This window comes from Conger conger, chromosome 10, assembly GCF_963514075.1.
Source record: "Conger conger chromosome 10, fConCon1.1, whole genome shotgun sequence".
NCBI lineage: Eukaryota > Metazoa > Chordata > Actinopteri > Anguilliformes > Congridae > Conger > Conger conger.
The window spans coordinates 20,904,049-21,192,406 of NC_083769.1; the positions used below are offsets into that span (position 1 = coordinate 20,904,049).

The window sequence follows — 288,358 nt, forward strand, 5'->3', positions numbered from 1 at the left end:
GTGTAGGTGATGGTGTGGGTGAAGGTGTAGGTTAATGGAAAAGGCAGACCATCTAAGAATGTTGTGTTCAAGTAAGGGGCAGACAAAAAATAAGAATTATATTCTTCTTTCCAATCATGAAAAGCATTAATTTGACAGATGTGTTGTGGACTTGTGTGTTAACTTTATATTGTAATGTGCATTTTCATGAAAGGAACAAATAAAAATGAAATGAAATGAAATGAAATGTAACCTAATTTTGGAAGAGAAAGAGAGAGAGAGAGAGAGAAAGATTATATATATTATATTTATATGTATACTTCGGCAATCATTGCATTTGTATTTCATGCCTATAAAGGAATTTGAATTTGAAAGAGAGAGAGAAAGAGAACGATTTGGCAGATTAATTTAGCTAGCTATAATATAATGTGTTTAGTAAACTGAAATAATCTAAATAGTGGACAGCATATTGATTGGTCATTGTTGGCACTGTCCTGATTCAATGGGACATTTTGGTCACCCTACAGCAGAAGGGCAGTTCTGGAAGTACTTTGTATATGGGTGGCCATTCTGTTATGAGTTTGTAGTATTGCCTTTCTCCACCAGATGATGCTAATGCTACAGTGTTTACAATTCATGCCAAGTTTTCAGTCACGGAAGGCCATTCGCAACTGTAACCTAACACCACAAGCTTTGCTATATGTGTATTTTTAGATTTGACTACTAGATTTCCCCCCTAGTGTAAAACCTGTAATAAAAATCACACATGAATAGCAATGGTGTCTTGATGAGGCACTTGCCTGGCCTTCAGTTCAATGACCTGATGGGATCTACTTGTCCTATCCCCTCTGCCCCCATCTCAGGCACCTACTGCCTCGGTCTGATGCTAATGATAACAGCAGAGACGTACCGCCTCAACAAGTCACCCTTTCACAGCCATATAACAATGGTGTCTCTATGAGGCACCTGCCTGGCCACAGAAGGAGTGTTTGGAAGACTCAAAATGCCTCAAAGATTGTCTCAGGATCATTCAGTGAGTGTGAGCGTGATAGGGATAGGGGCTGTTTTAGAACGTGAGTTAGACCTTTGAACAACAGGCCAGAGAGAGAGAGAGAGAGAGAGAGAGAGAAAGAGAGAGAGAAGACTAACAGAAGCTAAAGAACACCTTGTTCTTCTTCCTCTTCCCCCTTCATCAGGGAACACCACAGAGCTGATGTTACTTGCTCAAGGCTCCTTCTTTGCTCGAGCATCATGTGCATGATCGCTTCTCTCCTGTTCCACCATGCACACACACAAAGCCGGGCGCAGGGAGGCAAAGATGACGAGTCAACGGCACTGGCTGAGAAAACAGTGCCTCGCCCTCTGGCACCTCTAGTGGCAGTGTGATGTTATTGCAAGCACTGCGCTCTCTTTCAGCCAGTCAGCTGGTGAGTGAGAGACACTGCTGTTGCTTGGGTGTACTTGCTCTGGAAATAGCCAAGATATCTTAAAGATAAAGAGTCCTCCCTGGGCTGAGAATCTCATCCTCAGCATGGCAGTGCTATCAGTCACCAGGAGGGAGAGAGGGCTATAGTTCACACTGTCGGTCATTTCAGAACAGCTGGAATGACCCTGACTGAATGAAGTGGCGACGGCTTGAACCAGAGTACATTACATTACATTGATGGTACTTGGCAGACGCCCTTATCCAGAGCAACGTTCAGTTGATTAGACTAAGCAGGAGACAATCCTACCCTGGAGCAATGCAGGGTTGAGGGCCTTGCTCAAGGGCCCAACGGCAGTGCGGATCTTATTGTGGCTCCACCGGAGATCGAACCACCGACCTTGCGTGTCCCAGTCCTTTACCTTAACCACTACGCTACAGCCCGAGCTGTCTTATTCCTTATTCTTTAAGGATTATTGTCAAGAGCAACAGTACCTTCAGTCAAATGTTATTGCAATTGTAGTGTGAATGTAGGAGATTAATGATAGTAACTAGTAATAATAAGTAATAAGTAATAAGTAATAAGTAATAAGTAATAATAATAATAATAATAATAATAATAATAGTAATAAAGGGTAGTAGTGGTCCCTCAGTTACACTAATGTATTCCTTGATGCCAGAAGTAATGAGGAAGGAGAAAGCTGTTGACTTAAATGAGAGGCTCAGCAAGACAGCCATGAATTTCACCTCAGCCTGGAAAGCTGTGCATCAGGTGCGATATCTCTGGGTGCGTAAAAGGACTTCAACACACAGCGGACCTTTTGTGAGGCTACTACAGCCCCCATACTGAGTCCATTCACCGTTAGAAAATACACCGCCAAAAAAAGAGAAGAGGGAGACAGAAAAGTGAGCCCTTGAAGAGAGAGGTGGGGACACAGGGCTTTGAGAACGGCCATCAGATAACGGGGAGGACAATGGCTCGGTTTTAAATGACCAGGAAGCGGCACGAGCGGGGGGCCTCTGGCCCTCTCCCCAGGGCCGGCCCGGCACTGACTGCACTCGGAGCAGCTCCAGGAAACGAGAGGAGAGCGGCCACCCAGGGGCAGCCCAACGCCCCCTTTGATCCCGGGCTGCGCGGAGAATGTGAGAGGGTGGAGGAGGGCAAAGGCAAGAAGGAGGAAAGAGGAGGTGTAGGAGGGGAGGGAGCGGACTGAGCGGATATGGAGGCGAGCGCCAAAGAATGTAAGAGAAAGGGAGGAAGAAGCGAAGGTGGAGAGAGGTGGAGACGGTGACAGGGTGGAGGAGATGGGGAGGTGGAGTTGGTGACAGGGTGGAGGAGATGGAGAGAGGTAGAGGTGGAGTTGGTGACAGGGTGAAGGAGATGGAGAGGTGGAGTTGGTGACAGGGTGGAGGAGATGGAGAGAGGTGGAGAGAGGTGGAGTTGATGACAGGGTGCAGGATACTTGTCATGAATATTCTGACTATAGCAGACTATAGAAATGATGGTGCTATGTTCCATACAATTTGAAATTTCATCAGCTTGTGAGCTCCAACAAAGACTTACAGCAGTAATGAATTTGAAACACAATTAATTAATGAAGTTTTTTATGTCCATTCGAGTGGCTGAAATTAATATATCCAGTTATTTATCTTTTTCTCCCTGCACTCTGGCAGAACTGGGAGGTTGCGGCAGAATATTATTTGTCTTACCACTTGCGCAAGGCTTGACCTCGTTTGACCTGTGAGTTCTCACCGTTTCTCTCCTCAGTGGTCGCCATGGATGCCCGGGCACCCGGTGTAGCGTTTCCACTCCTCACAGAGGAGGCCTTGCACAGAGGGCCAAAGGCGTGGCCTTTCACAGGTCCAATGTAACAGTCACAACCTCCTTACCCCAATCCACCCTCTCCCCAGCTCAGCTCTCAGCTGAATATAACAGGTGGTGAATTAGCCACCTGAAACTAAGCTTTTTCTTCCAGCACTGGGTTGGTAGGTATTCACTTGCTGGGTTAATTTGAGCTGAAATTTGCTTTTGCCAGGGATTTAAAACTCCAGGCCTGGAGTGTCTGCAGGTATATTTTGCTTCCTTTCGATCAACAGCCAATTAAGGCCAAGAGAACAAGGTGTGTGGATTATTTCAGGCAGGTAGATGGAAATTAGCTAGTAGGATAGTAGTTCATTTTGTGCATGGTCCCTGGCAAATAAACTATAAACTAAACAAAACAAAAAACTAAACTAAACTAAACTAAACTAATTTGGCCAATGAACATCTGTAATGAATCACTGATGCTGAAACATCCTGAAAGCTAGCAGACACTATGGCCCTCCGCATTCTCACCCCTGTGCCGTACGTGATCGTGGCAGTGATCATTACCGGCAGCAGTCAACACTTTGGGGTGAGTTCTACCCCCTCCAGTACTGTCAGAACCGCCCTGTTCTTCAGTAGTGGGGCTGTATTCCTCGTTGGGCGATAGCGGGCTTCCTCGCGCCGGGTCCGATCCGCGCCCCACCCTCGCTCTCAGCGGTCCCCCGCGTCGCGTGGGGGCCGGCCCGGCCTGTCTCCACTCCAGGTTTTATTTGTCTCTTCTCTTGATGGAAACCGTTCTGGACTGTGTTGAAAGTGGATTTATTGTCTCTCGGGAGGCAGAGGGGGCTGGGGACGGAGGGTGGGGCCGAGGGTTGGAGCCAGACAATGCAGCGTCGGCGTTTACAATGAGGTTCAAGGCTGTGTCACCACCGCGCGCTTCTCCAGCGAAAGGCCCGCACACAATGGAGCCGCACAGGTCAGGAAGCCGGCCATTAAACCCCCCCTCTCCTCTACCCCCCCCCCCCCTTCCTCCAATATGGACTCCCTGGCACTGCACCCGACATAATAAAAGTGCTTCCGTCTCTCCCCGCGTGGAACGACTCTTCCTAGCGCCACTCGCAAACAAATGAAAAAGGTGAGCGCAGAAACGGACCGAAGGCGGCAGAGCCCCGGGGGAGCCGCTGTTTATATGTGAAAAACCACATCAAACAATCAGTGTGAAAAACTGTGCTCCCCCTGTTTTAGACATGCATATCTCAAATCATTTATAGAGAAAATTGACATACAACTGGGCAAAAGTCTTAGGTGCCCGGGTTTATTTTTATATAAATTTGGTCTTACTTTTCTTTTCCATTTTCTGCATTACTGTGTCAGAATAAAATAATAAATTAAATTTGAGATTTCAGAACATTACATTTCCCAAAAGAATTTATGTTACAAAGAAATGTTTGTATTTTGTTAAGTAACATATTAATTAATAGACCACCAAAAAATATTGAGGCTGTCTGGGATTACCCGGACAGCTTGAAGCAAGTGAGACAGCAAAAGTCTCCAGAAGATCTGATTTTCTAATAGAACTCCAGGGCAATGTACCTAATTGAGAATTAAAATGTCGCTCTGGATAAGAGCGCCTGCCAAATGCCAATAATGAAATGTGAAGGACGGTCACAACAAATATTGATTTGATTTAGTTTTGAACTGTTCACTGATCTAATCAGAAACTGTTCATTTGATTATTTTTGAAAGCATCTTCACTTTAAGGATTGATACTAATACTTGTGTACTGTATATTGTACTGCATATAAACTAACTTGATCACCTCCAACCCTCTTAATATATTTTTTCTCTGGTCTCTGGACAGCACAGTCGAGCATGTTCATTTATATTGTGCACAGCATAGATTTGTATTGATGGTAAGTGCAAAAATACTACTTATGCATCATTTTTAATGAACTAATAAACATAGGTCTTTAATGAATCACTGTTTAATTATCACATAAACAATTTGTTTTTCCCTAACACTTCAACAGTTAATTAGCTAAAATCTCTTCTTACAGAAAGACATTGGTTATCACGCTCTGGCCATCGGCCGCTGTAGATTTACGGCCGTCTTGGGGTGACAGTGACATTGCCCCGCGAGCGAAGCGCAGTGCTGAAAACTATTAGCAGACTTGCACAAAGGGCGTGCTTTTAAACGGAGCTGCTATTTTTATCGTCGGCGCCGCATGTCGTCTGCCGGACGAACCTGCCGGCGCGCAGAACGGAGGAAGGAGAGGAGCGCGGACTGAGACCTTTTGTTCTCCCGAGAGTAGGCGACGATGATGAACGGTCAGCCGCTGGACCTTCGAGCTGCGCCCCGTAACCCCAGCAACCACATTCTGTTTAGACACAGCACACGTAACTGTATGGGAAATGTCGATGAAAGGTAACGGCTGGGTGATTTAATATATCAGGCGATTTAACCATGGCCTTTAGCCGTATGGTTGGTCATATGAACAATAAATGAATGCATTTACTTGTTTACTTTTATCAAACTGGGTTACCCTGTCACATCACTTGGCTGCAGAAGTAATCTTTTGCCAGCTTTTTACCATAACACCCTGTCAGCTTCTCTTGTCCAATGGTTCAAGCTAAGCAGTGCTGTGCTTGATTCACATTAGGATGGGAAAACTGACCTTGCTGTAATTGGTGTTTGTAAGCTGGTTTAAAACTAATACTTTGGTGTAGCCTGTAAAGTGGAGAGCTGAGGTGTGGACCCAATGCAGAGAATCAGACCAAGGCAGAGATGGGGTAACACAAATAAAACACTATGAACTAAGAAAACACAGGAACATATAAACTACTAAACTGTAATAGTAAGACACAAGACCTTGATACAACTCAGGACTGAGCACTGAACATAAATACACAAGAGACAAAAGGGTTAACCGAAATAACAAGACACAGGTGACAAGACGAATAGAATCATTAATACTAATAATCACGAGGCAAGGGAACACAGAATACAATAATTGTGCCGTCTGGTGGACAGTTCTGGAAGATTCTGGACAAACCGTGACAGGAACCCCCCCCCCCCTTCAGGAACGACACCAGGCATTATCCCCGGACACCAGGGACAATGTAGGTCCTGAACCAGGGAAGGGTCCAGGATGTCCAGGGCTGGGACCCAGGCGCGTTCCTCTGGGCCGTAACCCTTCCAGTTTACCAAGTACAGCAGAGTCCTGTGGACCCGGCGGAAGACCAGGAGCTTTCAGCCGTACCTCATTTACCATTTACCTGTCTTTTCCAGACCTGCGGGGAGCTTGGGCAGCTTGGGCGTCTCAGGCTTTGGAGAGATTGTGGGCCTCATCACAGGTCTCCTCTCCCACCTTTTGCTGGGAGCTCTGGACAACAAGCACAGAAGTGCCCTGGATCCCTGCAGTAGAGTCAGCAGTGTCCCCTTGTCTGCTGGTCATGCTCAGACTGGCACAGGCTCCTTGGTTGCGGTTGTCAGTGGGCTGCTTGGAGGTGCTCAGAGGATGGTATCAGCAGGACAGCTCTGTCCTCAGGAAGTGGCGCGTGGCATTCTTTTCGCCAAAGGCGGAATTCCTCCCCAATAGCAGTGTCTATGAGTGTCAGTCCACCCGAATAGCAGTGTCAATGAGTGCATCCAGATCTTCCGGTGCTTTCTGGGATGTCAGCCCGTCCTTCATGTCATCATCCAGACCGTTCGGAAAGGATGCAATGAGTGCCGCAGTTTTCCAGCTTGACTGGGCTGTGAGCGTGCAGAAAGTGATGGCATAATCCACTACACTTTGTACCCCCTGCCGGAGCCAAAGTAGGCTCGTCGATGCCTCTCTCCCACTGACTACTTGAGAGTGCTCAAAATCCTGGGAGCATTGCGTGAGAAAGCGCCAACATCCTCCCAGGTTCCCATCATGTTTCTGGGGCCAGCAGTCGGGCTCACATGGTAGTGGAGGGCTCAGGACCATGGAAAGTAGCACTGGTGCAGGGGCTGTTGGTGCAGCCAGTACCTGGATGGTCAGGGCCAGAGACTGCAGATTGTCCAGGATTTGTTTGAGGGCCTGCTCATGGCGACCAATCACAGTCCCTGGTTTTCCAGGGCCACCTACATGTGCTCCATCTCAGAAGGCTGGTCCTGTGCTGGGTCCATGTGATGGCTCAGTCCTGCAGTAACATAGAGAGCGGAGGTTTGGACCCAAGTGCAGAGAACCAGGCCATGGCAGATATAGGGTAGCAAAGAGATTGGGAACCAAACCAAAGCAGAGATGGGGTAGCAAAGAGATTGGTGCCAAACAAACACTAAGAAAACATTGCAACATATAGATTAATAAACTGCGATACTAAGACACATGACCTTGAGACAGCAGTCAAAAGAAACTCAAGACTGAACATGAAACAAGAGGGCGATATAAAGAAGAGACAAAAGGGGAAAAAAAGATACAGCTGAACAGAAGAACCAAACAGACAAGACACAATCATTGCGGCATCTGGTGGACAGTTCTGAAAGATCCTGGATATAGACATTGGGACACGGGCAACGTGAGGTGACTCAAACCGATGTGACAGTTGGCCTTGGTTGCTGCTAGTTCTTTGACGTTTTCTTGGTGTGTCCCAACCTTAACAGAACGAGTTTGGTTAGTCTGACAAACAAAATGTTTATTTTATTTGCTTGGTAGGACTCTTTCCCGAGTTAATTATACAGTTTATGTTTCACATCCAATGCAATTATACAGCTGCTAAGTGTTTTTACTGAAGCAATTTGGGTTATTTAACTCCTATGATACAATGGCAGTGCCCTTGTTCAGAGTATTATGTTGCAGTTTTTCTCAATTGTTCTCAACTGGTTATGTGGATGCAATTATCAAAACCTAATGCCTGTGTCAGTAAAGAAATGTTCAATTATAAGCACATTTTTGCTTGTTTTCTCTCAAATGAGCCTTTTTGCAAAAGAATAAATGCAATTCTTCTCATTAAGCACAATCTTCATAAATAAAATATTTTGTTTTCACATGGAAAGCACTGGCATTGAAAATTATAGACTTTATTCATCAATTAATCACATTCAGTGCACAGATGCAAGCACTGCTGGCCTACAGTAAATTATTAAATCAGTAAATCTGAGCTGTAGTACAGATAAAATAGCCACCCCATGGGTAAAATGGTACATTTCAGCAAGTATAATTATATAAACTTTACAGTATACTATAGTATAGGGCTGCCAGGGTTGCTTCAGCATATATTTTGTATATACTTTGCATATACATGGAAAAAGCAAGCTCATCAGACACTTTGTGAAGAGAATGAGATTTTATTAGAGACAATATGAGAAATACACCAGTCAATATATTGAGGACCAAGAGCATTTAATCCAAAGTGGATCATTTTGACATCAAACCCAAATTCCTTTGGTGCTATAGATTAGTAGGTACTTACAGTTTTCTAAAATTACTCACAAGCATTTTTTGATACTGAGTTTATTCTTTCAAAACTCTTCACACGATTAGCACGATTAGACCAAAATGTGAATGTTTCTTCCATTGCTTTGGAAATAAAACTGTCTATTTCTACAGCCCAATTAGCAAATTTGCATACTCTATTCCAAAACTGATCAATATATCAAAACATATAGGCTAAAATTATACGATATTTATTGCAATGCATTCAAAAACCAAAAAAAAGTTTTCATTATAGTTATATGAACAAAGTGCTGATTGAACTTGATGCAGATCGTGATTCTGATTGCGAATTGGTTATTGAATAGACCAATCATAGCTGATTCAGTTGGAGACCTGTCCTGGTGTTGAGGGAATTTCAATAAAAAATGTGTCTTTGGAATGATTTTGTTCAAGATGGAGCCATAAAGAAATCGAAAAGCGAGTCAAAGAGTAAGACAAACGGCTGGATGATGGAGGAGTACAAATTTAACACAGAGGATGGATGCCAGATGCCTGGATATACTCGCTGATCATTTCCTCGGATGGTTATTTCCCAGTGCATAGCAAAACAGGACATACAAATTATCTTCACAAGAACATGTGGCCAAATGAAGTTGACCAGGTGAAACCAGCATTACTGTGCCGGGCTTTTATTGACTTATTTTTACTGTAAGCTACATCAATTTTACTGTATTGCTGTATGCCAATAAAACCATTACGGCAGCAATTCTATGAATGAATAAAACAGCAATCTAAAGTGCTTTGGTGACTATTGCTGTATACAATATGCAGTATAAATAATGTTGAGTATTAATTATGGTTGCATTTTTCTTTCACTCTTGCCAAGCTGCTCTCAAAGGGAATGTCTTGCTTTGTACCAGATGTGAATTTTTCAGGATGTGGTAAATATATACTTTGTGTTAAGGCCTGATTACTGATTGAACAATTGGAGTAACTGCGGCAGTGGGGTAGAGTGTGCGAACAATGAATGGAACAATGAAGTTTGGCATTTGGAATGGTGTTTTCCATATGAATACAATAGTTTTCCTTCAAGAAGATTGTGCTTCATGAACAAAATTGTGTGACCTGTTATGGAAAAGGACAAAATGACACCTACATTTGTTTGAAAAAACTGAACTAGTGCTCATTGTTCTGAAGCAATTGACACTGAAGTTCGCACAAAATCTTTGTTGCTCGAGATCGTAGCACCAGCTCCAGTGCATAAACAAGCAAGAAAAACAAATTAATAATAATGATGGAATAACACAATAATGATTGTGTTATTCATTGGGAATGTGCAGGTGTTCACAATGAATGCTGACAAATCAGCCTATTATTATCAAAGAGGGAAGTAACTTGCACTCCCTTTGGAATGTTGGAGTCCAGTGTGTGTTCTGCTGGAATGCTTGGCCTTCACTGCTCGGCTGTTCTGATTTGAGACCCAATATAACAGCAGTGTTAAATATGCTGCCTTAGCACAACACCCCCTCACTCTCTCGTGCACAGACTCACATACATACACACACACACACACACACACACACACTCTCTCTCACACACACACACACACACACACACACACACTCTCACACACACACATACACACAAAGTCACACACATACACACACACACGCATACACACGCACACTCACACACATACACACTCTCACACACACACTCACACACATACACACACACATACACACTCCCACACACACACTCACACACACATACACACACTCAAACACACACACTAACACTCACACACATACACATACACACACACACACACTGACACTCACACTCACACACACTTACACACTAACACACACACATACACACACACACGCATACACACATACACACTCTCACACACACACACTCACACACATACACACACACTCTCACACACACATACACACACACTCACACTCACACTCACACACACACACTAACACTCACACACATACACATACACACACACACACTCACACTCACACACACACACACACACTCACACATACACACTCTCACACACACACACACACACACACACACACTCACACACACCTCCACTCACACACACACACTAACACTCACACACATACACATACACACACACACTCACACACACATGCACACTCACACACATACACACACGCACACACACACACACACTCACACTCACACACACCCCCACTCACACACACACACTAACACTCACACACATACACATACACACACTCACACTCACACACACACACGCACACACACACAGAGAAAAATGGGCAGAGCACCAGGACACGCGCAGGAGGTGGGAGACAGGGAGGAGAGCGTCGGGGTGGTGTCAGGAAGAGAACTTCTCTGATCCACCTCTGACCTTAATGACCTTCCCTCAATATGGAAAGAAAATCAGTGTATGTGTGTGCTTTTGTGTCTGTGCGTGCTCGTGTGTGTGTGTCTGTCTGCGTGTGTGTGTGTTAGTAGGGAGGAAGCCATATACTGTAGTGACTGTAAAAGAATGTCCTTACCACTGAGTGATGAAACGCTGACATTAAACGCAATTGCGCTTCTTGCTGCACAATGGTATTTCTGTAATTCATTCATTTCAGAGAACAGAAAACTTGATACCAAGAAGTGAGCCAGGCAATTTCATGATTAACATGAAACACATTTTCCCAAGACAATGGAAACAAACACAGAACACAGGATATTCAACCATATTACAGTTTTTTACAATCGTTTTCACACTTGTCTCAATACCATGTCCACTTTTTCAAAACACTTAACACATTCACCATATCATTAGACTATGTGAACTAAACTGTGGATATTTTTGCATTGCTTTGATACTAAAGGCATTCAATCACCACTTCTTCCAAAATTCATGAATACCTCTCTCAGTCATTGTTCACTACCAGCAAAAGTTTGTACAAATACAGCAAATTTTATTTAGACATTAGACATTTAGACATTAGACATTTAGATACTCTGTTCAAAACAGTTAACTTTCAGTTCAAAACCCAATAAAATTCTGATCATTGTGGAAGGAAATATGCTGCATTTTGGCAGATAAATGAAACTATATGCTTGACAGATCATTCTGATTTGAGCAGAAAGTTTATTCAGTTTATTCATTTTTTTTTGTTTGCAGCCTTGTTACCATCTATACATCATACTTGCATTGAAATGTGCATGTATATAGGGTAAATATAGATGTAGTTGTCACTGAAGAGATTTTTCCACTATTACTGCTGTTGAAACACCTGGCTGTCATTTCAGTGAACAACCTACCCAGGTGTTTGTTGTTTGTGCCCCGTTACCACATATACAAAAGGGGCCACCTTTGGATTGGCATTTGCATTCTTTAGCCTTGGTGGGGAAAATGGATGCAGCCAGAGGTAGAGGAAGAAGACGTCATGGAAGAGCAAGGACAGTTGTGTCTGATGAAATCAGAGCCACAGTCATTGATCATGTGGTAAATCATGGTCTGTCCCTGAGGGAAGCAGGTTGAGGGTTCAACCAAACTTGCCTAGATCCACAGTGGCTTCAATAGTGAGGATTTTCAGGCAAACCAACAGGTACTATACAGCATTCTGACTGAAGGAGTTCAATTGATGTGTATATTACAGCAGTACTGTGATTTGAGAAGTCTCCAGAAAAAGCAGATGTATCAGTGCACATTTGTCTTTGACTCACTACAGGACCCAGCGGTAACCTCACACAGTAACACAGGGGGAAGGGGAAGAATGTTTACGCCTCAACAGGAGGATACAATAGTTGGGATGGTCATTGTCAACAACAGCATCAGGCTAAGAGAAATACGCAACAACATAATCGCAGACAAGAACACATCAGATCAGGATGAAACAGTTGTACACTGTCCCCTTTGACAGGAACTCTGACGGTGTCAAGGAACTCAGGTACCAATATGAAGTTTGTAAAGGTTTAGGACCACCACCCACATGAACAGATGTCACTTCTAGATGCAATGGCTGCTGGGTGTATGGACATAACAGTGGAACACATCCAGGGCTGGATAAGGCACGCAAAAAGATGTTTTTCTTGGTGTATAGCAAGAGATAACATTCGGAGTGATGTTGATGAAAATCTATGGCCAAATGCAGAGGACAGGATGGATGGGCCAGGCCAACAGTAGACTTCTGATACTGATAGGCAGACAATATATGTGCAAATTACTGTATATAGTGAAAATATTGCTTTTTGGTATGTATTTGTTATTGATTGCAAAGTATTTTGAGTAATTGATTGTATTGTATTTTTCTTTTCTGAATTACAGTATATTGCACTGTGAGAACAAACGTCAAAATACTGTAAACCCTCTGAAGAATACTGTTGCTTTTGTGATTTGTTTCTTTATCATATATTGTTTTACACTACACAGTAAAAATTGTTATTCTGGGTTTCCAATATAGTAAAACATTCATTAATTTACAGTTTACTGTAAATTCACCACACTCAGTCATGACATCTATTGTGAGAGGCAAACCAACAGATTAAAAGTTTCTTTAGCTGCTTGGCTTGAAATATTTGTGGATGCAAAAATAGAGGAAAGGGAAACACATAATATATGTCTTTAGCAATGCTCCAAGTTGTTTGTGTTTTGTAGTTCATTGAACATTGAGTGACAAAGTAGTCTTATGGGAGAAAGCATATGCTATAGTTATGGCAGCATGAGTCACTTTTGGGTGAAATATTAAGTGTTTTGGTGGTTGAAGTGCATTTTGCACCAAAGGTTAACTGATGTGCTCAGGTGTGTGTTTCAAAAGCACACTGTGTGAAGAGTTTTGAAAAAGTTGACATGGTATTGAGACAAGTGTGAAAACGATTGTAAAAAACTGTAAAATCTCTTGGAAAATGAAACACTATGACATGCCAAAGCAACAGGATGGAGGCTCACATTGTCTCAAATGACAGTATAAAGTATAATACCTGAGCTGCCCTAGGTTGCCTGTTCTCTCCGCTCTGGTGGGGTGAGAGCATTGGGGGTACCAGAGAAAGTGAGAAGTAGGGCTATGTTGTACAGTATGGTTCTGTTCTGGCATGATGATAGTGTAGTGTGCGCCCTATGACGTTTCCCTAGTCTAGGTGAGGGACATCCCCAATAACAAGTAGCTGATGAGCTTGACTTTCCCATAAGGGGAAAAAATAGTATACCTGAGTATATTTACTATACAGGAATGGGGTGTTAAGCTCTGATCACTGATTGATCAATTTAGGCAAGTAATGTTTGTATCTGTGAGGACTGAGTGTTGGTGTTTGATGAAAGTCTGGAATTGCCAAGAATTAAGATTGTGCTTAATGAGAAGAATTGTCTTTAGTGTTTTGCACTAAAGTAATTTCAGAAAGTATTTTGAGTCAAAACAAGAATAATGCACTTATAGTCTTGCAGAAAGTGTTTATTATTGATATATAGGTTTTGATAATTAAGATTATACAGTGCATCCGGAAAGTATTCACAGCGCTTCACTTTTTCCACATTTTGTTATGCTACAACCTTATTCCAAAATTGATTAAATTCATTTTTTCCTCCAAATTCTACACACAATACCCCATAAGGACACCGTGAAAAAGTTTTTTTTTGAGATTTTTGCAAATTTATTAAAAATAAAAAACTAAGAAATCACATGTACATAAGTATTCACAGCCTTTGCCATGAAGCTCAAAATTGAGCTCAGGTGCATCCTGTTTCCACTGATCAACCTTGAGATGTTTCTACAGCTTAATTGGAGTCCACCTGTGGTAAATTCAGTTGATTGGACATGATTTGGAAAGGCACACACCTGTCTATATAAGGTCCCACAGTTGACAGTGCATGTCGGAGCACAAACCAAGCATGAAGTCAAAGAAATTGTCTGTAGACCTCCGAGACAGGATTGTCTCGAGGCACAAATCTGGGGAAGGGTACAGAAAAATTTCTGCTGCTTTGAAGGTCCCAATGAGCACAGTAGCCTCCATCATCTGTAAATGGAAGAAGTTCGGAACCACCAGGACTCTTCCTAGAGCTGGCCGCCCGTCTAATCTGAGCAATTGGGGGAGAAGGGCCTTAGTCAGGGAGGTGACCAAGACCCCGATGGTCACTCTGTCAGAGCTCCAGCGTTCCTCTGTGGAGAGAGGAGAACCTTCCAGAAGGACAACCATCTCTGCAGCAATCCACCAATCAGGCCTGTATGGTAGAGTGGCCAGACGGAAGCCACTCCTTAGTAAAAGGCACATGGCTGCCCGCCTGGAGTTCGCCAAAAGGCACCTGAAGGACTCTCAGACCATGAGAAACAAAATTCTCTGGTCTGATGAGACAAAGATTGAACTCTTTGGCGTGAATGCCAGGCGTCATGTTTGGAGGAAACCAGGCACCGCTCATCACCTGGCCAATACCATCCCTACAGTGAAGCATGGTGGTGGCAGCATCATGCTGTGGGGATGTTTTTCAGCGGCAGGAACTGGGAGACTAGTCAGGAATGAGGGAAAGATGAATGCAGCAATGTACAGAGACATCCTGGATGAAAACCTGCTCCAGAGCGCTTTTACTAAGGTTCATCTTTCAGCAGGACAACGACCCTAAGCACACAGCCAAGATATCAAAGGAGTGGATTCAGGACAACTCTGTGAATATCCTTGAGTGGCCCAGCCAGAGCCCAGCCTTGAATCCGATTGAACATCTCTGGAGAGATCTGAAAATGGCTGTGCACCGACGCTCCCCATCCAACCTGATGGAGCTTGAGAGGTGCTGCAAAGAGGAATGGGCGAAACTGCCCAAAGATAAGTGTGCCAAGCTTGTGGCATCATATTCAAAAAGACTTGAGGCTGTAATTGCTGCCAAAGGTGCATCAACAAAGTATTGAGCAAAGGCTGTGAATACTTATGTACATGTGATTTCTTAGTTTTTTATTTTTTATAAATTTGCAAAAACTTCTTTCATGTTGTCATTATGGGGTGTTGTGTGTATAAATTTGAGGAAAAAAATGAATTTATTACATTTTGGAATAAGGCTGTAACATAACAAAATGTGGGAAAAGTGAAGCGCTGTGAATACTTTCCGGATGCACTGTATAGGCAGTTTTTGTGTGTAAAACCAGAAAGACAAGTTGTTATGCCATTGGAAGTAATAAGGTACAGTATCTGCATATGTCTCTGCCAGAGCAGTTTAAACAACAACAAAGTTAAGTGGTTGCTCAAAGTGACAGTTAGATTGACTGGTCTCCTTAAAGAGTACAGCGCCAAGTATACGGCGAAGACAATGCACATATGGACTGGACTGCCTCAGAATTGGGTAGTCAGGGGTGACACAACAAAATTGGCTGTGATTGAAGAGGAAGGAGAGAAGTTTTAGGAGGTGGCAGAGGTGAGGAGCTGGTGCCAGGAGCAGAGACAGAGACGGGAGAAGGGGGGTGGGCGAGACAGCCAGTCAGCCAAACGAGGTCAGACCAAAACAACGTGCCACAGGGGGTCAGGACAGGCGTCTCATAAAGGAGACAGAAGACAATAGGAGGAACTGAAATACTTTCATAAAAAAATGACGACGACCCCTCCCAGACCAAGAAGAATGGAACGACCCAGAAGATAATGCCATCTCTTGACCAGGGTCAACAAATATATACCGAGCGTGGGGCACATTTTTTCTAACTAACGTCAGTTTAACAATCTCAGTTTGCTGACAGTTTAAAAACAGTTGGAGGGGAAAGGTTTTCCCCTGGTAACATTTTTTAACCCTTTTTTGTCTTGTACCTTAGTTTGTTTCAGCAAACATAATCTCTGTGTCACTTAAGTTACTCTGTTAACTTTGGTATTGCATTTCCTATAGCTGTTTGTTGGCACATTCACAAATTATTTCCAATTTTGGAGTTCACCTTTGATCAGGAGTGTCCAATCTTATTCTGAACTGGGTGGGTGCAGGTTTTGCTTTAGCCCACAAAGACACCTGATTCTGCTTACCAATCCTGGTCTTAAATCAAGACTATGGTAAACAATAATTAGTAAGATACATGATTCACCTAATGAAGTAATTAGTTGAATCAGGTATCTTGAGCTAGGCTAAGACAAAAACCTGCACCCATGTCAGCCCTTGTTGGACACCTCTGTCTTATACACTGGTCTGACACTGATGTCCTTTTGAAACATCAATATAGTTCAGCTGTCTTCATCACTGAAGCTCCTTCCAACTGTGTCCCAACAATCATCCATCTCTCAAAGTAACCAATGTATTGTCTTGTAGCAAAGGCTGGGATATTAACTGCTTAACCCCGTAAATCTAAGTCTTCAGGGTTTTTTTTTTGTATTCATTCTTTTTTTCACGGTGCAATTTTCAATCACTATGGTAACAAGATATATAATTTGAAAGTGTTGAAACTCATGGTTCTATTTGTATATATTAAGATTCCATTGCTTTAGCGAGAACATTTTTTTTATTTTGTAACAGGTGGGTGGCAAAACAAGGGTAGGGGGACCTCAGCCTCTGTATTTAGAAAATCCACACAATACAAAAAATGTAATTGTTCTTTGCATGGCAAGGGTCCAGCAGACTAGATACATAATAGTTTTTAATTCTAAAACTCAGAGAAACTTCAATAGAACATCCATTGTGTACTTATCTCATATCTTTGGAGGAATTATCACTGCACTTGTAAGTCGCTTTTGATTAAAAGCATCTGCCAAATGACTGAAATGTAAATGTAAAAAATGTTGTCCATTTCGCCATTGCATACTTCTACAAAAGTACTTGTACATATGAATGCTATTATCCACATTTTGTATAGGCTCTCTGGAACATGATGAGCCCATGTATGAGCTTCTCTGACCAGTATTGGTAATGCAGTTGCACAGAAAATGCATTACCTCCATCCATGTGTAAGAAAAAACAATATAACTGAAAAGCATTTTAGCTAATGACATTACATTTCCAACAGTGTATAGTTTATTAGGCTTGCATATACAAGATACAATTATTTCATCTGCAAAACCGTTGCATTTTCAATGTGCATGCTGCAACTGCTCGCAAGGTTGACGTTTTACAACCCAAAAAAATATGATGCCTTATTTTATGCCTTTCTTATGCCTGTATTTTGCGATCTAAATAGAAGACTTCCTCTGGAGGCCTTCCAAGGAATCTCTCATTTGAGTGAGAGTGAGTGAAGAAGACAAAGAAAACACCTTTGACTTCACAACCGAGGGCATTTCCAGTGACGCAACCCCAGTTTATATCGGTGCGCATCTGAATACATTCTGAAAATATTTTATTATTAGTCAGTATGCCTCTAAATAAGGAACCGGATTGCTTTTGAGTAATAAATAGCATGTGAAATTATGGAATGTGCTTGACTTGTTAATGTGGGTTGGGAAATTTACAAAAAACTTAAATCAATGGACCTCAATGAATATATTAGTACAAGATGTTATTATTGTTATTATTGTACTTATTTTGTATGATCTTATTGACCTGTTGCTGTCTGGGGAGAGTGCAAGGAGAGGGAGTTTGAGACAGAGAGGTAGGGGGAGAGTGACAGGTGGGGGGAAGTGCAAAAAAAATTTTTCTGGATAAAAAGTGTTGTATAATTTAGGATATGTGACCCGTAATATCATTTAGTTTCCATGTGTCCTTTTGGAGTCTCCAAAGGTCCTTTGGGAATACTGCCAAGACATAGCTTAGAAAAAACAACACAGAATGTGTGGTGATATTGTCATAAAATTTGAAATAAGATTTGTCCAGTGTTTGGCTGTGGCTTGATTCTGTTTCTAAGCGCACCAGCCACAGCCACAATAATCTATATCCACTCAAAAACAGAAAATATTTTCAGTGAGAAAAAACCTTCCACTTTCACTGTGTGTGAGCTTCTGTAACTTTGTTTTATTCATTCATTCATTCATTCATTATCCTAACCCGCTTATCCTGAGCAGGGTCACAGGGGGCTGGAGCCTATCCCAGCATACATTGGGCGAAAGGCAGGAATACACCCTGGACAGGTCACCAGTCCATCGCAGGGCACACACACCATTCACTCACACACTCATACCTATGGGCAATTTAGACTCTCCAATCAGCCTAACCTGCAAGTCTTTGGACTGTGGGAGGAAACTGGAGTACCCGGAGGAAACCCATGCAGACACGGGGATAACATACAAACTCCACACAGAGAGGCTACCCACTGCACCATCCACCTCTAACTTTGTTTTAGTAATATTTAAAGTAATTGTGTCAAAAAAAGAGGTTAACTAACTGAGGGGCCACTCCTTTGTGAAAGCACCTACTTTCAATGCTTTGCGTCTTTTATTTATCCAAGTGATTACTCATTTTTGGCCATGGCCTGCTGTACACGTCAACACAAACTTCACAAACACATTATTCAGAATATAACTGACTGCTTTTATTAATTTGTGAATTTGTTATTCAACATTTATATAATTACAATGGATATAGGTATCCTCTGTGTGACTTTTGAACAACAAGAATAGATTTCATAAAATTGTCAGCATTAAGTAGATACTTTTATCCAGTGACAAGGTTGCTTCAGCGTAAAATTTTGCACACGGGGCACAGATTGTATTTTGGCACATGGGACACAGATTGTATTTTTACAGATTATTTATACAGCTCATATTCTACTGAATGAATTCAGAGTATTTGCCCTGCTGAAGGGTATAATGGCAATGTCCCAGCTAGGAAGTAAACGACACATTTTGGCTCACAACCTAAGTTTCCTAGCCTACACAGTACTACAACACTAATATCAAAACATTGCTCCAAATACTTCCAAATAATTCCGAAATTCCAGCAGTGCATCACAGGTTCTGCCACATGTTTAACACAGTGACTTTTTCTTTTTGCAGGTGTGGTATCATTCTCAAGTGTCTCTGAAAAGCTAAATATAATGACCTATTAACCTATTGATGATGATGATGATGATACTACTACTACTACTAATATAATAATAATAATTGTTACGGGAGAAAATGATTAGAAAGTAGGGAAGAATAACACCGCAGTGTAAGTGAGGCAGTCCCTGGTGGAGCCCACCCTGGGGGGTAACTCTGGACATCCTCCCCCTGCCAGAGCATTTTTCCTGTCAGGCTGATTAATATCTTGTTTAAACAGTGGCCAGTCACACCATGCTGTCGCGGCGTTCATAAATTCTCTGGAGCTGATCAACACAATAGCCGCATTCCTAAAAAACAAAAAAACAGGCAACACTTCGTATCATGGCATCTACTGCGCTCTGCAGATAGGAACATTCTTTCCAAGAAGTGCCACATTTTATATGAAAGATGTGTCATCGTATCAGTCTGGAATGACGGATCAGGAATGCAGGTCCACTTCCTTGTTAAGTGGTCGCCACAAGCTATGTGCACTCTGGTTGTCCTAATAATAAACAATGGTAATGACATACCCCAGGGCATTTATTGTTTAAATTTCAATGTGGAGTAATTGAGGAATTTTAGCAAGATATTAAAAAACAAGCTCGCCATAAATGCTATATTTACCACCATTGTAGTATTATTGTGATTATTATACCCACACATTAAAATATAAAAACATGAATTAATAAAATAAACAAATATTATTGTTGAATATAAAAGTTTCAGTATTAGTTCCAACCATATGTATTTTTGATGAAATTATAAAGGAGGGTAATACAAATAGTACATTCAGAATAATTTGGATCAGCAGTGGTATGAAAATTCCAAATAAATTCATACTTATGATAGTAATTAAACATGGGACATACACATTACTGTATGTGGTAGTGCTGTCATATTTACCGACATATCTAGTTCTATGTTGTCTGTGATGGGGCTAAACTCAAATAGCTTTTGTGTGAGACTTATTTTTTGACAATAAGCTTCTTATGTAGTTGAATAAGGCCCTTATCAAATTATATTAGTATGAATAAAAAATGACTATTTTTCCAAGATGTCTAAGCCCAAAGGGCACGTTTTCATGAGAATGTCTCAAATGTTCTTGACTGGCCGGGTCAATCACTCATGCATAATAAAATTGAACATGTGCTTCACTGGCGGAAGACGAGGCTGAAGGTAAAATGGAACATTTACAAACAGGTACTGAAGATGGCTGCAGTACAGACATGGCAGAGCATCAGCAGAAAAAATATCATGACCCAGTATCAGGTCCGCTCTATGGGTTGCAGACTCATGATTTGCACCTAACTACTGACATTATTTCAGATTGTGTTAATTTGTCCAAATACTTTCGCTCGCCTAAAATGGCAGGACTATGCATATGCAGGGCTTTAATTCCTATAAGGATCACCCAATATGGATATAGATACCTAGAGTGGACAGTCTGCAGTTTAACCTCATTTTCATTGTTTTATTTCAATTCCAATGTGCTGGACTACAGAGCCAAAACAACAAAGATTATGTCACTGTGGCAATACTTTTGCATTTAACTGTATGTCAAACAAAAGCTCTATTCCATTGTTTTGTTCTCAATGCCTTGGCAGTAACAGCTTTTTCTGTGTTCCACTTTCAATGCCTAGATTGCTTTGAATCCTGTTGTATTTCCTCCTCATTTGGGGTTTAATTCCAGCATAAGGTGGACCCAAATGAACTTGTGTGGCATAGCATATGGTTTCTGGTGTTGCCAATGTGAATTTTACATCTAATCCTTCATTTTGTGCCCCTTCCTCTTCCTTTTCTTCTTCTTCTTCTTCTTCTTCTTCTTCTTCTTCTTCTTCTTCTTCTTCTTCTTCTTCTTCACCTTTTTATTCTTCATCTTCTTCTTTTCTCTTTTGCCTCCTCCTCCTATTGTGCCTGTGGCCAAGAGTTCCCATGACCCCAGCCGTACACAGTACTGAAGCGTACAATCACTTGTTCACACCCTACAGTCCACAAACACAGCATCATGGGAGAAACTAAGAGCTGAATCCCTGCTGCTCAGCTTGCGCTCATCTACTGAGGACTCCTGGTGAAAGTCAGCTAATGAAGAAGCCAAAGCTCAGGATTGAGCCCATAAGGGCCCAGTTTGCGTTCCTCACAGACACCTTTACTCGCTGAGCTGCCTGATAGTCAAATCCGCTGCTACACAATGACTATAACTACAACCATAACGATGTGAGCATCCACACTGCTGAACGATAACTTTGATTGGCTGTTGGTGTTTTATCATTCACGCAGCTGGAAAAAAAAGGCTCTGAAAGGGATCCCAACAATATTGTTTGTCACTGTCATCGTTGTTATAGTTGTGATGTGGACTTCGCCATTTAGTGACAGTGTTTGATGCCAGTATTTCGCCCGCTATATATAGGAAGTCGTAGAGAACTTTGAGTACATATTTATAGTTATGGTTATAGCTATCATTCTCTGTGTGGATGGGCCTTAAGGCAAGATATGGCAGCATCACACCCCACCCCCCCCTCCTCCAACCCACACAGAGGAGGCACCAGGGCGACCAGCCCCCAGCATGCAGCTGGGCCGTGGGTGGCGGACGTGGCCGCCCGCGCCTGCGTTCGTGTGGTCCTGCACGGAGCTCCGGCCCTTCGCCCCGGGAGTAGCGCGCTCAGGGCAAGCCGTTGGGCCCGAACCAAAACAAATCCCCCGTCTGCATTGTGTTATTCTCTCCGCACTGATTGAACCGCTTTAATAGATCCTTATCTGCGGCTCGCCTCATTCAATGGACTGAAACACAGGGAGGTTTCGAGGTAGTGGCTTTCCGCTGCCCTGCTCTGCCCGTGTGGCACGTTCCCTCTTCCTCCCTGTCCGAAACTCAACTGATTTAAGCCCATACCTTGGTTGACACAATCTGCAATTATGTGTTGTCTATGGCCACAGTCAGCACTGGCATGGTCCAGATTTTAACTGAGACTGTGGGGCTCATCCATGCACCACAGAATGATGCCTTAACTGAATGACTACAATGTAAGACAGATGCGCACCAAAAACAGCCCATGCAAGGTGCTAGGCCACAGGAACATATGACAGTTTTGAGGGCTTGATAAATGACATCATTATTTATTTCTGGAGCATTAAGTGAGTGTGCCAGTCTTTTCTTTTCCGACTTTTCCAGCCTTAAAATGAGCCACTCAGCGGCCCTAGAACTGTTTTTCAGCAACGAAAAGCAAACAGATACAGAGACTGAAGTGCATCTAGATTCTCTACATTGCTTAGGTATGGCTTTAAAACAAACTTCACCCACAACTGTAAAAAAAGGTATTTTTACTATCTACAGATAGTATTTAATCTGCCAATCATGTGGCAGCAACTAAATGCAAAAAAGCATGCAGATGTGGTTAAGAGGTTCAGTCAAAATGGGGAACAAAGTCTCAAGTCTGTATTGAATTGAAGGGCCTTAAATTTACCTTTCACTTTCCTGGAATAATCCATGGGGGTGCCGTCTTTTACTAAAATTAAATGATTATGGTCAATTTAGCACTATAGTGTGGAAAATTATACAAGTAGTAACCCTATGTTAATAGCCATTTCTTTACCAAGGGTATATAAAGCAAATGGAGTTCAATGCAAAACAATCACCAGCAGTTCTTTAGCACTACCAGGGTTAATGGGCATCTAAGATGACCATGTTGAAGTGGAGAATATAATAACTTTATTTTTCCCAGGGGGAATAACGTGAAGTAGCTAGAATACCGGAAATTCACACATTCCTTCAATTAATAGAACTACAGAAATTGCATTTAGAAACTGCTAACTTAAATGACTATTATTATAAATGACAAATTAAGAATTATATTAAGGAAATTCGAGTAAGACCTTCCCTAGTCTGCTCTTTTTCACCATTGCCCATTGTAAGTTACATATCGATGGATAAAGCTCACTTAAAGATCAGGAACACTTATTTTTGGCAACATCTGGCATACTGGCTGGAGCAGCAGATTCTGTAGGCCTACCATAGAGAGAATCCAGAAAGTGATTTGGCCAATCCATTCATAAAAACAGAGCTGTATAAACAGGTTGCAAAACTGAGTGGGCACATGCACACACACACACACACACACACAACTCGAGTCAAGTCCTGTAGCTTGATCAATGGAGCGCAGAAAACGTGTGCTCACATGTCACAAGGTCTGCTTTGAATTCAAATTTCCCCGTTCACTCTTACCATGCGATTTAAGACACACACTCAAAACACAAAGACCAGAAATCAATCCTCTTCGGAAATGGCCCCTCCTATAGTCGCTAATAGCCTATATATGGTTTGGAGTTTCACCTTCGCATGCAACAATAGTAGCTTCTTTCATCTCAGAGTGCACCGCACACAGATATGTACATTGTGCGCTTCCCCCCTCTGCAGCGCTACCCAGGAACGACCTTAAAAGAAAGATCTTTGAAGAATTAAGTTGTGGATGTATCCTGTGTGTGTATGCCGACCGGGGACCTTGGCTGGTCACTTTTTTGTTTCCCTCTTTCAGAAATAATAATAAGCCTTGAGCGGTAGGACCCAGAGGGCCACCAGCAATCATCGCTAAAGTTGGACAAGAACACCTCAAGGGGTCTCCGCCAGACGTGCACGTGAAAAGAAGTTCAGCTAAATAATAAAAAAGTTCAACTTTGAGCCATTTAATTGGCTCAGAACATTTCACAGGAAAATGCAACGGTGTTTGATGCCAGAATTTCGCCCGCTATATATAGGAAGTCGTAGGGAACTTTCTGCTTTTTTCAACTAAACCTTTCCTAGCAGTTTAGTTGACGAATTGCACTTTTTGACATATTCACCTGACAAGATGAGCGCTTCAGTTGCCGTGTACAGGAATATTTACACCGAGGATCGCTTCAAGCAGTCATACGGTACCGAGGACAAGGCTGGTGAGGGCGAGCGGCTCAGAGACAAGCTGGTCAAACGGTGCAGGTGTTCCCAGCCTGCATTCCTTCACCTGTTGAAAGAGCGAGTGCCCATTTTCAACTGGCTACCGAAGTACAGGTTTAAGAAATGGATATTAGGAGACATGGTAGCGGGTGTTACTGTCGGTATACTTCACATACCTCAAGGTGGGTCTACTTATTACCTATTGTATGCGCAAATGTATTATTATGTTTTAAAATAACAAGCCAATTTACGACATCGTATTTTGCTTTTTAAAGTACGTTTGGCAGAAACTTTGATAGGCTGATAATTTTGTGTGACGTTCAGTCAATACTATGAAATGAAATAATACATAATACATAATAATACATTCATACATTTACGATTTTAACCGAAAGATATTTAAGTTCGGACTTTAGACGTTCAATACTGTAGAAATGTTGTTTTGTTTAACTTTTGAGTAGTTATTGGGCCTTTCCTGTATTATAAGGTCTTGATGTCAGTTGTAATATCTAAAGTGGTTAAGTAGGCTATTTATAAGAATGGTAAAACACGTTTATACGGAAATGTAAATGTATCTATTTCATTATGTTATGTAGTGAATCTTCTTGATTAGCCTCATTAGAAGTCCAGTGGTTTATTTTATCCCACCTAAACATCCCGTTTGCAACCCCAAACAACCCATTAAAATAACAATTCAGATGTAATAAAACTAAAATTTAATTTCAATAATAAAATCATTAATAAACATATAAATGTTGTCATCGACAATCTGTGGGATAGCAAATGAACAACACTGAATCAAAGCTTGCTGTCCCCAAATCACTGTATCCTGTGATGTCGCCTTAATTGTTGCATTTTACCAGATCGACGGGTTGGGGGAAACTGACTGACAGTTGCCTGCTTTAAGCTTCTATACTGGACCTTTCAGCGTTTTGAGTGACACCTACTAGACTACAACCATGGCTGAATTCAGAATAGTTAGGGTTATAGTAGTTAATTCCCTCAAACACATTTATATTGTAGGCTTATATTATATTTCACTCAAGATTATATTGTCCATTCATACAGTTAATTCAAGATGTTCATTCAAGGAAAAACAGATCCTTTATTACACAGAATTTACCTCCCACTGACAAGCCTAGATTGGAGAAGATGATTGGAGATGAACAGGTAGCTAGGGATTGCCCGGTAGGCTAGGGTATGGCATGGCGATGGAGAGAGGCCATAAAGGTTGCATCTCACAGCTATCCCCTTGACCAAAACGAATTATAATGCAACAAGCGATAATGTCCCATTCTGCCCACCAGCGAATGATGGCCAAAGAAAAGGCAACATACATTTTCCTCTGGTGTTTTAACAAATAGGTTAGGCTATATAAATATTGGCCGAAGCATATTAAATGCAGCGGCCTGTAGCGTAGTGGTTAAGGTAAATGACTGGGACACCAAGTTCGGTGGTTCTAATCCCACACAGCCACACAGCCGTTGGGCCCTTGAGCAAGGCCCTTAACCCTGCATTGCTCCAGGGGAGGTCTCCTGCTTAGTCTAATCAACTGTACGTCGCTCTGGATAAGAGCGTCTGCCAAATGCCAATAATGTAATAATGTAAAAATGCACACACATGGCTTTAAAAGTGATTGTGCTATCAATAAGCAAGAGGTCCGCCTAATGCTAATGTTCTCTTTCCTGTTTTGAAGGATGTTGCTGGGCTGGAGTCTTCATGCTGGTTGACAGGAATGTGTTTGTCCTTTGGTCATGGTAGTTTCTTCTCTCTCTCCCCCTCTCTCTCTCTAACGCAGGGATGGCGTTTGCCCTGCTGACGTCAGTGGCTCCCATCTACGGCCTGTACACCTCCTTCTTCCCCGTGGTTCTCTACATGCTCTTTGGCACCGGTCGCCATGTCTCCACAGGTCGGGTGCTGCGCTGATCCTTTCTCTTTTCTCGCGCGCCGTGTGTGCCACTGCTCCCCACGGAGAGCAGCAGTACTCATTCAGCCAAACGATCAGCCAAACGATCAGACCACCATCTCACATGCACTAGGTCAGGGGTGGCCAACCCTGGTCCTGGAGAGCCGCAACGCGTGCTGGCTTTCGTTGTTACTCAGTTAATTGATCAGTTAAAGCAGTTGATTACACAGTTAACTCAGCTCACCTGGTTTTTGGGTCTGAATTGGCTGTTGATTTTAGGCTGAAAACTAAAGCCAGCACAGCTTGTGGCTCTCCAGGTCCAGGGTTTGGCCACCCCAGCAGTAGGTGGACTGTTTCTGTCCTGGTTGATGATGGATAAGACTGATGGATTAGATGGAGATGGAGCAAGCTTGTGCGCAACAGCTGCTTTGCAGTTTTACGCTTTGGGCTAGAACAAAGACATATGCTTATGTTCTAGCCCTATGTGTGTCTTCATGTGTGTGCCTGTGCTTATTTGTGTGTATGTATACACTCACTTTATTAGGTAGAGCTGTACACCAGCTTGCATTTAATCAGCCAATCATGAGACAGCAGCTAAATGCATAAAAGCATGCAGACATGGATTGTGCACTTCCCCCCTCAGCAGAAACTCATCTTAGAAACTGTAACAACAGTCTCCAGAGTTTGGAGAGTGCGAAAAACAAAAAACATCCAGTGACCGGTTCTGCGGGCAGAAACATGTTGTTAATGAGAGCGTCTCTGAACACACAACGTGTCAAACCTTTAAGTGGATAGGCTACAGCAGCAGAACACCTAATAAGTAAAAAATAAAAAAAAAGCAATAAATACCTAATAAAGTGCTCACTGAGTGTATGTGTGCTTATGTGTGTTTGTCTGTGTATGTGTGTGTTTGTGTGTGTGTATCTATGTGTGTTATGTGTATGTGTATTTGTGTGTGTATGTGTGTGTTATGTGTATGTGTATGTGTTTATGTATGCGTGTGTATGTTTGTGTGTGTATGTATGTGTGCTTATGTGTGTACTTATGAGTGTGTGTGTGTCTCAGGTACCTTTGCCGTGGTCAGTCTCATGACAGGCTCAGTGGTGGAGCAGCTGGTTCCGGTGGGGCTGAACTCCAGCAGTGCTGAGGCCGCAGAAGCGGAGGCTCAGAGGATCGGAGTGGCCTCGGCCGTGGCCTTCCTCTCAGGGATAATGATGGTACAGCAGCCCTGGGGACATCCTGACACACATACATAACACACAATAGTGGGCTCAGCCAAAAAATAAAAATAGGATCAGGAAGATGAGGATTATGATCATGTTCATATTCATGATGATCATCATGTTCTTATTGATGATGATGTGATGTTCTTATTGATGATGATGATGATGATGACAATCATGGTAATGATGGTGAAGATGATGATTATGATCATGTTCATATTGATGATGATGATCATGTTCTTATTGATGATGATGATGATGATGACAATCATGGTAATTATGGTGAGGATGATATAATGATCATGCTCATATTGATGATGACGATCATGTTCTTATTGATGATGATGATCATGTTCTTGTTGATGATGATGACAATCATGGTAATGATGGTGAAGATGATTATGATCATGTTCTTATTGATGATGATGATGATGATGTTGATGTTCTTGTTGATGATGATGCTGATGTTCTTACTGATGATGATGATGATGATGTCACTCACCCCCTGTCCCAGATCGGCATGTTTACGCTGCAGCTGGGGTTCCTGTCCACCTACCTGTCGGAGCCCATCGTCAAAGCCTTCACCAGCGCTGCCGCCTTCCACGTCACCGTGTCGCAGCTGCAGAGCATGCTGGGACTGCGGCTGCCTCGCTACACTGGCCCCTTCTCCCTCTTCAAGGTCAGCGCTGCGGCCATCAGAAACAAAACCGTGACACTTTACAGTAAGGTCACGTGACTTGGCGTGTCGTAACTAATGTATTTAACTAACTACTGAGTAGTTAATCTGTGCAGCTTTGTTTAAGTATTTGGAAGTCATTAATTAATGTTAACAACTACATTAGTTGATGTCAATTAATATTTGACATATAAATAGTTAATGTATTCGTCTAATGATTTACTAATTATGTTTCTATCCTATGATTTACTAATGTATACTTATTCCTGGAATTACTTACATACAGTTGCTGGTTATATAAATGCAGTTATACAAGTCATACAAATAAAATTTTTACTTCATGATTAATAAATGCCTTTCTACATCAATTAATTCATGTTAACAACTACATTAATTAATGGCAATTAGATTGTAGATTTAGTGTTGTAGATTTAATTTTAAATGGATTTTTGCCCATCAATCTACTCTCAATAACCCATTATGACAAAGTGAAAACATGTTTTTAACATCAAAAACTGAAATTTCTAATTTATGTAAGTATTCAGACCATTAAGTCAGTACTTTGTAGAAGCCCCGTAGGCAGCAATTACAGCTTTGAGTCTTCTTCTGGCCGTCTCTACAAGCTTTGCGCACCTGGATTTGGGCAGTTTATCCCATTCTTCCGGGCAGACCCTCTCAAGCTCTATCAGATTAGGTGGGAAGTGTCTGTATATTTCATTTCAGTATATTTGCAGTATATTCCATGTGGAGTTTCATATGATTGCTGTGTGAAACTATACTGGGTGCTCTCCCAGAAAAGGTAATAGACTAAGGGTTCGTAAGCAAGTATTATGAAATGGTTTTTGGAAGGAGCCTCTGGAGTTTTCAGAGAATGGCGCAAAAAACAAAAAACATCCAGCGAGCAGCAGCTCTGTGGGAAGAAACGTGTTGTTAATGAGAGAGTTCAGAGGAACAGGGCCAGACTGGTCAAAGCTGACTGGAAGGTGACAGTAATGCAAATCACCATGCATTACAACAGCGGTATGCAGAAGAGCATCTGTGAACACACAACGCATCAGAAGCAGCATAAGACTTAATAAGTCTATAAAAGAAGTCATATATAAATACCTAATTAAGTGCTCACTGTATGTATGTGTGTGTGTGTGTGTGTGTGTGTGTGTGTGTGTGTGTGTAAGCAGACCCTGGGCTCAGTTCTGGAGAATCTGCCCCACACAAACCTGGCTGAATTCCTGATCTCGCTCATCTGTCTGTCCATCCTGGTGCCAGTCAAAGAGGTCAACACACGCTTTCGCCAGCGCCTACGTACTCCCATTCCCGTGGAGATTCTCACTGTGAGTTCGGGAAAAAGCCAAACTGCCTTTCTCTGCTAAACGGTCAAAACTAAATGACTAAATTATTCAATGATGTGTATTTGCAGCACAGCTCTGTTGCAGTAAGACTGCTGTGCATAGTATAGTACCACAAGCATCAATCACTTTTTACCATTTCCTGTAACTATAGCTCAGTAACGATGACAATTCAACAAAGCGTGACACTTAAGATTGTACATTGTGTTATATTGAAGACGTTATATTGAAATGGACCAGCAGTATGTTTTGTGATGGTAGAGCCTACCAGCAGTAACCCTGCTGCACTATCCTCTCCTCCCCCCTGTAGGTCATCATCGCCACGGGCGTGGCCTATGGCTCGTCCCTGGACTCCAGATACGATGTTCAGATCGTGGGGCACATTCCAGCCGGGTAAACTTCCCACATCGTCAGTCACTGCAACCAGGCCCTTGGAAAAATTTTCCTTATCTTTGCCATTTTTAAAATGGGTATTACAAAATTTGCGGTTTGCAAATGTATCTTTTGTAGGTTTTTGTTTGAGCCAACAGAAAATGTGCTGTCACATGTGTTCATATGTAAATTTTAACCTGGAAAAACCAGGTTTTAATTTCTCTTCCACATGCCATTTTGTGTTTGTCTTTGTTTTAAAACAGTCTGGGTTGAAACAACATCAACACAAATGTACTGGAGTTGCACAATATGAAATTGTACTTTGCCTACAAACTGAAAAAAAAAATATTGCCATCCTGTTCTGGTGGCCAAAACAGCCGACTCAGAGAACAGATGTTTTCTGACCATGGGGTTTGCTGTTGTTGCATATGAAGCTTCCCTCGGCCCAGACTACCAGCCCTGCAGACTCTGCCTGAAGTGGCTGGGGACACAGTGGCCATCACCTTCGTGGGCTACGCCGTGTCCGTCTCTCTGGCCATGATTTACGCCGACAAGCACAGCTATTCCATACAGCCCAACCAGGTATGTCTACACCTGTAATGCCCAAAAGATCTGATATCACCCTACATCAAAAAGCCTATGCAGCAATGGAGTCTGTATACAGAAAGTAGGGCTTTTTTTCTTCTTGTTGAGTGCAGCAATGCAATTCATCCTTGAACATGTATTTTTAAAAAAGTGTATAAAAGCAACAGTTGGCTGATGGTTCATTGGTTCATTTTTGACTGGTAGATAATTCATTGGTTGATAGTTTATTGGTTTCTGGCTGATAGTTGATTGTTGATTGTTGATTGTTGCTGGTTGATGTTAAGCAGTAAATGGTTGGCATTTCTATAGCTTTATCCAAAGCGCTGTACAATTGATGCTTCTTGTTTACCCATTCATACACACACCCACACACCAACGGTGATTGGCTGCCATGCAAGGTACCAACCAGCTCGTCAGGAGCATTTAGGGGTCAGGTGTCTTGCTCAGGGACACTTCCCCCCCGGGATCGAACCTGCAAACCTCCGACTGCCAGGCGACTGCTCTTACCGCCTGACCCAATGTCACCCCTCATTATGATAGTTGATTGTTGATGGTTGAAAGTCGCCAATGTGTGTTGTGTGGTCCTATACTTGCGCAGGAGCTGCTGGCCCATGGGATTTCCAACACCGTGTCGTCCCTGTTCACCTGTTTCCCCAGCTCAGCCACCCTGGCCACTACCAACATCTTAGAGAGCGCGGGGGGGTTCACTCAGGTATCCGCCCCTCTCTGCCTTGGGTCTCCAGGCCAACATTCCATAATATGTTCTTTGGTTATTAAAGATTAATATTATTATTATATCTTTGGTCTAGGCCAGGGTTTCCAAACTTGTCACCTGTGGGAACCCCAGGGGTTCCTCAGTAGAATGGTAAACATGACCCCTTTGAAGAATATTTTTTTTATATTTCTTTACTGCATGTGCTTCATATTCCTCACATTAAGTTCATATAAGCCTCTGTATCTGAGGTGGGTTCGACACTGGTACTTGAGGTTTGGGAAGCCCTGGCTGTTCCTTTCTCCATTTTTTCCCCCCAGAGTTTCTTTACAAAATCTGACTGAACAAGGCTTAATTGAAGCAAGTGTCTGATTGGTGGTTTAGGTCTGTTTGTATGGGTGGAAGTTGTCAAGTGGAGTGGAAATTGTATTATCGGAGTGTTGGTTAGTGTTCTTGTGGCAGCAGGGAACAGACAGGTGATACTCCTCTCTGTTTGGACTCCAGCTCTCAGGCTTTTTCACCAGTCTGGTAGTTCTGGTCGTGCTCCTGCTGATTGGACCTCTTTTCCACTTCCTTCCCAAGGTGAGATAGCGTGTGCGCATAAGTATGCGTGCATGTATTTGTATATGTTTATATGTGTGTGCATACGTGTGTGTGAAGATTTGTGCATGTGTTTATGTGTGTAGGTGTGTACATGTGTGTATTTTGTTTATGTGTGTGTCTGTAAGTGTGTGTGTGTGTGTGTGAGTGTGTGTGTGCATGTGTTGAAATGTTATTTCACTGTATCCTTCCTGTCTCTCTGTAGGCAGTTCTGGCCTGTATAAATGTCACCAGTCTGAGGCAGATGTTCATGCAGTTCCAGGACCTGCCAGACCTGTGGAGGATCAGCAAGATGGACTTTGTTAGTGTTTCTCTTTCTCTATCCCCCTTTGTACCTCTGAGTGACCAAAAGTGGTGGCCCCATGGGTCTCCATGGTGACTTACTGTGGAAGAACACAGTGCATATCAGCTGCATGCATATCAGTCTATATCCAGTGGTGTACTATTTTTGTTTGAAACATTAGGGATTTTTCTAGTTGTAATAATGCATCTCCATTCCTTCGACATGTGTGCATTTGTAATTGTTATTATAATAATGAATGATTATTATTGTAATTATTATTATGAATGATTGTCTTATTGCATATATGTGCCTATGTTTGTTTGTATGCAGTTGGTGTGGCTGGTCACCTGGCTGTCTGTAGTTGTCCTGAATGTTGACCTGGGTCTGGCTATCGGTGTGGTCTTCTCCATGATGACAGTCATCTGTCGCACCCAGAGGTGTGTCTCACATCTCCTCTACCTGTCTCCTGTCTCACATCTCCTCTACATGTCTCCTGTCTCACATCTCCTCTACCTGTCTCACATCTCTACCTGTCTCTTGTCTCACATATCCTCCACCTGTCTCTTGTGTCACATCTCCTCTACCCGTCTCCTGCATCCCCCCCTCCCTCCTCCTGCATCCCCCCCTCCCTCTCTGATGCTCACGGCTGTTAATGCTTGTCCCTCAGGGCAGACTGCTCAGTGCTGGGGAGGGCATCCAACACCGAGATCTACAGACCTATTGAGCAGCACAGCAAGGTGAGGGGACTATACACACACACACACACGTAGACACACGCATGGACGCACGTACACACGGACACGCACAAACGCTAATATCCACTCTGTCGCTCTCTCTGCCCCACAGTGTTATGAGATCCCAGGTGTGAAGATCCTGACCTACAATGGGCCCATTTACTACGGAAACCGCAGCTTCTTCAGAGAGGCTGTGACTCGGCTGCTGGACCTCACCCCCGAGAGGATCCGCAGGTCAGAGAAAATACAGGAGAGGAGAGACAGGGAGGCCATCGCTACTGTGGTGAGAACACACACTCACATACACACACACCCACATACTGCACGCACACACTCACACACATACTACACATTCACACACACTCACATACTGCACACACACACACACTCACATACTGCACACACACACTCACATACTGTACACACACACACTCACATACTGTACATACACACACACACTGTACATACACACACACACATACTGTACATACACACACACACACACTGCACATACACAATCACACACACATACACACACACTCACATACTGCACACACACACACACACATACTGTACACACACACACACACTGCACATACACAATCACACACACACACACACACATACTGTACACACACACACACACACACACACACACACTGCACATACACAATCTCACACACACACAGTATATACACGCACAGGTATGCGTGCACACATACACAGAAATGTGAAAAACAATGCTTTTCTTTATGTAGGAAGCTGGAGTGGCCAACACATCATTTTCATCAGAAAATGAATTTATTAAATCAGGTGAGCTCTGAGTGAATGCTTTGAAAGGAATGATTGAGAGAGGGAGGGAGGGGGGTGATATAGATTGCAGGGACTGGAGTGACTGGAGTGTCTCTTTTCCCTGTATCATACAACATAGAGTCCGGTCCAGAAGTATTGGCACCATTGCTGTCCTCTTCTATAGTGTAATATGGGATTTTTGCTCATATTGGGGGGAGATAATTCCTCTAAATAGACCATTAGATCTTTAGAAGACCATTCAGTAGAGTTGTGAAGGGAGGATAGACAATTCATAGGATGCCAATAATTTTGACACCTATCTTTTTGGGAAAAAATCGGTAAAAACCTTTTCTCTGAGCAATAACATTAGGGACCATCAGTGAATTAAGGAAATGTCTAATCACCACAAAAAAATTGAAAATGTACACTTTGATCTTTCTGTACCCTGTTTTTCATCTTTGTCTCTTTTTTCCTTCTGTGCAGAAAGCAGCAGCAGTGATATCCAGGCAGTGCTAATCGATTGCAGCAGCGTGATTTTTGTGGATGTGGCCGGAGCCAGGTTATTTATTCAGGTGCACATGCACACACACACACACACAAACACACACACTCACACAAACACAAACACACACACACTCACACAAACACACACACACACACACACATTAGAAATGCTGAAAATGCTGTTGCACATAGATACACATGCACATACTCATACACACACACACACGCATGCACACACATACGCAGGTTCTGTATGTAAGGCTCCACCTTATGTCTGCCTTATGTTCACCTTTTAGGTGTGTACGGAGTGTCAGAAAGTAGGAGTTCAAATATACCTGTCAAACTGCAATGGTAAGTTTTCACACATACCATGATCAGGAATGGGGTGAATGCTTTACCTCCTCATAACCAATTACCTGTTTAGTCACTTTCTAACCATGACAGTCAAGAACATATATGTGACCTGCTCTATTGACCCTGAAACACATTTTTAGTTTTAGAAACTAATCAAATGAGTAGAATATAAGCTTTCTAATGACACCAAAGTTATGTCTCTACTTCAGATATCAAGTGAGTTGTGTGCTGTTGCATTTTGAGTGCTACCAAACCATGTTTTTGAAAATAAATAAATAAATAAATAAATAAAACACCTCAAAGTTTCATCGTGAGAGTTAAGTGAGGCAGGGAGACACCGGGCTAATGAAACTAAATGATAACTTGTCATCTTATGTATAAACCCTTTAAAAATATTTTTACTCTGAACATGTACACTTGACTTTACAGTTTTTTACAATCACTTCACAATCTCACAAGCTTGTGCACAATTTTCAAAACCTTAGACACAACACTCAAAATGGTAAGCACAGCCCGTTTGCCTGTTCAAAACATGCATTGTGCATTCATATCTTTGAAGAAATCTTGCAGTTCCAAACTCGGTGGTTCAAATTCCTAATTTTTCATTAAATACTAAAGGAACATTTGTTTAGATTTCCTACCAAAAATAAACCTATAGATGCACTGTTTAGTTGTTTTTACAGTACTTTACTATAGCATGAAAAAATACTTGATACTTGTTTCAATATGGTCTTTTTGTGGTTCTAAGTGGAAGAGAGTGGAATCATTGAAACTGTGGGTTTGTTTCATTTTTTTTTTTTTTACAGTTAACACAAGAGCACTGTATGCGGCTGAACTCAGGGTTTTTTACATAATAGTTCTATGATTGACACAAACAATTTTAGTGCTGCTGCTTTTCCTTTGAGACATGTTTGCAGTGATTTGGTTGTGTTGATCCATTTTGTGAATTAAATGAACTGACAAACCCCTGTGACAAAGGATGGTGATGCAATATTTCTTTCATAATAATGTGGTAAAATTGATCCTGTTCCAAAATAAATGGTGTGAATCGATTTATTTATCCTAAAACATTCATGATCTAAACATGTAATGTTGATACAAGTAATCTGTTTCCATAAAACAAGGTTCTGAAATTATGTCAAAGTTATTGTAAAAAAACTGTAAGACATACAGTTCATGAAATCAAAAACTAGCCTCCAAACAATGCACAACTCTGGTGTTACTTTCACTTTGACATCTTGCGTTTAAACACTTAAAAACTATATTTTTACTCTGAATTTGGCATTGTAAGCTAAGGAACATAAAGCAATGGTAGGCTGCTATTTTGAGATATGCAAAATGCCAGAGGTGGAATGTCCACCGGTCAGAAAGTAAAAGTCCTGCCATGTGTTTATTCCACCCATGAACTCAGTCAGCTGATCTGTCTAATTACTGTAGTTCCACCTCCCGACCAAACAATTCTGCAAATGAGCAAATCCAGGTGATTGGCACAAAATACTGGGGAGGACTTTTACTTTCTGAACCTGGATTCTCCATCTCTGGCAGACTGTGATCTTGATACCACAACTACGCACAGAAAGATGTTTTGTGACATCACTGCCACTGTTAAAAGAATATAAAATAATCAATGTTTTATATGCAGCGTATGTATTTTTGTGGATTTGAATGTAATAGACGTGTGTAACTGATGTATGTCCTCCACAGAGAGCGTGCTGAGGATTCTGACCTCCAGCGGTCTAATGGACCACATGAGCCCGCAGCACATCTTTGTCACTGTCCACGACGCCGTGGTTTACATTCAGCAGCAGAAGGTACCGGATCTTTCAACACGCCGCCATTATCTTTTCTACCTGTCTGAAGTTGAAGTTAAAGTTCCTTTAAAAGGAAAATGACGATGACTGGAATGCTATGCAAATGTTCATGCAGCAGAACCCTTCGAAATGTAAACTCACCGAGCACTTTATTAGGAAATATTTACTTTAATACACCTACTTATTCATGCGATTCAGCAATTGTGTGGCAACAGTGCAATGCAAACAATCATGTAGATACGGGTCAGGAGTTTCAGTTAATGTTCACATCAACCATCAGAATGGGGAAAAAATTTGATCTAAGTGACAGTGGAATGATTGTTGGTGGCAGACAGGGTGGTTTGAGTATCTCAGAAACTGCCGATCTCCTGGGATTTTCACACACACTATTCACTAGTTTGCAAAGAATGGAGAAAAAACCAAAAATAATCCAGTGAGCAGCAGTTCTGCAAACTGAAACGCCTTGTGAATGAGAGACGTCAGAGGAGAATGGTCAGACTGGTCAAAGCTGACAGGAAGGTGACAGTAACGCAAATAACCACACATTACAACAGTGGTATGCAGAAGAGCATCTCTGAACACACAACGCATCATAACATAAGTGGATAGGCTATAGCAGCAGAAGACTAAGTAATAAATACCTAATAAAGTGCTCAATGAGTATATATAGCATACATAAATAGAGTGCATACAGTGCAGTCCGTAACTATTTGGACAGTGGTACAATTTCTGTTCTTTTGGCTCTGTCCTCTAGGATTTGAAATTAAACAATGAATATGAGCTTAAAGTGCAGACTGCCACCTTTAATTTGAGGATATTGAGATCCATATCAGTGTAGGAATTACATCCCTTTTCATACATCGTTCCCCCATTTTTGAGAACCAAAAATAACTGGACAGTTGGCTTTTCAGCTGGTTCTGATTTGTCAGGTGTATTCAGTCGCTTCCTTAGTGCAGGTATAAGGTAGGCTTTCAATATTTAGTCTTGACTATAGGCTTCTGATTACCTTTGGAGTTTGTTGTTCATGTTTGTTAACATGAGGAGTTGTGCCAGTGAGAGTCTAGGAAGCCATTATGAGTCTGAGAAATAGGAAAAAATCCTCAAAGACACAGGCCGAACAATGGGTTTATCAAAATAATCTGTTTGGAACATCATTAAGATGAAAGAGAGCATTGTTCATTGTTTCATTTCAAATCCGATGTCCTAGAGGACAGAGCCAAAAGAACTGAAATTGCACCACTGTCCAAATACTTATGGATTTCACTATAAATAAAAACAATAATAATAAACATTTGATGGCTCATTTAGCCTCAGTGATATCAATGATGTGGCTGTGCAGGCCGAGGCTTGTGAACTTTAGCATGTGGTGGAAGTGGCTGCAGGCCTAGAATGGTTTACCCAGTCAAGACATTGCAGTTACTCAGAGGAAGAGGGCCGTGTGTGGGGAGTTGTGTGTGGTCAGAGGGGAAGAGGACCGTGTGTGGGGTTGTGTGTGGTCAGAGAGGAAGAGGGCCGTGTGTGGGGGAGGGGGTGTGCGGTCAGAGGGGAAGAGGACCGTGTGTGGGGTTGTGTGCGGTCAGAGAGGAAGAGGACTGTGTGTGGGGTTGTGTGCGGTCAGAGAGGAAGAGGACCGTGTGTGGGGTTGTGTGCGGTCAGAGAGGAAGAGGACCGTGTGTGGGGTTGTGTGCGGTCAGAGAGGAAGAGGACCATGTGTGGGGTTGTGTGCAGTCAGAGAGGAAGAGGGCCGTGTGGGGAGTTGTGAGTGGTCATGGGTTCTGTTTCTGTTCTGTTCAGGAGAAGCCCACAGAGAACACAAGCACAGTGTGGGTGTGAGGTGTGGACAGCAACCCCCAGGAGGGGGAGGCGCAGCCTGCAGGAGGAGGAGAGAGGAGGTGGTGTCCTAACAGTGACAGCGAGCTCTGCCTCGGCCTGTGTGCGTGTGTATGTGTGTGTGTGAGTGTGTGTGCGCGTGTGTATTTGTGTGTGCATGTGTGTGAGTGTGTGTGTGTGTGTGCGCGTGTGTATGTGTGTATGTGTGTGTTCATGTGTGTGTGTGTGTGTGTGTGTGTGCGTGTGTATGTGTGTGTGTGTGTATGTGCATGTGTGTGTGCATGTGTGTGGGTGAGTGCTCTGTTCATATCATCCTTGGTGCTCAGTGAGGTGGGCTCCAGTCTTGCATTTCCAGATTGGGAACGGTTGAAGTGTCCACTTCCACGAGACCAGTGAAGGACCAGAAGCGCCTCTTCATAACCACAAGAGCCAAACGCCATGCAGCCTGGGTCAATTTGTATTTGTTATTCCCGATCCATTACCCTATGCAGCCCATGCAGTGTGCCATTCACCTTTCTATAGAATCCCAGTAACATGAGTAAAATGAATGGGAATAGTGATGGCAGGGAGAAATTGTGAAAAATAGTAGCTTTAGCATACTTTATATATGTCAATTTTGTAAAATTATACTTAAAGTGTGCTGAAATGCAGCGTATAATGTTTTTCCGCATAATATTCTTTCACATGGGTGAGGTTCCATTGGTTTAGCATTGAGCTCCAGTTCATTGACTTGTTTTCTCTTCGTTTCAAATCAGTGAGTCACGGCTAGCGTTTGCAGCAGTCTGCTATTCTCCATTTAGGACTTGGAGACGTTGCACATGGACCAGGCCGTGTCCTGACTTCACCTTTATGAGAAAGTAATACACTGTTGAATATTGAGTGAAGTGCAGTGCCCTGCAAACGTATGGGAAGAAAAATGCTAAATGTTATTTTTACTATAGACTTTGGATGTAAAATTAAAAGTTAAAAGTATAGACAATCAGCTTTTATTTCATGGTATGTGCATGTGTTTACCGTTTTACAGAAACATATGTTTTTGTTTTGAGTCCCCATAAGTATATAGCTAAAAACAAATTTCACTGTACCATTCCCATACTTTTTGAGGGCACTGTACATATGGGATGGATTGTATTGTACTACATTTATTTAACATACAATTGTGTCATATACAGTGGCTTCAGATAGTATTCAGACACCTTCACTTTTTGCACACTTTATTGTGTTGTAGATTTAACTTTAAATGGATAAACTTGGCATTGTTGCCCATCAATCTACACTTAATAACCCATAATGGCAAAGGGAAAACATTATTACAACTTTATAAAAACTCTAAAACTGAAATATATCATTGAGTGTAGTTTTATTAGGGTTATTGAGTGTAGATTAATGGGCAAATTAATTAAATCTACAACACAATAAAGTGTGCAAAAAGTGAAGGAGTCTGAATACTTTCTGCAGTCACGGTATGTACTGTTTATTTGTATAAAAAAAAGTGCAATTTTACAATGTGTTCTTCAGAATTGAATACAATGACAGTACAAAGAAACGTTCATATTTTGTACATGCTTTGTGTTCTGTCATACATGCATTTTAAGTTTCTGTAGATTTTTATGCTATAAGTTCTGATATCTATTTCAAATAAGCATTCCTTTGATGTTGTAATTATTACATGTACGATGACATGCTGTGGAGTAGACTCTCCTAATGAGCATTTCTCTCTCTCACACTCACACACACGCTCTCATACACATGCATATACACACACACACACACACGCATACACTTCCTTCATCAAGTGCACAAATATAGACACGCACAAAATCTCCTAATAAGGCTGTATTTGTTTAGCACATCTGACCCTTGGGCCCCACACTTCCCTGCTGAAAAAAGCTAGGTTTTGAAACAGCTGGTAGCTGGTTGACAGCTTCATATTCAACATGGTTCTACCAGCTGAAGCTATGTTTTGAAACAACTGGTAGCTAGTATTTCAAGCTGGTCATAGCTGGATTTTACACCGATCCATCTAGGAGCGGGTTTTCATTGGCTGTGTCCTAACCATATCCACGGTGAGGTGAAAGGCCAAACGAACTACACGAGATCAGCGCTCCTTCCTCTTTAAATATGGCCCAGAGTGAATAGTTCCCTGTTATAGTGCTGCAGTGTAGTAGTGTGTGTAGAGTTGGTTATCTTAGCGCTTCTAAATTATTTTCTTTTGTTTCATTTTGATGTCTTTTTTACGTGGCTGGAAGAGTGGCACGCATTTTCCGTCTTTTAACTGACTTTAATCATGATGGGGGAAAGTATGATGATTTAAGAGTTTAAGATGACTTAAAATTGCACTGAACATTAGCAGCAAGGCTACTGTATATCGAGACTCTTGACTCGCACCGTATGCTGTCTGACTTTTTTTTTTATCATTTTGAAATAAAAATACCTTTTCAGTACCCTTGTGGTTGATAACCCCTTTAAAGTTGTCACCTTGTATGTTAATCTAATTGCGGTAATTGTTTAATTAAACAGATTAAATGTATACTACTTCTACCATCACGTTATTATCGGTTTCCCATTTTATAATTTAGCAAAGTACTTACAATTATCATCTCCGTCTTTCAGATGAGAAGTACATCGAGTGCGATTACTGGTCATTAGAGATCACGTGACACCTATAAGCAAGGTGTTAGGGATTGCCCAATACCCTGGCCAATCAGCCAATGGCGCTCTCAAACTATTCACCCAATCATCCACCAGTTTAACAGGCTTAAAATCCCTATCTCTCCACATCAGCTGTGCGTTGTGTTTCAAAATGGTTGCTGTGAATCACCCACCAATGCTGATATGAATTGTACAATTTGAGTTTAATATATAACATATATTATATATATTATATATATATTGTACATTTGTAAAATCTGAACGGGTGGGCTGAACAAGCTATCTATTTACATTACTGGGTGCAGAAACACCACCCCCTGCTGTTCATTTTGGGTATTTATTTTATCTTATTTAGCCAAACATTATATAACAGCTTTATTCCTTTATAACCTTGACTAGGTGAAACTAAGGCTAAGTTAAAAAAAACAAAACAAGGAAAAACATCAAATCACCGCAGAAATTCATTATTTGCCCTCTTTATGTTGTGTTTTTCAAGCACATATTTTATATTTCAAAGAAGTCTCTAGACAGTATGTCCTTGGAGCCTTTTCTCTTCCAGAGTTCTTCCTAATTGGCATGTAGGGCAGCTGTCTGTTTCAATTAAAAGTGTGGAACGCAAGACTGTGACACACAACCCCCTTCCCCCACAACTCTCACACACCTTATCATACCCAAACACATGCCATCCATCCCATAGCATCAACACAGACATGCTATGCACACACACACCCACACATACACCCATGCACACACACACCCACGCACATGCACACACACACCCATGCAAACCCACACAACCTCTCTCCCCCACAACTCTCACACCTTATCATACCCAAACACATGCCATCCATCCCATAGCATCAACACAGACATGCTGTGCACACACGCACAAGTGCACAAACAGAAAAAACACATACACCCACACAACCCCCTTCCCCCACAACTCTCACACACCTTATCATACCCAAACACATGCCATCCATCCCATAGCATCAATACAGACATGCTGTGCACACGCACGCACGCACACACACCCACACACACCCACGCACTCAGACACGCAGGTCAGCTGAAAAACATTTTAACTTACTTTTTATTTCTCCATTTTTAATCAAAGGCACTAGGCAAACACAACTCTCCAGGTAATACAGATGAATGTAAAATAATAAAAGTGATAAACCCGTGAATATCTGCTAAACCACTAAAGGATGTCAAAAAATGGGACTGAAAAATACACATATTTTTGTAAACATGAAAAAAATCATATTTTATATTAGTGCCTTATTATACTATAATATTATATTATAAGGCCATTATTATACCCTTCAAAGGTAATTTAACAATTGAATGCCCTGTTCTGCGCCTTGGTCATGTTTAATTGTTGACACAGTGATATTTAAAACAAATAAAAAGCCAAACATAACAAGCTCGGAGCTTTTTACCAGGGCAGTAAGTGTGCTCACATATTCTTTCCCCCTGTGGATATATGGCTTTCGAGAACATCTAGTTTATTTCACAACACATCACCTTCAACATTGAGTAATTCCAGCATATGCATGTACAAATCAAATCACCTGCCTTCGGGTATATACAAAGATCTCCATACTGGCAAAGCTTCCATAAATCCCAAATAAAATAACATAAAAAGTTTTATAGAAGTACAACAGTGAGCTGCAGTTTGACCAATGTGATAACCATTTGGGTGCTGCGGTCAATTCATGAACTGCATTGTGCAGAAGCTCACAGGGGTATAGATAAAGCAAGGATGGGCAACTCCAGTCCGGGAGGGCCGTGTGTATGCAGAATTTTGGTGCCACCAGTTACCCTGGCTCAATCAGCTAATTAGGCATATGCACCAATTAGGCAGATAAGGCCCTCGTTGCCCATCACTGAAATAACCAGTGCAGGATGTAGGCTTCTGGAGAATTGCACAATGCCTTAGATCTTGGGAGCCACAGTTATTCCCCTCCAACCACGGACTGATTTAGATCAGGGACACCATGGATAAATGTTAAGTAAGGATAGTACATTCTCAACATTATTCTTATTTTCTTAGGCTGCATTTACAATTCTACATTACAGACACCAAATCAGTCACATGCCAGTAAATGTAAGTTTAACACAACGTGCACACCTTGCACTGCATGGACTGTGCGATGGGAGTACAATCATAAAACCTGTTTTCTCAGTATGAGAAAATAAAACGTAAAAATACATATAAAGCTTTTTCAATTAACAAAACAAAACAATATAAATCACACACAGTCCATACATAGGTCCTCTATGGGCAGAATATTATGATCGTTGTGTATTCTATGGCTGCCATCTAGTGGCCAAAGCGCAAAATAGCACACAGTAAAATGTTCAGTGTTAGTAAACTCTTACAGAGCAGATAGGGCCCCTTTGGAATCAATTACTCTTTTAGAGTTTAATTAACACTGAACATTTTAGTGTGCGATAATTGAACCTTCCATTGGTTAGCAGTGCATAAGCTTGTATCTGCCAAACTCCACTGGAACTCCACTAACCCTCTGAGAAAAAAATCGGGTAACACTCCAAAAATTCTCAAATAAATATATGTGATACAGTACTGGCACTTGTTACAAAATATTGCACTTGATGATCAGTGCAATATTTTGTAACAAGTTTGGCTCAATATGTAATGAATGCAATATCGACATAAAAGAAAAAGAAAAATTTGCATTTGTGTTAAACAAGTGATACACCTTTCAAAATTTTACAATCAGCTTGAAAATCTATTTCTTAACCAGTATTCTTGTATATAAAATTCTAATATTCATAGCAACATTTTTTGCCTATTTATTTCATATTATTGGCTTGTATTCATTTGCCAGTACTGTATATGTAATATACGGTATGTGCACTCAGGAACTCATGATAAACTTAATTCACATCAAACAATAAAAAAAGATGTACATGAAACATACACCTCAATATACAAAACATATCCTGTAAAAATCTGATGGCAATTTTCCTTCCTGAGAGGTAAATAAATGACTGCAGTAAAATATAGTCTCAACAAATGTCCGTTTTTCTTCAGTATTCCTTTCCTGTCACTAGCAGCTATCATAGCAAAATGAACCTCGTTCAAAAATGTACATCTGGAACCCATAGTGGACCACGGTTATGCCTCTTGGTATGGGTCACGAAAGGTCTTTTGGTACAGTTAGCAGGCATTTAGCAGACGCTCTAATCCAGAGTCTTCAGTCTTAGCTTGAAAATGGTCAAAGACCGTTCCGACATCCACAGGACATTCCACCACCGGAAGCAGAACAGACAGCAGTCGTGATGGAGAAGTGCAGGTATATACAGTTCCATTTAGAGAGTGCATAACTGGTTAAAATGATCGCATGTTGGTACTACAAATGTAAGAATTCCTGGCATTTCCGGCACATGGTGTCTCCTTGGCAACTGGAAGGGGGAGGGGCAATGGGGACTCAGGGATTGGAGCTCATGCACTGGATGCCGTTTTTAAAGTATAAGAGACCATCCTTCAGGTGAATGGTGTCATAGGACATTGCCGGGTAGCGGAACTTGGAATAAGCCTTGCTGCTTTCTGATTGGCCCCAAGGGAGCTTGATCTTGGAGGCATGGCTGACAATGACATCATCACAGGAGGCAACATGAAGCAAGCCAAGCCCATCAATAAAAAACTCTGTGGGGGATTAATAATCTTGATTATTCAGGTCTTAAAGTGAATTTACAATTGATACATTGTACATGTGAACTGTTTGCCATTTTAGTACAACAAAAATGTAATGTGAAATAAAGGTGTGTGCACGCCCTGCTGTAAACTCCAGCTATGCCAGCTTGATCAGCTTGATAATTGAGCTGGACAAGTTGGTCATAAAGCTGGTCTAGCTGGGCTGATCAAACAGCATGGCCAAGCTGATCATAAAGTTGGTCAACCAGCTAGCACCGGTAGCTTGTCTGAGCTGGTAGCTGTTTCAAAACCTAGCTTGAGCTAGTCAAACCATGTCAATCTGTGTGCTGGTCTGAACTGGCCAAGCAGCTATTTCAAAACCTAGCTTGAGCTGGTCAAACCATGTCAATCTGTGTGCTGGTCTGAACTGGCCAAGCAGCTATTTCAAAACCTAGCTTGAGCTGGTCAAACCATGTCAATCTGTGTGCTGGTCTGAACTGGCCAAGCAGCTATTTCAAAGTCTAGTTTGAGGCATTATTTTCCAGCAGGGTGTGTGGGGAGGGAGATGGAGGTTCACTCTTACCCAGGTGGGCCGTGCGAGCCAGCAGCGGGTCGAAGCCGACCTGCCGGACCTTATCGGTTCGGGCCAGGAAGAAGTTGATGACGCCATCGCAGACCACGCAGTTGGGGAAGCCCTGGATGACGTGGTGGTAACCCCTCCGAATGTGGAGGCAGTCCCCCTCCGCGCCCCCTGACTCTCGCATGATGGTCTGCCGAAAGGTGGCGGTGTAACCCGTCACCTCCCGCACAGCCCCGCCCACCTGCGCTCGCACACACACACACACACACATACACACACATGTGTGCATGGACACAAACAAACGAGACAGACAAACACAGACAGAACACATACATGTATTTATACATGTGTTGGATTGGAAATTCTATTTCACAGATGTAAATAGTCTGGGTGTGAGGCATCATTGATTTATTTTCACTGTCACTTTTGGATGCATGGTGATTGCATAGATATTTGTACCCCACAGAGCAGTCACTATATTTGTAAAAGATGTTTCCACTTTCAGTGCTGAGCTTCCTGTCCTTGCTGGCCCCTCCCAAGATAAGACAACACTGCGACAAAAGCCTCTATCGAAAGTAACACTTGTTTTTCCTGCTGAGCTTGTTGCTGGCACATATGTTACCTAGCATGATTTCAAAACATCAATAACAGAGAATGCACTGCACTCATAACACCTTTAATCACATGATCCCGAGTGCTTTACTGTGATTCAACATTCAAGTGCAAGTGCGAGTGTGCGGATTATTTGCTCCAGGTGAGAACTGGGCAAAACAAGCCTTATAAGGTAGCTCCTTAGCACATAACCTCTGCATTAACGTCAGCACATGAGTGGGTTTGTCAAGCGAGCTGGTCTGTCGTGAGCCTTTGGCTGCGACACTACGGCTCCAGAACGTTCCGGCTCCAGACGCACCAGGTCCAGCGTGGTCCTCTCCAGAATGTCCACCAGCTTCTCCACCTTGGTGTTGGCCGTGAAGATGAAGTCGTCATCCACCCACAGCACGTACTTGGTGGTAACCTGGGAGACAGCCAGGTTCCGCCCCGCGAACCAACCCTGGAGGTGCACAGACGCAAAGCTCCAGCAAACAAAGCAGCAGCATGCAAATGAAGCGGGCGGGTATTCAAGCTGTGGCTGTTCAGGTTGAAACTGAAGAGATCAAAAAGCCTGCCCATTATCTGATGCAGACTACCCTATCTCTCCAGATCGCACTAAGGCTCCCATGACCCTCTTTACATATCCTTTCTTTCTTTTATTTCCTAGGATTTAATTCTGGAAAACATAGGTATATCTGTGTAAGGCAGGTCATCTGTCCCATTGTGCCTTATTCTTACAATACAAACCGTTGTGTAAGTTAATATTACTTACTGAATATAAATGGGCCTTCATGCCTTCTTGATTTTACCGCATTTTTGTATTTCTGAGAATTAAACTTGTTGTTTTCCACTGCTGTTTGTCACTGGATAAGAGTGTCTAACAAATTATCGTAATGAAGCACAATGTAATGTAAAATGGATGACATTTCACTCTCATCTCTCCTCGTAGCCACAATGGGAACGCTGTGAGAAAGCACACATCACGCTCGTTTTTATGAGTAGTGACTCCCACAGAGGAGCTCACCTTCCCAAAGGGCATGATGTAATGCTCGATGTAGGGGCCTTTCACAGGCTGGGGGAGCTCGCTGTCGTCTGCGATCACTATGGTGACGGTCGGGTAGTAGAGGCGTATGCTGTCAATCAAGTCCCGGAGCTTGTCATAGCGTATGAATGTCTTGGTTGCAAAAGTGACCAGGGCAGTGATGTTGTAGTCTAGAAGTAAGTAAGCAGGCAAAAAGTCATTTTGATATTGACATTTGTAGGGTGGCAGCTATCTGTTATACTATCTATTATAATGTATAATAATGGTTAAGGAACTGGCCTTGTAACCAAAAGTTTGTAGGCTCAATTCCTCACTTAACCTGAATGCCTTCAGTATATATCCAGCTGGATAAATGGATACTGCAGTATATAAACATGCAAAAGGTTCTGTAAGCTGTTCTGGATAAGTGTCTACTAAATGCCATTAATGTAATGTTGATGCTTTGTGCGGTATGTGGGAAAACAGGGCTGCTGCATGCACATACCTCCCTTGGGGCCTGTGTTATACAGTCTCGGGGAGACCCTGTGTCGGATCCTGATGATGAAGACGGACCGATGGCCACCTGAGCTGAACTGCACTGGAATAGTTAGCCACAGTGACACTTCTTAGCACATCGCCCCTCACAAAATCCCCCTCGCTGCTGACGATGTGATCCTTGCCCAGAAAATATTTACAATTTTTAAACTCATTTCCCTACATTTCTATGAATAAATATGACAATTATATATATATTTGGAAGAGAGCTTTGAGCACTACTGGCATTAGAATTCATACAATATGTGAGTCAATGCTATATTGAAGTAACAGGTCAGCAGAGATGTTTTGTTCCGTCCAGCGCACCTCTACTACGCTATAACAACCCAAAACACATTATACACATTAGCACTGTACATAAAATATATCCAGGTGTGAATAGCTATAATGGCAAATAATATATACTCACTTTATTAGGAACACCTACATATTAATGCGATTATCTGATCAGCCAATTGTGTGCCAGCAGTGCAATGCATACAATCATGCAGATAAGGTTCAGGAGCTTCAGTTAATGCTCACATGCTCAACCATCAGAAAAAAGTGAGCAGCACAAAATGTTCTTGTGTTATTCTTGTTTCATTCACGCAGTGGAAACAGGAAACCTAATCTGCAGAAAGAGCTTTTTTACTTTCACTTCCTGAAACTTCTTCATAACAGAAAATCCAGTACATCCAAAGCATTGTATTACTGAGACGGGGGGTTGGGGGCCTAACAAATAAATCTGTTGGCTGCATGTATACGTGACGAATGACCAGTCCCTTTATCGTTTCCCCCGCATTCAGATGGAAATATACAGGCCAACTGGCATTCATCCTCTCTACCACAATGTGGTTACAGCAAACAAAAAACAAAACAAAACAATCCCTTAGTCACACTGGAGCTGGACTGAGCCTACTGTATGTGGAAATTCCAGCGATACCTGCATTGCAGACACTGGTCTTTGCTCCAGTTTCACAGACATTGACTAAGTCTGGTCCAAGACTGAATCCAATTTTGAATGGAGATTCTCTACTTTTGAGAACAAAAACTCAATTTTGCCCAAGACTAAACTTAAACTAGGTCTTTATGTTGGTGTAGCCTCAGGCATTCTTACACCACCCTGGAAGATCACACCTGTTTTTCAGATTTGCGTGCATTTTTCCTTGCGCTACTCTGCAAAGCCTCTGTAACTGTTCTCTGTGAAAAGTGCCATACACATAACATTGATTTGACTTGTCCTGTGTCAGCTGAGCTGAGCTGGAACTGGGTGTCGGGCTGTGCCGACCGCATTGGGGGTAGGGGTGCCAGTGGGGTTCCGTCTCACCTGTGTCGGCCGTGTCGGGGTGGAACAGGGTGTTGGTGTAGGTGATGAACTGTAGCTGTCGGTTCAGGTTGGCCAGGAAACCGCTGGAGAGGGTCAGGTTCGAGCCCCCTTCACCTTCGACCTTGACCCCCTCCACTTTAGCCGCTACGTCGAATGTTCCCATTGCAGCAGTGAAGTTTACCTGTGGCAGAAACCGGGCTAAAAACTCACTCCCAAGATCCACAGTGGATCTACTGATGGAATTAGTTTCAATTTTTAAAACATTTTTTTCCTGCCTTTCCTTATAGGTACAATTGGTAATTTTGGAGAGGAATTATAGCAACAAATACACTGAAACCCCAACACTGGTTATCCCACCCCTTCTCTGTGAACACGCTGAAGTTAAAAGGCCAGTTAGAACCAATTTTCAACCAATGAGTTTGAGTTTAAGGAATATAAAAACAGGCAGAGGGTGAGTCAACATGTCAGTGAGCCTTTTTCAATGATAGGAAGGGATTTACTATAATGGTCTTGTAACAATGTTTTAGCACAAAAATCTTACCTTTTGTACCTTTAATTGTTGAATATTGTCATATTTTTATTTATTCTGTATTTCTAAACTCATTTTGTTTCTATTTCATGATCTACTTAGCATGTTATCTTTGTTATATAGCCTATTATCATATGCATTTTATTAATCTATTTTGGTTATCTTCTTATCTTTTATTTCATATACCTTCAGCGATCACTTTATTAGGCACACATTTCTAGTGTGGCTGACTTACCAAGTGCAGATCTCTTGGTGGCTCCTGAATCCCTAGTCCTAAACAAAAAACAGACATCAGACACCATGTTTCTGTATGAGCTGAGAAATCACATATGAAAACATACACACACACACACACACATATATATATATATATATATATATATATATATATATATACATGCACACACATACATGCACACACTGTCACATGCAAACTGCAAACACAAACCCAAACACATGCTCAAACACTCCATGCTCCACTCCATGCATTTGCTTTGGCTCCTCAGCACACATTTTCATAGGCTTTCTGTTAACAATCCATTTTACTTTATTTTAGCAATAGCATTTTATCAGGCAACCAAGGGAGATTCAAATAACAGTGTGCCTAAGTTTGCACAACGCATCCTATGTATAACAAAGGACAATGGACTTTAAGTTTTAATATAGTGTGTTAGAAACAGGATGAATCATGAAATAAATCAATAAAATTAAAAAGAACCAAGCATAATATTAAAATACTACTTCCCTTATTCTAACCAGATAATTGAGTTGTATTTTTAAGACATCTTCTGGGTTCTTCATAATGGCATTTTTGGATATTGAACAGTCCCATTAGCTGGGACTCTGGAAGCCTATTGTCCTTGCAACATATCATTTATTGTACATCAAATTTGCTTGATGTTACACGCCCATGGGATAAGGCCCGGCCACCAGATGCTCGCCAACGAGCTCCCCTCCCGGGTCTGGCTCCAGAAGGGGGCCCCGGTTTCCCTTTTCCGGGCGAGGTATCTTGATACTTGTGAGGCCGTGTCATGGAGTCTTTGAATCGCTCTTAGTCTGGCCCCTCCCCCAGGACCAATTTGCCTTGGGAGACCCTACTGGGGGCTAACGCTAGTGCCCCCGACAACATAGCTCCCAGGATCACCGGGACACACAAACCCCTCCACCATGTTAAGGTGGCGATTCCTTGGAGAGGCTACAAGAACCAGCAAAACTTTACTTCTCAGCATCCATTTCAGTTCAAAATCGCTTTTGTATTTACAGTTGTGCATCTTTGCTGAATGCACAACTATCTTTATTTTACTATTTTCACAGATTGGCGATTTTGTTTCTTTAGAAAGACCACTCCTACTGATCTGGGTAGACTAGCTCTGTGACCATTTGAGTGTGTGACTGTGGATTATTTGACTTTGTTGACTTGTGTATGACTGTATTTGTGTTCTCAATTTAAGATAATTTATAATTTTTATCCACTGTGTCCACTGTGGTTAGATCTAAAACTAGCCTGGAACCTCTCAAGTATACTGTTTTAATTAAAAGTTATCACTTTTTAAAAGTTATTACTTAAATATCTTGCACAAGAAGGGTGGTGGGTTTATTCAGTGACATAATTATTTGGAGCTCTCTATCAGTGACACGAGTGAAGCATTCCATTGTTGCAGGCCTGTGATAAGGCAGGTCATATCAGCACTTGTAACAATGCCAGCTTAAGCAATTTTCTTGTTTATAAAGGTTGAAAAAGTCCTCACACTTGGCAGCTGAAGCTAGGCTGAGTATATCAGATAATGGAGTTCCTGGCATTACCTTTCCGGTTACTAGGTAAAAGGAATTCTAATGAATAAATCATTAATCATAACATTAAACAGGACTGATCACAGCTCCCAGAGGAGTACAATTTTCAGTTTTTACCATATCAAAATGGCTGCTGCTGCTGCTGGTAATTTTAAATGTCCATCTTTGCACCTAGCCAGCAAGCAATGCCAAGCGGCATCAACTCAGCAAACCTGTGCTGCTGACATTTTTTTGGGTCTATGCTGCAACTTCAGTGCTATTCTACCATAGGATATGTTCTGTTCTGTGTTCAGTTTGGATTCAACTTGTTTGTCCCAGTCTCATGAGTGTTGCTGTGTTAGATTTACCCTGTATAATAAAAACCCCACATCCCTGACGCATAGAAAACACACTCAGTCACACACTTGACACGTGCTGTCACACACATGCACACAGTCACATACAGTATGCACCCACACCCATGAGGACATACAGAACACATGCATGCACATATGGCATCGAAGGCACGGTCATGCACACATTGACACAGCCAGGCACAATGCATAATCTGAACTTTCATTATTTGCTTTTGTTTTCTTATTTTGCTTGTGGTCCACTGTTTATTTTTAGGTTTTGGAACTGACCTGGGATCAGAATAGTTCCCAGGGGATTGACCTCCACTCCCTGGGTAGGGAACTGCAGGGGGCTATTGGCTTCAGCAACAATGAGGAGGTCAGCTGCATTCTGGGACCTGAAGCATTGGAGTTAGGTGTGTATAGGTGCCCATTCACTCAAAGCAACTATTGACAGACATTCATATTTTTTTAGTTCACCCTGTAGTCTGCAAGTTGATTTTGACAATTTGTGTGATCTGCCTGAAAGCTGACCTTAAAATAAAATAAAATAAAATAAAAAATACTCTTCCTGAAGTATTTAAAGGAAAAATGCAATATAAAATATCCTTAAGAGCGCTACATGAGATTTGTGTCAGACAGGAGAGCTCACCTCCTCTGGTAGCGTTGGTACTCCTGGGCCCTGTTGTCCTTCATGGTGCTACGTTCAGCAGCGGAGAAGGACGAGACGGTGTATTTGGCCCAAACGCTGGAGAACAGCAGCTTGATGAGTGGCACGTTGACTGGATTGGGTTCCGCCTGGCAGACGCAGCTGTTGCTGGCCACGCGGCTGGGATGGGCAGAGCCAAACAGAGTAATGCTTTATTGCCCCCCAGAACTGACACAAACACAGAGCACACACAGACAAAAAGGCAATGACACAGGATACACACAGACAAAAGCCAATTACGTAGAACAGACACAGACAAAAAGGCAATTACACAGAACAGACACAGACAAAAAGGCAATTACACAGAAGAGACACAGACAAAAAGGCAACTACACAGAACAGACACAGGCAACAGCCAATTACACACAACTGATGCAGACAACAGGCAAATTACATATAACTAGCACAGGAAACAGGCAAATTACACTGAAAAATTACCCACAGTTGCCTGTGAGTCTGTGGAACAATCTATTTTTCTAATCTATATATTTATTACATAATGAATATAATTGAGGTTCGGGTCCTGAGGTGCAAAGGAGCTTTTATGTCAAATAATTTGGGATTGTTAAAGCATTTTAAGCTTCATATACAGGTCATCAGTTGGCACAGCCTGGGCATTGTAATAAGATCAGAATTTGGTAGGAGTCTTTCTCTTGATTGGATAGCCTACCTGGTCACGCTCTCCTTGAGCTGGAAGGGGATGCTGTCATATTTCAGCCCCCAGTCTTGGAGCCTCTTCTTCAGCAGACCTTCCACTGCGCTCCCAGGACTGGGCCTAACATCCACGGTGGTGCGGCCCCAGGGCGTCCATGACACATAGAGGATGGACACTGAAATCACAGAGGCCACCACGGTCACCAGGACCAGCTTCCTCCGCAGGAAGCGCATCAGGAGGACGTTGGCACTCTGTGGCACAGGAAATAACGGAGATATTACCCCATAAACATTTATTATTGTGTTACGATAGTACCAGAATATCAAGGTGAAGTATTCTAATATTGTATACTAAAAAGAAGATGCTAATATACAGTATGTTGTTGTTGTTGTTGATATGAATTACTGATTAATTTATTTAATTACTCGTTAATGACAGCAAGAGCAGTATTGTTGAGTGGGCTCTGCATGTCACAGGGATTGCTCCCTTTCTAGTTAATCTAGTCAACTGCAAGCTGCTTTGGATAAAAGTGTCAGCTATATAATTGTAATGTATAGAGGCTGGTAACAATTCAAAATTATATATATTTGTTTTTTAAAAGAATAATCAGATAATATGCACACTCTGGGGGAATGACATGACAAGTTGCTTTTGCATGTTTCAAGAGTGAATTTTCCAACTTTAGACTACAAACCCTTAATGCCTGAAACACCACACAATATCACAAATAGCCTTCATTGCACACAAACATGGTCTGAACCAATCAGACATACACACTGAAACAATGTCAAAACCTCCCAGAATAGGAACTCCACCTTCATACTTGTGGCCCTGAGGATATGCACAGCCAGGTGCAGATCCAGCCTAACCAGAGAAACAAGCACAAATATGCTGAGGCCCAAGGCTCACTGGTTCAAAAGCACCAGCTTGTGCATAAAGTGAGTTACAGAGCAAGATAAGAGCAAGTCTTAAAGTAAGACTCTGAACCTATTTCAAGGGTGATATTCTTGTCGCATTCATGTTGTCCTGCTATTACATCCAGTACATAAAAATGAAACCCCCATCCACTGAAAGAGGACTTTCACTTCATGAAACATCATCTTCATTACTAAAATGAAATACGACTTGAAGTGACTTTCATAATGATTACGTTTCTTAGAGGCATGTTTGTGAAGAATTACTTCAGGGGGGCATGTTCTAACCAGCAGCAGGGATATGTGGGACAGCACCGGAAGCTCTTGCGTTGGAGAGGGCGGAATGTCAAGCATTGTTAAAAATAGTATGAGCACCTGGCTGTCGAGCTGCACGTTCACGCCTGTTTTCCGCTCTGGTGCCTCAGTGGTGGAATGACTTGCCTACCACTGTCAGGACAGCAGAATCCCTCCCCCTATTTCGACGCAGACTAAAAACACACCTTTTCAAACTGTACCTTAGTCCTCCTTAGATTTCCCCCGTCCCCCTTTCTGATATCCCTATCCCTCTTGTCTAACCCCCCCCCCCAAAAAAAATTGCACTTATGATGACTATATGTTTAGAACAACACTTCACGTGTATTTTACTAGCTATGGATGTGATGCTTTAACTTGTGGAAGAACCTATGCACTTGTAAGTCGCTTTGGATTAAAAGCATCTGCTAAATGATAAAACTATAAATGTAATGTAGTAGTTGGATACATTTGTAGTTAGATGCATTGTAACAAATGAAAAGACAGTATTTTCAAATGTAATGTGTGTATTTCATTTGAAATGCTAATACTTTGAAAGTTAAGTTGAGTCATTGTGAACAAGTGATTTGGTTCAATGATCATATGATTTTTGGTTTATGTATATTGTATCCAAGCAATTGAAAAAAGTGTTTAGAGTTTAGAAAAATTTTGATTATCCGTTTTGAGTTTTGTGTCTACAGTTCAGAAAAATTACCTCAAGTTTCTGAAATTAGTGTCAAAGTAATTGTAAAAAACTGTAAAATGCCCTTAATGGCCTAATCTACTCATTCTAACTGGAATACAGTACAGAAAGTAACTTGGTGAGGAGCTACAGTATAAAGTTGGCAGTCACATGGTCCCTATGCACTTTGATTTGAATTTTTGACCTTTTTTTATGTTTTATTTATGCTAGGGCAGGATAGGTTTATTACTAATGATTACTAATTACCTTGTTAAACTTGTCATCCATCGCACCTGTTTTTTCATTTCCTTGCTGCTCTCTAAACTAATTGTCTACACCTGTCTACACCCGCATTTATAGCCCAGTCGCACTACTGTTCTTCGCCAAATTGTCTGCCTCTTGTTTATCAACGCAACTCTTGAGCATTTACTATTATTGATTACACATTACGATCCAAACCTGTTTACCGACCACTGATTATTGATTTCTGTTTTGTTGACCATCGTTTGTTTTTTACCACGTCCTCGTCTACCGATTTTGTACCTTTGCCTCGCTGTTTGTTTTATGGTTTCGACTTCTGCTTCGCCTTCGACTACGACCCTGCCCGCCGTCCGCCTGTACTTCTGCCTCACTGACAGCTCTCCTGCTACCGGACCTCCCTGCACGCCTACCGACTACGAGTTTGCCTCTTCCCTCGGCACCGTGCTTTTTGTTTGTTTACTGTTTGTTTGGCTGGATCTTCGGGTATGGACTTTGTTTGTTTTGACCACTCTCCTGGGATTCGTCCCGAATAAAGCCCTGACGGGACTTTATCTACCCATTGTTTCTGAGTCGTGCATTTTGGGTCCAACCCCCACGCACCCGTCTCAATAACGAGGGGGAAACGAAAACGCGGACTGGATTCACAATGACACACATGTAATACAAATGGCTCCGGACTAGAGAGTAGACAATTGCAGAGAATCAGGAGATGCAGAGATAGAGAGAGACAGGTGCGAATACTTCGCTGAAACTAAGCAAGTAATCAGTGATAGAATAGGGAGGCGGAGTAACAGAACAGAATTGAAACTGGAGATGCGTTAGTAAGTTAAGTGATTTAAATTACAAATACCCAAAACTAGTGAATGTTAGTTTGTTAGTTTGACAAACATATTAGTGTGTTAGTATAATTAGTACTGTACAAATTCTATGTTAGTTGGGATTAGTATATTAGTGGTATGTACAAACATGAAATGGAGAGAAAGCAGGAAGTAAGGAATGTAAGATTGGAAGGAAGACTGACCCCCGGAACTACCGTAACCACCCGAATAGTGGGGCACACAGACAAGGGAGTGACTGGGATGGAAAACATTCAGACTCAGACATCACAGGGGAAGACGAGTGCGAATATAAGCAGAACACCAGACATGAATATGAAAAATAATAAATTACAAGAATAAATAATACTAAACAATGATACACAGAACATAGGAACATAACGGGTACTGTAAATCTTAAGTATGTAATTGTTGATAATTAAAATTATTTGTTATCACTGGGATGTAGATTTCTAGAGTTCCCTCCTGCCCTGAGCTTTTACACAAGAACAGTGTCCTATTCACAAGTTTTGGGGTTAATTCGAAACACTGACATTACATAACATAACACAAGATAAACGATGACTAGACTTTACTGGCCATGAGGAAAAAAAAATAAGACTTGTGCGCCTAAAGCATGTTTTAAAAAGCATTTTAAGAACCTGAAGAGGTCCCAGTACATTCTTGCCTAAAGGAACCTGCCAGACTTGGTACAGTGTGATGAAAAAAGAAAACTGGGTGGAGCTCTACTTACATCGAGCAGGACATTTTTTATTCCTAATACTGCCTGGTTTCCTGTCGACGTTATAAACACATGGACCATTTGTGCAATCTACGTTTATCAGAGGAAAACACAAACAAACAAGAACATATAAAGTCCACAGCCAATTAGGCCTTGTAAGAAAAGGCAGCTGAGAGGTACAAGCCGTGCGAAGAAATACGGATACCGAATTTAATAAATCGAAAGTCAGACCTATAAAATTGTCATTCGGTTCATAAAAATCCCTAAACTCTTAGAACATCTGCTTCGCTATTTTGTATGCTTACATGCAGAGCGTATAGCCAAACACGTAGCTTATATATTATAGACGTTTCTTATATTTAGAATATTTAAAAATATATATATAAGTAGGCTAATTATTGTGTGCAACACTGTAGCCTAGGGCGGTTAAAAGTATTCGTATAGTTAAACCAATTTTATGGTGTCAACTACTGTATACGTGATATCCTTGCCAAGTAATTAGGTCTACTTAAAATGATTTGCTCCGCTTCGTGTTGTTAGGCTAATACAAGTATCGGCAAGGTACACGGATATCATTGTCAGTGATGAAGCTTTTGATATTCGTGCTTCATTAGGCTTTAAAAAAAACACATTTTGAAAGCAGTAAAAAAAGTTCACGTCCCTCAGATTCTGATAAATTTTGAAAGCGCCTTGATAGCTTAATGAAGAAAGGATGGTGGTGGCGAGACTGTCAACTTGCAGCATTATTCAGTTTTCGATTATACATGTCGCATCGTATAAAACACAAGCAAACAATGTGAATATCACACGGTAATTAGGACCATAGGTGTATTTAAATGTCACAGTGCAGTTGCTTTTTTTAACAAACCATATGTAGGCTTACATTTAAAAAAATTACAAACACCGACTAGTGTTGAAATGTGATCAAAATGCTTTTATTTTAGAATAATGATGAAGCTGTATTGAGCTGTACAAGAGCTCTTTGTGTACAAGAGCACACGAAGTGTTTTAAAAGTCATGACATTAGTTCCAAAAATATTTCATTTAGTGAGTGCAGGCCAAGCAGTGTGCGTCTTCGCAGGGAAGTGTTTTAATTTGGTGATTGCAGCCCAGGCGGCCTAACTCATTGCAGAGATGAGGGGTTAAGACAGCTCAGCTTTCGTAGAGTGACAGAAAATGTCAATGTGATGTTTGTATGGCAAATGATTGATTAGCTATATTGTATATTACATTACATTACATTATTAGCATTAGGCAGACGCTCTTATCCAGAGCGACGCACAGTTAATTATACTAAGCAGGAGACAATCCTCCCCTGGAGCAATGCAGGGTTAAGGGCCTAGCTCAAGGGCCCAACGGCTGTGCGGATCTTACTGTGGCTACACCGGGATTAGAACCACCGACCTTGGCCTGCGTGTCCCAGTCATTTACCTTATCCACTACGCTACAGGCCGCCCTGACAGTGTGCGTGTATATAGGGTCTCTGGTCTCTTGAAGCTTCTTGCACGGACCACACAGATTCCCCAGATTAATCTGTTTTATTTTAAACTAAAGATTTATCTAGCTCTATATATTATCATCTACTTAAACTATCGTTTAACGTTAATTCCCGATGTAACCACAGTATTTAAAACATACTTCGGGTTTCTTGAACTAATTTAGCCTAATAATTTGGCTTGCTTTCTGTCGGAAATTTCACACTTACAACAAAAACTGATTTGTGTAATAGAGCTCAATCAACAAATATGAGCAGGAAAAATAACATATATAGCCTTGGAATGCCAATGTAGAAACAACAAAGGCGACAGCTATCGTTCGTTACTTTTTGTTCAAGGGCGCGGTAGCCATTTAGTTACCGTATTCTGTAATTTAGCATACACAATGTACATTAGATAATGTGTGATAGTGTCTAAGCCCGGACGTGAATGGCATTACAAATTATTTTGTATTTCACACTGTTTTTAAACTACCTCTTGGTTGGCTATAACCAGTGGTGCAGTTCCCACTAAAAAAGGAAAAAGTCTTACCTTGGCAGCAGCGCTCATTTACGTGAACACAAGATGATAGAACTCAGAAAGTGCTCTTCTTCTATTTGCGACCTCTGAAACGAAGTTCCTTTTATATCATTCGCGGCTGGCATTCAGATTAAACAATCCACTGTTCTAACTGATCACACATCGCGACTAATATGCTATTGTATACATTTGTAAACTGTAAAAAATATCCCATCAAATGCCCGCCTCTGCGTTTCGTCGAACTGGTCTGGTCGAATTTACCCTGCTGGTAAGACTTTCCCATGGCATCTAATACTAATACACTTGCGTGGTGTCTAAGCAAGACGTGTTCAGGCTATAGGAGTATTTACAGTTATTTATATATTAATAGTTAACACACGCGAACACCCACACATAATTATGACCATCATCAGCAACAAGAAATAATAATAATGTGAGCCATACAACGTCCGGCCTACATGTCCCAACTGAAAAGAAGTAGGCAACATGAATGTTTTTTACTGTCTTCCTATTTTGGGTAATACCGTAACACATGCTATAAGTGCCTACAATTTGTAGGCATACATTAGGCAATATATGCACCTTGTAAGAATGACATTCTTCACTTACACGCGTTTTGAACACTTGTTGCTATCAGTATGCATAATTATAATTGTAGCCTAAAAGAAAAGCAGCCGTTCTTGTGGCTGTGAAGAAGTAGCTACAGAAAAACGTTGTCACAAAGTTCCGTGTTTGCTGGGTATATGGGTTTATCGATTCATGAAGGTTTTTAACAAATAAATAAAGCTGGTTTTATTGTTTGCGCTAAACAGTTCACCCTGGACCACGACAGTCAAACCGGCCTTAGTGGAAGCGCTTCAAGCGGCCACATTTACAGTTCACACTGGAATTTAGTTTGTGCACGACGTGAACCCATGCGGCTACACATAAAGTCAGCGTTTGTATGCTAAGACTCAGTTTGTTCTTTGCTTGTCATCAGACATTTGTATATAAGATCCACATAAGGCTCAATAAGGCCCTTAACCCTGCATTGCTCCAGGGGAGGATTGTCTCCTGCTTAGTCTAATCAACTGTACGTCGCTCTGGATAAGAGCGTCTGCCAAATGCCAATAATGTAATATAAAAATAGATACATAGAGAGACGGGATGCATAGATTGCTGATATATAGCTAAATACTTAGGGCATGCAACAACAACATTACCAGCATTTTAAAGAAAAGTTGAAACTTAGAGCAGTTGAAGTTAGAGCAGCACTAGCTTCTGCAATATGTTCTATACACTTGAACAGATTTTCAGGGGGAATTTGAGGAAAGGATGGTCAAATGAGGATGCTTGATGTTGTGTAAAAAAGGATATCACTGGTACACAGTGATGTTCTTGATGAAGCTGCCTAGTTTAATCAGACAACTGACAATGTATTAAGCAATATGAGGTTTAATATAAATGCCATCTACAAACCCCCCTCATGGGGATCCTGAGACGCAGAGCCCACCGGTAGATGCTGGGCTGGTGGTGGAAGTGCAAAGACTTTGTGAAAGGCATGATTTTGGGAATAAGCAGGATAATTCAAGCAAATACAGTGATACATTTGGCAGCAGCAAGCCAAAACGAGCAATGGCAGCAGAGTGCAGGATGAGCCAGGCAGTGTAATGGCAGCAGAGTGCAGAATGAGCCAGGCAGTGTAATGGCAGCAGAGTGCAGAATGAGCCAGGCAGTGTAATGGCAGCAGTGTGCAGAATGAGCCAGGCAGTGTAATGGCAGCAGAGTACAGGATGAGCCAGGCAGTGTAATGGCAGCAGTGTGCAGAATGAGCCAGGCAGTGTAATGGCAGCAGAGTGCAGGATGAGCCAGGCAGTGTAATGGCAGCAGAGTGCAGAATGAGCCAGGCAGTGTAATGGCAGCAGAGTGCAAGATGAGCCAGGCAGTAGGGCAGCAAATGATTTCCAGAGCAGGGCAATTCGAGCAATGTAGGAACAGCACAGATAGCAGGCAGCAACAGTGTGGCGGAAGAGCAGCTGAACAAGCAGTGGTGTGGACAGGTAAGGTTGGTGATTTAAATAGCCCCTCCCATTAAGACATAAGCATCACTTGCGTGTTGTCTGCCTGAACTAACTCTGCAGCCTTCACATCATTAATACCCAACATTGATATTTGCTGTAAACTGATTTAGAGCTGCTTATCTGTTTTGATGTCCAATACAGAATCCAATTAGGTCGGCCTTGTTTTAAAGCGTTTAAAGCATTTTCAAAACTCTAAACACTTTTTTCAATTGCTTGGATACAATATACATAAACCAAAAATGATTTGATCACTGAACCAAATCACTTGTTCACAACTTTCAAAGTATTAGCATTTCAAAATGAAATACACACATTACATTTGAAAATACTGTCTTTTCATTCATTACAATGCATCTAACTACCAATGTATCCAACTACTCAAAATGATAAGTAACTGTAACATTACTCCTAAAGCATAGTTTTACGGAAACAGATTACTTGTTAAACCCTTGTTTGTAAGAAAAGAACATGAGCTATAGCGGAACAATTCCTCATTTGTTATCAAGGAACACCAAACAAGCTAGTTCTCTTTCAGCAAGTTTCAGACTAATATTAATTTTAACTAGTTTTACTGCATGTTCCCATGTAAGACAGCTGCAATGTCCTACATTACCTATTATTCTCTATCTATTATTTATATATACAGCAAAGCGTGCAGTTATTACGTTGTTATTTATTGAGTATAATAGTAGGCCTAGTTAGTAGTTGTGGTGTTGCTAGTACTTGGGTAAAACAATTCATAGATATGTTGTGCAATCTGTTTCAAAGTATCAATTCCCAAGTCTTGATAGTTGTTACTACTACTACTACTACTACTACTACTACTACTACTACTACTACTACTACTAATAATAATAATAATATATTCTGTCATTTTGTAAAAATTACCTTCAGGATCTGAAAGAGTTCAAAGGAAAACACAAATTGTGTTAAATAAATGAACAAGGTTGTTTGATCAAGCCAAATATTAAATCAGCACATTCTGGAGGAAGTGGTGGTGGTTGGGCTTGAGACAGGAAGAGACAAATAAAGGCAGCCATTTTAGATAAGGCTGGTGATGGCACTGTTCCAGCTTCAATTGTCAATGGATCAGGAAAAGGAAACCCCTCTTCCCCAGGGATTTATTTGTGCTTATTAGTTGCAGAAGAGTCATGAGGATCGTCCCTGTAGCACAAGGGCTCAGTGGAAATAATGGAGGGGAAATTGTGCAGCCTGTGGTTGAAGGTGTAGCCTAGCAACACTTAAAACCAGCTCACAAAGTCCCATTAGCCAGGCAGATTGAGAAACAATGCATAATACCTGACAGTGTCCTGCATGGATACTTCACTGTGGTCTACAAGCAGAAAAAGTGCCCTGGCATATTGCATTACATTAATAGCATTTGGCAGAGCAACATACAATAAAGTGGATAACCTTAACCAGGACTTAGTGCACTGAATGAACCAAGAGGGAAGTACAGTTCCAAGTGCTAAGAATGACCACAAAGATAAGAACTTGCAATAAAACCGTTTTAGCAAACACAATGCTAGTAATAATAAATTATTTCAAATTGATGCTCTATGTCAGTCGAGTCTCTTCAGCAATTATTTGTTGCAGTGTACACACAAACATGATGTGGTTTCCCCACAGGATTTCCATGTACCAGTGCCCTAGAATTTTGCAATGAACAGTGCAGTGCTCTTATATTTAAAGGCAGAAGTGTCTCTCCATTATAGAACGGTAAAAAAGGAGCAGGCTCGATTGCAGTGGGCATGTGTGAGATTGTTAATTGTCATTAATATTACATTATATCAATGGTTCTCAAACTCAATCCTGGGGGACTCCACTACACTGTATAGGAAACAATTATATAAGGAGAGGAACATTTTAACTGATCAAATTAAAGACAGGCTCCTAATAAGTGAATGTGTGGACACAACGCCAAAAAGCTATTTGGTAGAAAATGAATAGACCACAAAAATTAGTCATGCCCGCATTTTGGGTGTTTGGCAGACACTCTTATCCAGAACAACTGACAGAATGAAAACAAAGGGAATAAATCAGTGTTACAAGCAGCAGTAAGAGCTAGAGATGGCATGTGAATAGTCAGACTGTCAGGTTCTGTGTTTTCGGTGTCTGTCTTTGTCTAAGTCTTCAGCATTTTCATTTATTTTTACCGTTTGCGCACCTTAGTCAGTTCACTCATTAATTTCACATGTGTTTCACTTCCTGATTGTTTCCCCACACCTCATTGTCATTCCCTCTTGTTACCTGTGTATTTAAACCCCTCTGTTTGTAAAACCTGTTGCCAGATTGTCATGTGCGTTAGCCATACTTTCCAGCGTTTATTTCTGTCTGATCTCCCATGCGACCCATTTTGTTTTCGACTTCAGGTTTGTGGATTTCCCGTTTGTTCTGATTTGACCCGTAACTTTTGGACTCCCTTTGGATTTTGATTCTGTTTGGACTGCCTGTATGTTTTCGACCCTTCACCTGTGACCACAAACTTTCTTTGGATTACCTCTGTTTGCCCGGATACCTGACCATTGCCTGAACTTCTGATTATGAACTGTCTGATCTACATTATAAATTTACTGGTTCTTGACCCCTGCCTGTCAGTTCTTCTCCTAAGTTAATAAAGACTTTGACATTAACTTCTGTGGGTTCAGTGTTCTGATGCCTGACACAGACCACTGATGTGAAAGCATAGGATCACTATGACAACTACTTAAACATGTCAGGTGGAACACAGGAGGATTATACATACAATATACAAGGTGTATAACTTAGTAAAATAACCCATCCCAATGCAAGAAATATCAATCACAAACATTGTAACAACAATATAGAAGTTCAATCAATAGATGTGATAGAGTGATTTACATACAGAAAGTGCAAGCATGCTCTTCCACATACCACTGTTGTAATGTGTGGTTATTTGCGTTACTGTGACCTTGCTGTCAGCTTTGACCAGTCTGGCCCTTCTCCTCTGACGTCTCTCATTAGCAACGCGTTTCTTCCCTCAAAACGTCTGCTCACTGGATGTTTTTTGTTTTTCGGACCATCTGCAAACTCTGGAGATGGTTGTGCGTGAAAATCCCAGGAGATCAGCAGTTTCTGAGATACTCAAACCACCCTGTCTGGCACCAACAGTCATTCCACAGTCAAAGTCACATAGATCACATTTCTTCCCTATTCTGACATTTGGTCTGAAAAACAGCTGAACCTCTTGACAATGTCTGCATGCTTTTATGCATTTAGTAGCTACCATATGATTGGCTGATTGAATATAAATATAAATATATTTTATTTGCATTAAAAGCTGGTGTACAGGTCTGCCTAATAAAATGATCACTGAGTGTATAATAATAATAATAATAATAATAGTCATAATAATAATAGTAATAATAATAATAATAATTAATAATAATAATAATAATCATATATAGCACTCTTCATCCATACATCCCACGGCACGACCTGGAAATATAGCTTGGAAATAAATTCACGTGCCACGTGCCCAGCAGCTAAAAGCTCTCCCCCCAACTGTCTTTAATCGGCAGTGAGGAACTGCCAAACATTCACCAGGGAACATAAGGTTAAATATAATCCTGCAAATATAAAGGTCGAAGGTTATGAATGCTTTGCAGGGATTTAGCAACACTTGCAGTTATTTAAGGACAGGGGTGATATGCTCTGAGCAGCGTGTGTAAGTACTATGGCTGCTGCGTTCTGCACTAACTGAAGCTACTGTAACAACCTGGTTGGCCAGTAAAGAAAACATTACAGTAATCACGTCTTGACATTATGAAAGCATGAACCAATATTTCAGCATCTTCCTTAGACAAAATTGTTTTGCAATATTCTAACACAAGTGAAAGTTCTGGAATCACTCCCATGGGAGGGCTTGCCTCACCTGTGGCATGTTCCCATTAAATTGTTCTTAAGCTAAAGGGCTTTTGCATGTCGAGACAGATTCCTCCCCTCCTGTAAAAAGTCAGGAAATACACATTAGCACTTAGGAGTGTTGAGTCATCTTGAGACCACTACAGAGAGAGAGCAGGAAGAAGGTAGAGTAGCCATTGAGAATTTCTCATCTATGTAAGGACAGCAGAATCCCTCCCCCTATTTCGACGCAGACTCAAAACACACCTCTTCAAACTCTACCTTAGTCCCCCCTCCTGATTTACCCCACCCCCCCCTTCTGATACCCCTATCCCTGTCTAACCCCCCCCCCCCCCCCCAAAAAAAAAAAAAAAAAAAAAAACTGCACTTATGATGACGACTATATGTTTAGAACAGCAGTCCAGGTGTATTTTTCTAGTTCTGGATGTGATGCTTTGACTTGTGGTAGAACCTATGCACTTGTAAGTCGCTTTGGATTAAAAGCGTCTGCCAAATGACTAAAATGTAAAAATGTAAAATGTAAAGTGATTCAAGTGAAATACATCCCGGGCAGATACTCGACAGTTTCAGCTGAACACCATTTTAAAGGAACCACTTCTGCCGCTCTGGAAGGTTCATCCTTTTAAAGAGAGTCAATAAAACTTCATGGAGATGTCAAAATGTCAGTTGCCCTATTGTAAATGGTAAATGGCAGGCATTTATATAGCGCCTTTATCCAAAGCGCTGTACAATTGATGCTTCTCCATTCACCCATTCATACACACACTCACACACCGACAGCGATTGGCTGCCATGCAAGGCCCCGACCAGCTCGTCAGGAGCATTTGGGGGTTAGGTGTCTTGCTCAGGGACACTTCGACACAGCCCAGGCGGGGGATCGAACCGGCAACCCTCCTACTGCCAGACGACTGCTCTTACTGCCCAAGCCATGTCGCCCCCTATTGTATTAAATGCGTTGCGGTTCAGAGCTTTGAGTGCTCCAGTTGTCCTTTTTTCAAGTTTGATGTGGGTAGTGTTTCTCCTTTATGTATCTGAAACCCAATGTCTCCGTCTAGAAATTGTGAATTGTAACCAGGAATAACATCTTTCTAAGTTTGCTTACTGGAAAACTTTGCATCAGAGGAATATTAAAAGGTGCCAATATGCCACAAACAAATACTGCAGAAACATTTAAATTTTTATGCAAATCTGTTTTTCCTTCTATACATGGATGTAACCATGGTAAAGATAGTGGGTGGAAATTGTGAAAGATACAGTGGAGGAAGGTCATACAGAGGTTAACATGAACAGTTGAGGCATGATGTGTGGAGCAGTTTGTTGTGCGACCGGGTGGCTTGATCCCCTGCCATGGAACTCAATGCCCTGCAATATTTCTGCTAACCCACATCTGTCAAATTAATGGAGGGTGGGCTGTCCACCTTTCTTACCACTGGCCATTGCATCTGAATCTGTCACCACTTTCCCTGGGCTCTGGATTGTTAGTCTATCAGCAGTTGTAGATTTGTTGTCAAATTACTGCTTTAGTTAGACCAGGTGTGTTGCATTTTCTGTTATTAGTTAGCAAATCTTGAGTGTTTTTCACCAGCCGCCGGCAGTTTAGCTCGGTTCTGTTATTCGGATTAGGTGATCAGAATCAGTTAAGATACTTTGGACGCTGCAATTGTTAGGATAATTTTTAGATCGCTAGTTTGCATTAGTAATTAGCAGTTTATATAGGCGTGCTCAGAGCGACGCTCCCTCCCATTTTGGAATGGTATGGTGTGTCAGCTCTCTCCCCTTCAGGACGCGCTTCCAGCGACGTGGCCCTCCACGGCGACGGAACCCCACCAACCTCTGCTACCCCTCACTGACCCCCTGTGACAACTTCACAGTTGCAGGGGGGCTATGGAACTGCCAGTCTGCCACACGGAAGACTGACTTCATTACTGGTTATGCCTCCCTCCTGTCCCTACAGTTCCTTGCCCTCACCAAGACCTGGATTACACCAGAGAACACCGCCACCCCTGCTGCCCTCTCATCCTCCTTCTCCTTCTCACAAACTTTATATTGTCGGGTGTCTCGGTGGCGCAGCCTGTAGAGCACTGACCGCATGCTCAATGCGAGCCGCGATGTCGGCGGTTCGAATCCGACCGTCCGACATTTGTCGTATGTCTTCCCCTCTCTCTCGCTCCCATTCTTCCTATCTCTCTATACTATATACGGTCCAATAAAGCTGAAAAAGGCCTAAAAAATATCTTTAAAAAAAAACAACAACTTTATATTGTCGTTGTTTATCATCCTCCGGGTGCCCTGGGAAGTTTCCTTGATGAGCTTGACACTCTACTCAGCTCATTCCTTGAGGATGGCACCCCACTTATCCTCCTGGGAGAATTCAACATCCACCTGGAAGCCTCCCAGTCTGCTGCCTTCTTACCACTACTTCACTCCTTTGACCTCTCTCTGCAGCACTCTCCCCCAACTCACAAGGCTGGAAACCTTCTCGACCTAATCTTTCTGAGGAACTGCTCCTCTTCTAACCCCACTGTTACCCCTTTACACGAGTCCGATCACCACTTCATTTCCTTCTCCATCCCCCTAGCCCCTCTACCTCCCTCCCCTTCTCTCACCCCCACTGTTTCTGTCCGATGTAACCTCCGCTCTCCATCACCCTCCTCCCTTGCCCCCAGAGTCACCGCTTCCCTCCCTCCTCTTGAATCCTTCTCCAAACTACCCACTGATTCCACATCTTCCGTGCTGCTTTCCTCTCTCTCCTCAGCCCTTGTCTCTCTCTGTCCTCTTGTCTCCCGGCCTGCTCGATCCTCCCCTCCCAGCCCATGGGTTTCTGACCTTCTACGTTCCTCCAGGCCCAGCCTACGTGCAGCTGAGAGGAAGTGGAGGAAATCAAAAGACCCAATCGGACCTGTCTTCCTACCAGTCTCTCCTGGCGGAATTCTCCTCCGCTATCACCACTGCCAAAATAAATTACTTCCAAACAAAAATCCAGAACTCCACTTCTAACCCTCGTCAACTGTTCTCCATTTTCTCCTCTCTCCTCAGCACACCTCCCCCACCATCTCAGTCCTCGCCCACTGCTGATGACTTTGCGGTATTTTTTGACGAGAAGGTTGCAGATATCCGCAGCACCTTCGCGACCACCACCAATTCTATGCCTGCCTCCATTTCTGTGTCTGCCCCCTGTTTCTCCTCTTTCTGTCCCCTTACAGATGCTGATGTGTCTCACCTCCTGCTCTCCCACCGCCCTACTACTTGTGCCCTGGACCCCATCCCCTCAAACCTCTTTCAGGCAACCACGCCTGACATCCTCCCGTTTGTCACCTCCCTTGTTAACTCCTCTCTGTCCTCTGGCTGCTTTCCCTCATCATTCAAGAGGGCCTACATCACCCCGTTCCTAAAGAAACCCACTCTAGACCCCTCCTGCATTCAAAACTACCGTCCGGTATCTCCTTCCTTTTCTATCCAAATCCATTAAACGAGCTGCCTCCAACCAACTCTCTTCCTTCCTCTCTCAGAATAACCTCCTTAAATTTCAATTTTTGTAGTGGCTGTTTTGTGTTTTCTACTGTAGGAATACAAGGTGACAACTGACATGTAATTGTGGTTGCAATGCTACTATTATTGTTAGGATTGCGATGAGCCAGACCTGTCCGACACCTCCATTGGGATCTTGACAGTAATTCCTGAGGACGCTCCATCCTCTCCATCCTCTCCTGACTCGCTGCACCTAGAGGCTTCAGGTACTGCTATCATTTTGGAAGGAACACTGGTGCTGGATGACCTTGAAAATCTTCCAAATGCCATGTGCCTTCTCTTTGGGCTTATTTACGCCCTGAACTTGGAGTACCCTCAGCAACTGAGGAACACCTTTGACTTTATTCAAAGAGTGCTTCTCTCACTTGGACACAAATCCCTAAAACCAAAAATACAATCACTCAACAATCTTCTGTTGCAGTGAGTGGATGTCCTCATGATGCGACTGAGACGTGACATGTTGGGTCACACTGGGATCTTTACCCTGTTATGCATTTAAACAGTTGTTTTTGTTCCCTTTGGTGCTTTTATTTTGGAAGGAGCATCATTGCCCTTTGCGCTCAAAAAGACTAGTAATTGTTATGTTCAAAAGGAGATGAACACATGAACACGCAGGGCTCTATTTTCCCAATGTGCCCCTTTATGACTTTTCTCATTAAGTACAAAAGTCAACGCAAATATGACAAATAAATGCAACTTTGCACACGTATTATACAGAATAATATTTCAAGAATTTCTTGATGATTTTTGGAGAAATGTCAAGTAAATGTTTCTAAAAGTGTAAAATTTTAAGAAAAAAAAAAAGAATATTTCATGAAAAAAGTCATTTAAAAAACTTATAGTTACAAGATAAAGTTCATTATCTTAATGCGTACACTGTGGTCATAAACTATTTTTCTGGTTTGCATGCGTCTATTTTTACTGCAAATGCAAGTACTTGCGCTGTACAGCCCTGACACCTAGTTTTTTTGTTCTTCCTTTTTTCTCAGACTCTACACTGCAAAAACTCTAAATCTTACCAAGAATATTTGTCTTATTTCTAGTCAAAATGCCTCATTTATAGTCAAAACAAATTTGATTACACTTAAAATCAGACATCACCTAAAAAGTTACTTGTTTTTAGACAATCTTCACTTGTTTCAAGCTAATTTTCACTTGAAATAAGTAGAAAACCCCTCCGAGGAATCGCCACCTTAATGTGGTGGAGGGGTTTGTGTGTCCCGGTGATCCTGGGAGCTAGGTTGTCGGTAGGGTCTCCCAAGGCAAATTGGTCCCAGGGGAGGGGCCGGACTAAGAGCGATTCAAAGACTCCCATGATACGGCCACACAACGACCCAGTTACCTCGCCCGGAAAAGGGAAACCGGGGCCCCCTGCTGGAGCCAGACCCGGGAGGGGAGCTCGTCGGCGAGCGTCTGGTGGCCGGGCCTTATCCCATGGGGCCCGGCCGGGCACAGCCCGAACTGGTCACGTGGGGTTGCCGCCCTGTGGGCTCACCACCTGCAGGGGTCGGCATCGGAGTCGGGTGCTTTGTCCAACGGGCAGTAGGCAAAGGCGGGGATCCGGGCGTGCTGATCCTCGGCGTCGCAGACTGGTTCTGGGGACGTGGAACGTCACCTCTCTGGTGGGGAAGGAACCGGAGCTAGTGCGGGAGGCGGAGCGGTACCAACTAGATATAGTTGGGCTCACCTCCACGCACAGTACTGGTTCCCGGAACCAAACTCCCAGAGAGGGGCTGGACTCTGTTCTTTTCTGGAGTTGCTCAAGGTGAGAGGCGCCGGGTGGGTGTGGGGATACTCACAAGCCACCGGCTGAGCTCCACTGTGTTGGAGTTCCACCCGGGGAACGAGAGGGTCGCCTCTCTGCGACTACGTGTCACTGGGGGGAAGGCTCTGACTGTCATTTGTGCTTATGCACCAAATGGCAGTTCAGAGTATCCGGCCTTCTTGGAGTCACTGGGCGGCATCCTGGAAAGGGTGCCACCCGGAGACTCCATAGTTCTGCTGGGCGACTTCAACGCTCACGTGGGCAATGACGGAGAAACCTGGGGGTGATTGGGAGGAACGGCCTGCCTGATCTGAACCCAAGCAGTGTTTTGTTATTGGACTTCTGTGCTGGTCATGGATTGTCGATAACAAACACCATGTTCGAGCATAGGGTAGCTCATAAGTGTACTTGGTACCAGAGCACCTTAGGCCAAAGATCGATGATCGACTTTGTGGTCGTATCATCAGACCTGCGGCCGTATGTCTTGGACACTCGGGTGAAGAGAGGAGCAGAGCTGTCAACTGATCACCACCTGGTGGTGAGTTGGATCAAGTGGCCGGGGAGGCTGCCGGACAGACCCAGTAAACCAAAACGTGTAGTGAGGGTGAACTGGGAACGTCTGGCGGAGGCCCCTGTTCAACTCCCACCTCCGGAAGAACTTCTCACGCATCCCGGGGGAAGCTGGGGACATGGAGTCCGAGTGGGCCACGTTCAAAGCCTCCATTGCAGAGGCGGCAAGCAGGAGCTGTGGCCAGAAGGTCATCGGTGCCTGTCGGGGCGGCAACCCAAGAACCCGCTGGTGGACACCAGCGGTGAGGGAGGCCGTCAAGCTGAAGAAGGAGGCCTTTCGGGCATTGCTGGCCCGGGGCCCCCTGAAGCAGCAGACAGGTACCGGGTGGCCAGAAGGGCTGCGGCTTCGGCAGTCGCTGAAGCAAAAACCCGGGAATGGGAGGAGTTTGGGGAGGCTATGGAGAAGGACTTTCGGTTGGCCTCGAGGAAGTTCTGGCAAACCATCCGACGACTCAGAAAGGGAAAGCAGGTCTTGTCTCAGGCTGTTTTCAGCAGGGGAGGAGAACTGCTGACCCGGACTGGGGATATTGTCGGGCGGTGGAAAGAGCACTTCGAGGAGCTCCTGAACCCGAACAACACGTCCTCTGTGGAAGAGGCAGAGCCTGAAGACTCGGGGGAATCTGCACCTATATCCCTGGCGGAAGTTGCTGAGGTAGTCAAAAAGCTCCTCAGTGGCAAGTCGCCGGGTGTAGATGAGATTCGCCCTGAGATGCTGAAGGCTCTGGACATTGTTGGGCTGTCTTGGCTGACACGCCTCTTCAGTGTCACGTGGAGGTCGGGGAGAGTACCTGTAGAGTGGCAGACCGGGGTGGTGGTCCCCATTTTCAAGAAGGGGGACCGGAGGGTGTGCTCCAATTACCGGGGTATCACACTCCTCAGCCTCCCTGGGAAAGGTTACTCTAGGGTACTGGAAAGGAGGCTCCGACCGATGGTCGAACCTCGGATTCAGGAGGATCAATGTGGCTTCCGTCCTGGCCGTGGAACAGTGGACCAGCTCGTTACCTTGGCAGGGTTGCTGGCGGGGTCATGGGAGTTTGCCCATCCAGTCCACATGTGCTTTGTGGACTTGGAGAAGGCTTTCCCCCGGGGAACCCTGTGGGGTGTACTGCAGGAGTATGGGGTACCGGGGCCGTTGTTACGAGCCATCAGGTCCCTGTATAACCAAAGTGAGAGCTGTGTCCGCAATCTCGGCACAAAGTCAAGCACGTTTCCGGTGGGTGTTGGACTCCGCCAAGGTTGCCCCTTGTCACCGGTCCTGTTTGTGGTATTCATGGACAGGATCTCAAGGCGCAGCCGAGGTGAGGAGAGTGTCCGGTTTGGTGACCTCAGAATCGCATCTCTGCTTTTTGCGGATGATGTGGTTCTGCTGGCTTCATCGGACCGTGACCTTCAGCACGCACTGGAGCGGTTTGCAGTCGAGTGTGAAGCGGCCGGGATGAGAGTCAGCACCTCCAAGTCCGAGGCCATGGTTCTCTGCCGGAAAACGGTGGATTGCTCCCTCCGGGTTGGGAACGAGTCTTTGCCCCAAGTGAAGGAGTTCAAGTATCTCGGGGTCTTGTTCACGAGTGAGGGTAGAAGGGAGCGTGAGATCGACAGGCGGATCGGTGCAGCGTCAACAGTAATGCGGGCCGGAAATGAGCCGAAATGAGCTTCCTCCGAAGGGTGGCCGGGCTCAGCCTTAGAGATAGGGTGAGGAGCTCGGACATCCGGAGGGAGCTCGGAGTAGAGCCGCTGCTCCTTCGCGTCGAAAGGAGCCAATTGAGGTGGTTCGGGCATCTGATCAGGATGCCTCCCGGGCTCGTCCAACTGGGCGGAGACCCCGAGGGAGACCCAGAGCCCGCTGGAGAGATTATATATCTCTCCTGGCCAGGGAACGCCTCGGGATCCCCCAGGAGGAGCTAGAATGCGTTGCTGGGGAGAGGGACGCCTGGAATACCCGGCTTTGCCTACTGCCCCCGCGACCCGACTCCGGATAAGCGGGTGATGATGGATGGATGAATGGAATAAGTAGAAAAAATGTCAATGGAGTAAGTATCTTTTTTCTTATTACATTGGCAATTTTTTCTACTTATTTCAAGTGAAGATTTGCTTGGAACTAATGAAAATTGTCTAAAGATTAGTTACTTTTTAGGTGATGAGTCTTATTTTAAGTGTAATCAGATTTGTTTTGACTAGAAATTAGACATTGGCTAGAAATAAGACAAATATTCTTGGTAAGTGTTTGAGTTTTTGCAAGGTATCCAGTTATCTCTGATTTAATATCTTTTCAAAGTCAATCACTAGGGTGGTTTTAAACACATCCTCAGAAGGGTCTGAGCAGATTTTAGCTGTTGTCTCAAATGTCAGGAGTTGCATATTCAGCCTAAAGATTTTATTTTGAAGTCATGCAGGTGGAGTTGGGCCTGAACAGACCCATATCTGCTGTTAACTTAATTGATAAGACAAGTGGGTCCTTCAATTGACTGATTGTTTGTTGTTTACTTGTCTCAGAGAACAAATGAACCATTTTGGTGTTCATTTCAAATTGTTGTCTCTCTTTGTTTCAACAACTTAACACTTTTAGTAAAGCTTACTTGAATATTTTAAGACAATCGGTTTCCTAAGATTTTCCTAGTAATGTGAACACTTAGCCTTGTCAGGATAACTTTTTTTAATGACTACTGCTTACTGAGCATAACTCTGATCTGTAAGTTCATTTTATAGTCAACTTAATTAATGATTTTGATGACATGAGTTGTCTAAACACAGTTCTTTTAACTTAAAATTAATGATCTACTTTACTTGGAAATTTTGAGGCAATCGGTTTCCTAAGTTTTTTTAAGTAAAGTCAACAAATTACAATTTACAGTGTACTCCACTCAAGCAATGGTCCTGTCCCACCTGGACTATTGCAATTCTCTGCTGGCTGGCCTTCCAGCATCTGCCATCAGACCCCTACAACTCATTCATAATGCTGCAGCCCGTGGTGGAATGACCTCCCGGTGGATGTCAGAACAGCAGAGTCTCTGACCTCCTTCAAGCGCAGACTGAAGACCCATCTCTTCAGGCTACACCTTTCCCTCCCCAACTCACAATCACCGTGATTAGCCTTAGACCGTAATGGCACTTATGTATAGATATTGTACTTGTATAGGTATTGTTGTTTTTATTGGCTGTTGTATTGTTGTATTCTATCTGCCAACTGTGGTATGCTAGTTTGAAAGTTGATTGTACTCTTCAAGGGTTCTGAATTTCTGTATGTTTACACTAGGACTCGGAACTGTACTGTCCTCTCAGGTCCACTTTTGCACTTGTTCTTGTGTTTGATTTGCACTTTGTTGTACGTCGCTCTGGATAAGAGCGTCTGCTAAATGCCACGTAATGTAATGTAATGTAATGTAATGATTGTCATTGGAACTGAAGAGAACCTTGGCCTCCTGGCAGAACTGCCAAAGCCCTTGGACCAGACAAGTGTGTTGCAATGCCTATGTTCCATGCATTCACCGACTGTGACACTGTCATTCTTTAAGACCATAAGGAAAGTAACTTAATGGGTCTGATGGAAAGCTTGCCTTGAAATAACACTGTTTTTCTAATTCATGACCACTGAAGTGATATCAATAAAACATCTTCACACAGAAATCAGGAGAAAGTGAATGCCTGCCAATCTTTGTGTTGTGTTGTAGTCCTCTGCAACTGTACGAAAGCTAGTAATGTGTGTTATATTTGGTAATAAAATACTTTAGCATGTAATTGGCCTGTTTTTAACATAATATATTCCTCACATATTTTTGAGACTTCTACTGCTGTAGCCTATCCCCTTAGAGTCATGATGCGTTGTGTGTTATTTATTTACACTTCTGCATACCACTGTTGTAATGTGTGATTATTTGTGTTACTGTCACCTTCCTGTCAGCTTTGACCAGTCTGGCCTCTCTCAGAATTGCTGCTCACTGTATTTTTTAAATACAATTCTTTGCAAACTTTAGAGACTAGAGTGTGTGAAAATCCCAGGGGATCATTAGTTTCTCAGATACTCAAACCACCTTGTCTACCACCAACAATCATTCCACGGTCAAAGTCACTTGTGCCTCCAAATTAAAGGAGGAAGGAACAGGAGGAGTAAGGGGAAGAGGGGACACTGGTCCCCCATGAAGGATAATTGCCCATTTGTGTTCGCCACAAAATCCCGGAAGAGAAAGGAACTGGGATGTACAAATACAAATGGGGAATACTTCCGGAACAGTGGGAGGAACAGAAAATAATACGGATGAAAACTCTGATCGAATCAGAATATAAAGCCCAAAACAGCTATGAGAAAATAAAACGACCCTTAAAAAACAGGGCGACTACCCAACCAAAATAAGTGCTTAAGTTGAGCACTGAAATCCCCGGACCGGGGATAAAATAAAAGTACAACCTAGCAAAAGACAAGGCACAAAAATAAAACCTTGAGTCGCAGCTCAGGAGAAAAACGCAAACAAAAATACATTTACCGGGGACACCGTCCCTCTACCACAGGCTCACACGAGCCACGAAAAATAAAAGAGAACGAAAACAAAGAACCTATAGGAAGGCGCCAGCAGTGTACACACACTAGCAAACTGAGCACCTTCCTTACCTCTTTCTTTAACGAGTGTCAGAAACCCAAACCAGCACATTACCTGACTCAACAATCTTACAGCTTACCAGCTTTGCGCCAGAGCGAACAGTGGACACCAAAGTATTGATAGACTGTCAGCACTGCCCTTAAATACTCTCAGGAGGAACGCTTCCCTGGCACTAATGAGGGCCAGGTGAAAACAATGAGACCCTGCCCTCTGGTGGCTCCAATCGGTCACTACCTCCCACCATGACAGTAATACAGTAAAATGGATGTAGTTTACGGTGAAATAAACTCACAGGTACAGCAATGCTGGCTTCGGTCTGTCCGGTCCACTTCATTTGGCCACATTCTCATTGCTATACACTGGGGAAAGAACCTCTGTGCATGCCTGATATATCCCTGGCAATCATCAGCTGATATATCCAAACATCAAGCATCCATCCTGTTTGCCATTCAACATGAATACTCCACCCCCTCCAACATCCAGTGATTTGTCCTCTTCTTTCACCCACTTTGGTATTTCTTCCTGGATCCATCTTGAACAAAATCATTCATAAGATGAAATTGAAAGTCCGTCAGCACCAGGACAGGTCTCCAACTGAATCAGGTGTGAGTGTTCTACTCAATAACCATTTAAAAATTTCCAAACAATCTTTCTATAACTATTGTGAGAATTGTTGCCTATATGTTAGGTTTTAAAGTTGAATGTATCCATGTTGGCAGAACATACTCCACCTATGCCTATACAGCACCAAGTCTTTAGCACTTTCAATACTGAAGCTAGTTCTCTGAATCCATGGCACAAGAGTACCACCAGTACAACTAGAAATAAATACACTATTAATGCATACATTATAGGGCTCTAAACTCTGAAACTGTTTTATTCTGAAAAGCAACTAATCAAAAACATAATCCTAGACACAGGCAAACTGCTTAAAGGAAGTCTTCCATAATCGGAAAATGAAACAGAATACGGGTTTAGAAGAATGCTGTTGGTGCTTTTAGTCGATAGACTGGATGTAACCTACTCATTCGTTACAAATAACGTTCATGTCAACTACAAGTTTTGAACTGAGTTCAGAGTGAGATTTTGGCGGCAGCGGCGGGGGTGGGGGTTTGGTTGGCGTTGGGACGGGGGTCTGATCTGATAAATGATACATACATTCGTACAAATAAAAAATTTATTTAATTCAACATTTCTTAGTGCAGGTGTGTGTGTGTGTGAGAGAGATAATGGTTAGTGTAGTTTATTGTAGGTGTTGGTGGCAGGTTTTGGGGCCTTCAGCACAGGGGTTGGTGGCTCCCATTTGAAACACTGTGGTTCCAGACCAGCCATTTTAACTGTCATTATGGATGACAGAGTTCCGTCCAGTGCCAAGCTGTTTCTAGTTTTGGTCTTGTTTAATCCGACCATGGAGAAAACCCTGCATTCGAATGAGGGAGCACTAACACTAATGCAGCTATCTTAGAAAGCCTCCCAAACTGGCTCAACCGGTCACCTTTGAAAAAAGGAACCAAGGGCCTCTATTACTCAAATGCTTTGCTTTTATTATTTTAATTAATTATGTGTATGTCATGTGGTGCCAAATATTTCTTACCTTGCTCTTGGTTGAGGACATACTCCCCCAAAACTCCTCGACATTAAAGGTGGTGGGATCTTGTGGCATGTGAAAAGGAAAAAACCTGACGAGCCGCCGATTCTACATGTGTAATCGGCGCAAAAGCTACCGCCGACCACGTACGACGGCCGAAATCGCATGTGTGTCAGGGTCATAATAGCCAAGCAGACCAAACATAGCCTAGACTGTATTTTCATGATGACAATTGAAAATACAGTACAGCCAACAGTAGGTCTATATCCCGAGAATGACATACAATGAAAGTGTCACTCATCAGCCTAACACAGAGCGAGGTGAATGCATGCAAGCTCGTGCATGAGCTGTCAAGCAAAGCGGAGCTTTTATCTTAAGTTGGTAATGTCCTTCCTAGAAGTTGGTCTCAACTGCTTTGTGAATTACTTTTAAGAAAAAACTAAAAACTTTTAGTGCAATTTAGAAGTACTCTTAGTGGTAGCCTAAGAGAAAAGCTTTGTGAATAATGGGTCCTGAACTAAGACTAAAAAACAAGTGTCAGAATAGCTGCTGAAATTAGTAGGGATTCAACTGGCTAGCGAGGCTAGTTCACACACTCTGGTCAAACTGTTAGCTAACATTACTGATTACCAGCTGCCTGGACACAATATTCCCCAGCAACGGAAATCAAATGATCAGATGACTAACTGTACTCATAGGATATGGTCTTCTCCCACGTCGATCAGTCTGTAGCTACTTCGGCGAGATGTGAATCAATGTGACAGTTGTCCTCTCTTCTGTAGCTACTTCAGCAAGCGTCTGAATCAATGTGTTAATTGACGTCTTCTGTAGCTACTTCAGCGAGCGCGTGAATCAATGTGTCATTGTCGTCGTTGGAATCAGAATGTAACGTTGTTGTAGCGGGAATATCTCAATCTTACCCGGATACAGCAATGCTATTTTTTGATTGGCTGTTCGGTAGCTATATTCTTATTATTTGATTAGCTGGTGCGTGGCAGGCGCCTTCTGAACTCTACGGGGAACCCACTTGATTCCTACCTGTTCCACTGTTATAAAAAATAGCGGCGCAAATTGGTGGGCGTTATCCTGGTAATTTCTCTGCGTGAGAAATACAAGGTGTGGCGTGTGAACGGGTTGAAATGCGTGTGTCTCATGCCCAATGCGTGAGACTTGAGAGCTTTGCAACTATAAGACATGTCGTTTTAGCTAGCTAACAAACAGTGCCACTTGCTGGGTGAACAAGGTTTTGGATTATTGAATAATGAATACGGACAGCAGCTATAATATGTTATTTTAGGTTATAAAGCCTATTTGTACTTGGGAACAGCAACGTGGCAAAACCCAGAAGAGCCGTTTAATTTGAATTCCTGGACCGCCAATGAGAATGAAACAGGGTTTGGGTGTATAATAAAGTTAGGGAAAACGCTCGTCGCAAAACATTCTGGTTCGTATCGACCTTTCTATTGTGACCACGGTTGGTCAATAGATTTTACGGCCAATCTAGTATACTAGTTATCGAATAGTGAGCCATTTCGGACACAGACACCCTTTTAAGAGATATTACTTATTTATTCATTTTAATTGTGAATGAATGCTATTAAATAAATATGTTGATATGTACAGCCTCTGGAAACACAATGTCGCTGTATACGCTGCTTTGAGTGTATTTATTTAGGTTTAGACTACAAACCCTCAAATGCCCCAACAGGCTACTGACCATTGTAAAACCGACATTACATTACATTACGCTCTTATCCAGGGCGACGTACAACAAAGTCCAAATCAAACACAAGTATAAGTGCGAAGAGGACCTGAGAGGACAGTACAGTTCCGAGTCCTAGTGTAAACATACAGATAATCAGAACCCTTGAAGAGTACAATCAACTTCCAAACTAGCATACCACAGTTGGCAGCTAGAATCCCCTGAGTACAACAATACAACAGCCAATAAAAAACAACAATATCTATACAAGTAACAATATCTATACAATCCATACATAAGTGCCATTACAGTCTAAGGCTAATCATGGTGGCGAGTTAGGAAGGGAAAGGTGTAGCCTGAAGAGATGAGTCTTCAGTCTGCGCTTGAAGGAGGTCAGAGACTCTGCTGTTCTAACATCCACCGACCGGGAGGTTATTCCACCACCGTGGGACCAGGACAGACAGCAGTCGTGAGCGTGAAGTGCAGGTGTGGCGAGGGGGAGGCGCCAGACGGCACATAGTAGCAGAACGGAGGGGTCTTGTTGGTGTATAGGTCTTGATAAGGGATTAAATATATACAGGGGCTCATCCCTTAACTGCCTGGTATGCAAGCACCAAAGTTTTAAATTTGATGCGAGCCATAACAGGCAGCCAGTGGAGGTTGCTGAGCAGGGGGGTGACATGTGAATGTCTGGGAACATTGAATACCAGACGGGCTGCAGCATTCTGGATCAGTTGTAGGGGTCTGATGGCAGATGCTGGAAGGCCAGCCAGCAGAGAATTGCAATAGTCCAGACGGGACAGGACCATTGCTTGAACAAGGAGCTGAGTGGAGTAGGTGGTGAGAAAGGGTTGGATTCTCCGGATGTTGTACAGGAAGAACCTGCACGCTTGGGTCACCGTAGCGATATTCTCGGAGAAGGACAGCCTGTTGTCTATCACCACTCCAAGGTTTCTTGCACTAGGGGATGAAGTCACTGTGGTATCCCCTAGTGAGATGGAAAAATCAGAGAAGGGAGAGGTTAGAGCAGGGTTGGAGATTACCTCCGTCTTACCTGGGTTGAGCTTTAGATGGTGGTTGCCCATCCAGCTCTGGATCTCTCTCAGGCAGGCGGAGATACGGGTAGAGACCTGTGTGTCTGATGGGGGAAAGGAGAGAAAAAGTTGGGTGTCATCGGCATAACAATGATACAATGGGGGAAATAAGTAAACATTTTGTCCAGTAAATGTATTTCCAATGAGCCTATTCAAGTGAAATTTGCACCAGACTTTGGAATTAACTAAAAAAATCCAGACATAAAATCAAAACATTAAAGTCCATATGTAAATAAAGTTATGTGTAATAAAGTGGAATGAAACAGGAAAAAAGTATTGAACACACTAAGAAAAAGCAGTACACTACAGCAAGGAAAGGCAAGGAACCAGCTGAAAACCATAACTAATTAGGAGGCAACTCTACCTCCAATCTGTGCTAATTAATGTCAGCTGGGTTAAAATATATTGATGGGCTATAGGTGCTTCCCCATAAACATCTAATGATGGGTAAAAGTAAAGAGCTCTCTCAAGACCTTCCCAACCAGATTGTTGCAAAACATGGAAATGGAATTGGCTACAGACGTATTTCACAACTTCTGAATCTTCCAGTAAGTACCATTGGGGGCATTATCCATAAGTGGAAGCAACATCACTCCACCATCAACCGACCATGCACAGGAGCTCCTCGCAAGATTTCTGATCAGGAAGTCAGAAGGATACTTAGAAGAGTAGCCAAAGAGCCAAGGACCACTAGGAAAGAGCTCCAGAAAGACTTGGAGGCAGCAGGTACAACTGTGACAGAAAGGACAGTAGGCAATGCACTCCACTGCCATGGCCTCTGTGGAACTCAGCCCGCAAGACTCCACTACTGAAAAAAAGATATGTTCGTTTAAAGTTTGCCAAACAACATTTGGACAAGCCAGTGAACTACTGGGAGCATGTACTCTAGTCAGATGAGACCAAAATTGAACTTTTTGGCTGTCACACAACACACCATGTTTGGAGGATAAATGGCACTGCACATCACCCGAATAACACTATACCAACAGTGAAGTTTGGAGGTGGAAGTATCATGGTGTGGGGCTGTTTCTCTTCTCGTGGTACTGGCAGACTTCATATCATTGAAGGAACAATGAATGGAGCCATGTACAGAGAGATTATTGAGATGAACCTGCTGCCATCCACCAGGATGCTGAGGATGAGACGTGGGTGGACCTTCCAGCAGGACAACGATCCAAAGCATACAGCAAAGGAAACTCGCAATTGGTTTCAGAGAAAGAAAATCAACTTGTTGGAATGGACCAGTCAATCACCTGACTTAAACCCAATTGAACATTTGTGGAAGCATCTGAAGATCCAGATTCACAAGAGGGCCCCCCGCAATCTTAAAGATTTAAAGACAATCTGTGTAGAGGAATGGGCCAAAATCACACCTGAATACTGCGGGTGATTAGTTACTTCATACAGAAAGCGCCTTGAAGCTGTTATTACAGACAAAGGCTTCTCCATTAAGTATTGAATTAATTTCAGTTAGTGTGTTCAATACTTTTTTCCTATGTCATTCCACTTTGTTACATTTTTATTATTATTATTTAATGTTTAGATTTTTTGTCTGGATTTCTTGAGTTAATACCAAAGTCTGGTGCAAATTTCACTTGAATGGCCTCATTGGAAATACATTTACTGGACAAAATGTTGATGTGTTCAATACTTATTTCCCCCATTGTATGCGATGCCATGAGCAGAGATAACGGGGCCAAGGGATCTCGTGTAAATGAAAAGAGGAGGGGTCCGAGGACTGAGCCCTGGGGGAATCCTGTAACAAGGGGGCGAGGGGTTGACACTCTTCCAGCCAAGGACACCTGGGAGGACTGGCCAGAGAGATAAGATTTAATCCACTCTAAGGCTGTGCCACAGATCCCTGTAGATGCCAGGGAGGCTAAGAGGATGAAGTGGTTGACTGTGTCGAACGCCGCAGAGACGCAGAGACGTAAAGAAGGATCAGGACAGAGGAGCGAGAGGTTGCTCGTGCAGTCTCCGTCGAGTGGCTAGGTCTGAAGCCGGACATGTAGTCAGAAACTAAAAAGTGCTGGAGCCAAAAGTGAACTATTCCTTTAAGAACCCTATCTTTTCCCATCCGTATCATCATCCTGTGTACAGTTTACCAACGGAAACCACTCCAGAGACTTTCGCACAGAACTGTTCTGTGGATTTTCTACATGCCTTTCTACCATCGAGATTTCTTCATATCATAGAGCGTACTCAAGAACCAATCAAATCCGTCTGCGAAGAAGGTTAGAGGTTGATGTTGACATGCGTTAATGTTATGGATGCATGTGACCACGTTCAATCGCAAAGCAGTGGCCTTTATTTAACTAGCATGTGTCCAACTAATTTGATAACGTTGGTACCAGTTTAACGCAGCCATGTTTAACTAGTTACAATTGTCTTGACCTGTTGGTTATACGCCAGCGTTGTGTTTCGCTGGCTATGTTGCATACATAACTCAAAATAAATGCTAGCCGATTAGCAAACCTACGACAGACCTACCGCGCATTTAGATTACATAAAAACCACAGAAGGTACGTTCGGACCTGTTTGGACTGAATTTCTATACTCAATTAACTGAAATGGCTTTAGCGAGCTAACGTGGCTAACGTTACATTCGTTGAACGGAAATAAGCACAATTGTATAATTAGCTGCTGGAACCGACGCTAGCCCTAGAGCTCGCAAGCTCCGCCTGGAGAGGTATGTACCGTTAGCTATTGAATTACAAGTCTTTGTTTGAGTTCATATTAAGTTACAGTTTGTACGTATCTCGTCTAACTGATTCTGTGCTATCCACACAATTTTGTACAACGATGCTTTTCTAATGGTAGCTAGCTAACTATCATCATCGTATCATGAGTTTGAACTTTCAATAGCTAGCAAGAAGCAACCGTTAGCTGTGATGACGATAACGAAGGAAAAAGCTAGTTGGATATATCTTCTTTTATTTTTATTTTTTTTATTCCCTAGTCTAAATCCATCTATTACCAATTTGAAATGCCAGCTACCAGCTGTTTCAAAACATAGCTTGAGCTGGTCAAATCATCTTCAGTATGGAGCTGGTCTAACAGGTAGCTGGTCAACCAACTACCCGCTGTTTCAACACCTAGCTTGAGTTTTTTTTTTTTAATGTAGGCTTGAAATGCCTCTAACTTAACATTAGCTAGCTATTCGTGCAGTGAATTATAAGATGGCTTGGAAATTATAGCTAGCCTACAAGTAACGGCTAAATTAGGTGATAACAACAGATGTTATTAACTAACTTCCAGTTGTACGATAACGTTATGTCAACCTATTACTATTACTGGCAATGTAGTCTAGGATCCGTATTGTACGTGTTTGAAAGAGGTATAAAATAAACTTCAATCGAAATAAGACGAAATGCAGATTAATTTAACGTGTTCAAGGACGACTGTCAACTTCTAACATTACGGATCTTGGAACTTGGAACTGGCATGATTTCTAGGTAGCTAGTGTCAATAAAGCACGTTCTTTCGTATTTAAATCTCACTGTATTTCAATGTGTGTTCGATGAACCTGATGAACCTAACATGTTGGGTGATTTAGGGTTAATAACATATTGGTTGGATAAGGCGAATGCTTTTGATAGTTCAAATTAGATTTAGATTGCTCTAGTCAGTTTATGCTACCAGATCAGAGCCCTGTTTCACGAAGCAGGATGACGGAGTTAGCTGTGGATAACTGCACTGAATAAAACCCTCCAAAAAAGAGAGTTGTTCTGGGTAACATCTGTCATAACATGGTAAAAGTATGACAGTTTTATGTCATTTGACATCAGATTACATCATCTGTTATGCCATCTTTTGACAGCTGTTATGTCATGTGTTATGCTAGCCTTGTGCTGAGGGGTTCAAGTAAAGTGTTACCAAATCTCGTATGGAGGATGTGTTGGGACAGTCAGCAGTATGTTTAGTAGACTGTACAAATGAGGACACAGTCATATTACGAGGCTGTTAAGGCCACAGCCACACTCAACAGGACGGTCTGTAGTATAGTCGTTAAGGTAAATGACTGGGACAGGCAAGGTTGGTGGTTCGAATCCCAGTGTAGCCACAATAAGATCCGCACAGCTGTTGGGCCCTTGAGCAAGGCCCTTAACCCTGCAATCCTCCAGGGGAGGATTGTCTCCTGCTTAGTCTAATCAACTGTATGTCGCTCTGGATAAGATCGTCTGCCAAATGCCGATAATGTAATGTCAACAAACCCATGGAAATGCCTATATTACCTGAGGATTTTAAGTACACTACATTTACAGACAATTGCACGGACTGAACAACTTTCTCATTCAAGTATTCAATTTTTATACTCAATATAGATGCACACAAGCCGTTTCGGACACCGTGCCACATACCTTCGTCCAGTCTGTAATGTCTGAGTCAGATGCACAGTCTACAGGTAAACTGAAGTGTATGCTAAATCACCTTGCAGGTGACATTGCTTTTATGAGAGCAATGTTAATAATGAGAAAATCTGCTCTTTTATTTTGTGAATATGATCTCTTGCTGGAAGGGTTGGTTTGTTTGAACTGTCTGGCGTGGCAAGAGTTTTCAGAATTTTTGTAAGGAAAGCCATCTTTCACAAGAGGATATGGTCAGTGGCGGCTGGTATAAATGGGCTAACAGGGCTATTTTAGCTACAGGGATACCTTTGGTTTGAATGATGGGGCTGACTAGCTAATTGTGAGTGTAGCTAAGCATTTGCTTTTCTGTTTCCTAAGTTTGCTTTTTGGAGTGGACACGGCCTTACAGATTTGAAACATTTGGAGAAAATTTGGAAGCACAAATTGGAAACTCATATTTGAAATGGTGTTAGTCTGTCAATCCTGGGTAAAGGTAGAATAGCCTTTCAGCTTGGCGGAGGTAGATAATCATAACTCTGTACAGACATAATGAACTTGTAAAGAAAAACGCTCTCACTGTCCAGAATTGTGGAATTAATTAAATTTCATGCAGGACACAAATTTGCTCTGCATTGAGTGGGATGAAACTAGCTGTAATTCCAGACTATTTTAGCACGTCCCATTTCTGTGTGCCTATGTTCATCCTGCTGACGAAATATTTGAATGTGATGGACGTACCATTGCACAGATCCTACAGTGGAACATTTTACATTACATTTTAGTCATTTGGCAGATTTCCCTAGGTTTCCCTAGTATCCGCTCCCCTACACACTGGTAATTCTATGCCTGGAGGACTGAAAGCTAACCTTTGCTTGCTCCATGGAATTCTGACAAGTTGCCTTATGAAGTCAATGTTTGACTAATGCTCACAGACTCTGCTAACAGACCACTCTGCTGGCTACTTCTGCATGGGAACTGGTAAGCACACGTATATTATTTGTACGGTTGAATCACAAATGTGTTTCATTTCCTTCTGAAAAAGAAGTAATCTAAAATGGATTATGCTTATGAATTACATTCGTATACAAGAAAAATGTCATGGTTTGATTTAGGAGGATTTAGCGTGAATTTAACATGGCACTATTCAAACTGTAAATTGCTCTGATGTGGCTTGGGGCAGTAATGTGTTTGGCTGTGCATTAAGTATGTCTGTTGTGCTGTTTTGCGTAAATGGGGGGTGATTGCAGTTGTACTTACAATAGTATTCTACATCATGTGTGGATCACTAAACTGTTTTACAATGTTGACCATGCTAATGGAAAATGGATTACAGTTAAGCTACTGCTGTGAGACTTTATTCCTTTCAGGATTGTGGAATGTTCTAGCACTCCAGTTATTGTAGTCGTGGAGGTTGTGTATTTGTTGTTAGCACAGTGCATGTAACTCGGCCCTATGCGTTTGCATGCATAGCTGTCCCAGCGGTAGCTGCACTGCACTGCTGCAGCCAGATCTATCTGAACAGACAGCATGGGGGCACAATGTGAGGTTTCCTCTTTAATATGATGGCACGAATGACAAATTAAGCCTGTGCCAGTTTTGGTTTTGACATTTAGACCAGTGACAGTCCCTAAGAGGACTATGGTGTTTGCACAACCAACTTGTAAAACCCACACCCAGAACAGGACATCCCTGTCTGACTCAGCAAATTACACACCAGCATTAGCTTTATTCCGTGTTATTCATCCATCTGTTTCCTTCTTCATCTCAGAGTAAATACATCCACTGCTAACCCTTTTAAATTGTAGTGTTGTTAATCTCCCACTCCATGATTTGGGGCCAGTCCTATGTAATTTATGGACAGCAACTAGAGTAGCCGCTACCGCGCGCAAGCGACTGTCGATGTTGGCCAAAAGTAGGACTGTATGCGGGCACAGGATCAGGTGCAGAACGGGACAGGAGGCAAGGTTATGCTGAGCAGCATCTCCACCCCGCAAACTGTTTGGTTGTTTATGGTGAGGAGTAAGTGACTTGGCCGCGTGTTTCTCCCGCAGTCATGCTGTGAGGGTGCAGCACGTGGAGCTCCAGGCGACGCAGCGGAGCTGGAGATGAAGGCCCTGAGCTCCAGATGTGCCTTTTACCTGGGCTTCCTGGTGGGCACCTGCTCGCTCTACTTCTTCCTGCGGCAGGTGTGGTCCGAGAAGCGCTTCGCCCCGCCGCTCGACGTCGGCGCCACTACGGAAGAGGTCACCAGCGGCCAGAACTGGAAGGTGGACGGGCTGGCCCTCATCAACCTGAACCACCCCCACCAAACGGGTAAGCCAACAGGGTATGCTACTGGAGGGAGGCATGCAGCATGCACACGAGGCCGGATAGCCAAAGTCACAAAACTGTCTCAGTGTTTGCATGCTTGTTGAGGAATCCGTTTTTTAAATTTATTTATTATTTTTTATTTAATAGTTTTTCTTTATCATTCAGGTAAAGAAACAAAATACAAAATTACACACAAAATACAAATTGTTTTCCTGTTGTTTTTCCACACCTTCTCAAGGTGCTACCTGTTCATTAGAACTCTTGGGGCCTGCTGGACACACACACACACACACACACACACACATACACACACACAAGTTTCAACTATTGACCTGTACAAGTTCCAGTCTCTCCCTTTAAATTGCTAATTTGTTTATAATCAATACAATCTTTTAAACAATATGTGAATAGACTGCTGTATAAAAACATATATACTGTTTATAAAAGTATAAGGAGTAAAAGATGCACAAAAGAATAATCTTTTCAAATGGATATAAAAATGATCATTATAAAATATAGCATTTATTTCTTGGAGATTAAAGCTTTTTTTGCAACAGACAAAGTTTTTCTTTGCTCCAGCTCTAGTAGGCTGGACAATAAAATGTGTATAAGCACATTAATTATATATATTACCGCACAGTATAAAGTTCGGGAAAAACTTAATGACAAGGGATGATTTCATGAAAATGGCAACTCTAAACATCAATACCATGACATTCAGCAATGGGCTACTCACTGAATAACAGACATTGTCACTGTAGAACACTACCTGAGAAATATAAATGAGATTTCAGTTTTTCAGTTTTTAATAAATGTGCAAAAATCTCTAAACATATGTTCACTTTGTCATGGGTTATTCATTACAAAATGGTAATGTTATCTATTTAAAATGAATTACAACACAAAAAAGTGCAGAAAAAGTGAAGGGGTCTGAATACCTTCTGAAGCCACTGTATATACAATCATTTCTGTTTTTTAACAATGCTGGCCAATGTATTTACTGACAGACATTTATTGCCGGAAGTGCATTGTCAAACTGAAGAAAGTTAGTGTTACTGTATGTGGAAAAATCATGAGGTCTTTTTATTTTTATTTATTTTTTATTGGGATGGTATTGCATGGAGAGTGTTTCTGGAGTATGTGAGTGTATGTTGGTGAGGGTGGGGTTGGGGAGATTAGTCAACAGTCAAATTGAATGATTTCACGAGGTCTGATATTGCGGGGCTTTTTGGATGAATTTGAGGGTGGTTTTTCTAACGGCGAGTATTTGCACCCCCAGGTGAGTACAGTGGTCTGGCGGACGAGCTGTACCGTAAGGTTCGCATCCTGTGCTGGGTGATGACGGGCCCCGGGAACCTTCAGAAGAAGACGCGGCACGTGAAGGCCACCTGGAGCCGCCACTGCAACCTGGTGGTGTTCATGAGCTCGGTGGAGGACCGTGACTTCCCCACCGTGGGCCTGGGCACGGGCGAGGGCCGCGACCAGCTCTACTGGAAGACCATCCGCGCCTTCCACTACGTGCTGAAGAACCACGGCGACGAGGCCGACTGGTTCCTCAAGGCCGACGACGACACCTTCGTGGTCGTGGACAACCTGCGCTGGGTCCTGGCCAACCACACACCCGAGGAGCCGGTGTACTTCGGCAAGCGCTTCAAGCCCTACGTCAAGCAGGGCTACATGAGCGGCGGGGCGGGGTACGTGCTGAGCAAGGAGGCCCTCCGGAGGTTCGTGGAGGGCTTCCGCACCAAGGTCTGCACCCACACCACGCCCGTGGAGGACCTGGCTCTGGGCCAGTGCCTGGAGAAGATGGGCGTCCTGGCGGGCGACTCGAGGGACACGCTCCACCGCGAAACCTTCAATCCCTTCGTCCCCGAGCACCATCTCACCGGAAAGTTCTCCAAGAGCTTCTGGTACTGGAACTACTGCTACTACCCCATTGTGGAGGTGAGTGTTGGGGGGGGTTCAGGGGCAAGTGGACTGACCTTTGAGGAAGCTTATATGCAATATCAGCACTGGCAACAACAGGTCCTCTCAGATGGTTTGAATAGCTGATGACCGTTTCATTAGTAAATTGCTGCATTCTGAAAGTTGTTGCAATGTCCTGGTTTCCCCTCCTTTGGCACAGCAGCTTCTTATCAGATATCCAAAGCCTTGTTACTTGTTATCTTGATGTCTGTCTATCTATCTCTCTTTCTTTCTTTCTCTCTCTCTCTCTCTCTCTCTCTCTCTCTGTCTCTGACTCACACTCTCTCACACTCACTCACTCACTCACACACACTCTCTCTCTCTCTCTCCCTCTCTCTCCCTCTCTCTCCCTCTCTCTCCCTCTCTCTCTCTCTCTCTCTCTCTCTCTCTCTCTCTCTCTCTCTCCCTCTCCCTCTCCCTCTCCCTCTCTCTCTCTCTCTCTCTCTCTCTCAGGGTGCGCAGTGCTGCTCAGATCTGGCCATCTCCTTTCACTATGTGGACGCAGAGCTGATGTACGTACTGGAGTACTACACTTACCACCTGCGTGCGTACGGATACCGCTACCGCTACCTGCCCCCACTACCTGAGGGCATGGGCAAGACACCCGAGATCGAGAACAAGGGGCCGGGGGGTGTGAAAGAGGGAGCGAAGGCAGCGGCGGCCATCAAGGGCGAGGAGAAAAACAAGATGGAGGCGGCGCAGGAAGGCCAGGATAAGCAGGTGTCGGAAAAGGACTCTGCGCTCAACCGGACTGAAGCGTCACAGGAGAAACCCCAATAGCCTTTATCAAAGCGCGCGTGCATGCGTTTGTGCCCGTGTGCGTTTGTTTGTTTACTGTGTGTGTGAGAGAGAGCGAAAGGGAGAAATATGAATGCCCTATTCCACGTTATAGTCATATATTAAATCCAATGTAATTGTCTGCATGTGCACCAAAGTTATGTTAATGCTGTTTGAAAAAAGCAAGGAAAACGTATAGACTAGGAAATTCTTTCATTCCTGCTGCAACGCATTTCTCATAGCAACACCTGGCGAACACCAGCAAAAACGAAATCGAGTATGAAGCTCAAATTTTCAGGAATTTTGTAAATCATTATCTACCAACGCACAGAAAACAAAAAACTCCATGAGGTACTGTGGTGCAACCTCCTGGAATTGGCATGGAATGGCCCTTTTACCTTTAGCTCCTCTAGCAGAAACACCTGGAATTGCACCACACATTTGCGTTGCTTTTATAAAATTTGGACTGCACATTTTGCAACACAAAAACTCTCCTTGCGTTGCTCATTGCATATTTTTGTTGTATGGGTTATGTTACAGGCTTTAATGATGTGTTGAAATCAGTTATTAGAAAAATCAGGTTACTGCCAGTGGTCTGGAACTCTATGTAAGAAACCTAAACACGAATGCAGACACGGGACATACGCAAGGCCTTTGCTTACATACCATTTGTGTGTTTACCAGCTTCTCTTACAGCTGTCTGAGGCTATATACTGCCAGTCCACACGGTGGCCAGTTTTAGAGCTATCAGTTTTGCTAATTGATATGGAGTGGCCCTCTAGTGATAACAATATCTGTGCTATATTTACCCATTGGACTCCATTCATGTTTGACAGCAAAAAATATTTCTGCTTATATACTGATGTTCAATCTATGCTTCGTATTTTTTATTACTTTTAAAGTTAAAAAATATAGATGTTTTTATTTCCCAAAAAAGGCTCTGATGTAAAAGCTTTGCACTCTCATTTGGCAACTTATCCAAGCGTTTTTCATAGGTTCATCCCTCGAGGCACGTGATTACCCTGTGCTTTCGTCATTGTGCATGTTCTTAGGCATGTGACCAAGGACACAAATGAGTGTAAGCAGTGAGTGAAACTATTATTTCCTGGTGCCCTGCATGATGGAATCTGTCCCCATAGGTTTCTATTGGCATCACTGTCTGTATATGTGTGTGTCTATATATATATATATACACACACACACACACGCGCACACACACACACAGACTGATGTGATGCCAGTGTTGTATTTGATCATATGACCATTTTTCAAGACACATGACCGTTGAAATGCATTGTGATTCCCAGGCCTTTCTATGGGTTTCTATGGGTTCAATTCTCCTAGGGTTGAAGTGAGGCGCTTCTGCATTGGAGCAGAAATGATTACTTCTTAGTAGACTAGTTCTTAGTAGCTGTTGGTTGAACAGTTTTTACCTGGTATTTAGATTGAGCACCTTGAACAGAAACGAATGGAATTGCACCACACCTTCGCGTTGTGTTACAAAATTTGGGCTCAGATCTGGCATTATCATTTGTGTTCACATACTCATGTACGGACCAACAAGATTGTACGGTTATAGTGGTAGTCATTGTCTAGGGCACAACTGCCCAAAGAAGGCTGTGATTGTACAAAATGAGGCAGGAGTGGTGGGATCATGTATGCGGAATACTTTCCATGAACATGGTTGGCAAATTGTGCATTTGATTTCACCGGCATTTGATTTCACCGGCAACCTGTCACCATGGCCTTGTGGCTGGCCACTGGAGCTGGCTACAGAACGATCAAATTTTTTGGCGTGAAGCATCAGTTTTTAGTCCATGTAGATACATGATTTTTGAAAACAACCTGGGAAAGTGTGTCTAGTTGACAGCAGATGGGCTTTTCTCCGGTGAGCAAGGGGGTCTGATAGCCCCATCATCACCCTATGAGGACAACCCAAGTGGAAGAGTGGTTTTGTTAATCCGATTCAAATGCATCTTCTGTGCGTTTACACCTACTCCGTTTAACACGATCTCATCTGTTGTAGCCACAGATCCGATCACAGATTTTTATGTGGAGTAACTGGGGCCGTAGTGTTCGCTTATTACTGTGGAAAACTGTACTGTGTCGTTAGCCGACTGAAAATCAATTAATTTTATTTTTTTGCTGATGGGCACGTTTCTTTCCAGATTGTTTGTGTGTATGTATCAGTGTAAATTTCTAGTTTGCTTTTATTAAAAATGAAATTCGAAATGACTTTCCCTCCTCTGGCATTGTCAGTTTTGTTGTATTGATAAGTGTAATTCCATAAAGAACATATTAATATGTAACGGGTACTAGAAAAATGCAGCTATTATTAAATTTAAAATATTGAATGTACACACAGTATACTCACTTTATTAGGTAATTGCCTGCTCCTCTGCCTGCTTGCCTGGTCTATCACACCGCATGCATCCGTGGATCCATCCAGCCTTGTGGCAAGTGCCGGGTGGCAGCTGTGGTCTGGGGAATGCTTTCTTGGCACACATTAAGCAACAGTCCACCCTTTTTCCAGTTACTTTCTGCAGCATAATGATGTTACATCACAGAGGTGTCTCTTGCTGCTTCCATGAACATGATGGCGACTTCTGGGACTCAGATCTCAGTGTAATAGAGTATCTTTGTTTTGTGGTGGAAAGGAAGTTCTGCAATCTGAATGAGTGGCCAAAAGACCCGCAGAATCTGTATGACGCTATCGAGTCAGCATGGATCAAAATCCCTACCAATGTTTCCAGCACTTGGTTGATTCCATGCCATGAATAATTTGGGATATTCTGGAGGCAAATGGGAGTCCTACCTGGTACTAGATTGGTATAGTTCATCATCAACTGCCCTCGAGTTCACTGCCACCTTTATCTTTATCTTTATCTGACCATTTTACATAACATTACATCACCTGCATGGAGCATGATGCTGTGCTTTTCCTATATATATCTAATCAGAAATAATGAAAAAAACTTTTCATTATGCAGCTTTAAAGGTTCATGCACAGGAACATTTTTTATTGGAAAGTTGTAAACTGGCTACAAACTTTAACCCATTGTTTCCCCGGACCATATGTTGCTCCCCCACTGCATCCTGTAAGCAAATCCCTCCTTAAACTGTTGCATCATACCCACATCAGCATCTCATTGAATTGATTGCAGACATGTCCTCAAACAATACGTGGGGCAGTGTAGTAGAGGAATATGCAAATTCTCCCATTCCAGATAGCATTTCCTCTCGCATGTTTATGAAATGTTTGGCTTTTGTTTAGGATTTTACCTTGCCTATTCGGATAATGTATTTGTTTGTGGGATTCATTTTCTTACACTAACAACAAATCGACTCGAAAGATTGTTTTGGTTAATGACTGCGTCCTGCCTGAACATTTATGTAGGCATTTATGTTTTGGCCCAGGCTATTCCGGGTCCTGCAGGTATGTGCTCAGTCCTGCCACGTACTACACCACCTGATTTCACCAAGGACCTTACGTCCTGAACCAAGCAGGTAAAATAATGAGTGAAATCAGGTTGTGTGGTGCATGGTTGGATTAAATACCTGCAGACCCCCAGGACCTGGAGTCAAGTAGCCCTTATACAGGCAACCGTACTAAATCGGACAATGTTCTGAGCTAGCCATACGTTATCACTCCATCTTCCCTTCAGGGTGTTTTCTTATGGGGTGTTGAAAACATCTCAACATTGAAGTTGAAGGTGTCATTATTTTGACCATAGTCTAGTGCCGGGATACTCAATCTTTCCCAGAAGGGCTTTTGTTCAAAACAACCAGTTACACACCTGATCCTATTAATCAACCATTAGAGTCTTTAAGGACCTTGGTTCATAGAATAGGGTGTGTAACTGCTTGGTTGGAACAGAAGCCTGCAACCACACACAGGCCCTTTCTGGGAAAGATTGAGTGTCCCAGACCTACTGTATAGGATTTGACCAATAATTGATAACAATAGCAAAAATGTTCCATGGAATCCTGTAATTAATCCAGGTCAAAGTCACCAGCCACACTTCTACATATTCAATTTAGCTCCATTGTTATGTAAATAAGTCAAAATAAATTAAATAGCTTGTTTATTTACAAAAATGTATTGTTATTGAACATTTTTGAAGAAAAAGGTATTTGGATGGATATTACTGCAGATATCATCTTTGTGTTTTCAGATAAAATCTGTTACATACAAAAATATATACAGATCTCAGACACCTTTTGCTACCAGTCTGCAGTCGTGTAAACGAGCTTCTAGCAAATTCCGCATCGAGTTTTAGTCCTGCAGTCCTTCCTTCCTCCCTCCCCAAAAGAAGCTCTTCTTTTTCGCTGCACGTAATGACATCTGAAATCTGGAACCAAAAAAAGGAGCAAACTAGGCAGTGTGCCAAGACGTTTCCGATGAGAATCGTCCAGAGCTGTTGGGACCGGTCTACACACCGCGCCGAAACCTGCAACACAGAAATGAGTGTCAGTTAGACTTGCCTATGGAGTCAGCTGACACACGCAAAATACTTCCATGACCAAAGTATCCACCTAAAGAGAAGTATCCACCTTAATACATTATGAAATCGACGGAGGGCATTTGGATGGATGGACCAAAGCTCTTTCAATCCCTTTGAGGCCAATTGGCTTCTTGGACACTCAGTAATGTAGGTACAGTTGACAGCATTTTTCAAAATAATTAGACCAATTGGGTTTGGGTTTTCAAGCTCCATTTGCACATAATGTGAAATGATGACTTGTTAGGTAAGCTAAATGACTTGTCTGTTGCTAGCCCTGTGTACATTTGAACATTGTTCATGATGTAAGAAAGTGCAATCCATAGAACTCAGGTGAGACAAATAAGCTTTGTAATCGACTGCTTTAGTTGAACAACAAATTGCGTATAAATGAAGGCGGGTGAAAATCCAGTATACTCTGTGGTTCTCCAGCATTAGATGGGGTTCTTTTCTTTAAATACTCCACTCCAAGAATTCTCCTCCATATTTCCCTACTTCCCAATTTGGACCAATGACTACACTTGGCAGTAGCAGGGAAAGTCTGCTGATTTGCTCATAAACGTGAATGATGGACAATTAGGCAGCATCTCTGCCCCTGCTACAGGATTGCATCACTGTGGGCAGTCATTGTTCCTGTTTAATGTGGACTTCATCTCTGTCCAGTCTAAAGCCATGCAATGCATCTTATTTTTAAAAATAGTTTCTATTTTTTTCTTGAACAAGAATCGCAGGTCAAACTGCTGTTTCTATTTCCATTGACATAGAATACTTAGAATAATTGTTATAAGCAACTACCAATGTGTAATCATGGTGTGATGCATCCATTGTCTACAACTGATTATGGACAATTAAATATTTCCAAAAAGAACCTACAACACTAAAAGTGGTCTAAAGAAAGGCTTAAAAATTGGAAATGCTTTGGGATGTTATTTACAATATATTCTGTTATCAATTCTAAAATAATTACCTTGTAGGTAGATGCAACAAAAAAAAAGGAATATCATAGTTCTTCCTCAGAAAATGCTATGCCAGAATTCCAGATGGACCAGCTGGACAGTAGAAGACAAAACAAACAAGATTGTTTGGGATATCAAAAATAGTTTTTTTTTAATCTAAACTGGAATTAGGGACTATGGATTTGGGCCTGATTTGTAAAGGAATAATGGGATTGCGGCCTGGGATTTGGGACCGGGAATAATTGTTCCAAATGTGAAATCCATAGAGTGAGTCAGGGGTGAGTGTGAATGAGTGGATTTGCAGCTGGTCCCTGGTGTGCACTCGTTATTACTGGTTTTCATACCACCTCAGTTCTTAATTAGGCCTGCTTCAGCCGTTAAATTGAATTCTGATTTTTGGTTCTGTCACGTGCCGTCTGCCCCTTTGTGACGACAATGTGACAGGGCGGCCTGTAGCGTAGTGGTTAAGGCAGTGGTTCTTAACCTTATTGGAGGTACTGAACCCTGCAAGCTTCATCAGTGCATTCACCGAACCCTTCGTAATTGGAAAAATAAAATATGATTTCTTCAAAACATAGGTATATATTTTATTAGTGCACAATGGCTATACTGTGTGTGTCTTGACCCCTGCCGAACCCCTGAGACTGTCTCAACGAACCCAGGTTAAGAACCACTGGGTTAAGGTAAATGACTGGGACACGCAAGGTCGGTGGTTCTAATTGTGTAGCCACAATAAGATCCGCACAGCCGTTGGGCCCTTGAGCAAGGCCCTTAACCCTGCATTGCTCCAGGGGAGGATTGTCTCCTGCTTAGTCTAATCAACTGTACATCGCTCTGGATAAGAGCGTCTGCCAAATGCCAGTAATGTAATGTGTCATGTGGTTCATGTCACATATGGAAGAGTCTCAATTCCTTTCAATTCATTTCATTTTTGCTTAAAGTGATTGGTAACATAATTAATTCATATTCTAGTTAATGCTAATTGTCTGTCAATGGCCCGGAAAAAACAGCCCATGAAGTCAGGCAGCTGCAGATATAAAAAAAGTTGAACAAAACATTTTTTTATGTTATACAAATACCGCTTGACAGCACATTCCTCTAGAGAGTTGACCTTCTAGTAGCTTTCAAGCGAGATAATTGTCCAGTGAATAAGCTTGATAAAACCTGATCCACTGGAAGTGGCTGAAAGGATGAGCATTGTGTTAAAGTGCGTCTCCCAGGAGCTGAACGGTGAACTTTCCCTGTAACAGAGAGCCCAATGAGTGACTGGGGAGAAGGGATTTCTATAGTGGGTCTCCCACGAGTTTTGATATTCTCTTTCTTCAGGTTTTATTTAGTTGCTTTTCCCCAAGTTTGAAATGCTCAAATGTATTATTGGGTCTGTCTCAGACGAGCACATGCTCTCCTCCAATGCCAGTGCTGCTAGTCTTTGCTCCTTCTCACCCCAAAGTCCACCAGTCCACTTTAGAGGTGTGGACTCCATGTGCTTATTCAGCAGGCTGTCGATCCCACGATTGCGAGACGTTTGTTTATATTTACAATGTACAGAATCACATTTCTCAGTATTTTAACAGGTTCAGGGCCATATTTGGCCTGGCTTTATGACCGGGCGGTAATGCTGCTGCCTGCCACAGTGGGAGACTAAAGTTCAGCCCCAGGTCTGCCAGGTATGCTCCGAGCCCCAAAGCCACCAAAACGTAACGCTCACCTCAGCTTGCACTTGTTAAAGAAGAATCTGCCTGTCCGCCCTGGGCTCTCGCTCCTCCACGGCCGCACGCTCCCTGCGTGCAAACACACACACCCATCACCCCTTCATAGACTTTCTTAAATTAACACAGCGTAACTCCAGTTGACACCCAGAGCCTTGAGAAGCAGGTTAGGAGGGCCAGAATCATCTCTCGTCTCTGTTGTATTTGAGCTTGATTGCACAGTTTGATTAAGAGTCACTAAGAGTCTGAGCATGAACATCGACTCTGAATTGTGGAACATTCATGAGATCCAGTTTAGTCTTTTGTGTTCATTAGTTTATAATCTATTTATGTAGTTATGGGATTACGTAGTTATATCCAGTAGGGGATTGGAGACTACATCAAACAGAAACATCTCCGGTAGGCCATGTTGCCAAGCCTTGTTCTAGGGTAGGAGGTAGAAAGGATGGGAGAATATAGGAGCTGGTTACATCTGGTTAGTATACACAAGTGTGGTACTACCAGCCAGCTAAAGCATAGGGGGAAGGACCTCTGAAGTAAGCAGTTACTGTATGGGACCCAGGGATGGACCTGCCAAAATTGAATAAAAAAGCAATTGGCTGTTTTGTATGATTTAAATGTTACATGTAATGGGCAAGACACACAATAGTGTGACCAATGATGATGGCATTGGATAGGCTGGACCAATAGATGGAGGCCGCTGAGGTTCAAGATAATAAATTGTGGCTTTAGCCTCATTATCCCCAATCAGGCTTCCCGGAGTGGAATTGCCTTGCACACTTACCTGAGTCTGAACTCCTCCGACCCATCAGACCAACAAAGAAATCATGCATATCTCCTGCAGAAACAGAAGAGCCAGGTCTCTGAATCTCATACTGTACTCATCGTCAAACACAGATTCATCAATACTTGTTTTAGAACATTGCCTCACGGTGTTGCACTTTTGAAGACCACAAACATCCCTCCTACATCATAGTCATGTGACATCAAGTTTGGACACCTCAGGTAACAGCAAGCCCCACCATCCCCTCCCCCTTCCAAAAAAAACCTCAAACCTTCAGTCTGTCTGTTCTGCTTCTGTTCACTTAAAAATATGTTTTTAACACACACATTGAGGAGTGGCCAAACATTTGAAAACAACTATATGTAGGCATATATTACATAAACAGGCAACAAACAAATGCAAAACGTGCAGATGTTCCTCTTACTTTTCTGTGGAGGGGGTAAGTCATTTGAACCTGAAATAAGATAGTTCAGATAATTTAAGATAGACCATGAAAATGAATTAAAATGAATTAATTAAAAACTTTTACATTAAGAATATAAGCACGAGTTATTAATAACACCATTAATTTGAGATTTTGCAAACTTAAGGCTAATATTTAATATTTTCCAATTCTTTCCAATCTTTCCAGATCGCCTGGTTTAGCTGCTTGACCAGTTATGATATGGCCTCATAATGATCGGAATGAATGTTATGTAGTCTTGTTTCTGCTCATTCATCCAGATAATGTAAAGGATCCAACACATTTTTCGACACATCCCCAGTCACTTACCGGCGCTTCTCCTGCCCATAAGGCCCACGAAGCTGTCATAGTCTATACCGTTATATCTCTTCAGAATGCCACGCGGAAAGTTGGAAAAACCTGGCCTCTCCTGAAAGCGAAGGCAATGCAGTTAACGGTTTTATCCAACTCTGTTGTTTCCTTTCATATTGTAGATGACATCCACACCTGTCATTCGTTCAGTCCTATATGATATTTATGGATATTGCTTCATTATCAGTTACATTTGTTTGGATGTTTTAACATCAGTATCCGTTTTCCGTGTGCCACATGAAACGATCGTTTGATATTATATCTTATTAAAGCACGGTGTTTTCAGAAAATTATGCGCAAGAAATAAACAGGTAGCAGGTATGTGAAGGCGTAACTGCCGCTGGTGCGGAAGACGCTCATTGCCCACCTCCGACTCCAGCTTGTGCGGTTCCTGCTCCTCGCAGCTGGACTGGCATGATCGGATTGTCATCATAACGGCCAGAATCGCCAAAAGCAAGCCACTTCTCATCGTCTCCTTTTGTTTTCCAGAGTACACTGAGCGCAGGAAACCACAATTACAATTCCCAGTACCACTATCACAACTTCTGTATCTTCTAGGGTACACAGCTGGCTGAATTAATATAACTTGTGTGAATAAATAATGAGGCAGTTAAAAAGGTGGTAGCATGAAACTACATTCATTATTAACCAGAAACCAGAAGCAATTTCTCCCCTCAAAAACCACTCTTCGGTTTCAATCCTTCCTTTTTTGTCTTGTTCTGGTAGGCTACACTTATAATATTTTAATAGTTGGACACTTACTGAAGTAATTCAAGTTATAATGGAAATAAATATATGGTACCGTATTTATTTGTCCGCTATTATTTTGCTTTTTTCTCGTTTCTGTATAGCAGTTAAAAAAAAAAGAATGCGTAAAAGGGGCTTCCCAAATTACGCACTCAAGGGATCAATGGATCAGGTTTCAGAAGTCTAGACGTTGCATTCTCTGTTCAGATCGCATAAACAAAATTTTGACGGTGGCAAAGTAATATAAATAGCGTACTGATATTTGTCTTCAAGACAAATAACTCATGATACAAATGCCAAAGAAAAATACAAGCAAAGTATTATAGAAATAAAAAAATAAAATAAAAATATATTCCCCAGTTTAAACTTTGTGATTTTACATTACAATATTAGCAGGTTATTTATAGTTTGGCAAGACGCAAGTATGATATGGAGAAATGATGCACTGTTAGCTCGCCTTACTACAGTGAAAAAAAGTGTTCAGAAAGGGGTAGGCTATTTTGTTGCAGCCAACGGTTCTATACAGAGTAGAACCAGTTGTCCACGAGGAGAAGGTTCTTTCTAGTTCAAGTAATTCAAGTACGCTGTCATTCGAGTCAGTTTATATTACTGATGAACAGTTTACAAATTTTACAAATTCTGCTATTTTTAATTTGCATTTCAAATGAATCATCTCGCGCTACTAACCGTTAGATAGTGTAATGTCACTGCTTTCAGAAATGGGGAAGAAATGCGCCAAATGAATATATTATCTTATTAATTTCACAAATTAACAAAGCAAATATTGTTATGGTTCTGCAGAATACTGCATTTTAGCCTCAAAATCATGTGATTTACTAACATGTAACGGTACCTCCACAAATGGGTAATGTAGCTAACAAGCTAATGAAATGTTTTCTTGAAGCAGCCATCTAACATGGGCGCAGTTGTGACATCCACAGTATCCCTCAGTGACTGTGCTCAAGGGAATATGGCAAAATGTTTCCACGTCATTTGGTCTCGTATTACTCTTAACACCATTGTCCAATAAAACTTCTATTCTATGCATAATTGTATCAGAGTATTTAAAACTGCGCTGAAACCACCTTCTCAGGCGTCCTCATCATTTTATGCTGACCCCTACATCTAGTAGTATTTTAACTTGATGGCAATGTTGCATTCAAATGGTTTATCAACGACCATGTATTTGGGTCACTCGTTTTATATATCACTATATAGACTGGTGGATGTTGTTTATCTTCAGATCTTATGTGGTTCACACTGATGTTGTGTAATTGCCTCTTTAAACCAGGCTAATGGGTTCCTCTTCAGTTGCAGAATGTGTCCCCTGAAGCAATTGGACCAGGTTCACAAATGGACCCCACACTTAGTCCTGACCATAACGCAAGATAAACTCAGAGCTATAGGCTACTACCCTGGATAAAATAAAGTGCTCAATAAAGTGCTCAATTTCTGCATCTGATGATATCTTCTTTTTTCCCTGATGAATTAATAAAACGTGTTTAAAAGGTAAAAGCATGGACATTTGTGATCAAATTAGGTGCTAGAAGGTGTTACAGCCTGTTAACATGTTGAGGCGATTATAATGTACATATTTCTGCAAGGTTTAGAACATTAGCACTTTAAAATGTATGTGTTTATTTTTGCAGTTTTAAAAGAAACCCTATCATTCAGATCCTTCCAAAAAGGGTATTTTATAGAACTATATAAAGATTGTCCGACATAGTCCTAAAAATGGTTGAGCCATGATGACAAACCAAAGAATCGCTTGTAAAGAGTGTATATTGCAGTGTATATTACATACACGTGGCGGTATATACTTTATTCGTTAATATTTAAACGGTAAAATACATAAATAATATTAACAATATCACTCACCGACACACAATTAATACTCATGCTAGATAATAATAAAACTAAAAATTATTATTATTAATAATCATCATCATCATAATAATAAGTTTTACCTGTAGATTGTGTAGCTCGTATTGGTAGCAGTGACGGCTCAGCACCGGAGCGGATAATGCGCGCGCTTTGATGTGGAAGAGAATAGTTCAACTCTGCAGTCTTCGGGTATTCGACTACAGTGAGAGCTGCACTGCCATCCAATTGCTGAATTTTAAAGCCGAGTGTCTGCGTAAGTCCAATCAAACGCGTCAGTGTAGGTGTGGTTTCTGCTTTCTGGACACTTTGGGTCTCACGTGTCGCCGATGGGCGAGTCGTCGATCTGACATCAGTTGCATTCTGACTTGCGTACATGCCAGAGAAAAACAGGTGATATAGTGCACTGCACTCGTCCGAAGGGTTAATTTGACGGACTTTTAGACGATGGGTCCACATTTTCCTCTGAGCAGTCGATGTTTTACATCATCAAAGCCTCAGAGCCGCGATAAAGAGGCCATTGCTTCAACGGATACATCTGATTAACATGCTTGCATGCCTTTTACGTACGCTCATCACAGTAGACTATGTTGACTTCAACTCTTTTGCATTTAAGGTTTCCAAATTCCTTGCTATCAAGTGGGAAAGTTTTCATGATTCCTTCTCTGTAGTTCAGTGAACTACTGACAACAGTAGCTAGGTCAGGCCTACGATAATTTGGATGGATAAAGTACTTGTGTCGTTTTATCTGTTGATTTCATGTACTCATAGCCAGTTTGTGATTTAAGAGAATGATAGCAGATATATGTTTTTATGTTATTTATTTTATGTCTGTATCCAAGCTGTGTACATTACCGAGGGTAAATAGGAGGCCTAAATTAATAATCAGACTACTTTTATTGTTATTAGTATTAGTCGTTTTAGTAGTATATTTATTTATAATAATGCATAGTAATAATCTAGCCTACATCTCGAATCTGGGTGGAAATCATTTCCTTTTTGTTTTCTTCCTCTGTTGCCTAATTGGAACGTTCATTGAAGAAAGCATTGCTTCCAAGGAAGTAATTACAGATAGCCGCTGTGGCAGCTAGGAGGCATTTATCTCCTCCAGCCTCGTGCAGAGTTGATTAGCGGGGATGTCCATCATCACGTGCCAACAAAGGCGAGAGGGAGCAACTGTCCGCTTATATTCGTGCCGTGTGTATATATTCTGTTCGTACCATGTTGGATTCATCTGTGGGGATTCATGTTGCTCGTTCGCCTGTAATCTAAATAAGATTTCACCTTCTTGTTCTTTTTCTTTAATTATATTAATTTAATAAAATTTTATTGAATGAACTAATACTTAATTTGAACTAATACCGTTTTGGCTAGCTGTAGCCTACTGATGTGCGATACAATATGTTGAACCGTGCAGATTATGTTCAGGACTTTCTAGACGGTATATAACCGGTATTTTCTCTTCATCTTGGCGTTTTTAATTTGGCGACATCGAACAATGAGGGTTTTTTTTGCCTGAAACGACGTTCAAACGTGCAGTCTGGTGCATGGCGTACGTGCAACTAAATTTGTACTTTAGTTTGTTCAGAGACAAATGAAAAAAGTTACTGCATAGTTTTAGCAGGGATCATGCCACTTTTCATATTAGCAAATGAGAGAAATCGTGAAGAGATGCACAAGCGCACTGTGCACGCCGTAATAAAGGTCACGTGACATGTATTATTTTGTCAGGCGGAGCCGAAGGGATTCGATCTTTATGATTTACACGCATCTCTCTCCATTAAACCCATGGAGATGCAGCAAGACTTTATGTTCCTGCAACGCTGCCCATTGAAATTGCTTTTCTTACCCTTTAGTGGGTCTGACAGCCGTCGAAGTGGACCCACAGAATAAATATTGACCTTTCAGCAACAGAGGATATATTGAAGTTAGATTTTTCTGACGTTTGATAGCAAATGTACAGACCCTACCAAATATTTAATTTGAATACTAACTTGGAATAGAGGGCAAGTAGGTTGATGAAAACTCTTGACAACCAAAAGTTTCTATTTATTTAAGCCCTGAGATTAACACCATACTAGAAGATAAATCAGAACGGAGCAATGTAAAATATGCTGTTTCCATAATACAAGGATTGTGTTTGGCAACCTGTTGGATATCAAGTGTCCCAATTTGAGCTGTTGGAAATCCTTGGTGCTGAGGGTTGGACAGAGACATCTGACCAGCTGTTCTCTGCTGAAACAACAGATGACATGAAAGTACTCCATCCATCAGCTTTATAAACATATCGTATTGTCCAATTCAATGGACAGCACATCCAATAGCTGCAATTTTCCTGTTGAACTCAATGGAAAACATATTTAGGAGAAACAATTCTTGTATTATCTATTGCATAACTGACAGCAGCACAGTGGTTTGAGGCTCAATTTATACCTTGGACCCATGACGACTTAAAACCATTTAGCCAACACATGTGCTCCATACTATATCAGCATAATTTACAGCTGAATCTAGTCCCACCCCCCAATTCCCACAGAGATCCATTCAAATGCAAAGAATTGGAGTTAAAATGACAGGTGATTCTGGAACTGTACTTTGGAGGAAAGTCTCGATCTTCTCTACTACTTTTGATTCCTCTCGGCAGATAACTTTCCTAATGCGCTACGCATGATTTAATCTGTTAGGTTCAGTGCTTGAGGGCCTTTCTTACATGCTGGATATTTTGTCATACGTATACGTTTCTGAGCTGTGAGTACTAAAACATCCTGTATTTTGGTTTAGTCGCTGAAAAGTCATTTTGGGAAGGATCCTACATTCATTTAAAATGAGTAAAATACTCATTTTAAATACTTAGAATACTGCTTTCCAAAATGCAGCCACTAGGTTATGGGCTGACACCAACAATCTGCTAAGTACACCACACCTATCTTAAAATCATCCTTTGTACAAAGTCACTACATTTATGTGTAAGACCTTAAATGGAAGAGATCCTCAAGTAGTGTCAGTACCTTAAGTGTCAGTTAAATCCTTGCTCTAGGATGACGAGGGACTCCTGGTGGTAGCCTCATATTTCTATAGGTTACCTCAGAGGTGGGCAAAGAGGGCCGTATCCATTTCTGGCCTTAATTACATAATTAGCCTTTTATACCATCTGATATTTTAGCTACAGTACATTTCTTGATGAAGACAGCCAAAGACTGTCCCCTGTTTTACTGTGATCTAATCTTTGAGTGAACCAGTGTTGATGCATGCAGCCAATTAGTTCATTTAGCCAGGATAATTGGTGGAAACAAAAACCTGACCTAGCGGGACACTTGCTATCTTCTTTTGTTTGTGGGACTCTTCCACACAACATCAGAAATTCTGAAACAAGGCGCGTTTTAAAAACGAGTTGACATGATTTCTCTTTAATTTTCTAACTGGTTTTAACTATTCAGTGGTCTGTGACACATTGGAGTGCTATATACAAATAAAAAGGATTGACTGATTGATTGACAGCTGAGCAGCTCAGCTGGTGGGCCACATAGTGAAAATAAACAATTGATTGTCTGTATCCATTTCATAGGATGCAGCCATGATTACTGTATATTGCCACTGGCCTTTTCAAAACTGGTCTTGGGACGCAAACAAAATGAATAAACCACAAAGTCAACTGCAGAAACAGTCACTCAAAAGCTCATTTTAATAAAAGATCAGCAATCAGCAATCATTTGTGCAATTATTTCGATAATCACGAACAACTCAGAGTAAAGGTTATTAACACATTGCGTTACATGGATGCGCACAGCATTAATGTTTAAAAAGGGCAAAGATGTTAACTTTGAATTGATCTCTCCGCTGAGGGAATGATGAAGTAAAAGGGGTTTCCTCCCTCAGGACAGTCATGTGACCAAGGACAGATTGTGTAAAGCAACAACAAAGGGCACTCTGATGGTTTTGGTAGAGGGCATTTTACAAAAGGTTAACAAATGATTTCAATGATTTAATAATGAATCCACATCCACATTTGTCAGTGCCCGCCTCCTGTAGGTTTTCAGTGGTGGAGGGACATGAGCGGATGGGTGGGGTGGAGGATCTAACATCTAACAGGACCGGGGGCGGATGGGAAATTAATTGCATTTTTGCATCATTTATGACTGTTCTTTCCCGTAATCAAAGAGCCACATCCCCATAGACTGTCAGGCCTTTCCCCAGGGGTGATTCACATATTCTGTTTATTTGCAAAAGCCGATATAAGGATCACTTATATTTTAGAGTGGGTGAGAGAGAGAGAGAGAGAGAGAGAGTGTGTGTGTACGTGTGAGAGAAAGAAGAAGTGATGGTAACTTATCGATTGAGAAGAGTTCAGAAGAAGAGATGGTAGCTTATCAATTGAAAATAGTTCAGAAGAAGAGATGGTATCTTATCAATTGCGAATAGTTCAGAAGAAGAGATGGTAGCTTATCAATTGCGAATAGTTCAGAAGAAGAGATGGAAGCTTATCTATTGAGAATAGTTCAGAAGAAGGGATACTAACTTATCGATTGAGTTCAAAAGAAGAGAAAGGCCACGTTTCTGCGTCTGCCTGTGGTGACCAGACCGAGTGACAAGTGACTCATAACCCTGGTCCCAATTCACCTCCTAATCACTCCCCCTCTGTTTTGAGTTAAGCTTAATTATAAGTGTCACTGACACTGTAAGGGCAGAGTTGGCATGGAGACCTTGACGTTTGATGACGTCTAGTGCTGTGCAACGGTGTGGAAACACGGAAAAGTCTCTGAGCTAGGCATGGTGAGGCTGTGATGCCTTAGCCGTAGGGCCAAAGGATATTCAGTGCCAGATTGAGCCAAGCTGGCGGTATGTGAGAGCTAACTCCAGAAATGAGAGCGGGCTGACCCTGGGCCCAGGTGAGCCAAAGGGAAACATGAGTCTTAATCCTTTAAAATATTAAAGGATTTAGCTAAAATATTAAACATATCATTTTTATTATTAAAGTAAAGGTTGAGGGTTCCATTCCCAAGTGTGGAGGCACTGCTGTCATAGCTTTGAATGAGGCGCTTACGGACAAAATGCTTCATGAAGTATACAGCTTCAGTGTGAAAATTTCAACTGTATAAGTCATCTGCCATGCATATAAAGAATGCCGAAAGGAGCGGAATTGCCTTAAGTTCAATCCATCTTAAAGAGAGTGCTAATGTTCAGCTGTTCTGAGTTATTTCGTTTTTTTTTAGTTTTTTTGCCTGTAAGAATGAGGTGAGTCCACTATACCCTCTTACAAAAAATCATGCTGCGAAACTGACCCCATGGTATATAAATACCCTTGCATGAGAGTATACGCCATAGCAGACAAATGGTGCATTATCCGGCAAGACCTTTTGAATCATTTAGACTGAGCTGTATAAAATAAGTGTTGAAAGTGGATTCTATACAAATTAATTATCTGGAATTAATCTGTCCCCCTCTGTCGTACATGCTATCAGGATACCTCCTGTTCCTCTCAAAAATGGAGATTTCTTTTTAGGGCATGCTCCAGGAGTTAGGAACCAATTTACTGCAAGTCTGAAAATAGAGGCCCTGATTGCCCATTCCTCTCTAATTAACTTGTACACCTGTGGAGATGCTTATGAGGCAAACATGTAAAGGTTGTCAACAGAGTGAAACCTGTTCCTGGATTGAGGCTCCATTTCAGCTTTTAAGCATGATACCTTTCTGTAAATTTTAAAGCAAGATTGATTCTTATTTTTATTTTTATTGTTTATAAATGATAGAAAAGGAAAAGGGGCCTGTGCAAAACTTTGGGAACCCTTTTGGAATATTCTTTGTTACTTTTAAAAAGATTATTACGAAGGCCCAGACCCAGGTTATTTACTTGCTATGGCGACAATGAGTCAGATTAATATAATTCCAGGGCTGAACTTTTTATTCTGAAGTAACTCCATGACTTTTAACCATTCAGCTATCCAACTGCAGTGGCTGTTCTGTCTGGTGTTAACAACCATGGAACAGTTGTCCAAGGTCAGAATCAGAAGATGGTTCATTTCCACCAAGCAGGAGAAGGCTACAGAAAACTCTCTCAAAGTTTCAAACAGCCCATTTCCACTGTCAGAAACATTATTAAAAAATGGAAGATAAATTGAACAGTTGAAGTCAAGGCAAGGTGTGGAAGAAAATGTTCAGATAGAATGGCCCAAGACCTAGTGGGAAATGCTCAGAAGAACCCACTCCAAAAAAGAATAGCATGCAAAAGAAAACATTTTGCATGCTAAAGAAGCCTTTTGAAACAATGTGCTTTGGACTGACAAAACGAAAATTGAACTTTTTGGCCACCACCAAAGAAGGTATCTTGTGGAGGAAAAAAGGTGAAGCCTTTGTAGAGAAGAACACCTTGCCAGCTGTTAAATGTAGTTGGATTAATTATGCTTTGGGGTTATGTGGCAGCTGGGGGCACAGGAAAATTGTGCGAGTGGTAGGAAGAATGGATTCCACCAAATATTAAGACATGCTGGAGGCTAATGTTCAAAGGTAGTCCAGACAATGAAGTTGAAGAGAGGTTGGGTATTCCAGCAAGACAATGATCCCAAGCATACCTCAAAATCAACCATGAAGTACCTCCAGGAAAGATGGATGTAGGTTTTGGAATGGGCACCACAGTCCCCAGACTTGAATATTATTGAAAATCTTTGGAGAGATCTCAAACATACCTTACATGCAAGGAGACTAGAGGTGTTCTGCTAGGAAGAATTGGGGAAAATTCCAAAAGCGAGAATTGAAAGACTACTGGAAGCATTTGCAAGCTGTTATAGTTGCCAGAGGAGGAATTACAAAGTAACAAAACTGACAGGGCTCCCAAACATTTGTACAGGGCCTTTTTCTTTTTTCTTTTTTCTTTTGAAACTGTAGAAAATTTAAATAAAAAGTATCTTGCTTTAAAATATGAAGAAATGTGGCATGTTTAGAGGTCTTTTTGACCCGGGGTGCACAAATTATTGTATATGACTATACATGACCATAAGTCATTTAGGCATATTTAGCAGTGGGATATGAACGAACAACTGGGTGCATATGCTTTGCACACCAACAAGAGATGTCCTCGCAACTTCTTCCGCATGTGTAAATAGCACAGACTGCAAAAGCCACAAAGCCATTGAATGATGTGCAGAAATTCTCAAGAGTGTGATGCTTTAGACGCAAGAATAGCCCATACAATGTTGCTGCCATGCTGCCAGTCGAGCTGGGTCACAAATCCCTTCCCATCACCATGGTGAGATGTCATCCCATTGACACCAAGGGCCTCAGGCCCTTTCCATTGAAATGTTGCTGCCTGACCATCAAAATGCATTTATTTAGCAGCACCTCTTATGAACAGTGATTTTCAGAGCATACAAGAACATGCAGTATGTGCATTAGGTGAGAATAAGTCCATTCTCTGCAAAATAATACACTGAAAATTCTCCGGGGCACTCTGCCGATAGTTACAGTGGCAACTCTTATATAAGCCTGAACAAACGAACTGACCCCTTAAGTCAGTCAGAGTGTTTTTTTTGCATTCATAACTTTTTTCAGCCTGAAATTTTCAATCACTATGGTAACAGGATATACTGCTTGAAAGCATTTTAGTTAATGATAGTACGTTTCCAATGGTGTTAGGCTTGCATGAAACAACACAGCAATTTTCAGGAATACTGCAGGTGTTTTAATAAAAAAATGTAATTTTTAAATTTGCCGGATGCCTTCACCAAAAGCAAATGACAAAGGTATGTGCAAATAACTTGTAGGGAGTATTTAGATAGGACATTTGAGGGAGCTGCTATACAAGTGAATGAAAGCAGGGGGCAGCACACGGGCTGTCAGGTCAGCAATGCGTTGGGAGGAAACTGAGGGGGCCAGCCATGTACAAACCCGAGTCCCTCGTGTTGGGAAGCGGCATGTCAGAGATGTGCTAGACTGTAATAACTCGCCCCCACCCCCCAACCCCTCTGATGCCACCCGCTGCTTATCTGTCCCCCCTCCCCGTAGTGACACACGGACCCAAAAATAAAAGCAAATGAGAAATGCCTGGTTCATCCTCCTCACGGCACGACATCCAGGACCTGGCGCGTCACTGGCTCTCCCGTTCAAAAGTAATGCCTATTTATGTGCTGTCTTTGGCACGGAGGGGCGTGTGGTGGTCCTACCTCAGGCTCTTAGCAGCTAATGTGAGATTTATCACACTTTTTTTTTCTATTGATTTCATTTTGAATCTCGAACATGAACGGAAGGGAACTTTGAGGTGTCATTTTAATTGTGTCAAATGTGAATTAGGCAATTTGGGGTGTTTTGTGCACCCTCGCCTTCCATTTGCATTCAAATGCCTAAAACCTAACCCCCCCATCCCTGTAGCTCAGGGATTTTGGTTTACAGACACTTCTAGTATGGGACTTTTATATTGGCCTACTGCAAGGACACTAAGAAGTTTCGGCCCATCAGAGCCTTATTTTGTAACGGTTCTCTGTCCTTCCGGTAATATAGTCCTCTTATTGTTCGACACGCGCTTTGTGAGTAGAGTAAGCCAAGAGCAAGGGACCAGGCAAGACTGTTTTTGAGTCTAGTTTATGCAGGAGGTAACCTGCCTCGCTTCCTGCATAATTTTACAATAACACTCCACGGCCCTCCATCTCCCTGTACGCAAATGTTTGGGTTGACCCTCTGGTATTTTTTGCACTCCCTCTGGACTCCGACATCATTGCCAAATATTTAAAATTAGAGCTCAAGCATGTCCAAGAATATCACATCGCTCCGCAGTGAGCTATACCTTTGACACCACTGCAGAAATGAGTGGACTTGCTGGATGTCAGCATTCTACAAGACTCATAAAATCCATGATAAAGAATTCAGGAGACATTGCTGTGGAACAGTTAGCAGACTGGGCTTCTTATCAGAAGGTAAATTATGTCCTACATGTGGTACCAATAAGAGATTGTTTTGATATATAGCAACTTGCATGATGTCAAAGAGCTTCAAAGTCTTGGAGACAAATGTACCACAGCCACCACCAATGTGCAGACTCCCCCTGTGTAATGCAGGGCGGGACATGGACACAGTTTGGGATGCAGGGGCTTACATTTTTTTACTGAGTGACACGCCAATGCTGGTATAGGTGTAAAATAGAAGCAGGATGACTGAACTCACCACCTGGAATGTTTGCTCTCGCTGTGACTCAATAGTTGCTCTCTCATTGATAGTGAATGAGCTGAAACCATTTGGGGTATGACCCTTCTTCCATCCGTGACGGCACTTCATGCCTGATGCTCATTAAACTAACTGACTCAATAGGCAAAGGAAGAGCCCCTTTGTAGGTGATGCAAACCCATCACGCCTCAAGGGGGGACCTATTCCAAGTGTCCCAAACGGATCATGTGTCCTTTTGAACCTACTGTACACCTGCCTTCTGTCTCATCCCACACCCAAACTGGGACCCCGTAGTAGGTTGTGATTTGTGAGATATGCATGACTATGTAAAACATTCGTCTTCAAGTGCCATGTACTGTATGTGCGGGTTGTGCAGGCTGTGTGCTGGAGCTGGTCTGGTTGTGCATCTCCCTCAGTTACCCCCAGGATAGCCCTCTTCAGGGGATTGATCGGATTTGTCTTTGATCTGCATTACCCTGCAGGAAACTGGCCATCTGTTTTAGTCAGAATTGGGAAAGCCCTGATGCCCACCTCACCCACCCCTCCTGCCCCAAGTTTCAGCTCCAGAGCTGCCTGTTCTCCCATGGAGAGTGAAAGGCCATCTGGGGACTGCCGCAGCGTGCACCCAGAGCCACTGAGCGGGGTTTCCACTGAGCTTCTGCTTTTCGCACATCAAAGCTGTACGGAGAGATCTCCCCATCTCTGATAGTAACTACTGATAGATCTCCGTATCTCCTCCTATAATAACTACTGATAGATCTCCTTACCTCCTCCTATAATAACTACTGATAGATCTCCTCCTCTAGTAGCTACTTAGAGATCTCATCATCTCCTCCTATAATAATTACTGAGAGATTTCATAATCTCCTCTATAATTATACTGCGATCTCCTAACCTCTTCCTCTATAACTGTCCAGAGAGATCTCATTGCATTTAATTACATTTTAATACTTTAATGGCATTTGGCAGAGCAACGTACAGATAGACTAATCTCCTTATCATCTCCTCCTCAATGACTGAGATCTCCTCATCTGCTCTTCTGTAACTGAGATCTGTCTCCTCCATTTTTATAACAGTGCTGAAAGAAGGAAAGGAGGAAAGAAAGTGAAAGAAAAAGAATAGAATAGGGTGGGTTAGGATCTTTCTCTATTCTGATGTTATTCCTTCAGTTTGATAAGGCAGTCAGATAAAAACAGAGACCTTGTGTGTTGGCCTTAAGTTTTTTTTCCCACGAGAATGCAGAATTCCATGGGAGGAATCCCTGACTGCTTACACCATGGGAATGGTCTCAGCTTGCTTTTCTCCTTGATTTACAGGGGATGTCACAAAAGGCAGTAGGTTGTCCTATATCATGTGGGTATGATAGGTATGGTTTTAATGCACCTGTAAGAGTGAATTTTCAATGCACTCCAAGTTTTCACACATCAAAAGCCCTTTCTCCTGTACTATAACATGCTGGTCAGATGCATCATATATCTGCAATGAACAGTTACTTCCAAGCATTTTAATAGAATGAAGCTTTTTGTTTTTACTGCTCCATTGATCAGTACTAAGGACATTGTTGTTAGTGTTTGTCCACTTGATGCATTTACATTCTCATTTACTCATTTATCTCATGTATTGTGTGTGTGTGTGTGTGTGTGTGTGTGTGTGTGTGTGGCGTGTGTGCGTGTGTGTGTATGTGCGTGTGTGTGTGTGTGTGTGTGTGTGTGTGTGTGTGTGTGCAGTGAAGTACCAGCAGAGCTCTCGATGGAGACCAGAATATCTGAAGAGGGTTTTGTTCCATCTGGATGAGTGTTTGGGGTGAAATTGATTCAGAGCAAAGGGTATCATTTGTGCCTTGCAATTTCTCTACCTCATAGCATTCTACCTGCAATCCCATTTCCCTCCTTCAGCATTTGATGGACAATTTTTCTTTGTAAGAATATTTCTACAGTGTGCCTCTTTGGTCATAATTTGGATTTAAGTCAGAATCCACAGTGACACCAGGTTGGCTGGCTGAGGTCAGTTATATAAATATATATTCAGCATTATAGCCCCCCCTGTATTATATACAGATACTTTCAGCTATCTGGAGAAAGAGGAGAGACGGCAGACAGGAATGTTACTTAACATTTACATTACAATCCTTTAGCAGGCACTCCTATCCAGTTTTATATATGGTAGTCAGCACTCCTCTCAGGAATACAAAAACGCTGTATCACCGAGAAGGCAAAGAGAGGCAGAAGGAGGAAGTGTAATGTTAACCTAACAAATAACATTTTGTACTGTAACCAAAGGAAGTACCACCAGACAGATATCTTTACATAGCTATACCTCCAGGGTACAAGTACCCATTGTTCTATGAGAGCTTTAAGCTTATATGAGAATTGGATTTTATCCAATCTCGAGACTGAAAAAACGATCTACACAACGGCATCTTGATGGGCAATCAGGGCAAAGATTTTTTTAAGCGACATCGCAGTCCGTCAATCTTTCTTTGAGACAGCCTTAAAGCTTAAAGCTTGCTAATAACTCAACAATGGGCACCACAGTAACCCTGAGTTATATTTCTTCATTAGCTTCACTTTATGCTCATGCATCGTGATCCTGGCATCTTGCTTCCAATACAAGAGGCAGGTACTGCAGAGTGGGTCTCTCTTCATCCATTACATTATATTAATAATGGCATTTGGCAGATGCTCTTATCCAGAGCGACATACAACAAAGTGCAAAGTGCATACCCATAACCAGGGATAAGTGCGCTGAAAGACCCTAGAGGGAAGTACAATTTCAACTGCTACCTGTACAACAAAGATAAGGACTAGGCCCATTTTATCATTGTATTTTTTGTTTTTTGTTTTTTGTTTTTCAATAATAATTCCGCACTACGCAAATATGAATAAACAGCTTACCTAGCCAAACAAAACTAGCAAAGATATCATTCTAATGACACAAGACAACAGTTAAGGTTTACAGTGAGGTAGGGAGGGATGGGAGAGGTGCAGCTTGAAGAGGTGTGTCTTTAGTCTGTGCTCGAAGGTGGCAAGAGATTCTACTGTTCTGACCTCCACAGGGAGTTTGTTCCACCACCGTAGAGCCAGAACAGACAGTAGTTGTAAGGGGGAGGTGGAAGTGTGGAGAGGGGGAGGTGCAAGGCATCCTGTGGTGGCTGAACGAAGAGGTCTAGCAGGCGTGTAGGGTCTGATGAGGTAAGCTGGGGCTGACCCCTTAACTGCTTGGAAGGCTAGCACCAATGTTTTGAATTTTATGTGAGCCATTACAGGCAGCCAGTGGAGGGACATGAGAGTGTTTGGGAAGGTTGAAGATCAGCTGATGCATTCTGGATAAGTTGGAGGGGTCTGATGGCGGATGCTGGGAGGCCAGCCCAGAGAGAGTTGCAGTAGTCCAGGTGGGACAAAACCATCGCTTGGACCAGGAGCTGGGTCGAGTAGGGGGTGAGAAAGGGGCAGATTCTCTGGATGTTTTATTGGAGGAATCTGCATGACCGGGTCAACGCCGCAATGTTCTCGGAGAGGGACAGTCTGTTGTCCATCACCACGCCAAGGTTCCTTGCCCAGGGTGATGGCGTCAGTGAGGTATCCCCAAGGGAAATGGAGAGATCCAGTATGTCAGATGGTGGGAATGAGAAAAAGAGTTGGGTATCATCAGCGTAGCAGTGGTAGGATAGACCATGAGCAGGGATAACAGGACCAAGGGATCTAGTGTAAAGGGAGAAAAGAAGCAGGCCCAGGACTGAGCCCTGGGGAACTCCTGTGGCAAGGGGCTGAGGTGTCATCCAGTCGTTTAAACATTGCTATCGCTTTGGTCACCGCTGGAAAGAAGAAACCTATGAAAGAGACTGGGGGGTCTAGGAGACAGGAGTTGCTCAGTCATAATTGCCTGTGAGATGCTACACTCCAGCCCATAATCCGTCCTAAATCCTATGGTAACAGCTGGGTGAGGTATAGGATGGTGCCCGCATTCTTCCTCAGCTCTGCAGAAACATCATCTGCGCGGATGAAAGTAAGGGTTTTGATCATGTTTGTCTGTGTTATCGCTAGAATAGCAAGGTTGTTCATTGAGTCTGCGTCTTGGGAACCACAGATAAGGCAGCTGATATCTGCCCAGGCCTAATGGGAAGATTAGGCTTCCTTGCACTCCACTGGGGGCGAGGAGATGAGTAGCTAAGGGGTCCTTGAATTGCAGGACCCCTTCCGTCGGCAGCTTCTGTCGGCCTGACACCGCCATGAAACTTGAATAAGACACTACCTGGGCTTTCGTAGAGACTGGCTTGTCCCAGGAATGCTGTACGTAGGCATGTGCACAGGAGTCGGTTGCACACTGTGCTTCAATATGTCACGCCTGTACTCTAGACCCACCAGCTGGTTAACAAGGGCTGCAGGAGGAGAGCGCCAGGGGTGCTCTGCTCTGGTTGCTGCCGCTTTTCAAAGTCCTTCAACAGGGAGGGGTCGTGCTCTAAGTCACTCGCCAATGTTGGGATAGCGACAAAACTGGAAGGCTCCAAGTTGTCTTGTGGAAGGATCTCCGGGTCGCTAATGTAGAGCAGGAGGTCTTTAACGAGGGTTAGGAGTGCCTCTTCCAGATGTGCCGTGTCAGTCGAAACCCTGCCTCCATGAGGGTTCAGTCAGTCCTCCTGAGAGTGCATAGCAAAAGGCTCAGAGAAGTCAACCCAGCTGGCCTCTTCATGGTGCATGTGTAACAGGTGAAGAAATTGCCTGAGTCCGAGGTGGGATTTGAACCCCGGCCTCTCACTTGTCCAAATTATTTGTTGAACGAACGCATTACCAGTCAGCTAAAGACGAACTCGCCTCTAGCCAAGGGCAACAACGTTCTTTTTGAATTTGAGGGTTACGTCATCGGGGAGTGTTGTTGCGATAACCTGCTACCAGCCTTCGCTTTCACTGCACCATCCGTGCTTACTAGAAAACTAGCTGAGCTAACCATGCCACACATGCTCGGTGCTGTAACTCCAGCGCCTCAAGAGTAGAGCAGGCGGTGCTGGTCACCTTAGTTAAGACTGCGAGAGTGTGATTCTCGGCAAGATACATGGCACAAGCGTATCCTCCAAGGCTGCGTTGTATCCTTCGCACTGCTTCATGCCGAAAAAACATTGAAGTAATGGTAAATGGTTGGCATTTATATAGCGCCTTTATCCAAAGCACAGTACAATTGATGCTTCTCATTCACCCATTGATACACACACTCACACACTAACAGCAATTGGCTGCCATGCAGGGCACCAACCAGCTCGTCAGGAGCATTTGGGGGTTAGCTGTCTTGCTCAGGGACACTTCGACACAGCCCAGGCAGGGGCTCTTACAACTGCTCGTACTGCCTGAGCCATGTCACCCCACGACATGGCTCCAAATGTTATTTGTTAGGTTAATATTACACTTCCTCCTTCCGCCTCTCTTTGCCTTCTTGGTGATACAGCGTTTTTGTATTCCTGAGAGGAGCACTGACTACTATATGTAAGACTGGATAGGAGTGCCTGCTAAAGGATTGTAATGTAAATGTTAAGGGTGTCATGTTCTAGCTAGGGCCTTTGAGTCGGAGAAGAAGGCTCCTTCCTTGCAGTGGCACGTTTCTGTTCTCAGACAAAGAACTTACGCGTGGTAGAAACGGCAGTCTCCAGCTAGGTTGATAACCTTGCGCTGGAAATTCGAGAAGAAAGATTGATGGCTTGCGATGGCGCTAAAGCGCATTCCTGCCCTGATTGGCCATCAAGATAGCATTGTGTAGATAGTTTTTCAGTCTTAAGAAGAAATCCAATTCCCATATGAGCTTAAGGTGATGCTAATAAAGAAATAGAACTATGACATTATTCAAAAGGAAATCCAAAGAAAGACCGCAATAAAGAAATGATATCTAAAGGGGCTGAAATGTGAAGAGGCAGGCCTTCAGTCTGCAGTCTGTGTCAGAAGATGGGCTAGACCCATGTTTTAAATTTGATGCCAGCTGATATATTGTAAGTAGGTAGGCAGTGGAGGGAAATAAGAAGTGGAGTGATATGGCTGAGGCAATTGCAGATCCAAGTTGGGGATTAGGCTGAGCGTGCCAAGACCAGTGTATCTGGGTTGATGACCATACAGATTACATTTACATTTACATTTTAGTCATTTGGCAGACGCTTTTAATCCAAAGCGACTTACAAGTGCATAGGTTCTACCACAAGTCAAAGCATCACATCCAGAACTAGGAAAATACACCTGGACTGCTGTTCTAAACATATAGTCGTCATCATAAGTGCAATTTTTCTTTTTTTTTTTTTTTTTGGGGGGGGTTAGACAGGGATAGGGGTATCAGAAGGGGGGGGGGCGGGGTAAATCAGGAGGGAGGACTAAGGTAGAGTTTGAAGAGGTGTGTTTTGAGTCTGCGTCGAAATAGGGGGAGGGATTCCTGTGCCACCTCCTCTGCCAGAGGATCTGGGTGTGTGGGAATTGATATGAGGTATGAGGTAAATGAGTGAATGAATTAGCTGCTCTTTTGAAAGATAGCAGCATTAAGATGGAACACTGGAAACATGTCCAGTAGACCCTCTGACAGATTGCAAAACCGGTATAAACTAATTATTTCTGACCTCAATTTGGCCGCAAAACCGGTATAAAATAATTATTTATTGCCTCATTTTGCAGTGAAAAAAATACCTCAATGTGGAAATCTGTACTTTTGGTTTGTAATCCATAAAGGTTTGGCTCTGTAATCCATGTACTTCGCACCCTAAGTGAAAAAAATATATCTCTATGTGGGAATCCGCACTCTTAGATTTGTAATCCATATATACAGTTTTGTAATCTGAAGCCATGATGAGTTGCTGAAACCATTGTCCGTTGATGACTGAATGACGACCTTCCAAACACCTGTCCAAAAGATCAGGTATAAAAACTGTCATGTTGTAATTTCTACTCATTGAAACCAAAGTGTATAAATACCATTAAATAAAGGCTGAGAATGTGCACTTTGACCACATGTGAATTGTCTGATTACAAATCTAAAATTGTGGAGAACAGAGCCAAATCAATGGTCTTTGTCCATTATGGAGCTCAATGTACTAGTGCTCCTACAACTACTAGTATTTGTGGCACTGTAGTACTACTACTACAATAAATACTACTACTACTACTACTACTACTACTACTACTTTTACTAGTACATTAATAATAATAATAATAATAATGATAATAAATCTCAGTCATCTGATGATCTCAATGTGCTCTACAGTGATGTGGGACTGCCTCAGTTCAGCCACCACCAATGAATGCTCACCACACATAGTAAATATTACATGTGTGTGACTACAAGTGTGTATATGTGTATGTGTGAGTGTGTGTGAGTGTGCATGTGCCTATGCGTTTCAATAGATATTGATAAAGGCACAGCATTGCAGAGAGAAATTCAGCCACCTGTTGCGTGCTAGGTCTGCTTTACATACATGTGTTAACTCAGAGTTCAACTGTGAGGCCAATGTGCAGGAAATTACGTATCGATGCCCCTAATTGCTAATTCATTAATTGCTAGGAAATAAGAAATGTCTGGCTGAGCTGGTGAATCACCCACCAATTACTCTGTTTTTGCATAAGCCTTATGCCAGCTTAGAGCTTGGCTGTCACCAGATGAGTTGCCAGGCTTGATGTAGGCAGAACACAGGTAAGTGAGACTAGTGAAGTGCAGAAACACAGCCAAGTACCTGAAGTCAATGACAGTCAAGTAGGTAAGTAAAGTATTGTAAAGGGAAATACAATAAGTCAACGCATCAAGTTTGGGAGGTGCACAGAGGCAGGTAAAAGAGACTAGCAAGGTATAGCAGGGCAGGCAAATGAGACAAGGGAGCAAGAGCAAGTTAGAGAGTTGACACAAAGTGAGTGCGATGAAGCAGGTAAGGCAGATAATTGATGCTTAGAAAGTAAAGTAAGGCAGGTAGTGAGGTCAGAGAGGGAGGAAAAGCAAATATAGCAGGCAAGGAGGGTTGAGGCAGTTCAGGCTAATGGGTGAGGTGAAACACATAGGGTAGGTGAGAAAGCTGACATAGGAGGAGCCCTGGAGATGTGAGTGACAGCTGTCTATCATCGGCAACATGCCTCCTCCAGGTGTGTATGAGTCACCGAGGAGCCCTGCAGAGCCCTGCGGGGTCTGCGCCATCACACCTCTTACACTGTCACCTCTTCTGCCCCCAGTGTGCAAAATGACTGCACAGTACACTGGCAAACCCTATATTTAGTGTGTGTATATTTAGTGTGTGCATGTACCTATTCTCATTTGTATGTCTGTGTGTGAGACAAAGAGAGGGTGAGAGGTTTAATGCTGATGCGTCTTGACTTTATCTTCTCTCTGAGACACTTGGATCAATACAGAACATTAATTAAAACGCGAGCATGTTTCTGTTTTATCGGGTGTAGGAGGAAGTATTACTGTGCTCTGTACAAACACACACACACATGCCCATGTACACTCTCACACACACACACACACACACAAATACATACACATTGCTGTGTGTGTTGCAGCCAATGTCTGCTTTCAGTGTAGTCTTAATGTTTCTGGGGAACTAAATTCAAATGCTGTTGCCGTGGTAATCCACAGCACAGACAGTTAAGACCCCAGTGGGAGTGTTCTTCATAATTATTGGAATGTTTTTGGCAATAATTCATCTTAAGATGCTCTCAGTGCATTGTGTAAAGCATACCCTCCCTCCCCATCAAATTAAGAAGATACATTCCCTAAAATTGGATACACTGCAAAAACCAAAAACGAATCTCAAGTATTTTGGCCTTATAATCTTGTTTCTTTTACTTTTCTGCTAAGAAAGTCACAAATATTATCAATGAGGTTAGACAGTTTGACCCATTTCATGATTTGCCAATGTGGTAAGAAAATTCACCTGTCAAGCAAATAAATGAGATCTTAAATGTTAATAAATACTAAAAAGCATTTATGCAGTGTACTGTGATTATAAAACAGAGTACCATGAAAATGGAACCAAATACCACTCCCGCCAAAAACCCAAGACTGTCACTGTCCCCTATGGTGGAGATGGAGTAGAAGCTGTGATGTTCCTGAGTTTTGTCTGTTATTTGTGATTCTTGTAATTTATTATTTTTCATTATTCATATCTGGTTATCTGTTTGTTCATATATTCATATTTCATTGCACTCCTCTTCCCATATGATGTCCGTGTCTGAATGTTTTCTGAGCCTGAGTCACTCCCCTGTCTGTGTGCTTCACTATTCGGGTAGTTTCAGAAATCTCTGGTTAACCACGATTCCTTCTCAGTTTCGCTGTTCTTACTTCCTGCTTTCTCTCCATTTCATGTTGTAGATATAGTGCTAATATACTTATAACAACTAACAGATTTTGTACCGTACTAATTATATTAACACACTAATTGTATAACTAATTGACAGTCACTAGTATGATTAATTAGAATTTAACCACGTAAACTGACATACTAACGTTATCTCTAGTTTCGATACTGCTCTGTAACTCCACCTCTCTGTTCTATCACTAATTACTTGCTTAGATTCAGCGGAGTGTTCGCACCTGCTCTCCGCTATCACTACATTCCTTACTCTGTGCAATTGTCTACTCCCTAGTCCGGAGCCGTTTGTATTTCATGTGGGTCTGAGTGAATCCAGTCTGTGTTTTCGTTTCCCCTTGTTATTATATCACTACCCATTCATGTTTCTCACCTGTTATTTATCTGTTAAGCCCTCCTCACTCCCTTACCATGCCTAGTTTGTCTCATCCCTTCGTGTATTTAAACCCCGTTCTCAGTCATGTCACTTGTCAGGACATTGATAATTTTCCAGTGCCGATTCAGTGTAAGCCTGTTAAATTCAGATTGCTGAAGACACCCCTTTGCCTGTTTTTTCGAGTTTGCCCTTGCCCTTTGGATTTTTTTTTTTTTAAAGATATTTTTTAGGCCTTTTTCAGCTTTATTGGACAGTATAGTACAGAGAGACAGGAAGAATGGGAGCGAGAGAGAGGGGAAGAAAATTGTCGACGGTCGGATTCGAACCGCTGACGTCGCGGCTCGCAACAAGCACGCAGTCAGTGCTCTACAGGCTGCGCCACTGAGACACCCCTTGCCATTTGGATTTGTTTGCCCTTCTGATTTTTGATTCTGATTTACTTTCTGCTTTTGACAACTTTGTTTTTGCCTAGTGCTTCTGTAATTCAGCCTTCTGATTTTCTGGCTTTTTGACCCATGCTTGTTTTTATTACTTTTCTTTTGTATCTCGATCTGGTACTGTGTCTCTTTTGTATCTCGATCTGGTACTGTGTCTCGATCGCTTGGCTTTTTGAATATCCCCTGGTCTGCGTTTGGGTCTTCGGAACTGTATATAACAGAAGCTGCATCTTCCATTGGCTGCATGCTTGCCTATTAATGCACACCTGCGATTGCATGATCCAGCTATACACACACACCTGAGGCCAGGGGCGTCATGCAGCAATTTTTATCAGGGGGCACATATGAAAAAAACACGCCCCCCTCCTAATCATGGCCAATCTAAGTGTTATGGAAATAATAATTATTTTATTTTATTTTTTCAATCCTTAATTACTAACCATCTACAGTACTCACACATGGTGGATACTTATCATCCTAAATACTTTTATTTGTTACCTAAAAATTGTGCCCAACCAAACCCAGATTCCCTACATACCATTAACAAATTTATGAAAACAAGTACGGTTTAAGAATTTCCAGTGCCACCAAGTTCAGTTGAGACAGTTGGTGGGGTAGGTTGGGACAGGTTATCTTTGAAACTCTCATTCCTTACACGAACAGTTAGCCAGGACATTAAAATGCAGACTAACAAATGATGACTACCATCCCATCTCAACTGCTTTCATGAATTAATTTTATGAACTAAAAACTAACTAAAAAGAAAACTTGCTGGTTTACAAACTCATTTTCGTGCTAACTCATAATAACTGACACACTCTCTGACTTAATTTGAACACTGCATCGATGTTGATCAAAAAGTGAATCTACCTCAAATCATTTATTCTCAGTGTTACCAGTCGAGTTACAAATGAACTGTCAGTATATTTAAGCTAGATATGTGTTTGGGCTACTTACTACATTTGTAGTTTGGGGTTGAACTTTTCAATAAGGAAATCATAGGTTTGCAAGATCGCAGCCATGTTTTAGAGAACATAACTTGCCTGTGCTGCGATTGAAATTGAATTGTCCTATACAATTTCATTTTTAATGCAAAAAAGTATAAATAAATAAGTTTTGCTTGATGCTACTGCTCCTGCCCAGGTAGCAGCAGGAAGTAGGAAACACCTGTGTGTGGAACTGCTCCAAGACCGCCGTCTCTGTTTCATTTCTTCATGTATTTCTGTTGCGAACAAAGCTGAAGATAATACATTGACATAATGTGCCATCAGACACTCCCAGCCCCACAGAAAACCCTCCTAATGGACAATATTTCAGGGGAAATTGATGCCTAATGGAGATCGCTGTGGGTCAGGAAATGACCCAGTGTGAAACAGGAGTGAATGAAACATGTTGAATTATACACTGATTGGTTGCAAGAGCATGTCCATGGTTACCTGAGTGTGTGTATTCGTGTCACAGTGTTTATGTGTAAATTTTTTAATTTTTTATTATAGAATTTGTTTGCATGTTCTCCCCGTGTCTGCGTGGGTTTCCTCCGGGTACTCCGGTTTCCTCCCACAGTCCAAAGACATGCAGGTTAGGCTGATTGGAGAGTCTAAATTGCCCGTAGGTATGAGTGTGTGAGTGAATGGTGTGTGTGCCCTGCAATGGACTGATTACCTGTCCAGGGTGTATTCCTGCCTTTCACCCAATGTATGCTGGGATAGGCTCCAGCCCCCCTGCGACCCTGTTCAGGATAAGTGGGTTAGGATAATGAATGAATGAATGAATGATGAATATATAATTTGTTAGTTAGCTGATCCTTTTATCCAAAGCAACTTACAGTTGATTAGACTAACCAGGAGTTAAGGGCTTTGCTCAAGGGCCCAACAGCTGCGTAGTTCTTACTGTGGCGACACCGGGGCATGAACAACCAATAATTCCCGTTCCCAGTCATGTACTTTAGCCACTAGACTTACTAGGCTAATTTTATTACAGGACCACGGAAACACACAGCAGAGGCCGACATCACATCCTGCCAGTAACACCCGCTCCAGTAGGACTTGGGCTATGGAGAGCAAGGGCCTGTCTCCTGAACCCAGACTGAGTCCTTCTCGTCTTCAGCTACACGGGGGTAGATGGGCTTGGATTTCCCACAGACAGATGCAGAGTTAGCATCAAACAGCTGGAAGAGTCTGTTGAGCTTTCTGGCTGCGGGTTCAAAATCCCCAAGCCCTCTGGGTCAGAGTGAACGCAGGAGGATGCAAAACAAGAGTAATGACGGACTACAGGAGGGATATGAGAGGATGTTGTAATGGTTTGCCGGGAAAAGTATCACCATGGCAACATATTATTACTGGCGGGGGCCAGGGGTCAGGCACCTGCAGGTAATTGCGGAGTCAGGAGTCAGTCTCTTGCTTACTTATTGCTGTAAATATTATTGCTTTCTGTTCCCTTTTGACAACGGGCAGAGCGCCAGCCGAGGTCTATTAAACATAATTCACGTTACTCAATTTGTGGATCCATTACAGCTAAATACGGTGGATATTGCTTTGGAAGCCCTTTGATATAACAGCTAACGACGTGCAGTTGAGCGAATGAAATGCCCTCCTTTTTCACCTGAAAGGGACTGACACACAGGACTGACTGCCACTATACGTGTGAGAACATTCAGACTTAATACTCCCAAAAGTAGTGAGGAACTTACTGGTCTCCTGTTAGCATTAAAATAAAGTTTGTGTATGTGTGTGTGTATGTGTGTGTGTTTGTTTGTTTGTGTGTGTGTGTGTGTATGTGTTTGTGTGTGTTTGTGTGTGTGTGCGTTTGCGTGCGTGTGTGAGTGTGTGTGTGTGTGTGTGTGTGTGTGTGTGTAACAGGCTGTGTAAGAGGTGCCACCCTCTCTCTGTGACGCCAGTGTGGTGCTGTACTTTGCGGATGTGGACACATGGTCCAGATTAGACTCCCACACCCGTCAGTAAGATTGATGGGCCTCTCTTCCTGCTCCATCAGCTGCAGACAGCTGCCTCTTCCGCCAGCCCACATTTTTCAATCAAATTACTTTTCATAACTTTCAGTGTCTCTGTAAGCACAACAGCCTGATTACTGTCTCCTGCCTTCTCTTCCCAAGGCATCCAAAGCAATACACACACACATTATTTCATCATTCTTGTATACTCTATGTGAAAATGAAACATCCTTGAGAGTATATTTTGTCATTGTTCATTTTTCAGTTGTGAAATGGAGAATGGTTGAGTTGTGATTTGTATGCAAAAGGTTAGCCTTTGTAGACAGAGAATATTAATTTTCAATTGAGCAAAGAAGCAAGAAAGCGAGAGATAGAGTGTGTGAGAGAGAGCAAAAGAGGAGAGAGAGAGTGAGTGAGAGAGGGCAAAAGAGAGGAGGGGAGACAGAGTGAGAGAGCGCAAAAGAGAGGAGGGAGAGCTGGAGAAAGAGTGCGATACGGGAGAAGCTGTCATGATTCTAACCTTGCTGGCTGACAATATCGGCAAGTGTGTTTCTTGTGATGCTGCATTACTTAATTAAAAATGATGCCCTGTTTTTTTAATATCATCTAGCTGTCAAACGTCTAGCTACAATATAGCTCTCAGCTATACAGCCACCCCCCGCCCCAAATGGCCCCCTATTAAGCTGCTGAGAGCTTTTTATTAATAACATCAATAGAGCTTAACCCTGAAGACACTGCAGAAACTCCAAAGCCAAAGACATGACAAAAGACATCCTGTTTGTACATGCCCATGCCTTTTTGCATGGGTAGGTGTGTGTGGTGTGTGTTTGACTGTGGATTCATGCATGAATCTGTGCATATGTATGTGTGCTTGTGTGCAGGTGGGAGTGTGTTTACTGTATACAGTATATATGTTGCGAAAGGCCACCGGCTGCTTTAAAGCGCTCAAACACAACGTGACAATCACGATCTACAGATTTGATAACCGAGGCCTGACCAGACTCTGGTACTTTTTATCAAATGTCAGCACAGTCATTATAAGGAGAGGAACAATTATAGACCTTTATAAGATGAGGTGAACAGGGAAGCCATTGCTCCTTTCTGTGATCGCGTTTTCGCCTTGTTTGCTGTGAGCGGTTTTTGTAGCAGCCAATGTCTTGATTGATTAAGGTTGTTAAAAATATGGAGTTTTATGAAGTTGAAGTGATACTGTCTTCCTTCATTATTTCTCTCATGAGCACAATAAATGTTTGCGATTTTTATTTGATTTTCCACAAACAGTTCAGTTTCAGTGCCTGCATCGACACACTCTCAGTCGCTGCAGTTAATACCCCTCTATCACCTCTCAACCTGTAATTAAATCTATTAAAACATTACAGAAAAGGAATCATATATTATAGGGCCACCAGACTGCCTCTATCACATGACCTGCATAGATTTAAACTATTCAATCATATTTTAATCGTTATCCTGTAGGCACTTGAACAGCACAATCAAGTAATTGAACATTTTGGTGGCTAATTGTGACCTTTCGAAAAATTTGCTGAAAGGGGGAGTGTTTTGGATTAGGAAGGACAATTAGCACAGATGGAATGACAAATACACATGCTATTAAGAGCATGTCCGGGGAAATGACTGAAACAGCATCCCCTGCTACACAGCACACAGACCAATTCAATTGTTTTGCTTAACTGGCAATTTAACAAGAAATCACTCAAATAGTAGGACAATAGGTCAAAAGCTAAAAACATAGGCACATCAATTAAAGTCTGAGAGTTACACAGAGGGGGAATCATGCGTCAGTGGAAGAAATGGCAGCCTTGAGTGGTGTTAGATATGACACAGAGATGAAGATATTGTTGAGATAATGGCTAGCTCTCCTTAATCCCGGAAAATGGCAAACCTACAATAAAAACACTACATCGCACAAGTTAACAAGAGACCAGACCAATTGAGTCTAGATATCTAGACGTTCAGGTGAAAACCACTAATCTGGTGAAAAGCTGAGCTGAATTGGCGCTACATTCGTCTTATTTCAAGACATCTCCGTCCAGCCCTGTAGACGTCTAGATTCCTTTTTTTGCTCACTGGGAGCTGCCATTTCTAATGTAAAAATAAACCGCTATTGTCAATAATTCAGCATGGAACTGAGTCGAATATCAACTCAGTCACGACAAAACAAAACAAAAAAACACACACACAAAAAAAAAAGGAAAAAAAAGCAGTGGCCAGATGTTCGTTGGGTTCCAGTTAAAGGGACGGTATGGAGTGTATCAGCTGAAACTCGAAACACTCCCCCGATGCGCCCCAAGACAGCGGACGTACCGCAGGGCTCGCCCCTTGATTATAATCAGTGTAATGAATGTAATTACGGGTGTGTGACAATGTCTCCTCTCACACCCGTGTTAGATAACACCGCCGCTGTTCAGCGCGTGGTATAATTGCAGGAGTTGGTGAAGAGGGTGCCTCCAGCTGCTGGAACACGTGTGGCTCTCGGCCCTTTGACATGAAAGGCTTCAGACAGCTCTGCTTTCTGTCCAGGGAAAGGAAGGTAAGGAACCGACCCAGTGTTTAGCTGCAAATTTCATTTTTTGCATTTTTAGCTGATCGTTAGTTGTAACGATCCTGTATTTCAGACGAGTTACAAAAAAACAGATTAAAGCTGTGGTCTGCCAGCCATCTCTTTACAGAACAGTTTTTTTTTTTATATATCACCTGACATTATACACCTAATTTAATTTGTGTACCTGTCTTGCTAAAAGGCACATTCAGCTCATAGGCTTAATGGTGTTTGTGTGAAGATTGTATATCTTAAACGCTGCTGGTCAAACTCCAAGTATTGATTGGTTCTTTTGTTGTGCTTGGTCAGCTTATGCACACAGAGGGGTGTTTAAAACAAGATCCAAAGCAATGAAAACAAAGAAATTGACCCATAATCTCATTCAGACTGATTCACAGATCTCAGCCAGAAATTACCCATTTTATGATTGCAAAAAAATGGGCCATGATGAGCCCATTGACCCCGCTGGTGACTGATTTCAAATGCAGTTCTTCCAAAAACAAAATCCCCAAGTGTGTCTAGTCTGGGTATGACCACAGCAATGTTGCTGCAGTTGTAATTGTGGGTGGGGTTTGTTTTTGAAGGGTTGGGTTCATATGATCAGGGGTCGGCAACCCTGGTCCTGGAGAGCCGCAGGGTGTGCTGGCTTTCGTTGTTACTTGGCATTAATTGATCAATGAAAGCCGTTGATTACACAGTTAACTCACCTCACCTGGTTTCTTGGGTCTGAATCGGTTGCTTATTTCAAGGTGGAGACGAGAGCCAGCACACCCTGGTTGCCGACCCCTGGTGTAGGTGGAGTCTTGCACATAATTAATGCATGTGTGCAGCCTCTAGTATGTGGGCTTACTGTACATACGGAAGAAAGATAAGAGACAAGCAGTGAGTGAAGTTTGGGTAAAGTCCCCAAAATCTCTGTTTATATTTCTGCATCTATGATATGTTATAATGTTGGATAGCACAGCAAAAATATAAGCTTAATAGTGAGCACTGAGTAAACGGAAACGAACACTTCTGTCATCCTCCATTTTAGTTTGAAAGGATAAATGTGATATCCCGGTAACTGCACTCTGGTGGCACACACCTTAAACTGACCTGGGCTCAAATGCTTTTTGATTTGGATTCAAATAGTTTAGGAGCAGATGGACAATGTTTACACTTTTCTGATCATTTCAATCCACCGGCAAGCTTAGCCAAATGCAGAAAAGTATTTGAATCATGACAAATACTATTTGAACCAGGGTCTGGCCCTAAACTGAAATAATGTATGGGAAAACCCTGATCAATCAAAATCATTGGGGTATTCACCTGCTCACTCAGAGCTGGTTTAACTCATTACTCATGTTACCTATAAGAGATAAGTCAATCCTCAGTTCTCCCTGTTGTCTGAGCATTTTTACCTTAGGTAAGAGCACAGTGACTTGCATGAACAAGCACTCATACAAAACTGGCCATCAACACGAATACATGAACACGCATATACAGATGCACATACACATACGTAGAGGTAAGTGCAGTGGTACTGTCTTCACTTACAGGTGAGTGCAGTGACTCTGTGTTTACTTACAGGCGAGTGCAGTGTCACTGTGTTTACTTACAGGCGAGTGCAGTGACTCTATGTTTACTTACAGGCGATTGCAGTGGTACTTTGTTTACTTACAGGCCCTGCCATGGGGGCAGGGTATCCACGTGGCACGGGGCTCTGGTTTTTGTTTTGTTTTCTTTTGCACCATGTACGTTCTGGCTGGTTACAAACTCCAGGTTCTCCCTCTTCCCCCCCTCTCTGTGGGATTTTGGGGAGACAGGCAGTTCGGCAGCCGCTCTGCAAGTCGGATGTCTGCGTCTCTGTGCACCTCCTCCCCTCCCCCTTCCTCCAACACAGCTGAGGTGGTGGTGATTAATATTCATGGCTCTGTTGGTGGTGTTTGAGCTGCTGGCACTGCGAGAACCTTCATCCGAGCTCCTCACGCAGTCCTGCTGTTAGCCAGGGAACACAGCAGCACTAAAAGTAGATTTATGTACAGTAGTGGAAAGGAATTTCCTGTACCCTCCCGGTACCTGCTTTGACTGAACCTCGAACTACTTACATTTTACAGACCAGCTGCCAAAGCAAATTAAACGCACTGTCTAAAAGGCTGTTGGCCAAACAAAAAACAAAAACTTTACAGGCCTGACAAAATGATGCAGTGCCAAAAGGTAAAACAATAAAATAGAACAAACCAAGAAATAACTATTCTTAAGAGTAAAAAGGTGCATTCTCCTTTGATGGTAGAGTGGCTAGGAGGCTGTGGAGAGATTGTAATTCCAGGAGTGTGTGGTATTTTTTGCTGCGGGGTTATCAGGCATTGGTTGGAGGGTTCTCCTGAGACGCTCCAGCACTGTGACGCACTCCGCCAGCCCTCGCTGGAAGGGCCTCGGCCCATTCTCCACAAATTGACTTTCTAACGGTTCCATTCACACTGCGGCTGAAATTGCTGAGATTGCCGCAAGGGCCCTTCTCCCGGCAGTGCCACAGTTGGCCTGCAAAAGGGCTCGAAAGAAAAGGAAAAGATTCAAGATGTTTTCTTTTCGCCGACCTGCCACCCTTTCCGTTCAAAATAAGTTTCTAGAAGTGTAATCATAAGGTACATTTAATGCCCTCCAAAATTGTTCATGCACTTGATAAAAAAAAAAGTACCTAGCTGTGTTTTCATTATCAAAAAGCGGGAAATAATCCTACGTCAATAATGATAGAGAAAGAAAGAATCAACCAAAATAATGTTTTCTCAAATGGTACATTTATTTCCAATATAAATGTGTCGTAAATGTTCACGTCCCTTATTTCAGTTGAGATGAGCTCAATAAACTGCATGTTAATGCAGATTTCTTCGGCATTTTTTAATTTAAAATACTTATTAGGGCTGTAAATAATCATGTCATCTTTTTTTCAAACAAAATACTTTCTCTAAGCAACAGTATTGATGTAAAATAATATAACTTCCCAATTTTTTCAGCATATAAATGAGCTCATTACTGATATTGTTTATTTTATGGACCCCTCTTTGCTCATCTTTATCAAGAGTGTGAATAATTCAGGAGGGTACTGTATTTACATCACTCAGGAGAAATGAAACTCACAGCGGACAGAACTGACGTTGAAGCTGGAAAGAATGTTTATTTAGTTAAGTATCTTTGGGGGATACTTTCAACTTCATGCCATCCACCAGTTAATTGAACCACTGGTTACAAAATGTGTCTCATATAAATCTTCCATGCATCCTATAACTTTGGAGCAAGTTGCATAATTTTACATAACAAAATTTGCAATATGCACACCTATGGTGTCCCAGACGGAAAATAAATGATAACATGCTTTTCTGAAGTGAAAAACTGTTCTAATTTAAGAACAGGTATCTTTATTTTTAAAAAGCAAAATCACCATGTTATGCTGCTGAAGGACAGCAGATGTACCCATGTACACGGCTACCAGTCTTCTGGAAAGTTCCAGGACCTCAAACATGGGCTTGGCAGGGCAAACAATTTCACCTTCACCTCAAGCAACACTCGACAGTGTGTGGCATGGGTTCAGACCAGCTCCCAGCTCACCATGGTTTAGGTGGTTGACCAGTTCAGACCAGCTCCCAGCTTGACATGGTTTGACAAGATCAAGCTATGTTTTGAAACAGCTAGTAGCTGGTTGACCAGCTGCCAGCGCAGAAAAGCTATCAGCAATAGCTGATTGACCAGCTCATACCCAGCTAGAACAGCTTAAAATCCAGCTATGCCAGTTTGACCAGCTTGAATTGAGCTGGTCAAGCTGGCATAGCTGGATTTACAGCAGGGTACCACTCTAGTGACGGCTTTGTACATGTTTGCAGGGAACAAACTCTAGTGTGAGTGGTGGAAGGCCTTCATCAGTACCTGAACAGGTGGTGACATAATAATTTTACTCATAGTTTTGCTCCACTGCACCTCCCCACCAGTCAGCCATTTTGGCTCCATCTTCACCTATGGGCTCTCATGGTCACACAATATCATCTCAGTTGAGGGGCATACAAGAAACTGTACCCCATCTCACCCTGAACCTCTCATTCAGGGGGAGGGGGGTGCTTAAAAAAGTTGCGTCAAAGGTGCAGCTGTTTTCCTTAGATTTCATTCCTTTCTTCCCACTCAATCCTTTTATTAACGCAATACATCTACGGGCCCCGGACCCGTAAAGCGTGGTCCTCCGATGCACATAATCACAAAAGCAGGAGTGAAATACAGAGATGGCCGAACTGGGGCTGCAGATGGGCGAGTTCTTTCTCTCTCAGTTTTTGCCTTTTCGCTTTGCCTCGCCTCACTGTTTGGACTTGAGGCGGACGGTGTAATGGGCTGAACCAACTGGTGCCAATTGTTTCTGATGGGAGAATAGAGAAGAGAGCAAGACCAGACCTTAATGAACGCAGAGAGAGAGAGAGAGAGAGAGAGAGAGAGAGAGAGAGAGAGAGAGAATGCCCTTTCATTAATATGCTTTGAGAAGAATAGAGCAGAACATTATGTATAGTACATCATAATCAGTAAAGATTTCTCTGCAAGGAAAAGAAAAATACAATAAAATAGCATAATTGAGAGAGTGAGAATATATACTCTTTTAATATCATTCTCTTTCTCATTCTCTGTCAATTATGTACGATTATATAGTTATATAGTTTCTGATGGAAATGACTAAATTATTATTATAAAATAGACCATGTGATTGAGCAATGTTCACACACAGTCTCTTCAATGCCTTGGTCTAAAACCTTTATTTCCTATCTTTGAAATGAAATACAATAGATAAGTGGTTTGCAAAAGTTCCACTTCATGATAATACAAAGCCTATTGTTTTAAGAAGATGTTGCATGGTTGTTACATTGTGGGGCCTCTACATGGAGCCTGCTTAACTGGGGTTTTTCTTTTGTTCTTTTGCAATGCTGTATTCATTCAAGTATGGATATATCATTTTAAAAGTGATTCCTAGCCCCCGCCCCCCTCCCCTCTTTCTCTCATAATTACAATTCTGCTGAATTGTGTTGTGTTTGTTCAAGCTCAAATTGTCCCTATGCTTCAAAAAATAAAATAAAATAAAATTGAATTATGAACCTGTGTATGGAGAAGGAAGCAAACTGCTACTGTAATCTAGTGCAGAAAGACACAGCTGGAGCTGAAGGTCCTGACCTCTGGGGAGTGGAAAGCACTGGCCCTCCCCCACATTGTCACATTGTCCCTTTATTAAAACACCCACGGTCAGAAAATGGCCGCTGTTACGTATCTCTTACGAAACAGTTGTGGAGCTATTTTCTCCTTTTTTTTAAACTGCTCACCATAATTTGTCCCTCATTAAACAGCGACAGCAATGTGGCTGTTATGAAATGTAGACAAATGTCATTATGTATGTTTTATGAAAGGTTTACGGTAATGTTTTAAGTCCCAGCACTGCAGGAGGAAGCCAGGACTGCTTCAGCGGGCCAGCAGAGCTGCTCAGTAATGTTACTCAGTGGGTGAGTAAATAATTTTACTTCTTGTAGTTCCTCATGTGCGTCACTGAGAATGTGTGGTATTCTATTCCGTATTTAAAGTTTCGTTAACACTGTTATTTCTCTGACACAACACTTGTTAACATGGAGATCCTACTGAGAGGAGGAAATTACATTACATTACATTAATGGAATTTGGTGGACGCTCTTATCCAGAGTGACGTACAACAAAATGAAACACTGAATGTGAGCATTCATGAACACTTGCAGAAACTGCTCAGCACTGGTCGTCTTTGGATCAAAGCTATGGCACAGGGGGTACTGTATGCGTGAGGTCCATGCCAGCTCTTGAGGCAGTGCTGATGTGTCGCCCATGCCGAATGAGGTTTCGTCACTCCCTCATACGTTCTCTGTAGATTCATTGCTGTGATCTGACGGTTTCTCTCCCTCTGTATTCCTGTTACAGTCTTTGGTGAGGCCGTGAGAGACTGAAGGTTACAGAGCGCCCTCTAGTGTGCAGTCAAGTGAAGTCACAGCTTTTCACACTGCTAAAAACTGGTCAACCAATTCAAATATTTCACATTTCAGGATGTATGTTTGTCTCTCTAATATACAGTACATACAGTATATAAAATACATGTTCACAAATTCAACCACTTTCTACCTTAGCTCAGGAGGTAAGAGCAGTCGTCTGGCAGTCGGAGGGTTGCTGGTTCCATCCTGCCCGATCCTGCCCTAGACACCAAACCCCCAGTTGAGCTGGTTGGTGCCTTGCATGGCAGTCAATTGCTATTGCTGTGTGAGCGTGTGAGTGAGCGTGTGAGGGAGCGTGTGAGGGAGCGTTTGAGTGAGCGTTTGAGTGAGCGTGTGAGTGAGCGTGTGAGTGAGCGTGTGAGTGAGCGTTTGAGTGAGCGTTTGAGTGAGCGTGTGAGTGAGCGTGTGAGTGAGCGTGTGAGTGAGCGTTTGAGTGAGCGTGTGAGTGAGCGTGTGAGTGAGCGTGTGAGTGAGCGTTTGAGTGAGCGTGTGAGTGAGAGTGAGAGTGAGCGTGTGAGTGAGCGTTTGAGTGAGCGTTTGAGTGAGCGTGTGAGTGAGCGTGTGAGTGAGCATGTGAGGGAGTGTGAGCTTTTGAGTGAGCGTGTGAGTGAGCGTTTGAGTTGAGTGAGCGTGTGAGTGAGCGTGTGAGTGAGCGTGTGAGGGAGTGTGAGTGTTTCCCATCACTGCTTGACCACCCCTGTGTCCACCATAAGACAAGAGTAAAAGGTCAGACAGAAAAGGAATGAAAGCCGAGGTGTAAAGTAACCTGCAGTGGCAGTAACATCTGGTACTCTTACTGTCAATCTACACGGGGTGAAGAAGGCAGCCATTTCACTCAGCCACAGGCAGGGTCCACACAAGCCACACAAGCAGTGCTGAAATTAGTTCTACACAGAGCAGGAAAACATGACACAGCCTCCCCCAGAAACAGTTATCCAGTCATTCCATTTTAAAATTCTTTATTTTCCTTTTTTAAATCATCAAGAACAAAGCTCTAGAGGTTTCATATTCTTATAGACATTTACAGATTTGTTTTGTATTCATTTCCATTATGGTCTCAAGTTGCTCTTGATAACATTTTTAATATTTAAATTACATCTCTTTATTCTCTTTTTTTAAATTCATTTATGTATTTATTGGTTGATTTACTTATTGCAATAAACGGGAGTAGCCAGTAGGGGTAAAGTATTGCTACAGTTCAGCAAACGTATGTTACACTTTCTTTTTCCAAAATAAAAAAAAACAACATCAACAAAAATAAAAGACATTAATTGGCATGAGACTTTTGTTGCCAAAGCGCTTTCATCCCAAGAGCCGTGGGAGGAGAGGGCTGAAACCCTGACTGAGGTTCACACACAACTCAGGACTAATATCACACCCGTCCTGGAAATGTGTCTTTTTCATTTCTTGCATTGTATTTGTATTATTTCTATTCTTTTTTTAAAGAAATGTCGACTGCATTGGTATTACCTTTCCAATGGCTCTAACAAACAGCTACTTTTTAAATCATATTTACTGTGACGGAAAACAGTGTTAAAGGAACCGCATCTCTCGCTCTCTCTGTCTCTCAAGCATGGAGGGGAATAGGAAAATCAGATATATGGTGTTAAATGGTGTTTGTTTTTGGATGTCAGTACACACAACCTCACTAAACCTGGGCTCATTGTGGTTCTGCTACAGACCTGGGCCCATTGTGATTCTGCTACAGACCTGGGCCAGATAAAAGCCTTCAGGTTGCATTTGCTCACCACCACTAACATCACACCATCCAATAACTGACCATGGGTGGGGCTACGTGTTACGAGAGCTCTTGTTGCCTGTTGCGATCTACTGGTTGGTTAGAGCTCTTGTTGCCTGCAGCAATCTATTGGTTGTTTTTCCCTGGTTCCCCCTGACCCCCAAACCAACAAATCCTTCCAGTTTCCACCAGACTGCTGGAAAAACAGCTCAAGCTATGTTTTGAAGCTCAGACAAGCTACCAGCACGAGCTGGTTGACCAGCTCATACCCAGCTAGACCAGCTTATGACCAGCTCATACCCAGCTAGACCAGCTTATGTCCAGCTGTATTTTGGTCAAGCGAGCATAGATTCTACAGCAGTGTAGGCTACTGTCTAACACTGTCTAACCCAGAAGCATGTGATTGGCTGCCCCTGTGCAGGTATGCTGTTCAGATATGGGTTCCAATAGGCAGGGTCCCAGAAAGGGCGGAGTCTACAGTACTGTAAAGCCAGTATGTCTGAGAATAATATACCTTTTTAAAAATATATATGTATGTGTACATATACATACACGCACACACACAAGACTTTCCTGATCAAAACAGGGAAGAAAGGTACACCATCTGCATTCACTTCAATTGCCATAGAGTATGCCAGGTGAATCAAAACTGAACACCAGATACCATAACCTTTCTGCCCTTACTAATACAATGTTTTAGAATGATTTGTGTCAAACCTGAACAGAATATGATGTAGGCTTTACTTGACCACACACACTCCTCAGTTAATTTAATTCATATAACCCTGTACAACACATCTATAGTCAGACAATAACTCCATATATATATATAACGTATAGCTCAGCAAATATCCAAACAGACGTAAGACATTGTAGCACGATGCCTCTTGGTGGCACTGATGCAAGTAGACCCCGTAGAGCCAACCCTATCCCTCAAACAGGGCGCGTAACACAGGGCTCGTCACTCTGCTGGTACCTGCTTTCAGTCGTATCCGTTTGCCAGGGCCCATTTCTGACAGAAAATGTCCATCCCCCCAGACGCACACAGATACATCATTCTCGCCCTAGGAGAGCAGGCATTCCCCCAGCCTCTATGTTGTTAAAAAAGGCTATTTTTTTGTTGCTCGCCATTATGATTTTCACATCGCTAGTTGCTTATAACAATTATTCTAAGTGAATGGAAATAGAAACAGCAGGCTGACCTGTGATTCTTGTTCAAGAAAAAAATAGAAACTATTTTAAAAAATAAGATGCATTGCATGGCTTTAGACTGGACAGAGATGAAGTCCACATTAAACAGGAACAACGACTGCCCACAGTGATGCAATCCTGTAGCAGGGCAGAGATGCCGCCTAATTGTCCATCATTCATGTTTATGAGCAAATCAGCAGACTTTCCCTGCGTGTAGTGATTGGTTCAAATTGAGGCTTTGTGAACCCTCACAGTGGGTGGAGCTATCGTGTGCTGTCAATCACTCGTGTGAACCAATCAGATCTCTTTGCTCTTTTCCTTAATATGATAAACTTGGTGAGCCATCTGCCTGTTTAAGGGCCTGGTGAGGCCTCTCTCTCACAGTGTGGGCTTGTTTGGCAGAAGCGGTGTGGAAGGAGCCAGTGGTGTGAGCATTGCATAACCGCCTCACCTGCTGGCCAAGAGGAAGAGAAAAACTGGACTGTTGAGGTCGGGTGTGGTCGGCTGTGCTTCTGATCCCTGTTCCTGGACTGCATATATGAACACACAGAAATACGGCAAGCCAGTCTCTCCCTATGTCTGACCCACAGTGTGATTAACAGCACAGGCTAATCGCTAACCTTTGTCTGACACACAGTGTGATTAGCAGCACAGGCTAATCGCTAACCTTTGTCTGACACACAGTGTGATTAGCAGCACAGGCTAATTGGTAAACTGTGTCTGACCCACAGTGTGATTAACAGCACAGGCTAATCGCTAAACTGTGTCTGACCCACAGTGTGATTAACAGCACAGGCTAATCGCTAAACTGTGTCTGACACACAGTGTGATTAGTGTGATTAGCAGCACAGGCTAATTGCTAAACTGTGTCTGACCCACATTGTTATTAACAGCACAGGTTAATCTCTCCCTGTGTCTAACCAAAAGTGTGATTAGCAGCGCAGGCTAATTGCTAACCTGTGTCTGACCCACAGTGAGATTGACTGAGTGAAGGGGAAAATGAGACTCCCAGTACAGGGCAGTTAGATCCACTCTGGGTTTTTACCAGCATGGCTGTCTCACCAGGGCAGCAGTGTGAAAACTGCTCCTTTAATTAGACAGTTGTTTACCCTTTCACTCAGCTTTGGAAGGGCATATTTTCCCCTTCCATTATATTGCTGGCTTTGCTCACAGCACCCTCTATTGGTCATGGTACCACACTGAGGAGGAAACCGACCTATTTTCAGTCTTCCCTGGATATGTTTTTTTTCTCTACCAACATTTCTATCTCTGTCACGCTTCATTTATTGTAAATGAAAGTCACATGTGTGCCTCACATCAGAAAATATAACAGATGAATTGTTATCTCAGTCGGTGTCTTCTCTTTCAGGGACCTCCTTAATCCACAGTGTCTGTTTATCCTGCTCTCTTCTGCCCCCTGGTGGTGGGATGGGCACGAGTCCCTCGGGTTAAGGATCTAAACGCAGTCGCGCAGTCCTGTGGTTCCGCCTCCAGTCTCTAGTGCGTCCCATCACAATTATATTCAGAAAAAGGACTTATTGCTTGTCTATCTGACCCCAGAAACAGGAAGTTAATGTTTTTTTTTTATATTTAATACAGTGTTTTTGGAGGCCAAAGCTACACAGGGCACAAGTTTTTTACAGCAAAGATCACTTGAAGCGGCTACCCTACTGAAGTAACATTGTGTCTTAGTGTTGAAGTGCATAGGGGGGTGTGCAAAGACACTGAACCAGGACGAAGGAGAGCTCTGCTGCAGCCTGCAGTCTATGTGTGTGTGTGTCTGTCCATGTAGGTACAGCTGTGTTCATGCTATGGTGTGTGTGTTTGTGTGTGTGTGTGTCTGTCCATATAGGTACAGCTGTGTTCATGCTATGGTGTGTGTGTGTTTGTGTGGGTATGTGAGCATGCTGAAATATGTGTGTGTTTGTGGGTGTATGTCTGTATGTGTGTCTGTGTGCTTGTATGTGTGTGTGTGTGTGTGTGTGTGTGTGTGTTTGTGGGTTTATGTCTGTGTGTGTGTGTGTGTGTGTTTGTGGGTTTATGTCTGTATGTGTGCATGTGCTTGTGTGTGTGTGTGTGTTTTTGGGTGTGTATCTGTATGTGTGTGGGTGTTTGTGTGTGTGTTTGTGCGTGTTTGCTGATAGGTATGACTGTGGTTTGGAAATACAGGCTCCTGTAATGGTCTCACAGTGTAAGAGGGAACAGGGAGGAGGGGCAGTGGAGGTGTGGGAGGGGTCCGGCCAAACGGCTCCACCCCTTTCACCCAGCCGTTCTGAGGGGGGGGGGGGGAGGGAGGGAAACAGCGGTGCGCTCTCTTTCCTCAGACGTTCTCCCCCTCTTTCTCTTCCTCTCCAATTCAGCCGTTCATTACCTCTTTATAGTCGCTTTGTTTATAGATGACGTTCCAAATTCTTGGCGTCCATGTTGTCTTTCCCCTCATTTGTTTCTTGGCTGAAACTCTTCACAGTGTGCTTTTTGTAGGAGGAGCTCCTGATTGGCCGAAGCTGGGTGGCGGGAGGGGCGGGAAGGGAAGTGGGTGGTCGGTGGAGGGGTAGGGGTGGGCGGGGCGTGTCAGTACGGAGAGAAGAGGATTGGCCCGTGGGCGGTGCGGATGGGCCCCGGCGCTGGCCTCAGGAGGGCGTGGCTGAGGGGCGGACCCTGCAATAGGTGCGCGTGCGGGTGGGGGGCAGGGCCTGCCGCGCGTAGAGCCAGCGGGTTGGAGGAGGCGGCCGCCGCCATCGCCGCGGCGACAGCCAGGGGGCTGGGCAGGAGGCCGGCACCTAGAGCCTTGGAGATGTCCTTAGAGAAGGGAAGAGTGGACTGGGGGTCAAACAGAGTGCAGGGGACCAACGAGATGGAGAGGGGCATAGCCATGGAAAAAACAGAAAAATAAATGACATTACATTACAGCTGTTTGGCAGACGCTCTTATCCAGAGTGACGCACAACAAAGAAATGAAATAAAAGTCATTTTTACATAAATATAGTATATACAGGGTGCAGTCTGTAAGTATTTGGACAGTGACACAATTTATGTTGTTTTTACCATGTACTCCAGTACCTTGGATTTGAAATGAAATAATGATTATGGCATTAATGTGTAGACTGACAGCTTTGATTTGAGGGTATTTACATCCATATGGGGTGATTCCTGTAGGAATTACAGCACTTTTCATACATAGGGAAACCAAATTTCAGGGCACCATAACATTTGGGACAAATGGCTTCACAGGTGTTTGTGATTAGTCAGGTGTGTTCAATCTGCTTTCTGTATCTAGTCTTGATTCTAGGCTTGGCAGTGCCTTTGGGGTGTATGAAGAGTTTGTGCCAATGAAAGTCAAGGAAACAATTATGAGGCTCAGAAATAAATTAAACAATCGGAGCCATAGGCCAAACAATAAGCTAATCTACATTTTCTAATTGTATTGCCTGTATATCAAATTCAGATTCAATATCACCACTATAGACCCCTTTAAAGTTTGTAAACAACAATAAGAAAGATGTGTGGGCATTTTGGCAACAGTAAAATGTTGGAAAGCAAGCTGAGTGACTAAGCGAAGCTAAACTCAGCAAAACCAACAAAAATCTTCCAGTTCCCAACAGTATAACTGACTGGGCCATGGCCAGGTCATGTTTACTGGGCATGATGAGTGACTCATTGAGAAGGGATCATATCGTACTTCTTGGGCAGTCCTAAAATGATACAAACTGCTTAGCTAGCTCAGGGTTGATGCATCTAAAATACTCAATGTGAAATAAGTGTTATTTCAGCGTCAATGACAATCTGATATTGATTTTTTCAAGCTAGCTGCCGCATGACTGGTATAAACACTAATCAGCACTGCCAGATGGAAACTACAGCAGTATTGTACTCTCTGAGACCTTGCGATTCTCAGATTTGACCACAAACAGGCAGAGTTTGCGATTTGAAGCTGAAAGGGGGACAACGTAATGATTGGACCAAGGGGAATGACTGAGGACCATTTTGATAAGCTTAATTTGGCAATGCTGATTGGAGCTAGATAATGGGGCATCTAGATTTTAGAGAGACTTTTAGTCTAGCAACACCTCTGGTAGAGGATATCACAAAATGGGTCCCATTGTAGTGGCCAGATAGATAAATGTATTTGGTTGAAAAACCTAGAGTATACACATACATCTACACAGCCGTAAATGCAACAGACGGACATTTTCTGTTGAAAAAGATGTATGAATCGATTCCCTCCCTGTCCCAACGGTTTCCATAATAACAAAGCCGTACTTCTGTTGCCAAAGTGAGGGTGCATGTTTTTGATGAAATAGGCCGTGAAGGGGTCTATAGCGTTTGGCCCTCAGCTTTGACAGAAAGATAAGCCTGTCTGGGCTCGAGGTCAGTGGGGAGGGGGGTTCAGTACCGTTAGGTCCGGGGTCCTGTGCTTCTTGTGCCGGCTCAGCAGAGGGTTTGGCTTTCCTGCCACCCCGTCCCTGTGTCTCCGACTCGATATGTGCTGCAGACAGACAGACAGACAGACAAGCAGCCAGGCAGGCAGAGAGAAAGACAGACAGACAATGTTAGTAATAAAATCCAGATGCAGCAGGTCTCATGCTCAGATCTAGTATTAAAAAACTATTTAAAACATAGACTGTATACAAAATGTACCAAGGGACTGCTACGTCACCCACTGACTGTCCATAGAAGTATTAATGTAATGTCCTAATAACACAATAACTTAAAGAGGATCATAACAAGGGGAGATGGTAGATGATGAAAAAACAGTGAATTTGAAGAATTTGAAAACAGGTCTGAATGACCAATACTGGAGTAAACCACAGTGGTGCCAGTGAGCACCATGTCTTAACATCAAAAGGCCACAGTGGAGTCAGTGAGAACCATGTCTTAACATCAAAAGCTCCACAGTGGCAGTAGTGGGCACCATGTCTTAACATCAAAAGGCCACAGTGGCAGTAGGGAGCACCATGTCTTAACATCAAAAGCTCCACAGTGGCAGTAGTGGGCACCATGTCTTAACATCAAAAGGCCACAGTGGCAGTAGGGAGCACCATGTCTTAACATCAAAAGCTCCACAGTGGCAGTAGTGGGCACCATGTCTTAACATCAAAAGGCCACAGTGGCAGTAGGGAGCACCATGTCTTAACATCAAAAGGCCACAGTGGCAGTAGGGAGCACCATGTCTTAACATCAAAAGGCCACAGTGGCAGTAGTGAGCACCATGTCTTAACATCAAAAGGAACTAAGCCTGGGCTGTGTTCACTGGCATACTCCTCGTACTGTCAGGCTGATTATTATTGAAATGTAGTATGTGTAGTACACTGCAGTAAGTATGCGGTTTGGCCCACAGCCGCTGGGCCCTGCCCTTCACCTGTTTGAGCTGCAGCTCAGAGTTGACCCTCACGTTGCAGATCTCACAGTGGAAGGTGCGTTCCTGAGTGTTGGGGTCCCCTGAGGCCCCTCCTGGCTCCCCGCTCAGACTGGGGCCCAGGCGGGGGTATGCTTTAATGGGGCCTAGCCCACTGCGGGCCTCCAGAATCGTCTTGTGTTTGGTGCCTGGAGGAGAGGAGAGAGGGAAGGAGAGGGGTGGGATCACCAGAACATTAAACTAAGTTCAATTCGGTTTTTTAAATTCCAATCATTTAAATGATGTTCTTCCATCTATATGTGTGCCTTTAACCGCTTAGCAAGGTACAATAATATCCCACATAAGACGCAATAAGCAGTGCGTGCGCAGAATGATGTTTGCCGGCTGGCCAACTGATTCATTTAGCATCTTTCCCCGTGCAGCAGGCGCAGTGTGGACTGTTCACCACTAGAGGGACACAGTGACATGTCTTAAATCAGTCTTAAATCCATCTCGCCTTCTGAGCCGCCAAACGTAACGCGCTGCCAATGACTCACTGTCCTTGGGGTTTTCACAAAACTGAAAAGATATGGCTCCCCTCGTCCTCTTTCTCTCTAACAGTAGTATATTAAAGCCATTTTTAAGGGTTTTTAATAAATTAATGTATTCATTTTACAGCAACAGTTGAAATGTTCAGTAAAGTGTGCGTAATAAAGTCACGCTCTGAATTTAAGTATCTGATAATTAGCTGCAGTTGGTCCACACCTGCTGCCTTCTGTCTATAAATACACTGTTGATAATATTCAGTTTGGAGATAATTCATAGATGTCAGTTTCAGCGTCTGCTGTTTACAGGAGCCGACAAGTGGGGACTTAATTCCACAATCCTGAAACACGACAGAGCAAAATGCCAATGGTTCAAAGGACTGTTTAAATGACTTAATAGTGGCGTGGTGTCCAAAACAGACTGCTGCACATTAAGGCACATTAACATGTAGTTTTTACCCCTCTTTCTCCGCAATGTGGAATTATGGAATGTGCACCTGCCTACCGAGAGCACCGTGGCTTAATTTATTTTATTTATATAGCCAATTTTACAAAGAAATTGTTGCAATATGCTTCACGGGAAACCCTGGCCAAAACCCCAGAAGCACATGTCATCCTCCAATGCGCTTTTGGTGGTTGCATAGCACGAGGAAGAGAGATTAGTGGCGACCGGAGGAGAAACCCATCTCTGGGTGAATCCAGCTGGTAGCCGCAGGCTCGCATTCCCGCTAGATTAGAATGCGAGGAACTCCAACGTATCGACATCTACCGATAGCGGCAAAATGCGAACATACTGTATGACTCTCGGTTAGTTGGCTAGACATTTACATTACATTTTAGTCATTTAGCAGACGCTTTTAAGCTGCTTACAAGTGCACACGTTCCTCAACAAGGTGCGTTTTCTGCTTAATTTGCTTCGAAATATGGGGAGAGACATTTGGACGTAGCAAAGACAGGGATATAAACCTGCAACTTTCAGGCCCGTCGCACGAGGTTTGTCAACAGAGAACCGCCTCATGTCTTCAAAGGCTATTAAACACCATGTTTTTGATGGTGCTGCAAATAGCTTATTAGCGACATGCCATGACTCAGATGAACATAATGCGAGTGTTTACTTTGCAATCATTAAAACCAAAGGCCTCGCCAAATACCTACTTTGCAAGTGATTACATGTTATGCTTTTGGCTGAAAAATTCCAGTGTTTTCTCCACAAAATAGAAAAGAAAAAAAGAGCCAAAAGGCAGACCCGGTGCATTCCTCCTGCAGCGCAGCGCAGCGCGCCCGCTGTTTTGTTTTGGCAAAACCCATGGTGACGGGCGGGGCTTGGATTCCCAGAGGAGGTGGTGAGTGCCAGTCATGGAACTGGATTATGTGGAAGTGATTTAAAAAAGCGCACAGACACACAAAACAATCCAAATGTTTTTGGGTGGTTATTCTGCTGTTATTTTTGTTCTGTTTTTGTTCTCAATAAACAAAGCGTGACCTTGGGCTTTCCATCTGGATTGGGGTTAGCCTCTCAAGCCTGCATGTTCTAAACTCAGATAAAAGAAACGTTTTTTTTTAAATAAAAGAGAAAAGTTTAAAAGCACTGGGCAGGAGAGAGTGAGACCACCCCGTTACCTCAGAGGATAATACTGTGACTTCTCTATCGCATTTCTCTCTCTCTCTCTCCTTCTTTTCTAGTTGTCTTTCTCCCTCCTTCTTTAATCCTCGTCTCCCCTTCCCTTTCTATTTTTGTCTCTCTCTCTCTCTCTGTCTCTCTCTCTCTCTTCATCTGTCTCTCCCTCCGACACTTTAAATGTGGTTTAATTCAATTCTGTTCATTCCAAGATGTTTTACTGGCAAGATGTGTAAGTAGTACACATTGCCAAAGCACAAACAGTCATTAATAAGAATGTGCTCCCTCTCCCTCACGTCTGGTTTAACTCTACACATGCTTTTGATTTCTGGATCTTAGTTAATTCATATTTTTAATTCTTTTCCCCCTGCTTTTCCAGGAGAGGTGGGGTCCATGTGGGGGGGGGGGGGGGGGGGGATATTAATTGGTTCCATACGTCCAGAGTTTTCCCTGGCTTAGTCTGGTCAGCTGTCCACATGGCAAAGACTTCAGAACTGATGGTGGCAATCAAACGAGAAACCAACCTCACTGTCTGCGTGTCTGTCTGTGTGGCAGCGTTTGTGTATGTGGCAAACACAAGGTGTGTGCACATTAAGTGGTGTGTATGCGTGTGTATTTACATGTCGTACAGCATGTGGGTGCATGCATAAAGTTTATGCTCATGGGGTGTGTGTGTATGTGTGCATGTATGTGGCAGGCATGTGAGTGTGTTTGCTGTGGTTCGGAGATATGCGTGTTTGCGCTTTTGCCCAGAGCCCAGATCCCTCTGTAATCACAGTTATTTCTCCAGTATAGCCGCTCTAAACACACGTTCAGGCCAGACCTGCTGGAGTGGATTTTTGGAACACAGGGAATATCTTTAAACAGCGTTTACACTAAGCATGCCCTCGCTGCGTTAAGCCCAGTCAGCGTTAAGCCTGATTTATACTTCTTCACACAAAACTTTGCACAACACTTTGTGTTGCTCAACAAAAACAACGTATAAAAAACCCCACCAGTCTCTTAAAACAATGCGCCTCTCTAAAATGATATATAAACAATGTTTACAGTGGTAGCTGTAAAGGCTGGTGGGACGATATAATCATTCCCCTGTGGAGCTGTGACGGATAAACTTTGGTTCCGGTTTCTCTGTCCCACAGGCTCATGTGGCAGAGGAGAGACCCCTCATCATCACTCTGAAATAAGCACATTTCTGCTTTCATGGTAATTTAGCGCAGAGCTCTGTGGCAGGTTTACCCATATTGCACTGGGAGGGGTGCAGCCCAGGGTCATAAATCTTTGAGGGGCGGGTTTCTTTAAATACCCCTTTGCCCTGGTCCACAGCGCAGAGAAGCCTGCGGGCTGGTTAGAGCAGTGATGCAGGAGAGGGGGCAGTGTGTGTGTGTATGCGTGAGTATGTGTGTGTATGCGTGAGTGTGTTTGTGTGTGTGTTTGTGTGCGTTAATGTGACTGTGTATGTGTTTGTGTGTGTGTTTGTATGCGTGAGTGTGTGTGTGTTTGTGTGTGTGAATATGTGTGTGTGTATGTGTTTGTATGAATATGACTGTGTGTGTTTGTGTGTGTGATAGTGTATGAATATTGCTGTGCGTGAGTGTATGTGTGTGTATGTGTCTATGAGTGTAACTGTGTGAGTGTATGTGTGTGTATTTGTGCGTTAATGTGACTGTGTTTGTTTGTGTGTGTTTGAGTGTATGTGTGCTTTCATGTGAATGTGTGTGTGTTTGTGTGTGTGTGTGCGTGTGAGTTCATGTGAATGTGTGTGTGACTGTGTGTTTGTGTGTGAGTGTATGCGTGAGTGTGTGTGTGTGTGTGTGACTGTGTTTGTGTGTGTGTGTGTGTGACTATGTGTGTGACTATGTGTGTAAGTGTGTGTGAATGTGTGTGTGTGAGTGTATGCGTGTGTGAGTGTGTGTGAGTGTATGTGTATGTGTGAGTGTGTGTGTGTGTGTGTGAGTGTATGTGTGAGTGTGTGTATGTGTGTGTGTGAGTTTGTGTGAGTGTATGCGTGTGTGTGTATGTGTGAGTGTGTGTGAGTGTGACTGAGTGTGTATGTGTGTGTGTGAGTTTGTGTGTGAGTGTATGCCTGTGTGAGTATGTGTGTGTGCGTGTGAGTGTGTGTATGTGTGACTGTGTATGTGTATGTGTGAGTATGTGTGTGTGCGTGTGAGTGTGTGTATGTGTGACTGTGTATGTGTATGTGTGAGTGTGTGTTTGAGTGTGTATGTGTGTGTGTGAGTGTGTGTGTGACTGTGTATGTGTATGTGTGAGTGTGTGTGTGAGTGTGTATGTGTATGTGTGAGTGTGTGTGTGAGTGTGTATGTGTATGTGTGAGTGTGTGTGTGAGTGTATGCGTGTACGCACACACGGCAGTGTACCTTTGTTGTGAGCCTCCAGTTGGGACAGGGAGTTGACGGCCACTTTGCACAGTGAACAGTACAGCAGCTTCTTGGCTTTGTCCTCCTCAGACTCAGGGGGGCTGGGGGCGGGGCTGGGGACGGGGCCTCCAGCAGCAACAGGGGCGGGGCCTCCCTGGTCAGGGTGGGGGGTAACGCAGCCGGGGGAGGAGGAAGAGGAGGGCAGGACTGGGGCAGTGGGAGGGGCCAGGGATTGACAGACAGACAGGAGGGTGGGGTCTGGGATGGGAGGGGCTGACAGGGGGAGGGAGCCAGGAGCCAGCTGGGGGCCATTTATTTGTGGGAGGGGCTGTGACATTTCATCTGTAAGGGAAAAACAGAAAAGACAGTTCAGAAATTGACCTTCTCACGAAGGTCATGAAGCTTCCTGACACTTCTGAAATCCCATTTTTTTATTGCGGGTTTTACGACAGGGAGGAGTTTCTGTTCCCAGCGTCTCAGCCCGCAGGAGGGCCGCGTCCCCACAAGCTTGTTCTCGCCAAACGCCCCACCCGCCATCTTCTCTCAAGAGCCTGCCGCTCCCAGTGAAGGCTTCAATCAGCTTTAACAAGACCTTGGTCTTTCTCGCTACATAACCCCAAATTATAGCATGCTCTTTTTGAGTTTCAGAAGGGAAACAGCATAAAAGGAAACAGTGGGGACTTCCCGTGAGGTGGGTTTGACAGAGCCAGTGCCAGCTCTGGCTCTGTGAGTGATGTGGTTTCGCCGTTTCGATGGAAGATGGAAAACACACGCTAGCGCCATGCACCCACTCCCACGGCCTGTAACCCACACCATACAGTTACACCCTGTACCCCACGGTCCACACGCTCACCCTCCAGCCTTCACTCTGCAGCCTTGCTCAAGCACTCTAAACTTAAGCCACGTCTCGCAACAGACACCCGATAAATCCACTGCGTACCCCACATAAACTCTCTAAATCCACATCCTGCAGACAGCACACTAGAAATGCTGGGTGTAAATCAAAATTTCGCTCTTTACCCATGCCCATGGTAGGAGAGAATTAAATGAATGTAGTGGTTTTAATGGCTAACATCCTCCTTCAATGTTCCTTTGATTTAATATATTAATAATTATCAAAGATCCCAAATATCAGTTAAATCGCCTTTATAATTAAAATAATATATTTAATTAAAAAATTCTAATTAATCAACATTAACATCTGAACATTAACACGTGTTCATTTTTACAGTCCAAATTACGAGACCACAGCCTGTCTCTCCCACTGTACTCCAAGGTGTGCAAAGATCAAAGACCACTAGGATCAAGGATCAGACCCAAGTCAGAGCTGATGACACCCAGAACCCGAAAACAGAGACCATATGTTCACCAGCCCAATGCCTTATGTGTCCAAAAGTCATCAGTACCTACACACACACACACACACACAATCAATCAATCAGTCAATCTTGAAGGGCCATAGAGAGCAATACACCTCCCAGTTGTCAAGTTGTTTCTCTAGCTTTAGCTTCAGGGCTAAAGTTTCCTGGAGCCCAGAACAGGCCAAACAGTGCATAACTATCCCCACAAGTAAGGTGTACTTTGCGGGGCCCATAATGTCTACACCCTGCACCTCACCTAAACACTCAAAGCACACATTCTGAAACCTACATAGTTTAAAATTTTATAGAAATAAATGTCCTTTTTGATAGCTTGATCGTTGGCACAAATACATGTATAATTATTGTATAAATATACCGCTGTATTATCTATTTTCTGCCTCTGGACTATGCTGGTTTTGGGGACCAACATTCCCGCCAAAATTTTTACGCAGTGCACAGGAAGTGATGCGGTTTACATATACTTCACCGACTAACAAAGAGCTTTATCTGACACTTATATGGAACGGATTACTGACAGGAGAGAATTACTAGCCTTCTCAAGTTTGGTGAAGAAAAGTTGAAGGAAAGGCATGTTTCACAAAGAAAGATTACTGAGTTAGCTGGATAACAGCACTGAGTAAAACCAGGAACCCTCCAAATCTGGAACATGGACCTCAGTGAGCTGTTCTGGGTTTTACTCCGTTATCCAGCTAACTCAATAATCCAGGTTCATGAAATACCCTCCGGATCCTTCAATCTTGGCTCAGGCCATCTTGGTTCCCCCAACCAAAGCAACGGTCTGAAGCAAGCCTGCCAACAGAAAGTGATCTTTGACAGAACAGAACCAGAATTAAAATATATGGATATTGTTTGACGGTGGAGGTGTTGTAAAGATAAGAACATATAGACAACAGACTGATGCAGATGTAAGTTAATGGACATTATAATTTATTAGCACATATTATTTATTGTCTTTATATACGTATACCATACCTATAACATAAGACCTACAGCCAACAAATGACACCACCCCAAATACTTACACCCTGTAACCAACAGCATGTGCCTCATATCATATATCCCACTCCCCTTCCCAAGCACATCCAATTATACCCAGGATTAAGTACACTGTCACCCGCTACCACACCATATGCCCCATGCCCTATCCCACCATACCTACCCTCCTCTAAAGCTCCCCTCCCCTCATACCCCCATGCCACTCAAATTTCAGCCCCACCCCATGCCACTCAACCAGAGAACCTGCCTTTGCCTTTCTCAGGTTATTCTTACGGATGGAGAGGTGGAGAAAGAGAGAGACAGAGAGTGAAAGAGAAAGATGTTTATGTTTGTGCTTCTGTGTGTTTATATGTACACTATACTATTATTGTGTTCCATTGGCAATATCACTGTAGTTGTCCTGCCAATAAAGCAAAATGAAATTGATCATTTAAAGAGAGACAGAAAGCAAGAGAGGGATGTAGAGAGCCAGAGAGATCTCATTAGCATCTAAGAGCTACAATAAGATGACAGACAATAGGTTTTCGTTTTCAAAACTGCAACTTTTAAACCCGAGAATACTCATGCAGTATGTAGGGGGCACACCAAGCGTCCCTTAAATTTGGGTGGAGGGTATTACAGGGCTCCGTCCGTCGCTTTCAGCGCATTCAACACAGCTTTCCTCACAGCTGTGGGGTCTGAAGGCTGGGGGAGGGGGTGGGCGGTTAGTGTTAGGAGGGGGGTGGGTTGGGTCGCAGGGTTGGTGGTGGGGGGGGGGGGTGACAGGGTCAGGAATATATCCCAGCCGGATTAAAGGTATTAAAGGGATATGGGGGAGTATTTCTGGGACGAACAAAAATATTGACTTTAACTGTTCAATTTCCTTTTTAGGATTACATTCAGTGTTATCATTTATAGAGTCATGTGTGCTGGCAGACTGGGGTGGAGGGGCAGCTTTGGGGCATTGCTGAATTTGCATTCCTGGAGCTCAGTCTATGTTTTTGTGAGGGCCATGCGTTTGCAGACGGTCCCCAGCGGTGTAGGGGGCGTCCGGAGGCTCCCCGCCACTCGCATCATCCGTGCAGCACGTGCCAGCCTGCCGCGGGGCCCGTAACTCTGCCCTGTCTCACAGTGTGGGGCCCATAACTCTGCCCTGTCTCAGAGCGCAGGGCCCATAACTCTGCCCTGTCTCACAGTGCGGGGCCCATAACTCTGCCCTGTCTCACAGTGTGGGGCCCATAACTCTGTCCTGTCTCAGAGCGCGGGGCCCATAACTCTGTCCTGTCTCAGAGCGCAGGGCCCATAACTCTGCCCTGTCTCACAGCGTGGGGCCCATAACTCTGCCCTGTCTCACAGTGTGGGGCCCATAACTCTGCCCTGTCTCAGAGCGCAGGGCCCATAACTCTGCCCTGTCTCAGAGCACGGGGCCCATAACTCTGCCCTGTCTCACAGCGCAGGGCCCATAACTCTGTCCTGTCTCAGAGCGCAGGGTCCATAACTCTGTCCTGTCTCAGAGTGCAGGGTCCATAACTCTGTCCTGTCTCAGAGCGCAGGGCCCATAACTCTGTCCTGTCTCAGAGCACGGGGCCCATAACTCTGCCCTGTCTCACAGTGTGGGGCCCATAACTCTGCCCTGTCTCACAGCGTGGGGCCCATAACTCTGCCCTGCCTCACAGCACGGGGCCCACAGGAGGCTACAGCCTGACACCCTGGACTTACCACCTCTAGCCTCTCTCCTCGCCCACCAGGCCAAGACAGATGACAGAAAACAACTGAGATCCAACTGCTCCTGCCCTGAAATCATTTATAATAAACAGCTTTTTTTTAAATGTGACCGCATCTGAGACAGTTTTTCAAGTTGTCCTGCTCCTGTTTTCAGTTTTCTGCGGTCTAGTTTGGGGCAGCCCGCATTACTGATCGCTGTGTCGCGGGGGGGTCACTGTACAGATGATAGTATAGAGAGGTGGTGGGTGGTTGTTTTTGAGGCTGAGATTTGGGAAGGAGGTGGTCAGTACAGCGACCTCTGACATCCCAGACCGCATCACGGCCTGTCAGAGGACCCAGGCCTGAGCCCCTACTCTTTCCTGAACACACATCGGGAACAGGGGTGAAGGGCCTAAGGAAAGAACAGTGTAGTTTGGGTCAGTGTGCTTGAACAGTGTAGGGTGTAAGGTACATGTGGGGGTACAGGGTGTAGGTTGCAGGGTATGAGTATAAAGTGTGGAAAAGAGTAAAAAGAATATAAAGCAGATGTGTCCATTACCAAGTAAGATGTTCACCAATCAACAGTAAGCATGTTTGAACTCTCCCTGCTTCGATAGTAATCGCGCTGTCCACAAACATGTACAGAGCAACTGTGGAGTCACTTTTCATTGATCTTGTTTTCAATCAGGATATTTGACACCCAGCCCCCCCCAAAGAGCATCTAACATCAGAGGAAATGCCTCACTTATTGGAGCTGAGAAGGTCCAGCTGTTCGCTGCATCTGTGTTACTCCAGCGTTCAGGAAGGAAGTCGGGTCTGAACTGGGCGGTGCTGTGGGGGCCATTGTCCACAATCCAGCTCTTTCTATGCTGAGCAACCACTTTCCGGAACCTTTGGCTCAGGGGTCGACGCCGTGTCCTTCCGGTGTTGGTGCGGATACGGCAGATAAAAGCGAGAAAACTGGAACATTCCGGGCGGCTGCATGGTGATGGTACCATAATATACTATATAATGACTCCAGGATAAGATTTCACCATGTATTTTTAATCTGCATAACATTAAAAAAGCCAGGTCAGTCTTTGTCACACAAAGCACATACTTTATCTCTGCATCTGTATGTATTTGGTATCTAAAATTGGATTGCCTGCCATGTTGTTTCCATGACATCCAAGCCAAGCAACGACACACTATCCGATCCATATGTGTCACACGATCTAAACAAACTCCAAATACCCCTTCTTAGTGAACTGTATAAAGTGAACAGTGGAATATGCCACAAAGCAACTTTTCAACTGTACTTTTTTTATCTTAAGATCTCAGGAGAATGTGGTTGTTCCCAAAGCTAGTTGTCTGAAAAATGTGTGTAAAGTTGATCTGTGGCGTATTCCACTGTTCACTTCGTACACAAGGAACTGTGCTGTATGTGTGAAAAGATATGGACAACAGCCAAATAAAACAGTACGCAGACAATCAATCAATTGGACATCCAAAAAGCAACAACAGAGCCAGTCACTCTACTAATCAACCAACCAACTAAAAACCCAACCAACAAGCAAACCAAATCAAGGAACAAATCAGGTATGGTTGTGGGATAAGGGTCTTGTTAATGCAATGTTTTTAATGTGTGTGGTGCCCCCTTGTGATCTGGAGGAAATGGCAGCACCGCACCACACACAGCATTGCTGATAACATTCAGACACCCTTATTCAAAGTGACTGACAGTGCAGGGCACCCCTGGCTGAAGCAGAATAGGTAAAGGACCTGACATGTAGGAGTAAAAATGATAAGATTAAAAGATTAAAAGGTGCTACGGAGTAAAATGGTAGTTCAATGTAAATGCTATAAACATCCGTTTGAACCATAAAGCTATGGCGTGACTCCCAATGCTGATATGGAACAGATACAGAAGGAAAAGGAGAAAATGCACTGCATAGTGCAGACTTACTGAATGCTTGAGAGCTGGCTTATTCAATGTTACGCTAATGAAAGCCAGAGAGGCAAAATCAAGCAGAGAGGCTAAATCAGGAGAGTGCTGCAACTGGTGCACAGGGACTGTAGCTGTCATAAGAGTGTTACAACTGCTGCACAGGGACTGTAGCTGTCATAAGAGTGTTACAACTGCTGCACAGGGACTGTAGCTGTCATAAGAGTGTTACAACTGCTGCACAGGGACTGTAGCTGTCATAAGAGTGTTACAACTGCTGCACAGGGACTGTAGCTGTCATAAGAGTGTTACAACTGCTGCACTAGCTTACACATGATATTGGGGCGCAGTGGTGATGTTGGGGGTGCAGGGACGACCCCTTTCCGGAGAGCGAGGTCAGCAGTGAGGACATCCAGTGCCGGCCCCGCCCACCGTTAATGATTAACGAGCTGGGAAACTCTATGCCTCTGCACTGCTGCTGCGAGGAGCGGCCCATTCATTATGGAGAGGCGGGCGTGTCCATCCAGGACCACGCAACCGTGAACGGCAGATAAACGAAGCGCTCGCCTGCGGCCGCAATCCCGTCAGCTGCAGGCTTTGGGCAAGCAAACGGACAAGTCCAAAACTAGAGTACGCTACTGCTACGTCACTCTGCCCGTGGGGATACAGGGAGCAAAAACATTGCCTCCTTTCCATACATGCTGCAGAGCCAGGATGGGTGTGATTATGTTTGACTGTGGATCGTTTGAAGAGAGCCAGTAGGAAAACAGATGACTCTAATCTTTCCGTGTGGGTATTTTGAGCCGCCCCGAACGCAGTCGGGTGACGACACGCGAGTTTACCTCACATTTTACATCACGGCCGCTCTGCCCCGGGTAGCACGCGCCAGCCAATCAGCTTTCGGCCAGGCGCTCGGCAACCGGTCCCGGCCAATAGCTGTCTCCGCTGAGGCCGGCTGGCTCCCGGCCCCGGCTGTGACGGAGTGGGTGATTTTGAAGCTCACTGGATTGCAGCCTTGCAGGTGTCAGGGATGAGCTGTGCGTGAAGTGAATGTGAATTCCCTCCTCGTATGTGCGCCCCGTTAGGAAGCAGCCCCTCCGACTGGCTCCACTGCTGAAGGCACTCGCCGTGCCAGGCCCTGTGGTCTCGGGCTCGAGTACGCCACAGTGTCAGCGGCACTGCTCTTTACAGGTGGCTGTTTAAAGGCGGAGATGTCGGTTGGCAGAATAAAGTGACAAATATTCTTTTAAAAAATGAAACAATTTTCCAAGAAGTTGGTGTGGTCGACCACCTATCCTCCCGGTTCCTCTTCAAGCCAACAGCTGCATTTTATTTATTTTTATTTTTAAAAAGCAACAACCTCAGACTTTCACATAAGAGTTACTGAGCACAGCAGGGCCAAAGACGTGCCTGAAATACTTTAACTCTTCAGGTACAGTTTAAAAAGTCTGTGCAAAAATGTTTGACTTACTGAAATACAATCATATACAATCATAACTGAAAAGTTAAATTAGAATGTTAAAATGTTAAAATTACATTTCATATTTTGAATCTGGACACAAAAGCAAAAAAATTTTTTTGGAATATGACTTTTAGTAAATTTTTTAAGAACATATGGATGGTCATGAATTTGCTAATTTGCATATTTTCTAAATCACTTTTTTATCTCAGTGAATTAAGTGAAAAGTCTGAGTTAATTTTTAAATGAGAAAATGTTAGTTTTATTGATGAATTATTAAGCAACTATGCATGCCAGAAAATTCAGATATTATGGTATTTTTCCACATCAAATATTCCATAAAATAGAAATGACAAAATAGATCAAAAACCCCTCTGTACTTCCCTGGCTAATTTCGTTAAGAAGCACCAAGTAAAATCTGGTCGCTATATCTATAAGTTAAGTTGAAGAAAAAAATGGTCTTCAGACAGGAAATTTCTGAAAATGCCTTTGAAATTATTTTTTGGTGCTTGGTTTACGACTGGTATAAAAACATCTAAATGAACTGCTTAACGTTATTTCTGGATCATATATTTGATAAAACTACAGCACTTGCAGAAGCTAAATATCATAATATCTCTAAATGGACCTATCCAGCCAAAAACCAGTTTGTGTATTTCATTACTATTTGACCCAAGACTGCCGTAGAGTTTATACAGCATGGAAGATATTGCATATGAACATAATCACATTAGTCAAGTCCCACCCTCGCTGCAAACCCAGCCTTTTTCTCAGGAGACAGAAGAGGGGGGAGGGGGTGTGGTTTTATCCTATATTTATAGCGTAGTGAACAACAGTACAATCACGCTCAACCACATCAGGACCACCCACATCTCCCCAATAAAGAAAACAAAATTATAAAACCATTGTGCAAATGAAAGAAAAGCACAGGGTGCAGCATTTGCTGTGTGTGGGTGTGTGTGCGTGTGGATGCGTGTGTGTGTATGTGTGTGTCAGAGTGAGAGAGAGACCCATGTGCATTCTGCAGATGTGTGTGTGGTTTCCGCGGGACGCTTCATTACAAGGAGAGAGAGGGCAGAGGTGGGGCAGCTCTCCCGTAAAAGTAAAACGCCTCGCCCCACGTCGCCCCACGTCGCCCGCCACGCCCGGCCAAACCCACAGCCGCTGAGAGGCCGCATTCCGGCCACATCGCGGCTCCGCCCTTTCCTGTTAACCGCTCTGTCGAAACCCTCCAGCCCCTCCCCTCCAGCAATGACTCCCTGCTACCCACAGCTATAGTAAGGCACGTTAGGCTGGTTCCAGAGCAGTGATGGCAGACGTGAAGCTTCATGAGCCCAAAAGTGGGTGGAGACGCCACAAACTGTCAATCATTGACTGGGGTGGACCAATCAGGAGAACAGGCCCCATACTGTGGCAAGAACATTGTGATTCATTCATAAACTGAAAATACAGTATAGTCCCAGGGGTCCATGAATTTGTTTTTTTAAAAGTTCTGCCTTTTAAAACTACCATCAGAAGGTGCACAGATCACTGCGCTCAACTATTGGAAGACGGAAGAGGATACGTGTGTGTTTTCAGTGGTTATAGTTCCAACCGTCTAACTTCTCTGAAAATGTTTCTTGTTTAAATTTTTTCTCCACACGTGTATTTCAAATACACATGATACCTTGTGTAAATAAGACAGCTTCGGAGTTGCTGTAAGGTCTATTTTCTCGCTTTGAAGGAGGTAAGCTAACACATTTTGCTAACATGGGAATTCAGCGAGTGAATGCACAAAAATGAAAACGAAATTGAACATTTTGTCTAAGTCTGGGTAAGTCAGAAAAAAGGTATATTTCCCAAAATGTTGGTGTTTTCCTTTAAAGAGGACACTCCCATTGTTTCAGCAAATGTACTAAAAACAAATAATAGGATTCTAAAGTCTGAAAAGCAAATACATTACTAATTGATTATACTGCCCTTATTCACCATTTCTATTCAAACCACTAATTCACTAACACAGGGCTACCTCCTGCTAACTATCTAACTACTGTACTTTACCTGAACAAATATTATTGGATTCTGCGGAACACTGTGAATGTTGTGGAAGACAGCCACGAAGATTGTTCCAGAAAGGAGACAGATGTCTTGTTTTGTTTTTGTGGAAGCTGACAGCCCCAGGGGCCATCGCCGTGTGGTGTCTTCCATTTTCCAAGACAGCGCGGAAGAGAGCGAGTCTTTAAACAAACATGACGGGAGCTGGAAAACAAACACAGAGGAGGACATCGCTGTGCCGTCCCTTGTAAAGAATCGTGGGAACGGTCGGTGCCCTTTCCGCCGCGACGCTGCCCCCTAGACCACAGCCCGGGAGCACGTGGGGGGGTCAGTGAGTAACCACCCTCTTTCTACCTACCCTCCCCTCACAGACTCTGAGCCCCCTCCTTGCCCGTCCAAGACAACCCCCTCAAACAGATTGAACCACAGCTGTTCCAACTCTGTCATATCCGTGGCGAGTCAGTTTTGGAAGTGGCGTTACGGGATCACATTGTAAAAATAAAAGCTTGCTCCAGCTTACAAACAAACAACCAAGAGGGACTGAGGGAAAGGGGGGAGGGGGGCGGTGGGGTCGGGTAGGGGAGGCTCAGGAGAAAAGGTTTTGGACAGGAAAAGGCATTCTTTTGCAAGTATCTGGTTACAGATATAGATCAACAGCGGCCGACTTATTTGGCTCCCCCCTTCGAATGTCTTCAGTCTCCCCTGACGGGGGAGAGGGACCTGGGGGATGGGGCAGAGCTACAGACAGAGAAGGTCACTGCATTTGTCAGTGGGGCGTCCTGGTATTGACCAGCGAACAACAACATCCCCTGGCTGTCTCCGGCCTGATACCTGAAGCTAAGCAGGGCTGGTCTTGATTAGTGCTGATTACGATGGATGAAGTCATGTTAGTGGGCCAGGAATAATAATAATAATTCCTTGCATTTATATAGTGGCTTTCTCACCAGCTGGCGACTCAAACTTTACAGTGATGAGAGGGCAACCACCACCAATGTGTGGCACCCACCTGGGTGATGCAACAGCAGCCATTTTGCGGAAAAATGCTCACCACACATCAGCTGAGTTGGGGAGGGAGAAAACATATTTTTTGGCAATTAAATCAGGGGATGATTAGGTGGCAGGTTGAGAGAGCCAGGTTTGGGATTTGGCCAGGACACCTGGGAATCCCCTACTCTTTGCAACGAGTGCCATGGGATCTTTATTGACCACAATCAGGTTTAAGTCTCATGCAAAAGACAGCATCTCCTACAGCACAGTGTCCCCATCACTGCACTGGGCCATTAGGATTTATTTGACCTGAAGGAAGACCGCCCCTGCTGGCCCACCAACACCACTTCCAGCAGCAACTTAAGTTTGCCAAGGAGGTCTCCCATCCAAGTATTAACCAAGCCCACACCTGCTTAGCTTCAGTCATTCAGCAGGCTGCATGATGGTATGGCTGCTGGCATACCAGTAAGGGGCAGTCTTCCCTCAAGCAGAGATCCCATGCTCTAGTGCAGTGATGGAGTCACTGTGTTGTAGGGAGGAAAGGAGTCTTGCATGAGAAGCATTAAACCGAGACTGACTCAACAACATGAAACTCCAGTCGTTAAAGATCCATTTGCGATTATTGGAAAGAATGGGTTCGTGACCTATGCTGGCTTGTCTCATCATCACATAAACCTGGATTCAGTCAGAAACACCAAGCCATCTGAAGGGGAAGTAGTATTCCAAAAGAAAACTTCCCAAACCTTGCCAGACTCATGTGCAGCTGCGTTACAAGAAAGTGACTAGCAGGCTGCCTTAAGAGGGGAAAAAAGACATTTTTATCTTACACCGCGGTGGATTAATCTAATAGTTCTGCATTCTTTCTAACTGAAGAGCACTTTCCCTCAAGATGACTTAACGTGGCTTGTCAGGGGTTGATTGAATCCAGAGCAGCTGTTTTCCTGCCTCAGGTTGATCAGCTCGGACAAACTACCAGCACTAGCTGGTTGACCAGCTCATACCCAGCTAGACCAGCTTCATGACCAGCTTGGGCATTCGTATGATCAGCTTGATCAGCTCAATTTTCAAACCAGTCAAGCTGGCATAGCTGGATGTTACAGCAGGGATGTACTGACTCAGGTTATCAGTTATCTAGTGTTGAGAACTGAGGAGTTTGGGGGCTTGGGAGGATTGGCCTGCCTAGCCCAAAGTTTGATTATTTCTGATACAATTAGGACCAGCTGTTTCTATGCAGTGCTCTGGTTGCACTTCCTGTTTGCCCCCCTCTCCCTTCATAAAAGGATTGGTTTCAGCTGGAGAGTTGATCGAGTTTATGCTCTCTAACAAAATATTGTCCACAAGGAGCTGGTATTTAAATAAATCGTTATCGTCTTGATCTAAATAGACTTTTTTACCGTGACAATCAAGACAACATCAAAAGTAATCAAAATCAATCTCAATCTCTCTCTCTCTCATTCTCTCGAATGATGGCTCTGTTTACGTGCAGTTTGTATAGTTCTGTGGTTGAGGCTCTGTTTCTACTTTCACATGCCATTCAGCGACTATAAAAGATGGAGATGCTGGAGTCTGTCTCAAATACAAATTCAAATGAGCTTTCGTCGCAGCAAGCACAGGGTTTTGTGTTGCCAAATCACGCAAATAATGAAATCTGCAATCAATATAGGCCCCCACACTAAACGCACTCACTCCGTCTATCCGTCTCTCTTTCTGTTGGCTTCACACGCAGCCTATCTGCTGCAATAACAAACAGCATTAACCCGAGAAGAGCCTGAATATACCCTGGAAAAGTCATGAAAATAAAATAATCATGTACCATAAAAGAAGTCCTCATTTTGCCTTTGAGTCACTTGCTGTCCCTCAGGCTGCGGTAAGTGCAGTATACTGTTCTGCCAAAAGCCACAAATTCCCTCATCTCCTAAAAACAATAGCAGCCTCTCCATCTCCCTTTCTCTCCCTCCTTTCCCCTTGCTCTGTCTCTGTCTCTTTCAGGGGGCACATTTTTATCATTTTGATGAACTAGCGGGTTTTCACCTTTTTCACTCTCTCAACCTGCCAGGTCTGCCGGTGTCGCCCACTCACTGGCTTGTCAATGTTTTTCTGTGTCTAGAACTTTCCATTACGGTCACTCTGCCATGCTATATCCTTTTAGCACGGCATGCAGTTTAGCTTTTCTGAGTTTGTTTGCGTGTCACAATAAGTGATGTAATTTGTTTTATGATCTTCTGTGATGTTCCGAGGCTGTCTGCTGCTTCAGTTACAGGACCAGCTGGCAGAGGAGGTCCCTCTCAGGGCATTGAAGGGCTTTGTACTGCTCTTTTCTACAGGACACATCAAATTATGGCAGATATTGGTGTAAGGGTAGGGGAGTTTATTAGCTATTTTTCTTTTGAGAACTTTGTATGGATGGCTTCTAATTGGTCCGTTCTCTTTTTGTTCTCTCTCTCCATCTCTCTTTCACTCAGTAAAATTATATTGACAGAGAGAGAGAGCAGTATATTTTTGTGACGTCTGTCAGAATCCCCCAACAGCCACCTGTCTGAGAGGTCAAGCAGGTCAAGCCTTCCCATATTCTGCCTGTCTTTATGAGAACTTTATGGGCACTCAAAAAGGATGAGAGCTTGATTATGTCCCAATAAAACATCACTTATCCCCTGGCAGTTCATTTGTGTCAAGTCTCTGGTGTTAATCTCAAGAATCGTATTCTGTTATGTTGAAACTGATGGCTCTCCCATTGCTTCCAATGAAGCCCCTCCCTCTGACAGCTCTATAGCCTTGACAACTGGGCACGTATCAATTCTGAACTAGCCACACCCGTTTTTCTCACCTGGACATATTCCGCAGTGCATATGGGCCCTGGGGACCTCACCAAGTACATTTCACAAGCATGTAACATCTCCCCCCCCAAAACAAAACATACAAAAAAGAGCAATAAAAATGTGCTTCTGCTATTTGGATTGCCATGGCAGTGCTGTGAAATTCCCTGGCGGGAGGCTTTGCTATTGTATGTTTGAAGGAGGTATGCCCCCCGAACCTCTTCACTAAATATACTGGGCTGGATAAACAGATGAAATGTAAAACAATACAAGCTCTGGGCCCTGGATAAGCCCTCAGTGGGGATTCTGTTTGTTGACCGAAGCCCTGGGCCCTGATCTGGCCACCCATAGTGAGACGACGGACAGAGTGAACCTTTGAATGTTCCAGCCGTTTTATCCTCTGCTATCACGCAACCGTGTGTTTGTTTACTTGTTCTGCTCACAGGAATATTTGTGTTGCTGATGACAGCGATGCCAAACTGCCAAAATCCGACCACCGCTACACCTCCTGCTATTCAGGTGTCAGGTGTGTTCCAGGCTTACAACCTGGTCTAAGAACATGCTGGAACATTCTAGAAGTGTTTCAGGCAAGCAGTGTGGAACTGACAAGATCTGGGCACTCTGAGCTACCAGTACCCTAAGGGGTTACCCTAAGACCCCAGAACTAGCAGAACATTCTGGAAGATTATTGCATTGAGAGCAGTGCAGGACCTTTAATGTGTGTTGACTGACAAATACTCGATACTGTATGTTTCACTAATATCTGCACAGGCTAATATCCAGCAATCCACTCTTGTTGGGTCTCTGAGGGACAGTAGTGGAGAACATGAGTCTTATTTTCAGGAATACACAAATGTGGCAACACCAAATAGGCCCATTTATAGTCACCAAGTGCAATATTTACCTAACCAAAAACAATATGTATTGTAGCTAAAGAAGCTACAGAAACTTTACAGGCTCTTTCGATCTTCTGATCTTTAGCTGCTTACAACACCTGACTGCCAGTCCAGCGTTCATATCCTGCGTCCATGAGGAGTGATTTTCTGAGTGTCAGCGGGGTTTAGATGCAGTAGTATTTTTTTGGGCGTGGGGTGGGGCGGCAGGAGGCTCACCTGGTTTTCCAGGGTCGGCGTCTGGGGCGGACGAGGGGGGTCTGGGCGGGGAGGGCGAGGCGGTGGGCACGGGCGGGGCCTTGTCTCCGTCCTGCGGGCGACTCTTGGAGGTCTCGATGCCCTTCACCCGCCTGGCGTGCCGGTTGCCCTTGTAGTGCGCCTCGGCCTGGCTCTGTGGGGAGAGAGGGAGACAGTGGGTGAGTGGGCCACAGGCTAGCAGGGCGCCTCTGCCTGGCTCTGTGGGGAGAGAGGGAGACAGTGTGTGAGCGGGCCACAGGCTAGCAGGGTGTCACAGCCTGGCTCTGCGGGGAGAGAGGGAGACAGGGTGTGAGCAGGCCGTCAGGCTAGCAGGGTACACTCTGTATGCTAACGTTGTGGGAACTGCGAGGAACGCGGTCGTGTTTGGCTCGTGGAAAACACGCGGGCAACCGCAGATGCTGTGATGCACGGGGCACTGAAATACACACACACACAGTTGCCAACTTTCAGGGTTGTCTTGGCATGAGATTAAATGCTCCCCTCTCAAATAAATCAAATTTTTAGCGTGAGATGCATCACCCTTCATGTAAAAAATGACAATGTGCGTAGATGCAGCGTGAGTCTCATGCCAAAAGCGTGCGAGTTGGCAACTCTGCATATATACACACACACACACACAGACACGCACAGAGACACACACACACACATAGAAAGGAATATACACACAGTCAAGCTGTACAAATAAGGGAGTGTTACAGGAACCTGATATCTATCAGAGATAGTCTGACTGTGACCAATAAGTGAGACCAAGACTGAAAACAGACCACCTTCATTTTTACCCTCCATTATGACCTCACTGCCACCATGACAACAGGGCAGTTGAACAAGAGGCCCGCCACTGATCTGGGAACAGTGTGGAAGTGCTCTTTAGCCAGTACCCTTTTTCCACTGTCACGGTGCTCCAGGCTGGGGTTTTCCCTGCCGCTGATCTGGGTACAGCAGGAAAGTGGCCTGTCCCATTCCTGCCTCTCAACACAGCCAGCCTCTGCATTATTAACAGGGGCTGAAAGACACACCGGGTCAGCTGAACCGGGGCCAGTGGAACAGCAGCACACCTGCTGATGTGCCCAATGCTTAAGCCTCTGCCCCTGGGGACCCCTATATCTCAAACCCCTCATCGTAATTTACTATCTGCGAGGGGGTGAGCAGGGCGGTGGTTGGGGGATTGGGGAGGAGGGGGGGAGATGTGACAGAAATACCAGGGTCATCTTACAGCTGCCACTTTGACAGACAAACCCAACTCAACTTTCATTGATCAATTAAGTGCTGAGTAACAAAGAAAGCCACCCACCCTGCGGCTCTCCAGGACCAGGAGTGAGGACCACTGCGTTATAGCCATAGCAATACAATGTATGCTACTGTCGAACATTATGCGTACACAAAGACAAATAGAAAATATTTTATTATGTGCACACAGTATGTGTATACGTAGCTTATCCCGTACTTATTATTTTGTGTTATGGTTTTCATGTTTCTTATTTTTATCAATACTTACCTATTTGCACCTTAAAATGGCGGGTGATGAAACAGCAGCCGTCTGGGGTGTTGGCAGTCGTTAGGCGTAACGGTGATGCCCGGCGCGATCGTTTTTGCCCCATGAATAATGCACCCGGCTGGCCTGCGGTTTGCATGCGGAGGATCAGTTTACGGCGCTGACAGCCGGTCCCGGGGCTGCGTGCTTACGATGCGTCGCTGTGGAGCTCACCGTAACCACGCGCTTCCCATAACGCCCAAATGAGACATTTATCATTAGCACCACAGACTACAACTAAGCTGGCATAGGGTGGAGTCAGAAGAAGACCTTTCACATGCGGCTGTTTAACACAGTCTAAATGCTGTCAAGCTCATTTTTACCCTGATATCAGGAAGGATTATTTTCTAAAGTTGCTAAAGTGTGGAACGTCTTGGCAAGACACAAGAGTGCCTTGGTCTGTGGAAGCTGAGATGAGCTGAATGGCGGTTCTCATCAGCGAACGTCGGTGTTTGAGAATGCTGGTATTCTCATTCCTGCAGGCAGTGTGCTCCTGCACTCGAGAGGGAGAACAGTCTCTAGGACAAGAGGCTCTGGGAGTTCACATTCAAAGGGTCTGAGGGGCACAGGGGCATCTCAAGGGCATGGGGGGAGTCTCAAGGGCACAGGGGCATCTCGAGGGAACTGGGGGGGCATCTCGCGGGCACGGGGAGCGTCTCGCGGGCACGGGGGGCTGGTGCTGGCACTGGTATTGTGCTGCTGCTTTAGTCAGACCCGAGCCATTCCGCCGGACCGCTTGTTATTATGTTATTATTGCATTAGGACGGCGAGACAGCGACCACAATTAAGTGACTGGATTATCATCTCTCAGCCGTCCCTTCAAATGAGTCTGCTGGGGGGGTGCTTGGGGGGGGGTCGGCCGACAGCTGCTGCAAACGGGCGGATGGGCTTTTGGCCGGGCAGACGCGATGAAGAAAGAATTTGAGTGCCATCTAACTAAGCTGGCACTGGCGTGGACGCTGGGTGGGGGGAGCTGGGGTGAAGTAGGTGCACAGCCGCTCAGCCTGGCAGGATGTGGAACGGCGTTTAAGCTGGGGTGGGGGCGGGGGCGGGATGGCTGTAATTGGTGATGAATGACATAGGCGCGTACAGCCTCCCTTTGGGGTGATCGTGCCCGTCTCTGGGCCTGTTCTAAAGCCGCAGATTAAGGGAAGACGGCAGGGGAGGAGTTTATACGAGGCCAGACGGGCGACGGAGGACCAGACGGACAGACGGATATGTCTGGCCCTCGCTCGGCTGGCGGCCCAAACCAGGGGGTGGGATTCTTAACCTTGAGCTGGGAGATCAGAGATGGCGGAAGGCTCACGGCACGGATTTAGCAGGAAGAGGCGGGGGTAGGAGGACAAGGATGAGGGATTGAGTGGGAGGAGAGGGAGATGGAGGGAGGAAATGGGAACGAGGGATGAATAGAACAATATGAAAAGGCCTGGGGCATGGTGGGAATACACTGTGAGTTACTGTACTCCTCCAGCATGGTATGCAACACTGACAGAGGGGGTCATAGGGTCACCCAGGGAGGGAGGAGTTCGGTCAGCCACAGTTCCCGCCTCACCGTGGCCCGCCTGAGAAGCTAACTCTGAATGACGGGTGCATGGACCACAGGGTAGAGGAACAGAACAGCTGCTTGGTGGATTGTTCGATGAAGGCGCCATGTTGCGGTGCATGGATGACCCCCGTGGTCTCGGATCGAATCCGGAACAAGCCAGTGCTGACAGTGTCCAGGGCATGGGAGTCTTCAGTCAATTAGGGTCTGCGTTTCTTCATTCGCCAGTCAGGTCCCCATGGACCGCGTGTTAAAAAGCCTCACATGAAAGGTCTTCCTCTGACCCCACCTTATGCCAGCGTAGTTGTAGTCTGTGCTGTTGCGACAGGCACATGTTTCAGAGGAGAACTGAGGATGTCTACACTCCTCAGTTTGCGTATGAATGCAGCTGCAGTCGCAGACAATTGCATATTCCAAATTAGGGTGGGAATTGGATAATTACAACCCCACCAAATTTACATGTAAAATACAAATAATAATAATAATAATTACAATAATAATAAAAACCAACGGCTGATGGTGTGTGATTTGTCAGTCTCGCACTCTCCTGGATCGCCGGAGGATGTTTCGGACAGGCTCTGTGATACAATCAGGCATCCCGCATTGGGAGAAAAATAATGAACAGAAAGAAAGATGGAGAGAGCAGTGGAAAGGGAGGGAGGGAAAAGACTGAGCGATGGACTCTGGCAGTGTGAGCACCGAAAAGAAACGTGGGGAAAGAGGGAATCTCAAACAGGATTATACTCCTGCAGAAACTCCACGGTACAGAGCGAGGGATTAGTGGGTGAGGGAGAGAGAGAGTGAGAAAGAGGGAAAGAGAGAAGAGCAAGAGGTGAGGTGAAGGGGAAAAGGAGGATGGGAAGAGAAGAAAGAGAAGGGGGTGTATAGAGAGTGAGGAAAGGAGAGAAAGCTGATAGCTTGCCCTCCAACACCAGGGCAAAAAAAGAAAAACAATCCAGAGATAACTGGCCAGAGAAAAGAACAGCTGTAGCATCCCAGAGATAGAGAGCGAGTGAGGAAGAGAGAAGTTAGAGACGTATGAGAGAGAGGAGAGAATTAGTGAAAGAGGGAAAGAGTGACAGTGAGAGTAATAGATGGATGAAAAAGAGACAGGAATGATAAAACAGAAAAGGAAATAGAGCGATGCAAAGTGAGAGTGTGAAAGAAAGAGCAAAAGCGTGACAGAAAAAGAGAGGGAGGGAGGAAGAGCGAGAGAAGAGAGAGAAACAGAGAGAGAGAGGGAGACAGAAAGAGACAGAGCGAGGCTTAGAGAGAGGGAGGCAGCTTGCTTGTGCTGCGGCAATTACGTCGCCTAATGCAGTGGAGAACTGGCTGTGATGTCACCCCCTGCAGAACAACAAGGTCATTCGAACCCCCTCCAGACAGAGTCCCCCCTCTCCTCATACCCCCCCACCCCCCCACTGCTCTCCTCAGCCCTGCGGAGACACCTCAGTTTGGGGCTTAAGTGAAACCACTACTTTTCAACCACTGTATAATTCAAAACGTGGGCACCCAGCCACTCACCAACAGAGTGCATGACACCCCTCAGTTTATGCAGTGCAAATCAGCTGTATCCAAGTTGGGGGGGGGTCAAACTTGATCTATTTCTTTATGAGGTCATTCAATCCCTCCCGTGGCAGGGTACTTAGCCCCACTGGGCTCCAGTAATGAGGAGTGCTAGTCACAGAGGCGGCGGAATCTTCCAGCACTGAACTAACAGCCTTCTGGGAATGGGACCCGCCCCTCCACATAAACCACAGAGCCACCAAGCATTCTCCAAAAAAGGCCTTTCTGTAGTGCACAGTAACAAAACACGACCCTGACAGCAATTAAGTGCAGATGGAAGTTTAACTGGTTGTTAAATGAGTTAACCCCCACTCCACCTCGCCCGCTGTCGGTTAACATGTTTCCAATGTGCTTTCAGAAAGACCCTTCACCCTGGATGAGCAGCTGCTGATGCAGTACTGTCACAAGCCCCCCCCCCCACACACACACACAATTCCATGTCAGATGAAGTGTCAGGACTTCAGAAAACACAAAATACCCACCATCTTAATAACCTTAAAATGTGTTTACGAATGTGACTTTGTTTAGCAGGCCATCTGGGTGAGAGAACTGTTTGATGTCTTGCAATTAAGGAATGTTTCACTTTATAATCTGTGGCTTGCTGCAAACGCACTTCTGGGATATGGAAAACCTTTTGGGTTTTACGCTGCCACATTATTCCCAAACTGAAGGAAATAAAAACACAGGACTTTCCTTCTTGAGTTGTACTAGTACTTCCAGGACGGAAACAAGGGTTGTTTGTGTGCCAGACATATGCAGAGCAGCGTTTCCACAGGTTAAATCAGGCTATACGCTGGCTATCCTACGCACAACAGTACGCAAAGGCAGAGGAGGTTCAACAACAGAGATGCTTTGTGTGGACACTTTTGCCTTTTATTAAAAAATAATCAATGATCCCAAATTTCTGTCCTTGCACTACTCCTGGTAGGATGAAGCTAACTGTGTGCTATCTGTAGCTCAACCCTCCAATTACATTGAAATAATTACAATTACATTTGATGCCTTTTATGTATCCAGGGTAAAGCAAAGCAAAATTATTGTAATAGTACATTTTTGTGTTGCATTCGTAATGTCTCTCAAATGACAAGCCGTTTATCCCTAAATATTAAAAAACTTATTTTAGAGCCTAAAGTAAGTGAAAGTTTGAAACATGTATCCAAAACTGTTACCAGAATCACCCACAAAAAAAAAAAAGAGATAGAAAAGGCTGTATATTATCAGAGTCTGGGGTCAAAATGACCCCACAAAACACAACATGGTGAGAAGATCGCATTCAGTGTAAAGGGTGTGGTGGGCGACAGGTGAGGGGTTGGGATTAGGGATCGGGGATGTGAGGGACACGTTGGAGGTGTGTGGTAGGAGGATGGATGGGTGAGGATGGGTGGGTGATGGGTGAGGGTGGGTGGGGGTGGGTGGGTGATGGGTGAGGATGGGTGGGTGATGGGTGAGGGTGGGTGGGGGTGGGTGGGTGATGGGTGAGGGTGGGTGATGGCGGGCGGGTGGGGGTGGGTGATGGCGGATGGGTGAGGGTGATGGCGGGCGGGCGGGGGTGATGGCGGGCGGGCGGGGGTGATGGCGGGCGGGTGGGGGTAGGGCTTTGAAGCGGGTCCGGTTTCAGCAGCTGAGCTCGGTCCCCATGCGCACGTCGGGTGAAACCCCAAACCTGGCACGCGCCCCGTCGTCCTGCACAAGCCCCTGGGGGAGGCTGGGTTAGGGGGGACGGAGAGGGAACGGCATGGCGAAACCGTTTGGAGACCCTATAAAGACTGTATCAGCTGCCGGGGAGTCAGGACTCTACCCTCCACCGCTCTGCCAGGCGTTAGAGTACTTAACGGTTTATTGGGTGGCGTGCGTCAGTGTTTACAGACTGCTTATGTGTCAAACTTTGCTTGGCTTACGTGCAACGCTGCAAAAACAGTCTGTCTTGACAAGATTAGTATTTTAGTCCTGTAATGAGACTTGAAATGTTATTTATTTCTCTCAAGTAGAAAATATTAGCTTGTTTGAACTTTTTGGCTGACAAGTGAAATTTTCTTACTCCAGTCAAATGGTCTCACCTCATTGGCAATCCTTTTGCCTTATTTTGCAGAAATGTAATAGAAATAAGATTTCGAAATATTCAGTAAAATGCTCGTAGACTAAAATGTTTGCTTCGCCAACACACAATGCCCCCCCCAACACCCCTGAGTGTACTCCCCACTGGGGGGGGGGTGCAAGGATTGCCTTCCTGCTTCAAAGCATGGGGGAGCTGTCTGTGTTTATGATTGATTTTTACTCACTAAATATCTCTCCTGATATTTTTGGTAACGGTTAACACCAATGTGTTTAGATAGTGTGTAATTTCAAAAGGCAGCAAACGGTATGTTCCCCTATAATCCAGTGCGTTAGGGAGTGCATCACTTAAAACGGCAGCAACAAACGACATGTTCCTCTGTCAACTATCAAAGCTGCTACGCTGTGATCTGAGAGAACCTACGCTTCATATAGGCAGCTTCGCCAAAGAACGACTCTGAGAGAAAGGCTCTGAGGCAGCAGAACAACACACCTCCACTACTGGGAATTGTGAATATGGTGTCGGCAATGTCAAATTCTGGAAGGAAACCCAAGAACAGCCTGACGAGCTACAGGTCTTATTTCCAAATGTAATACACTATATTTAAAAGAGTAAAACGTGGTGCTAATCCGGCACTGACAGATATTGGGAGCAGCAGGGAATGTCTCTCCGTCTGCAGTTTTCTTTAATCCATCACACCTTCCTCTCCTCCTCTCTCTCTGACATGGTCAATGTTAGCATTGACGTGCACTCCTCTTGGAAGACAGTTTCCATTACAGCAAATTATGGCAAGTGCACCGGACCAGGCCTGTCCTCTCCACAACCTCTTCTCCTCTTTCTTATCCCTCTTTCTCTCCCTCAGTCATTCTCAGCGTTTCATGTTTACATCTTCCTCCCTTTCATTGGTCTTATTCTGGTACTAACACACAAATTGCAGCACTTCTTTTAATCCTGAGGGTCCGCATCGCCTTCTACCAATAATATTTAAAAAACTTTTTCATTTTCACTCTTTTGAAACAGAGGGGAGGCCAAATGCCTCTTATTCTGTGGTGTTTTTCACGATGCGGCAGAACACACGTAGCAGCCATAGTTTTTAGAATGTTGCTCACGTGTTCCCCAGATAATGTTCCTGCAACTTTCTGAAAACGTGATTTAAGAACGTTTTGCTCAAGAAAACATTACATTGAAACATTACATAAAGAAACGTTAATTAAAAACTTTCTAAGAACTCCAAGAAAACCTTCAGAAAAGGTTCTATGAACCTAAAAATGGAGAGCTCACAGTCCCATCAAAGAGAAGGCTCTGAATTCAGCCTTCAGGACATATTATAACTGACATCAATAAACTGGCAGTTGGAAGACGAGGTGAATGTGTGGAAATCCTGAGGGTAGGCGCACTGTAGTGGAATTAATCGGGAGGTTTTATAAAGGGCAGGTCGCCGTGGTTTCCGTAATTGTTTCCACAGCAGGGTTGCGGAGGAGCGTGAGGGAGTGCCAAACACCGCTGAGCCCATCTGAAAGCGGTTTGAGAACACACCCAATGGGCTCTCTGCTGCACTGACGCTATGTATCGGTGCTCCAGGGGGAAAACAAACGTGTTTTTCTGAGATGGTTCACACTGACCTAACCTCAGCGTGGCCCCGCGCCGCTCTGAGCCTCAGGCCGCTCCGCCCTGGGGCTCGCTGGAGCAGCCGATCCATCTGTCCTCTGACGTAAGGGAGGTCAGAGGAGCGCCTGATTCACAAGAGGTGACATCACTTCCTGAAAACCTTCAGCTCCACGAGAGGCCCACATCTCATTGGCTTAAGTGCACACACATGTGCCATCACACCATTACTGCATCATTCTGTTACACCATTGGTCTGTTATGCCGCTATTCAGTTACAGTATTACTGTGCTATGCTGCTATTCTTTTACATTGTCATTCCGTCAAGGAGTGATCGTGTTACACCCCCACGGTCACACACACATATGCATATACAGTACGTATCTGCAGGTATCCAGCACTCTGGCAGGGGGGATGGGGGAACAGACCAAGGACAGGTCCGTGAGGTACCCCAAACCCTTGGCTTTCATCACTCACCTCGGAGTTGAAGCGGATCTGGCAGACATTGCAGGAGATGACAGGGCGCTTGGTCTTGACCGGCGGAACTCCGAAGGTGTGGTTTATCACGGCCTTCTGAACCGGGTCCATCTGCGGTCGGAGAGGGAGAGGGGGAAAGTGGTCAGGGAAGAGAGAGAAAGTTTCAGGGAAAGTTTCACAGTCAGCCAGTGAGTATAGACAGCTAGCCATCATTACATTACATTACATTACATTATTGGCATTTGGCAGACGCTCTTATCCAGAGCGACGTACAACAAAGTGCATACCCATAACCAGGGATAAGTTCGCTGAAAGACCCTAGAGGTAAGTACAATTTCAACTGCTACCTGTACAACAAAGATAAGGACAAGGGCCATTTTTTTTTTTTTTTTTTTTTTTCAGGCTCGATAACCTGAAATGACTGAATAACTTCAGACTGTGATTGAAATCATTTTGTAATGTTATTTGTATTCATATTAGATGATAATTTGGGTAAGTGATAAGTGATATTCCAGTCACTGAGACCGTGTGCAGTGAGAGGCAGAAACTAACTGTGTGTTATTGACAGAGAGAATGCTCAAGTTGTGTATTTGCAGCCTACAGTGCATCAACCTCCACAAGACCACCAGTTTCATCATTGCAAATTGATGCATTCATTTCACCATGGAAACGGTTAATGCAGTGAAATCTAAGCTAGCGTGCATTATAGTAATAATTGCAGTAAATAATAATGGCCTTTATTTGCCATGTGCACTGCAGAGAATGAGAACAGTGTGGTTGTTCATTAAGTTTTATTCATTCATTTTAGCCAAGATGGTCCACTGAGCAAAAACTATTGCAGTTTTCCAGTGGTTAATATGATGCAGAAAGAATATTATTTAATATTTAATATTTAATATTATATTTAATATTATTTAATACAATTTAATACCTATAGTCACAACACACAATATGCATCATATACATTCTTACAAAATACACATCTAGCATTAAAAAGTAGTACTGATGGAACCTGAAATATACTTAAACTGAGAGAGCAGGAATTATGAATAGAATCATGTAATTTGTCTTGCGGACAGGTCCAAATCTTTTGACCGCAGTGGTCTGCTATACTGAAGACCGCCTTGGCAGGGCAGGTTTGTGGTTCTATGCTGCTTCAGTGGTTTGTGGTTCTACGCTGCTCTGTAGCAGAGCTGTTACGGAACTGGGCCTGCTTTGCCCAGCTGAGGCTCTCCCATTGTATCCTTGACCAATGTGCATAACCCAAACTGCTCCAGTCAATGACTATCCTCCTAAGACCCAGTAATTCATATTTGTCCACTGTAGGGGACATGAGTCTCTGGTCCTCCAGAAACCTCCAGAAACCATGTATTATACTAATCGGAAACCTACACTACAAGAGACAGTCACTACAATTAAAATACATTTTATATATATATATATATATATATATATATATATATATATATATATTTTTTTTTTTTTTAACTGCAATATATTTTTATTATCCAAGACACTCGTATTACATGCACAGTACTGTGCAGAAGTCTTAGGCACCCTAGAATTTATTATATATATGTTTCTTTTTTTGTGTGTGTTAGTATAAAAGAACACATTTGAGATTTCCAAATATTCATTTTCCAAAAGATTTAATTTTACAGAGACATTTTTGTATTTAATTTTAAAAAGTAACATATTACTGTAAGCAATTGACAAAACTTAAGCCAACCAAAGTCGGCAAAAGAACTGTGGCAAGTTCTCCAACATGCTTGGAACAACCTCCCTGCTGATTGTCTTATAGAACTGCAGGATGGCATTGGCTATCTCAGAGAAGGGATGCAGTTTTAACACCAAAGGGTGGTCACAAAAAATATTGATTTGGTTCAGTTTTTAACTATTCTGCCAAATTACTAAAATGTAATGTAAAATGTATAGTACGTTTATTTTACCTTTCATTACCTTATTTTTGAAAGAATCTTATCTGTACAGAGTGTTATACAGGTGCCTAAGACTTTTGCACAGTACTGTATGTTAAAACGAAAAAAAATCTCAATCTCAATCTCAATCTAAAACTAAAATGTGGAAATACAGTATATATAAATGTATTTCATTCATATCTGTGCTGTCATATCTCAGTGCTGTGGGAACGTCTCCACGTCTCCACACCTAAACTGCGGTGTGGGTCTGCCTGGCACTGACCACCCTCTCACTCTGGCTGTAGCCTAGCATTCGGTGTAACTTTAACTGGCTGGCTTCAGCACCCACGGCTGAGCCCCCCCAGAGGAACCAGTGAAACAACGTCCTCAGTGATCTATTTCAGGGAATCCATCAACCTGCCGGAGTCTTTCATCTCTTTAGGCTCGGGGCTGTGTTTTATTTTGGGGGTCGCAGAATGTGTTGTGTAAGCGCACAGGAACTCCTGCTGTATTTGACTAATTATCTGCGTATTGTCATGACAGTTCCTGTGTCTATATTGGCATGCATGTGCACACTGATGTCATGTGCCAGAAGATTCCCATAAGCGGTCTGGCTGAATGACACAGACACTGAATATATTATTATTTTATCCACTGAAGGAAGTGTAGCACAACACCTTTTCTCAGAATTTTCACCTCTTCAACACCTTTTCCGCACGCCTCTAGAATTGTGTTATGTAGCAAACAATGTACTTTGTCGCGCAATGTGTATTGGACAGGATCGGCCAGATGGAACAGCAAAAGTCATCGTCATGGACACAACATGTTTTTAAAAAAATGCAAACAAACTGTGAGGAATTTCGGCTGTTAGGATTCTTGTTACCGTATACACAATACAACCCTCATCACAGACCTTCGCCAAAATATAAATGTCGTATGATATAAATTTGGCTTCACTACTGTATGCACTTTTCACTGAGAGTGAGTAGGCTTTGGGCACCGGGGCGTGTCATCAAGAGGATCTAATATGGCGGTAACCCAAGGAACCCTTGCTGACTTAATCCACCGCAGCCTTGGAGGGGGGCAACGCCAACCGCGTCTTACCACACGGGCTCCCGGTCCCCGCAGCATAGTGGAGGACTCGGATCCAGGCCCGCGGTCAGCGGCTGTTCTGACTGAACCACTCAGCAGCCCTGAAATAGTAGGCGTTCCACCAACTCAAAATAATGTGTAATAGGCCTGCTTTAACCTTGCTGAAAGAAGATGACGGGCATGCGTTTATTTCCCAGAGCAGTAAGTACAATAACAGCATTGGATAGACACAGTCAGCCTTGAGTAGCCTGGGAGAGGGGGGGGGGGGCTCAATTATGTGAATATTCCCCAAATCAAACAGAAATCAGGATGGTAACCGAGCAACAACCCCACTACCCCCGAAAAAAGTACATAAAACGGCCCAGAAGGAGAATAGGGGTGGGGGCGTCGTGCGCTGTCTTGCAGCAGGGCTGACACGCAACATCTGTGTCATATCAGCCCCCCCAAATATCCCCTTTCCAATTTCACACACTCCTTACCCAACCCCCCATCTCTCCTCCCACCACTCCCATTTTAATAACAAACAAAGCCCTGCTCCTCGCTGGCCAAACTCAGGCCTGTAGCCGGGAGACAGACTTTCGCTTTCGCTGCTCTTCACCACGGCAACGTAAACAATTGCAAGCTGTGTTCTGAGCGTGACGATAACAGCGTGGGTGTTTGTCGCCTCAGAGTGGGGGGGTCCTCACATTGCTGGTGGGGGGTGGGGGGAATGGTAAGGTGAGGTTCACCTCCTTGGTACTTGGGGCTCATTCCAGTCACTTATTTTTCAACTGTTCCTTTTTCTAGCTCCACCCATCAGGAGAGGCTTGAAAACAAAGTGAAGATTGGGAAATCTAGAAAACGTGAATTAAGCAAATGGAATGTCTTTCCATGCGTAGCAAATGGGGAGAGGTGGATCCACATGTCGATCATTTATACATAATTTATGCTCAAAAGCAAGGGAGTTCCTAACTTCTACTTCTAGCTAACATTTAAAGCGCCAGAATGTCCTTGAAGATGGCAAACCTCGAGCGGTTTCCGGGTCAGGAGCAAGGAAAAGAAAAAGAGGAGAGAATAAGCGGTTGGAATGAGCGCTCGGTGTCTGAAAGGCCGCGGGTCGGTACCGAGTCAGCACATTCCTTTGGGCCCATGTTGTGGGTGTCACCCCGCCTGGTTCTAGCCAGCACAGACATAAATAGGACCGGTCGTTAGGGGTTTTCATTATCCCTTTCATTACCTGAGCTAAACTGTAATCAACAGATCTACAATCATGTCCAGTCCAACACCAGAAATAACAGCGGGGAAAAAACAACCTTCTTGGGCTCAGAAGCCAAGCAACGCTTTTCCACACGTTTTATCTCGTCGCAGACGATTAGCGTCAACAATTGTAAAGCGAAAATGCAGGAACCAGAGACTGAAGTTTGCCGCCAATGTTTCTCTCAAACCAAAGTGAATGAATTCCCACTCCACAGTAGTGTGAGATGATAACGATGCATATAGCAAGAAACCATTTGAAGGTTTCGCACAGATTAAGACAGTCAGCCTTCTGCTCCAATAGCCTTCTGCTCTAATCTCCATAAAGTAAACATCACTTCTTATGACCAATGGTCCATTGACCATTTATACGGTCATAAGCGCATTTTAGTAGTGATGCGAACAAATAATAAATCTGTTTAAACTAATCTTTTAAATGAAAGAAGTCTTCTCCATCAAAGATTTTTTTGTTTTACTCTCTACCCAAGCAAGTGAACAGGGGTAAATAGACAGGGTTAATTAACAGGGACCAATCAGGCCAGGGGAGCTACACGGCACAGTTCCCATGACCCCCCTCCCCGAACCCCACCTCCACATGAACCGGGTCCCTCTGTCACTGCTCTTACACACACATTTAACATCTCTCACTTTCATCTCCCAGATCCAGAGCTTTCCTGCATCCCTCAAGTCTTAGTGTCCTCTCCTCCTTCACTCTCTCTTTTCTCCTCCTTTGTTTTTGTCCGCCCTATTAGTCCCATGAACCTGCTGTCTTCCATTCCACAAAAGTAAGGAGGCTACTTACAGTTCAGAAAGACTACATAATAATAGAACTCAAGGCAGGCAAGTGGTAGCTTGGTTGTTTTGCATACATAAATATGCGTACATATACCATTACCATGTAATGACACAGCACATCCAACTGAATGCTATCCTTGTTCAGAGTAAAAGTACTTTCAGGGCGCAGGTATATTTGCATGACAGTAGATAGCGACACAGCGAGCTGTCAGCAGTGGCAGTTTGTAAAGTTTGTGTTCAGGAGCCCGCCGACACTGCGGCACATCACTCCCGGTGACACCCGCGTAAACATTCAGTTTTCACCAAACAAAAAACCCGCCTTTTCCCCCTTCCCATCTTCAATAAGACCTCCAGATTAATTTCTGCAGATGAAGAAACATTCCATAAAGTCAGAGCTGAGCTCCTGGTGGCTGGGAGACGGTCTAATCTCTCTCACACTCTGGGGATACGCCGGCAGCCGCAGTGACAGACCGCGTCCAGCCCGGATAAAAAGATGCCTTTTGCAGCCGAGTTTCACCCCCCAGTGCCTTGTTTACATTACCTCAGAAAACAACAGCCACCTGTCTTTAATCTGCCCTGCGGCTGTGCCCCCCACCCCGGTCCCCCGAGGCACTGTTTTTTACTCACTTCTCTCTCATCGGCGTCGCTTTGAGCCTGGAGCTGCATCGGTCCTGTACGCGCGTCAGTCCGAGTGACCGTGTGACAGAGCCGCCGCGTGAGCGTCTGTGTGTGTGTCACTTAAACACGCTGCCTTGCTCTCTTTAAATGATAGGTCTGTGTACACTATAGTGCAGTGTGCGCTTGGTGTTTTTCTCTGCCGTCCGTCTGCGTCTCTACTATAGAAACTCTCTGCCAGCACCTCACTCCCATTCAGTCTCTCTCTCTCTCTCACGCCCCTCTCGCTCTCTCTCTGTGCTCTGTTTCTCCCTCCCTGCTGTTTCTCTCTCTCTCTGCCTCTGCGCTTTGCCTGCTTCTCTCTCACAGGCATGAACACACACACACACACTCAAACACACACAGCCCAGCTGCAGTAAGTATGCCGTGTGATATTTCTCTCACCCCCTCATTCTTCTTTCTTTTTCCCTCTTCTTAATCAGGGTTTTTGTGATCCTTGGCCAGAACTCCTTCTCCACGCCCCCAAGCCCCCCACCCCTCCAAAATTCAGCTCTGACCTTCTGTAACCCCTCTCTTCACCCCCCTCCCCCTCCCTCCCCCTCCCACTGGCTCAGTTACACCTCCTCTCTGCAGGTGCACTGAGACTCCAAACAGTGTGGGGGCACACAGGAGCCTGATCCAGCGTGCACAGCGTTAGCATACACGCTAAGGCCATGAGTGACAGAGCCTGATCCAGCGTGCACAGCGCTAGCATACATGCTAAGGCCATCAGTGACAGAGCCTGATCCAGCGTACACAGCGTTAGCATACACGCTAAGGACATCAGTCACAGAGCCTGATCCAGCGTGCACAGCATTAGCGAACACACTAAGGTCATCAGTGACAGAGCCTCATCCAGCACAGCGTTAGCATACACGCTAAGGCCATCAGTGACAGGGCCTGATCCAGCATGCACAGCGTTAGCATACACACTAAGGCCATCAGTGACAGAGCCTCATCCAGCACAGCGTTAGCATACATGCTAAGGCCATCAGTGACAGAGCCTGATCCAGCGTGCACAGCATTAGCATACATGCTAAGGCCATCAGTGACAGAGCCTGATCCAGCGTGCACAGCGTTAGCATACACGCTAAGGCCATCATTGACAGAGCCTGATCCCACGTGCACAGTGTTGGCATACGCACTAAGGCCACAGCCATCTTTTTCATCTCTGCTGTGGTTTCTCATTGTTTTGGCAGACGCCCTGTTTCAGGGTAACTTACGGAGCACGAGAGGCTTCAGTGCAGAACAAAAATAGCCAGCACAATGTAACTATAATAAACAAAGCATAAATTATAGCACTGACACCCATAAAAACCAAGGCAGAGCCATCTTATCCAATTACTGCAAAAGTCCCTTTAAAGTTCAGCTCCAGCACGAGTTCACTGAAGCAGAACTCCAGCTGTGGTAACTGAATGTCGGCTGTCAGTACGTCCAAAAAGCCCTTGACCAGAGCGGCCCCCCCTCTCAGTTCAGTGTCCATTCGAGCTCGATGGCGTCACAACACACAGTGATTGGCGCAATCTGAGGAGCTGAGCGAAGTTCCTTTCTACAGTATCGAAATAGCCCAATATGTTTCTCTGAGGACGCCCTCCCCCCTTCCTGCCGAATCCAACGAAACGCTATAAAATCCTCTGGGCGTATTCACAAGCTCTGATTATGACATCAGCCCTCAAGCTCATCTCTCTGTGCGTGTGGGCTGTCCGGAAACACATTTTTTCATCTTTTGCCGTGAGACTTTGGAAGTACAGAAGTGGCACAGTGTGTCTCGCTGAGGCTCCTGCAGTGGTTTTAATTGGGGGAGACTATAACGAAGCCCAGGCGGGCCTTTGATCATTAAAGCTCCAATCAGTGGCGCTCGTTAACAGGGCCCACAGAGCCTGCAGCTGAGGGAAAGGCCCTCACGCGTCCTTTTATGGTCGCGGTGCGACGACTTTTGAAATTCTCGTTCGACATCACCAGCAATCGCAGGCCTTCTGGATTCAGAAGTTCGACCTCAGTGTGAGACTGGATAGAGCATGTAGAATAAGGAAACACATCATTTCTCCAGAATTTGTAAGCCCCTTGGGACATGAGAAGTTGTATTGGCTGTCCTGTTTGTTGTGATTCCAGCAGAGTCTGTTTTGTTTGGTTGTTTTTCCAATAAAGGGTAACTATACATGTTTACTCTTGTGTTTAGTCTGGTGCAGCCTTGGTTTAGGTTCAAAGTATGAGCAGGACAGACGTTATTAACAGCAAACCTGTATCAAGCATAGCTTCAGGATGCCGTGGGGTCATGCCAGACATGGTTCAGGCTTCATGATTAGCCAGTCTGGGTCAGGTGGTCTGAAGAGGGGCGTGCAGAGTATCACTGCAGTCCTTGTCTCAGATGGATTCATAAAAAAAGTAAAATCAATGAATAAATAAACTAAAATTTCAGTGGCCAAGTGAGTAAGGCAGGGGTTCCCAAACATTTTAATCTTTTATAAAATAACCACCCACAGGACCCCAGCTCAACAATGGTTAACATTTCACACCTTCATCCAACACCCACTACAAGCTGCAAATCAACACTCTACTACAAATGTGACCTTGTAATCTATGGATCTTCATCAGACATTTACTGCAATAGGCGTATGTAAGAAATTAGAAACAGAATGTTGCCCAGGACAAGTGAAGTCTAAAATATGTATTTCATAAAATATTCTTTTAAAAGTCATAAAATTAAATTTAACCAAGTCCATGGCATCCCTTGGTGGTCCCCGAACGCCCCAGTATGTGCAGTAAACGGGGAGTACTGGGCCTGGATGGCTGAGACCTCATGACGACTGAGGAAAGATGATGCTGAACTACTGCCTATGAGAGCCCAGCCCTATGCTTCACTCAGCCATAAAACCCGAAACCCTCAAAACCCACCTGTTCGCTCTCAACGGGCAATTAACGTACTGGCCAACGTTAATCCCGTCATGTTTCTCTCTTTCTCACCCTCTCACTCTTCTCCTCTTTCCCTCTTACTCAATATCTAACCTCCCTCCTTCTCTATCAAACCCATCCCTGACCAACTCTACCCGTCCCACCTCGTGTTTACAGATGTCTGGACCTGTAAAAGTGTCCCCGGAGCTAAGAATACCGCCCCATGGGTGGGCCTTTGGAAGAGAGGATTGTAGGTGTTTACAGAGTTAAGCGACCAGGGCAGGGATCCACCCCAGCTTAGGGTCCCACGATGGGGGTCTAGTGCGACGGGCCCGAATGCCGTGCGTTCTGTTCCAGGATCATTCTAACAACTGACATAATCAATGCAATTTCCACCCACCCACTCCAGCTCAGACCCTACACCCCTGCCAGACCTCTTCGTTCAGCCTCCACAGGCCGCTTGGCACCTCCCCCTCTCCGAACCTCCACCTCACGCTCACGACTACTGTCTGTTCTGGCTCCATGGTGGTGGAATGAACTCCCCGTTGAGGTCAGAACTGTAGAATCTCTCCCCACCTTCAAGCGCAAACTGAAGATGCACCTCTTCAAGCAGCACCTCTCCCCGTCCCTCCCTACCTCTCTGTGAACCTTAAGTCTTTGTGATTTACTTTGTGTATCGGTATTTTTAGTTGGCTAGGTAAGCAGTGTTTGGATAGTTAAGTTTGGTCACTTTTGCTTTGTTGTTTGTTTGTTTATTTGTTCGTTAAAAAAAAAAAAAAAAAAAAATTCAAATAGGCCCTGGTCCTTATCTTTGTTGTACAGGTAGCAGTTGAAATTGTACTTCCCTCTAGGGTCTTTCAGCACACTTATCCCTGGTTATGGGTATGCACTTTGTTGTACGTCACTCTGGATAAGAGCGTCTGCCAAATACCATTAATATAATGTAATGGAACAACTGACCCTCCTTAACTGACTTAAATCTGAGATCCAAAAATCATACTTCATCAAGGGGAGAGAAAACGACCAAGGTCTCACAGCAAACTTTCTTGTAAGATTCCACTCCCACTGTGTTTTTTCTTTGTCGTCATTGTTCGTCTTCTTTTAACCATTGGTGTTATGTAAGCTTTGCATTAGAGAACTGCTCAGAATTTGTTTTTTCCTCTTTGCACCGATTATCAGACGGGTGTTGACTTTTTGCAATGAATGCATGCATGTCCCTCTGTGTACGGGCATGTCACAGCCAGTGTAAGACGGTGTTATTGACGTCACACATGTTCTGTGGGTGTGACTGACCTTCTGAAATACTGGCTGTGTACCAAACTGGGAACCAATCTCTACAAGTACAGGGGCAGTACATGATGCGGAATGCGTTTCGGGGGAGACGATTGTTCTCAGACAGATACACGCGTACCTGCAGCCTGAACAATCTCGCCCTGAAAACTGCTGTAGCATCCCCACCTGGTGGCGAGGTAGGTAGCTACACCAGCTGGCTTCTGGCTTCTTCACTAAAGATAATGCAGAATCATCACTGTAGTCCAAGATGAATATTTGGCCGCTCTTAACTGGAAGGAGGGGCATAGATAGCCTTACCAAATGCCTTCATAAGCACAGGGCTACATGCCCACATTCGGAACTGCTCATGATGGCATGCATGATAACACAAACAGGAAAACGGGCCTAGTCATGGCAAAAGTAAAATGCAAACCTCAGAAACAAAGGATAAAGACTGTTTGTCAAAAACAAAAATATGCTTGTTTTTGTTCAGACACTGTGCAAAAGCTTGCAATAGCAAAGTGACATAAAGAAATGGCAGCAGGCGGGATCAGTCAAACTGCCAAAGGCCACATTTCAGTAATTCAAAAACATTCACAGCCACATATCACTACTGATGCCAAATCAATGCATCATAATTTTCTGTCTTCGCCCTGAGATTTTATGTGAGCTGTAATAAGCACGGATGAATTAAAAACATCTGCATAGTGCAAACGCTTGCAGCAGTGCTAACACCACTGTATTGAAGCCACCTGGGATAAATTCTCCACACAATTGTTTTGTAAATGTTAACGTTCAATGTGCAGCATGGCGGAGGCAGGCCTGGGTCAAATATGTGAGCAGTGACATATTTGTATTTAAAAATACAATTTTCTGCATATTTACACTTTTTAAAATAAAATGCAGTTTTAAAATGCTCACAAAAATCTGATATTCTGTCCACATGTATTTGAAGTATTTTCAAATATTAAAGAATTTAAAAATATTATTTCAGTCTTATTATTCTAGTACTTTTTTCTAAAGTACATTTCAAATACCCTCAAATACTCAAGAAGGACAAATTAATTATGCTATATATGATTGCCATATACAACATGATTCTTAAATGACATCTAATTTATGATACACCAGAGTGCAATTAAGCCAAAGAATGAGGTCACTGATAACATTTAAAAGTATTTTCACATACAATCAAACAGGTTTTTAATGGACAGTAATGTCTTTCAACTATCATCTTATGCATTCCAATACTTCTGATTGCCACTTCCAAATACATGTCTGCATTTAAATACTCTACATTTTTAAAACATCCATATTTAAAAGTCATTACAATACCTCACATCCAAGTTCAATCCAGGTCTGACAGGAGTTAGTAACTGCTCCGTCGTACTGTACAGATCACAATATGCTTTATTCAACACGTCTCACAATTTCTCATCCCTTAACCTTTCACCTCCTCTCAGGGTCTTTCTCAATGTCTGTATTTGTCCATTCTTGCAGTCTTGTGAACTTATGTGATGTCATATGTAACCCCATTCCATGCATCCTTACCCAACAAGAACAGAAATTATATCTCAACATTCACTGAGAGACAACGGCGAGATGAGCTCAGCTCACAACTAACTTTTTAGTTATCGCACTTCACAAAAATCTTCCTAAGAATTAAAATGAGGGGAGAAATGTGTAGTATAATTGCAGAATTTTGCCTCATTTTAAATATAGCTATTAATATAGTGTATTAACTAAAACGTTCATTGGCTTGGCTATCTTGTAGCCAGTTACAAGGCTCTGTAATGGGGCGCCAAGGCAAGCAGTGTTACTGGTAACATAACCGCACATCACAAGCACGCTTTGCTTGCATCTCAAGTGCATGAAACTGTGTTCTCTGTCCTTGTGTTCTTGGAAGTGTGGTCTCCCATGAGAACGTAGATTTTGCGTTCTTGATACTGAGGAACACCCACAGTCTCTACACCCTCATAACACCCCCTAATGGTCACTGCTGTATTACCACACCCTACATACCAGGTCTGCACATGAACCGAGTCAGCATGATGAAATCATCTCGACGAAACAGACGAGTGGCACCTGTCAACATTAAAGCATGAGACCTCACGAGACTGACGCAAAAAACAACACCCCCACCCCTTAAGCACCCTACGGCCTGCACTCACTGACAGAGTAGTAATCATTCCCCGGTTCGATTGGCTAAAATCGTTCTCTCCGTCTCCCCCTCAGCTGATGTGTGGTGAAGGTTCAGGTGGGTGCTACACATGTGGTGGTGGTTGAGGTGATTTTCCCATACATCACTATAAAGCACTTAGAGTTTTAGAAAAGTGCTATATAAATGCAAACCTTTATTATTAGTTCACATAGAAGGGTGTTGTCAATTACTCCCCTGCCTAAAGTACTGCTGCAAATGGTGTCACCGTCAAGTACTCAGGTACTGATCCAGGATTGCTTTTCTCTATTACGGCACAACGATCTACAGACATGTCCTCACTCAGCGGACTGTAATGTATTCGGCTGCTTCAACTGTTGGTGTGGGAAAGAGCACCAGGGGGAAAAAGTCTAGCGTCCATGGGATGATTAACATCATTAACAAAACATTATCCAATCAGCAAAAACATTCAAATTAAATGTCCTGAACCGCAGTCAGAAAAAGCACATGCAGTGCTTCAGATCACATGCATTTGTAATGTTGTTGCAGCTTGCCAGGTGATCATAGCCACGGCATTCATTCATCTTGAATACCACTCATTAATCAAGTGATGTTGCTCTCGATTACATCACTCTTTTCAAAACTGCAGCTGACACACGCTCCACCTGCTTTCTAAAGATTTCTAAGAGAAGAAACCATAAAATCTCTGCCAGCTTGGCCAGCCAATTTGACCTGGATGGCAGGCAAACCAGGGGCAGAACGACTACCCCATAGAGCACTCAAGCATGTGACCTCATCAACAGGGGACAAACTGTGTCCATTAATGCACAAGCACGCAGGACTTCATCAATAATGCTCCAGCTGCATCCATAAATAATCGAGAGCATGACCTTATCGACAAGGGCCAAGCTGCATCTATAAATAATCGAGCACATGACCTCATCGATAAGGGCCAAGCTGCATCTATAAATAATATGAGGCATGTGACCTCATCAATAAGGGGCGCACTTTGTCTATGGATGCTCAAGCACGTGACCTCATTAGTGACGGATAGAGCGCATCTCCACGCGCCCAGGAACATTGCCTCTTTCGTCTTGGCCCTTTCCTGACCCACGTGTGCAGTGCAATCTGGAAATGCATAAGCGAAACGCTGACCACGCAAAATGCTAAACACGCACCTCATCAAAATGATGAGCCATAGCTCACGGTGACGTACGCAAGCAAACAGGGTATATTTGTTATGGGCAGAAGTCGAGTACCGAAGCAAACAAATGCCATGGAGGTGTTCCCGAGGCCCGCAGCGGGACTGCAAGGCGTGTTGTGGTGAGATGTACTGATCTGGGATCAGCGGAGCTGCAAGGGTAGCGACTTGGGATCTGGCATACATAGCACAGTGGCCTGTGGCAAGCAGTGCTGATCTGGGATCAGGACAGGAGAGACAACCGCTGAACCATTTATATTTGTAACTGAGCTGAAATGTGTGTACCACCACGTGGGTCTAGGCAAACCCTGCAAACTCCTCCAATCTATAGATTAACCCTCAACTCCAAACAACAAACTCCACCACTTGATAGATTAACCCCCAACTCCAAACTGCAAACTCCACCACCCTACAGACTAACCCAGCCCAGCTCCAAACTGCAAACTCCACCACCCTACAGACTAACCCAGCCCAGCTCCAAACAGCAAACTCCACCACCCTACAGACTAACCCAGCCCAGCTTCAAACAGCAAACTCCACCACCCTACAGACTAACCCAGCCCAGCTCCAAACAGCGAACTCCACCACCCTACAGACTAACCCAGCCCAGCTCCAAACAGCAAACTCCACCACTCTACAGACTAACCCAGCCCAGCTCCAAACAGCAAACTCCACCACTCTACAGACTAACCCAGCCCAGCTCCAAACAGCAAACTCCACCACTCTACAGACTAACCCAGCCCAGCTCTAATCAGCAGTTGCTGCGTCTGAGGGGAACATGGCAGCACTCATACAGGTGAAGGCAGGTGCTGTGTGACTCACGGCGCTGAAGTTGTGGAAGAGGCCTATGCTGGGTGGGGGGGCGGTCTCCATGGGAAACTGCAGGTAGGACTTCAGGTCCAGGTGGGGCTGTATCATGGCTGGGGTCCGCAGGAAGGCTGGGACGGGCCCCGCCCGGCTAATGCCACCTGTAAGCACAGAAAGAAATTATGAGTTTATATTGAAATGCATTTAATTAGACCATGCCTTTGGTGTAGTATGTACAGAAAACAGTGCTGTAAGCAGTATTTGATATCCTTCCCCAACCAAACATTATATACATATATATATATATATATATATACATATATATAATTTTAATATAATAATTAGGAGGCCCTGGCAGTTGTGGTGCCCCAAGCAGCCACTTGTGTTGCTTATTGGGTTGAGCTGGCTAACTAGACACAGGCACACACAGACACACACGCCCATATAAATACATTCACACTCATACATAGCTACATTCAGTCCCTTGCACATCAATAACTCAACTCATTGTGTCCAATTCATCATGGTGAAATACTTCAGACCACCCAGATTTACAGTTCTTTTAAAATATGCAATACGTCTTATTTTGTCTCAATACTCAAAACCTCAGAGCACAGCCTAATGTAGCCTGCCTACTGTATATCGGGGAGGTGAAATTCTTATAGCCTATCGTGTGATATTAAAGCCTAGCCAGTTTGTTAGACTTTGACAACTGGGAATCTCAGGCATCGCGCATTTTCTGAACAGCATGAATACGGAGTGGGCGGAAATCAGGAGAACACAGGTAGGCTACATCTGAAAGGGATTTCGAATTGAGCCGCTGTCATGGAAATTAAGAGCGCCCGCATTTTAAATGCAATTATTTTGACTGAGCAATGCGTCAAACACCCTGATCCCCTCTTTCACTTTTGAAAAAGGCGGCCGCTTCCTGAGTAATCCTCTTTTCTGCAAACCGCAGCCTAACGGTGTTCTGAAGAAGGGACATACGCGGCAACTCGCTCCTCTGACTTTTGTCAGGGCTGAATCATTCTATAAAAAGGGAGGTTCATTTTTTTCCTTAGCCTCTCAATCTCTCTTCCTCTCTCACACGCAAACATAGGCTACATACACGCTCACGCGCACACACACACATCGCAAGCTACTCCTCTCTGCCTCACCAAATGTCTCTAAATTCTGGTTAAGTGAGCAGGGCGCGCTTAGATTTCGCTGTGCTGAGGCAGGAAGACTTAAGCTTCTTAAGTTTCTGGCTTTCTGAAGATTTCAGCTTCATCTCTCTCTCTCAACTCATCATTTTTTCCCCCTCTTATTTCACGCCCTCCCTCTCTGATATATCCCTCGTTTATCCTTCCCCCGCAGTTTTCTGTTCATTTCGGCCTCTTCGGTGTGTGCGTGTGCGTGGGACGCATACCTGACCTGATGAAGACCCGAGGCTCGACAATGCATGTGTATACAGTTCGGTATATGTATACAGAGCATTAAAGAGTATTGTGCAGGGTTTTTGCTTATTTTTACACTGTAGTTTCCCCTGAAGTCATGTGCGTACACACAAACACACAGACACAAACATACACATGTGCACACACACACACACACAAATAAGCACATGCGCACACATACAGTACACACACAAGCACACGTATACACACATATTGCTGAAGCGGTGATCTACAGCTGTTTGAGTGCTGGTGGAAGATGACAGGCCATCTGAATGAGACTGCTGTCTCAGCTGAAGACCAGCTGCTTGGAGCATGTACAAATCTCAGGACCTGGATGGTCCTCGGCTTCACTAACGCTTATTAAATATACATGCTGAGAGAAACAGGGAAAGAGATACAGAGAGAGAGGGAGAGAGGGAGAGAGTGAGAGGGAGCTGGATAGACGGGGAGACTTTGGCTTGTACATGCATGTACTTGCTAAAATGCTTTGGCAGTACTGAATAATGGCTGTCATGCTCATAAAACCATGAGTTTTAACCATTGGGGGGGGGGTAGTATAACTTTTATGGGAAAAGTAGGCCGCTAAAATTCACTGAAGCCCCTACCTATGTTTCTGGTATCACACTATAGTCCACTTCCTGTCTCTGTTCACCATCTCCATCCACTTCCTGTTTCTGCTGTCATTCGTCCACTTGCCCACTCTCTGCATGGTCCGTACACTAACTAAACTTTCATATTCCACTGCTCTTCACCAACTCCGTACGCTAACTAAACTCTTATATTCCACTGCTCTCCACCAACTCCGTACACTAACTAAACTCTTATATTCCACTGCTCTCCACCAACTCCGTACGCTAACTAAACTCTCATATTCCACTGCTCTTCACCAACTCCGTACGCTAACTAAACTCTCATATTCCACTGCTCTCCACCAACTCTGTATGCTAACTAAACTCTCATATTCCACCCACCCACTCTTCATTAACTACTTATGCCAACTGGAATTTCCTCTGGGCGCCCTCCACGTTCAGTATGCTAACATGTTTTGCCGTGTGTGTGTGTTTGGGGGGGGGGGGGGGGGTTGTGCGTGCTTTGCTGCATTTTGAATGCAGACGAGGAGAAAAGCATCTGCCTAAGACACCTGGAGAGATGGTTGTTGTTGTTGGGGGGTGTGGCGAGGCATGGTGCTGGGGTCAAAGGTCACTGCTGTGATTGGATGACCTGAGAGAGGAGGCCTCACTGTCGGTCAGCTGGTGTAAATCAGCTGGCTGCTGCTTCCTGCCTCCAGTGTATAATTAGCTCATTAAATTAAAGCACGCTTTGAGGGGTGCGCTCGCACTGTAAATCTGCTGTGTCTCAACATGCTCATGTGTCTGCATGTCTGCGTGTGCGTGCGTGTGAGTCCTGCGCAGACATTCCTTTAATTATGACGCCGAAAATAATTAAGAACAGCTTTTAAAAAGACCGCCTGATAAACTACTGAAATACATGTACTCATCTTATTCTTATTAATATTATACAATAGCATTCTTCTACAACTACCTTGGGGTAGTACTACTACAAGAAGAAGAAGAAGAAGAATGCATTTAGTACATTTCAGTATCAATCAGCACCACAAACAAATACTGAATCAACTACACAGATTGGTAATGGCCTTAGGAAAAAGAGTGGTGACAGCCAATCCAGCAGTCTAACAGACAACAGAGCAAAATTGCCAATATACTGGAGACTGTCAAAGTGAAAATATGCCCCCCTTTCTCCGCAGGGAGCAGTCTGTGACAGACAGCAGGCTTGGGGGAGAGGGGCGGGGAGTGAAAGATCAGAGGCTGGGCTGTCGTTATTTGACACGACAGGAATGCCACAGTGCAAGAGGGGGGCCATAATCACACCACTTTAACTGTGAAGCACTGAGCCCACGCTATTACAGCCAGGCACATCTACATTTACTACAGTGAGATACAGTCAGAGCCACACCACTTTAACTGTGAAGCACTGACCCCACGCTATGACAGCCAGGCACATCTACACTTACAACACTGAGATACAGTCAGAGCCACAGCCAGAGACAGTGAGAGCTACAGAGAGATACAGTCAGACCTACAGAGAGATACAGTCAGAGCCACAGCCAGATACAGCTAGAGCTACAGAGACAGTCAGAGCCACAGCCAGAGACAGTCAGAGCTACAGAGAGATACAGTCAGAGCCACAGCCAGAGACAGTCAGACCTACAGCCAGATACAGCTAGAGCTACAGAGACAGTCAGAGCCACAGACAGATACAGTCAGAGCCACAGCCAGATACAGTCAGGGCTAGAGCCAGAGACAGTCAGACCTACAGGCAGATACAGCTAGAGCTCCAGACAGATACCGCTAGAGCGACAATAAATAAACTTTCACCAGAGGGAGAGAGAGAAACAGGATGAGGGAGGGGGAAAGAAGGGTAGAGAGAGAGGAATAGATTATTACAATTACTGACTGTGATGATACAATTATTTATGTGCTTTGATGTTTGTCACACTATTAAAGCTGAACCGAATTCGATTTGGATTTGAGAGAGAATGATGCCAAACAATGTGTATCTATAAAAATGTGTGTGCGTGCGCGCGTGTGTACAGAAGTCATTACAGAGATAAGAATCTTTCCATCCCAGGGCGGTTGTCATGGTGAGGAACTGGGACAGGTTTCCACAGAAACAGCAGAATGGCCATAAATGGTGGTCACACTCCCCCTCCTCCCCCCTCCCCCCCCACCTCCCACCTCCACCGCACCTGCACCTCGTTTAATCTTGTCCTGATTTCAGCACCCTCCAGACCAGCCTGTGACCCAGTGTCACACACACACAGATCACATTACAACAGGAGTCCACAGGTATTTATAAACAGGGCGAGCGCCCAGGGCGAAATGGCCTGATCTACAGCCACGGCAGAGAGCTGTACTCTCTTCCATTACAACCCGCGTTCACACCAACCGTCAAGACGACGGACAGGAAACGCATCCACCTGCCACCGGGCTCCATAAATCCTGCCCTCTGTTTTTACTCTCCCTCGCTCATTTCATCTCTTCTCCTTTTAATGCGAGTGTTTGGCGAGGGGGAGATGGATGGCGGTCGAATGGTGTATTGGATTGTGTGGAGATGGCGGAGGAGAAGACAGGACTGTATTGACCTTGAGTGTAATCTACTGCCCCCCCCCGCTGTACATCAACAACAGCCCCTCTGAACTGTGAATTACTCCCCTATCATTACACTGGAGCCAGACCACACATACACACTCACACACACACACTCACACATACACACACACACACACACACACTCACACTCACACACACACTCAATCACACACACACACACACACTCACACACACTCACTCACACTCACACACACACACACTCACACTCACACACACTCACACGCTCACACACACTCACTCACACACACAATCACACACACACACTCACACTCACACACACACACACACACACACATACACTCTCACACACACACACAAACACCCACATAAACACATGCACACACACACACACGCACATACACCCACACAGACACCCACACAAACGCATGCACTCACACACACACACACACACACACATACACCCACACAAACATAGGCACTCACACACACAAACAGACGCACTCTCACACACACACACACACAAACGGACGCAATCTCACACACACACACACACACACACACACACACACATAAACACACAAAAAACACCTCACATTGATACCATGTGTTTTCCTGTCCCACGTGGGCTCTTGAGAGAAGTCTGTCCTCAGGGAGGGACATTCCGTCAGGGTTTGTCACCGAATCACAGATACATGGTTACACATGCCCAGCCCAAATCACGCCAGCTATCTTGCAACCTTTAGGCTCACAGCCAGAGCCCAGTGCTCTAACTGCGACACAACTGCATTTCCGCAAATGTGGAGCACTGCAGCAATGCATATGTGAGTGAGTGAGTCTGACTATGTACAGTGGGCTGCAGAATTACTGGCACCCAAAAAACAGGTTTCACAATTAGTGGCACCCCTGGTTACTTTGTGCAAACACCCGTAGAAAAGATGACAGCCATGAGTCTTTTCCTATTATTTGTGATACGGTTAGTGAACGCATTTGGAGGGATTTTTAACCATTTCTCCATGCAGAACCTTTCAGAATAATTTTTATCCTTGTGTCTGAGTTTATTGACTTCCCTCTCCAGTTCAGACCACATCTTTTTGATGGGATTTGATTAGCAAACATTTTTTGAACATCCGTTTTATAGACAGATACTTACAAAGCACCAGAAAGCACAACGAAACGGAGAGCATCACCGCACACTAACCAATGTCTAACATTCAGAATCACTCACACTTGCAGCAATGATAGATTGGCATTTTTTTGGAACTTATGAGACAATGAGCAGCTGATTAACCGAATGACTGGGATGCATGTTGACTGAGTTTCATCGAATGATACACTCTGACTGATGCACTGAGTGACTGAAATGTTAAGCACACAACACGCTAACGGACAAATGCACTGATTGGCTGAACCTGGTTACTGACACACAGTGGCCTGATACACTTGACTGAGACAGTGTGATTGCACTCATTCTGCTCATTCTGTGGGGCTGTTTCAGCTTATGGACGCATCTCCGTCCATCTGGCTCTCTCTTTTCTCTCCCTCTCTTTCAGCCCAATTTCAGTTTGGTTTACTGGCAAATATACATTCACATTTCCACATCAAACACACATACTGTATGCAAATAATGCAATATAATATCATAAAAAGGAGAAAACAATGATGAAATGATAAAACTGAATAAGCTCTCTCTCTGTCTCTCTCCCTCTCTTTCTCCCTCTCTGTCTCTCTCTTTCTCATCCCATCTCTCCCTCTCTTTCTCCCTCTCCCTCCTCTCTCCCTTTCACTCTCTCCCTCTCTCCTCTCTCTCTCCCTCTCACTCTCTCGCACTCTGCCTTTCTCCCTCTCCCACTCTCTCTCACTCTCTCCCTCTTTCTCCCTCATTCTCTCTCTCTCAGGCTCTTTCTCTCCCCCCTCTCCTTCTCCCTCTCTGTCCCTCTCTCTTTCTCCCTCTGTCTCTCTCTCTCCCTCTCTCCTCTCTCTCTCTCTCTCCCCTTCTCTCCCTCTCTCCCTCTCGCACTCTCTCCCTCTCTTTCTCCCTCATTCTCTCTCTCTCAGGCTCTTTCTCCCCCCCCCCCCCCTCTCTCTCTCTCTCTCTCTCTCTCTCTCTCTCTCAGAGACTGCAGGAGATTAGTTTCTCCAGCCCCAGATTGAATTTCCGCAGGGGGCCGGATCACCGCCCCCCCCCCCCCCCCCAAGCCCCCCGTTCCGCCCACATGCCTGCGGACATGACCACGTCTGAAAAACCAGGTGTGCGCAGCAACAACGAAATCGCAGACTTGGTTTGACTCGGACCTGCATACACAAGGACTCCGTTTGTCCAAACACGCCACTCATTCGCCCGAGTGCACCCAGACCCTCTCCCCTCAGGTGTGGGGGGCGTCGTGTGTGTGTTCACTGGTCCGCATCGCACCAGCTCAACGGTACACCTTCACCTTAACCTTAGCCATAACCCGCAGCGACAGACGGAGACTGTGCACACGATGTGTTCGGGCTCCCCGGGACTCCTGCGTCTCCTCTGGGGTGTGCTCAGGTTCCCGGGGGGCACAAACAGTCCGCGTTCAGACAGCGGTGTCGGCTCAGGGGAGCGCATCGAGACCACGTACCCATCGGCCCGCTGCAGAGCTCAGAGGGAGTTACGCTCTCTCCCGTTAACGTCTGCCTCTGCAAAGGCACACACACTCACACACGTACGTACACAAAGGCGCACACACTCGCACACGTACGTACACAAAGGCACACACACTCGCACACGTACGTACACAAAGGCGCACACACTCGCACACGTACGTACACAAAGGCACACACACTCGCACACGTACGTACACAAAGGCTCACACACTCGCACACGTACGTACACAAAGGCGCACACACTCGCACACGTACGTACACAAAGGCGCACACACTCGCACACGTACGTACACAAAGGCGCACACACTCGCACACGTACGTATACAAAGGCACACACACTCGCACACGTACGTACACAAAGGCGCACACACTCGCACACGTACGTACACAAAGGCCATTCACATTATTTCCACTAGGGGGAGCTGGAGAGTTCCCTGGGTGCTGTGAGCTTCCCTGGCGGATGACCAGAACAGAACACACCAGCGCCCGCCTCCATCAGACCACCGTGTCCTCCAGCGCGGCATACATTTATTACTGTAATAAATAGTGCCATTATTATTTATTTATATGGGTGAATGCACTTAATAAAACAGGCGATTCACAATGCCGTATGGTGGGGTACCTACTGTGCCTGTCATAAGAACTGCAGGAGCAAGACCGTGTGCGGAATAGCAAATAATGCATACACGATAGAGCACCAAGCTAAAATAAACAAAACAAGAAACAACAGCGCCTAGATAACCTCATGATCGCCAGCATACTTTCATGAGGGTGTGTGAGAAGAAATGAAAAGATGGCAGCACCTGGGACAGTCCAAAGCCTTTGAAGGCACATGGTTGAAAGTTTAAAAGCGGTTGTGTGCAGGTGGATAAGATAACCGTGGTGAACATGAGACACCAGGACACTCTGTTCCCCGGGACCCGGACTGGGGGGAGTATGTTCCCCTGGACCCAGACTGAGGGGACACTCTGTTCCCCAGGACCTGCACTGAGGGGTTTGGCAGGGATTCCAGACGGCACCACACGCACTGCGCACTGGGATTATGAACACTCACTCACAATAATAACAATAATAATAACCATGATAATAATACTCATCAGCATCATCATATATGATGAATATAATGAATATCATGAATGTGGTTTAAATAAAGCTGGAATACTTTACACTGTTGCCAAAGCATCTGAATATTACAAAAAGAAATGGAATATACACATATGTAAGTACATATACATACATATGCATAATGATTATTATTCTCTCTCTATCTCTTCTCTCCCTCGGTTCTTACATCTGACCTTGCTGCTGAATGAGCTGATCTCTGTAGGAGATAAGTTCCTGAAAGCTGGGTGGTGTGAGGCTGCAGAGCTACTAGAATCAGTCACAGCATGTCTGTCTTTAATCCAAACACACACACAAGACACACACGCGCACACACACTCACTCACGCACGCACGCACACACACACACACATGCACACATACACACACATGCACAACACACACACACACGCAACACACACACACAAGACACACGCACGCACTCACACACATGCACACACGCACACACACACGCAACACACAACACACACGTACACACACACATGCACAACACCCACGTACACACACACACACACACGTACGCACACACACACACAACACACAACATTTACATCTGAAACCAGGACAGGATGCTGTGGGGCGTGTGTAAATGTAAGTCTATGCGCACGGGCATGTGTATGCACGCGTGCCCTAATGCGTCTGTGCATAAGAGAAAGAGATTAAGTCGGTGTGTGTGTTCATACGTACATGAGCATATGTGTATTGTATGTACGTGCGTTTGTGTGCAAGAGAGAGAGGGTTATGTATGCGCATCTGCCTGCATGTCTGTCTGTGGGCGGCAGTGCAGCACAATGAACAGGGACTGCCGTTTGTAATGCAGAAGCTGCGGGTTTTATTGGCAGCTAGTTAGGTTGATCTAGACAAGCCGAAGAGCACAAGAACATATGCTGAACCCACCTTTACCAGGGTCTCAAACCAAACCCATCTGAATGCACCCGAACGTAGACACTGCAGTGTGGGTGTTCTGTCGGCGACATTGTACCGCCGAACAGCATCCCATAATAAGCATGCAGGGGTCACGCGACACCACGGCGACAGGGCGGTCGTCAGAGAGGAGAGAAACATCGAGCACAGTAACTCGGAGAAACGCGATATCATCTCTAAGCACACGATGCAGACCCACAGCGCATTAAAGACGAAGTGTAAACACACAGTCATATATCTGTCTCATAGAAACGTGATTTATGGGATATGAATCCAGGGACCATATTCCGCCCGAGCGCTGTTTGAAGAGCATGAGGGTCGATGAAGACCTCCTGACTGAATCCCTCCTTCCATTAGAGGATAATGTGGCTAATGACATATCAACCCAGAGTAGGCGTTGGCATGTGCAGGACTGAATTAGGGCCCCTGGGGCTCATCAGAGTATTGCTTTTATTCTTTCGCTTGTTTTCCCCCGTAGAACATCTTTATGGAATTCCTTCCTTTCTTCCTCCACACCTCCTCACTCCCTCTCGAGTTCGAGTAATTCTTTCCCCCTTGATTACTGTAATCGTCTGAATCTCATTGCATTCCACCATCTCATTAAAACCATTCTTCGCCTCTCGTTAATGCTTCTATTTCTCTTAAGCCCCTCAGTTTACCTGCCTGCTCCTGCCAAGCCAGTAACCAGCATGATTTTTCATTTTAAAATCTCATCTAATTCATTCGTTCCCCCACCCGACCCCACAACCTACCCTACGGCAAATAACATTCAGCTTGTTATGAAGCAGAACTTATTTCAAATTGCTAGCTTCAGTTCTTTATTGTGAGAATATTTCACCTTCATTTTTTTTTGATGTTGCCATTATGATTAACTTCTTTAATTGTATCATTCCAAAATAAGGGAACATGTTAAATCATGAATGCTTTAATTGTGCCATAGATTCCCATCAGGAACCTACAGGTTATGGTTCATATATAATAGTAACACATAACATAAAAAAACGCTTCTAACCTCTGTTCCCTGAAAGAGGAGATGTATTATTTTTTCAAAAGCTCCTGCACTCATGCCTGCATTTATAGAGGACAAATAATAGCTTAAAGCATCTGAAATACTGCAACCAACAGTAAACGAGATTGGTGCTACCAACACACACCAAAGGAGATATATGCATAAATGGATATGTTGATATGTATACACTTGTGAATTTAAAACCGTGGTAAGACTATGGAACTGAACTCCGTACCCTCCCTTCAAGCAGCCCCCCCGGGCTCCCACCCCCATGCCAGGACACTTCAGTTCCAACTGTTTGAAACCGGAGCAGGCAAGAACACTCATGCATCGCAACTGTCCGATTGATTTCAGGGCTCAGAGGTAAGCTTCCACATTTTGTCGCTTGCTCTCTCACACACACAAATAGAGATGCTCGGTTTCCAGACTCTGAGTCCTTCACACACCTAAACACTGCACCGTGTAATGACAGCGTCTGCCATTCTAATTACCCCCCTCTGGGATAACAGCCCCCAAAGCGGCCAGCACTTGATCTTATAAGCAGGTGAGTCCCGGCTATGGGAGCCTAATTACCCCCACCATCTCCCTGACCAGCGCTGACGCCAACTCCAGGGTATTACTGAGAATGCAGACAGGGAGCGAGGCTGCTTTCAGAAAATTGCAGGTTTGCTGGGTCTAAGCTCAGTTTAGCAGAGGCTAATGGTGCCACCACCGCCCCCCCCCCCCCCCGTTACCCCATCGCTGCCTCGCACACGTGTTCCCAACACGAAGGCAGATGCGCTCACTAATCCTGAGCTAAATCTGCTCCTGGCACTCAGACTGAACAACAAAACTCAGCACACGCTGGGCTTTTGTTACTGTCAGCAAGCAGGAGCGGGATGGGTGGGAAGAGGGGGTGAGGACTAGGCGGGGGGGGGGGGGGGGGGGGGCGGGCGAAAAGCCTGGGCCTGGTGGAACCTCCGGGGCATTCGTGATAGCAGCTGAATCTAAGATCCTAAGATCTCCACTACCCGGTCACGCTGGGGCACAACCCCCCAGGGGCCAATATGCAAGGTGTGGAGAGATTAAGCAGATCGGCAGTAACAAAAGCCCAGGGAGAGGCCGCATCGCAGCTCCCCAAAAACAGCCCTTACCTTTCCTGCTCACCAGACACGCTGGCATTCAGTCTGATTTCAAAATGTTATGGCTATGTTTAAGATTTTACTCTGAGACTTCTCTGAGTGAGTATTTGTGCTTGCCTTTTAAATGCTTACTTTTTTCTTAATTGCATGTTTTGAATTCACATTTTTTCTTTGTTTTGTGTTTGCGGTCTTATCAGGGCTGTTATTATTTGTTATCTGCATAAATCTGTAGAGGCGACAGTGCTCCAGTGGGGCTTACAGTAAAGTACAATAGCTTCATTAAAAGCTATTGTACCTTTTATTATCACAAGCACACTACCTTTTTTCAGAGGCATATTATGCAATTTAATTATATTTCCTACTTATGCCCCCTGCTGTCACAGATTCATTACTGTACAACAGCAATGAATTGGGAATTGAACCTATAATCACTGAGCAGCAGTAAAGCTACACTGTAAAAAAAAATTGTTCCAGTAGGAAACCTATGATTCCATAGAAGAACCCTATCTAGTTAAAGGATTCTTTGTCGGGCAAAATGGTTCTTTGTCTGGGAGTTTTCACACTTTACACATACGGCAGAGAACTCCATAAAGAACTAAAAAGCGTTCCCCTATGGAATCACACCAAAGAACCCTTTTTTCAAAAAAGTATAGCATGGCAGTGTGGAGGTTTGGGGAATGCTAGCTATGGACTTTAGGCTTGCAGCCAGGAGGTTGATCAAATCCTAGAAGCGACGCTGAAGTTTGAACCTTTGAGAATGGTACTAAACCCTTCAGTGAATACCCACCTGACAAAGGCATGCTTGGTAAATTGTGTGCAGTGTGGTTAGGGACTCGCTAATGAACCGTAGCTGAAAAGTGCTTCCTTCAGCAGGTCAGCTCTGGTCAAAGTGGGTCCTTTTGTCATTTGGCTAGCCCACCTCACACCTTTGGGTGTGGACCAAATCAGTAATAACAGCAATTGTGACAGAAACATGGCTTATCGCGATGAAAACTGCAGCCGGTTATTGAGATAATAACAGGGCGTGTGGCAGCCTGTGCCAGGGGGTGCCTGGTCGGTCTCCGAATGCCCCCACTTGTTCGTGCGCCGGTTCGGTTGCCGACGGAGACCGCGCCACTCCATGCGGGACCCCGTCTCGACCAATTAGGAGTGATGACAGGACAGGGCACGTAGCATGGGAGGGGCTTCCTACACTTAATGGCAGAGAGAGCACTATTATTACATTATTATACAGCCGTAATTGTATATTATTATCGTGTTAGGCGGAGGAGGGCAGGTAACCGCAGGTAAAACTGGTCGAACAGCACCTGCCATGTAAGACCTGGAGGAGGTGCACAGGTACAGGCTCAGTGTGGTCACATGACCCTTCACTGAGGGTACGGTCACACTGGGACATTGGGACACTGTCACACACACCCTACATTGTTCTGTCACACACACATATACGGGGGCCCGAAAGAGGTCTTTGTCCCACACAAACAGAAAGCCGAACACGACGTCAGTGGATTTTACCTTTCTTTATTTGCTCTCATCCTCCACCCTTTTTTTCCTCCCCCATCTGTCTTTCTCTCTCTGTCTCTTTCTTTCATCGGCCGTCTCTCTTTCCGTCCGGCCTGTACCTGGCGTTCTCGGGTTTCCGTTGTCTCGGTTGTTATATTCGGCGGTGATAACGGCGGCCTGCCCGTAGGCCTGGCCCGGCCGGGCTCGTAAGGAGATACGCTCGCTGCCCGCGTGCGACGCGTCTGAAAGGTGTGCCAGTGTAGGGCACTTCTGACCTCGCAGCGGGGGGGCTGCTAGGCTGGCGGCTAGCGCGCTCTTCCCCTCCCGCTGTGAAAAGGCTCTGGAGTCGCCGCATGGGGATGGCCAATAGGAAGACCCTATGAGCCTGCGCCGTCAGCGCCTTCAGCGATGAGAGAGAGAGACATGGATGGAGAAAGGGAGTGAAAGAGTTCAAATAGGAAACACGGAGCAGGGAAGAGCGGGATAGAAGGAGGGAGAGTGAAAGGAAAGGAGGATAGAAAGATGGAGAGCTAGAGAGGGGAGGGAGAGAAAGAAGAAGGGAATTAGGCCGGGAGTGGGAGAAATAGAGAGGAGGGAACAATGCCTTCACCCGAGGCATTTTTGATTCTCTTGAAGCTTTGATTCTCTACCACTCCATCACACAATCCTGCTCTCTTTTCTTCTCTTCCCCTTCCCCCATCCCTCTGTTCAGAGTTAAAAGAGAGAGACACACCCCTGTGTGTCTGCGCCCTTTTCTCCCCCCCCCCTTTCAGTGTGAGCACCATCTAAAGCACTCTGCCCCCCAGGTATGAAATTCTATCACTCACCACAAAATGGGTGGATTAACCCAGTTCAGACTGAAAGGAGAGAAGAACAGCCTTCATTCCTCCTGGAGGGTATGAACAGAGAGAGGGTGGGGCAGCGAGGGAGGGCTGGTCAGGTGATGTGTGCTGACTAGCCTTTGTGCCAAAATGGCTTCTGTTTTATCCTAAATGTGCAAGGAAGAATGTATTTACACAAGAAAGAGCTGGAACCAGACTGGCTCATTATAGCCCTTTCCCACTGTAGAGCTGAACCAGGCTGGCTCATTATAGCCCTTTCCCACTGTAGAGCTGAACCAGGCTGGCTCATTATACCCCTTTCTCACTGTAGAGCTGAACCAGGCTGGCTCATTATAGCCCTTTCCCACTGTAGAGCTGAACCAGGCTGGCTCATTATAGCCCTTTCCCACTGTAGAGCTGAACCAGGCTGGCTCATTATAGCCCTTTCCCACTGTAGAGCTGAACCAGGCTGGCTCATTATACCCCTTTCTCACTGTAGAGCTGAACCAGGCTGGCTCATTATACCCCTTTCTCACTGTAGAGCTGAACCAGGCTGGCTCATTATAGCCCTTTCCCACTGTACAGCTGAACCAGGCTGGCTCATTATACCCCTTTCCCACTGTAGAGCTGAACCAGGCTGGCTCATTATACCCCTTTCCCACAGTAGAGCTGGAACCAGCCAGAGCACCCTGCAGATGGAAGTCTCAGGAGGGTGAGAGAGTACATATCTACTGTGTGAGCGCTGTGCTGCTGTAGCACCCGGGACACTGGGCCTACAACTATACAAATATACGCTGTTACCCTTATGACAATAAAACATGTTTCATGTCAAACAAGCAAATCTGCAAACCATATGATATTAATATCAACCAGTGATAACTGCGCCTGACTGTGTGGTCTCGGGCACAAGTAGGCTGTGCCCTTTAAAACACATACACATCTTTCACAAACTGTAGGACTTTGTTTGACAAAACGTTTGACAGGACATACCAACTTGGTTGCGAGGCTGAAATAAATCAATATCTGTATAATATCAAGAGGCCCACAGCCAGGGCGAGGTCAGAGCAAGGGCGAGAGCCACCTGGAAATGCACAAATGGCACCCATTCGAAGCTCAGCCTCTGCAGCCAGCATTCGTGACCCGCGCTTAAACGTTCCGTCAAAGCAGCAATTTCTCAGAGAAATAAATGACCCGGAAAGTCCATTTCAGAAGGTCTGCGGTGCATTTTCACCCATAAAGTGTGAACTGCAATGTTTCCTCAAACTGTCTCTCCCCTCATACACCATCTGCAAGTTCAAGTCAGATTAAAGATTCGCATTACAAAAATAGACCAGACTTATTACTGAACATTCGTATGCCTTGGATTCCAATGAATAAACCATCCTTGAAAGAAGAAAAAGTGTATATTCCATTTTATGATTCTATGTTTGTTGTCCCATTCTGTGTTTTGAGTAACTATACTATAAATGTTTAATTCTCAAAAATGATATCACTTGTTTCAGTATTCAGTATTGCATATTTCTCCCTCAGGGTTATTTTAAGATATGAATTCTCTCTCTGAAGATGACAGAATAACCAACAGCTCCTCAAACACAGCAGTCCCCTGTTCTCCCTCCGGCCCCAAGGGGAACACTCTCGGCCGAACGAGCGGCTTCTTAAATCCGCCGCCGCGCGGTGTCAGCCGTGAACACGGCGCCTTTGGACCCGTCGCCGTCTGCAGTAATTTTGTAGCGCTCCCTTAGGTGCGGGGAGATGGAAGCTGTGCTTTACAGGCTCCGTATCCGGGCGGGAGACGTGCGAAACACGCATCCCAAAGGGAGCTCTCTGTCGCAGAAACCGCGAGACGCAGCATGCGCTACATCCCTGATATAAGAGCCGAGGCTCCGTGAGTCAGGGAGAGGGAGGGAGAGCGGAGAGAGAGACAGAGACGCAGTCCGATAGGCGGATGAGTGGAAAACGCACGCGTGGGTGTGTGTAACTGCGTTCGGGTGAATGTACGTGTGTATGTGTGCGCCTTACGAGTGACTGTACGTGCACGTTTCTGTGTGTGTGCGCGTGTGTGTGCTTATGAACACTGGTGTGTGCGGATATGCGTGTAAACACGTGAAATGCGTCCCCAGGATGGTGGTTGGGGGTCCGTCAGCAGCCGAACGCTTTGAGAGAGCATATTCATTATCGTTATTATGATTAATGTCCTACTGAGTCTGTCTGCCTCCGCCTTCCTTCCTGGTTGAGGCCTCGCGCGCCATGGCGACAGGGCCCCGCCCCCCGCGCTGCTGACTGACGGCTGATAGAATCTGAGTAATTACCCCCCGGGCGCGCCCGAGCGAGAGCCCCACGCCCCGGCGGGGGCAGGGGGGGGGGGGGGGGGGCGGGTTACAGACGGGCCGGGAGGGGGAGAGAGAGCCACCGCACTGGAGCCACCCCGCGCTTAAGCCCTGTTAGTGGTTTATTTTTGTGAAAATCCCCTTAGAAAGGGGACGTCAGGGCGTGCTACACGCGGGGCTGAGAGAGAGTGTGTGTTGCCGGGGACCCAGCCAGCGTGCGTAGACGTCACGCACATGCAGGCCCGCGTACACGTCGAGCCTCGGCCCGCCCGTGCCGTTTCCAGCCGTGATTCATGCCCCCCACCCCACCCGCCTCGTTCTCCGTGCGGGTCGCTCGCTCTTCTGCTTCTGCACCCCCGCCCGCTGCAGTAGGGCATGATTGAGCAAACAGCACTTTGTACAACTGCAGAAAAGATGGTTATCCCGAATATGCGTGCTGTGAATTCCAAATCAGCCCCCCCCTCTCTCTCTCCCTTCGTTCATAGTGTTCCCTGCTGCTGCTTCTGTGCTACGCACGCACACACACACACTCACACTCACACATATATGCACGCACATGCACGCTCGCACACAAACACACACACACACTCACACGCAAACACTCACACATATGCACATCTATATACTGTCCGCACATATGGGTAAATAGATTGCATGACTTCCACTTGCTGGACCATTTCAAAACAGTACCGCCCTCCTCTTATATACTGACATTTATCAATGGTCAGCCTGCAAGGAAAGGATATCCAGGGAATGGCTGATACTAGAAACACTATACACAGTAAGACCACAACAGATTCTAAACCTGTTACAGATAGTAAGAAGTATAAAGACACTATAAACAGGCATGCTTCGGATGCTACAAATGCTACTGACATTAGAGGTTTGCCCAGATTTATTAGGCAGAGTTGGACATCTGTTTTTATCAGCATATCTTTAAACAGTCCAAACCACTGAAGGAGGTTTGACAGGTAATGCTCTGAAACTTATCTTATTCCATCAAGGTGTTGATACTGTTTGTTTGAGGAGATTGTAATAGATTGTCAGTTCCGCTAATATGAGATATGAGCTCTCAGATCTCTGCAGCGTTTCATTGATAGCAGCAGTTGTGCTACAGGTAGCGAAGAAAAGATGGAAACAGCTGCGTAATGAAGCACAACAAGTCCAAGCCCAGGTCCATGAATTGTAACAGGGTGATTGCACCCAAACTTTGCTTGTGCGTGTGCTAGGAGCTTCAGTGGCTAATGTGATATTTCACGAGCAGTGTCTAATGTGATGTCAGCGTGGAATTTGGAGAGAAAGACAACATCGTCACCGGGCAGCAGTGGGCAGAAGCGTGTGTTCCAAGATCACAATGTCCGCGAACGAAGCAGAACAAGTGTACAGCTGTAGATTTCAGCCTAGGGCGAGAAAATCGTTTTTAATGGAAAACAGTACCCTATTAAGTAACTGTGGTTTGGTGTTTGCCTGTTTGTGTTAACTACCTGTAGCTGGCTGAGGTGATTTCTATTTTCCTGTCTAGTTGCCATGATTTTTTAATGGAAAGAATGTGCCATGGCTTGCTGTTCAATAGTCCAATTTCCGCACAGTCATTTTACTGTCATAACTGCCATGTTTGTTGAAGCACATCATGCTGAGTACTGTACTTAATGTTGGGAGCAGCAGCTAACCCGAGAGAGATTTTCCCTCAACCGCAGCACTGAGCCAGACATTCAGCTCTCGACTCTGACCATGCTAACGGCTCTCTAGCCGCCCATTGGTTCTTCTCTCCTCTGACTCAGCTGTCCACAGAAAGAGTGATGACATCACAGCTTTGTCACACACTGATGTAAGGGTGTGACGACGTATTGAAACAGAAAGGTTTGAGGTACTGCCAGTGAATGCCTGAGAGAAGGCCTTGCTGATCGGGGTGTGGCCAGAAGCTCTCGTTTGGTGTGGTACACACGGATGTGCCGGCTGTCTGTGTGGGAGAGGAAGCACAGGGTTGTGTTTGTCTGCGTTTTGGTGCAAACAGTCACGGGGCAGATTAGGCGGTAATCGCACCCCTGCTGCTGCTATTGGGCGTTGCCATGCAGCAGTAAACTTGCGCTGTTCATCAGGCCGCAGTGTTGCAGCGTTACTGGGCATGTAGATTTGGTGTCGCGTTCACGCCGGGCTGTGCTGTTGCCAGGCCTGGCAGTGTTCCTGAACTGTGGTGTTCCCAAGTTGTGGTGTGGCAAGTTGTGGTGTTGTAGGTTGTGGTGTTGCAGGCTGTGATGTTACCAGATTGTAGTGTTGGCAGGTTATGGTGTTGCCAAGTTGTGGTGTTGCAGGCTGTGGTGCTATTTTGGCGGGTTGCATTTGTGCCGGGCAGCTGTATTTCTGGGCTGTGTTGCTGTGTGTTGCGGTATTTCTTGGCTGTGTTGCAGGGTGTTACAGGGTGTTGTGGTATTTCTGGGCTGTGTTGCAGGGTGTTGCGGTATTTCTGGGCTGTGTTGCAGGGTGTTGTGGTATTTCTGGGCTGTGTTGCTGGGTGTTTCGGTATTTCTGGGCTGTGTTGCAGGGTGTTGCGGTATTTCTGGGCTGTGTTGCAGGGTGTTGTGGTATTTCTGGGCTGTGTTGCAGGGTGTTGTGGTATTTCTGGGCTGTGTTGCATTGTGTTGTGGTGTTTCTGGGTGTTGCGGTGACAGACCTTGGTGTGTTAAGCAGCACTGCGCAGTATTCGCGGGGGGCAGCAGAGGAGATCAAGATTACATCATTCCAAGTCGGGGGAGGTTGGACAGATTTTGAATATACTTCTTTTCATGTTCAAGAAGTTTTTCTATTCTTTTGTTCTCAAGTAGTCTTTTAAGATGTTCAGATTGTTCTCCCCTCCGCCTCTAATTCTGTCTCTCTCTTCTTCCATCCCTCACTATCTCTCTCCGTGCATCCCAAATCAGTTCTCCCTGCCTCCCCCTCCATCTCTCCTCCTCCCTCTTCCCCCTCTTTCTCCCTCTCCCTCCTGTCCCCATCTCTGTGGCTGCGGCAGTGCTGGGCAGTCAGTCAGAAAATCCACTGATTGTTTCTGACAAAAATAGAGAGGCAGAGAGAGAGAGAGAGAAAGGAGGGTGAATGCATCTGCTGTGAGCTTGTGCGTGCATGTGCGTGTGCCGGCATGCGTGTGCGTGCATTCGTATACTGTATATGTGTGTTTGTGTGTGCGGATTGTGGGGTTCAGGGGTGTTTGTGTGTGTGCGTGTGTGGATTGTATGGTTGGGGGGGATTTGTGTGTGTGTGTGTGCATGTGTGGATTGTGTGATTGGGGGGTGTTTGTGTGTGTGTGGATTGTGGGGTTGGAGGGGTGTTTGTGTGTGCGAATTGTTGGGTTGGGGGGTGTTTGAATTCTTGGGTTGGGGGGTGTTTGTATGTGTGTGTGGATTATTGGGTTGGGGGGTGATTTGTGTGTGGGGATTGTTGGGTTGGGGGGTGTTTGAATTGTTGGGTTGGGGGGTGTTTGTATGTGTGTGTGTGGATTGTGTGGTTGGGGGGGTGTTTATACAATGACTTGTTTATGTCCCTTTCGTCCTCAGCACACTGCATTGTTTTAACATTTATAGCTAACAGCAGACCGCTCGCGTCTCCCAGCCTGTGAGAGAGGCTGCTGATAGGGGAGCAGTGGAGCGAGGACGATGGCAGCAGAAAAGAGAGAGGGAGGGACGGGGAAAGAGAGAGGGAGGGAGGGAGAGAGGGAACAGACAGCATTTTTAGAGGTCATGTGCTTGGTAGGGACAAGGTGATAGCTGAGGTAGAGAAGCTTGCTGGGATGGTTCTGAGCAATGGGGACAGGGTCTGCCGATGGAGGATTAGCCAAGAGATCACAACCTACGCAGGGAGGAGTTGGTTCTTCAAAATCCGCCCTCACTCCCAAACTGCCCCAATCACATCCTAAGAATATTACCCCCAATCATATCCAACCTATGTTCAACCCCTTTACCAATATTACCCCTCAATCACCCCTCAATCATATCCAACCTATATCAAAGCACGATAATCACCCCCGCTTATACCATACAATGGCAGGCACCTCTGCACCCCCTAAACACCATTGATTACAAGCCACCTATTCTAGAAATGCACCCTCCCCCCAAAAAAATATACCCCCAACTGCTATCAATCACGTCCTACCTACTCTGCTCTCCCCCAATCACCTCTAATCACATCCTATAGAGCCTGGGACCATGGCAACGGTTAGCCAGCGACCCGCCCCCGCCCCAGCGCTCGCCTTGGATGGGTGCGCATTGTGATCGCTGTTCAGAGGGAGCGCGGAGAGACCCCAGAGGGCTGGAGTCCAGGCCGAGTCTCTGCACCTGCTATAAAGAGCCCCGGGGTGAAAGGATGAATGTGAGCACCCCCCTCCCATCCTGCCTCTCCCTCGTCACCACAGCCGGTTTGCTCACACACGCAGAATCCGATACTCGACCTTCAGGTGACGACCGGCGTGTGTCCGTGTGTGTGCCAGTGTGTGTGTGTGTGTGTGAGAGAGAGAGGCAGATAGAGCCAAATTCATGATTAACACAATTTCACAACCCTTATCCCAAAATATTGCGCCAAGCTGTTATCAGGCTGTGTCAGAGAATGAGAAGGTTAAGCGAGGTGCACATTTTGTATAAGTCCTTAACGACACCTTTATGGCAAGGTTCGCAGTTTACTTACTGGCTGTGTGCCCGCTTCTTTGGTGCTCTAAAGATGTTAAGACAAGAGCTGTATGAGTCTTGGCTTGGTAACATACCACATGAATAAATGTACAAAAATATAGCCAATGTAAACAATTATCCAGTAACTATGGTACATTCCTTGCCACCAGTCATTAGATCCAACAAGTAACCGCACTCAAAAACTTTTAGAGCATGAACTAATTTTACTGTTATTTATATTTAATCTACCTTCATTCGGACCTTTATGTCCGGTGAAATATTTCCATTTTCTTAGCACAGTATGGAGTTCTGGAAAAATCCAGTTCAGTGTTCTACAGACTTATGTTGACTTAAAACATAAGATGACTGAAAAGACTTGAATGCATTCCAGGAATGAAGAGCCAACCTGTTAAACGCAGGTGTGGTACCAGGGCTCCTGGCTCTGCACTGTTCAGGGAATCTGGGTGCACCACGTAAAGTAGGCTTAAATCCCATGTGCTATGGAAGCCCTTGAGCAAGGCCTTGAGCAAGGCCCTTAACCCTGCATTGCTCCAGTCGAGGATTGTCTCATGCTCAGTCTAATCAACTGTAAGTCGCTTTGGATAAAAGCATCAGCCAAATGACATGTAATGTAAAGTAGTGTAATGAAGCAGGTCGCTGCTGAAAACCCTGAAGAGGACGTTTGAGAAGAACAGTCGCGCTGTTCCGGGAGGAGGGGGGGGGTAACCGGTGCGGGCTGTCTGGTGGCATGGCGGCTCGTCGCTGACGCGGGCCTGGCACCTCTGTGGACCCAGCGCCTCGGTCCGTGCGTGGCCTTAATTTGTTCTGTCTCGTGTCCGCGTGCCGGCGGTGGCACTGACACGCCCGGGGGGACCTACCGGGGGGAACCCACTGCGAGGCCATCCCACATGGAGCCCAGGGGTCAGGGTTGACAGAGTCGAATTTAAACAGAAGTGACACAAAGGCCAGGACCGCAGTGAGTCACAGAGACTCAAAGAAGCTGAGGAGGAGAGGAATGAAATCACCAGCCGCCACGCGTCTGTGTTTCTGAGGGGAGAGGCACATGGGGGGGGGGGGGGGGGGGGGAGATTCAGATTTAGGCAAGCCCACACAGGGAGAGGCAAAGTGTGGTACAGATGGGGAAGGTGGGAGGACAGAGCTCTACAGCATTTATTATTAGAGGACAGGGTTGAGCTTTCGCACTACAGAGAATTCATATGCCAGCTTAAGTTTATAGTGAGGGGATTTCATATGGAGGATTAAGTTTATAGTGAAAATATTGCACATGGAGGTTTAAGTTTATAGTGAGGGGATTCCATAAGGAGGTTGAAGTTTATAGTGAAAAGATTGCAGAAGGAGGTTTAAGTTTATAGTGAAAAGATTGCACATGGAGGTTTAAGTTTATAGCGAGGGGATTCCATATGGAGGTTTAAGTTTATAGCGAGGGGATTCCATACGGAATTTAAGTGTGTCAGGAAACATGCAGTTCTACTAGATCTGCCACGTCCAGTCTGAAGCTACATTCCTGTTTAATTCAGGAGAGCGCCTGCATCACATTGCATCAACGTAATGTCACATCACATCACATCAGAACCCCCCATGCGGATGCGATTGCTTCTGTCTTGCTCCACTTTTCGGCTCAGCTGACTGAACAAATGGCGTCTCCTTTCTTCACTTGATTTGTTGTCTCCACGGTAGCGCTTTACAATGTGTTCACACACCTGTCCCGCGTACAGTGCAGCAGAAGTGAAAAATGATACCCATTAATTCAGTTTTTGTGTGTGTGTGTGTGTGTGTGTGTGTGCGTGTGTGTGTGTGCGCATGTGTGTGTGTGTGTGTGTGTGTGCGCATATGTGTGGGCAGGAGAGAGAGAGGGAGGGAGGGAGAGGGGGAGAGAGAGACTGGGCACAGAACCCCTACACTACCGCGTCTGTGCGATGAGAACCAGAAGGGGGCACCTCCTACAGCACTGTGTCCCTGGAGTAACATGCCAAGGAGAGAAGAGACCCTCCTGTTGGACCAGCAGCATTGTATGAGCTTGGTATTATAAGGCTCTATCTGCGTTCTGAGTGGCTTTGCGATATTGAGCTTCATCATACCAAAGTGAATGGGCACATACAGTACAACCTTTTAAATACTTTTAAACAGTATTTTAATGTAAAAGGTATATACGTAAAGAAGAGGAGAAGGGCCAGACTGGTCAAAGCTGACAGGAAGGTGACAGTAATGCAAATTACCACACATTACAACAGTGGTATGCAGAAGAGCATCTCTGAACACACAACGCATCATAACTCTGAGTAGATAGGCTACAGCAGTAGAAGTCTAATAAATGCCTAATAAAGTGCTCACTGATATATATATATATATATATACATATATATATATATATATATATATGATGTATAACTAATACTATACTATATACATATATTTAGTGCCCTATAAAAAACACATTTATGATACTAACTCATTTTTGTGAAATGTCAGGAAGAACCTTATAATTCCAAAGTTTAAGCCGGGGCCAGGGAAAGTGATGCAGAACAGTGAATGACCTGCTGTAGACCACAACAGCCACTGCCCACACTCAGGAGCATGTAACAAAGTCAGAAACCTGGGCTGTTGCCCATTAACCAGCAGTGACTCAGCAAGTTTGCTGCCAGATAAGCAACTCACAGTGCTGCGATGATGATGATGATGATGATGATGATGATGATGTTGATGATTATGATGATTGCAAATGATGGCGTTTATGGCAATGATATCGAAGAAGGGGAGAATAACCTTGGATCATCCGCTGTGCAGTAACTAGGAGTTTGATTGAGGAACACAGAGTACCTTTGGCTCCCTGATAGCCTTCCTAATTGCACCCTGACGCCCCCCCCCCCCCCTCCTTCTCCAACACCCCCTCCTTTTACCCCCCAGGCAGGGGCAAAGCCAGCAGTGCGATGACAGGTCAGGGCACAGCCCCAGCTAATTTCCCTTAACGGGCCCCCCTCCCCCCACTTACCCCGCTCTGGCTCACAGAACAGAGAGGGCAGGTGTGCATTCCTCAAGCCCCACACACCACCCCCCGCCACCCCCCCTCCCGCACCCTCAACACTACCTGCCAGCCATGACTTCCTGGCCCACCTCCAAAGCACAGCCAGGGTGTGGCTAATGGGAGCTAGTGGGCTACAGGAGGCTCTAATTCTGACGGGGGGGGGGGGGGGGGGGGGGGGGCAGGTGAGTCCATTCTCTTTCTTCTCCTTCCGTATTCATATCGAATCCTGCAGAAGACGCTCAAGAAAATCTTTTTTCTTTGCTCAGGAAAAGATGCGGCTTTTCAAACTTAAGCTTACTGTATATTCAAGGAACATTGTCCTTACATTTGACTCGCACGCACATGCAAGCGTCCCACTTTTCCATCATAAATTCACAAATTTGGCAAGTAAGATGGAGAGCTCAACTTATCAAACTGCTTGTTTGAAGAAGAAAGAAAAAAATGCTTTTAATTGTTAATAAAAGTTAAGGACAAAGGTTGATTGAATCCCAGCCTTAGTTTCAGAAGACTGCTCATTACATCGTGGGCTCGTTCCAATCGCTTATTTTATCTGTCCTTGTCTCCTTGTCCCTTGGCTGACCCACAAATTGATTGAGGTCCGCTATCTTTAAGGACATTCCAACCCGTTAAATGCTCCTTGAAGGAGCTAAGAGCCAGGAGCTAGGAGGCTCACAAAGTGCATCCTCTGCGGAAGTATTCTTTCAAAATGTGAGACTTATATCTGTAGATCCATTGATCCCCATCAGATCCCCATTGCATAAAAGCATGCTCAAGAAGTTCAGCTGCTGTTCAGACCAAACATCAGAATGGTGAATGTGATTTACGTGACTTTGACTGTGAAATAATTGTTGGGGTGGTATGAATATCTCAGGAACTGCTGAGAATCTTCTGGGACTTTCACACACAACTAGAGTTTATAGAGAATGGTGTGAAAAACAGAAAAAAGAAAATCCAGTGTGGGCAAAAAAAACCTTGAAAAAACACATTGATAATGTGAGAGGTCAGGGGAGAATGGCCAGACTGGTTCAAGCTGACAGGAAGGCGACAGCTACTCAAATAGCCACAAGTTACAACAGTGGTATGCAGAAAGACATCTCTGATTACATAACACATCGAACCTTGGACGGACTACAGCAGCAGAAGACAAATAAGTCCAATAAATATTTAATAAAGTGGTCGCTGAGTGTAGAACAAAGAGAATACTGGACTTGTATTGTTCATGGCATGCATAGCTTCTGACGTAACATGCTATTAATCCCTCAGAACATGAAAAGCTGAAGAAAACTACATTAACTGCTAGCTAGAATTCTGGGATTGCAACTGAAAAGCAGCATACACAGGGGTCCTCCAGGAGCCAGTTTGAGAGCCACTGACTTAATTACCTTTGTGCCTGGAGGACCGCTCTGTCCAAATGACTTACAGTACAGTACGCAGCTGACAGCCCGAATGGCTGAGAGGTGGCTAACGCAGTCCGGGCCCGCATTGACCCGCTCGCTCGAGCACTTGATTACAGTGTCCTCAGCCCTGTGAAACCCGGCTGCAACTTTTTAGGATGAATTCCCCGCTTCCCCGAAACACCACACCGCACTCCTCCCATCCATGCAAATCATTCCATTAAAATAACCGCTGCGGGTTTTTGCCCGAGACTGGTCGTTTGTAACTGACGGCCCTTGTGTCTGCGAACAGCCCTCATCCCGCTCTCTCTACCCACAAATTTTAGCCAGACGGTCAACCGCAGCAGTAATTGTGAATCCCCCTAAATCAACTGCCAGTTCGGGAATTTTAGCGTCTTTTACTGCTAAATGACTGGACTGCGCTTACATTTGTGTGTGTGTGTGTGTGTGTGTGTAAGAGAGAGAGAATGAGTGAGAGAAAAAGAGAGAGAGTGCATGGGCATGTCAGTGTGTAATAAGGCAAGATGTATCACAATCTTGTCCATGGGCTCTAAGCACAACAAAACAATCATTCCCGGGGGCATTTTTCAGATTGCCACACATGCACGCATATGGATAGACAGACAGACAGACAGACAGACACAAACACACACACACACAGATACACACAGAAACACACACACACACACACACACACAGATACACATAGAAACACACACACACAGATACACACAGAAACAGAAACACACACACACACACACACACACACACAGATACACATAGAAACACACACACACAGATACACACAGAAACAGAAACACACACACACACACACACACACACACCGGGCTCCCTGTAGCCCTGACCTTGCTGTTGCTCCAAGGAGAATCAATGGCGTTTTTCTGAAGTGAAACCTTAGCTGAATGACAGTGGAGCTCACAGGAATGCACTCCTGCAAATCTCTGCAGGACACTAACCCCTGGGATAAGAGCTGTCCTCTCCCCAAGCCCCGGAGGCACCTCTCTCTCTCTCTCTCTCTCTCTCGCTCTCTCTCTCTCTCTCTCTCTCTTTCTTTCTTTCCCTCTCTCTCGCTCTCACTCTCCATCTTGCTCTCCACAAATCAGTCCTTCAGTCAGTGGTCTGTGTGTGCCAGTGTGTGCTTGATTGAGTGTGTATGAGTGTGTGTGTGTGTGTGTGCATGGAGGATAAAGGATTCTGGACTGCTTGCCTTGCTGCTGGTAAAATTGAGAATATGAATGTTGTGTCTTAGCCTGTGTAGTGACCTTCAGGGGTGACACTGATGAGTAGAGCGACATTTGAGCCTTGGGAAACATGTATGTGATTTTAACCATCACACCACTCCAGCACAGCTCTGTACAGTGGGGAAGGGCTATAGTGAGCCAGCCCGGTTCAGCTCTACTGTGGGAATATATATAGGCTGATAGCAAGGTATATAATTATGAGCGCAGCACAAGACAGCCTGATCATATGGTAGATTAACCAACTTATGATAAGAATTAATCATTTAAATAAAACAACTATACCAGCTGACAGGTTATGGCACGGACTACTGCAGGAAGGAGGAAGAACAGGAGGAAGGAGATTCACCAAAATCTAATGCACGTGTGCATGTGTGTGTTAGGGTTTGGGCGTGTGTCTGAGCGTGTTCTTATGTAAATCTCCAGTGACATCACTATCCCGGTGAAAAGGCCGCTGAAAGCGTTAGCGCCATTGAGCGGCGGACACAGACAGCGCTGTAAATCAGCACTCTGGTACATTCACCCTGATTAGCCCGTAGAGCTGAGGCCCGGTCAACCTCCCACACAATGCAGCCCCCCCCCTCTCAGCGCGGGAGTTATAGCCAATCCATTACACTGAGATACGCCTGCTACTGACAGTCCACTGACACCCAGTCACACTAACATGGACAGATGGGAGGCAGGGGGGACATTAGCCAAAGTGCCTGAGGACTGCAATTAAGATCGACAACAACCCCCCCGCCCCCTACCACCACCCCCACCTCCCCCACCACCCCACACTGGACGCACACATCTCCTGACTCTACATTGACGGTGGTGGCTCTGGTTTCAAGGTTCAAAGGTCACACCGGGGAGGGAACTCCAGTTACAGTAGCGGGGTATGTGCTGTAGCCAGGGGGGGGTGTCAGACCGCCGTCTCCGCTGGCTGAAGCACATTGGTGGGTTAAGAGACCCACACGCTTGGTCTTCAAGGTTTTAAATTAGCTGCTGATTGAAAAGAGATGACAAAACCAGTATTCACACTGGCCCTCCAGAAGTCTAACACCCCTGTCCTACAACGAAGCTAAGAATATGCGCTCGAACTTTGGCCGACCGCACTGCGTACTGATTGGCCAACATCTTTGTGACATCATCAAGCAATCGTGCAGGACCAAAACCACTCCGTACAAAACAAAAAAATAACAGACTCTGCACTTATTTATGTTTGTGTACTGTATGTATTTACAGTACAGACGGACTGAAATGAATAATTTAGCACTTGGCAGAGTTCAGTCCTTACTGTAGGTGCATCAGGAATGCATCCAAGGTCACGAGGCGCGTTTCCCAAGCTGCTCAGCGCAGGGAGGCGAAGGTAACGGAATTCCTCTCAGCGCGAGGTCTTTCAGACGACCACGGAGCAAGCAGGGAGCCCTCCAAACCTTTACCGCTGAAAGAGTCTGCCAAAGATAGCGGGGTATTTATAAAACCAGTCAAGCTGAGAAGAGAGAACAAGAGGCAAGTACTGTGCCACTCTGGGAGGATGGAGGGATGGAGAGATGAAGGGGTGGATGGGTGAGTGGGTTGATGGAGGGATGGAGGAGTAGAGAGATGGAGGGGTGGATGGGTGGATGGGTGGGTGGAGGGAGGGATAGAGGGATGGAGGGGGGGATGGAGGGATGAGGAAGGGATAGATGGGGGATGGGTGGTGAAAAAGAAGATGACATAGGGGGTATAAATGCTGAGCTGTTTCTATGGAGGATCCTTCAGCTCCTCTTTCCTCTGACCTACAGGGATGGGTGAGCACACTGAATGACAAAAGCAATGAGAGGGAGGGATGGGGGAGGAGAGAGGAAGCAGGGAAGAGGGGGAAGTGAAGAGCGCTTGGGGGAGGGAGGGAGAGGGGGAGAGGAGAAAGACAACTGATATCAGGAAAAAGGTAGAAAACAGACAGACGGTCACCAAGGACTAGGGTAGGAAGAAAAGAATATGATGGACAGAAAGGCAGAAAACAGCAACAAACACAGAAAAAGACAAACAGACAGCTTCCATAGAGAATCTTGAGCTTACATAAATGACCCGCCGACACGGAATGAGCAAGGAAACGCGGAACGTGAAGCTGACGGCTTTGGACGGGTTACGCAAACAGCGCCCCGCACGCTCAAACACAGCGGCGAAACCGGTGGCTCACTTCCTCCTGTCCTCACCAGCCGTGAGGGCACGGGGTGGGGGCAGAGCCGGGGTACCGCAGCCCCGACCGAGTCTCTGCGCCCGGCGCGCGCCGATCAGATTACCCAGAGTGCCGCAGTTCCCCCTCTCTCCGTTTGCTGTTTCCCCCTCTCCGTGCGACACGGGCGACCGTGGTGCAGGAGACGCGTCGCCGTGGTGACCGCAGGCTTGGTGCAGAACGTGGGGGGGGGGGGTTATGACGACCTCTTTGGAGGTTTTAGCGGTTTCGCTTAAGGGGGGCGGAGTTGTGTTGAGCAGGAAGAAGAGGGGGGGGGGGTTGGCTGCTCAATGTCATTTGGAGGTTGTGGGGGTTAATATGCGCACACCCTCATATTCTTATCAAAGAATGCACACACTGACGCACACACACACACACACACACACACACACACACACATTAGAGTCCCTGAGCTATGCACTCGCATATAAAAATATTCATTTAAAAAAAATAAGTTTGATTCAGGTGACACTGTGGATACGATTGTAAGACGTGTGTACTCAACAACGGTCCTATTATCGGAAACATACAATAACAACACAAAATAACAAAAAAACTGATAAACAACATTTCGATTGAGAGGAATTGCTATGGTTAGCAAACCTAACAACCCGTGACCCGCGCTACGTGGAATGCTCCGGGTCCTTAATCAAACACCCTTTTCATCCGTCCTGTGTTCCAGGTCGCGTACGCAGCTAGCACCATAAACACGCAAACCACACATATCTGATCTGAGGTGGCATTTGTCTGCGCTGATTGACACCATTAAGATCTTTAGACGGCTGATGCGTCAAAAAGCCGCAGAAAGAACCCAGAGAAAGAGCGCACTGATTTCAAATGGAGAAACCGAGGAAACCACAGACAAAAATGAGCGGGTGCAGTTCTTCGCAACCCTCTTGCCTGTTTTCTGTTTGTGAGGGTAATTATTTCACAGCCAGTGGAAGAAGGCAGACGGTGTGAGACAGCTGCATCGCACTGATAGCAGCCCCCTTAGGGCTGTCTGCACCAAGCTAAGGATAACCTTCTCATAACGTTAATTTGGAGCGAATGTTAACCCACAGTTATTACTAACCCAAAGCTAACATTTAGCTTTTGCTAAAGCTATCCCAGACCTGCTGTGGACCAGCTAATGCCAATCCAAAACTAATGTTAGCCAAAAGCTAATGTTAACCCACATCTGGTGGTAACCCGAACCTGCCGTAAAACAGCTAACGCTAACCTGAAGTCAATGGGTACAACAATGATAACCCACAGCTGTTCTAATTAGCAGCTATTGCTAACCACTAGTCCACGCTGGGTGTGAAACTGGGTGCCTTACATATTTAGCCACACTTCAATGACAAATCTAAATCCTGCACTGAAAATGTACTTTCTACTACATAAAATACATTTATACAGGCACATATTTTACTGCAGCAATTACAATCAAGGGCACTCTGGCACTGCTAAACCTTGGATGTGAAACTGCAACCTTGACTGGCATTTATTAAGATGTTCATTGCTATAATGTTTTACAACTGTAACTGTAACCTCTGAACCTACAGGCAACTGTAACTGTAACCACAGAAAAGTCTAGTTCCTTAAATACTACACTCCACAGCACACCAAAAACTCTCCCCTCCGAGTATTTCCCAGGCATGACCCTAACCCAGAAGCAATGGTGTTGGCCACAGGACCATTGACTAACTAATGAACGAATTATCCCTGCATTAATGAACTGTGATTCAGTGACCAAACTTTGAATTGTTCCCCCGAAAAGGTTGACTGTCTTTATTTACTCGTGGTAAACTGCTGAATCAATTAAGCCCATTTCTGAGAACAAACCTCTATAAACCCGGATCTGAGGAGGTCAGATAATTATACGCACAGAACACAACATTCCAACCCAGTAAAAAGACACAGCACAGGGACACTCACACACACGCATTCCCAGACCACTCAGAACTGCGGTTCTATGGACACTAAGGAGCGCGCCCCTGAGTATCAACCCTGCGGAAACAGCGAGCAAACAGGAAGGTTCCCATTGACTTATTATTCTTATTATGTCTGTTCTTTGGCAGATGGCCCACACCAAGGGTGACTTACACCTCTTCCATATGGCCCGTAAGCAGCTGAGCGTTTACGGAAGCTATTCGGTTTAGGGGCTTTACTCAAGGGTACAGTAAAACTGCAGTGCCCCCACTTTGGAATCAAACCCACTGCCACATGGTTTAACATGCTGGCTCCTTCCCATCTGGGGTGGTGAGCAAAAAATACCAACCTCCAAACCAGAGGTCATACAAGTTCTCCCACCAATGGTCTCTCAATACATGTACATAACGTTCCTTCAACATTTATCTTAGTTTCTCTTCGCATTTTTGCAATGCCCCCCTCAATGTTTACCCAATGTTCCTTTTGCATTTATCTAACGCGACCCAATATTTATCTATCGCTGCATTATCCTAACTCCCCTAAGCATGTACCTGTGCTTCCTCAACTTCTACCTAACGCTCCCACAATGTTGGCCTAACGCTCCCACAATGTTGGCCTAATGCTACCCGAATATGTACCGAATGCTCTAGCAATATTAGCAGGGTTAACAAAATAACACTTTCACATCTGACAAAGAACTCGATGAGGGAAGAGTCTGAAACAGTGCAAGAACACCAGTCTACTATTGGTCACCTGTCCACACTTCCTAGAAGTCACCTGTGCCACCCTTACTAACGGTCACCTGTGCCACCCTTACTAACGGTCACCTGTGCCACCCTTACTAACGGTCACCTGTGCCACACTTACTAACGGTCACCTGTCCACACTTCCTAAAAGTCACCTGTGCCACCCTTACTAACAGTCACCTGAGCCACCCTTACTAACTGTGCCATCCATACTAACGGTCACCTGTCCACACTTCCTAATAGTCACCTGTGCTACCCTTACTAACGGTCACCTGAGCCATCCATCTTAACGGTGACATATGCCTGACTGGGTTCTGGCAGTCTGAAAATATCTCCTGTCTACCTCTTGCTTCCTACAAATTAAGGTGCTTGAGAGCATCCCATGAATTCGCACCACACTCATTTTCACCTGCATTCATACGCCACCGGGAGTTTAACTTGAGATAAAGAATGCACAGGAATGTTCATCTGGCTTTCGAGGGCCAAAGTTGGGCTTTCTAACGGCAAACGTTTTTGCTTTTTAATGAATCGAGACTCTCAAACTCGACGTACGCACAAACTCACCCAGAATCATCCCACAACTTCTCTTCTCCTCCCCGGGGCTTCTCCTTGCTCCCTCGTTTCCCCGTTCCTCCTCTCACTGCTCCTCGACTGCCCCCCCACCCCAAAGATCGAGAGCTCCAAATCCTCTTCCACGTAACTCGCTCAGATGAAGGTCATTTCCTTTTTTTAAAAAGAAAGGAGTAAGTAAAGTCCAGCACTTGTAAGGCTGCCTCTAACCCTCTCTCCTCTCTTCAGCCAGGCTCCGTGCACGGTGAATTTTTGGAAGCCGGAGAAGAATTCCTGCAGTTGCGTTGTTTTCTGAAGGGGGGGGTTGGGTAAAACAGGTAGGGGGACAGTCCCACAGGGATAAATGATAACAAGAATAATAATTCTTAGAAAAGAAACAGTAGAGCCCCAGAGTATTTAAAAAAAAAAGGATTAAATCCACAGCAGGAAAAGCAGGATGTATGGAGGTCCACTACAAAAGCACTGAAAACAGGGTCTCCCTCTCAGCGTGAGCATTTCAGAGAAGTACAGGAGAGCACGCTGAGGCACACTGTCAAGCTGGTGCCTGCTTCTTTCCTTGCAATCCGCTCTCTCTCTCTCTCTCTCTCTCGGTGTCTCTCTCCCCCTCTCTCTCTCCCTCTGATTCTGTTTTTTTTTGGTCGGGTTGGGTATAACCTAAAGGCACCTTACATGCCTGCGCTCTGATTGGTGGCAGCTCCGGCCAATGGGAAAGGCAGCAGCCGCTTGTCATCCTGCAGAGTTTAAGTCATGAAAGCAGACAGTGTGGGACTAATAATGCCACTGTCCCTCCCTCCCTCCTCCTGCTTCCCTTGCTCTCTTCTCAGCTTGTCAGTACGGCTTGCTCGCATGTGGGTTTAACACCCCTCCCTCCCCTCCCCTTTATTCTTTTATCGTTTGTGGCTCCCTCCCTCGCTCCCTTCCTCTCTCTCTCTCTCTTCCTTCATCCCTGTGACTGTGAACTTGCCGAGTGTCTAATCTGTTCACGTCGTCTCTCCTCCTCATCTGTCAATGTGAGACTCCGTGCTCCTCCGTGCTCTTTTCTGCCTTTTCTGTGACTGCCTCGGAGGGGGGAGGGGGGAGGGGGGGAGAGTGATGGAATGGAACATGACAGAGCTGGGGGGAGAGAGAGAAAGGAGGAGGGGAAGAGATTAAACTAAACTCAGATTGACAGAGATGGAGAGGTATGGAGTGACAGAGGTGAGTGAAGAGAGAGAGAAAGAGAGAGAGGGAGAGAGAATGAGAGAGGGTGAGAGAGAGAGAGAGAGAGAGAGAGAGAGAGAGAGAGAGAGAGGAGAGGAGAGGAGAGGAGAGGAGAGGAGAGGAGAGGAGAGAGAGAGAGAGAGAGAGAGAGAGAGAGAGAGAGAGAGAGGCTGAAAGGCATAAATAAGCTCAGGGGGTGATTAATTGTGCCACAGAGCTTTTTCAGTACTTAGCTCAGGACAAAAACACAACTGTTGGCAGATGAAAATTGAACAAATAAAACAAACAGGAGCAGAGTGTGTAATGCAAGGCATGCTCGACTGTACAGGAGGGTTCAGTGGACGCTCTGCAGCTTTATTCTCTCAACAACTGTGTGTGTGTGTGTGTGTGTGTGTGAGAGAGAGAGAGAGAGAGAGAGAGAGAGAGAGAGAGAGACTGTGTGTGTATGTGTGTGTGTGTGTGTGTGTGTGTGTGTGTGAGCAGGATCAGAGGGCCAGAGCACTACTGAGAATCCTTCTGAGACAGACTAACAGGACTGTTAAAGTGTCAACTGTGAGCATGAACATGCACGCATGCATGCACACACACACACACACACACACACACACAAACACATTACACAAGTATACGCATACACTCATGAACACACACACAACGACAAATTCCCTTGTACATACACTTAGACATATTTCACAAATTGTATGTTGTTTGTAGTAGTCACAGATTGTCAACTAAACTATAAAACATGATTGGATGGTTGGGGACATATTTGAGTCTCATTCCTATGCAACCAGTACCCCCACAGTACAGGATATCTGCGATCCATATCTGGCACAGTACAGTAGTTTGCGGCAAAGTAAGTTTTATGTTAAAATACCACACTGTTTGGTGCAGAACAGTCAATTTTGGGTTCCAATCCAAGCACAAAGGTTCTGATGCAGAACAGTCAATTTTGGGTTCTGGCCCAGACATAAACATTTTGATGCAGAACAGGCCATTTTGGGTTTGAATCCAGGCATGAAGGTTCTGATGCAGAACAGTCAATTTTGGGTTCTGGCCCAGGCACAAAGGTTCTGTTGCGCAACAGTGGATCCTGGGTTCCGGTCCAGGTGTACTGGCTCTAGCACAGAACAGTGGAAGCGCTCAGCACATTGGTTCCCTGGTCATAGGAGTGTGTGCAGCAGAGGCGACGGTGCTGGTTCCCTGACTGTACGAGCACGCAACAGCCACAGAAGGCGATGGCGATGGTCGGGTCCAGGTGTACTGGCACAGAACAGTGGCGTGTGGGAAGCGCTCAGCGCACTGCTTCCTTGGCCGTAGGAGTGCGCGAGACAGCCACAGAGGCGCTGGTTCCCTGGCCATACGGCCACAGAGGCGCTGGTTCCCTGGCCATACGACCACAGAGGCGCTGGTTCCCTGGCCATACGACCACAGAGGCGCTGGTTCCCTGGCCATACGGCCACAGAGGCGCTGGTTCCTTGCCATACGACCACAGAGGCGCTGGTTCCCTGGCCATACGGCCACAGAGGCGCTGGTTCCCTGGCCATACGGCCACAGAGGCGCTGGTTCCCTGGCCATACGACCACAGAGGCGCTGGTTCCCTGGCCATACGACCACAGAGGCGCTGGTTCCCTGGCCATACGACCACAGAGGCGCTGGTTCGTCAGGTCCAGGTGTACAGGCTGAAGCGCAGAGCGGTGGCGTGTGGGAAGCGTTCAGCGCGCTGGTTCCCTGGCCGTAGGAGCGCGCGCAACAGCCGCAGAGCCGATAGCGCTGGTCGGGTTTCCTCATTAGCAGCACAGCTATCAATAATGCAGGGCGGGGTCGTGTCGCGCTCAATGGCCCGAGTGCTAATGTGCTGTCCCGCAGGGCGGGGCCCGGGGCCGGCAGGACTTTAATAGATGTCACCGTGAGAGGGGGAAATCCGAGCAGGGGGATCGCATCGCAGCCCCCAGGGAGAGGAGGGGGAGGGGGGGGGAGATTACAGGCAGGGCCTGGGATGAGCACGGGGGGGGAAGGACAGGACATTAAGAACGGGAACAGGAGGGCTGAGGCCTGCGACTTCACTTATCGATCGGATCCGCCATTGGGCGACCGCCAGCCGGCTTCCTGGCGCGGCTGCGGACCGCGCGAATACCTGCTTTTACTCAACGCTGCAGGGTAGAGGGCTAGAGAGGCCTGTCCACACCAAGACCGATAACTACCACAGACACTACATTGTTTAAAAAAACGTTCTAACTCAAGTGGATGTCGGAATCCATGCTGCAACTACAATGACAACGACAGTGATGAACTATACTGTTGGGATCCCCTTCAAAACTTTTTTCAGCTGCATGAACAATAATACACTGACTGCCAATCAAAATCAAACTATATTTACATGGCAGATGACATAGCTGATAGACTACTCACAGAACGCTATCGTTCATCAGTGTGGATGCTCACGTTGTTCTCTTTATCGGCACATAGTTATCATTCTTGGTGTGGACTGGTCTTAAAGGTCAACATAGGTCATTTCGGACTTCTAATGGTCAAGAAAGGAATAGCAGCAACAACCTATATCCCTCTGTAAATGTGGTGATGTTGAAACGCCATTGGCTGTGGCAATTAGAACCAATTTTTGCTTGAATTATTGTACAGCTATACAATGTTTTGGTACAGCGTGTCGAGCCATCAACAGTAAATTTTGAAACCCAAATTTAAGGACTATAAACACAGGCAGAGGGTGAGTCAACATGTCAGTGAGCCCTTTTCAAAGGGGGGGAAGGTGGGGATAGTAAGGATGGCGGTTGGTGCTTAGGTGGCAGTGTAGTGTAACGGTTAAGGAAATGAGCTCGGAAGTCTGAGGTAGCAGTTGAAATTCCTAAGTCAACATCCAACCCTGTAAAGTGAATTATATATATCCACAAAAGTAGCCTTTCCAAGCCGCTCTGCATAAGAGCATCTACTAAGTGGTAAAATGTATCCGTAAATGTCCGTCAAACAACCGTCCGGCCAATCGAGACTCAGATTTAAGGCTGTGCTTTGGCACCTCTGCCAGGGAAATTAGTGTAAACAAGGAGAATGTGCACAGCACAGCAGTGACCAGACACAACAGCACAGAGCGGGGGCCATCCCAACAGCAAAACAGATTCATGAGTCGCAATTAATCCCACAGCAATTTGCGCACATAAACACAACGTTATTTTAGTTTTATAAGCCAATATATTTTTTAAATGCTTTCAGAATGCCATAATGTGAGATACATACACACACAGTACACGCACGGACGCACGGACGCACACACACACAGGGAGAGATGAAGGGAAAAAGCCCACATTGCAGGTAGGCTGAACAAAGCCCCGTCTGACTGTGACGGAAGAAGGTGGCACTATGGTGTGAACCACTCAGGAATATGAAACTTATCTGTTTCCTGTCCTGTCTGGTCCTTAAGGGCAGTGTCCAAAAGGTCAACCTTTTTCTGATCTTTAAGATGAGCAAACACGTTTGGAAAAGGATCAGAATGCTGTGTCTGGGCACATAATGGATTCAATGACTCTGGGGGGGGGAGGAGGGAGCTTCAGGGTTCAGAGAGCACAGTAAAGGTAAAGACTGACACACACAGACCAGCACTTCTGGAGAGAAGTGCTAATATTATTATCATTGGCTATTTGCCAATGTGACTGATGCACCGGCATATTTATATACAGTGGCACCCTTAACAGAGATGGACAAAAAGGCTGCATATAATAAACAACACTGATAATGATCTATATTTTATGTTCAAACATACAGGAAAACTATATACTTGGATTTCAATAAATGTTGTTGTTTCAATTTTTTTATTGAGTAATCTCTTTTTTTCTTAAAATCACAGGTGCCACAATTATTGGCACCCCTAACAATTATTGTAGATATAATCAAACAATACAGCTATATTTTCACATTCCATCACTTCCTGCATAAAAGATGAGGCAACAAATCCCTTTGCAACAAAGAAAAGGCTATCGATTGTCATTTCAGAAGACACAGATGGTAATTGACCATCACAAGTCAGGTAATGGATATAAAAAAAATACATAAACAGTTAAACATACCACTTAGCACTGTAAGGGCTAAAACATATGGAATGCTTGCCCACTGTACTTACTGTATTATCCATGAATGCTAGAATTTTGCTGCAAATTTGCTGGAACAAATACAAACACAAGCCAGATAAGGTAGAATTCTGTCATAAAGTAGCAGCTGTCCATAGCCATGGCCAACATCGTGTCTATAGTTCACACACTAAAACTATGGCTGAGTCCTTAGGCTAAGTCAGTACAGCTATGATACCTCACTACTGGGAACAACAGGGCCAATCTCCTGGACCTGACTGGAACCTGCTCTACTGGGTCACAAGGGCAACTCAAACCACAGCACCACAGCAAATGGTGTTCCCACCACTGTTACCACTGTTAATGCCACCATTTTGGCACTAATTTCTGTAATTTGCCTCTAACAAGTCCAGGTCAATGACAATGCAATAATGTTATTGCAATACGCTGCCTTGCTGCCAAAGTCATTTCCCTAAGCTTTGTCGCCCCCTGGTGGTGGAGTGAAGGCAGCACAGCACCACACACACCACATTCATCAGAACCCTCCTTTTTTACATCAGGATGTGAAAGTTCAGTCTTAAGTCATGAACACCAAGTAGGAATGCAAAAGACATCCTGTGAAAACACAGACGTCTGCAACAAAACCATTGGAACACAACCTAAGACGGTCAAGGCTCTTTCAACCCAATGTTGTAGAAGAGAGCAATCAGAAACTACTGTACCACACACACACATCCAGACTGCAACAGCAGAGCTGTGTATATGAAAAAGGAGCGCTGCCAGGGTACTGGTGCGTACTGTACACACAAAGTGATGTGCTGCTCCAACAGACACAGGCCAAAAGATTCAAACAAACACATTTCTTCATTTTTTCGCACTATTAAACACAGTAAGAGGAGCGATGTCAAATGAATGCTAGTCAGAAACGGGGATGGAGGATTCAATGGGGACATGTCAAGGAGAAACCTCACTTGTACAAGAAAAAAAACACCACAGCTCTAAGTTTAAATGCTGCTACACACACACACACACACACAGAAACTCACACACACTGCATGTGTGTTTCTGTATGTTCATATACAGTGAAGCACACACAGACTCACAACCACAAAATGGAACTCCCACAAAGACACATACACTGAACGGCACACACACAGACACTTGCATTTACTGTAAGCACAGCAAAACATGCACATACATAAACACCAACACAATGAAACACGCACCGTGAAACCAACACATACATAAACACCCACACAATGAAACACGCACAGTGAAACTGACACATACATAAACACCCACACAATGAAACACTCACAGTGAAACTGACACATACATAAACACCCACACAATGAAACACGCACAATGAAACTGACACATACATAAACACCCACACAATGAAACACGCACAGTGAAACTGACACATACATAAACACCCACACAATGAAACACGCACAGTGAAACTGACACATACATAAACACCCACACAATGAAACACTCACAGTGAAACTGACACATACATAAACACCCGCACAATGAAACACGCACAGTGAAACTGACGCATACACGCAGGGAAATATACACACACAGACGTGCACGAACACACACACGCGCACACACACACGCGCACACGCACGCGCACACACGCGCACACACGCACACGCAAAAATTCAATGGAATCCTCATGAGCAATGCAGATTAATCCCTTAGCCGATGTTCCAAAAATAATTCAAAATCCCCTTAAACTGCAGAGGCCCAAAGCCAGGACTCTCATTGAAGGTTTCATTTCTGATTGTCCTCCACTGCAGCAGAAATCCCAGGGTTAGGATCTATTTCTGCTCTGACTGTCACACTATGGGGCTTCAATAATCTTTAATCACATTGAAATAGAGGAAATAACTGCAAGCAGCCAGATCACTGAATGCGAATACTTCTTTCATTATGAAAACAAGTTACCAGACCAGATCTGCAATGTGATGAAATATTTAACGTAGAAAGACCAGGGTCACCACTGCAGAAAAGGCAGCTTTCATAAGCCTGCCTCAGCTCACTAATCCTGAAGCGGTTATTCGGTTGGCATGAGAAGGGGAGATCTGAATGGACAGTTGAACAGTCTCAGTTGTGGTCAGATTTAACCACATAACCTTGCTGCCTCTGGTCAGGGGATATAGGCCCGGCTCTTCAATCCTGAGAAAATCATATTTCATCGTCATATAAAACAAGAAAGGCCCTTACAGTGTATGTCCCCGCAGTAAATTACCTTCACTTAAATGACTTTCACCCCCTGGTTCCTCTCTCCTTCGCTCCACAGCGTTAGTGTTTGGCCTGGGCACACATCACACTTCAGATCTTGTGTTCCTTACAACACCTAGCTGATGAATTTAGAGACTACGCAGAAAGGTCAAAGTTGAAGTGGGCGGGCTGTATTGCTAAAAACGTTCCTTCCTTTGCACTTGGCCCATCAGAGAGCCAGGAATCACAAAATAGACAAAGTTTCTGAATTAGTAAAAAACAAATCTAGTGGAAATCGGTGCCTTCAGACATAAGCGACAGTTTGGAAGTTAGTGAGGGGAAGAAACAGGATTTATGAATATGGATTCCAGATGCCCGGTGCAGTTAGCATGCTATTATATATAACTTGTTTGCATATGAGCACAATTAAAAAATGCTATTATTCACTTGGCATGTTCGATACGGTTCTGAATTTAATCTGCGATTCTTTCTGTTTAAAGAACCGTGTGAGTGTGTCTGTGTGTCTGTGAGAGACAAAAGTGTAATAATGGGAGAGTTAGTGTGGGTATGTGCATTTCTGTGTGAGATGTGAGGGCATACATGTGCAGGTATGAGAGTGACTGTGTGTGTGTGTGTGTGAGTGTGTGTGTATCGGCATAGTCTGCAGAGGGGAATGTTGATGTTGACTGTTACGCCCTCGCACGGCGATGGCAGTTTTACACTCACGGTCGAAGGCAAACGCCTCCTCCCTCCTAACTCTTGCTAACCCACCCCGCCCGCCCACCGAACTCACAGCACACAAACGGAGGAATGACCAGGCCCAGCTGTCCTCTGCCCATGCCTGCGGTTCACCAGCTCCATGGCGGGCATCCCGGACACGACACACCAGCTTCGGTTCCAGCTCATGGTCAGAGTGAAAAAACCTTTCAGCTGGAAGTCACATTGCGTAATGGCCAGCTGAAAGCACTACAAGCAAAGCCTGCCAACAAACGCGTCACGTGCGGAAGAGGTCGAGTACACAGGCAGACCCTGGATTATTGACTTTGCCAGGAGGGCCGTGACATCACAGCTGAGGGGGTGCACCTCGGTAGGCAGGCCCCAGTGAAACCTATTTTCCTTTCATTCAGGACCTTTTACTGTTTGGGCAGCAGTTGATTTTGGGTCTATTTTTGCCATTTGTTTATCTGTCTACTCATAACTGAAACTGAAAAAGGTGGTGATAAATCTAAGAAGAAAAACACCCGCACTGCAGCCAGCTACGTTGCTGGGCATTTGATTTAAAATGACGATACATTACATATACATTGGTAGACACCACATCCGAGCTGTTTTTTTGCATTCGGGTAAAGCACCCTGCTCATGCTGTAGGTATATTGGGACCTGAGCCAAAATCCTCCTGCTTGTACAGTAAGTTCTGTCATGGCTCAGACGCATAACTCTGATGCCTTGACACTTGCAACAAATTTGAATTCTTTATTATTGAGTGCAGACATATGGCTCCCAAAAACATGAGATCCTTGGCTCCTATCATTTCTCAATAGCAGAAAAAGACAGATCCAGTTGGCAGTATTTCCAGAACATTCATCAGTCTCCAGCTGCTTTTGGTTATTTTGTGTAATGGTGCGGTTTCAGGCACTTACACCACATGAGCCTCACATCTCTGACTGGCTCAGGGACTCCCATGAGTCCTCTGGGTTCTATGAGAAGAATAGTGTAAAAAAGAGTCCCATCACCTCCTTACAGCACAGACCAATCAGGCCCAGCTTACCGCCATGTCAGTAACCATTGGGTTCATGTGCGCTGCTTTTATGGCTAGCTGACAGAACAGCAAAATCCCACTAAATGAACTAGCTACAGTGGCTAGTTAGCCGACTAACATGAGGCCAAACATGCAAAACTCTAAAGGGCAACAAGGCGGTAACACTAAGGGGAAATTCAGCTTTGTTTCCTGTGCATTTAAGCTCCAAAATGGAGCATAATTTGGATTTGAAAGGGGCATAAACACTGTTGGAGCTCAGGGTCTGTGGATCTGCACACAGCCTACCCCTGCGTCTAGCACGGGTCACGTGACATGCTAAAGCCTCGTACACAGCAACAGCCAAGTGAGTTACATACTCACTATAGTATAATTGATATTATACTGTAATATCAATGATTTTTAAAAGCTTCACTTGACCAATTTACCCAATCAATCTACTAATCTGTGTGGCCATATTTCTGACAGTGCCCCAAACAAGCAGGTAGCCATTCAGGTTTAAGACTAACTGCCTTAGTGCATTATTTTACACTGAATAAAATGGAAGGTTTTTATTCAGTGTAACTTTAACAGTTTAAAGTGAGTGCTTAAAAGCAATTACATTTCCGATATTTCACACCTTCGTCATCAAAATTGTTATCTTCTGACAGTGTTTGGATCGTTGAACGGATGACTTTAGAGGGAAAAGGCTAGACAAACCCAAGTATTGAGATAGCATAGCGTTGAGACTGAGCCACAGCCTTACCTGAGCCCCACATTAACAGCCTCGGTCCTCTCTTCTTTCCTCCAACTCTATCTGTTCGCTCGGCACTGTAACCGTTTTCCCCAGGAGTTTCCGTGTGCGGGTGTCTCTGCGGGCGGTTGAGTACCGGGATGACTTCAGCAGACCCGGCCTTCACTGTGCTGGGAAGCGGGAAGATGTCTTCCGCAAGACTGGAAGATCCTGAGCGGTTTCCCTCCGGAGAGCCGATGAGAACTTCTACACAACGACGGCAACAGCCCACAGAGGCTGCGTCTGGGGGAGGGGGGGGGGTGGTGGAGAGGGAGAGAGAGAGAGAGAGAGAGAGAGAGAGAGAGAGGGAGAGAGAGGGGGAGAGCAAACATGCTGCACTGTCGCCCTTCTCTCCCTCTCCCCGGCTGTGCTTTTCACCCCTGTGAGAAATCGCAACAAGTGCAAAGGGATTCCAGCAGCCAATCAGGTTGGGACTTGAGTAATTGGGGACAACTGTCAAGGAAAGTGGGGGTGGGGGGGTGGCAAAGAGAGGGTCGAGTGTCAATGGGAGCTCATAGAGGAAAGTGGGGGCACTCAGACTTACAGTAGGAGGACAGGAGTCTTGCTTGTTCATCTGAGGATTTTTACACACTTGCTTTGAGGCCCACGTCCACACTTCCTGGCATGATTATTATTATTTTTTTATTTTTTTATTTTTTTTTGGCAGATACCCTTAGCCATGTGAGTTACAGTACACATATTACATTTCTACAGCCGGATATTAGCCAGATCAACTCGCTGTACAAGGTACTGTATTTGTAGCTTGAGTGTAAAGACACCATCATAACCTAGGAATCTAACCGCTGGACTTTCAGCTCCAAGACTCGTTGTGAGTGTACTGCTGCCCTCAACAGTGTACTGCTGCCCTCTACCTGAAGAGATTTATAAAGGGTTAAAGAGCAACTGAGCTCATAACCTGGAGGCTGCAGGTTCAATTCCCTGGGAGGAAAATTGTACCATTGAGCAAGCAAGGAACCTGACCTAAATGACTCAGGTAAATACTGCAGTGAATGCCAGTCCTTGAACTTGCGTGTGCTTCCACGGACAGTTAACTAGTTCTTGATTAAACGCGCATTTGTTGAGCTCTGTTGATGTCATGAGTAAATTTGTTGGTATATTTGGAAAGAGACATTCCTGTTCAGTTTTTCAGCACATTGTCGGTGCACTGATAGGCATGATAGATGAGACCCGCAGAGGTCATTATATCATGGTAAACTGGACCCAAAAAGTTGTAAATTAGTCCTGACATGCCATTCGCTCACATACTGCCAATAAGAGACCCCCTGCATTTGATTGGCCAGTTCTCCTGTAGCGCTGTATGTATGCACACACACACATACGTGGACACACACATGCAGGCATACACATAAACACACACACACACACACACACACACACACACACACCTTTCCCTGGACAGGCTGGGTAGAAAAGAGCAGAGGGAGGAAGGCAGTGATTTAGAGCAGTAAGCACATTCACCAGCTGAAGGCTTTCATATTGGGTTACAGGGCAAATGTGTACCCTCCCTCTGATGAATATGTCTTCCCATTAAAGTTATCCTCAACAGCACTGGGGAAGCCTTGAAAGGAAATATTTTTATGATGGTACATTTACAGCTGTCTGTGTGTGTGTGTGTGTGTGTGTGTGTGTGTGTGAGAGAGAGAGAGAGAGAGAGAGAGAGAGAGAGAGAGACAGAGAGAGAGAGAGAGAGAGAGAGAGAGAGAGAGAGAGAGGGGGGGAGAGAGAGAGAGTGTCAAGTCATAATGTATTTAAAGTGCATTTCACAGTGCAAGTCTCAAAACACTGTACATTTAAAAACATAAAATATCAGAGATAATGAAAGATAATACACCCTAACTGGGCAACAGCATAACAACAATAACAACCAAATTACATCAACAACATCAAAAAGTCATGAGGGGTTTGGGGGGTTGTACGAGGGTGTGAAAAAATGTGCTTTTAGTCTACTTGGAAAAATATTACGAGAACGTGCATGTCTCCTTGATGGGAGAAGAGCATTCCAAAGGCAGGGAGCACAGCATTGGAATGCCCTGCCCCCAGCTGATTTTCTTTAAACTAGGAAGTGCTAAAAGTCTGGCATCTTGGGAGTGTAGGGGGGATGCGGTGTAATAAGATTAGAGAGGTATGATTGTGAGAGTGTTTTATATGCAGTTATATTTCCAGTAGCAGTTGGAAATCTGCTCTAGTGTGCACTGGCAGCCAGGGGAGTGAAGACAGGATGGGAGTTACACTATATGTTCATATTTTCTAGTTTTTGTGAAGATACTGGCTGCAGTATTTTTAACAAGTTGGAGACTTTTAACGGTTGTTTTAGGTAGACCAGAGAAAAGGACATTACAGTAATCTAACCTGTGTGTGTGTGTGTGTGTGTGTGTGTGTGTAGTATGGACACATATGACAAATACATATACAATTTTTCCAGTAATCTAGGTACCGCTCCTAGTGCATATTCAGTAACGACTTTTCAGCCTTTTAATTATGCAAATTAAATTAATGCTAAACATGCTAAAACAATGTACTGGATATAAAAATAGTACTTTATTTGTATTATTCTGCCACTTGGGGGCGATGACGTGTTGCCGATATTCCTGTACAAAAACTGCAGAGAAATTACATGCATTTTCCCACTCACATTTAGGCATAAAACATGTGCGGTAAAATATGTGTGCGTCTTGTGTTTCAAACCAGGCACAGATTACAGGAACCTCCGTGATCCATCAATGCCGTTAAACAAAAATAAATAAAAAATGGATATTTCCCCTAATTTTTTTCAAAACAGCGGCGTTATGTTACTGTCAACATTGTTTATCGTGGCATTGAATTTCCTTCCGTTGTACCCCAGGTTGTAAGCGTCTCTGGTCCAGATCTGCGCCGAATATGCCGCGAAGTCAGCCGGAACCGGCTAAGATTTCCACCTGGCGGTGTGGCTAATAAATGGACATTCCCGTTCACCCTGTTCGTGGGCGAGCACACAGAAGCGTGCCCTGCAAATAGGACATACCACGGCTGGGCTAAAACAATAACATGCACACACAACAGCCCTTTTCGAATAAGACTGTCTTAAATCCCTGTCCTGCAAGAGCAGAATATTCCGTATCCGTGTCTCCTTCCTGGCTTTGGAGTCGAAAGACCACGAAATAAATTCAGGTGTCTCAATCAGTTGAACCGACTGCTCGTTAAATGACGTTGGTATAATACATCCAATAGCAGGCTTTATGAATCTAGTATTCGCAGAGCAACACCAGAATTGATCTTGTCTGTAGCAGGGAGACATGGATGAAGTGGTTCATTTCAAACCGTTCACGGACAAGCTGCACGCCTATGACCAAATGTACAGTTATGAGAGACGGCTGCAAACCTTCACCGACTGGCCTTTTCTGGAAGACTGCAAATGCACTCCTGAGCAGGTGAGTACCCCGTGCATTGGGCTCTGACCCTGTATGAGAATGATTAAACGACTGGAGGCCGATGAGCCGCGATGGTGAAGGCTACATGGCCTAAATTAAATGTCGAATGGCGATTCTTTGTACAAAACTAATTTTGGTTTAGGATTAAATGTATTATGTGACTATGAAACGGGGCCAATGTCGTATGTTGTATTTTTTTTTCTCATGGAGGAAAAACTAATTACTTGACGAAATGAATCGGTGGTGTTAGTTTTTGAGCGACGCATATGCACACCCCCATACCCCAAAATCCTTGCATTTGCATGTGTCCTGGAGGGAAGTTAATGCCATTTTCTCCTGATTTGTAGGATTGTGGGCCTATTTGACAATGTTCTGGTACTGCATGCGTTCACCTTTTCTTTTTAAAACTGCACTCCTTATGGTCCACAGAGACACGCAATTGATTAGATGTAGCAGGTGTAGTATTCTGTTGCGGTTGGTCCGCCGTCTCGTTTTCACCCTGCCCCTTACTGCTGGGTGAAGTGCCTGTTGACAGGACTCTAAAACTGGCACGCTCCACGTGGTTTGCTAATGAGACCGAATGTTTTTATTGGTTCGGCACAGTTGTGTGCCTCGGACTAAAATTACTGGTGCAAGACTGCGATGCATGTCGCACATGCTTTCTGTACAAGTTGTCTCATTTGCAGTTTACATGAGTGAATTATGTTTTGGCTTGTAAATGGACAAGAACTTACACGGTTATTGGGGAAATTGGGACTAACCGCTTGAGTTGCCTTGCTGATAAACCAACTTATTGTCATGTCCTACTGAACATCTGAAGTTTGGGTGGGTGTTCCCTGGGGAACACTAAAATGCTATTGGAAGGGGACCTTCTGGACCATGTAAGCAAAAACACTGGTCTAGACACTGGGCACTAGGAGGCATCTGGATGAGACCTTAAGAACAATATTCCTTCTCTACTTGTATTCACATGGCTAATAGACATGGTTGATGTTACACTACTGATTAGTCCCCCTCAGTTGTTTGGATGTACCATGCCATCTTATTTCCCCAGGCCATTGCTGTAAATCCATCCATCTGCTGATCGATCTGCTCCGATAAAAGGCCACGGATTATGGACAGGTGTGTGTTGCAGTGAATCACGGTAAATGTGTGTGTATGGTGGCTCTCTCCCCTCAGATGGCCAAGGCGGGGTTTGTCCACTGTCCCAGTGAGAACGAGCCAGACGTGGCCTGCTGTTTCTTCTGCCTGAAGGAACTGGAAGGGTGGGAACCCACAGACGACCCCTGGTAATCTCCCCAATATGATTCCACAGTGTAGTCTCAAGTCTGGTGTAAATCTACAGTCTATCTGGCCAGTAGCAGTGGTTGCAGTAGCAGTCGAATACATCATTGTTTTAACTTCAAATACTTTTCTACTCATTGCTGAGTGTCTGGTGTGTTTAAACCTATGAAATGCTCTCAAAATTGGCAAACTCAACCTGGTCCATTTGGTTGGCTTGATTTACACCAGGCAAGATCAATCGAACACGGAAAAGTATTTGAATCGGAAGTGAGTACATATGTGAACTGGGTCTGGGTGGTAATTTGTTTGTCAGGACACCTGCGCTCCTCCTCCCACCTCCTCTCTCTCTCTGCAGGTCTGAGCATGCCAAGCGCTCCCCAAACTGTGGGTTCCTGGCCCTGGACAAGGATGTGGGGGACCTCACAGTGAAGGAGTACTTCAAGCTGGAGCAGGAGCGACTGTGCATCTGTATTGTGAGTTTTCCCTGTAAAACCAACCAACCCGATGTCTAAATCCAACTTTTCTTATTAGTCTTAGACATGTTTTTACTGTTTTGTCCTTCACTGTTGCAATAAGTTCAAAGGAAGCAGTGGTTGAAATCAGATTCCATCTTCTGTAAAATGTAATTATGTTGCTTTCTCTACCATGTCAATAATGTCATACATCCAGGGCCAATGCACATGCAGGCCATGTTCCATTCCTCCTGAATTCGCTGCAAGGAGGAGGCTAGAGAAAGGAGAGAAGGAAAGGAAATGGATGAGAAAAATAATCATTGGGATGAGCCCCTGGTCTTTGCTTTTGTTTCTTTTACTGAAGTGGTTCTGAAACAACCCTGGGAATTCCTGGTTTTAGTTACAGCCAGTCTCTTACTCAAGGTTGTTAGTGGCAATCTAGTTCCTCAGTTTTGGTGGATTTGGCGCCCACCCATGGTGACTGGTAGTCATAACCAGTCTATTCTACACTTGGTGATGGTCTTCTGATTGTCCAGGTGGTTTCCTTCTTTCGGTTACTTTACTGCTTGTACTTTCATCCATTGTTGTAATGTTACTGCAAACCAAAACGACTGTTTGAACTCTTCTGTTTATGCTGCTCAAACTATGCGGCTCTGCGCTCATTTCTTCTATATGGTGTAAACTTGCAATTTATGTTGCTTGCTTGCCTGCTCTTGAGACTCCATTAACCCCATTGAGTTATTTATTTTCTGTCCCTGTCCAGAGGAAAGCTACCAACCAGAAGATTGCTCACTTCCGTGACGCTGTGGACAGCACCTGCAGTGAACTTGAGCTGCTGTTTAAGATCAAGCCTGGACAGTTTTCTAATATGAGAAACTAAAACCAGGATTTCAGATCCCTCCAGGACCCCTGTAGTTTGTTATAGCTATTGTCTATTTCTTATTTTTTTAAATGTTATTAATAATAAACCTACAAATGGTCTTTCACAAGTTTGTTGCAATACCTAATATTGGCCACCAGATAGACCTGCAGTACCAAGCACCGAGTGAATTTGTCTGTCATGCAAGATGAACAGGCTTTTTTTTTTTTTTTTTTTTTTTTTGGGTCCATAGTTTAACATTTCTTGAAGGGGTATCTGCTAGCTTCCTCATTTTTAGTCCCATGAGCTAAACTTGGGGATAGGAGAACATTTTGTCCCCCACTCTTGCTGAACTTTAACCCCAGACAGATGGCTCTTAAGCCCCTCCCCCTTGTTTCAGTACCAACTGTTGCCAAGTAACATCTGTCATATAGGAGCACTGCTCCGGGTGGAGGAGAGGCCTGGGTTGTCATGGAGAGAGAACGGGAGGACGAAGTCGATTATCTGGTGCACTGAGCTGTTTGGGTCTGAGGGACAGGGAATAGGGGTATGCTTTGGGACAGAGGAGGAATTTGATGGTGGGGAAGGTACACGTAGGTTACCTCCTGAAGTCTGAGGGAAGAACTGGCAACTGCCTGCACCAAGAAAATATACAGCAGTTTTTATTTATTTTTTTGATGAGGATGGGCAATTTGTTTAGGATGAGGAAAATGTGTGTGTGAGAGAGGGAGAGGAAATGTGTTGGGATGTTGTCTTACACCCCACTGCCCTGGATTAATGTCTAATGCAGAGCTTTGATATTGAGCTCCGATCAGCTGCTTAACTCTTCATCGCTGCATAACGGCAAATAAAACATTTGCAATATAATCAAATCAGCGATCTGACAGTCACATGCAGGTAGATCTGATTTATTACCAGGCAGTGTGTTGTAGAACTCACAACAGGAAAGTGGTACGTTTGGTGTGGTGTGTGCCTGGAGGTGGCGGGTGAAACCCCCCAATGCCGTGGTCTGTTCCAGGGTGACCAGCTGCAGCCTTCTGGGCTCACCAGCACCTGGTGCTGCCCGGGCTTCCCAAGATGATGTCTCTCACACACATGGACTTGTATTCATACGTTTGGCTTTCTTTCCCACCAGAGCGTCTGCAACCTTGCACCTCTGTTTTGCGTGCAACTTATATAGTGTGCTTTGTCGGCTGTTGCAGCCTTAGGTGTTTCATGATAAAATGGTTTAATAAATGGCTAATGTAGGGGGGCTGCTGGGTGGCACCGCACTGTAGCTCACGACCGCCCCCCATGCCCACTGGCCAGTATCTCTGAAGGGCCACATGAAAGTGCAGATTGCTTCACTCAGACCTGGGTCAAAAACTTATATGCTCAATTGATCTTGCCTGGTGCATTTGAGCCAACCATGAGGACCAGAAAGTGGGGTTTCCTATGAAGAGTATTTCATAGGCTCCGATCCGCCACACATGCTCAGAGGCATAGAGAAGTATTTGAATCCAAAACAACATATTTGACTCACGTCGGATCGCTCGGGGTATGGGAGGGTTAAGTCCGTTAGGGGTCCAAGTTTCATCACCAACTAGCCTGCCCCCCGGTCAATCAGGTGCCTGTGGACTGCATGTTCAAGCTGCTTATGAAAGGTCTTCCTCTGACTCCACTCTACACAAGCTTCATGTTAGTTGCTTGGTGACCCGTATGCGTTTCTACACTCGCATTGGACACCAAATTTAAATAAAGGCAAATCTAAGTGAAGTGATGGATAAAATATATTGGAGCAAGACTCTTAAATGGTGCAAGGGATCTCTTTCAGGAGATTATCACGGTAGTCCAAAGCCTGCCACCAGTCATTATCCAGGGTTATAAATGGACACAAAATGAAAAATGACAGAATGCTGGTAGATACTGCTGCTGTACCCTTGAGCAAAGTACTTTGCTTGAATTGCTTAAGCATACATCAAGGGTGCACAGCAAGGGCCAAACCATTTCAGGATTTTGAGGTAACTTCTGCTCTTATTTAATTAGCTCAATCATACTGCATCTTGGTCATTTGTATAAGCACTGGCTACAGTCACAGACTGCAGGTGTATCCTAAAGATTTCACTGTGATCCAGTACAGGAGTGAACCAGTGTAATATATAGAGCTGTCACAAAACTAAAATGAAAGTAATTGGTTGGTACAAAAACCGGCACACCGAACGACCCTCCAGGACCGGAGTTTAGCATCCCTGGTATATATCTGGCTGTAGAAATGGACACTAAACAAAAAAAAAAAAGGAAAAACTTGTGCAAGTTGCTCTGGATAAGAGCTACGAAATGACAATGATGTATTATGAATAGAAGTAAATGGGTGTCATGAGACCATGGTGCGTTACCGTGTTCAGTTAACCAGTAGCCTGTAGCCTCTTGTCTGCAGTAAAGAGAGAAAAGCAGGCCAAGGGTTTTGGGAGTGCCGCCCCTCTGGTTCCCCTGGTTTTACCCGATCAGGCGTCTTCTGCGCTCACTGCACAGGCGTCTCTCCCCCTCTGAGGCGTGGATTCTGCACACGCTCAGATTCCACGGGTTCTCTCTCTTTGAAGTTCCCCTTCCACTCTCCGTGCATCGCTCGGGGGTTAAGCTCTTGGCTCAAAAGCTACCGTCCTGACCCTAGACCCTGAGATGGGGGAGGAGTGGGTGATGCAGAGGAGACAATGGGGTCCTGCGGGCCCCGGAGCCAAAAGGATGGTGAAAGAGAGGCGGTCCCGTGCCTGTGGGTGAATAGGAGAGAAACTGATTATGCCACAGGTCTGTGTGACAGTGGAGTGCTGCCTCATGAACCCCAGAATGGGCCGGTATCACACAGGGTTGACTTGGTTCTAGTGTTTACCGTGTAGCAAAGTCTTGCTTGTTTCATGCACGTGTGTGGTTCACAGGATGTGGCCTATGGTTGCTCTGCAAATTGCTATAGCCAAAAAAAAGTGTGCGGTAGACTTGCCAGGTCTTGTAATGCACGGAAAGTGCTTTTGGGACATCCACCTGTATTGGGGCTTGTGCACATTTACACAACTGGAGAAAGCTGCACATGTACTTAAAATCAGGTAATCCCTCACCAAGAAAATTGATAAACTGGTACCTGTTAGGGAAGACGAGGATGAGATTGTTCCTTTACAGAATATAGTGTGAACTATAGCTAGTAGGCAAAAGGTGCTTTATTTGTGTCTTAATTACAACTATTTTACAACAGTTTACTCATCAAATGTTTTTTTTTTGTTTGTTTTTTTTGCTCAAATCGTTCTAATGCAAGGTACCAGAGCATTCAATATGTTGGTAGCATCTAGCCGTGACAGATGGACAAACAGACAGACAGATGTTACCAACTGAAAGTTCACAACCTGAGACAGAACATGCCCCATCTGTCCCCCAGGTTCTTAAGCCCCTCCCCTGCCCTCTCAGCATCCCCACCCAGAATCCGCATGACATTCTGCCCCGTCTGTCTGCTTTTATTCACACGCGCGTCTTGAGAAATATATCTTCCCTGTTTTTCTTTCATCTGTCCCTCCCCTTCTGAACATCCAGTTTTTTTTATACACACATGTTGACTTGCAGTTGGAATCTATTATGCAGTGTGTGTGTGTTTGTTTGTTTTAATTGATTGTAGTTATACTTGTCCATGTGAGTATATTAGAGAACAGCAGTTGCGGATTAAAAATGGAATTACCGTATCATTGAAAGGAAGGCATTTTAATTTTCCCAGCATTCTTACCCACACATACACACAAACCCCAGTGTGGCAATGGCTAAAAGGACAATTGCATTAACTGACCCTGACCCTGGATGACCCTTTGGCCTCTGTCACCTTTCCCCAGACTTGGTGGTCTGTGTAAGACTGAAGCAGAGCAGGAGAGCGTGTGAGATTAGATGGGGCAGATATCTGATAAAGGAGAAAGCACCATCGTCCTCTCCTCAAATGTCCTTCAGTGCTTAAAACCTGGCATGTCTTCTTATTTGATGTATATACTCCCAGAACTGGTCCCAGAGCTTTGCTTGTACTGTCTGCCCTGTAAGTGAGTCCTGAGACCTGTCTGCCTTCTGAAAGGTGCACTGCAACCTGTTCATGTTAACTGCCAGGGCCCAGGTCCGACAGTATTCCTCCAGCAGAGCCAAACTGGGCCTGTCTATCGTTCTCTGCCTCTTTCTCTTTCTTTCTCTCCATCTTTCTCAGCTCTCCTTCGGACACACAAACCCTCCTACCTCTCCTTTCTTTTTGTGCCCCCTTCCAAAAGGGCCCCATCTGTCCCTCTCTCTGCCCATTGTGGAGTCTCAAAGCCGGGCGACTTCCACAAAGAAGAGGGCGTGCAGTGGGGGGCCAGAGTAAACATGACAGCATCCAGATCCTATTAGAAGCTCTTTAACTCTGACTCGCTCTCGTTCGCATGAGTGTCGAGGGAGACGGGGCGTAACCTGCACCCCGATACCCCAGAAACTTCACCTCTCCCCTCCACACTCATTTTTCAATTGGAAAAAAAAAAACTCTTCTCATATTCCTTGCTGCTGTGTCCGTTCCCTTCCTCTTTCTTACTTTCTTCAGATTTTCTGTCCATTTCCCCCTTTCTGCCCCTTCTGCTCTCTCTTTGTCTCGTCATTCCGGAGTTTCTGCAAAATGAGCTTGTCACTCTGGATCTGAGCACAATAGATCATAATGTAATGTAATATAAATTGTTCCCCAAAGACTGTAGGGCGCACATGTTAAAATGACATTTCTGTTTGTCTTGTTCTTCCTGCTTGTCTACGACCCTGAGTGGCAACATTTGGTTCCAGGGTTAATGATCAGAGCTGAGGGATCAATATCATAACACGTTCTCCAGGGTCACCAATCTGTGACTTTGGTCAATGGCCACAAGTCCAGGGCACAGCTTGAGCAGTGTGTGCTCCTGCTCACAGACCCACTCACCGTTCTCGGGATTAACCACCTACAATCCGCTTGCTCCCTCGAAGCGATCGTCTTTTGCACAAACGTTTGACACTTTGAGACCTCTCCAGCGCTCTGCGTGGCTCTTCTTCCTTCTCAATCACTTCTTTTCTTCCCTTCTTTTCCTCAGTAACTCCCTCCCTCCATCTGATCACTCCCTCCTGCCACCCCTCCACCTTAAACTCTTTTCCCTCGCCCTTTATTCCCGTACCCCCATCCCGCCGTCTTACCCCCGCTCTTCTGGCCCCGCGCCCGCCGTCCCCCTGCTCCTGCGCGTGTGTTCCCTGCCGCGGAGGAGGAGGATCGCGGTGTTAGTCCCGGCTTAAAAGCAGGGGATTACGGAGGAGCAGACACTGATTAAACCCTTCCAGGCTCTGCTTTGGCCCCATTAATACAATCTTAATCACAATGCTTTATCCCTCAATCTCATCCCTGCGGCTCAGGACCTTTCATTTAGCGCGGGTCGGAGCTGTTTGGTCACTGGATTAGCGCAGCTGAAAGAGAAAAACAGGAGAGGGATTCAGGCAGCACTTTAATGCTCCATCAGCCCTCCCTCCCATCCCTCCATCCCCCAATCTTGCGTTTTTTTAATCAGAAGCCTGCCCCCCCCCCCCCCCCCCCCCATTCTCCCAAACCATCCCCCCCCCCCCCTTCAAAGCCCCCCAAGGATGATTTGCATTGGGAAAATGTGTGGCTTTTCTGTGTCGCAGACAGGAGAAAGTATGGAAAGAGAAGAGCTGTGGAGTAATACCCCTCTTCTGTTTTCTTGCCACCTTTACAGCGCTGCTTAAAGCTCCGGACTTGTGACTGGCAGTTAGCGGTGGAGCAGGCCTGGTTTTGAAAAGTGTGGATGGGATGATGCCTAGTCTAGTCGCTAGGGAGTGAGTGATGTTCCAGCAAATAGGGAGCGGGACCTCAGTCACGCCCCCTCCCTCAAACTATGCCTATAGCAGTTAGACTGAATGGGCCCCCACTTTAGTCACTCTACGGGGGAATCAGATTGACAAGACGGTCATTTATCATGATGGGAATGTGATTGCTCTTGTCAGTGCTGGCAGGGTAGATGGAGCTAGCCATTTTTCAGTATCCAGGCTTAGCGTTTTGTCCCCCCAACACACAGAATTTGTGGGTTATGATTGCATTATTGTCAACCCACAGGGAGCGTGGAACTCTCCTCGTGCCCTGGGTGATGTAATAACAGCATCATTACGTCAGGTGTGTGAACATGTTTTTTTTTTCTGTTTGGCACCTGTTGAGATTTTGCTAAATTAATATATGGATGTAAACAAAGATGTATGAAACCCTATCAGCAAGCCCGATGAAATAGTCCTCTCTTACCCTGTTCATTATTTATACATTTTAAAGCATGCAGTCTTTCACTTCAAATAGCTTCAACATGTTAACATTTCTTAGATTCACAAGGTATATTAATATTAATCAATTATGCAGCAAACATATTTCAAAAAGTGAAACAAAAAGTGAACAGAAGATAAAATGACTACAGATTCTTGCAATTCCATCTCCTCCCCTCTTATCTCTCAACTTTTTTCGAGTGTGTGTGTGCATGCAGGTGTGTGCAAGAGAGAGTCTGTTTGTTTCTCTATTCAGTGTGTTATGTGCTCTTATGTGCCACTCGAGAGGCTGCAGTAAAGCTCTTTCCAGAATTCTATCTGGATTGTCAAGCAGCATTCAGTTTGCTGTATTCACAGTAGCCCACATCACTGGATTCTAGATGACAGCAGTGTGCTCACGATTCAGATCCAGGCGAAGGAAGAAGACGGTTGCAGCTTCCGTAGCTGTGGCTACCAAAAGCTGCTGATCCGGGTAAATGGACTACAAACTGGGGTCAGCCGGTCCGCGGTAAACCAGTTGCAGTTTCCGTAGCAATTGCTACTAAAAAGCTGCTGATCTTAATACAACTGGGGTCTGCATTCTGCTGTGAACCAGCTGCAGTTCCATAGCCACTGCCACCGTGGTCCAGCAGGGACCCCGCACTTGACAGCCCAACCTGAGCAGGTCAGGTCACAGAGCACAGGCCCAGGAGGCGTGTTGCTGCGCTCCCAGGCGGCCGCTGCCCCCCTTCAACATCACTTCAGTTTCTGGGAATCCCAAACCACAGACCCCTGGGCGGAGGCTACGCTGTACCACCCACTGTACCACCATCTACATTTCAGACACTGCCCTCCCAGATTCAATGACTCACAGTGTCTGTGGTCAATAAAGTCCCTAACCCTCACCCAGCAGGCTACATGCCTTCTGGAGAAGGATGCTAATGAGTGTTTAGAGCCTCACGCACAGCAGTGACTTCTACTCAACAATCCTTTCAAATCCAATAACAGAAGGTGAGTTTCGCCCCATCCTTAATCTGCGAGGCTTGCACAGCTTTCAAAGGTCTTGCCCTTTCATATGCTGGGTACAGGGGACATGGAGTGTCATGTAGGGGGTCTGGATCACACCCATGGACCTAGAGGATGCATGTTTTAATTTTCCCATTGAAAACATGCATCCTCTAGGTTCATTTTCCCTTACCGAATGTTTCTGCATTGCCTTCATGGGTCAAACGTATCAACAATTCAATAGATTTAATTTCCTTCTATTTTATTGATCTTTCCTTATTTAAATTGGGGCCATTTACCATGAATTCATAAATACTAGGCCATTTGTGTATTTTGCTGTGAATTGAACAAGGGCAAATATGTTTCTAGTATCACTTCTTCATTGATTTTCTTTTTGTTTGCTTGTGCTATAATTATGTTCCATCACAGAAACATGAATATTCTTATGTTGCCGTGGTGACTGTATAATAATCCTTCAACTTTGTGAAGCCTGCAAGAAGCCCCCACCGAGTTATGTACTTCCCCAAGCAATGACTGAATTAATAATATATCTATTTGTAATTCTCTGTATGTGTAGGAATACATTTGTGGTGGAGGATTAGCAGAGTTGGTCTGAACCTGTTTTAAGATAGTATGTGTTGGTATTTTTGTACCCATTCACCCACCCCTGCCCCCATCCCCCTCTTTTTTGCAGTCAACATTCAAATAAATCTATTGGTATTAAACTTTTGAATGATCAAAAAGACAAGATATAAAGACTCATAATGTTTAGAATATTACTCTGCCTCTGTCCCTCCCTTTCTTCCTCTGGCACTCTCGCTCCCTCTTTTTCCCTTTTTCTCTCTCTCTCTGTTCCCTCCATCTTTATTATTTTCCTGTCCTCTCTCCCTTGTCCTTCTCTCCCTCTCTCTCTCCCTCCCTCTCTCTCTCTCCCTCCCTCTCTCTCTCTCCCTCTCCCTCCCTCTCTCTCCCTCCCTCTCCCTCTCTCTCTCTCTCTCTCCCTCTCTCTCTCTCTCTCCCTCCCTCTCCCTCCCTCTCTCTCTCTCCCTCTCTCTCCCTCCCTCTCCCTCCCTCTCTCTCTCCCTCTCTCTCCCTCCCTCTCCCTCCCTCTCTCTCTCCCTCCCTCTCCCTCTCTCTCCCTCCCTCTCCCTCTCTCTCCCCCTTTGGCCCCAGCTGTCCATCAGCCCCCCGCCGGTCCCCCAGCTGTCTCTGCACCCCAAAAGAGGAGCCCCTCATCAATGCAGGTCAGAGGTCGAGAGAAAGAACAGGCTGCTCTTACAATGGACCAGCGGCGCCCTCAAAAACAAAAACAATCGTGCGCAACCCCCCCCCCAACCCCCCCTCGCTGCCGCAGACTGGAAAAGACAAACCTAAGGATATGAGGATGGGGGTTGAATTAGGACAACGGCCCCACAAGTGCAGCCTCCAGACCCCCACCCACCCCCTCTCCTCCTGCCATTGCCACTGCCAGAGCACTCCTACTGCTCACACACTCACATTCTCCCCCGCAATCCATCTCTGCTCCCTGTCAGCCTTCTCTTTGTCCCTGGCCCATAACCACTCATACACTCTGATATCACTTTCCCCATCAAACAAATACACACTGGAGAAGTCAATGACAGACTTCCTTTATTTGCTCTGAAACAAACATAGGCTCTCTGCCCAATGCAGAGCAGAAAGAGCAGCCGTTCCACCCCCACCTGACTATCCCAAACACCAGCCTGAATAACTTCTCCATTGAAATAAGGCTGCACTTATAATGATAAAGAACAGTTGTTTTGCGTTGGTGTTAAATTGGAGCTACTTATATGTCCCTTGGAGTAAGGCACTTATGTATGCTGAGAGTAGCAGTCAAAGTGAAATGAAATGGTTACATACAACCTTGTAACCATAAAGATCAACAGTCTTGTCTTGGGGGTTTGCATGCCTCTCTCTACAGGCTCACAGCTTCATCGACCTCAAAGCAGGAATGCTGTGCTACTCCTGTACTTGACCTGAATCCTAACAGCGCTCTCAAACGCACACTGCCTTTTGATTTAGCTTTGACTCACTGAAAAACAAGCTCACGTTTAAGACAAGGGGTCAGCGCCTCTTGTACATAGTGAGAGCAATCAATCTTTTCAATGTTCCTATTTAATTTTTCTGTGTGAAATGTTTTCATCCAAAATGTCCCAGGCTGAAATAGATGGGGAGGGGATTGTTGGGGAATCCCAGGGAAATGGGCAGAGAGGAGCCCCCCCCCCCCCCCCCCCACCTCATGTCACGGTCACCTGTTCTTTGGCCCTGCATTCCCATGGTCCATTGTGGTGGGACCGATGACATAAACAGCATATTAGCTGATGACACACATGCTCGCCCTGCCCGTGATGGACAGATGGACTCCTGGCAGATGGAGAAATTGTTCAACCATCATTTCATTGAACTCTAAAGTCTCGTATTTATTCAGAAGTTTTTATATAATTATGGAGTTCAGCTCCCATGAAAAACACAATCTTCGCAAAATGAATGTGTGAAATAGTATGAATTTGATTTTGATTGTTTCAAGATATGCCTATCTATATATAGTGAGCTCCATAATGTTTGGAACAAAGATACTTTTTCCTTGAGTTGGCTCTACTCCACAATTTTATATTTGGTTTAAGTGCACATTCTCAGCTTTTATTACAGGGTATTTTTATACATTTTGAATTGTATCTTTTGCATACAATGACTGCTTGAAGTCTTTGACACGTATACATCACCGGGTGCCGTCTCGTCCCTGGTGATGCTCAGCTTCGTTGGGGAGGGGGGCCCATATGAAACGCATGTTGAGTTGGATTCAGGTTGGTGCAAATGACTTGGCCAGTCAAGAATTTTCCAGCCTAAGCAGTATGTTTGGGATCGTTGTCATTTGGTTTGGAGGCATTTGGTTGAACTTGAGCAGATAAGATGTGTCTGTACATTCAGAATTAAGTTTGTTGCTGTTATCACTGAATTCAAATGAGCCAGTATCACTGGCAGCCTACTGTCCATGCCGAAACCGCAATATTTCCACCACATTTCAGATGAGGTGCTTTGGATCTTGGGCAGTTTGTTTTGGCTTCCGAACTTCGCTCTTGCTATCACTCTGATACAAGTTGGTCTTGATCTCTTTTGTCCACAAGGCCTTTCTTCATTATGAAGAGAATTTATAGTCATCAACTGTAGAGGTCTTCCTTGGCCTAATAGAGCTCACCAGTGCTCTCTTTCACCTTAATGATGTTCCAGACCGTTGATTTTGGTAAGCCTAAAGTTTGGCCAATTGCTTTTTGTCCCCTATAACGGGGAGGACTATGTATAAAAAGTGATATAATTCCTTGGTTGGTCACCCAATATGGAAGTAAATATCCTCAAATTAAAGGTGATAGTTTGCATTTGTTTAATTTCCAGTCCAATGAGTACAGAGCCAAAATAACCGAAATTGTACCACTGTCCAAACTTATGGACTGCACTATAACTGCATTTCAAAGTGTATATAGATAGGTGATAGGTATCATTTGCTGCAATAAGAAAGTCAAAAATTTATGGTGAATTTGAGCAAATATGTACAGTAAGTAAAACAATGGCCTGCTGTTCATTGAATACATTTATTTTATAAGTGTAAATAAAATAAATGTTTTCTATTTATATTTGAGTATATAGGGTTTTTAGCAATGTGATTTTTTTTTTTTTTTTTTTTTTTTTTTTTTTTTTTTTAGATAGTGTTTTGTTGGGCGGCACGGTTGGTGCAGTGGGTAGCACTGCCGCCTCACAGCAAGGAGGTCCTGGGTTCGAATCCCCCGTCGGCTGGGGCCTCTCTGTGCGGAGTTTGCATGTTCTCCCTGTGTCTGCGTGGGTTTCCTCCGGGTACTCCGGTTTCCTCCCACAGTCCAAAGACATGCAGGTTAGGCCGATTGGAGAGTCTAAATTGCCCGTAGGCATGAGTGTGTGAGTGAATGGTGCGTGTGCCCTGCGATGGACTGGCGACCTGTCCAGGGTGTATTCCTGCCTTTTGCCCAATGTATGCTGGGATAGGCTCCAGCCCCCCTGCGACCCTGATCAGGATAAGCGGGTTCAGATAATGGATGGATGGATGGATAGTGTTTTGTTAATGATCTATAATTAATGCAGCCAAAAAAGATATTTTCTTCTATATACTCTTTCACAAACCCTTGTCTTAAATATATTATATTACATAAAATAGGATATAGGGGTATAGATTACATTCAAATAATTCCATAAAACACAACTATACTCTTGTTTTTTGTAGTTTTTTTTTGTATTTTTTTTTATTTCAGTCAAAAACATATTTTTTTATCCCAATCTGTTTCCCTTAAAAATTGGACAAAACATTTTTATTTGTACAAAAAATTCTGAATTTGTTGACAATACTTCCACTGATGTCCATTGTTTTTATACAAATATTGTACGTCTCTCTCGCTGATAGGGCAATGGGTGGCGACAAAAATAGAATTGGCCATCATACATGTATAAAAAGGTGACATTGCATAGATCATGGGTGTATTGCTTTGTATTGGGTGATAGGCTATGGCATTTGTTGTGGTTCACTGAGCAAGCAAAAATATAGTCCATGAAAGACCTGATAGTGTTTTTGTAATCTTTGACAGCAGCTTTCATTTTAAAATGGAGCAGCGTTGCTTCTCCTGCTCATTTGAGGACATTTACAGAGATACTGTTATGCCACGTATTACGTATGTATTGGAGGCTAATATTGGGAAAGAAATTGGTTAAATGTTCCTGAACGCAGTCAGTCTGTCTTTCTCTCACTCACTTACTCACTCACTCACCAACCAGAAACCTGGGATGTTTGGTTTGGTTATCTCCCTCAGTACAGGGCCCTCTGAGTACAGGCAGTGTCTCCACTGAAAGACCAGTCAGAATCCTTACCTAGCACATGGTATGTTCTCATACTGAGCTAGACATGAAACGGTATTACTTCATCTCCATAAAGAGCTGCCCATGTATCACACAGTCAGGCTAGCTTCAACAACAGTACCCCATACAGCCCTATACTCCAAGGCTAAGTCCCCTGTCTTGCAAGAGCAAATAGGAGACTGCCTCACACATGACTTTATATATTATATTACTAGGTTTCCTTTCATGTATTAAGTGCGTAATGGGAAAATATTTACATATATTTGATCAACCAGAATAAAAAAACAAGGTTGAGGGCGAGGCACACAGTGGAAATGACCTAAAAGAGTTTAGAATAAATAACTTAAATGCTTAAATCAGTGGCGAAGCTGCCAATGGCCGATACTGTTTCAACAGAAACACAGGTGCACAGCGACACAGGAAAGAACCCACACAAATGACAGCAATAAGAACAACAAAAGGCAAAAGGAGACAATGACGCGAAACAAACAGAAAACCAAATAAATATTAAATACGGATATAAATAAATGCGTTTGTGCTTAGGACCATGTTAGGTTTTAAGTCAGTCATTTTCCTTGGAAGAGCTATTTGACAGGGGTCAGAGTCAGAAGAGACAGGGTTTTTAGGGGTAGGTACTTGGACTGGGTCAAAGTGTGTCCATTGAGTGCTCCTTTACCATTCAAGTAGTCACTCAATGACCCATCTTCAGACGCTGATTTTCCTGAATAGATTCAGCACTGATGCGTCTCAGTTATAAGCGCGGTGATAACTTTGCTTCTCCTTCATTTATTGAGTCAGAGCCCAGCGCAATGGCTCCATGCTGCGTGCTGAAGCAGCCTACGATTCTTCAGTCCCCTTTTCAGTCTGTTGGAATGTATTAACAATGCCCATAATGTGACAACGCTGCCCAGTTCAATTTGGTCTTCAAGTAGGCCTATAGAACAGAGAAGTCTGATGTTGAGAATGACCAATAATGATAACGAGAGTCAATACAATGACAATAAATAAATTAAATGCTCTTCCACCTCTTCCATCTCTTCCACTTTCACAGGTAGTGTTGCAGTTAGGCGGTAGGGTGGTTGGATTTGTGCAGTTTTCACAGGTAGTGTTGCAGTTAGGCAGTGGGGTGGTTGGATTTGTGCAGTTTTCACAGGTAGTGTTGCAGTTAGGCAAGTTAGGTGAAGGGACTCCTTCACATTGAAAATAAGGTTGGATGACATTTTGTTCCAAAACAATAAGCATTTCCAATTCATTTCCCAAGTGATTGCAAAGGAAATTGACTATGAGGGGCTGCATTTACTTTTTTTTCAACACCTGGCTAACACAGCTGCCTGTTGCATGTATTTGTTGCCTTACAGTAAGTCTGTAATGACAAAAGTAAGTAAAAGTTTTTGAAAACAGTCTACTCATTATTGAGCACTTCTGTCTGCTGATACGATGCTCAGTCGCAAACACGAGCCGGCTCCCACCACCGCTGTGACCTTGCACAAGTCACTGAGGCTGGATTCAGGCAGCGTCCAGGCGTGCGAATGGACAGTGTGTAGACACTCCAGACGAGTCTTTAAAATAAATAATGTGAATCTAGGGGCTCAGTCAGGTAGAACATGGAGGGACAGACCGCACGAAGGCGTCCATGTCACTCACTGTAGATGGCACCCATCTGCGCTGCCACCATGTGGGGCGGGGCGAAGGAGTCGAAGGCCATGTCTAGGGGCAGCTCGAAGCGGGACGCCTGAAACAGAGCGTGGCCCTGGGGCCCAGGCAGCCCCGCCATGGAGGAAGGCGGGTAGGGGTGCGAGGACAGGAAGTGGGCGGGGTGTGGGGCGTAACCTCGGTCCGTGTCGTGAGGCGAGGGTTCCTGCTTGAGGGCGAAGTTGCCGCTGATGCTGAGGGGCGGGGTCAGGGGCCCGTCGTAGGGGGGCGTGCCTGCGCTGCACTCGTTGGGGGAGGAGCTCTCGTAAGCCCCGCCCTTGAAGCCCTTCAAGTGCACGAGGTGGGAGGAGTCCAGGGAGCCGTAGGGCGGGCTGGGCAGGCCGGGGGAGGGGTAGCTGAAGGGGTGGCGCTGCTGCCCCGCCCCCATCGCCCCGGGCGCCCCCGGACCTCCCCCCCGCGCGTCGTCCGCGTTGTCGAACGGCGTCGGGGCGGGGCCCAGCTGCAGGCAGCCGGCCACCAGGTTGCTGGTTGGCTGGGACAGGCCCTTGCACAGCATCTCCATGAAGCCCGGGGCCTCCAGGGACTGGCCGCTCTCCAGCACCTCCGACAGGGCCCAGATGTAGTTGCGGGCCAGCCGCAGCGTCTCGATCTTGGACAGCTTCTGGGTCTTGGAGTAGCAGGGCATGACGCGCCGCAGGTTGTCCAGGGCGTCGTTGAGGCCGTGCATGCGCGAGCGCTCGCGGGCGTTAGCCTTCACGCGCCGGGCGCGGAACCGCTCCTGCCGGGCTTTGGTCATCTTCTTCCTCTTGGGGCCCCTCCTCTTGGGCGCCTTCTCACCCTCCTCCTCCTCCTCTCTGCAGTCCTCCTCCTCCTCCTCCTCCCCTTCCTCCTCCAGGTCCTCGCTCCCCAGGTCCTCTCCGCCTCCTCCGCCCCTGCCCAGTCCGTAGCGTCCCACCTGGGCCCCGCTGTCCCTCTCCTGCAGGCTCAGCTCCTCGTCCATCCAGCCCAGAGAGCTCACCAGGTCCGCCACGTCTCCTTTCCCATAGGGTTTGGTCATCATCGTCCCTGAGGGCAGAGATAGTGTGCCGTCAGCACCTGCGCACCATGCACACAAGCCCATATAAAACACACACACGCCCACATAAAACACACACACCCACATAAAACACACACACACCCATATAAAACACACACACCCATATAAAACATACACACATAAAAAACACACACCCATATAAAACATACACACATAAAACACACACACACCCATATAAAATTTGCACACAAACACACACACCCATATAAAACATGCACACAAAATACACATGCACACATACACACACATGCATGTGCGCACACACACACACACACATAGTACACAGGACCATGACCCAACAGCTCTTTCTTTGATTCCTATGTGTTCATGCAAAGCTCTTCACAAATCAGTGCTCACAAGCCCTTGCCAAAAATGTATACACTAAGGACAAAATAAATCATCGGGAGAAGAAATTACATATATAGATATACATTTTATACAACATATTCTGTGTGCATTGTTTGCCCATTCTAGGTTGACTCTAGAAAAGTAAATCTTATAGTAGAGAGTTTTTGGGGAAGAAATACACACTCAACTTAAATTCTCAAGGATGACAGATCTGACCCCTGCCCAGGACTACATGACCGTGTTTTCCACTCAGAGTGAGATACTGATTTTTCCATGGAAACTGCAGTAACAGCAGGAGCAGCAGTGTGTTCAGACTGACTCACTAATGTTCAGAATTATGTTCAACAGTGAAAGGTCTGCTCCGCTAGAGTGGGTGAAATGCTTAATTAAATTACGAAATTATTCAATAACAATAATGATATAACATATAATATAATAATTAAATAACAAATTACTAAATTATTACTTAAATTCTCCTCTTTCGATTACTTTTTACAACTCAAAATGCATTGATTTTGATAGAGCAGGTCACGTATAAATAACAGTCCTGATTAATTATTGTCCTTCAAGAACTATTGTCAATCGATGCATCCATATATGTATGTATTTGCCTTTATAAAAAATGTTATGGGCTCTGCCTTGTGTGGACCTTTGTATGGACCTTTGTCCCATCAACCAGAGAGCTGAAGGATTTAAAACCATCATGGGGTAAACGCAGAGCAGTGTACCTAGTTATTTATACCCAAAGACAATGTCTTTGTAATCTAAAATGAGGTCTGCAAGCATCATTGGATGAAGGATTTCTGGGACCATGTCTAACCAGTGCTGATATCACGACTAAAGGGGGCCGGAGTTGTCTGGCCTACAGGCGAATATGTATATTTTGTGGCCGAGTCCCTTTCATTGGCTGTGACTGGTATGAGTAACTGCCTTGGCTGTTTGGAAGTATGAAAGGCCTGCTGACAAGTCTGATATTTATTGGCCAGGGTTCTGAACAGTCATGTTCTAAGTCCCTGTGTGACCTTTAACCCTAGTTTAAAAAACAAGACACCCGATGGGCAATACATCTACTTTCAGAGAGAGAGAGAGAGAGAGAGAGAGAGAGAGAGAGAGAGAGAGAGAGAGAGAGAGAGAGAGAGAGAGAGAGAGAGAGAGAGAGAGAGAGAGAGAGAGAGAGATTGCACAAAATTCAGCACTCTGTCCTGGACAGCGCCTATAGGTAAAAGGCTTCCTCCAGTCTGCCACCGTCAGTTATGCTTTGTGTGGAACTTTTTTCTCATTTCAGAAGACTTTCAGGCAGCACGTGACTAAAATTACAGAAACATTAAGCCTACTTCAGAGAGATGAGGAAATTACTGTAAAACAAGCTATAGCTTCGACTGTGGTTACTTGGTTATAGCTTGTAGGTATAAAATCCCCATTCATATCATATTTCCCATCCAACAAGCGTTAATGAGCGAACCGAAGGGAAGGGATAAGTTCGGTACTAAGGGGGGTCTAAGCTTTGTGATTCCCCGCTGTTATGTCGCCGTGTTGGAGACGCTGTCAATCTGGGACACAGACGGATTTGCGCAACAGATAAAATGCGCCATTGGGGATTTAATTTGAGGTTAGCCTACATATCGAGTGAATAAATACGGAGCCGACTAGTAGCCAACACGATAAACAGCAAAAAGTAAAACTACTACTACTACTCCTACTACTACTACTACTACTACTACTACTACTACTAATAATAATAATAATAATAATAATAGAAAATAATGATAATACTGTAATGTATTTCATAAACAATTTCATAAAGAAAGTGTAAACCAACTTATTTAGCACCAACTTTTCTGTTCCAGCCAAGACTTCGAACGATATCGTAAAATCTGTGCCAAATAAGCAGTAAATATAACAACAACAAAAAACTTCCTTTACAGTTAACTCTACTTTAAATCGACCCACCAAACCAAGAACTTAAAAGATCTGCTATTACGCATATTCAACGATCTTTTCAATTCACGTCGACCTCAGGGTATTATCACCAGCAGAAGCAGGATGCCTGACAGCCGTGCAGGCTCAGTGATCCTGAGTCACTTTAGCTTGAAATGCTGTTTCACGTTTCAAACGCTCGACAGCGTTCGTTAGTGGATAAAAAGTTAAAACTCCTGGGTGGCAGTATGACACGGTGAGTTCAGTTCATAACCTGGGAGCCGCAGGCTTGACACTCTGGTAGGGCGCTGCTACAGAAGCTGATTCGAATTGTCCGAAATGCAACCAGTAAGCAAAAACTAAATGCATGCTTCATCTAATGCCTTAAACGGGTGTTTTTCGTATTCTTAATGAGATGTAGCCTCATATTCCACATACTAATTCAGGAAATCCACCCGTATCCTATTGCATTTACCAAGGAGAATGGTTGTGAATGGTGTGTATTGTGCTGTAGTATGCCATTGACGGAGAAATAATAAAAGGAACGTTCCATTGCTTAGCCCACTAAATCGTCCAGGACATCTGAATTACATATCTTGTAATTTTAGCTTCTGCTAATGATTTATTTCACGATTGTATTTTATTGTAGAGAAACTGTGTTTATGTCCATATTCACACTGGCTTGTCAATATAAAACAGCTGCATTTACCATCGCTAAATAGATCCCATAGTTTTACTAGGCGGGGAATATAATAACATTTTTGACGTTGTACTTGTATTTCGCTTTATTTTGAGTCAGACATACCTCAACGCTGTTAAAACTAATCATTTAAAAGTAGCTGGATGTTCGAATCTGTCCTCGTAATATTTCAAAACGACTTGTTGCAAGCAGGCTAATGAACTTCTGACAAAAGTTTGTTAAAGTTACTCAGAACAAGAATCCGCCAGTGAGAATACCCACAGAGTACTACCTAGTGGTATGGACACCTGCCAGCGAAAAAATATAAATATACAAGAATTTGATTATAACGTTGAATTAAAAGAGTCCATACCTCGTCTGGGCGCAACAACGGTCTTCCTGTTTTATCGTGTTTCGGAAAATTCCAAAGAGTCCCAAGTTTGTGTCAAGTGGGTTTAATATAAGTACAAAAAATAATAATCCTCAGCTCCTAGCAGTCTTTCTTACTTTATTTTATTGGTACGCTCCTTCTTTTAAATGCTTTGGAGATCCATCCGAGCGCGCGGAACTTCCATTGCCAATTGACGGTACAGAGCGCAGATTTTCGCATTTCTATCAAACTAGCCCCTCCCTCTAGCAGCTCTCTCTCTCTCTCTCTCTCTCTCTCTCTCTCTCTCTCTCTCTCTCTCTCTCTCACCCACCCACCCACCACACACACACACACACACACACACACACACACACACAACCCCGCGTTGTCTCACGGTCAGCTGAATTTAAAAACGCGTGGCGGGCCCGTGGCCAAGTGTCGTTGATCACCTCTCTTTCTCTCTCTCTCTCTCTCTCTCTCGATATGGTCGATCAACTCACATACTTCAGTAAAATTCCGAAAAGAATGTTAATGTAAAGTTCTACTTAGCAATGCTGCCGATTATTTAGCTACGTGTAAAATAAGTTAATTTATGTGTTTTCTGCAGGGTTCAACGGACCTGCAGCTTCCTTGACCCTAAAGCTGCCATCCCACCCCCCTCCTCTTCCACCACCCCCTTTACCCCGGCCTCCAGTCCTGAATTATTCACGTATTATTGATACCCGGACAATTCTTTTCTCTCTTATTGCACGAGACACTACCAGATCCACGAGACTTTATTGAAGCTTAATCTTGTAGCACTGAAAGCCTATACTTTAGAATCGGCTTAAATGTGAATCTCATACATAGAAAGAGATACACTTCTCTGGGTCCTGAATACTACTCAGTGGCATTGATGACAGTTCTCAGATCTTTGAGCAAAATATAGCAAAAGTGTTTTCACCGGACCGATCGTCATGGAAACAGTTTCAATATACATGAATGGGACGATGTATAGCTATAGGCCTAGGCCTACATGTAAACACTTGTAAATGTGCACAGCACAAATATTAATTATATAATGCTATAGACCTAATAATATACAACATTAGCCTACTTTAATAAGATACAATATAATTCATTCGTTAGCACAGGTTTTCTCACAGTATCAATTATATATGTGTGATATCTCCCCTAACGTCAAACGTGTCTCGCGTGAAAACAAATTGATTTAAATTGAAGACAGAAAATGAGCTGTAAGCGTTCCATGTTCTGCTTAATTAGGGGTAAATGAGGCGCGTCTTCGTCCAGAACTTACGGTTAGTCTCGGAGGAAGAGACGCGCGTCCTCCTGGTAGTGTGTAAGTGATTTTGACAGCTTGGTGTGGTATGAGCAGGTGGGTGTGTGCGGTTCACCCGTCCATTCATGTTTTTTTTGTCAGACTGGTAAGCACTCGGTATATCCACGCTCCTACTTCACGCTTGAAAAAAGTGACCGACACCAAGCCCCTTTCAACCAACTGCTGCTGGAAAACCATTATTTTTACAAATTCGCGGTCACCAGGCATTAGTTAAAGCCTATTTTAGGAGAACGAAACTGACACACCAGTAAGATTAAATTACAGTTTTGCTTTTGCGAATAAAATTATTTTTGGATTCAGGCTTACTTCAGAGTTCGTCGAATTTGTCGAACTGGAAAAGGTCTGTTAAAAAAATTAAACCGAAAAGGAGAGAAAAAAACACTAGACAGAATTTTAGTGGCAGCGACGAATTCATTAGGCTACTCAAATGCTGTAAGATGTTATTTGGATGTTCATAAACATGATTTCAATGTACTTAATAATTGGCAACAGCATTTATCCAGGTGCTAGAAGACATCCAATGACAACATGGTTCTCTTGTATTGATTGTTAAAACAACTAGCCTATGAATCAGATTAAAGTAGCTATAATCCGTTAAGCGTTGTGTCCGCCACATTTGTTTTAGCTGTAGTGGTTTTGCACTAATTTTCTCATTTTGACCAAATGCCGAGGCATAACAAACGCAACATATGTGATTGTCCTATGCTTGGCGGGGTAGGCTCGCAGCGGGGGCTCCATTATACCGGTAATCGTGTGCTATTGACAGCCGAGGCTTGTGGGGCGCACGTGTCCATGGATTGATCCCATTGTCTGCACGAGACTCACATCTGTCAACGCGCGCCTCATCTAGCGCTCTCCCATCCTCTTTTATTGCGAGAAATTAAGGAATTCTGAATGTTTAATCTTTGAAATGTGTTTTGTTTGTTGTATTTGTTGTATTAGGCCTAATTGTACTACAGTGACTGTTCTGTTGAATAAAAAGGGTTTAAGACATCACTTAGTGAGCAGTAGGTCTATCATTAAATGTTGTTTGAACTTGTGAATTAGTTTGTATTGTTAATGCTAAATTCAGAAATAATATCTGATTCGGTTGTTTGTGAAATGCATATGCTGTTCCTGTATACAATTCAGTAGGCCAATCTCTACATAATCAAATTTGAGTGAAGTCATAGGCTAGTACTTTTTTATGTGTGATATACAGGCTAGGTGATCGACCTTAACATTGCTCATTCGTCAGCATTTATCACACCCACATTATAACAACAACCGGCAAAAGGACACATTAATTATAATTTGGTTTATTTTATGTTTCAGTTGTAGCGTAACTTGTTGTGCTCGCAGACCTGACCAATCATATTTTTCCCACTCGGATTCTGCTCACTCGGTTAGAGAACAGATGGCTGCCCACGTGAAAGAGAAGCGGTGCATCTGTCGCGTGGAGGGCATCGGTCGCTTGTCTCCAACGCGGTGTCTCGCGCAGTAATTGTAGTTTGAACTGGCTTTTTTACCGCGCGATTTAAGAAGAGTCCTTCTTCACAACCTTTTAAAGGCTCCTGCATTTGATGTAGATTTGCCCTGATTTTGAATTAAATGCAAGCGAAGCCTTTGTTTTCTTCTGAAACATAGTTTGGAAATGTGATGGCTGAACGAAAAAGCATTAGCATTAGCAAAAGCATTTTATCAGTTAGTTTTGTTAGTATATTATACTGCACATATTTAATTGTGAAATAAATTGTGAGTCAAAGTTAATAATATGTAATATTATATGTATGTGTGCAAGTGAATGTGTGTAAAGGGGGATGGGGGAAACTGCATGCGTTGGGAGCAGGGGGCCAGACAGACTCCGCTGTATATGTGTCACTCTTGCCTTGGTTCCCCCTGTGAGTTGCGAACTGCTCAACAGTCTGTCCCATGAGCCTGTGCTAGTCCTAAATCACACCTGCAACCTACAGTGGGAATAACCCAGGCAAGCCTCCCATACCCTTCCCAGAATGCCACAGGGGCTATGCCCTGTTATGATTTCCAGCACAAAAACTAGAAGAAAAAAAAGCTAGTAATAAAAATTTATTGAGATTTTTCAGCCTTATGATGGCCAGCTTCACTGACATTGACACTTCTTTGGTCGAGACACAACGGCAACAGACTCCAAATGCAAATCCCACGCTTAAAATCTTAGTTTTTATTCTGCATTAACTAATGATGCAACAATGCACAGTTGGCCAAGGAGTAACTGAGCAGCGAACTGTCCAATTACTTTTGGTCCCCTAAAATGGTGCGACCACAAATGAAAAAGGCTGCAATTCCTACATCGATCGCCAAATATGGATGTCAGCCTGCACTCTAATCGAATGTGCTGGAGTACAGAGCCGAAACTACAAAAATTGCCACTGTCCAAATAGCTACGGACGGCACTGTTTAAAATAATCTTTCCATGACAGACACAGGGCTCGTCTTCATATCTGTCAAACAAGATTTTTGTTGTTTCAACAAACTACACCCCCGCCCCCCCAAAAAAAGAAAAACTCTGCCACAAGTGAGATGTATCCCGTCACTCCCCCTGGGAGTTTGTGCTACACTGACAGATGGGTCCTTGTCCCAGTCTCTCTGGCCTATTATCCTGAACACACACACACATTCACACACACTCAGTCAGGTACACATACCGTACAATACACACACATTCACATGAGTGGACACACACTACAAGCATACACACACACCACAGATGTGCCCACGCATGTACAAACACACACACACACACACTCACAAACTTGCACAGCTTTATCTTGTAGCAGTTGTGACACTAATTACTAAATTTAAGTCACCTATAAAGACTTATTGCATCAACCATAAATGTATTCACTTCACAGCATCCAATCAACAACAGCTAACAACCCTGCAGGAGTTTAAAATTAAACTTAATCCACTCATTCCACAAGGGAGTTTGGGCGCTGATAGATTATGCACGGGTTCTCAATCTAGTGTCGGAGGGAATACTAAGAAAAATGGAAATGAATATTACATTGTCGTAATTTTGTATTTTCTACATTTTGTAATTACATATTTTAGCCTTACAATTGCGTAATAACCATAAACATTACCTCAGAACTGCTGGACTAAGGGATTCATTTTTGATTATTTGTAGAAGAAAGTAATGTAATCGCCCACAGTAAAAATGTAACGTATAGCCCCATTGACGCAAATAATTTGACGATGACTAATAACTGCACAGCATCTTTCAGCAGAGCATACTGCATGTCACAAACAGTTATACAACTGGATTACACTGAGCAACAAACGCAAAATGAGGATAAATTTTTCATCTTTGAAAATCCCTACTTGGCAGAAAATGAAATACCTTTCTATTGACTCATTGAATGAAAACAAAATGAGGAGTTGAAGTCATGTCTATTGATACCTTTAAATATGCAAATTATTGTAGTATATAAACCTAGAGAACCTACACTGGTTTTTAATCTTTCCATGTTTTATTTGCATTTTAACTCTCAGCCAATAAAGTGATGTAAGTACCCTATAGGTCCTTTGGACTCATAATCAAGGAAAGCAACAACTGGAAAGCTCTGCAATTTTTTATTTTCTTTTGTGGCAAAGGATGAAGCACTGCTTGTGGACAGCATTGCCTGAGCCATTCTCTGGACAAACGGCTTACACACATACCTTCCTTAAAAGCAACATATCCCTTAGGAGTCCCTTCAATTAGCTCCTCCATCAATTACAATGAAATTTACATGTGACAGAAACATAATGGCGTCAGTGTCAATTAAGCAATGTAAAGGAAGCCCCTGCATGGATGTATTCTAATGCTTCACACACACTTTGGGACCATGGTCAGATACTTTTGTTGAGTCAAGGCAAATGTACTTGGGTGCACTTACTTATATAAAAGAAAATGTGTGTATACCTATATATTCTTTCCTTCGGAGCAACTAAAAATTCATGTCATCGCCCCAGCGTTTTGTTTTCAAATCTGTAGTGAGTGGCAATGGTGGGGGAAATCAGTTCCAGAATTTGAGCTGCAGTCAGTCAATTTGTCATTTTGATTAAATCACATTTTTATATTTCAAGATTATGATGTGCCACTGACTTTGGGAAATACAGAAGCTCTTGCATGGACTATGATTCGCACTGTCCATTAAATTGCTTTTTTCATTTGGGAAATTGCTGGAGTGATAGTCTAATGATAACTCGCTTTATTATTTAGGAATTAGTGACAGTTGGTTCAGATTCTGTTCATATGCTTCTGGGACTTTCATTATTGAACACCATCAGTGTCATACAAGTTAATATCACCCATCAATATGAGGTCATAACACTGATGTATGTTTAGGATCATGGCCTTGCTGTGGGATGAAGCACCGTCCAATGAGTTTGGAGGCATTTGATTGCACTTAACAGAGAGACAGGCTGAGGGATGAGGGAGAGAAGAAGTGGGCCAGCGGACACAAGGGATCTAACTGGAGGTGAGTAATTAACCTCATGTTATTTCTCATGTCATTTTATGAACAAAGAACATTTACCAGAAACATTAAGATTACAAATACAAACACAAATGATCAAATTAAAATACTTGAAAAGGTAGGTGCTACTCAGGACTTCTGGCTGTGGTGTAACTGGAAACTGGATTGTGATTGGAGGCTTGTGTGGAAGCACTGCTGGGATAGGAGAGTACAGAGCTGAAATAAGAAAAACAAATCTGTCTGCCACCACACTGCCAAAGCATCTAATGGGGAAAGGTCTGTTTGTTTGTAATATGACACAGACAGATAAATCTGGGAACATTTTTTGATTCAATAGCAAGGAAAGAAAACATAGTTGCTAAAGAGGAAAAATGTAAGACAAAGAGAATGAGAGGTGAAGAGTTTATGTGTGTGTGTGTGTGTGTGTGTTTGTGGGGTGGGGGTGATTCTAGACAGAGCTGGGAAGGACTGGGGACGACCGGTCCCTCTGTGTAAATCAAACCCGCATTATAAAGCTGCACTACCGTGTAACTAGAAGCGTAAAAATTTCAATTAACGCATGGTGCCACCTGCAGCCTTTCAGAACGCTGCCTGCAGCAGAGTGTATTTGTGTCTGCGTGAGCATGTGTGTGTGTGTGTGTGTGTGTGTGTGTATTTGTGTCTTGGGATGGGGGGGGGGCTGAGTGCCTTGCTTGGGGTATGACAACACAGAAAAAGGGGAGAAGACATAGGCCTAAGTGTGTGCGCCCTGCTTGTTTTTGAGAACAGAAAGCCCATTTTAAGCAGGGCTAGCTCCAAGCCTTTTGAGCCTCTGGGGTCTTCAGGGACCAGGGCTTGTGGTGGGTCCCCCATTGCTCTGCCCTAGAGCCAGATACTAAACCTGAATTACCTCAATAAGGGTCCAGCTCACTAAAAGGAGCCTGTCTGTGAAACTAAAGTTACAGCATGTAAATCCGTAATAGTACACAAATGTAAACATAAAAACAATGTGTTCATTTATCCTTTGTACAGTACTCAGTGTACTTTAATGCTGAATATGCTACAAAGCTATTTGAATCCCACTGTTTGCAGTCTTGGGCCTAAATAGTGCACAGATTATGATTTTCTCAAGTCAGTTTAAGTCACAGCGCCTCTATGGATCTTATCACAGCTCATGGCAAAACGTATAAGTCCATTTGTCATACTTCATAACATATGTCCACGGAATAAAGGACAAAACTGAAAGTCACTGTCCGTGATCCTCCTTTAGCAGCAGACAGCGACTGGCCGTGTCCTTCTGGCTCCATCTCACCTGCCACAGCACAAGCCAGAGAAGCTTTGACCTTGGGATTACACCATAGGGCTCTATCTACATTCTGAGTCTCAAAATGTCAGACACCTTAAAAGCACTCTTAATGTACAATATCAAAATCCGAGCATATTGCCCCATAAACAACATATTTATGACACTGACTAATTCTCATAAAAAATGTCAGTTAGAACCTTATAATTCCCTTATAGTTATGAGGTTTCAATGTGTATTTCCACATTGGCAGAAGTTTTTTTAAATGAGTATTCTTTGTGTCAGAGCCTTTCCGTGAGGACTCCATCCCTCAGCCTGCGCTGGTGCTGTGGAGAGCTCCAGACATTAACCCCTGCTTTTCCGTTGAACGGCGTTAACTAAAGTTGAATCCAGCACCTTCTCTCTAAGGGTACGCCCTGCCATTGCTAAGGTTGGGAGACAGAGGCTCTTTTGAGCGGTTACAAGTGAAAGACAAAAAAATACCCCTCCACCCCCCCAACCCCCTCACCCATCCCATACAAACTCATACAAACTCATCCAATCCCAAAATCCCAAACATTTCTGTTTTTGGTAAACTTGGGCGGGGGGAGAGGGTCCCATCTGCCAAGCTGGCTGTCCTCGGAGAGTTTGGCCTATCCCAGGGGGGCTGTGGGGAGAGAGGGATAGAGAAAGAGAGAGAGAGAGGGAGTGAGAGGGGGAGAGGGAGGGCGGGAGGCGCTGAATAGATTACCGCCATCCGCTAATCAAGCCCCTATAATCCGTAGGCTCACACACGCTCAGGGAATGCAGTGATTTTAATTACTCCCAGATCTTCTCAGTGAAAAATACAATGCTTCTGGCCTCAATAATGCATGTGTGATCCTGTTTGCTCACAACCCTGCTTTCAGTTTGAGCTATGGTACAAATCCATCAAAAGGTGGACATGGACCAAAAATAAATACATTCTAGAAATGTAGAAAATATTTAAACGGTGTACTAACATTAAAATACCTGGAAATTATAGATTTGATCCAAGAGGCCTCTCTATTTTTCATGTGGCTCCCACAAATAAACGTAATCACAAACAATGGAATTGCCCATATATTTAAAAGGTCCTTAGCAACACATAAACTAGCCTTCAGTATGAAAGTTTTATTTGAGATTATAGTAAATGGATTACTTTACCATCATCGCGTCTGTTAAGAGAAACCTTGCATTCATTTTTCTAGTACATGGCCCCAAAGATTGGTCTAGTCTACATGTAACATTCGTCACAAAAAACATCAATTTATTTTATTGCATAGCCTTCCATCATGATTTTTTTGTGGCTTACATAATTCTTTTACTAGAGGTTATGAACAATTTATACATAGCAAGCAAAAGCCCAGGTCAACTATTTGTGCTGACAGGGCTGGTGTTGGAATATGTAATGTCAGTCACACAATTTATTTGAGGTTATTAAAAAGAATCTGAATTTAATTAAAGCATTATATACAAAGACCCAAATCAATAGATATGACCTCATTTGGATGTTAATTGGAGTGGAAATAGTTTTCCAATAGTGACATGCCAACTGTTTTGATAACTAAATTTCCATTAGATGCTCACATTTTCTGTCATGTCCACACTGCTTTTTGCCTGCTATTCAAAATTATTATGTGTTCTACTCCAACTTGTATGTAGTGAAATTCATTTTTAGTTCGAAGTATTTAGTCATTAACGGCACGGGTCCACTGCAGCCATCGAACGTCAGCTAGTTTGTCAATGTACAGACAATCAATCGGTCGGGTCATACAGAAAATTGTATTTTTGTACCTCAATAATAAGGCGCTCGTAATCCATTTGTGCTTTAAGTTTCGGCAGGGAGCAAATGTGTTAGAGGTAGCTGTGTACGTTCGCAACACCTGTAGTACATGCACGTGAATAGCCACCCATTTTAGTATATGTATGGAGTTCAATCAGAAAAAACAAGCAGAACAATTATATTTCTCATTAAAATCAATTCACTATATGGGAATGAACGCACGCGTCAACAATCGAGAAATGGACCTCGCCGAACGTGACGCGATGGCAATTTTTAATCAAGCTGACTAGATTTTTTGCACGTCCATTTTTTGTAACGTCAGTCACGCGACACCACAGCACAAAGAAGCACATAGCTAAGGATGAATTGACAATATTTCCATATCAAACAAGGGCCTAGAATAGTTAGCCCAAAAACTTGAAACTTAATAATAAATACAATGGCAGCTGTACAATAATACTTGTCACAAAACTCTGTTTTGAGGATGGAACGACTCACACAAGTCCTTTGGAGTTTACACAGTAAAATATTCAGTGAATCAACTCTTATAGAGTATGTGGTCCCTATTTGACTTACGTAGTCTGTTGAATTAACACTGGACATAATTACTGTGTAATAGGTATTCTTAGAGTTAAGCTGATGGTTATACACTCAGTGAGCACTTTATTAGGTATTTATTAGACTTATTTAGACTTTAGAGTTCTACTGCTGTAGACTATCCACTTAGAGTTATGATGTGTTGTGTGTTCAAAGATGCTCTTCTGCATACCACTGTTGTAATGTGTGGTTATTTGCGTTACTGTCATCTTCCTGTCAGCTTTGACCAGTCTGGCCATTCTCCTCTGACATCTCTCATTAATAACATTGAATTTCTTTCTTTTTTTCACCATTCATTGCAAACTCTACACTAGACTAGTGTGTGTGAAAATCCCAGGAGATCAGCGGTTTCTGAGATACTCAATCCACCCTGTCTGCCACCAAGAATCATTCCATGGTCAAAGTCACTTTGATCACATTTTTCCCCTCATTTTGATGGTTGATGTGAACATTAACTGAAGCTTCTGACCCGTATCTACATGATTCTATGCATTGCACAGCTGCCACACAATTGTCTGATTAGATAATCACATTAATAAGTAGGTGTAATAAAGTAAAAATGTTCCTGTTAAAGTGCTCGGTGAGTGTACTTTGCATCATATAGTGCTTATAATATAGTGTTCTATGAATATTGTTGTAAAGGTTTTAAAAGCCATCAAGGGGACATGGTGGTGCCAAATAAAACAATCTCTCATCTCTATCAGCCTTCAGAATGTCCATGCCTTCCATGTAAGCAAAGTGGCAACAAAATGTTTGTTTTGTTTTGGTATGCACATGGATCATGCACTAATTGTAAGTCTGAAAAAATGTTTCCTAATATTTTTCCTAATATATGGTATATGGAATGTTTTAATCTCATGTTTACTTTTGGAATGGCCACATGGCAACTATATCCATTTCCAACTGCTGCAAAATACTCTCAATTCAAGTTCTGCAGCAATAGTGGTCAATACATGATTCCAGCCCATGGTTCAAATTTCTGAGCCAAGAGCTAGTCCTTTAGCTGTATATGCCACCTCCCTAGCCCATACTTATTTGTGAAGTAAACTGACCAAACATCTATGCAAAATAGCAAAGGGCCAAATGGAAACCCCCGAGGAACACCCTGCCTTGCAATAATTGTGCCAGCTGTACAAGATAGCAAATTGTTGCCTGCTTGTCACAGATCTGAATCAACCAGTGACTGTGTCAAATGCAAGTACTTTCCATGACAAGACCTAACAGTTGTACACCTAAACATATGACATCCATCACACAGGGCGCAAACCACACCAGGGCCACTATTTTTCCAAATACAAAAACAGAATAATTTTATTCCTGTTGACTTTTTTTCTTTGCAGGCACGGGACTTTGGCACGCTCTCTATTGTGTGTATAAAAGCAGCTGTGTAATATGGGACAGGCTTATGGGGAAAGCAGGCTGATTGTTTGTCCAACGCGTGAAAAATAAAGGCGATAGAAATAAAGGGAATCAAGTTGCCTCGAGTTTCATGGTCCCTCGTCATCTCGTTTTTGGTGTGCGAGCCTCGAGTCTGTGCTGCGGAGGCTTTGGGGTAAGCCCGGCTAGGGCGACGCTGTGCGTCCCATTGATCGTGCCGCTCCTTTAGGGCAAAAAACTTCACCGTCCCCCCTTCCAGCCCGCTGTGGTGCCCACGGATTGGCTGGCTGCCTCTGGGCCGGCTTCCCCTCAAAGCGTATTGTTCCCTGGGCCTCGCGCAGTCAATATTAAGCTTGGCTAATGCAATACACAGGCAGCTGGAAGAGTCGTGCTTATTTCCATGACACAGCCGAGAGGGGGTATAATATCATTAAAAAGAAATGAGGTGGCACGAAGATTTGGCAGGGTAAGGGGACTTTGTTGGAGGTGGGGGAAGTTTCTGTAATTTCATTAGCTTGTCTGGGGGATCCCTCGAGGAACAATAGAAACCTTTCTCCGCTAATTCTGGTTAATTTTATTTCGCCATACAAAAAGCGCGAGGGAATAAAGGAGCTATAAGTTTACTTTTCCAATTCGTGGCCAACACCCCAGAAAATTAATTTTGGCAACGACAGATGTTTAAAATTACCATCCTGTGTGCTTTAAGTCAATTGGTTTACCTTGTGCCAAGCCTCGACTAGCTACCCTGCTATGTCGCTAAAATGCGAGCGCATTCACATTTCCGAACTGTTTGTCTTTTGCTGCCTAAATCTGACAACACTCGGCTGACTGAACTTTATCAGTCAACCCCCATCCCAGCTGGAGGGAGAAAACAGCTGATTGACCCAACAAATCAAGTATGAAATAGTGACTGTAAAATACATAGCTATAACGCTATGTTTTGTTTGTTTGTTTATCTGGGGGGAGGGGGTGCGGGATATTTTTTGGCAGTTTTATCCAATTTGAATATGGCACATTAGCGCATAAATTCAATCCATTAAAAAGCGCCAGAAGTGCCGTTGGTCTCGCGGCGGGGGTCTCATGTCACCATTGTTCGGACCCTCTAGACACATAAACGGTAATTTCAAGCCCCATTGAGCGCGCGATGGATTGTGCCTAAAATCCATTTGGGGGGAGCATCGATTATTCGAAGAATAGCCTACTGGCAGCAGTAAATATCCCGATGAATCAACCCTAGTTTGGAAAATACCGGCAGCAAATACTAACCCTTAGTTTCCTCGCGGTAAAAGCTCACTGCTGGTTTAAGACATAAAATTTGTTGCCCAGTGGTGACTGGAATATGAAATATCTTTATTTATGAACTTTTTTTTTCTATTAAAAGCATTGGGAACCAATAGTTTTGATAATAACATGTAATATGATGATGATGATGATAATAATAATAATAACAATAATAATAATAATATGTAACAATATGTAGCACAACATAACACAAGAATTCCCATGGCAAATTATGCAATTTGGCACAGCAGGCTCATTACAACTCTTATTAGTAAATGGTAATAAACCGGTATATATCACTTTTTTCCAAAACGATTTTAAATTAATGCCTCTCGTTCACCCACACACGCCAATGTTGTACAAGGTACCAATCAGCTCACCAGGAGAAATTGGCGGTTAGGTGGCTTGCTCAGGGACAATTCGACACCCCCACACTAATTTGGAATCAAGAAGCAAGAATAATACAATTAAACAACAAATCTGGACATAAAGTTTAGAAACTAAGTGAAATTAAGAATTTAGAAACATAATTAAACTGTTGCCGGTAACGTAGCCAAACTAAACAATGTGCTAAAGTAGGCATAAATTTGAGCAAACCAAATCTTTTTTCTTTTTTTTTCTTTTTTTTCACCTCACGGAATATAGACTTGTCTTGTGTTGCAGGAATGACCAAGCTAACTAGTCTAGCTTTGTAGTTAACCCTACTAGGCCTGGACTATGCAGTAACGGGGGGTTGATTGGGCTTGACGTGCGGACACAATTCATAGACAACTGCATAAACTGCCTTAACGCCACACTTCTGCAGTACATATCATTACATTTACATTTTAGTCATTTGGCAGACGCTTTTAATCCAAAGCGACTTACAAGTGCATAGGTTCTACCACAAGTCAAAGCATCACAACCATAATATCAGGGGTGTCCACTCCCATCTGAAAATGACCAGGGGGGTGCAGGTCTTAGCCCAGCACAGTGACACCTGAATGCACTCACAGTCCCCCAAAAAGTATTGGAACAGCAAGGTCAATTCCTTTGTTTTTGCCTTACACGCTTGAGTTTGAGGTCAAAGGATGTACATGAGATGACAGATCTGAATTTCAGCTTTTATTTCCAGGTATTTTTATCTAGATTTGTTAAACAACTCCGAACATATCACCTTTTGTATCTGACCACCCAGTTTTTAGGTGAGCAAAAGTATTGGTATGTGTGACTGACAAATGTTTCTTGTTGCCCAGATCAAATGTGTCCTGTTAGATTGATTGGTTAAACAATAAATAGTTCTGAATGTCTACTCTTGGTTTTAGCCTCGGATTTTGCCTGTGAAGACTGCATTTGTGTTTGAAAAGATTAACCAACATGAAGACCAGAGAGCTGTCTTTGGGAGAAAAGCAAAGAGGGAAAATCAATCCAAGGCATTTCACAATCGTTATACAACAACTTGGAATGTCCTGAAAAAGAAAGAAACCGCTGCCGTATTGAGCAACAGATCATCAAATAGGTTGACCAAGCAAAACAACAGCAGTTGATGACAGAAACATTTTGAGAGTCATGAAGACAGCCCTCAGAACATCAGTCAGTGACATCACAAACAATCTCCACTGGGCAGAGGTGAAGGTATCTCAATCAACCGTTCAAAGAAGACTTTTAGAGCAGCAATATAGAGGCTATACCAAAAGATGGAAACCACTCATCAGTAGTAAGAATCAGAAGGCAAAGAGATGAGCCACAAAAGTTCTGGAACAAAGTTTTATGGACTGATGAGACCAAGATTAACCTCTACCAAAGTGATGGAAAGGCCAAAGTGTGGAGAACAAAGGGATCTGCTCATCCAAAACATACAAGCTCTTCTGTGAAGCATGGTGGAGGAAGTATCATGGCTTTGGCTTACATAGCTGCTTCCGGAGTGGGCTCACTAATCTATATTGATGATGTAACTCATGATTGTAGCAGCAGGATTAATTCAGAAGTCTACAAAAACACGCTGCCTGCCAATTTACAGAGAAATGCATCCAAACTACTTGGGAGGAACTTCATCATGCGTCAAGACAATGACCCAAAACACGCAGCCAACAGAACAAAGGACTTCATTACAGAGAAAAAGTGGAAGGTTTTAGACTGAAGAATGCAACAGTTTGGTGATGTCAATGGGTCACAGGCTTGATGCAGTTATTGCAAGCAAGGGATATGCTACCAAATATTAAGTATTATTTACTTTCATTTACTTAAATACTATCTGTTCCAATACTTTGCTCACCTGATAGCAAAGGTGCAATGTTCTAAGTAGTTTAACACATATAAGTGTAAATACAGTAAAACAGGAAATAAACGCTGAATTCTGAACTCTGTCTCATGTTCATCTTTTTATCTCAACCCACAATGTATTCACTGTATTGCAAAAACATAGCAATTGGCCTTGCAGCTCCAATACTTTTTGAAGGGACTGTATCAAGATATTGATTGAAGATTCATTGATTGAAGGTGTCTAGGCTAAAAACCTGCACCCACACTGGCATTATAGCCACAATAAGGGTTATTTATTAATTAATTTGTTTGTGTTTGTTGTAATGTTAACATTATACGGTTGTATGATGTGTTTTTCTTTTAAAAAATATTCTGAAGTGAAATACAAAGTATGGACTGAATTGGCTCCTGTTGCAGGAAATATTTAAGTCTGCTAATAGTCACCTAGGGATATATATTAAATGCCCTATTTCTACAATCGACCCACTGTCACAATTCATTTCATAATGTATTGAAATGTTTATTACTGGAGCAATACTGACATCTAGTGGTAGGACATATTATTATAACAGCTGCAAATGGTGGTCCCTGAATTGCCCTGCTTCCTTCCCACACACCGAGCCCAGCCGCCACAGAAGTGAATTTATCCCGCTGACTCAGTACAGTAATGACTGCTTCAGGATATACCCCCCCAGGAGATCTCCACAGTAGACAAGCTAGCTCCGATTACTAGTGATTGACAATGGGCAACAGGACAATGTCAGGGACTGATAACACTGAAGACAAAGCAAACATTTCCCACTCAATCAGCTCCACCCCCTCACACAATTTACATCTGCTCCTCTTAATTTAATTTGTAGCTACAAAAAAAGAACACACCCCTCTTTCATCAACAGTAAAATCAGAGTCATACTGTATCTCACAATGGGGATTGAGTTGTGTTTTTTACAGTCACATTTTGCACCCATAGTGACAAGGTGATACCATCACCCAGAACAAGGCCAGCTATGACAGGCTTGTGATCTGATTAGACTGGCTTCTAACTACATGAATTCCTTACATAACAAATGGTGGCTTGCAGTCACGGAGGATCTCTTTTTTTGTGTAGCAATTCTAAGAGCAATATACATTACATTACATTACATGGCATTTAGCAGACGCTCTTATCCAGAGCGACATACAATGAAGTGCAAATCAAACAGAATCAAACACAATATAAGCATATAAAATAAGCATATAAAAATAACAAACATAACAAACTATCTTACGCAGAAATATCTTTACTTTCATTCCTTTGTTTGACTGTGAATTTAGGCTGGAGTATCAAATAACGGGGAAAAAATTGGTAGACATTGTCCATCTGGGCGGAGGTCGTACAGGTGACTGGCATTGCACCTTTGAGCAAGGTACTTAACCTGAATTACTTTACTCACAGTGAATATCCCACTGATATTAAAGGATTCTGAATAAAAAGTGGGCGGCACGGATGGTGCAGTGGGTAGCACTGCCGCCTCACAGCAAGGAGGTCCTGAGTTCGAATCCCCGTCGGCCGGGGCCTCTCTGTGCGGAGTTTGCATGTTCTCCCCGTGTCTGCGTGGGTTTCCTCCGGGTACTCCGGTTTCCTCCCACAGTCCAAAGATATGCACGTTAGGCTGATTGGAGAGTCTAAATTGCCCATAGGTATGAGTGTGTGAGTGAATGGTGTGTGTGCCCTGCGATGGACTGGCGACCCGTCCAGGGTGTATTCCTGCCTTTCGCCCAATGTATGCTGGGATAGGCTCCAGCCCCCCTGCGACCCTGTTCAGGATAAGCGGGTTCAGATAATGGATGGATGGATGGATGAATAAAAAGTATTCTGTGTAAGTATTCTCTGTAATTTACAAGAAAAAATATGAATGTAAATGTGAGCACACCTTTACAAATTTGAGGTGGGTGTTTATTGTTACTGGTATAAGTGGTGCACAAAACTTAAAGCCTGTCTGTCCACACATGGAGTATGGTCCTGTAATCCTGGAGGGTGATGGGCACTGGAAGGGCACTAACAGATCAACCCAGTCCCAATGCTGAACCCATTAATGAAATGGGAATGGGTTTGGCTAGTGATCCTAGTCACTCTCACTCACTCACTCACACTCACTCACTAACTCACTTACTCACATAACAGTTGTGAGTGAGAGTGAGAGAGAGAGAGAGAGAGTGAGAGAGAGAGAGTATAATTGGATTCCCCTACACAGTGTACCCAGAAACAGCACTGGGTGTGGTGCAGGATCAGGTGAAGCCACGCTGCCCTGTGTGACAGTCCAGATTGAATCCGAATAGTGAGACTACTGACTGTGGTCGACAGTTCTGGGGGGAGAGGGGGTGGAGGGATGCATTACGATGAACAAACATGTAGGTACCGTCTCCATAGAAACCATCTTCAATATCATTTGCTGTCCATTTCTATATTGGCAGTGGTGCCTGGCTGCTTTCAAAATGGCCCCACTAAATGCAGCGTGAGAGCTGAGAATAGACTGCTCGCTGAAATGGGCTCGCTCGCTGTTGGAGTGCTTGGTTACGGGTGACACCCTCTCTATAAGTACCAAGGGTGGTTAAATCGCCCTTTACATCTGTGTAATGGCTGTCAATTTGACAAACTCACTATCCAGGGAGTCCGTTTTGGAATGGACACAATGCATTTGGTCTCTCAAACCGGAGCTGTGCTGTGTCCGTAACCTTCACTTAATCCTCTACTCAACAGGGGTCTATTTGGGCCAATATAAAACTTGTTTATTGTATTTATTTTGTGTTATTACAGATTTTACAAAAACAATTCCTACAGGCAAGTCTACTCTGACACATCTTATTGGGGTCATTACCAGGAACATCCTGATCTGGGTGCTCTGAGGCAGCATGGACTTTTTTTCTCTCTCTCTCTCTCTCTCTCTCTCACACACACGCACACACACACACACACACACACATGAACACACACACACCACCCACTTTCCATTGAGTGCCTGTGTTCTACCTGTGTGTGTCTGTGCAAAGTACTCAGTGTGTGATTAGACCTCCAGTTCAGTAGAGGAGGGAGAGAGAGCATCCAGGAGGAGAGCATCTCCACTATTCCAGAAACAAAAATAGAAAGACCTATTTTTAGCTTTCCAGTGAACCAGCCCAATTTCTCTCTCTCTCGCTCTCTCTCTCTCTCTCTCTCTCTCTCTCTCTCTCTCTCAGTATGTCACTCTCTGTCACACACACATGCACGAACACACACACACAAATTCACACATGAATTTCTACACATACACTCTTTCCTAAAAACATACTCCTCCAAGCACTCCACACACAACGTAAGGTGTTATGCTCTCTGTCTTTCACTATAACGTCCCTGTACCCCCCCATCCCCCACACTCTCTCTGAATCTCTCCTCCTACACTCTCGCAGGAATAAATGCTCCCGTACCTCCTCCTCCTCCTGCCTGTTCCCAAGGCTACTTTCAGAGCATCCTCTTTTCTGCCGCTCAGAGCTTCTAGTCTTTCTCTCTTTCTCTCCCCTCCCTCCCTCCTCTCTCACACTCTCGCACCCGCTCTCCCTCTCCCTCTCTCTCTCTTTCGGCATTCACATAGGTCTGACACACTTTATCTCCCACAATCCTGTGCTTCACGCTCTCCGCGAGCAGCGAGCGAGTTGGCCGGCTGTCCATCAGACAAGAACGAGGGAAAGAAAGAGAGAAGGAAAAAAGACTGAGAGAGAGTGAGAGACAGAGAGAGAAAGAAGGGAAGACATTGCACACCAAGAACATGGCCCCTAAACGAGAGCCATCCATCAAGAAATCTCCGTCGACTGGGGGCCCCCCAAGACTGGGTCCCCCCTTCCCCTGCCTGCCCACGGCCCCCGCACCGCGGCCCATACCCGAACTCAGGCCCCGAATGCTCCGCCCCTCAGATGAGCCCTTCGACCCCAGCGCAATGGAGGTGAGTGCATATCCCAGCATGCCACAGCAGTGATAGGGCCAGTGTGGGACGCTCTGAAAATTTGTTTGGTAAAGCAGGAACCAAATGATGGTTAGATCCACGGAATTCATGCATTAGAAATTATACTGTCATTATGGATGTGCATGTCTTTAAAATGGTTCCATGTTCAGTGTGCATGTTTGGGTTGGCAGTTGGAGTTTTGATACGGGATTTAAGTGACAATTGTGGCTGTAGTGACCAGGTTACTCTCTCAATAGCTCAATTTTATTCCTTCTTGAGAAATTGGTCCTCTTCTCTTAAGTTCTTGTTGCTTTATATGGCTGCATGAAATTACACGAAGGTATTTATTATAACTAACTATTTATGTAAGCTATGTATATTTCAAATATTAATCAACCCAGATACGTGCTATAAGGCATCTGCTCTTATAACGAGTGTAAACTTGATATGTGTGAGGGAATGATTGTGGAGGAACCAGTGACGTCCATAGTGCCTTTGGATAGGCTCCTCTTAAGGAAACTAAGCTTGGACATGTAATGTTTTCCAATAAAAGCAAGAGACAGACAGAACGAAGCAGTCCACCAATATCAGACAGCTCAATGGCTGCACTGTTTGCTATTTTGTAGCTAAGCAGCATATGCAGTGATAAATTCGGCAAGTTAGCGTGTTTTATCGAGTGTTCGGTCAACATGTTTGTGCCTGAGGGAGGGGTTCTGAGCCCTCACTGCTCTCTTCTATTCCAAAAATGGATCATTATACCCACAACATGTTTATTTCTTCATTTACTTATTGATTGACAGGGACAATGTACAATTTTCAAAATGGATGTTTCAGTCGCAGCTAGCAAACACAGGGTGCCCTTCAGTTACTCAGAAGAGAGCCAGCAGACTTGATTATGCTTCAGATAGTTATGTGTAATCTTATTTTTCATTTGGAGCCATTTCTGATGGCATGTACAACCTCAGATCACAAGGAAATAAAATAATGGCACACTATGAAAAGATTAATATGTTTATCACTGTTGATAGGGAAGCGGTCTGAGTGGCTCTATGATGTAGTGGGATGGGCAGACATAAGTGTCTGTCGTGCAGCCATAATTGTGCACAGGTGTTTTTCTGAGTTATGTGTTCTCTTGAAAAAGACTCCCACACTGGACTTGTCACTGTGATTCTTTGTATTCTGCTGTGCTTTCATAATCACTGTGAACGTCTCATCTCTCATGGAGTCACAATTCATGGGCTGTTTAGAATAACCCAGAAAATGCATGTGCATGTTTCAGGGCTATGCTGTTGCAGTGTTCTTACATCCTTAAATTTCACCCACACCATATTAATCCAGGGTTAAGTCCCAGAGACCCAAAACATAACAGGGTGTTGGAAATAACCTGGAATAAAGGCCAAAAACATTATTAAAAATGATAGACACCACACAAATAACAAACCAAAGAAATCACAAAATACAAAATGAATAATTAGCTACTGGAGGTGGACATCCACTGGACCAAAGTAGGACCTAGAGAAGACAACCACGCTGCTGGAGAACCAGGAGTTCTTCTTCCATCCGAGAGAAACAAAATGGTGAATCGTCCGGATTCCTACTCTGCCCAAAACTAACAAAAGGTGCATTCAAAGGGACATAAAGTGTCTGTAGAAACTGTCCTTAGAAACACCATACAAAAAGGCTAAAGAACGCCCAGCTGTGAGCATAGAAACCACCAACAATTAAGCCTCAAAACACAGTCTCTAACAAAGCTAGGATAGAGGGAGGAGCACAGGATCGCCAGCTGGGGGCAGCAAAGTCACCACAATGTAACAATGTCATAAAAAATGTTGGCAAATAAGTCCCCTGCCCTCTCTTTCTCCCACCATCTAACAATCCAAAACAGTTACAGCTAAATTGAAACTTAAATGTCCCCTTTTTAAGCATATAGTGATGCCAATGATAGTTGACACAAATTAACATAAAAAAAGATTTAACAGGACTAGGCTATAAAATATTCCTAAATTGTATAGCTTTTGCCCATGTTCTGCCAAAGCTTCTCAATACTGCAGGCTCTGTAATAAAAAAAAAGTCCTTTCCCATTGCCTTTTTTAAGAAGCTCCACAAGATGGTGCTCGCGCATTTGCAATGTCAATTCACTCGACGGCACTGGGCCTTTTCTCCGTAGCTCTCTCTACTACAGTTGACGTTGACCGCATTACCGTAACATTACGAATAAAGACGCAAATTAGCAGTAGCACTGTCATGGCGTTAGGTGGGTGAATGTTTCTCAAAAAAATCTCTATACAAGGTCTACGATACCCGAAAGATACAAGTACAAATGCAACAATTCGATATGATTAAGCTCTGATTCAATTCAGCTCTAGAGAGTGGTTCAATTTTGCTCAAATCAATTCAGTTCATGTGATATGTAATTCAGTTTTACTTGTTTAATATTTTGTATATGCTGTAAAAAAGCTTTTACAAACCATGGCTCCTCCAGACTTGGCTGGTATAAAAGCTCTAATCCACTCATTGATGCCTGCTCCACTCCTGATGTAAATCAAGCATATAACAGGAACCCTGCTCACTTTACGCCTTGGAAAGAAAATGAAGTCCAAGTTATTTTAACAGTCATATCAAATTAGACTGGGTTTCCTCTTCATTTGGACCAGTTTGGCATTTTTAATCAATGCAGGCACATCTTAGACATTTGGGTTCAACCCAGTGAATATTTACACCCCTACATAAGAATGCAATTTTTGTACACAGTGCCCTATTCCACAAAGCAGTGTGGCCTATTCAATGTTATTTCCACAAAATATTTAAACATTATAGGCTAATTTGTGTGAATCCTGATTAAATAATAATAAATACATTTTGCATATGCACATGATTTACTTGAGGGAAGTTTGCACTTTTTGCCAGCTCAATCTGATTTTTTGTCATAAAGCAGGTTATGGTCATTGTGGCTTTGAAGATAAGTAGTCTGGCCTATTATTGAACGTAGCCTATGTCTGGTATTCCTACTCATAATAATCCATAACAGCCAAAGACCTACTAGGCCTCTACTAGGCCTCTACTAGGCCTACAATAATGTGAATTCACTTCTGAAGTAATACTGTCAAAAGTCGCTGTGTATATCAAGATCAACAACCGATAACTGAACATAGATGTGGGAGCGGCTTGGAATGTTTTGCGCATGTCTTTAGTCCTTTACGTTAAAAAGCGAGTTAACGCCCATAGAAGGGCTTGTCTTTCGGCGCCCTTCTTCGACAAACGATGACGTCACTTATCGAGTCTATCCCATCATCGGCCGACTTCCACCCTTCACATTCCTGCTGCCGACTCTGATCGACGCGAAACACAACAGGCGCAGCCATGGTAGGTCAATATACTTATCCAACGACCGAGCAGTTAGATTTTTAACTGAAAATATATTAACACTGAAGCAACAGTGGTGTTATTTTAAATTAATTAAACTAATGTAGCCTGTGCTAGCTATTTACAATAGAACCTGTGAGATTACCACAGTGTAGTAACGCCAGTTTGTTCACCTGATGAAACTGCAGCTTGCACTCGATGTATTCGTAGCAAAGCTACTTGGGCCTAGTCGCGAATGTAGCAGCTTGCTACACCCTTCTGTAGTCGGTACGCTATAGGTATTAGCTACTCTATAAGGATATGAGTAATAACACAACAAGGAACTATGGCGCAACAGTGCAACGGAAGCATTGGCCGAGATGCTAGATGTAGATGGCTACTTAGCCGATGTTCTCACCAGTAGGATAGCTAGCGTTAATTTTAACTAACTTGGCTTCACATCCTGCCAGAGCTTTAGCTATACTGCTCATTCCTTGAGCTAAAGTTCACGGGACATCTTACTAGATAAACGATAACGCTGAAAAAAAATCGTTTGGTGGTGGCTAATCTTACACAGACCAGTGGAATGTGCTTGGCTAGCTAGCCGTGTATTTATCGATGCTATTCTTCTCTTGAACAGTCTGACTTCTCGGAAGACCAAATCCTTGGTGAGTTTGCAGTTTTAAAACGTTTCCCCTCCGCTTCTTCCTATCATCTCATTTTCTGCAAATGCGGGAACATTCTGCATTTGCAAGTTCATTCGTGTTTCTTTGCTAGTGTTTTTTCTCGCGAGCTTATTGGGCCTGTCTGTCATTCTACTTTACTAGCTGTCTGAAAACACCTTTCCTCCTTTTGTTTCTTCTTGTTCCTTGTGAAACTACTTATTCTTTTCAGATTGAATTTAAGAAGGATGAAATCCACGGTGAGTTTGATGCTTGAATGAAGCATTTGTGTGAGATGAGGAAAAACTCAAATCTTACTGAACAATTCCCTAACCTGTATTTGTGTGCATTGGATTTGTTGTGCGTTTTGATTTCAAACACACAGGTATCTTATGAAAAATAACATCGTAAACTGCATGCCGATATGTGGCACGCCATACTGAATTTTAGTTAAAGCATTTCATGTTTACTAAGATGTGTTAAGTTCAATGGACTGACTATATTCTTATTAGAGTTTATATGAAGCTTGGTAAAGTAATGCGCGCCCAAATTAATTCCTTAAACTGTGTATCTCACTGCCGCACGTGCTATCAAACTATTTGTCTTAATAGTTGTTTTAATTAGGCTAACGTTGTAGTTTTAAATACCTAGATTGTAGCGTAGACTTTAAGTTGGCCCTGCCTACTGAAACTATGCGGGCATAGTAGCTAGCTAACCAAATTATGAAATCGTCGCATCATTGGGAAGATAAGGCAAGTGCTCTAGTTACTCATAACTGCTAAGCTACGAGCTTGGCTAGTAATATTACTGTATTTGTATGAAAATCTATGCACACGGGATTTCTACCTGCTTTTGAAGTCCCAACATTCTCCTGCTAGCTGCTTGGCTCACTCGTAGGAAGTAGCGCGATACCCGGAAGTGTTTGAGATTTAGCGTAGCATTAAAAATGTATATATTCGAAAGGGGATCAATGGTTACCTTTGAAACGATGTGTTGTAGCATCGTGATAAATTAACTCCCTACGCAGCTGTGCACTGTTAGCAGTAGCTTTGGAAATTGTTGTGCGAAATTTAACGAACTGTGCCTGCATTCCTATTGTGTGCTAGCAAGCTTGTTGGCATGCTCATGTATGCTACCACGTATTGTTATATCGTACTCGAATGTTTCTTTTGTGTATGCATTTGGTTGTTAGCAAAAGCCAGTGGCCTATCTGAGAGTTCCAGGTTTCCTTTTTTGGTGTTTGGCACTGTGGTTGATGAATTTCCTTTCCTCCCTCTTATTTGTATAAACTAAGATGGTTGACGGATTACGGCTCTCCCTCCCTCTCCATCTCAATGCCTTATAAGGCAAAAGAAATGTAGCTAGTTTCTGGCTGCCCCGGGACGTGCTACATTCCAGCGATCTGGAGGAGCACCGGTCGGTGTCCTCGCGCGCTGGTTGGAGAATAATTCTGGAACTAATTCTAGACTAAATTTCAATTCGACGCTGTCGTAGCCCTGACCTCTAAACACACTGGATAATGTTAGTTTGAAAACAGCCCAGTAGTTTGTATTAAACAGTTTGTTTGGTAAACGCCCTTTTTTGAGGCCGATCCATAGAACGCATTGTAATGCGACGGAAATACTACTACGTTCCGTACATTTTTCTTTCAAAGATGCTGCTATATAATTGAGGTCACTCTGTGAATAATTAATTTAAATACATAAAAATATTTTATGTGAGTAGATTTTTTTCGTTTATGGGGCCTTTTAGGTGGTTATAGAGCATTTATCAACTATGAAGAATTGAAAGTTTATGCACCGTGAAGTCTTAATTTTTTTGTCTGATATACTCCAGTACTTGGGTGTTAGAATTATACATTTTATATTGTGTTATAATTGATGGTCTTTGCGTAAAATAGTCATAAGTTGTTTTATGTTAATATAATTATTTATTCAACTCATCTGTACAGAAGAATAACATTGAAGTTGCACTGTGAATGCTGTCAATGCTAGTAATCAATAAATCGAAAAATTCTAATGGCACTCCGATAACAATGCTGCCCCCGCCCCCTTGTTGTCGCGTGATGTCACGGCTGGCATAACAGTTGGCAGGTTTGATGGAACACCGCTCACGCCCACCTCCTTCATGCCCGTCATTAATTTTAAAAATTCATGTGGAAAGTCGGAAACGTGAGCTTCAGATCAAGAAGTTAAGCAGGAGCCTGAACTAACGGAATGTCAGTGTCATCTCCACAGCAACCAGGGCGTCAGACCATCCCATCAACCCTAGAAGTGAGATTTTGGAAGGTAGAGAAGGCACGCTGTGAATTGTGCAGGTCCTTGTGGTCAGGAAAACAAGATCTTGCTGTAGGTTGTCAGTCGGGACATGAAACTCAATCCAGAGTTGCATATTTATTCCATTCTCAATCGCACTCCCACAAATGGTTGTTACCCCTGTCTCGAACTGGTAACGCGCATGGTAGCCTGTGGCTCATTACAGTTGTTAAAACCACAGATAAAAGTATAAATTATAATCCAAATCCCCATTTGTATTTACTTTATTGTCACTATACAAGTACAACCAAACGTTATTTGGAGGGCGCCTTTAGATGCCAAATTAAATATAAAAAGACCATAAGGTATAAAACTATGAATGTGAGATACAAAGTGATAGTAAATATAGCAAGAGCTAAAATACTCACAAATTCCCCAATCAGTACAGTTAATGGTAGCAGTTGTTTTCTGTCAATTAGCACGTTAATTAGGTCTTGGGCTTTATTTCGTCTTTGTATCTGGTGCTCAAAGTGTGTTTCTCTCTTCTGGAATACAATGCATGTTTTTTTTGGTATGCAGTTTTCTACCATTGTGGTTCTAAATGGTGCTTGTGTCCTTCTGGGCTAATTGTAGTTCTTGAACACCAGAGGGCAGCAGCATTGCAGGGAGCGCTGGCCGGACCCCTGTCCGAAGCCACAAGGGTTGTTGCACGACGTCCTAATATGGGCAATGGAGCCTAAATGAGCTGAACGGAATGAACAGCACTGTTTGGTTCCGCACGTTGCGCGTTTTCCTTGTTTGGGTGTTGGGATGTCCTCGTCTCGTGTGGCAGGCCTGCGTTTGGGTCTGGAGTCTGTCATGCTGCGTGTTGGGAAAACACAGAAAGCCTCGCCATATGTGTGGAGGGGGACACTTGGGGGATTCACACTTAACCGTAAATTCACCGATCAGCGGTTTGCCCCACTTTCCTACCTTTTGCTTCCGTATCCTGTTTGTGTCATTCGACACACCCACACACACACGGAAGCTCTCTCTCTCTCTCTCTCTCTCTCTCTCTCTCTCTCTCTCTCTCTCTCTCTCTCTCTCTCTCTCTCTCTCTCTCTCTCTCTCTCTCTCTCTCTCTCTCTCTCTCTCAAGCTTACAGTATCATACACCCATTAGCACATTTCCTCACGCGCGCACACATACATGCAGCCTCACAGTATCATGTACCTCGAAGCACATTCTCACACACACTTACTCATTTGCCCTCACACATGCACTTCAACACACACCTACATTTTCTTCACTTTCACTTATATTTGCTCACACACACTCGAGCAGTCTCCACACACACACACACACACACGCTCCCTCCATCTTCTCCTCCCACCTCTCACGTCCTCTTTCTCCCTCCCTCCCTCAGAGTACAAAGAGGCGTTCCTGCTCTTCGACCGTACGGGCGATGGGAAGATCAGCTTCAGCCAGTGCGGGGACGTGATGCGGGCCTTGGGCCAGAACCCCGTCAACGCCGACGTGCTCAAGGTCCTGGGGAACCCCAAAGCCGAGGGTGAGGCCCCCAGCGCGTCTTCTGTGTAGTCATGGCGGCTCATTTACACACTCGCCCACACACTCACGCCTCGACGCTCGCTCTGGGGCACTCCAGAAACCAGCGTCAGTCTCCGGGTCCTGAGAGCGTAACGCTCGTGTTTAGGTTGTGTTCGCAATGCCAACTTGTAATACTTTGAGTGTTTGCCCTGGCAACGATTTGCTCTGAACAAAATGTTCCTGCAAATAGAACTGAAAAGCAGCAGATACTTTTACCCCCAAATGATAAAAAAATAAATAAAAATTAGAAAAAGCTGCATTTTAACAGGACAAAGAGTGAAACCGTTTCAGTTTCATGAAGTGATTCTGTTGACACCTTTCGGTAAGTCACTTTCCTCAAACAACCCTTCATGGATACCAGCTGGCTTGTTTTTAAAGGAAGTATCATGTCTGTACAAGCTGTGATTACTGCTGCTCACTAAATGCATATTGAGAAACCTTTGGAAAAGTTTTTTTTTTTCTTTTTTTTTTTACCCTGTTTAATCTGCCCTCATAGATTTCATAACTTCCATGTCCAGAGACTAGAACTAAACATTGTACTACACATGGCCCCAGACTCCTACCTGTTCAGCTCTGTATCCTTATTGAAATTTCTGCGTCTGCCATTGAAGCTCAAAAGATGATTTTGATTAATCTTATGACTATTCATGAAGAGACTGGGACCATACACTTTCGATGGCAGCAGAGTTTGTGTACTTTAGTATGCCTTTTTAATGAAGGTTTTTAAGCTGTAATAAAGCACCAGAGCTTGGTAGTACATGGTCAGGAATGACTGCTGGGGCTGGCCATCTGTTTACTACCCCTGACTCTGTGCCTCCTGGGTTTGGGATGTCATTTTTTATTGGGTCCAGTGCATTATGGGAATTGTCTGGGGGGGGGGGGGGGACAAAAGGCACATGGTCCTGTGTAACTCTTTGATGCTTTGGGCTTGGCAGAGATGAACATGAAGATGCTGGACTTCGAGCAGTTCCTGCCCATGCTACAGACCATCGCTAAGAACAAGGAGCAGGGCTCATTTGAGGACTTTGTGGAGGGCCTGCGCGTCTTCGACAAGGAGGGCAACGGCACGGTCATGGGCGCCGAGCTGCGCCACGTCCTCACCACGCTGGGTAGGCGGCCCGCCGAGGGTCACCCGGGCGACCCGCTGTCTCGCTTGCGTTCCCGTCGCCGAAAGGCCTAATCGGAGAAGAGTTTTGGACTCTTCAGGCACAACAAAAAATGTACAAGAGGGAAATATTCAGGGGGAAAGTTATAGGTACTCTAGCCTAGTGGCTGAGGTACTTGTCTTGGAGCCGGAAGGTTGGTAGCCACGATAAAATCCATGCAGCCCTTGGACCCTTGAGCAAAGCCCTTAACCCCACGTTGCTCCTGGGGTGGCAGGGGGAGATTGGCCACTGCTTAGTCTAATCAACTAAGTCACTTTGGGTGAAAGGGTCAGCTGAGTAAACTGTAATAATATTCAGGGTTTTATTGGGAGCAGATGAATGCATTGGGTGGAAAGCTGAAACGGGAAGCTGCTCTGGGACTTTGTAGCCTGCTTCTTGTAAGATGGCTACAAACGGGTGCAGTTTCCATCACTGGTTTTGGAAATGGCATCTGGTGGAACGCAAGACATTCATTAGGGCTACAAACTCACATACTTCAGGGTGGGGTCGTATGTTTGTGGTTGTATGCCCAGGTATAATTTTAGGTTTTGATCGTTTTAAAGCGCAAATAACATGGTTGAAGTCATTTCGGTTCACGCAAAAGTCAAGTGTTGACTGGATCTCTGGGCTTCTGTTATATCTGGATAGGATCAGGACAGTCTGGATATCTGTTCCACCAACCCTAGCAAAATAATTTTTACCTGCTTGGGTCTTATTGGAAGGGTGTTTGACCTGCCACTGTGGGGATGTCTTGTTTCAGGTGAGAAGATGACAGAGGAAGAGGTAGAGACACTTTTGGCGGGACACGAGGACGCAAACGGGTGCATCAATTATGAAGGTAATGGAGATCGATCAACAGAAAGAGGACTAAGGCCACTGTATGAACTACACTTCCCATAATGCTGGGCCAGGTCGTTGGCATGTGCTCAGTCTGTCGACCAACATTTTTTGCTTAGTCACTGCATACTGTTTAGTGGGCACGTCGACTCGTTTGAACTTGAACTAACAGATACAAGGTTATGTGTTGGCCCCATGGAATTGGTGAAGTGTCAGTGAAGGTAAATGACTTGTGAAAAGCTCATTAACAGGTGGTTACCCCCTCAGGACAGTGAAGGCCTGCGATGATGGAAACATGCTAACTGCACATTTTATTGGCTGGGGGGTTAATGGGGAAGGAGTGAACAAGGGTTCATGGGCCCCACAATACATTGTGCCATCAGCCACAGTCTGGTGTCAACCAATCAGCAGATGTTGCTCGCATTGTGATTGGCTCACATCGGCGGGTGGCCAGTGTCACGTGTAGCCGCACCTGCGGTCCACGAAGCCTCGCTCGCTCTCTTTCTCTCTCTCTCTCAGCCGCGCTGCTGATGTCACCGGCACACTTTCCTCCGTCTGTTTGGAGGTGGGAAGGGGTTGACGGTGACCTCACCAGGCTGTTTGTCCTGTGGCATGTCGTGACTTTGTGTTCCCCCACTCGGCCGCGTTTCTACCCTCAACAGCACCCTGGGGGCAGACGGACGTGTTTTGCTTGATTTTTACTACTTTAAACAAAGGGGGAAGAAAAAGGAACAAGTGAGCCTTGAATCCTGGTTTCCTGCATGCGAGACAATTGCACTAACCACAACGCCAAATCTACTGGGAGCCAGAGCAGCCTTTTCGGTCTACGAGAGCTGCGGTCTTAAGAAATGAATAACATTTACCGGATTGATTAGCAATTGATTAGCAAACATGCAGGCGGGAGATTGAGAGGGAGATTCCCCTCTGACCCCATGGTGCTGTTGAGGGCAGAAATCTAACGCCCGCCCCCGGTGCTCACTTTGTATTAACTGTTGTTCCTCTCCCACAGCCTTTGTTCGCCACATCATGGCAGGCTGAGCGTCGGTACGGGCGAGCCCCCTGCTCCATCAGCACGTATACCAGCAGAGGGCGCCACTCAGCTGCTCCTGTCCACGCCAGCGAGAGGCCGTGGTCACCCCCCCACACACACACGGCCGATAAACGGCCTCTTTGCGTTACAGCTGTTTGTTGCCGTTTGGGGTAAAACGCACGCACACTTTCTGCCTGTTTTTCAGTGTAAATGCTGCAGTTTACAGCATTTTTACTGCGTTCTTACCCCCTTAGTCCAGGCGCTGTAACGTAAAGGGCATCCTGCCGGTATTCACCACGTTCTTATCTGGGCAAGTCCGATCAAAAAATATATAACGATTTAGTGCAATGAAATAAGTTTGGTGTAGATGAGTTGTGTCCCAGTGACTTTGTGGCTTCACTGGGGCAGGCGCTGGAGAGCGCTGGGCCTGTCTGGTCGTGCTCCTGAGCTCCCTGTGTGTTTAGAGCCGCTTGTGTAAAGCCGGCAGTCCCTGCCACCGTAAAACAGCCTGGCTGCTAAAGCCGCCTCTAAACCGGGCCCAGAAAAAGAATCCTCTCGCTCCCTCTTTCCCACCCTCGTATGGATCGCTTTAGGCCAACAGCTTTGCAGCGTGCTGAACAATGAGGTTGTTCCTCTGAAAGAGCCCAGGCCCTATGCCCAGGTGTTTGGAACTGGAGCTGGGCTTGTAACTAGAAGGTCATATGTTCCTGGGCAGGGCTCTGCCATTGTGCCCTTGTGCAAGGTGCTTCCTCTGACTGGGTCCAGTAAAATCTCCTGATTATATGTAAAAACATTGAAGTCACTTCTAGATATGAGGCCATCTGCTAAGCAAATTTTAAAGATTGTCTAGGACTGCTCTCGTAACTACCTTTTTAGTGGCTTGCCCGTTAAGAATAGGCCAGTACTGTGTGTTTGGTGTGTATAAAGGCTCTTTTGACCTTGGGGTGACCCCCTTCTCTCTGGCCCGCACTTGGAAAGAGCTGGGTGGCGTCAGGAGTTTTGTTTGGGATGGTTCTTTTTGTTGACTCTCTCTCCTGCAGCCTTCTCTGTCGCCCCCTGGCTGCAGCATGCTGCTCTGCATGTGTCGGAACATCCCTGTCTTTACTTGGGGGGGGGGCAGTCTTCTGAGTATTTTGTGGGGGGTGGGAGTTGGGACTGTTTTAGATGCAGAGGAGGATGACTGCTTGACATATCTGAGCTGGGGATGTGATGCTGTCGAGTTTTTGCATCTTCCTGTGACTGTGGGAAGTGTGATTGGAATTCACTTGAGTCACCTTCACAATTTCGCTTCAATGCGTTATAAGTACAGAGCCATATCTGCAAAATTAATTTGGATTCCCGGTAAAATAACCTTGTGCCTGAAGCCCATGGCAGATCAGAACCCTCTTCTGCAATATCTTGATATTGCCACACTTGGGAGAGGGCCGTCAAAGTAGTAAAGCAGCTATATCCTACAGAGAAACACTACAGCTGTATTTCTCCAAAGTCTATCTGCCTAAAGCACCTATTTGCCCCATCTCATCTGGTGGTTTCCCCCAGGCATGCCCTCCCCAGCTCAGAGCAATGCGAGCAGTCTCTCCTTTACTAACCCCAGAGTTGCAGTTCCTTCTCTTGCTGGTGTCTTCTTTCCCTCCCCTTGTTGGAAACCTGATAGTGGCTGGGCCTAAAGTTTTCTCTCTGTAGTTCTCCCATTTCTCCCTCCCAAAAGTCCTCTCGCCCCCAACGCCCTCTCTGCGCCTCGTAGAAAAACAAAATGAGGAGAAGAGCTAATCTAACCGATCCCTGGCTTCATGGCCTGCGCCCATCTTTAGCTGTGGCTGCACAGGACGTAGACCTGATTCCCTGCCAACTTCTCCCATGCCCCGCCTACCCCCCTCCTGTTCCCCCTCCCCTGTTTCTGAGTCTACAGATGGGAATAAGCCTCCATCTACAGCATCCCCCCACAACTAAGAGCAAACGGGAATGGCTGAAGTTTTGCCGAAGAACAGGTCCCTAGGATTGGGAGGAACATAAACTATCACCCATGCTGTCGGTTTGAACCTGGCATCTCAATCTTGAATGCTAGACGGTGGTGGTGTGCTGATTTATTAATTGGCTGCTAGTTGGCCAAAGAGTAAATGCCTCGTTACCCATGACGGACTGGCTGCTGATTGAGAGACCTGCCCATACTGTGGACTTTCGGGCAGAGGTTCAGCTCTGGTGTAAACAGTTTGAATCTTGGTTGTGTTGAGCAATCGACCAAGGGAAGTACTGCTTTGGCCCTCCGCCGTGCGTCTCTGGGGCACCCGGGCAGAGAACTTGCTCTGAGCTCCAGGTAACCGGGAGACTGGGCAAAGTAGGACTGCAGTAAATGCATGTTGCCGATGTGGCGGAAAATTGTACCATGTTCATTTTCACCCAATCAGCCGGCTCATTGGGGAACAGGAACTGCCCCCTAGATGCTGTAGCTGGAGAGCTTGACCCCTTTGAGAAGTTTGTTGCTAACATGTCTTCCTCTCTTCCTCCCTTTCTCTCTTCTCTCTGTCTCTCAGAACTTGTCCGGATGGTCATGAGTGGGTGAAGATAGAGAACATACCGGAATTTTTTAAAATCATTTTTGTTTGTTTTTCTGTTACACGTTTCCACCCCCCTATAATTTTGTGTGTATTCTCACCCCCCCCCCCCCTCAATTACGGTTTTATTTTCGGAAGTGCCTTTCCTTTATCTGCTTATGTAGAAGTCTCCACGGACCTCCTGCCCCCCACCCCCATTCCACAAAACCACGAACATGCATGAACCGAAAACTCCGATGGGGATAACAATCTGCAATAAAACCTCCCTAGTTCCTGCGTCCCCATCCCAATGCACCGCTGTAGGCAATACTAGCTCATCTGTCCAGCAGATGGCGCTGCTGCAGGGGTAGGGTGGCGGTGGCGGGGGGTGTGGGGTGAAACCTGTAAAGAACGGCACTGCGATTGGCCGAGACTAGATCCGGCTGAAATCGATCTCTTATAGAGCTTTTGTAAGCGGTCAGCGTCCAGGCCAATTAGTATGGCGGTCAAATTTGTTGCGAAATTTTTTTTTTCCATTTATTTTTCTGTCATAACTATTACTTGTGCTTCATTTGCATAGTTCAGAAATAATAAATGTCCCCAGTTTCTGAAAGTGACCAAACGGTCGTCCATTTATTTGTGCTTCAGTTACTTGTCATTTATGCTTATAATTTTTAAGTGTATAATGCATAAAATAAAGTGTTGGGCAGCATTTTATTGGGTCCAGTCAAGTAAGTGAAATGTGAAGACAAAAACAAGTACTCCCTTGAAGCTGTGTAAACGCACCCAGGATGCAAATAATGATTTTGACGGCTGTAAACTGTGACGTTACGCCGCGATGAAATTGATTGCCTTCTCTTAATCTGTTTTTTGTATCCCTATTCATACCATCTCCCTTTGTCCTTCTCTACCTCGTCATTCTTAAACGTATTTTTCTCTCCCGCCCATATATAAACACCGGTCTGACTGGTTTTACGGAGTTGGGGCTACATTTAACTTTTTTGAGCACGTAATTATATAAAGGGAAGTCGTAGTTCTCTTTAGGAAAGGGGGCGGTGGCTCTTCACGAGCAGATTGGAATGTTGTTGGGTGTACAGGGGTAAAAAAACAACTATGACTGATGGTGGTACTTGATGTACTTTCTAGTAGAAAGACTGTCTGGAATTTTGGGTTTTGGGTTAATGCGTTTATTGATCTGCAAGTTAGCAGCGTAATCATTATGTCAATGCTGGTATTCCTCACGTGGCTGCCGTTACACAATTTAAACAGCAGGTGGAGCTAGTGTATTTAGTTATTCATTCACCGCTGGGAGGTCACATCGCTCAATTGAGCTACAATTGAAATATCTTTTTTAATGTATAATGTTTTTTGTAGAATTTGTGTAAACGGCACTGATGACACCCGTTCATACAAAGTCGTATGTAATGACACCAAAGCGTTTGCTCATTAGAGACCAACTATATGTTATATACCTTTGCCAAAGTAGTAACTACATAAAACGATCTCAGTCGGCTGCAGTACAGGGCTTACTGTGAACTCTCGGAGTTGAGTCATGTCAGTTATTGCCCTGGAATCAGTAAATTATGCTCTGCTGTTAATTTGCTCAGCCAATAGCCTGCGGGGATTAATAATAATTTGAATAAATAAGAATCTATATTTTACATTCAAATTCTCATATAGCTTACACCTTTCTTTAAAAAGTTTATGGCTGCCGTATTATTCAGTAGCCTACCTTTCGAACTAGTTTCTGCAACTAGACTCCTTTCCTTTTCCTCCCAGGCACGTCACAGTTCATGGCATTTAACATTTTTTTTAAGGTGTTGCACAGTAGTCATTTGCAGGATTCAAACGTCTGGCACCTAATGCGAGACGATGGCCTCATCAACAGACTTATGACATCCAAAACCTGATAACTTTCCGCAGGTGAATCAGAATGTAGGCCCACTCATGTACATTAACCGTAGTGCGCACTCCACCGTTCTGTGACATACACCTATAGAAATTGTCGCACCAAATTAACATTATTTAAGGGAGTATTGATTGAAACTAGCACATGCATGCAACGCATGCCTGCCTGCGTGTGGCCGATCTTGTGTCTGAGTGTCTGTGTAGCTACGTGCTTGTGGTACGCGAACCCTATTGATTATTTTAATCCGTCTGTATGCGAGTCTGTGATCCTCGCGGTTCAGCGTTCGACAGGGGAATGGCTAATGGGCCTCCGCGCTGGCCGCCTCTGACTGCTCCCCGTCCAATTAACTTTCAACCGGAATCTGCCAAGGGAGAACGAGTGGGCTGGGGAGAGCAACGCCGAGACCTCCCCGTAGATCCCACCGCCAACAAGTTTACAAAGCCTTTTAGTCCAGAATGTCATTAGCTTTCTCTTTTAATTAAAGATTTTTCTTCTTAATCCTTTTCTAGTGATGAAACGTATTTATGTACTACCTTATCACGCAAAACATTGTGGTTAATGTGGTGATTATACTATTAAATCACAACTTTTCAAGAGCAGCACAAGAGTAGTACCTGTACTTAGATGCCCTTTAATCCCCAACTATAATTTTAGTGTTAATTTAATTTATTTTGTAGTTCAAATCTAGTCTTTACATTGGTCACTGCAAATGGTTGGTTATATTTAGATATGCCACTTTTCCGTACATTTCCATTCAGCTCAACTCAATACAAATGACAAATAGTATATTTCTTATAAGATTTTTAATTGCATAAGTCAGTGTAATATTACGATACCCTGTATGTGTAGGTAAATGCATTCATCAAAAAAGCTTCCATTGTTTAAAAAAAAAAAAAAAAAGGCAAATCAAGGGCGCAGATATTGAATCTCCACATATGTAAAAGTCAATTTTGTTGCATATGTATGGAACAGTATTACAGTGAAACATACGGACGGCGGCTGCACGGTAATAGTGATAGTATTACTAAGTGTGTGGGACTGAAACCGATTAAGTAATTGTATCAAGTAGGCTATTTAATCACAGTCACATATGTAATAATACTGTGTGTAACCACTGTCCATCATTTAAAATATTTTTTACTGTAATACTGTTCCATGTGTGCAACAAAATTGATTTTTAATCATACCGGGTGAAACCACTGTCGATAATTCTTTTAAGTAAACGGCATGATTCATCAGTGTAAAAGGTAAAACTCAAGATTATGTAATGTGTTTTTACTGTATAAAAACGTTGCCTGTGTCAGCTTTGTGGTCCATAAGCTGCCTTGGCTATAGAAGCAAATGAGTCAGTTGTTGATACATTTGAATACTGTTTATTGGTTGGTCTTTTTAAAGGAATAAGGCAGGGCAATGGGCTATTTGTTTTATTTCTTTCTTTTTAAACTAAGTTACACACAGCTCTGTATGGCACAGTGACAATAATCAATCCATACAGTTAATAGTAAACATCACCTTTAAATAGTTGTTGAACACTATATTAGTGCAGGTAAACATACCCGGTGGCAGATGTGTAGTACATGGTTCACAAGTAAAAATTCACACACTCAAAGACAAATGTCTACACTACATTGTATGTAATTGAGGAGGTGGGGTTTGTCTGCAAAACAAATGATCTCTCTCTCACAAACATGCACTTGTGCGCGCACAAATGCATGCATGCATCTGATCTAGCGAGTATCTTGCGCGTGTTGCTGGGGTTGCAAACTCACCAGTAAGGCCATGCTTAATGTCAGGAGAAATGTGAGAAGGATGATGCCATTTCCTGTTCGCCAGGACCAGTGAAAACCGGATTCCACACCTGGATCCGACTCACAACACACTCATTACACAAAACACCAGAACTTGCTTCAAAACACTTCAAAACACATCATGTGGAACTAGCAGTATCGAACGAACGTAATCACATATCACGTACTTAGCCTTAAACTCAGCAGCATTTAGAATTGTACAATCACTTGTTTTATGCTGCATTATTCAAAGGAGGAAGTGACAGGGTTCGACAGGAAGGAGTGCCATAGAATGCGAATGGTAATTGAAATGGTCAACCCCCTCCCAATCAGGAGCAGAGGCGTTTTGGAAGCACTGAGTGTGACTCTGTGACTTTGTTCAATCAGTTTTATAGATTAAATGATAACCTCTTTTCAAGTTGTCCCAGAGATCTGACACATATCCATTAAGCAAATTAAAGATTCCAAATGGCCCCAGGTCTTAATGACCAACACTGTACATTGCAACTGGAAACGCATCTATTTTATCAGAAAATATTTTGATCCCTCATTTTTATTTTCCCTTTATTTGGAATTCCTACTCTTTCTCCCTCTGGCCTTCTGGACATGGTGGCCAAATTTATACTGTCAGCCGACCCAGGTCGGTCAAAAGCCTGACTGATTTTATGCATACAGCCTACTGCCAGAGACTATCAGAGGTACAATTCAATGGCACTCTGAATTCCTCACATAGCTACAATAGCTTCCTTGTTGTTCCGTTGATACGGCTAACTTCAGGATTTACATAAGAAGCTATACCTGTTGTAACCACACTGCTGACCAGTACCATTCCCCAATACCATGGAGGACCAGTGAGTTAGAAGGGCTGAAGCAAAAGTTTAAATCACAAAGAAAGTGCTACTGAAGTGCCCACAGTGCTCAGAAGTGGTTCTGGGAAAGTAAGAAGCACCAGCATGTCTAGCTCACCTGACATTGGCGCAAGCTGTGTGGAAATGCAGGCAGTGTGCACTGGCACAGCCAACATTCGACTGTGACTGCTGTAATACTGAGAACAGACAGCCACTGAAACGTATCCCTTTCTTCATACCGTGCTAAACATGCCCCTTGAAATACACTATATTTCAGCTTCAAACGAATCAACCAGACCTTCTTTGACTGTTCGAGCAATTAATCTTTTACTGTCTTAAATCCTTCCATTGTGTTCAGACAGTTTGCAATTTAAAAAATGTTTCTATGATATTCTGATTATCATGCCTGTCTTATACATTGTGATGTGTGATAGCATTATCTTTTTAAGTGCACAGTAAATGTAAAATTTCTGAAATTCATCTCACATTCTCACAGCAATTTATAAATCTGTATTACATAGCCAAAAATGCGTTTGCAGATAAGTTTCCAAACGGACTGGTCTCTAAAAGGTGTGAGGCTAATAGTAATAACCATATACAGTGCCAAATTCAACCTTTAAGTAAGAATGTGTTCATCTCAATTGAAAATGTTTCGTTGACAGTATTAAACCATTAAATTTGATTTACTGCAAGTCTTAACTAGCTACCTGTTCAAAAGATTTACTGATAAAGAACCACGGTCTTCTCTGAATATGTAGTCACCCACTGTTCTTTAGCTCGCATTTGAAATTCATATCACATATAGCATTCAATAAAAAGAATATGACGCTTACTTTAAAAAGTACATACTGGACTCGGCTCAAAAGAGTTGTGGGTGTATTAACAAGTTAAATCAATATATGATTTTTTTCCTTTCGTGTTGTCTTTGGAAATATTGAAAATCCATGTTGGGGCGCACAGTCTCCGCGGTGAGCCATCGCGTCTTCGATTACTGCGCCTTGTAAATACGTGTTCAGGCCGGATTTCCAATTCCGCGCAGACAGTCGAAGCGGTCACTTTAAGTCAAACGAATTGTGCAAGGGGACCTAAATTAATCATCAGCTACCCGTCGTGTGTGCGCGCATTTATATACAGTCATATCTAGTCTCAGCAGCGCGACGCAGTATACAGATAGCATCTCTTTCATGAGTTTTCATTTCCGTAATTTAAAAACTTGATATTAACGAAGTCGACGCTGATGCAAACTTACATTTCAGAAATAGTTCTCAAACCTCTAACTACCTTTAAAATGTTCTTCTTACCTGTAGCTCCATGACTGAGCATAGTACCTGACCAATTTTCTCTTCTTGCATCCTATATACACTCACTGAGCACTTTATTTGTACGCCGGCTTATTAATGCAAATATTTAATCAGTCAATCATGTGGCAGCAACTAAATGCATAAACGCATGCAGACATGGTCAAGAGGTTCACCTGTTTTTTTAGACCAAATGTCAGAATGGGGAAATGATTGTTGGAGCCAGACAGTGTGAGTTTCCCACTGCTGATCTCTGATTTTCACACACGTCTCAAAAGTTTGCAGCGAATGGTGCGAAAAACTAAAAACATTCAGTGAGCAGCTGGTTGAACCTGCAGGAAGGTGACAGTAACGCAAATAACCACGTATTACGATAGTGGTATACAGAAAAGCTCTGAACACATAACGTGTCAAACAAGTGGATAGGCTAAAGCAGCAGAAGACTTGAGTCTAAAAAAGACCTAATAAGGTGCTCACTGAGTGTATATTATAGAAAGTATATTATAGTGCGTTTGTCAGCCAACTGACACTGGAAAAGGTAGTGCGTTTTAATGCTAACCCGTGTAAACATCTGTGTTTCTCAAGAACATTATGCCAGTAGATATGTTTACTCTACAGCTAAGGTGTGTGTGTGTGTGTGTGTGTGTGTGTGTGTGTGTGTGTGTGTGTGTGCGCGCGCTTGTGTGTGATGGGGGGAGTGGTGGGTGGGTACATGCTCATAATTAGACACATACACACATCAGAGGTCAATGAATGAATTTGATTTATGGAGGTAATGGTTTGGTCACCCTCACATATGCCTTGTAAACAACTCCCTAATGTTTACAATCCAGTTTAGCCCAGGTCATCTCCAATCTCTGCAGTAGTTCCATTTAATAAAACCCACCTACATTATACCTCTCTCTTTTTAAAAAAATACATTCTTATTTCCCAGGCCCCAGTTCTTTAACATTCGCGGAAAAAAAACAAAAAACTTGTCATTTAGTGTAACCGGTATGTATGTAGCTCTGCCTCTTTCCAGCAGTCTCAGTGAGTGGAGGTGTGTTTGGGGGAGGAGTCAGGAGTGTGAGGCTATGGTCAGGGAGGGTTGGGGTCAGGGCTGGGGTGTGAGTGTATAGGGGGTCAGGGCCTGGGGTGTGAGTGTATAGGGGGTCAGGGCTGGGGTGTGAGTGTATAGGGGGTCAGGGCCTGGGGTGTGAGTGTATAGGGGGTCAGGGCCTGGGGTGTGAGTGTATAGGGGGTCAGAGCCTGGGGTGTGAGTGTATAGGGGGTTAGGCTGTGGTCACGGAGGGTTGGGGTCAGGGCCAGAAGAAGGGGTGTGAGTGTATAGGGGGTCAGGGCCTGGTGTGTGAGTGTATAGGGGGTCAGGGCCTGGGGTGTGAGTGTATAGGGGGTTAGGCTATGGTCAGGGAGGGCTGTGGTCAGTCAGGGTAGATAAGGAAGCCAGAGAAGGTGCTGTATTTGTTGGTGTTGCCCCCGTGGACCTTTCCTCCATCCAGCTGCACACACACCTCGTCCCCCACGTCCAGGTGCAGGATCACGCTGTTGGAGGCGTAGTCGTAGTTCTGGTCGGCGTCCTGGGCGATGGCACTCGCCCGCACCTGGCCCACACAAGCACAGAACAACAGGAGGTTAGGTGAATTACGGTTTTACGGGATTACTGGCCTCAAAGACATTTCTATGAGGAACAGGAGAGTGAGGCTTCATGAAACCCATAATTAGTGGAGCTAATCAAGCCACTTAATCAAAACTGAAGGTTTTGCTCTCCATGGCAAAATGCAAATCAAGTGAGTCACTACATGTCCCTGTGCTCAACCATACCATACCAGCAAGTTACATTTTGCCTAATGATGGAAGTGAAGTATAGCTTAGGACAGAGAAGTGGCACTGGATTTGGTTTGTACTTTTTTTAAAAGGAGCTGTAGAATTTTTTTTTTTGTATTATTATTATGCATGCTGATACCTAATGTATGTGTTTTGAAATACAGTCACTGGTTTCTTACTGTCAAATCAAGTTTGTTTTAACAGGAAAATTTCAGCTGAAAAAAATAAGGTGTCAAGATGCATTTGGGGAATGATATGTTTTCCAGTACGTGCCCTGAACTGAACAATAATGAACATAAACTCTAAAGCCAAGCTGGCAAATGACCACAGTCTACGACAGCAAAGAGAATCAGAGAGTCTATTAAAGGCATTGATTCAGTAATGAGGCCGAACTACCCTCGCTCCGTCTCTCCCAGACACTTTGCCCACTGAATCATCCCAGTGTTGTAAATGGTGTCGGCAGATTAAGTGTTATTGCAAATTTATGGCCGTTTAAATGTTAACGGCGTTAGTCAGTGGGGGAAATGGCTACGAAGACGCTTCATGACTTATTTGTCTGACATTACAACATAACTAACTGGAACCAAGTGCGCTGGTATAACCTCCGCCCATATCTGCCCCACCCAGCCTCCCCCCGTGTGACACGTTCCTGCACCTCGCCTAAATCACGAAAGGGCCCGTCGTCCCCGAGTTCTCCGGTTGTGCATCTCCGAGCGGCAGTGCGACCTCGCTTTGAAGAGAAGCATGGTGTTCTCGTGGAGCTGTTATTGCTGAGAGTCCCTCTCCCTTTAATCAAGTGAGAATTTTAAATTGGCATAAAAGAAATTGCTTTCTTTCTTTTTTGGCTTGGCACTCCTGTTCTTTTCCCTCAGGCTTGGGGGCAGGAGGCAGAAAAAGAGGAGTGAGATGGAGGGGGAGGGCTGCTACGGTGTCATTTTCTAACATCTGTAGGGCAGCCTGTCGTTCTGTCCCACCCCCGCCCCCCTCCCCCCACTAGGCACATGGAAAAGGGGAATTTCGACCCTGGTGACCCCCCTCCCCCCCATTTCAGAGTGCAATTCTGGCCTCTCATATTGATCGAGAGGTAGGTCCGCCAACCTGTGGAATGGGGGGGCTGTGCAGACAGGCAGAGGTGGGTTTGGGGGCCTGGTGCTCGTGTTTGGGTGAGGTGTACACACATATCCTTCTTTTGTATTGACCTGGTGCATGTAATCTGAGGGCTGGGCAGTTTGCATGATACTGAGCAGCATCCCCCTTGCTTGCAGCACCAACAGGACTGAATGCTGTCTAATTAGCAGGCAAAGCAGTTCCCCCAATACCGACCCGTCGCAGCAGAGGCATCATCTGTTTGTGTATAATTTTGATATTTTTACACACCCACCAAGTAACTCTGGCAAGAATGTGATCTAAGTGACTTTGACCATGGAATGATTGTTGGTGGCAGACAGGGTAGTTTGAGTATCTCAGAAACTGCTGATCTTGGATTTTCACACACAAAGAATGGTGCAAAAAAAAAGAAATAATCTAGTGAGCAGCAGTTCTGCAGACAGAAATGCCTTGTTAATGGAAGATGTCAGAGGAGAATGGCCAGACTGGACAAAGCTGTCAGGAAGGTGACAGTAATGCATATGACCACAGTGGTATGCAGTGGTATGCAGAAGAGCATCTCTGAACACACAATGCATCATAACTCTAAGTGGATAGGCTACAACAGTAGATGTCTAAAAAACTCCAAGTCTAATAAATACCTAATACAAAGCTCACTGAGTGTATATTGTTATGTGATGTGGTGTGATGTAATGCTATGTGATCCTGTGATGTGGCTCTGAACTTGACACTCAATCTCAGCGCTCCCCTGTTAGCAAAGGGGCACAGTCACATGACAAAGCTTGAGAAATACACACAAGACCACAGCGGAAGACATCAGCACCATCCCTGATGATTGGCTGTCATACAACAGCCAAAGAAAACGGCAGCTGCACAGTCAGGAAGAAACAGCCAGATGATCCCAGCAGAAAATCAGTTGGTCATTTTCTGACATTTTGTTACTTATGAGTTCTGTTCAGCTCTTTTTGCCGTCTCAGAAGGCAGTGCCTTCCGCCTCGCACGCGGCTGACCGGGTCCGGAGATGGCCGCGCACGGCGGCAGAACTGCGCCCAACCGCGGCTCGGAGGAAGAGCAGCCTACCTGC

General features: G+C 44.3%; 9 protein-coding genes across 20 annotated transcripts in view; 4 read left to right on the forward strand and 5 right to left on the reverse strand.

Moving 5' to 3' along the window:
• The first annotated feature begins 24,302 nt into the window (after positions 1-24,302).
• slc26a10 (solute carrier family 26 member 10) lies at positions 24,303-40,622 on the forward strand. Its single transcript, XM_061256665.1, has 18 exons — positions 24,303-24,616; positions 26,233-26,343; positions 27,406-27,557; positions 28,078-28,242; positions 29,418-29,570; positions 29,896-29,978; positions 30,392-30,539; positions 31,141-31,254; positions 31,759-31,836; positions 32,060-32,155; positions 32,468-32,574; positions 32,805-32,874; positions 32,984-33,154; positions 33,630-33,684; positions 34,147-34,235; positions 34,464-34,518; positions 36,226-36,332; positions 38,127-40,622. Exons 1-18 carry the CDS (start codon positions 24,352-24,354, stop codon positions 38,163-38,165), a joined length of 2,058 nt encoding a protein of 685 aa, XP_061112649.1. The 5' UTR covers positions 24,303-24,351; the 3' UTR covers positions 38,166-40,622.
• A 1,267-nt stretch (positions 40,623-41,889) lies between these two features.
• Positions 41,890-58,716, reverse strand: LOC133139239 (beta-1,4 N-acetylgalactosaminyltransferase 1-like). Of its 2 annotated transcripts, XM_061258660.1 has the most exons (11): positions 58,280-58,716; positions 52,563-52,798; positions 51,836-52,012; positions 51,475-51,581; positions 49,296-49,333; positions 48,532-48,712; positions 47,176-47,268; positions 46,674-46,861; positions 45,969-46,109; positions 45,062-45,299; positions 41,890-44,490 (listed from the first exon to the last, which is right to left on the reverse strand). In XM_061258660.1, the coding sequence occupies exons 1-11, from the start codon at positions 58,295-58,297 to the stop codon at positions 44,273-44,275; spliced, it is 1,635 nt and encodes a 544-aa protein (XP_061114644.1). In that variant the 5' UTR covers positions 58,298-58,716; the 3' UTR covers positions 41,890-44,272. The 2 variants fall into 2 exon arrangements, with proteins under 2 accessions (XP_061114644.1, XP_061114645.1); XM_061258661.1 differs by lacking the exons at positions 48,532-48,712; positions 49,296-49,333; positions 51,475-51,581; ... (1 more) ...; positions 52,563-52,798; positions 58,280-58,716 and adding an exon at positions 47,635-47,780.
• Positions 58,717-81,145: 22,429 nt separating this feature from the next.
• Positions 81,146-90,685, forward strand: c1galt1la (core 1 synthase, glycoprotein-N-acetylgalactosamine 3-beta-galactosyltransferase 1, like a). Of its 4 annotated transcripts, XM_061258866.1 has the most exons (5): positions 81,289-81,737; positions 84,330-84,375; positions 85,449-85,710; positions 86,987-87,651; positions 88,126-90,685. In XM_061258866.1, the coding sequence occupies exons 3-5, from the start codon at positions 85,503-85,505 to the stop codon at positions 88,450-88,452; spliced, it is 1,200 nt and encodes a 399-aa protein (XP_061114850.1). In that variant the 5' UTR covers positions 81,289-81,737; positions 84,330-84,375; positions 85,449-85,502; the 3' UTR covers positions 88,453-90,685. The 4 variants fall into 4 exon arrangements, with proteins under 4 accessions (XP_061114851.1, XP_061114850.1, XP_061114849.1 ...); XM_061258867.1 differs by lacking the exons at positions 81,289-81,737; positions 84,330-84,375 and adding an exon at positions 81,146-81,282; XM_061258865.1 differs by lacking the exon at positions 84,330-84,375.
• Positions 90,686-92,424: 1,739 nt separating this feature from the next.
• tac3a (tachykinin precursor 3a) lies at positions 92,425-100,054 on the reverse strand. Its single transcript, XM_061258869.1, has 7 exons — positions 99,929-100,054; positions 97,582-97,709; positions 97,173-97,272; positions 96,825-96,854; positions 96,401-96,454; positions 95,616-95,688; positions 92,425-92,900 (listed from the first exon to the last, which is right to left on the reverse strand). Exons 2-7 carry the CDS (start codon positions 97,681-97,683, stop codon positions 92,882-92,884), a joined length of 378 nt encoding a protein of 125 aa, XP_061114853.1. The 5' UTR covers positions 97,684-97,709; positions 99,929-100,054; the 3' UTR covers positions 92,425-92,881.
• Positions 100,055-131,578: 31,524 nt separating this feature from the next.
• LOC133139120 (zinc finger protein 385A-like) lies at positions 131,579-222,776 on the reverse strand. 7 transcript variants are annotated; one of them, XM_061258442.1, is made up of 9 exons: positions 222,489-222,776; positions 212,474-212,770; positions 180,678-180,823; positions 166,643-166,753; positions 157,829-158,000; positions 143,439-143,780; positions 138,925-139,109; positions 137,959-138,051; positions 131,579-136,385 (listed from the first exon to the last, which is right to left on the reverse strand). In XM_061258442.1, the coding sequence occupies exons 2-9, from the start codon at positions 212,481-212,483 to the stop codon at positions 136,137-136,139; spliced, it is 1,308 nt and encodes a 435-aa protein (XP_061114426.1). In that variant the 5' UTR covers positions 212,484-212,770; positions 222,489-222,776; the 3' UTR covers positions 131,579-136,136. The 7 variants fall into 7 exon arrangements, with proteins under 7 accessions (XP_061114426.1, XP_061114423.1, XP_061114422.1 ...); XM_061258439.1 differs by lacking the exon at positions 212,474-212,770 and adding an exon at positions 220,781-220,888 and having other exon boundaries at positions 131,579-136,364; XM_061258438.1 differs by lacking the exon at positions 212,474-212,770 and adding an exon at positions 220,781-220,888.
• Positions 222,777-225,490: 2,714 nt separating this feature from the next.
• birc5b (baculoviral IAP repeat containing 5b) lies at positions 225,491-228,668 on the forward strand. Its single transcript, XM_061258510.1, has 4 exons — positions 225,491-225,943; positions 227,123-227,232; positions 227,583-227,700; positions 228,443-228,668. The coding sequence occupies exons 1-4, from the start codon at positions 225,809-225,811 to the stop codon at positions 228,557-228,559; spliced, it is 480 nt and encodes a 159-aa protein (XP_061114494.1). The 5' UTR covers positions 225,491-225,808; the 3' UTR covers positions 228,560-228,668.
• Positions 228,669-242,351: 13,683 nt separating this feature from the next.
• Positions 242,352-243,428, reverse strand: neurod4 (neuronal differentiation 4). The gene has a single exon (XM_061258774.1). The coding sequence runs from the start codon at positions 243,426-243,428 to the stop codon at positions 242,352-242,354; it is 1,077 nt and encodes a 358-aa protein (XP_061114758.1).
• Positions 243,429-268,338: 24,910 nt separating this feature from the next.
• On the forward strand, positions 268,339-279,213 carry zgc:153867 (uncharacterized protein LOC337226 homolog). 2 transcript variants are annotated; one of them, XM_061256644.1, is made up of 7 exons: positions 268,339-268,475; positions 269,095-269,122; positions 272,777-272,920; positions 273,894-274,067; positions 274,864-274,941; positions 275,950-275,984; positions 278,502-279,213. In XM_061256644.1, the coding sequence occupies exons 1-6, from the start codon at positions 268,473-268,475 to the stop codon at positions 275,976-275,978; spliced, it is 456 nt and encodes a 151-aa protein (XP_061112628.1). In that variant the 5' UTR covers positions 268,339-268,472; the 3' UTR covers positions 275,979-275,984; positions 278,502-279,213. The 2 variants fall into 2 exon arrangements, with proteins under 2 accessions (XP_061112628.1, XP_061112627.1); XM_061256643.1 differs by lacking the exon at positions 275,950-275,984.
• A 5,871-nt stretch (positions 279,214-285,084) lies between these two features.
• c1ql4a (complement component 1, q subcomponent-like 4) overlaps positions 285,085-288,358 on the reverse strand; it is a 16,523-nt gene continuing 13,249 nt past the window's right edge. Inside the window, exon 2 of the mRNA XM_061257888.1 lies at positions 285,085-285,944. Within this exon, the coding sequence (XP_061113872.1) occupies positions 285,765-285,944 (180 nt within the window). The 3' untranslated portion in view covers positions 285,085-285,764. The remainder of the gene's footprint in view (positions 285,945-288,358) is intronic.

Coding starts and splice junctions, on each gene's coding strand:
- neurod4 (XM_061258774.1), bottom strand. CDS start 243,428: ATGATGACCAAACCCTATGGGAAAGGAGACGTGGCGGACCTGGTGAGC.
- birc5b (XM_061258510.1), top strand. CDS start 225,809: ATGGATGAAGTGGTTCATTTCAAACCGTTCACGGACAAGCTGCACGCC. Junction 225,944..227,122: donor GCAAATGCACTCCTGAGCAG/GTGAGTACCCCG, acceptor CTCTCCCCTCAG/ATGGCCAAGGCGGGGTTTGT. Junction 227,701..228,442: donor AGCGACTGTGCATCTGTATT/GTGAGTTTTCCC, acceptor GTCCCTGTCCAG/AGGAAAGCTACCAACCAGAA.
- slc26a10 (XM_061256665.1), top strand. CDS start 24,352: ATGAGCGCTTCAGTTGCCGTGTACAGGAATATTTACACCGAGGATCGC. Junction 24,617..26,232: donor TATACTTCACATACCTCAAG/GTGGGTCTACTT, acceptor TCTCTAACGCAG/GGATGGCGTTTGCCCTGCTG. Junction 32,575..32,804: donor GTCATCTGTCGCACCCAGAG/GTGTGTCTCACA, acceptor CTTGTCCCTCAG/GGCAGACTGCTCAGTGCTGG.
- zgc:153867 (XM_061256644.1), top strand. Junction 272,921..273,893: donor GGGGAACCCCAAAGCCGAGG/GTGAGGCCCCCA, acceptor TGGGCTTGGCAG/AGATGAACATGAAGATGCTG. Junction 274,068..274,863: donor CCACGTCCTCACCACGCTGG/GTAGGCGGCCCG, acceptor GTCTTGTTTCAG/GTGAGAAGATGACAGAGGAA.
- c1galt1la (XM_061258864.1), top strand. Junction 85,711..86,986: donor GAACCACCCCCACCAAACGG/GTAAGCCAACAG, acceptor TTGCACCCCCAG/GTGAGTACAGTGGTCTGGCG. Junction 87,652..88,125: donor GCTACTACCCCATTGTGGAG/GTGAGTGTTGGG, acceptor TCTCTCTCTCAG/GGTGCGCAGTGCTGCTCAGA.
- tac3a (XM_061258869.1), bottom strand. CDS start 97,683: ATGAGAAGTGGCTTGCTTTTGGCGATTCTGGCCGTTATGATGACAATC. Junction 96,855..97,172: donor TATGGGCAGGAGAAGCGCCG/GTAAGTGACTGG, acceptor ATCTTATTTCAG/GTTCAAATGACTTACCCCCT. Junction 95,689..96,400: donor TCGGAGGAGTTCAGACTCAG/GTAAGTGTGCAA, acceptor GTTTGCACGCAG/GGAGCGTGCGGCCGTGGAGG.
- LOC133139239 (XM_061258660.1), bottom strand. Junction 49,334..51,474: donor GGGAACTATTCTGATCCCAG/GTCAGTTCCAAA, acceptor TTTTTTGTTTAG/GACTAGGGATTCAGGAGCCA. Junction 44,491..45,061: donor GGCTCGCACGGCCCACCTGG/GTAAGAGTGAAC, acceptor AATCCCCCACAG/AGTTTTTTATTGATGGGCTT.
- LOC133139120 (XM_061258438.1), bottom strand. CDS start 220,826: ATGGGCAGAGGACAGCTGGGCCTGGTCATTCCTCCGTTTGTGTGCT. Junction 139,110..143,438: donor ACTGGAGGCTCACAACAAAG/GTACACTGCCGT, acceptor CCTCTCCTCCAG/GCACCAAACACAAGACGATT. Junction 138,052..138,924: donor CTGAGCTGCAGCTCAAACAG/GTGAAGGGCAGG, acceptor GTCTGTCTGCAG/CACATATCGAGTCGGAGACA.